General features: G+C 46.0%; 3 protein-coding genes across 6 annotated transcripts; 1 reads left to right on the forward strand and 2 right to left on the reverse strand.

Moving 5' to 3' along the window:
• Positions 1–31,511: 31,511 nt before the first annotated feature.
• Positions 31,512–34,710, reverse strand: RPL37A (ribosomal protein L37a). The gene is made up of 4 exons (XM_054278157.1): positions 34,638–34,710; positions 33,583–33,711; positions 32,296–32,378; positions 31,512–31,670 (listed from the first exon to the last, which is right to left on the reverse strand). The coding sequence occupies exons 1-4, from the start codon at positions 34,638–34,640 to the stop codon at positions 31,607–31,609; spliced, it is 279 nt and encodes a 92-aa protein (XP_054134132.1). The 5' UTR covers positions 34,641–34,710; the 3' UTR covers positions 31,512–31,606.
• A 3,782-nt stretch (positions 34,711–38,492) lies between these two features.
• SMARCAL1 (SWI/SNF related, matrix associated, actin dependent regulator of chromatin, subfamily a like 1) lies at positions 38,493–73,643 on the reverse strand. 3 transcript variants are annotated; one of them, XM_054277839.1, is made up of 17 exons: positions 73,585–73,643; positions 71,815–72,760; positions 71,072–71,122; positions 68,231–68,491; positions 67,042–67,092; positions 64,118–64,298; positions 63,019–63,169; positions 60,028–60,186; positions 58,217–58,282; positions 50,412–50,552; positions 45,140–45,358; positions 44,289–44,359; positions 42,058–42,160; positions 41,212–41,394; positions 40,623–40,723; positions 39,114–39,210; positions 38,493–38,747 (listed from the first exon to the last, which is right to left on the reverse strand). In XM_054277839.1, exons 2-17 carry the CDS (start codon positions 72,668–72,670, stop codon positions 38,550–38,552), a joined length of 2,889 nt encoding a protein of 962 aa, XP_054133814.1. In that variant the 5' UTR covers positions 72,671–72,760; positions 73,585–73,643; the 3' UTR covers positions 38,493–38,549. The 3 variants fall into 3 exon arrangements, with proteins under 3 accessions (XP_054133814.1, XP_054133815.1, XP_054133816.1); XM_054277840.1 differs by lacking the exon at positions 73,585–73,643 and adding an exon at positions 73,498–73,572; XM_054277841.1 differs by having other exon boundaries at positions 38,503–38,743.
• A 19,144-nt stretch (positions 73,644–92,787) lies between these two features.
• Positions 92,788–192,598, forward strand: MARCHF4 (membrane associated ring-CH-type finger 4). 2 transcript variants are annotated; one of them, XM_054277552.1, is made up of 4 exons: positions 92,788–93,315; positions 158,341–158,502; positions 167,323–167,515; positions 185,851–192,598. In XM_054277552.1, the coding sequence occupies exons 1-4, from the start codon at positions 92,857–92,859 to the stop codon at positions 186,210–186,212; spliced, it is 1,176 nt and encodes a 391-aa protein (XP_054133527.1). In that variant the 5' UTR covers positions 92,788–92,856; the 3' UTR covers positions 186,213–192,598. The 2 variants fall into 2 exon arrangements, with proteins under 2 accessions (XP_054133527.1, XP_054133528.1); XM_054277553.1 differs by having other exon boundaries at positions 92,792–93,315; positions 158,341–158,496.
• The last annotated feature ends 11,006 nt before the right edge of the window (positions 192,599–203,604 follow it).

A 203,604-nucleotide genomic window follows, 5' to 3' on the forward strand; every position in this document is an offset into this window, starting at 1 on the left:
GAAAAGGGAGGGATGGAGTTCCCACTCCACCAGAGGGCTGGGGACGTTCCTCACAGCAACACCCAGTGCTCCGAGAGGGGGAACTGGGTGATCTCCACACCCCCAACAGCGAGGGGAGCTGGGGGGTTAAGCAAGGGCCCACTCTCACCCTTCTGCCACAAAAGGGCCAGGCCTGGCACAAGCGGCCTCATTTCAGTCCAGGTGCCACCATGGACTCAGGAACAGCCCCAACACCCAGTTGCTCACCAAATGTTGGTCCTGGGAGCCACCATGCCTCCGTAGAAACAGGACCCTGCAGTTGGGAGACCTCTTGGACACCCAGTGCTCCATGCCCATAGGGATGCCCCATGTCTTCAGCCTGGCTGCCCACAGGGTATTTTGCCTCCTGATCAAATTACAGCTGACTCAGCACCTCCCTGTGGAACTGCCTCACGAGGGTAACCAAAAGTGGGGTACAACCAGAGGCACAAAAACAGAGGTCTCTGAGCTTTGGGCATTTTGGTATGAAATGTCCATTTTAAACCCTATCACACTCTTTTTCCTGCTGCCCAACTGCCACAGGCTACACAGAAGATTTTAACTACAAGGGGTGTTACACAGAGGTGACATTTTTTTCTGTAATAAAAAAAATAGTAACAACAAAGTCAAGGGAATGCAACTGAGCTAATGAAACTGGAAAACTCAGTTAATATCTTTGTGGGATATATGGTTAAAGTCAGGCACTGAGGCAGCCTGAGTTCCCTCAGCCATGGGGAAATTGACAGCTTTGGAGCATTTAAAATTTGGTGGTATAATTTCTTGTTGTTCTGGTTTTATTTTTTTTCAAATTAAGAAAAATACAGAATGCTGCTGTTGACAACTCGCACAACACAACTTTTGGCACAGGATTACTCGCGGCTCTGGAGTTATACAACAACATGTTTGTTTGTGAGATTGATGACTGCAGGGTTGGTTGATGGACTGCAGCGTTCAGCATGCTCTGTGAAATCTGTGATATGTCCTGGGACTGAGTATGCAGTCCCAACCCAGTCCCTGGGTCTTCCCAAACAATAACTCAGGTTTTACAAGAGTTTAATCAAGCATGGTCAGTTTCTCTGTCTGCCCATCATGCTGCAGATACCTTGCCATAGAGGAGCTATGCACTTGCTTTAGTTTTTAAAGCACACCATTGCTTGTTTGCACCTTGCTTAAGCTGGACACTGATGTTAACCAGCCCCATTTCCCTTTGGAAAGTATCCAGTTGGTTTTGGGATCCCTGTGGCAGCAGCACTTATTGCTCTGAGTGCAGGGGACTCTGAAATTCCAAGCTAACCAACATATTCCCCTGAAATTTCAAGCAAATAATGGAGAGATTTTTATTCTACTATATGTTACAAAATATCATTTTATATTACAGAACCCAAATTTTAGCCTGGGTGACTTGAGAAAGTCTCTTTCAGAAGACAAAAAGAAAAATAAATGCAGTGAAAATGCCCAGCAGAGGATTTGCAATTGTTACTCCCACAAATCTCAAAGTGGGAAAATGGGATGCACAGCCCTGCATACCAGTAGCCCTTCAAAAGCCTCCCTTTTAAACAGATTTCCCAGCAGATGTTCAATAGAAAATGGAGCAAATTATTTTCACTGCACACTTACAACTTCTCGGGGATAGCTGGAAGGAGGCTCTCGGTACCTCTTTTATGATCTGCTGTTGACTTCACTAATGACTCACATTTGGTTCCAATGAGATATTTTCATATGACTAATGAATCTATATTTGGAGGCGTAAGAGGGTTTGGCTAATTACTGTTGCAGTCAGTTAAATATTCCAAGTATTCAAAGTAGGTTTTCTTCCAGTGGTAAATGTTATGCCCTCGCAGTCTGTCTTCTGGTGTTTTAAAAGAGCCCAGAACTTTGACTCGCACCAAGCTGACATCTGGGTTTCTGCATGTGTAAGCACAAGAGATGGCCTGAACTTAATTATACAGCAAACCAATCCTGTGTTTTTTAGGTGGCCAATAGGTCATTGCCCAAGGGATGATTTAAACCCGATTTTTCAACACGCACTTGATGCTTGCAGTGGCCCATTTTGCTGGGGGCATTTACTGGGGTGCCATTAATAACTCCTGGCAGGGGCAAATTCCTTCTAAGCGCCGTTGTGTAGGCTGCTTGTGCACAAATCATTTTTCCACAGGGAGGGCTCGAAATCTGATGAGAGAAGGGAAGGTGGAGAGGAGGGGGAGGGAAGGGGCTCGGCTGGCTCAGCTGCCTGAATTGCAGAAGGACATTAAACATAATGATCCTGTAGGGAAAGAAAAGGTACTTAGCTCAGATGTGGGAACGAGCCAGGATTTCCTGTTCATATGCCTCTTTAGTAGGTGCTCGGGCTGTTCTCCTTTTATCACCGTCATTTTCTTTGTCTGCCACTAAAGCAATAACACTGGTGCAGATACAATGGATCAGATGTTCCTCCTGCTGCTGCAGCCCTGGGCTGGGAGACCTCTCTGTACTGCTCTCCAACTCTAGCAGAACAATAAAGAAGATTTTACAGCTGTTATGGGGATGGGGGAGGCGGGGAGGCAGAGGGAAACAGCTTGAGTGCCCGTGGCCAGCTATAATTTCTCCAGTGGGTCTTTGCTGACAGTTTTAGGATTAACAAGTGAGCTCTGTTCCCAAGCATTTACCCCTCTGGATAAGCTGGCCTGTTTGTTCTCAAGGGTTTATTTTACCCTACAAAATATGGCATTGCCAAACAGATGTAGGCTTGTTCCTAGAAAGGCAAGTTATAGCTGAAGCTGCATCTCACACAGGCTTTAGCCCTTGGAATTGTTTGGAAATGCTACAGTATTCCTCCAACCCTTTTCAGGGCAGTTTTTTCCCACAGACGTGCTGGTTGATTCTTTTATGGCTCTGTCCTTTGTCAGGGATGAATTAGGAAAAATAAACTCACAAACAAAAAGTGGAGGCCCAGCACGGAGATCCTCTTGCTACCAATGATTAAGAAGTATTTTACAGCTCTGAGTGCGTGGGGGGAGAAAACAAAGTGCCCTTCTGCCTTTTTCTTTCCCTCATTTTTTCTTCATGGGTAATGGGGCATGGGGGAGGGGGGAAAGAAAAAAAAAAAGTCAAGAAGATTAAAACAGTGTTTTAATTATTTTTAAAGTCCTCTGTTTCAGTAGACTGACACAAAGTGCTTTATGGTAGGTGCTGGAGAAAGTCTCCTGAGTGCCAGAGCTGGCATGGTGAGGGGCAGGTGATGACACAGGGGAGGCTGTGAGGAGAAAGGTTGGGATTGATGTATTTGCACCTCCACTTTCTGTTTGTGAGTTTATTTTTCCTAGTTCATCCTTGACAAAGGACAGAGCCATAAAAGAATGTTGCCTTCTCCCTGGAGATTCAGTGAAGCTCGGCCATGAGTAAAAGGTACTGGGAGGTAGGAATTGCCTTTGTCTCACAGTGAAGCACATCAGAGTGGAACAACATCCCCATGCCTTCATCCCCATTCCTTCCCAGGGGGTGCCAGGGGAACATGACCAAGGCCAGAGTCGGTAGCAAGGGCAGAAGGAGCTCTGCCCTGCCCTCTGCCCCTGCAGGGGGGACCTTTACTCCCCCTCAAAAGGAGCACTAATGCAGGCTGCTGGATCCAGCCATGGAATTGGCCCTCTGTCCCTCTCTCCACACTCACCAGGACTGTAGGTCCCCATGCTGCCTTGTTCTGCCTTCAGCCACCCCAGTTCACTAGCTTTGCTCATTGAATTAGGGTGGTGCCAGTGAGCTCAGCAGAGCCCTGCAGGGAGGAGGGAGGCACTGGCTAGACCCTCTTGTTCCATCCTGCCCACAGCTGCTGCCCAAGGCAATCACACAGTAAACAGCAAGCTTTCAAGGAAAAAAAGAATGACCCAGAAATGAGTTCCCAGCGTCACATCTTCTCCCCCAAAACTCATCAGCATGTTTCACACTTCCATCAGCACTTGTTCTCTGGGGCTGCTTGGCTCCCATGCAAGGGTTTCAGGTGCCCCACAAGCTCCTCCAGCTCTGATCCACACCCATAGCTCTGCTGCTCCACAGGTCACACTCAGAGGTAGGTCTGGGCCTGCCTGATGCCCCAGGCACCCTTCTCCATCCTTATATTGTTTTCTCCAGGTGCATCAGCACAGCCAGGGTTCAGATGTCAGCAGAAGGGTCAATTATAGGCCACTTTATTTACATTCGCCCTATCTGAAATGTTTTTAGAGCAGCCCTAAATGCATTATCTTTGAGCCTGATCCAGTAATTATGAATGCTTAGGAATGGTCCAGGCTAGTTTGTTTAGGTTTCTCCAGCACTGATTAGAGATTAGCAGAGCTGAAACCACCCATTAGCTGGAAGGCATAAAGCAATGGTGATTCTCATGCTAAGGGGCCAGGTGCTCAGTACTTCCCCATGTCCCAGGCACCACTGCTCTCCTGCAGGGCTGCAGGGCAGAGGGGCAGCGTGTCACAAGTTTGTCTGGTCTGCAGTTGCCATACAGAGCAGAGGCTTGGACACCCCATAGTCACTCCTCACTCATCCCTAAGCTTCCCTCAAAGATGCCTTCATTAGTTGCAGGTTTCTAAAACACACTGAAACCAAGCAGCTGACCAGGAGGAGGTAAGGAAAAAAGTTTCAATATTGACCCAGGCAGATCAGGCACAGTGACTTGGCTTATAGGGATGATAAAACAAAAGCAGAGAGGATTTATGTGGAAACTGTCCTTGATTTCTGCAGATACCAGGCTAATTGCTCTTGGAAGAGGACCTGGCAAGGAGATGTTGCTGAGGAAGGGCAAGGAAGAGCCAAGGTAGCAGTGCATCTTTGCAGAGATATTCCTACTTTAAACAAATCTGTTTGAAGTGGGCCTTGGGTGGCTAAAGGACCTAGTACTGTACACAGCTTCTTTATTACAGTTTCCCAGTGGCAGTTCTCAGGATATCAGCAGAAGGTGACTTGTTTACAAAGATCTAGATTCAGTGGCTTTACAGACATCACAAAATTCCAGCTGTAACTTAGAGGGAATGGGGACTAGTACTGTTCATATTTGGTGACTAACAGCCCTTACCTAAGGACCTGTTCTTTTGGCCTCAGAGACCTTTCCTCTCCAGACCACTCCACCATGATTTCCCTTCAGTAGTAGGAGGAATGCTTCCAAAGACTCACGTGCCTGGGTGTAAGAGCCACCACAATCCATACACCCACCGAGTCTTCCAATGATCCATGGTTTCCATGGGGATTTAGGTCCCAAGATAAAAGTTAGATTAAAAATCCCTTTGTTTCAGTGAGTCCAGATGCTAAAGGGTCCAGCTTCTCAGAGAGGGCTGGGACAGCCTTCCAGCCCCTGGAATAGCAAATGGACAATACTTCCCTGACAGATATAAGAACCCAAAGATCCTTTTGACATTTGCATTGACAAATTTCCCATCAGTGCCTAGTACCCCTTGAACAGGGCAGCGGGATGAAAGCATTTCAAAGCACACATAGATGCTTAAGAATTTTGTTAGCAGCATCAGCCAACATTTCCACTTGCTTTGTATTTGCTGTTGGAAAAGTAATAACAGCTTTGGAGAACCTACTCAGGAGAGAAAACAGCTCTTTTCTAGGCACCATGCTGGGATACTGCTTTGAGTAACAACATTGCATGCAGGAATGGAGTGGAAAGGGGCTGCAGCCCCAGGGAGAGCAGGGATTGCTTACATGAGTCCACAGAAAGTGCTTGGATGGAACAGGATGAAGGAAAGGAAAGTGTAGTGTGACTACATATTAAGAAAGGACTCCAGCTGCTGGTCTCTAGCTGCCTATGTCAAAGCCTCCTCGGGGAAGTAACTTTATTCGTCTCATGGGACAAATAAAACAAGTACTGGAAGAAACACAGGGAACAGTCGTGTTTTGGCTGGGGCAAGACAGGCCATTCAGATCTTGACTCAGAGCACAGAGCTCTCCTAGGGCAAGAGAAGTGTTTGAAGGTATGCTGACATTTATGTCTAGCACAAAGGAAACCCCAGCACTAAAAGTCCTCTGGCTGTTGAAGAACAGGAGCTACTCCAGGACTAGGGAACACACAGGACTGCAGTGCCTTTAACCCCCTACCAACTTCTTCAACAAGAATTTCTCCCATCCCATTTCCCTGGCCCTGGATCTACACCTCTCCTGACTCATTTCTGGATATGTGGCCAAGGCAGAAGAAGATGGAGCCAAGAACAGAAGGGACAGAGCATCTTGCAGGAACAGGCCCTCATCCTACAGCTCTCCAGGACCTAGATAAATTCCACCCCACCTTTGACCCTGCTCAGTAGCGGAAACACTTGTAGAGGACCTTGGGGCGACACCAACTCTGCCCTTCTGCCTCCAGACAGAACCCCTTGCCCTCTTCAGCAACAGCATAGGAGAAAGACTGAGGAACCAGCCCTGTAGAAAAGTGTCCAGGGGCCAGCAGAAAAGCACAGGGCCTCAACTTACAGTATTTAATCATGTGCTTTAAAGCACACTACCTGTCAAGACAGGTGTGGGAGGGGATGATCTGGGTGATCTCATCCCAGGGTAGCACAATGAGCCCTCCTGCACTGGTGCAGCCCTGCTGAGACAGCCAGGCAGCCTGAGACACTCCTACAGCAGTGAGTCTTTCCATTTCTTCAGTATGTTTATATGTACCAGCCTCAGAACACAAGCACTGACATGCAGCCCACAAGCAAGACCCCTTCTGCACCATTCTCTCCAAGCATCACTGCTGGTTTCTGGCTTGCTTCTCCGGACCCTCGCTGTGACAGAGGAGGAGCTGCGCTAACAAACTCTTCACTTTCTTGCTGATGTGGACACCCTGCCAAAGAAAAGGCATGACTAAAGTAAGAAGGTTGGGCCACCACTGCCCAAGGCTGTATATTCCTTCCATCCCAAGAAAAAGTCCCCTAGTAACCCCACAAACCTATACCTCCAGGAATCCCCCACCTAAAGCAAACAGATGCTGTGCAGAGCACACTGTTCAGCTAGAGACATACAGAGTTTCCTTTCAGAGCTGCAAAAGGTTGCCTCAGCATCTGTTCTGATCCAGTTTTGAGTATGTCCAGCCGCTCTGGGCTAAACCACTCTCCCTCTGAAATTATTTTCTTTTTATTGAGACAGAACTTCCCTCACAGCAGCTTGCCCCTGTTGTTTCTTGTCCATTTGTGGTGCCTCTCTGAGGAAGAGACCTGCTCCATCCTATCTGAACCCTCCCTTTGGAGAGTCATATACAGCAATTGGCTCTTGCCCTCTCTTCTCCACGTTGAACAAACACAGCCCACAGCCTCTCTTCATCACTTGCCATCACATGCTAGTAATTAACCAGACCTTTTATTAAAGATTCTTGTATCTCATTCAGCAGTAGAGCATGATTTTAGGTTTATAGCTCTGTGTCTAGTTCCAAGAATATTTTACTGGCCTGATGTACAAAGATGCTTAAACCTTAAAATGAAATAATCTCTGCTGCAGAGCAAAGCTTGCTAATTAACCCTTCACACAAAATCATTACAGCTAAAATCTCAACACATGAGCACCAGTGTAGCTCAATGGAAGGCCAGGGGGCTTTTAGGAAAATAGCAGGAGGGATCCAGATCACAGGTTTGCCCGGACATCTGAGCTGCATGAGCCAAGCTCTATCATGTTGCTTTGAAAGCAAGCAGACATTAAAGCTGAGGACGCTCCCACTCAAATAAACTAAATTTGGATTTTAAACACAGCCCCACTCTGCAAAGCAGCTCTATAAAAATGTCATTGTGGGACATCCTGTTTATTGTCTCTCACAGATTCCAGATGAAACCCACCCCACCAGAGAGAGCTGTTTTCTAATGAGCTTTCTGCAAGCACAGGTTCTCCTCCCTTACCCACAAGCTCTAAAACAGAGGGTCCAAATCTACCTCCCCCCAAGCCCTATGCAGTACCCTGGCTTTTGGGATATCCACCCAGCCAGAACCTGATCCATTTTCTGGATCCATGCTGTATCCATCCTTCTACAGCATCCAGCTCTCTCTCCTGTCACTCTGTCCCAGTGGCCACTGCTGGTGAGGCTGCAGGGAGGAACAGGGCACAGTCAGGAGCAAACACACCCTTGTCTAAGGCAATAAACCAGTCACTCACTCTTTTACCTACCAGAACAGCTGTGAGCTGGAGTAAAGCCTACTTACCTTCGTTACTGGGATTTTCCAGAAGAACCTAAAAGAACAAGGAGCCTGTGCAGTACAAGCATTCAAAGAGAAATTAGTATATTATTTCCTTCAGCATTTTTAACTCTCACAGCAAGTACAGCCCAGTGCTGACCTTTCACAGGAAGCAAATTCACAGCAACTGGTGTTGGTTTCCCGCAGTGTCTTTTGAGAGTTGAACCACATTTTAATTCCCTTTGATGATGCACACACACTAACTTGTGCTGAGAACAAAGAGAGAGCATCCCAAAATAAAGGACAGGAATATCTGCTTCTCTTCAAACTTGCTTTGTTTATTTTTTTAATTTGCTGATTAAATCTTAAATCTTACCCTCAGCCAGGTGTAAGGGTGAACAGTGCACATTCCCAGAAAGGAGAGGACTTGATTAGAAAGATTCTGTCCTGCAGCACATGGGACTGTGAAGCTGCCAGCCAGCTGGAGCAGTAACAGGTAACAACGTGAATATCTGAATGTACTGTAGCTGTAAAGGAGCAGCAAGAGCCATTTGAGTCATGTTTGTGCACACGTTGGACAGAACTGCTCCTTGCTTTTAGCAGACTGGGGAAACAACAGCTTCTCTGGGGAATCAGCTTTCAAGACCCCAGGGCCTGTGATCCAAAATGGACCCAAAAAAGAGGAAGATGTCTTCCGAAACTGCAGGAAATAAAGTCAGGAAACAAAAAAAGCATTAAAAAAATACTTCCTGTATCTAGTCAGACTGAAAAATAGCTAAAAGTTTTGACTAGAAGATCATGCCACTACCTATCAGGACACCAGTGTAGAAAGAAATAAAATATGGTGTTACTGGCCAGGAGAAATGGAAAGATGCACGCAGGTGAAGAGGGGAAAAGGGGGGTTGGATACTGTGATTTTGTCTGCTGAGAGCCCAGAACAATCCCAAGAGATCTTCCCTGAGCAGGGAGCATTGCAGGGAGGGGGGATTGCAGGGACGGGATCGCTGTCTTTGCTCGCTTGCCCTCTGCCGGATACCAGGAGCTCCTGGGTAGAGTCAGCTCTTCACGGTCCAGTGCTGCCTTTCTGCAGGGCTGCGTGCACTGGGAATGCAATGGGAGTGGGCAGGAAAAAGCCTGAAGAGAGAGCTAGAAACTGCAGTGGATACAGAAATTAATGGAGGGCAAGCTAAAAAAAATTAAAAATCACAGAAGGATAACTCTTGCCACTTGTGTTTCTTTTGAATTGCCCAATGTCTCAATGAAACAAGATTTTTCTAGCTCAGGTTCTCAAGATTTGTGCAGCTGTCTCCCTGAAGGACATTACCACTGCTTTCTAGTGCTGCATCAATATTCCTAGAAGGGGTTATCAGGAGGTTACTGCCATCCTTCTGTCCAAGCAGGACTACCCTGCCCCATGGAGAGGAGATGGGGGCACATGGTGTTATAAAAAGGTGTCCAGCTTTCAAACTCCTCCAGCCACTGAGCCAGTACAGAAACAGCCCCAGCCCAATGGCTTTTGTGGGCCAGCCTGACCCAGCAGAGCATAAACACAAAAGATCTCCAAGGAAATAGCTTTTGCATCTCTTGATTTCATGTAACAGGTCAGGGCAGGTAGCTGCATGGAAGCCAGCCAGAATTCCTGTATACCCACACCACCAGCAGCCTGCACATGAGCTCCCACAAGGTTTAAGTCATGGACTGTGGGAAAATGTCAGCCTCTCTACACAAACTATTTATGTCCAAAAAATCAATGCCAGTGATAAGCACCTGGAGAGGTTTGAGGGCAAGCTCTCACTGAGATATTGCCTGCATCTTCCCAGTCAGGTGGAGTGTTTCTTAAGACACCTTGAAGATCCCCCACTGCTGGGAATTCACTGGAAAACCCACTCTGATGTGGCAGAGACAGGACTTAACCATGTGGCTTCCTATACTCAACACTGCTGCTTGTAAAATTACCACATTGCCCTCTATACCCACTTTTCTCCCACAAAACCAAGTAGATGCTTCCACTCCAGCATGACAGTAACCTCTCACATGAAGGCAAGGGGTGTCACTTCATAAATGTTGACACTGTGCCAATAAACACAGTCATTACTCAAAGAAGGGCAAAAGCACAGTGAACAGTTTGAAGTGTTTGGTAAACCAGTTCACCACATTGGTCTGAACTGGGAAGAACTGTGAGAGATCAGCCTGCCAAATTCTCTGCTGGAGTCCTTCCAAATTACCCGAGCCAGCCAGGAGAGCCCTGGCTGGGAAGTTGATGGGACAAGGTGTTTGCAGGCAGCTGGACTTCACTGTGTCTAGACTGACTTGGGGGTGGGGGCTTTGTGCTCTGTGACTGACACACATGCACCTGGCAGCATGGCAGTGGCCTCCACTCTGCCCAGCAGCTGGGCTGGAGGAAGCTGTGTGTGTGATCCCAAGGAGAACCACTCTGGAGCTGGGCCTGGGTGCTGCAGTGCTCTGGCTGGGCACCAGGCAGTCGGCTGCAGCTCCATGGCTGGAGCACACAAACCTGTTCCATCCCTGCTGCAGTCCATGTCCTGTTCTGTGCCTAACCCATGGGATCACAGGGGACATGACTCTTCTACCTGAGCTTGTCCCCACAATGGGACTCTTCTGCTAGCCACATTACTCACACACCCACACATGTCCCACATAAGGTCTGGAGATCTGCAGCCAGGATCCAAGCTCACATGCTCTGGATCATCAGAGACACTGCTCCAAGACACCCAGAATCCCTTGGCAGGTGCCTTAAGCAGGTCAGAGCTTATGTCTGCTTTCAAACACACTCTGGAACTGGCAGCATGGATGTCACAGCAAGCTTGTGGCTGCCACAGCCAAGTGTGAGCCCAGGAAGACTCACAGAGCTGTACTTCTCACTGGGATAATAAAGCCACCACCCCTGGAATGACAGTGAACTGTCCCCAGAAGAGAACAGTTGTGCTGGTGTAACTGCACTGGGGACTCCAGTAAGCTCAGCTAAAGTCACTCACATGTCACATCACGTCCCACCCCGACCCACATAGCAATGTGGGTACGAGTCTGTACCAGTGCTCTGGCCAGAAAAATTAGACATAACAAATATATTTTTAAAGAAAGGGGAGGAACATTTTTCAGGCCTAGGGGGTAGAGGGTGTTGGCCTGAACTGCAGGAGAAAGTTCAAGGTCAAATTCTACTGCATGCAAACCAGCTCCTCCAGAAATGCTTTGCAGCACTTCCAAGTATCAACCCCTATTCTATCATCCATACAAGCACCTCTCTGCTTTAGGCACACTCTTATTTCTGAAAAATGTCAGGCTGTAAATCAGTTCTGCTCCTAGCTGGTGAAGTCCTCCAGGTAAGGGCAATGTCCAGATAATACCTGAAAGCCATGTGACAGAAAGCCAGGTGATGCTGCCTGGTGATGCTGCCAGGTGATGCAGATGCATCAGTCCATGCTTCTCATTCAGGATCTAAATGGAAGCTTTGGCCCTCATAGTTCTTGTTCTCACCTCTCTTCCAACACTGGGACAGGCAGGTGGACAAGCAGCTCATAACTGAAAGACCCTGGACCACTCTCAAGGGACACCTGTCCAAAACCCCTTTCCCAACACAGGTTGCCCAAAGCCTTGATATATGTAGTAAATGTCCCAGCCAACCAAAGGGCTACTTTGTGGATTGACCTTGAGTCAGATGAGCTAAAACCAGACTGAAGTCCTGTCTTGGGCCTCACTGCCAACAGATGAAGTTTTATGAGCTGGTTTTCTTGTTTTGTTTCAGGTTTTTTAAAGTATTTAACTGTTCTCATTGGAAGAGGCAAGTGGTTGACTGTAAGGGAAGGAAGTGATGAGGGCCACCCCACTCACAACGTTTGTTGATCTCGCTCATCTCTCCCAGCCTCCGCCACAGCAGAAACTGCACAGGTTAGATTTGCAAAACAAAATTATCTCTTCAAATATGCTGACAACTCAGCAATTTGATGAGCAGTATTTCCTGCAATTAAACCTCCTCTTGTAGGTATGATTCCTCCCCTGAAGATATGTCCTTGTGCACTGCAGATTAATCTCTGTCCCATGGGCATGGTATTCCTTCATTTTTATTACAGCAAATTATTTTTAGGAAAAATAATATATGTATAAGGAAATTAAGTGTGCTACAGATGCTAAAAAATAAACCTTGTATCGCTCAAAACAATCAGTATGGTCATTTTTCTACTCTACCCATTTTCAGTTTCTTGCCACCCTTGAAAATGATTGAAGTTGTATAATAGAGGTGTGGCAATTTTGCCTTGAGGTCTTTACCTCTTCTTTAATTCAGTTAAATCCTCCACAGAATATTTTTGCAGTACCCATGACTTCAAAGCACTCTTGTTAAGTGCATCCTTTGTAGTGTTCCTCACCACACAGGTGTCCCATGGACTTCACAAGGATTTTGGGGAGCACTTGGCAGCCCCTCTGCAGGGTTTAGCAGAGCCGCACAGCTGGAGGGGCAGCTCTGGCCATCTCACAGGAAAAAGCCATCAGCACAGCAGTGTGCCAAAAATTCATGCTTCAGTTCCAAGCAAGAAAATCCCGTAGCAGAAACAGTGCCATAAACATCTGTGCTCTTGCCTTGGCCAGGTGAAATGGGCTTCTAATTGGCCTCTCCCTGAAAAGGGTCCAGGGGCACAGTCCTGGGGATTGTGCAGTACAGATGGAGCAGTGGTTGTGTTCCTCAAAGTGCTCCCATCCAGGCAGTCCTCCTCCTATGTGTTCACCAGTTGGGCTTGCACTGGGCCACCTTCAGGCCTCCTAGATCAGCCAGGGTCACCCTATCTCCACTGAGGTCTGTCAGCCCAAGTCTCTCTTGGAGGAGATCTGATGGGCTGAGCCATTTGTCCTCCAGGCTGCCCACAGAGACCTACCTGGGGTTGGCTGTCTGGAGCACAGGGAACAGATCCTGCCCATGATGGCTCACCTTGTCCTGCAGACACAGATCTCCTTTTGCTGAGGCCTGGTGATTAGAGAACTGCTCCCAGTGCCAGCTTCTCCTTTGTTTCCTGGCTGTATGCTGGGACACGCTGGCTTCGTGTCCAGATTTTTCAAATATTTTGCATTGTGGTTTTCCATGCAGTGCTCAAGATATTTTGCAAAAGGCACCTTATAAATTGACTCAATAAATACACATAAAACACCATGTTTAATCCTTCCTTTCACATTCTTCTCTTCATTATTAAAATGTCCCAAACCTACCGACTCCTTCCCCACCCTGTGTTTAGGCCAGCCCAGTCCAACTTAAAATACTTTTGGCTTCCACCGGAAGACTGGAAAATGACTATTTTGTTTCAAGAAAGCTTGTTTTGGACTAAAATCAGGCCTTGTTAATGCTCAAAGCAAAGAATGGCTGTACGGACTCTCACATCAGGTGCACAAAATAATCACAGCATTGGTGGTGTTTTCATGCCAAGGGACATGCCAGTGCCATACAGCAATGCCTCCACTCAGCAGCCCTTCCTCATTGGGGCACTCTGAATGGGAAATCATACGTACAAAAGAAAAAATTCTGAAGGATGGAGAGGCTAAAGGACACACAGACATAGGGTGAGCAGTGTGGATACAGCCTTGAGGACAGTCAGGGCCTGCCACACTTTTGGAAGAGTCAAAAAGGTGCCTGTCTGCAGTGCATGAGTCCTAAAAAGTGGGTTCAGCCACTCCAAAAGCAGATGAGATGGACATTGGTTTAGAATTTACTTTAGAGGAAGATCCATCAAACCTGCTTTTGTTTCCTCATTTCTGTGATGTTTGCACTTTATCCAGCACCACGGATGTTCAGCCATCCAACTCTCTGCTTTCATCAGCCTCCAGGGCCCATTTTCTCCTTGCAACCCAGTTCTGCTCAGCACCGAGAGCCCATGGTTCAAGCACCAAGGACCAAGGTTCTCCATGCATTAAAAAATGAATGGGCCAAGGAAACAAGAAGGGGTGAAGGTCAGATTGTGATGGTGGCACTTTATCCTGTGCTCTGCACCTCAGAGGTTTTCTTCAGCAGCTGAGAGATGGAGAGCTAAGTATCAGAAGAGCATTTTGTATATCATGAGTAGTACCTGAGCATTCAGGATTTCCCCTGTCATCAGGGGACAGAATCTCATCTGAAAATATGTGACCTAACCTTGCTACCTGCAGCACAGTCACAGGACCCAGTGGGAGACTCACACCACCCGTAGGGGCAGGAGGGCACCCTCACCTGACAGGGCACAAGTCCCAGAGGATGATATCCATGCTCTTTAACAACACTGCAAATAAGGTTTCATCAGGTCACAGGTCTCTCGGAACAGCTGAGAGACCACACTAGCCCAGATTTTGTCCTGGAGCCCTAACCCTGTGGTTTAACTTTCTTAAGAGATTTCTCTAAGGATCACAATGTTCTGGACAAAAGACCTTTGGGACCTCTTGGGTAAATGTGGGCATTTTTTATATTCATTACCAGCCTCTGGCTGCATTAATACCTTAGCTATTTCATCACAGGCCTCTCATGCCTGTTAATATGTCTTTTGGACTCATTTCAGCCCACAAGCCTTCCAGTTCCACAGTTCTGCTGTACAGCCTTGCCCTTTTTCAGAAGAAGCTGAGCGCTGTGGTCTGGAGGTTAAGGCCCTGGAGACTTGTGCATGGGACAGCTGGCTTCCATGCCTGGCTTGCTGCAGCCTTTTACCCTTTCCATCCCTCTGAGCCCACTGGAGGAATTGTGGTGGAAGCAGGAGCGGGAATTACCTGTGCACATCCATCTGCATCCAATGTTCTCACTTCTTCGTGGATAACCCCAAAACATCATGGTAGCAGTGAGGCCAGGCAGAACGTGGCTCAGCCAGCCTTATCCAATACTTGTAGAGCTTTAGTGCAACACCTGAATAAAAAAGAGATCAGGCTGTTTTGTTTGATAAATGAAGGAACAGACCCATCTTTTGATACAACTCTATTTAAAGATGGCCACAGGCCCAAATGTTTGTCTTCAACATCTAAAAGGGAAAGTCCTTATCACAATATTCTTCTGGACTTTTCTTTGCAGAAATATCTTGGCCCAGGAGGTCCATTCAGGAAGAGCCTGTGTGTGGAGCAGGAGATAGTAAACCCAAACCATGCAATTAATGAAAACCAAGCCTTGAGGAGTGGGTATGATGATGACCTTCAGTGCCTTCTGTGGGAGGAGAATGCACAGAGCAGCCAAGAACCTGCTCCCTGTCCAGTACAGTCCCTGCTCCATGAGCTCCTGGTGGTTTTCCTGCCCATCTCTCAGGACAGATGGAGATGATGAATGGAGGTTTTGTTCCTCCTCAAGGCTTTTAACAGTGTTTTAATGAACAATTAGCAAAGCTATTCAGAAAGAAATATTGTTAAAATGTTGCTTTTTGCTACTAAAAAATGTCATTATCCTTGACTTCTTTTTAATATGTTTCTCAGGTTTAACATGAAGAAATAAAACCTACAAGGTTTACAGCAAAGGCCCATAAATTTGATTTAAAAGAAAATAACCTCAGAGTTGGGTTATTTGGTCAGTTTCCCATGAAAAATCTATGGGAAAAGTCCTCAGAGAGAGATGTACCCTGTTGAAATACTTAGTTTCACAAAAAAGGACTGGTTTTCATAATAGGAAAACAATTTATGTAAGAAAATAAGAAACATATCTGATGAGAGAGTTCATATGGGTTTGGCTCAATAGGAGCTACTGGATCTGGTATTCTTATATTCTTACCCTGTCACACTCTTTCTGAAACTGTCAGTAAAGGATCTTGAATCCTATAACCAGGTAACTAAACAAGATTGACATGTCTTTGCTCTTTCCATTACAGGCACGGATTCATTGTTGTTCTTGAAGGCCTTCATTTGCAGTATTCAGCAGTTTAACAATTGCCCCATGCCTTCTGCTCATTAATTACATCAATAAAAGGAATGTATTTGATTTAATGCAGATTATATCCATCTACGCCAAAAAACAACATGAGTGACACTTTCTAACATGAACAATGTATTCAGCAATAAGAGGAATGTCACAGTCCTTTCCAGGATGACAATAAACTGATAGATCTTGGAGTTTTTAAAGCAGAGATAAGGTAAATTAATTCAGATTGTTCCTCCCAGTGCCAAGTCTGAAGCTGATGCCTTGCCAAATCTACTATAGAAGTGCAAATTGGTGAGGAAAAGCAATGAGAGATATGAACTTGTCACTTGTTTTCCTGTTGCTCCATACAGTATTTCAAACCACCTACTCCAAAACAGCTGCCTCTGTGGCACACACATCCTACCCACAGAGAAATCCTTGAAGGAAGTCTTCCAGCGTGGTCCACCCAAGCACTCCTTTTTCCTCAGCTTCCACCAAGGAACAAGTACAGGTCCCTCCTAAGAGTGAGCTGCAGGTGATGGCTTCAAGGACCTTTCCTATGGGTAGTAGCACAAGGAGGGAGGAAGTGAAAAGGACATGGAGGTGCCTGGAGGCCCAATGAAACCTCTCACAAGGCCAGAGGGGCAGATAAACTGACTTACTGCTATCCAAAATGTACAGCACTCCTGCCCTCACTTTTCAGGAAAGGACCACAGGTAGCACTAGGCAGACAATGTCTGGTTCAAAAACACTATCTGACCATGCCTTTACCTATCAGCAAGCTCACAGGATACCCCTATCTGCTTGCCTTTCTTCCCATAAATGTTGTTGTTCAGGTCCAATCACAGCAAATAGTTTCACAGTGGTGGCTCTGGAAACTTAATCCGTTTTTGCCTAGAGAAGTCATCCAGTTGAGCCAGCAGAAGTTTCGGTGCAGCCAGGAACAAGAAAGATGAACCTGTCTTTTACTAGACACATTTGTTGGGCTGAGTTTTGAAGCTGAGGCTGAAGTACATGGGAAAGAAAACGACTGAGGACAAAAGATGGAGGGGGAGGAGAGATCCTTTATGAGATCTGCTCTTACAGTCCTGAAAAATTCTGGCTCTGGAACTGTTCAGAAGACTGGATCACCAGTGTCCTCTTCATCTTACCTGAGCCACTGCTCAGCCAGCTGCAGTGGACCACTTGAGATGACCAAGACAATCAGTCCAGTAAAAAGAAATGGTCATCTACATTTTGGTGAGGGACTCTGATTCAGCACCAGGCTCCTGAACAATGCAGCTTGCATTGTCCAGGTATTGCTCTCCCTCTGCCTAACCCATAAGCTCAGAAACCAGCCAGAAGAGACTAGAACAATCACTCAGTCTGAACTCTTACACAAAACAGACCACAGAGCCCGCCCCAGTAATTCCTGCATGAATACACTGCAGTCCTCTGGAGCCACTGGGAATACAGGGATGGAAACAATAGCTCGAAAGAACAAATCAAACTTATAAAACAAAACAAAAAAGGGGGGAGTGGGAGCAATAAAAGTCACGATGAGTCAAGGAGGTAATTATGTGTGATAGCAGGGTTCCTTTGGCTGGGTACCAGCAAGAGACACTGTCTGCATCCAGCCCCTGGGATGAGCATGACAGAGCAGTTTGTGCTGCAGAGAATTAAGTCTCCAGACAGGAGAAAGGCAGCCATCCGAGACTGGGCCAGGCCTAACTCAGACACGCACAAGTCATTAAGCTAATGTCTCTTAGCTAATTGCACACACAGAGACATATTCTGCAAGGAAAACAGCCTGAGAAACAGCCTCACGGAATGGGCATTAAACAAGCACATTAACCAGGGAACAGTAATCCCTCCTCGGTGCCAGCAGGGTGTGAGGCATTTCTCATCCACAGGACCACAGCCATTCAGTCATGCTCAGCCCACAGGAATCCCACAGAAGCAAGAAACTGCAAGAAGCTACAAGCCCCCCATCACTGCTTTGTGTACAAAGGCTCAGGGCAAAGAGGAAGAGATGTGGCTGACGATATTTGTGTGCTGTTAAACACACCTCCCTGGAAGGGACTGTGAGCCCCAGGTTTACATTTAGTAATGAAATCATGAAATGTGAGCAGCAGAAGGAGCCCAAGACTTCTGGGTATTTGCAGCTCTTCCTGTTTGCTCAGTGATTCAACACAGCATTACTGGGCTTCTTAGAAAAGGGCCATGAGTCATCTCATCTACACCATTGGCTCCTTCCCTCTCCAGAAAGCCCCCAAACCAAGAGGGGAACATGGGAGAACAACAGTTTTCTGAATGGAACCAGTTGACCTCCCAGATTCCCCCATCCTTTCTCATGCCAGTTATCTGTGAGCCTCAATATCCTCCAAGCACAAGTGGAGTATGCATAGCCTGATACCCTCAGATGTCAGTGCTTGAGAGTGAAGAACTGATGGTTTTTAAAGTCAAAACCAGAAGAGACATCAGAAGGACATTCTGCTTTCTGTCCTTTGAACACTGACAGCTCTCCCCAAGCCACTTCTGACAAATGCTTGCCTAATCTCCAACTTGGAACTTCCCAGACATGACATTACTATGACCTCACTTCATCACTGTGGGGCCATCCTTATTGCAGGGAAATTGTTCCTATCTCAGAATTTTAGAATTTTATTGCTGGAAAGGACCTCTGGAAGTCTCTACTCCAACCCTAACTCAAAGCAAGGCCAATCAGATCTACATGGCCAGAAGATGTCCAACCAACACTCAACCCGCTGCTGGAGTTTCAGTCATCATTTCTTGTCAGGTCTTCAGTGAATATAGAGAAACAATGAGGCCATTTCACCTTACAGCAAAATATCTTGTGTATTTAAAACCAAATGTTTTCAAAAAGGCTCTCCTTCTTCAGATCCTTTAGCCTTTCCTCATAGGTCATGTGTTTAGATTGATGATCTTTTATGCCTACTTCCCACAAATAATTGACAGACTCCAGCCACACAGATCCTGGAGCTGCCAACCTCATGAAGACTACTGTGACTGTAGCTGGGAAGAGTCAGATGCCTCCATGGCTTCCTCCATGGAGAGGAGAAACAGAAGAAAGGCTGGCAAAGCAGAAACAGCTCATCAGATGCTCTGAATACCAGCCTTCCCTTGGCTCCCTTCTCCTCACATCTCTGACAACCTCAAGCATGAAGATGTGTGAAAACTCCACGTGCTCAGTTCAGCTGCTGTACTTCTTGCTGTGCCAATATTCCGTGCTCCAGCTCTTTCCCAGGGCTAACATCATAAAAGAGTGGAAAACCTAACTCACGAGACCATAGTGTTACTGTTATCTAACTGGACCATGCTAAAAAGTCCTCCACCCAGAGGAGAGCCCTTTAGTGTCATGAACAGGCCAAACAGAGGCCAACTGCCGACCAGCAAAGTGGGAGGAGAGACACTCCTGGCAAGATGTGCTCCTCAGGATCCACAAAAACTAGGACCAGGTTTCCCTTGGCTGTAAGCCCACTCTTGGGTATCCCCTGCTCTGCAAATTCCTTTGTGGCATCACCCCCATCCTCTTCCCAGTCCTGTCCTGGGAAGTGTGCTTCACCATCCCTCCTTGCCTGTCCCTATCCCCCAGAACACTTGTTACTTTCCCGACCATGAGAAAAACCCTCACTGGATTTCTCTTCAACCTGCCCTGTGTAGTCCCCACATCCTCCCCCTCCCCAAACACTTTAGGGCCAAGCATTTTAGGGCCAAGAAATTCCTCTGAAACAGGAGGTGCTTGAGGACAACAGGACTTTGAAAAGAAAGGGCCTTACCATGTTAACTAGAGGTGCCTGCCAGCCAACAGCCCAGCCCCTAAACACACAAGGAATTTTGACCTCACATAGTGAAATTTCCTAGAACTTTAAACCTTTGTTGTTGTTGCTGTTGTTGTTGTGTCATTGTCATCCTCTCTCTGGCTCTCTCTTGCTTTTCAATTTTCCACTTGGCAACCGCGTTGAAATGATGCAAGGGAGCAGCCGCTGCTAAACTGCAAATTATTAATTAGCTGCCAAGGAGTCTGTGCATGACTGCACGCAGGGCAAGGGGGGCTCTGTCCTACATTACAAAACCAACCGACTGGCTTGGCACTGCTTTTCTGCCCAGAGATATAATTTAGTGGTGAGTCTCCATTTGTTCCAGAACTGATTCCTAAAAGAGGAGGCACTTGCACGGTCTGCTGAGGGGGAGAGGGGGAGGATAAAACCAAAACAACACCCCGCCCTTGGTGACCAAGGACTGATCCTTTAGCTGTTGAAACTCTTTCCAAAGAGCCTCAGTTGCTGTTAGAACAAATACTAATTGTTCTCAGCTAGGGGCTGGCTATTTATAGCCTGAACAGGCTATTCTACTGTGAAATATCAATCTGATAAAACTGGGAATGACTTCAGGTGCTCAGGGCTACTCAGGTCCCTAAGTTTTCCTAAGACGTATTGCCACCCCAGTAGGAACCGACACCCCTCTGCTGAGACAGCATGTCTGGCCACATGTGCCCTCCTGAACTGCTGCAACACAACTGAGAGTAGGTTTGCACAAGCCGTGGCTGAAGGCGCTGAGGTTTTCGGTGCTGTACATACACTTTGCCCTAGACACGTCTCTGCTCACAGAACCTCATAGTTTAAATACTGAAGACCAACAAACATCCCAGGGGGGATCTGCTCCAGTGGGTAATTGCCCTTATTGTTAAAAATTAACAACAAAACAATAATCGTAGACAGCTGGGCCTTTCGTGACTTTTATAGCAACATTCCCACAGCTCCACAAGAGACATTGTTTGGGATTCACAAATAAATTTTCACCCCAAATCAGGATAAATCTTTAGTCAACCATTTCAAATACCTTCCCAAGAGAGAATGGTCATATCCCAGTGGCTCACCATGGCATATCTTCCTGGCATGCACATCTCTGGCAGTGGGGCTGGGGGGCTTTAATGCTTGTAGAGACAATCTCCAAACAATTCTTGTACCCCCAGAGCTGCTGCATCCCTCATTTTCTTTGTGTTTTAACTCACAGAATTTCCTGGCCTTGACATTGACAGAGACTTCTGAGCCTTTGGTCACCTCCTCCCTCCAAAAGATCATCTGGTGGCAGATGGCCCAAGGCAAAGGGAGGCTCAAGGGGAAGTGTAAGCATACAAAAAGCTGCAGCCAGTTCATCTTCAAGGAGGCAGGCAGGGGTGACCAGGAGATGGACTAAAACTGAGTAGAGAAACAACCCCAGCTCCTGCAAGCCAAGCTGATACCTAGGGAAAACTGATGGAGGGAGGTTGGTCAGCTGTGATGATCTGCATCCTACAAAGCCAAAAAAGCACCCTTGGCACCGAGTGCCAAACCTGAAGTGGTCTTGAGACTGTTATTTGAAGGCAGATCTCAGCTGCACCCTGCTTGTCTCAGGCTTGGGTGTCTCCTTCTTCTATCACTCATAACAATTTGTATTTCTGTGTGTCAGGAAGTGCTAACCAAGACTGAGGGTGCGGGCTTGCAAAGCCTTCTGCAGCTCCCCAAGATGCTGTGGCTGATGTCTGACACTCCACAGCCTGACATGAAACCACAGCAGGGTGATGCAAACCATCACATAGACCCTGTCAGGGTCAGCAGGAACAGCCAGTGCTTAATTCTTGCCCTGAGAATCAGAGACTTGGTAGTCCAGACCAAGAAACATCCCAGGGGAATCTGCTCCACTGATTAATCAACATCGCACTTAAAAATTAATAACAAAATAATAATAGTAGGCAGCTGTGCTTCTCCTGCCTTTTATAGTAACGTTCCCACAGCACAATGAGGGACATTGTTTTGGGTTCACAAACAGCTTCTGGGATATTTACACATCTTTATCTCTTTTTCCATGGCTTACCTCTCACCTGCTGGACCAGCTTGCAATAAATCTAACTGTCTGGCAGAAAAGTACATGGGTTGGCATGGCAAGGTTTTGATAGCAGAGGTGGCTTCTGTGATAAGCTTCCAGAAGCTTCCCCTGTGTCCAGCAGAGCCAATGTCAGCTGGCTCCAAGATGGACACACGACTGGCCAAGGCTGAGCCCATCCACAGTGGTGGCAGCACCTCTGGGATAAGGGATTTAGGAAGGGAAAGGAAAGAAGTTACTGCACAACAGCAGCTGCTGCCAGAGGGAGGAATGAGAGGAACAGACACCAGCTCAGTGAAGAAGGAAGGGCAGGGGGTGCTCCAGGCGCTGGAGCTGAGATTCCCCTGCAGCACATGGGGAAGACCATGGTGAGGCAGTGGTGCCCCTGAGGCCATGGAGGAGGGAGAGAAAATCAGGAGTGGAGCTGTGCCTGGGAAAGAAGCAAGGGGTGGGAAGAAGGTATTTTAAGAGTTTGGTTTTCATTTTCTCATTACCCCACATTGATTTGATTGGCAATAAATTAAATTAATTTCCCCAAGTCAAGTCAAACAGCTTTGGTGGGCACCTGGCAGCCACCACACAGACACATGCAGCAAGCTTGATCCTAGCTTGGGTGAAGATTAGCATTCCTTCACATTCTGGGATATGGAAAGAGTTGCTCAAACCAGGCTCATAGCAACCTTTTAGACGTCGCACTCAGAGTTATGTGAAATATTTTTCCTGCTTTGGTAGCTGGCAAACTTTGTTTTATAAGACAAATGGAATTTATTAATGCAAAATATTTATCAAGTCTTTTTACTTTTTTCCCCAAGGGAGTAGAGAGGTTGACCAGGAGTCTTTCATCTTTGTTGGCTTCTGAATGTTAAAAATGCAGCTGATTTAGAGCAAAACCACAAGCCAGAGTCTGTCTCATTTCTATGCAACCCCTTTTTCTGCAAGTGATGGCTAGTTTTCCCTTTGACAAAGGTACCAGTTCCTGCTGTGATGGCAGGGAGTGCTCCTGAAATGTGTTCTCAAAGGCTTGGGTGATCTCCATGCTCCAGATGAGCAGAGGTAACAGGCAGCATGCAGGATCCTCTGTGCTCAGCTTGCCCCAGTGGGCAAAACAAGAGGATATTCCACGCTTTAAGGGCCTCACAACATGGGAGGGGTCCACGTAAGGTGAGAACACACCAAAGAAGGAAGGGAAGCAGTGGGAAAGGGCAGGAAAGTACATTGACCAAACAAAGTAGCCTGATTACCATGTACAATCACTCTCTACCCTCTGAGAGCAAAAAAGTAACACCACCAGCAGCTCTATCACCATTTCTTATGCTTCAGATTCTCCAAGTGATCAATGTGAAATGACTTATCAGTGATTAAAGTATTATTGTAAAGTGTATGATAAAGTATCACTGTCTTCACCTGCTAAGCACTGGTGCAGTAATAATAGTCCAAACCAAGTGATGGCCAGGCTGCTGATGGGCTCAGATAACAAGCCTGTTTTTAGGGCTGTGAATCTTCCATATCTGTTTGATTGTTTACCATCTTCTATCTTTTCCTTGCACTGTTTTGTTCTTTGTTTTGACAGGTACCAGCACAGTCTTCACCTGAGGTCCCCAAGGAGCACCACAGCATTTCTGAGCATTTCTGTCAGAGGTGGACCTACTTTGGAACCAGCATCTCCTGCTTGCTACAGGAACTCGCAATTTCATATTCCTCATGCAAAAAGAAAAATACATCTTCAGCTGACTAAGATTAAAAATTAATTGTTTAATGCCTAGATTATTTATTTGTCCTTTTCTTTCCTTGCATGACTTGGGTCTAGTTTTCATTTAAGGATTTTTTTCATGTTCCCTTTACAGATTTGCCTTTTAATCTCAAATCTAATCCATCATAGTAATAATAGGGACAGTTTCAAATGCAACCACTTGAATGGAAACAGGCATGACTGATAGAGCCCAAGATCCTATCTTCTAGCAATCAACTTGCCCTCACAGCTGGGATATTAGAGACAATCCTTCTTTGCATCAGAATGTCTTCCTTCAAAGGTGAGGCCCAGTAGTGGGTGGCAGCTTGGAAGAAGTATATTCAGTGAAAAAGGCAAGTGCCCTCTTGGCCCATCACTTAGCATCAAGTATATTTACTTGAAGGAATCAGGTTCTCTCTGCACACTTGCAGAGAGCTGAAGCTGTTCCAGAATTGCCTGAAGGGCAGAGCAAAGTTGTGACTTGCAGGACATTTGTCTCAGGGTGGGGAAGGACTGCAAAATAAAACTCTCCTCTTACAATAGGAGGTTTAATCAAAGAAGTGGAGAAGGGTCACAGAGCAAATTCCTGAAATTAAACTCATGAGTTATAAATAAAAATTCCTCAGTGTGAGCAGAGGTCCCTTCAATAATACCCACTGCTCATTCCAGGCTGCAGTGTGATGCACTCAGGCTCTGGCCCCACAACTCAATTCCGCTGCAGCACCTTCCCTGCATCCCACATGGAGCCTCCTCTCCATGAAGAGGAGGTAGGACTGAGTACAGGGAGTGGAATCCAACCCCCCAACCTGGACACAAAGGCTTGCTCCCAAGGTGTGTCCATCAGATGATTGAAGGCCAGGGGGAGCAAGTCAGGGGCAAAGCTCTCCAAATGCTCAGGCAGGATTGTCTGCAGTGAAGCCAAAGGGGGGTGTGTAACCTCATACTGATTGGTGAATGCCGACTGTCCCAGGGTAAGGCTTCCTTCAGGGAGACATTGAGGTTTCCAGAGGTGCTGCTCTGGCTTCTCACTGCTTTCTTTGCTTGGTAAATTCCGGATGCCAGAGCAGCGCTGCGCTTTGCCTGGGGCAGAGGGAGAGGAGCAGCCCGGTCTGAAGCTCTAATCTCGGGTCCTGCCCGGCTGCAGGCACCACCTCCAGGGCTGCTTCTGCACCCGGATAAGCGCTGGGGAGGGAACAAAAGGGGAGCATGACAGCCTCATTCACTTGCTAATAGGCTACTGGAAGAAAGACATCAAATCTACAATTACCATGCAAGGACACAGTCCAGCTTGCTAAGAACAGAGGAAAAGCAAGAATAGCAAAGGAGGAGAGGAAATGGATTAGGTTTTCCACAAGCACCCCGAAATCCATGCTTCCTACTCAACAGAAGCCCGGGAGGTTGAGCAGGGCTGTGACACCAAACTGTTGAACACGAATCAAGCACTTTTTTTTGGCTCTGGTTAGAAAAATCCTTTCTTGCAGAGCTGCCATAGTCCATGTGCTTAGAGCAACAGTGTACAAAAAGAAGGGTTGGGGTTTTTTGGGAAGGAAGGTGGAAAAAAAAAGAGCACAAACCCTGCACTGGGAAAGCCACACCGATGAGCTTGTTAACATTTGAAGAGACTGCTTGGCATGATTCCTTACACAGATTCCTGCCAAGAATTTGCAAGAGGAAAGTATATTTAGCAATCCAAGGCATGCCAAAGCCTTGACAAGAGAAAAAAAAAAACCTTTTTGAATATGTGGAATAGCAATTAGACATTTTCTAAGCAGCCATTTTCAAAATGCATCCAGGCATCTAATAAGGGCACCTGAGGCATATCCACAACTCTGCCACACTCCATGGCTCAAAAGACATCCGCTGAGATCAAATACTCGGAGCAAGGATGTGTTACCGGTGGCAACTGCCCACTTCCAGAGCACTGGGGCCAGCTTCAGGCAGGCACCTCAAGCTGTTGGAAATACACAATCTCATGCCACTGCAAATCATTTTGTAGCATCCTTTAAGGAGCCATTTCTCCAAGGAAAGCTGGGAGCCCTGCTGCATAGCTGGGTAGCAGAGAGATGTCACCCATAGGACTGGCTTCATCCACAGGAGCTGGGCCAGCTCTGTGATGCAATTGTCCCCCAAGTGGAGCTGCTGAAAATCCAGGTAGGATGAGCAGCAGCTGGAAGCTAGGATAATACATAAAATCAGATGGTGACTTGCAGCCCATTGAAGTGGTGATCACATCATTCTCTAAATCTGGCTGCTTCTCTTGTTGTCCAGTGTTCTGAGCTGCATACAAAGCCAGCAATAAATTTCATTACTAAATCTCCTTTCTTTCTAGGGAGAGACCTAGAGGATAGTCCCAAGACAGGGTTAGTCTGCACCAGGAAGGTGACTCACCTGCATCAGTCACTCTTGTTTCTGAAGTGCCATTGAAATCTCCTAGGGATGCAGCATGGAGGAAGGAGCTTAGGAACACCATGAGCAACCCTTGGTTGTGCTCAAGGAGGAAAGCAGCTGGCCGTACAACAAAACATTTGATGGCCATGAAAGTTGAAAATCACACTGGAATATGCTCCTTAAAACATGGTGCCCATTGCTTATAACTGCCAGGCTGTGTTACAGTCAGATTCCTAAGACACCAAGCCATGAGGGAGCACCTGCACAGAGGCTGAGTTCACACCACCCTTACGCCAGGACAAGCAGAAAGGGCTGACCAACCAACTTCTGTGGCTGAGGTTTCTCATGCTGTAAGCCCTAAACTCCCAGTCTTTAATATGGGGCACAACTCCAGTGGTGCCCCCAAGGCTTAGCATTGTGATCTCCTACAGACCAAACAGGGTGTTGGTCACCAAGAGGGGGCAGGAAGCACAAAGGGGGAAAAGCCAAAGCAATTATTTTGTTTTGGAAACAAAGAAATACTTAACAGAAATCAGAATGAGGAAAGCTGCCCTGAGTTTGTTCAGTTTTTTTATTTCCAAGTTCCTTTGGGCTCCTAAACACCTTTTGGTACCTGAAATGCCATGCTGATTACAGCTACCATCCCCTTAGGTTATATCCTTGATCCTGAAAGAAAAATCCCGTGGGACTGAGAGATTGCTCTGAGAAAGAGGTCCCCTTCTCACTTGCTCTTCAAAAGTAACCAAGATAAACTAACCTGCACAGCCACATCTACAGAACATTCAGTCAGATTCAAAGTCTCAGTTTCCATCAAACCCTTCTCCAATTCCCAGAGCTGTTGTAATCCAGATGGGTCTGGCATTGCCATAAGCTCACACCTTCCAGGACAGGTATCAGCTCTCTGCTTCTACAGCATCTAAGACAACTCTACCCAAGTTCCTGGCTAAGGTTTAACAGCGAATGTACTGAAAGCAGTAAGCAATATTGTTTAGAATTCCTGGTTTCACCCTAGATTCCCAGAGGGAACACCAAATTTGGAGGGTCACCGGCCTGAATCACATAGTTGTCAATATAAATTTCTCCTAGTATATACACAGCATTTGGATTGAGAACTTGTGATGGTGTTCACAGGGGTTCTTGGATGAGGGAAGAGACGAGGATCTGACTCCATGTTTTAGAAGGCTTGATTTATTATTTTATTATATATATTACATTAAAACTATACTAAAAGAATAGAAGGAAAGGGTTCATCAGAAGGCTAGCTAAGAATAGAATAGTCAAGAATGATAACAAAGGCTTGTGGCTCGGGCTCTGTGTCCAAGCCAGCTGACTGTGATTGTCCATTAATTAGAAACAACCACATGAGACTAATCACAGATGCACCTGTTGCATTCCACAGCAGCAGATAACCATTGTTTACATTTTGTTCCTGAGGCCTCTCAGCTTCTCAGGAGGAAAAATCCTCAGGAAAGTATTTGTTGTAAAAGATGTCTGCGACAAGCACTGACACAAATTCAGCTTTGCTAGAGGTGACAAATGACTACAAAATCCTCATGTCCAACCTGCCCATTCCTGTTTTAACCTCCCGATGCCTTTTGTCACAGACAATCGGAAAGAGTGCCATGGTGTGTTTTGGCCGCTGAGCTTTGCAGCTGTGGCCGGAGCCCAGGGGCGCGGAGCCGCTGACGGGCGGGATGCAGCGGAGCCGGGGATGCAGCAGAGCCGGGGATGCAGCGGAGCCGGGGGATGCAGCGGAGCCGGGGGAGGCAGCGGAGCCGGGGGATGCAGCGGAGCCGGGGGATGCAGCGGAGCCGGGGATGCGGCGGAGCCAGGGGAGGCAGCGGAGCCGCGGATGCAGTGGAGCCGGGGATGCGGCGGAGCCAGGGGAGGCAGCGGAGCCGGGGGATGCAGCGGAGCCGGGGGATGCAGCGGAGCCGGGGATGCGGCGGAGCCGGGGATGCAGCGGAGCCGGGGATGCGGCGGAGCCAGGGGAGGCAGCGGAGCCGCGGATGCAGTGGAGCCGGGGATGCAGCGGCCGCGCAGCAGAGCGGCAGTGGCGCCCGCTGGCCGCTCGCAGCATTGCCAGCGCATCCCTCCCTGCTCCTGCCCGCCTCACTTCGGGGAAATAGCACTGGCTGCCTCGAACATTCACCCACACAGAACGCCTCTGCCGAGGAACACGCCGGGGTACCACGGCACAAGAAGCCCAGGGGATCTGCGAGCACAGCCCATCCCACAGGATGCAGGTAGGACCACACAATCCAGGTCAAAAAGATCGTCTCACATCCTTATCTCCTCTTTGTATTTCTACCCTGCCCAGCTTCCACCCTCTGCAAATATAAATCCAAAGGGTAACTAATAACCTCCTTAGCAGGAATAGAAGTCGTCTCAGATAAGATACCTGTGCAGCCATCCTGGGGTATCAACACAGTGAAACATATCCTCTGCACCTGTTAATGAATAGCCATTCATACTTCAGAGCAATTGAGAAAGCTTCATCAGAAACCTGTACTTCAATTACGACCTCTGCATTAATGAAGAAAGCACAGAGGTGTGCAGAGTCATGTCTCACCACGTGGAAACGTGACCCAAGCACACTGAATCAAGAATAAAAAGCAAGATGCAGAACCACACTGTCCTGTCCATGAGAGGAAGCAGAGGAAGCAGATATCTCTGGTGGTCAGTAACAGGACCCAAAGGAACGTAACTAAGTTGTGTCAGGGGAGGTTTAAGCTGGATATTAGGAAAAGGTTCTTCACCCAAAGAGTGGTTGGGCACTGCAACTGGCTTCCCAGGGAAGGGGTTACACCACCAAGCCAGCTGGGGTATGAGGATATGCAGATTGATATGAATGACACCAGATACCTGAATGCATGAATTGACTTTAGTAAGGGAAGTTTGAAGCACCGAATTAAAAGGAAAAATGAAAAGTTTGGAAAACAAGTTCAGGTGACTGAAGTCAAACTTGTGAGCCACAGACTTTTTGCAACTTGGGAAAAAGTTCCTACTTAGGTCCAGCTTTGAATTAATCTTTTGAAGATGTCAGGCTCATCAATGAATCATTATTGCTGTGGCTTATCACTCCCCAAATCCATGTAAAGCTTAATTTGGAATAAAAATAAGCAACCCCTCTGCTACTTCCTTGCTATTTTTCCTCCAGCAGAAAAAATTGCTTATAAATTTTGTTAATCACCAAAGTTATTAACAAGACTTTTGTTTTCTGACCTGTATTGCTAGGGATGGGAGATGCAGCCACCAAAAAAAACCCCAGATAAAACCAAATTGAAACTCACAAGTCAGACCATAAAAGATATTCCAGCATCTTGACAGTTTAAATGGATTATTTGGAGGCACTTATTAACTCAAACAGCAGCTTTTTCACCAAGACTGAATGTCCAAAGGATTGGCTTAACATGAAAATTTATGGTTGCAACTCAGTGTGGATTAGGTGACTTAAACATCTGGACACGAGAGCCTGCTACCAGACCAGGAGCAAAGTGTTCAGGTGGGGTAACCCCAAGATCTGCACACACCAGAGCACTCCACAGCTATCTGTGGGAGGTGCTGAAGGATTAGCAGCACCAGCCATCTTGCAGCACATGGCCCAGTTCCTTGAGGAAATGGGAAAAGGCAGAGATGTTTTACGTGAAAGGCAGAGATGTTTTACGTGTTCTGTCTTCCCCCCCTTACATCTGCCCATCCCTCCACTCATGGAGCTCTACTCTATTCCTCGAGGCACAGATGTGAAGGACATACCAAGATGAGCCAAGCTTCTCCAAGTTATTTAAGCTTTCCTCAGATTCACCTCAGTGCATTCAAGCAACAAAACGTGCAATTAACTAGAAAGGAAAGTTGTTTTTAATGGCTTCCCCAGTAACCAGGGCCACTCAAACTACTGGATAGCACTGCTAGTGTCCCCATAGTTAGACCTATAAATACAGAGCAGTGCACTGGGTTTGCATGGCAAGGTTTGGCAGTGGGAGGGTTGCAAGGGCAGCCTCTGGGAGAAGCTGCCAGAAGCTTCCCCTGCCTGACAAAACCAATGTCAGCCCACTCCAATGTCTCCCACCACTCACCAAGGGGGAGCCCATTGGCAGTGATGGTGGGGTCTGGGGTAACAGATTAAAGGAGAAAAAAACCCAAACAGCAATTGCAGCCAGAGAGGGCAGTGAGAGTATGAGAGGAACAGGTCTGGAGGTGCCCAGGCCACTGCAGCAGAAACAGGAGATGCTCCAGGCACCTTTTTTAATGACACAATCAGCCTTTCCAAAAGCAGCTGGTGAGGTGCAGGACTTTAAACCAACTTTTGTTTAGCCACAAACTGGTTTTGAGCCAGGTGAGGGAGAGGGGCATTAAGAAGCAGATCCTTCGAGATGGGAAAATGCTTTTTATCATGCAAATGTCCTCCCTTACACCACTGGCTGAGATGTAAAACTCCTCCTCCCTTTCCTCCCTCCCCTGAAAGGTACTGGGACACTCACATGCACGGGTAGGCATGACAGCATTCATTCCTGCCTCAGCGAGGATGATGTGAGGCAGCTGTCATGGCTTGGTCATAAACCATCAAAGACCCCCGAGGCACCCCCAGACCCATTTAGGGCCTGGACTGCACCTGACCCACAATGTTACATCCAGTGGACACCCCACCCCCCTCAGGGGAGGAACCTGGGCACTGCCACCACACCTGAAGATACTAACCCAGTGAACTTTTGTGTTTCAGGGGCTCCCCCACCTCGCACAGACAAACTGACCATCACCTCGACTAAGGGACATTGAAGTCACCCACAATCAAGTCTTGTCACTGGATCCACGGGTGGTGGTATTTTTCATATTTTCCTTTTTTTCCCTTTCCTATTTACTTATATATGTATTTTTTACACTTTCATGGTGCTCTTTCTATAGCTAACCAAAACAGCTACATACCTCCTTTCCACTGCAACCAAATGATTTTAAAATGAATCTGCCATCCCAGTCCTACAGCCCGTGGAGGCTTCATGCTGAAACAGGGCTGTCCAAAGGAGGCTGTGACACTGCAGGAAGCCTGCAGTGCAGCAGGCCTGTGGCAGGACCTGTGTCCTGCAGAGAGAAGAGCCCAGGAGCCCACGTGGAGCAGGTTTGCTGGCAAGACTTGTGACACCATGAGGGACCCACGCTGGAGCAGAGGAACTGAGAGGAGCTCTCCCCCTGAGGAAGCTGGAGCAGCAGAGTCAGCATGTGACGGACTCAGCCCCCTTTCCTCATCCCCCTGTGCAGCTGCTGGAGAGGGCAAGAAGAGTAAAGCTGGGGCTCGGAAGAAGGGAGGGTGATTAGAATTAACATTTGGTCTTATTTCTCATTATCCTACCCTGATACAACTGGTAATAAATTAAACTGATTTCCCAGGTTGGTCTGTTTTGCGCATGACAGTAGCCGGTGAGGCACCTCTCCCTGCCCTTATCTCACCCCACAGACCTTTCATTCTGTTTTCTCTCCCTTGTCCAGTAGAGGAAGGCAGTGATGGGGCAGCTTTGGTGGACACCTGGCACTCACCATACATAACAGACAGGACTTTTTGCAGAAAAGACAAAAATTATTCCACTCCATCATCACCCTTTTATTGATAAAAGGATAGCTCTTGACAGTGGAGGAAAAAGGATGTTTCACAAGGAGAACAGGAAGTAGCTTCTACTGGTCTTTCAGTTCCTTCAGTCTTCTGATGGCAGATTTGACTGTCACTGCAGAGGTGGTACTGGGGGGAGAAGCAGAGTCATTTGCATGTGGCAGAACAACTGTGCTGGTGTTGTTTATTTTTGAGAAAGCACTTATCATTTCCAACGGTTATCATCTGACTGCGCTGTCAAACAGGGTCTAACTCCACTTTGATTTTAATTTTTCCTCACAACACAGCGTAGGCCTGGCTCCACAAAGCACACAGAACTTCAGAGGCTGCATCCCAACCCCAATCTCCCAGTCATGCACTGACCACGAGCACCAACGTGTGGGCTCAGGTCCCTCACAACTGCCACACATGTGGGGCAGGAGTGTCTTCTACAGGATTGGAGGGGAAGGAGCAAACAAGGGGAGCAAGCAACTGCACCCTCACAATAAAGGGTATTATAACTCAATTTTTTTGCTTTTACAACCAAAGGAAAACATGAAAATAACTTTTCTTGGAATAAATCTGGCTTTGCCTATTGCAAAGAATAGCAATCAAATTTTAACAAAATAGACAACTTCCCCCATTACTATCTCAAGACAGATCCACTTAATGATTAGTAGATCAAAATTAAAAAAAAAAAAAAAGAAATCAAAAGCTGTATTATGCCACAGCTATGTGAGAATAAATACTGATTAGAGCTCCTTCATTTCCTTACTTGTAAGTCCAGGCACCACCAGCAACTGTCTTCATGCAGGACCCGCAGTGCCAGATACCCACAGCCTTCCTCTTCATCTTGGTCTGGAACAGAAGAAAAAAAAGGAAAAAAATAAAGTCACTCTCCATCAGCTGAAAAAGCCGAACAAGAAACTTCAGGTAAGGCCTTCACAGCACTCCTACAAGCCAAGTTTAGACAAGAAAGGGATAGACAATCCTTCTGCTCAAATTCTGCAGACACTTCTGAAACACTTTTGCATTCAGATATGAACTGGGTCATTTCTGAAGGTATCATCAAAACTTCAGCTTATTCTGAAGGAGAAAAATAGTAAGGAGCTACCTTGGTTATAACAACTGATATTCTCTCTGGTTTGGTGCTCATGTAACCCAAATGTTGCCAGGACTCCCTGGGCAAGCCCAGCTTGCTCAACCCAGACCCAGATCTGAAGAGTGAGTGGTGGGTACAGAACTCCCTCCCCAGGCAGGTGTCCCTCACCCTGCAGAGGTAACAACAGGCTTGCCCACACCTATGCCTGATTTAGGCAGCTCTGCAAACTATGAACATTCTCACTTCATGTATGAAAAGCAGTAAGTTAAAAACAAACAAAAACCCAACAACAAATCAAAGCAAGTAAAAACCCCATGATGAAAATATTTTTACATTTCCAGACAGTTTAAAGATTCCTACTCTACAGACAGCAATAAAAACATCTGTGCAAAGCATAAAGTGATGGACCTTTCAAACTGTCAAAAACTAGAATTTACAGCAGATTTTAATTATGTACACACACAGTTAAGATTACTTCCTATCAGAAATTCTTCCCCATCCCCATGCTGGTTACACAGCACACAAAAGTAAGCACCTGCCATCAGAAATTAAAAGTGGAAAAAGCAAGCTCTGTTCCTCTGCTAGGTATGCTGTAGAAAGTTACTGAAGGGGGAAAAACGTCCAACTTAAGCCTTAATTATCAAGATAACTGTGATGCTTTAATTCTGTCAGGTTTCTTTTATTAATTATGTAAAACATATAATATATGGTAACATTGCTCACGCTTTTGCATCATGAAATGTAATAATGTTTGTTTTCATTTAACTACTACTAAACATTCATGTGAAATGTCTACTCTCTTTTTCAAGGACTCTGACAGCAGCCCAAAGCTCACTACAGACTAATCCCTGTCTTGGAACCAGGCCCCTTTCTCTTCATCTGATGCATCAAATCACCTTTCTAGCATCAACAACAATGTGATTTTTAAAGACTTTTTTGGGGAGGAAGGAGATCTCTCACCTTGCCGCAGAAGGAGCAGGTATACTTGGCATGCTGGCTGATTTCAATCTTCTTCACCATTTTCCTAAGGGATGCACCGTAACGGGTCCCATATTTACCCACGATCCCGACCTTCTTGGTGCGCTTGGCCTGTTGGGAGGCAAACCAGAATGAGCTCCAGCCCTACAGAGACAGCTTTCTCCTCACTGCTCCCCTCTCCCAGCATGGCAGCTGAGTGCTGAGCACCTACAGCCGGGCTGCAGCCCGGGAAAACTGAGTATGCACAGGATCAGGCTGGAAGGGACCACCTGGTCCAGCCTCCCTGCTCAAGCAGGACCGGCCCGGAGCACACGGCACAGGAGTGCACCCAGGCTGTTCCCGGGTATCTCACTGAGGGACACTCCACACCCTCACTGCGCAGCCTCTCAGTGCTCGGTCACTGCACAGCGAAGTTCCTCCCCGTGCTCAGGTGGGACTTGCTGTGCATCGGTGTCTGCCCGTCTGCCCTACGGCTTGGCACCACCAGAAGAACCTGGCTCCTGCCTCTTGACAGGAGAAGAGATAATATTCGTACGATGTTTTATCTAATTATATATATTTATATAATGAGGTCCTTCTCAATCGCCTCTCCTGAGGCTGAACAGGCCCAACTCCCCCAGCCTGTGCTCATGAGAGCCGTTCCAGTCCTCCAATCCTCCTCGCTGCCCTCCCCTGGAGCACTGGCGATGAAACGCCACCGGGCTGGTGCTGCCGCAGCCCCGCAGCTCCTGCCGGGCACCCGGGGCCGCCGAGACCGAGCAGAGCTCCGTCCGTCCCGGTGCCAGCCGGCGGTGACACGGAGCGCTGCAGCCCCGCTGTGCCCGCGCCCCGGCTGCCATTCCCCTCACCCAGACCGCCTCCCTCCGGCCGCCCGAACCGAGGGAGCCGCTGTCACAACGCAGCGCGAAGCCGGCTCGGGGACGCGGCGCATCCCCAGCCCCAGCCCCGAGCTGCCCCGGACGCGCCCCGCGGGCTCAGCGCGGCGGTCCCGGCGCGGATGGAGGCGGATGGCGGCGAACACACCCGGCCTCACTCACCATCTTTAGCCGGGGCCGACGCAGAGAGAGAGCGGCAGTGCGCAGGCGCGGGCGGGCCGGCGCGGGCGGAAGTGACGCGCCGCAGCACAGCCGGGCAGAGCACAGCCCGCAGGACGGACAGACGGATGGACAGCAGAGGGAGGGCGGTGTGCTGCTGCTCGGAGAGCGTGTGGGGGCTCCCTGACTGCAGCACTGCCCTGTGCTCCGACAGGGCCCTGCTCGAGCAGGGAGGCTGGAGCGGATGAGTAGCGCGGTCCCTTCAGCCTGACCCATCCTGTGGAACCCTTGTGAGACCCATGCAGCACCGCCGGAGCTCAGGTTCCTGGGTGGGCAGCGAGGGAAGTCGCAGCAGAAAAGGAAACTGGGCAGTTCCATTCACTCACCTCGTTTTTAAAGAGGATAAGCAGCAAGTCAATACAGGGACAGAAAACGTGCCCAGAAGTGCAGAAAAAGTAAATATAAAAATCAACGAGAATGAATTCTTATAATAAAACATATCAACCCTAAAACATGAAGTTTCAAGAGTTTTGGCATCAGGTCAGGTCTTAACCTGATTTCCTAATTTCCTCGGGGTTAGCCAGTGCTGAAACCACCAGCCCTGAAAGCCCTCGTGTGCCACTTCAGAGGTGATTCCCAGCCCCAAAACACACAGGGAAAAATACACCAGTGCCACCGAGCTGCAATGCTTCTAAAGGGATTAGCAGCTTATTAGCCTCCATTAAGAAACGTAATCCAGTTAGCCTGAGAGCTTCTCCATGCACAGAGGCAGCTCCGGTCCATCCCCGCCTGCCAGGAGGGCCGGAGCTTCCCAGTGCACTGAGAGAAACCACCCCCAGGTAATTGCTGCAGGTAATTTTCCTTCATACCCACCCTGGCTGCCTCAAGCAAGGACAGCACTTTTTACCTGCAGTCTGTTTAGCTAAGAGGGAATCAAGGAATCGAATGTACCCAGCCACTGTGTTACTTTCCCTGGCTGGGGTCTGTACTGATGCTCATGGACAAATGTCACATCCCTTCTTGGCTCTTGCTCTGAGGGTTTGAACACTGACGTTTTTAATGCCCTCTGTCATGCCAGACTCCTCATTCCCTGCTTATCCCTGCAAGCTCTTCTGGGAGCTGGTGGGCCAGAGCAATGTTTGAGATGAGGGCTCAGCAAGGCTTTAGGCAATGGTATTTATATCTCCCTCAGTTGAATCAAAATTTCATTTGATATATCCTACGAATAAATCTGCCCTTTTCAGATCCTCGTCACAATGATGACTCACAGGATACAGCTTTGATACCAACATATTAGAAAAAAGTAATTTCCTTTGGCTGCCTAGTGATGATATGGTTAAAAAAAATATAAATTATTAGCCAACACATCCAGAGAATCTACTGCTATTCTCTGGTCTGTATGTACAGAGTTCAGGTTTGCTGTGACAGAGCAGCACATGGCCATATCCATCATCCAGCAGTGTCACAGAGAGCTCTGGCAACAACCAAACCCAGCCACCCTGGGTGACAGCCATTCCCAGCACTGCCGAAGTAAACACACATTTATTTCCAAGGGACTGAGAAGATGAAGGACACAGGCCAGCACAGCCATGGCTTGATAGTCCACCCCCTTGAACTTTTCAGGTCACGAAGCTAGCCAGCCTGAACACTTAGTTGGAACTGCTCCAGTTTATCATTGATGTATTTAAACCTGTTGTTGCTGTTTTAGCATCCTCCTTGAAAACACACCTTTCTCCAGCTGGTGGGGGCACTGATGCAGGTGTTCAAGCAGGCAACCAGCCACAGCAAGATGCTCCAGATCCAGTGAGATGGGTCCTTCCCTTTCCTCTGCTGGTTTTAGATAATGCCAAAAAGATACAGCTCTACCATCTTCAGCAGGCAGGTGCAATAGCCCCAGGAGTGCTCCATGTTCCTGAGCCTGCTGTGGGTCCCATCCTGCTCACTCTGCAGCAAGCCCTGGAGATCCTGTCTGAGCCTGCTGCCAGCTGCCCAGCCACCTCCTCACCAGATAAATGATTGACTAATGGTGCCATTGGGGTAAGGCCTGCAGTCCCTTGAAGTAATCACTAACAGCACTTTCCTGCAAGCTTCTTCTCCCCTTTTTCATGTAGTAAGGATAAAAAGTGGATCTCAGGTGTATCTGAAAAACCTCTCTATCTGGGCAGCAAACCAGCTGAGATTTTATATGTCCTAACAAAGGGAAGGTTCACCTGGCATTTCTCTAAAAGGGATTTATCAACATACAAACAAGATGAATCAAGTTAATAAGAAGCAGAATTCTCCAAGGGTACCTTCAGTGTATCTTAGGAAAGTACTGTTTTGAAACAGCTGCAGCTTTACAAAGAAGAGAACTACTCCTATAGGAGACAACAATATGGGTACACAACTAATGCCTTTTGCATTTTTTTTCAGTCAGCAGACAGCAACATTTCTCACCCCTTACTCAGAACAACCCACTTTGCAAGTAGAAAGATCACTCATCCTACAGACAGATTAAATACTATGTGTTCAAGATGACAGACATTATAAAATGTCAAAAAGTGTGTCTTCATCACCTGGCCAGCTGTTGAAGTAAGAGCAGTGATGGTTAACTCAGCCTCAAACCCAGAGATAAAGCATTTCCTCCAGCCACAACACCCCTTGCCACTGCTCACACCCCAAAGCACCATCTGCAGGCACGAATGAAATGCAGCACAACTGTACATGCAGCCTGTGGGGCATTTCCGTGACCTCACCAGCTGAAAATGGAACAATCAAACCCTTTGATGCAGGAAAGAATACCTAATGTTACCAGGTTGATCTGACAGCACAAAAATTTTTCTCCTCTGCCTTGCAAGAGAGGTATTTTTGTCAGTGTCTGGTACCTGCACAAAGCCGAGCACATCACCTCCACAGCACGTTAGCTACTGGCCTCCAGGAGATAAATGTAAGCCTTCAGTTTGCCACCTTTTGTACAGATTACCGTGTAAAACACAGCCAACTGGGAGATGGAATGCTAAAATAGAGAAAGTACCAAAAGTTTGGTACACAACCTAGAACAATTTTTTTTAATTTAAACAGTTCAGTCCAGAACCAGTTTCTTACAAAACAAGAGCAAAAGTCTGCCTGTGTCCCCTTCTCATCATTCACCTTTAGAAATCAGTCAAGTCTTGAAGAAAATCCCCACCCACCCACCCCAGTCAGGGTTAACCCCTGGCAGTCAGCACAAGCTTCGCCCTCCACTGACAGAAGCAGCACATGCCATGGAGCAGATCCTAATATTCAGCATGAGGCCAGAGAGGAGTGTGCCGAGGGAGACATGTGCCTAAAACAGGTAATGCACACTTAGTGGCAAACAGCTACATTACTTAGCTCAAGGTGGTAACTTCCTCTTTTCCCTCCTCTTCCCCACCTCCACAAAACATCAAGATCTGTTTGGATCTTTTTTCCTCAAGGCCAAATGGAATACCCAAGAGCCAGTCTGTGAGTGATCCAAGTAATGGCTCAATTTGCCAGTGAACAAACTCCTAGAAATAAATACTTTTGGAAATGGAAAATATTGTTAAAAGCACTCTGCAGGTGCTGCTGAGTTGGTTTTCTCAAGAGTTCTGCCTTGGGGAAAGACAATGATTATCTGCTTTTTAAACAAAACAACTGTGGAAGCTGACATGCTGAAACAGAGCAGAATGATACTTGCCCATGTCCATTCAGTCATCAGCAAAACCAGGACTGCAAACCCTGCAGGCTGCCAGGTGTGTGCTGCACACCTGTCACACTGTCAGACTGCCTTCTCATCCTTTGAGATGAAACATGCCAGAGATACAGAACATTTCAAGTCTTTTATTTTCAAAAATTCAAAAAATAATATATGATTGCTTTTGGTTTTTCTTTTTTAATAAAAAAAATATTAAAAATATTATTTTTAGCTGTCACCATTTACACTTCCTCAATACGCCGCTTTTTTTTGGGACTCACTGAACATGCCTCTGCTTCTCTGTCTTGCAGGGCACTGCCAGAGTCAAACTCACAGCCAGCATCAGCTGCCTCCAAAAACAAAACATCATCAGCATCATCTCTGCTCTCAGAGAAGGTCTTCTGGAAAAGGTCAAAGATTGTCTTCTGCTTTGGATCTGTCTGAGGAAACAGAACAGAACAGGATCTGCATCCACACTGTCATGTAAAACACAGTGAGCAAAATCAGAGGACACTCCCCTTACACAGTGCACATGTGTGTACACATCATACCTCACATGATAAACACCCACATGTATCTCAGACACTACATACTCAAAGACATATATACGACATGGGTGCTAACAGGTCTCCTTGCAAGTAGCAGGTTGGAACTTCTGTGGAGAGTCCAAGGAGGAGCTGAACAATCTGGTCTGTGGCATTAAAGGCAGAACAGGTGTAAGGTCACCTGAGCCAATCTAGATGTACACAAGCCAAAGCCCATTCAGCCTCTCCCAGGGACCACCAATATTCTTTCAGGTCAATTACCTTAGGACAGTAATTAGATGACTCAGCTGTTTCAGAGAAATTGGTTTCTGAAAGGCCAGCTTCACCCAGCACTTTGATCTTCTCCTGAATCATTGGCCTAGGAGTGATAAACGGATATTAATGAAAGGAAAAAAAATCAAGGACACTGCTTCATTTACTATGTAGATTAAAAAAGGATACAACTGGGAATAAAGATGGCTTTTCTACTAAACTTTGTTGGTTCCTTAACCTGTCCTGCTCTTGGTTATAATCACTGTATGCTGTCGTAAGATATCAATCAATTAAATTAGTAACAATTAGAGGATTTTGGGCTATAGACCTCTGGAGAACACATACGTCCAATACAGAAACTAGTTGACTGAGGCAACACCTATGGTGCACTTCAAGGATAACTCCCAATGTACAGCAGGAGGAAGAATCCATCACTGGCCCAAGAGGGTGAGAGGTCCCAGCCACACCTGCACACTGGACACTGAAAGATGCCAAGGCCACAGCACAATTAGTGCATTTACCAAATAGCCTTGCCCTCTTGTTCTTTTTCTTGTCTTTAAAAAGATGCCACTGTCCTTTAGACAGCCATATTTCTTCCCCATTGAGCACTAATGACTGCACAGACAGCATTTCACAAATAAAGGCAGAATTACTGTCATTAACTTTCCATGAAATTTGGGTGATGCATCAGTTTCCAGATCCTTGCATTGTAGGGTTATAATTACTTGCCATCATGATAGTCTGGGAACTGCACAAGTTCACTTAGTTCATTCATTCCTTTACACAAGGTAATAAAGATGTAATTTTGGATTTAAATGAAGCAGCTGGTGGATAATTTCTTGTCATCATTTGCAGGTCAGCTCCCTTGCAGCACTAAAGATTCCCCAGATCCTGCCTACCCCCAGATGTCAGATTCCCCAGCCCTAAGGACTAATGTCCACTGCTAACTCTCACTGAAGCCAAAAAGCCTCAAACCACAACTATCCAGAGGTGGGTCAATAGCTTTTGCATCTATTTGAAGGGCTCACTGAAGGGCAAGAGGAAGGCAACAGTGCAGTCCTCCTCCACAGCTCCTTGTCCAAGCACACAGCAGCCAGACTGCTCCTCATAACTGATCTACAATACACTGAGAACCCTCTCCAGTGTCTGCTGACTTCATTTCAGTCACAGCATTTTACAGGACCCTCCCTAGCACAGGAATGTTCTGGACTGGTACCTAAGACAATTCCTCCTCCTTACACAGAGACTGTGAAGGTTTTAGATCCATCAGCTCTCCCAGAATTTCTCTTGAGAGCCCTTTCTTTGTCAGGTAACTACTTTTATTCCTCCTGCTTGTCAGCCACTCAGTCATGTCCATTGCAGGCAGGCCATGCCACCAGCTTGCAGCAGCCCTGGCACACATTGATCCTCCCCTCACAGGCCATGGAAATCAGCACTAGCATTACCCCTCACACCATATATGTAACAAACAGTGGAAACACATGTCAGGAGAACCAAAGTGTCTTTCTCACTTCTTACCATAAGTAGTCATCTGCTGTGCCTTTAGCCACCAGGTAGTGAACATTAACAGAGCTGGTCTGTCCAATTCGGTGTGCCCGATCTTCTGCTTGGATCAAAATCTTAACGTAAAAACATGACAAAAAGTGAAAACTGCAACATCTGAGAAACAGTGTAAGCACAGAGAACAGAGGATCTCACTACTTCTGCTTAGCAACTCTTTCTTATCTGGATCCCCTTAAGACCTGTATTCTCAAAGAGAGTAAGCCAAGAAGTAATCTGGTACACCAGGTTCCCAAAAGGCACTGAACAGTTTTCCAAAGTTGAGGGTCAGCACTGATGATGAACCCTTTCAGGAGCAAACCCTTAAGAGCTTTGTCAAATAAAGACAGAAGCATGTTTCCCTTTTGTGCTATCTTCCCCTGCCAGCAAGCTGTGTAAACCAGCCTCACAGGTTCCAGCCCAGACACCTGTGGTTGCAGAGCCAGCAGACATCAGAAAAAGAAAGAGACAAACGCTAGAGAAAGTTGCCTGCCCATTATATCTCTTAATCAGCAACATTTCTCCTCTCCAGGGAACATCCAACCCCTGTCCCCTCCAGGACACTCACCCCTGGGTTCCAGAAGAGCTCTGCAAACACCACCAGATCTGCAGCAGACAATGTCAGGCCCACGTTTGCAGCAGTGAGGGACAGGACAGCCACAGCCTGCTTCTCTGAGAGCTGGAACTTCTGGCACAGAGTCTGCCGCTCAGCTGAGGATGTGGAGCCGTCAATGCGAATGTGCTCGACGTGCTGTGAAAGGGCAGAAGATGCTGTTTAGAGACCTGCTGTCCCCTTTCTTGCATACTCCTTCCATGTTTTAGTGGATCCCATGTCCAGTGCTGCCACTGAGCAAAGTCACCAGTGCCACTGTGGGTTATAGTCTGGAATGTTATCTTAAATCATTCTTCACTGCCCCAGCGTGATCCAGCATGCTTTAGGAGCATCAAAGGAAATCTCACATGGAAAGTTAGACAAACAAGAGAAGTCAAGAGAAATGACTAGCAGGTCTATCAACTCTCCCTACAGTATCTTACTTCAAAAATGTAAGAGCACCACAGAGGTAAAGACAGGCAGAGATGGTGGGTTTGGGTAGCCTTGTTCTCCCTCTGAGGAAAGCCTGGAGAACAACGGCCACACAGGGTAACATAAGAATTCACAAGCTCCAGGGCAGACAGTGGAATTAAAGAACACTAAATACATAAAAGCCATTCAGCTAATACAAAATGCATGCTGTGAGGCATTCACCCTGACAGCTCAGCTCCCTCGGTGAAGGGCACACTCAGAAGCACAGCAAGTAGAAATCATCTCTGTCACTAACTGTCCTGAACTATCTGACCAGCCATAAATCCAGGAGGCTGTTCAACAACTTTGAAGCTGGAACAGTGATAAAGTTAAGACAAATCAGCCACTTACTTTCTTCTTCAGCTCTGCAGCTACTGCATCCAGCATTATCTTGTGATGAGCAAACACCAGGAATTTATTCTTCCCACTTTCCAGTAACTCCAGGATGTACTCTCTACATGAAAAACGAAAAACACCAAAACACTATAAAATTATGTGCTGAGAGAATACAGACTTTGCTCACAACAAATTTTGAAGCTACTGCCCATCTATACACAAACACTAGGAAACAGGCTAGCATAAAAAGCTGCAGTAAAGTGCAAGCAGCAAGTCAAGTCTTCTGTAGATTAAAATACAGAAAGGAAAACTCCCTCAGTTTTTCTTCACCACAGGCAGACATCTGCCTACATTATACTTGGGTGTCAAAGAGAATCAGTTTATTATATCCTACTTGGAAGATGACATCCCAGGCCAATCGACTGAAGATCATCTATACTTAATTACAATCTCACTCACCCATCTGTATTTCTAACTTCTGCACAATCACAGTACACTAAAGTAATCTGTATGCAGTTTCACTTCCTGGGTTTACTTGGGATTGTTTTTAAATCAGAAGAAAACACCTCTAAACACACTGATCAGAAAAAAATACCTTTTCTTGCAAGGGTTCCCACTGACAATTTACTCCAGCTTAAATATCTACATTTGTCAGCTATTTCTAGGAGTTATCCACATGCATTTAGGCCAACGAGAGGCAACACAGCTCCTTTTAAGTGACTTAAATGAAAACATCTAGTTTTTCCCATGGACTAGCAGCACAGCTACAGAACCCATTTCTGTGTAGTAACTTGTATTACAATCAGGTTAACTGAAGCCTGAGGAAAACCTATAAGCCCATACAGATGATGTAATTTTTTTCTTTGGAACAGCAAAGTTGTTGAGAAGATCAGGAATACCAAGACCTTTGCTAAAGTCAACACACCTAGGTCAGCTGCAACTGTCACAAAAGACCAAGAAGGATTTCCAGCACTGTATTAAGAGGGCAGACAACTTTGCAAGGTTCATAATATTCAGATCCCCATTACATGACAGTATTATTTTAACAAAGAAATCTGGGAGAGAAGTGGAACTACTGTATTTTAAAACAAATATCAAAGCAAACATTCAGAGTAGTAGGCAGATGCCAATCAACACATCAGTTATTTTATTTTGTATCTCATTCCCACATTCTATTTAACAAGTGGTAAGTCATTTCAGTGGAAGCAATGGAAGATAAGTCATTAAGGCTAAGACATGGCAAGTGCTGATGATCATAGCACAGTATCATTAGTTAGATGCAGCTTGTAGTAACTGATATTTTAAATGCTACTAAACCCTAGGAAAAAATTGACTACTTCCTACTAGAGAGTCAAATAAAAGCACTTTATGGTTTTATATTCAGTTCACATTTGTGACTATAATAAAAACATTAAAGTCTTGTAACTGTTCACTAACAAAAGGAAGAAACTCTTTTACAAAAATGAATGCTGGGACTATGAAGTGTAGTTCTGTGCCAAACAAGCAAGTTTTGCAGCAAGGTCTGTGACTGTGAAATCACACAGTGCACATCAGTTGGTCCTTACATTCAGAGAACTGTGGAAAGTAAATAATTTTCATATTATTACCATATTACTTATTAGAAAGTTATGCTATGACCTAAAGCAACTCCTTTGCAGTCCCAGCAAAAAGGCTAAGGATGAAAAGGCACAAAAAGAAACTACTTCTAGGGAAGAGAGAGTTATAAGCACATCTGTGGTACAAAAATTTTACTACTGAGATCCCTCGTGAGCCCTGTGGAAGAGCCAAGAACCTCAGTAGGAGCTGTGAGATTCCTAAAGCACACTACAACCAAAGCTAAGCCCATCTCATAAGCTTTTTGGGTCAGGATTCCTGATGCAGCAGAACTGCAGCATTTGTTGTCTCAAATTCTGTTGATGCTTTTAGTTTCATTATTTCCCTGCTCCTTAAATTGAAAAAGGGTCCAGACTAGGGAATTTGATCCAAGTCTCAAACACAAAGTCATTTTAAATGGTTCAAATGACAGTTTAGATTTGTAACTGGAATGAAATCAGAAGATTTATTCAGCCAAAGAACCCTAAGAGAAAAAAATGTGTAGTGCATTGTAATTACAATCATGTTTTTCTAGGCTGACTTGAGGCTGTGCTTCACATCCCTGCAGTGTTATCTCTCAGGCACTGTCTCCCTGTTCTCAGCAGAAAAGCACATTTTACTGGGCAAGAATGAGGCAGTGACACGGAGCTTACACGACTGAGCGGATTTTGGCTTCTGCTGTTCTGCTGAAGTAGACAAGAAGAGCTTCCTTCTCCTGTTGTTTCTGTAGAAGGAAGAGATAAACAAATCTGAGTCTCAAAAATGCCTTTTCTCCTTGCTTACAAATCTGCTATTTCTGCTGCTGCCAACAAACACTTTGCTAGGAAAAAAAATCAGCCTAAAAAAGCACAACAATAGAGGCCTGGGAGGGAAGTCTCCTACTCGCCATTAGGTACAGCAGATACTCACACAGCCCTGACACCTCCCTCCCCACTTCCCACTCAACTCCTACCAGCTGGATGACAAATTTATCACAAATGCAGTTGTAGTTGAGAAAGCGTGTCCCAACTAAAATGGCAAGGAAAAACCCCCAAGTTCTTACAGAACTGTATTAGCAGCCTAGGAGCCTACAACACGAATTTTCCACCCATACATGGAAAACAAACAAGAAAAGCAAAAATAGATCCTTTGCATTTTTGACCACTGCTGTGTTCACAACACAAATAAGTCTGTTTTTGTAGGCTGAATGAGATTACAAGGCTAGACAGGAGAGTGAGTAGAGAGGCAGGAGATATAAAAGACAATTAAAAATTACTAGCAAGAGAGAAAAAAAGAGAGGAAATAGTATTTCACACAAAGGGACAAAGTTGACCACTTAGATCAAAAACGAATCAAGCTGAGCCAGTTTTGATTGTGCTGTACACTCATTTAAAACTGTGCCTTCACATAAAGGTGTGGCTCTGGCCTTTGGAACTCAGGGTACTGCTTTTTCACAAGAAAGTTTTTTAAAATAAAAGTACCTGAAATAGCAATGGCTCATTGTGAAAATAAGTTTCTGACTTACACTTTCATATCCTTTGGCCATCTTTTTTGCTTCAGCTGCCAAGGCAGCTTTGGTCTTTGCACTAATGCCTTCAGGAGCCACCACAACCATTTTGCGTTGCTTTGCTGGAAGCTGGGAGAGCACATCCGACTTCAGACGTCGGATCATGATCGACTCTTCCAGCAAAATTTTCAGTTCAGTTAAGTTGGATGATCCAGAGTAGTCCCAACCCCATGGCATCTGGGAAAGATCAAAGCAGTTATCAGTCAAACCTGTAAGAGACTGCTCTGCATACAATCCAAAAGCAGAATAAATTTCCAGAGAATCTGGACAAGGCAAGAACTTGATGGTCAGAAGGAGATTTGACAAAAACTGCAATAAGGTAGAAGCGTACAAACTAATCTATTCAACATGAAAAGGTTCCTTACAAGCTTCCCTTCTTCCTATCTACAGGAGCCCAGGGAGGTGCAGGGAAGCAGACTATGCAGAAAGGTGGCAGGAATCCCTTCTCCAGCCCTGTGTCCTGATATTCACTCTCACACAGCAAGGTGTTGCTGCTCTCTACTTGCAGCTTTGAGCAGGCCAAAAGAATTCACTGCAGTTCTGTGCAGGCACATTTATCTCAGCTTTAAGCAGAGAGACACACAAAAATATTCTCTACCAGCACGAGGACAAACATCCTTAACCCAGATGCCTTCACAGAGTTGTTACACTTGTCTGACATGCTAGGTCAAAACTGCCTGTTCTCCACTGTGACCTGACTCCTGCTCTGTTTCCTGGCAAACTCTATTTCTGCCATTACTGTGTTTGGCTCAGACTCAAGCAAACCAGAAATAAACTGTGGCCCAAAAGACATTACTCCAAACATTGTCTCTTCAAAGCATCATCACTTCAAAGCTCCTCTGAACAAGCCATTCATTTACTCCTCCTTGAACCACTCCCCTCTGAAGCTGGCCTATCCTCCAAGATCCTGTGTGCTGGCAATATACACCTGTTCACTTAACCTCAGCTCATCACTTCTGCTAACTGCAACCCCACAGCCTATCTTTTGTTCTCTGAGAAAGAAAAACAGTGGCATCAAAATTGGCACATTCCCCAAAAGAAGCATCTTTCAAACAAGTGTCTTTCAGAGAAGAGACCAATACAGTTTTAATTCTGAAGCAAGGAAAAAAAGAGAAACCTTTCTGCTACAATTTCACAAATAGGTATAGGGAATTCAGCTACAGGAATACCAAAGACCAAGGCGGGGAGAGAGGTGATATCTTTCTCATAGCTCTAGTCCTAAATAATATTGGCAATGTCCAAAAATACAACCTCTGGTCTTGGAATAACAATCCAAAGTAAGCCCTACATATACTCTCCTGAAATGCATATAATGGAGATGGGAGGAGCATCAGCACCTCGATCAGCTACATTCATCGATAAAATATACTTAACCTTAAATATCTATATTGATTTTGTCTTCTCCAAGAGAAAACTGCTACAACACATAAATAAATTGAAGAGAAAGATTCGCTGCATCCTCCATCCTCCCCTAGAATGCATGAGACAAAAAATAAACCATACTAGCCATAAGGTTAGTCATGCCACTGACTACTGACTGTATTAAGGGGTGGTGCTTGGATGAACAGGGATGAGAACATGCTGTGGGACAGGAAGAGGAGGAATGAAAGAGTTTATAGGCAAGTAAGACCTCTCTGGTATCCAAAAGTGAATGTTCTTACTTCAGGTTGAGATAAAACAATCTGCAATCCTATTGCCATATTGTACTGATGTGAACCATTAACTGACTTCAGATTCTGGTGCTTGTGGCCATCATTAAACTCATCTGACTTAATCTATTCCTACATAATTATGGCACCATCTGATTAGCTACAGTTGGTTCATTAAAGCAAGAAACAATTCAAATCCTTAATACATAGTCAGTTTGAGTCCTACAGAATTAAAACTTTGGCTCTGACAGTGGTGTAGGGTTAGAGTTAATAAGCCCACCTGGATCTCAGTCAGCCCCTCAAAAAACCAACATGGGTATCACTGCTCTGCTTCCCTGAACCAAGAGTGCAACACAGATGCATCCCTCAGGTGCACAGAAAGCTAGCCAAGTCTGCCTGGGTTTGTTAGCTTTAGGCATTCTGCATGAAAGCTGAAATTACTGAGCCACAGTCTTATGTTCCCTTTCTGCATTTCTCAAGCTCCATGGCCCAGCAGAGCAGATGGACAGAACCAAGAAGGACCCCCTGGTGCTGTGCCCAGCCTCCAAAGCCCACTGCCCACACTGCTCAGTGCACTGGAAGGTGAGTAGGAAGGACCAACATGATTAGGCTGCTCAGCTAGGCCTGCTGTGGGGCCTGGGTAGCCCAGGGGATATCCAGGCCCCACAGCAGGCCTTTCCCCTTAAAAGCCCATGTTTTCCCACCTTCCACCTCCATAACAAGCATTCACATATGCTTTGTGTCCACATAGCCAAACTGATTTCAGAAGAGCAGCATCCTCATAAGGCAAAGCACAAGGCACACACAGAGCCAAGACACCATCTACTGTCACAGGCAGAGTCCCCACAGCATGGTTAAGTTATATGTTGCTTATGGTGGTGGAACAATTTGCAAACAAGGAAACATTCTAGCTCTGTGCTGCACCTAGCTAGTTATAAAGAGATAATTACTTTTGGAATTATTAACATTTACTTTAGTATACCCTATTGTGGAAAAGAAAAGAGAGAAAAAAGAGGGACATTTATTTTGCCAAAATACACATCTGGCTTTGATCCATAATACTCCAGAACACATGCTTCCCACTGTGATTTTCTTACCAAAGTGTTACAGCATCTTACATGAGTCAGTAAACTTATTACAGTGTTAGCAGAAGCTGCCAAACTCTTACAAATTCAGAGCATGTGCTCAGATAGAAATTACTTAATATTTGCCAACATCAGCCAATTTGAAAAATGAATTCACAGCATGTATTTTGGGAAACAGTCTTGGGACATCTTGTAAACAACGGGTGACATTTTACTTGCTGCATTTTTAAAAGTACAGATGCTGGGAGGTTGAACTAATACTTATAAACTTCTATAACTTTTGTAATCAGATCTGCCAGATATTTGCAATTTTCTGTCATAAAATCTTGAAACAGAAACTAGTCAGACTTTGGTTTTAAATTGAATGGATCAGGTTTGCCAATTTTTCTTTCATCTTATAGTGCAATCGGATTTATTATTAATACCAAAACATTTTTACATAACACCCTTCATCCTTACACATCTTCAAAAGCCTTGCAAAGCCTTTCTGTGCAATTATATCTCCACTCATAATGCTGCCAATTTTAGGCCAGAAAGCAGAATTTATTTGAGTATTGACAGCAGAAGTACCACAACAGTTCTTCAGAGAAGATGCAACTCCTAACACAGTCTCAGGTTAGAGCTACAGCAACAAATGTCAGGGATATTCCACAGTCATGAAGGAATCAACTACAATCACCTTTTAAATTTTTTCATTGCCAAATGGATCTGTGGCAACTGATATTCAGCAGTCCCATCTTTTTCTCTAATGCTATCTACAGCTCTTCATTTCCAGCAGCCCCACTTCTCCAAACAACCAAATTCCTCCCAGGTTCATGCTATCATTTACTGACATTAACTGCAACAAAATGTCCCAGGTGAGCATGGAGAAGACCAACAGTGTTCAACTGTCTAGGAGAGGCAGGTCAAACATAGAAAATTGTACTAGAAGTCCTGATGAGGTTTTCAAGGGAAGCTGATATAGACTGTGACCTCCATGCTGAGTTTCACTGAAGGTAGAGAAGTCATTTACACTGGACACACAATTATAACCTGGAACCTGTAAAACAATTTTATTCTCTTTTATCCAAGGTCCATCTGCCTCGTAATTGAAATGACAGCTACTTGTGCAGAACTTTACCCTTAACAGGGCTTATCAAACTCCAAACCTGCTTAGACTCACATGCTGCAAATGAACTTTCCTTTTTACTGCAGAAAACCAAAACGATTAAACTGTATCTCTTAATTTCCCTCCAGGAACCATTCTGAAAGGAATGCTTAGGAAGGAATCTTTCAGTTTGAAAGATAATGAAGCTTACCAGATGTGATCTCTCCCTCCATATGATTCCTACCATGGATGGAGACCAGGACTGATGCTCTGTGATTCTGCATGCTAATGACCTTTCTCTCATCAATGGCACCAGCACATGACTACCAAAGCCAATTAAGTGCTCCTCTCACTTGCACACTTGCACATACACAGAACAGCACTACACTGGCTATGAAAGCAAGTGGGCATTCAGATCTAGGAAAAAGAGGATTCAAAAACTTTATATGAGACTGCAGTAAGAATCTTCTTGGTGGAAACTTGGTATATGTTAGCTACCCCAAACAGAAAAGAAAAACACAAAAGCCCTACAAATAGCTGTAACTATTTTTATGGCATACACTGATGGTGTTCAGCTCTTCAGTAAATATTTTTGAACACTGAAATGGTCCTTTGGTGTTTCCAAGTACTTTGCTGAACATTCTGAATTAGAGATGGCAAATCCAAGTACAGGTGAGCTGCGCATACACTGGCAGCAAGGCAGACATTTGCTATCATGGCTGCAAATGCTGGGTTCGTGCAAAGCCAAATTCTTGCAGTGGTTGGACTCAGTAACTCTGTGGAAACAACTGCTGAGCAGCTGGCAGAAGAGTTATTTTCAAAATATGCTGAGGATTGCATTCATTTTCTAAATTAGAAGAGGGTGGAATACAAAGATATAGTCTGCAAGTCTTCCATTTTTTACTTACCTGGAGGTATAAAATCCAAAATCCCAAGCAATGAAGTCCTTTATCAAACAGTGACTAAGACTAGGAACTAGGTTTTTTTATTTGCTCTTTTAAATTTTTTTAAAAATCAATTAGCCTAAATCTGCAGCTGCTTAAAGGCCCCTTAGACACTCTGCCCCTTTTAAAAACTTGGGGGGGCAAGATCTGATAGGAATAGGCTCTTTTTACCAGTTATGGCCATATTTGTTTCGGGTTTTTTTTTCCCCATTTTTATTTCTGTGGCTTTCATGGCAAGAAACACTACTGCCTTCACATCTCAGTAGTCTTCATCTTCACAGGCCCACCACTGCAGTACCTACACTTCCTCAGCTTACAAACTTTCAAAGTGTTACTTTGCAGAGAAACTTTCTCAAGAAAAGATGTAATATCATGCAGAAAGAAGAAGGAAGAAAAAGCCTCCACATTTTGCTAAAAACCAGTGCTGTGTGCAGAGCGCCACGCGGCCCTTTGCCAGGGCAGTACCTTCCTGGCGTCGCAGTAGCGCAGGCCGAAGGAGTGGAAGAGCGGGAAGAAGCTGGGCTGCACGGCGGCGATCTGCGTGTACAGCTCCGCGGGCCGCGACATGGCCGGCGTTCCCGAGAGCAGGATCACCCTCCTGGCAGCCTGGGAAAAACAAGCAGGGCATCGTTACCATGCAGCTTACAACACAGCGGAACTTAGGAAGTCACCACAGTCCTGAAAGAAAATCCCAGACCCCCCATTCAAGTGCTTCACCTTCACAGGTACTTTCAGCTATCGCTGCCTGAAAACCTTCAAGCCCACTACTTCAAACTTCCAGGGACACACAGTTTCTTAATACCCATCCCCATGCTCTAAGAGAAGGGTACATCCATTTTTACTACAGCACTTTCTGAATCAGCATTTACCCACTAGACACATCTTATGGCTGGCTCAGCTTTTCATTTGGCATCAGCTAGCCCAGGAAAATGACACACCCTCGCAGGTACATCCCCACCTCCAAAATAAATTCTCTCATAATAAACCTGCCACAGCAAGCTTGAAGCAGACTGTCTTTCTCACAAAAGCAGAAGAGATACAAAGAAGAAGGTTTTTTTCCTTACTTCTTTGTTCACTTTTTAAAAAATTATACTAGCAAGGAGAAAAAAATTAAGCTCTCTGATGCAGGGCCAGAAGAAGATCTGACAGCCAATGGTGAGTACAGGCACATCTGGCTGGATGCTAGACTATGAGAGAATAAATACAAATCATGGAAGAAGATTGTAAAATGTGTTGTAGAGGAGACAGGAAGAGGACAGAAAGCCTGCATCTAAAGTAGGTGCTCCCAAGAAGAAGGGGCAAAAATTACACTTTAAAGTTTCCAAGATACACTTATACCTTCATACCACCACTATTACCTAATCCTATTATTAGATAAAAGCTATGAATTTCTACTGCTGTAAATTCACATATTGTAGTTAGATTACACGTGCCTTGCAATTTCCTACATGGTTTAATGCAGGTTCATTTAAATAACAAAGAGATTGTTGAGTGACATCTGTACCAACAGCTCATTCAGATTTAAATGAAAAAGAAAATTAAATTCTTTTATCATTTCACTGAGATCAACAAGTCATCCAGATCTATTCAGCTGTTTCATCCACTTACCAACCAAATCTGGTGGAAAAAGAGTTCCGGAAATTAATTCAAGACTCTATCAGCTATTTATATACAGGTTGTGATCAAGGTGGGACTTGCCTTCTCCAATAATCCCTACTAAAACAGATCAGAGGGAAATGTGATCACCACCAGGATCAGACAATTCCCATGAACATTTAAAAAAGCAGAATAGTTACTGAACTAAGTAAGAGGAGAGGTCAAACCTTTGAGCATGTCAGAAGGTGAGAGTTTGCACGAGACAGAGGTGCTGATGCTACTCAAAAGAGGAAGGAGTCACAGAGACCAGAAATACCATATCCCATGAGGAAACTGATCAAGCAGAAATTAGGTCCTTTTTAAAAATTAAGGTAACACTAGAGAGCAACTGAACAGAACCTAGACAATATCTGACACCTAGCAGAAATCTTTGAGGAAGAAACTGACACTACCCTGAGAAATCTGCTAAAAAGCAAGACAAGTAAGTCCCACAAGTGCAAGAAAGCTCCAAATTAAACTTGTTCCTCATGGACCAACAGAAGGTAACTGCCAGAGAAAGTGAAACATGAAGGCAAAGGAAAAAGGAAACATGGGATGACAGACATCTCATGTAAGAAAACCCTGGACCAAGCTAAAGCAAGTACACACTCAAAGCAGACCATGGACATAATAAATGCAACATAAACCCAACTGTGTTGAAAGGGTTTATGCCATTCTCAAGGCTCTTGCTTCTCAGAGGGTGTTCCCTGGGAGCTGTACAAGAAGAGGTTGGAACACTAATTCCTCAGTAGTTAAAACAATTATTCAGGCTCCTTCCCCAGTCCCTAAATAGGTGTCAAAAGAGAGGATGATGAAGTTACAGGTTATTTGAATTCTAAACTTGTCCAGCTGCTGTTTTGCTGTGTGTAACTTATTTCTGAACAGACAGGGTATTCAACACTGCAAGCTCTTACCAAGAGCTGTGACATGTCTTCTAATTAACCATTTAAAGCAAACTGAAAAGTAAAAAAAAAAAATCAATAAAATAACAACAACAAAACCAACCAACCAAACATACCCCAAAAGACACTAACTCTACAAGAGCTGTGAAGAACTTCAGAAATTAATTCCGGAATATTTCATGGAACATAGGTGGTCTAACTCATTATCCCAAAGGTCCCTTTCAGTTTTAAAACCTGTGACAGATGGAGCTCAAGAAAGAACAGAAGGAAAAGAAAAACCCTAGGACGACAAATTTCCAAGTGTTGAAGGCTGACTTAAATTCTGGATGAAAGAAATGGCTTTGATTCCCATTTCTTTTTCTAGTGGCAACTCATTTTGAATAGATGCCAATAAAGATTTGCTCCTGCAGAGAAGTCTCTACTGATCACTGCTTAATTCTTGTTTCCTGCTGAACCTTCTGTGCTGCCAAGAGTGAGCACGTAGCCTCTTTCTTCAAAGGTCTGTAACAATAATATGGAACAATGCCACAGAAAATAAGATTGCAGGGGCCAGAAAGGACTTTCTAGCAAAATCAGATCTTGTAATCAATTGATACATATTTCCACACAGATGAACTAACATTAGCTGCTCAGCTGCATTTAGGCATGAAGTTCACAGAGCTCGTGGAGACCTGGTCTGAAGTTCTCATTTACTAAGTAGCCTAAGACAAATGTGGCTTTGTAGCATTACAAAATACACCAGCAAGAATTAATTCCACAGCTGTGAAAACACTTACAAAAGTCACTTCTGAAAGTCAAAGAATAATTTATGAAATTATGGCACTTACTCTAGAGGTCAAGACCCAGCAACCAACGATTGAAAGGGGAGTAGGCAGGCAGAGGGGTTATGTGACAGACAAATAATTGAACACACAAAGAGCCTCATTAACATACAATGACTGTCTCTGTGTTAAATGGATTTCCCAGCAGGAGCTCTGCCATATGCTATCAGACTGACATACTTTTTTAAATAAGTGTGGCTGGTTCTGGCTGTACATTTCCTCGTGTCCCCAGTTTTTGCTTACTGTGTCATTTTAAACTGCTTAGCTTAAGAATAGCTTATCCTGCAAAATGAAAAATCTGAGAAGGACCATAATAAAATAATCACCTAATGAAATAGAAGATGAGGTAAAGGAGAAGAGTAGCAGCTGCTTTCAGGAGTTTGTTTCTCTACTTGGGCAAGAGATCGGGCTCTGCATTTTTTAAGATGAAATTATTCCAAAAAAATAGAAATACTTTTCTCTATTGTTAACTGACATCTAGACAGACAATGTGTATCAAACAGCAGTGATAAGCTATGACTGAAACAAATTAAACTGCCTTCCTATTCCAAGAAGGAAAAAAAATTGGAAGGTAAGAGCAGATCTGAAGATGAAGCCCTGAGGGCCCACAGCTTCTTCAGTTTCAAGATGAAGCTCCTTCTCTCAGCAGGTTACAATAAGGAAAGGTTTATTTATCTAATCCATACAGATTTGTAGCACCTAAAGACAGCTGCTGTTTATTTCCTGACAGAAACAGAAATTTTTGTATTCCCTTCTCACCTTCTATCTTCAGCATGAACCTGTTTCTCTCCACTGTCTTCAAGTTGCTCTGTAGCAGCAAGCATAAAAGGTTTAGATTCCAGCTACACAGTGTATTTGGACTCCCATAACAAAACCCAAGACCTTTAACCCTGCAAACATCAGGATGTGTAGCAGACTATTAACTGGAACAGCAGCTCAATGGAACAGTCAAATTAGTAATATTATCCATGTGTTGGGGAGCAGTGCTCATAGAGACCACAAAGAGTATAAGAACTTTTAATGCCACCGGAATTTTTGATTAGACAGCACCTTTTATTTATCAGTGCAGTTCTTCACTACTTATTGTAATGTTTCCAAAAAACTCATCCATTTTCCATTCCCTAGTTTCCATGCCTTGCAGTATTCCATGCAATTGCAGAAGAATAAAGACCATGCAGCACCTTGGCTGGTCAAGATAAGTAGAATCCTTTCCACTCTGGTCCCCAAGAGATCCTACTACAGATCAGTGAAAAACTTTTGTTTTGTTTCTTCTCCTTCCACATCCCTGAGGCTTTGCTGGTTTAAGGACATTGGTAGTATGTATACTGCCTCTCCTGTGTTTATGTCTCTGAGCCAGTCTAATCTTAGAAGCAAAAACCAAAATGCTTACAAAAAGTGTAACACTATTGACACTTTCTGCCTCTGAGGGAAGCAGATCCAGGGCAGAGGTGAAGGGAAAAACCAGTATTGTCACTATGCCTAGGAGAACTTAGTCCCAAACACGAGACTACAGAAAACAGCAAGATGACAGGCAGGTCCTATTACCAATTGACACAGCTTTGAGTTAGGGGGAAGGACATGCCAGGCCTAACAAGGCCTTTTGGTGACTCAACTACAGCCCAACAGTATGAAGCTATTCTCACTTTGATGTGCATGGAAACAAGACACAAAGATCACTTTGAACACAGCAACCTCTGGCCTCTGAGTATGTGAGAGCTGCTGCAGCTGGGGACAAATCTCAGGCAGCTGCTGGCACAGACCTGCTGGTGTGAAAGCTGGCTGACTTTGAAAGCAGCATTTCTGCCACATGACCAAACATCAAAGGACTGTTTTCTACTACAGCTTTCAATCCATCCTTCTCCATAATTCTGCAGGGATGCACACAGACTGTGTGCAAACTCTACCACCTCCTTTCACTTAGGCAGACAGAGCAAGTCTGCACACGCACTGGAACATGAAGGGAATAAGATATATGGCCTAAACATCATCCTGCTGCTATTTCACTCTATCTCACTGTTCCTCTCAAAGTTCTGTCCGCTAACCGTAAATTTGGCATAACATGTCTATATATTTACTCTAAACTAATGACAAGCTGGGGTAAGCCATGAGGCAGCCAGCACAGCCACTGCATACATCCAGCCATTACAAAATTTCTTCCTTTGTCTCAAGTAAAACTTTTCTGAATCTCTGTCAGGGTAGCAGCCAAGTATGTCAGAAAAGATACTGAGTGCTGCACACACCAAATCTGCAGCTTTTGTTAATATTAAAAAGATGTCTAAAAATCCCCAACAGGCAAACTTAGGTGACATGTTTAATACATGGCTTTGGTTGACAACTCCATACCACACTTGCTCTGCAATATATACAACAGAGCAGGAAAAGATCAATTATGACTGACTGGCTAAAAACACCATTTTGAAAACCTGTCAACATCAGACATAAAAACTAAAATAAGGCTTTAAATGCTGTAACAATGAGATAAAGATCTGAGAGGTGGAAATTCAGTTTGGCTATCTAACAAGACAAATTAGAAACTAATATCCAAGGTATGTCATCTTCATTATCAATGTACCAATTTAATCCCATTATTGTGCAGTTCTGTATAAACACTTGCAACAACTTATGTATTTCATTTATTATTCAGATGGAGAAGTTGAAAGTGCAAATTCTATCAAGATAGAAATTTTTTTCAGTTCCATCCATACTTAATTACTTTTTTTTAATCTCCAAAACATTTTAACTTAGATCTGTCCAGTGTCATTATGGACTCACAAATCTTTGCAGCATGTAAGGGCCAAGGATCACATTTCTTAAGTAGGTTTCTTTTTTTTGGTCCCTAGAAGTCCGTTCAAGTTTTATGCTTTAAGATATTGAGGTCCTCATAGGAAATACCAGCAACTATGGCAATTTCAGGTAGTTTAAAGTGGTATTATGCTAACAGTTAGAAATGGCAATGCTCAGAAGGTAAACAAACAAGGCATGCACTAGCTCCAGGGCGTCTGGTTACAGCACTGGCACAGCTGCACACTGTAACCTTAAGGTAGGGACTGAGGTACTAGAAGCAGTTTACCTCTCAAGGACTTGCTTATACAGTTACAACTTTTTTGTGCTCTCTTCTAAGAGCCCTACTGCTGCTCAAACCTTTTTAACATAAAGAAGGCAAGAATAAGAATATTATCTTCAGCAGCATGTTTAGCCACACTTCTTATTCAGTAATTTCAAGGTATCATGTAAAAGAATGAAAATACTCCCATTTCTATGCCACTGGCTACTTACTATAGGTATCACATAGTATAGTTGTTAGATTCAGTATTTAAGTGATGAAAGCTCCTGATATTTTGGCAGTTCTTTCAAATACAAAAAGTTCTTTCAAACACAAAAATACTGGTGTGATGTGCTGTGCCAGGAGTGACCACAGCATCACTCACTAGGAGCTGAAGACACAGCTGCCAAAGGAAATAGTTTTAGAGCAAAATGCCTATGTTGGAAAGCAAGAAAAATGGCTATTACAGCAAGTACTTCAGAAATTTTAGTCAGCGAGCAGGCAAACAGAATTTACCTGAACATCTAATACGAAACATCTGGTACTGCATGCTCATTGCAGGTGAGATAATGCACCCTGTTTCATATGAATATAAAACTCTTAATGCTTTCAGAAGACTGAAATTCAGTTTCAGAAGCATCAGCTCTCAATTCTTTAAGACCAGTGATGTGACAGCATAAAACTGTAAATTCTCAGGAAGTGCATACAGGCAATTAACCTCTGCCTAACAGCTACCATCTTTCACTCTCATATCTTGCAGCCTGAAAATAATTTTGACAAGCTGATCCTTACAAAGCTTCAAGTAGCAAAGGATGAGGCTGGGTTTTGAGCATTCTGCTCAAAATGAGGGCGAATTTGTTATTTTCCACAATTTTCAGTCATACACCCTAATTACTGTATTTCAAACTGCTCACAGAATTGGACCTCCCACTTAAGCTTCCAAGCATTAAAAGCCTGAAGTGATTTGAAAACTAAGAGAAGAGTCAGGCCTTTAAGGAGAACAACCAAGTTATTCAAGGACAACCATCTTCAGCAAGCCATTAAGAATCTTGCATATTAAAGGTGGTTGCTATAAAGCCATCACAGATCAGATCTTCCCTTTATACATACTGTTGCTTAATTGCTGAAGAGGAACTGCATCTACCTTCTTCCAATGTACAGACCCTGCAGTGTCTAGAAACTACCCCTAACTTTAATCTATATCTGTTAGAGGCCACCAGGGTGAGTTTGAGTCTTTGATCCCAGGACAACAGGCAAATATTAGAATTTACATTTCTCCTGGTATCTTATAATTGACTACTGCCTCCCTTCTGTGGGCCACTTGTCCCACAAACCTCACATTCTGCCACTTCCCAGTAGCTCTGTACACGTAACCAGCAGGAATGCTCCTAAGCCCCAGACACACACGTGCACTGGAAGCCTGCAGTAACAGTTTAGAACCCTAAAACCAGGGAAGGGCCCTAGGCAATGCCAGTCTGACATGCAGCAGCAATCTGTGTGCCAAGAAGCAACTGATAATGATTATTTTCATTTAACAAGCTATTTTGACACCACTATATTCTGTGTCCCCTCCCTGAATACATCCAGTAAGTTCTGACATTCCCTTCTCCCTGTCATCCCAGAACTCATCAGTGGCAGTACCACAATTGTATCGAGCTTTTGAAGTTGTTTTGTTAGGTTTTACCATCTAATATTTGTATAGAAACAAGTGGTAAAGTCCAATTTCAGTCTTGGATCTACACTACTACCCAGATTTCCCCTTACACACCAGAAGAATTCAGCTGCTGTTTCCTAAACCTGGTAAGTGGAGCTACACTGCCCTGGGAGCCTGACGTTAGCACTCAGAGCTTTGGCAGCCAGCAAACACACCTTGAGTAGAGGCATGGCAGCTTGGCAGCGTGCAGTTTTTGTGTTCTTCAGGAAATGAGATTCATCCTGAAACAAAACAAGCATGAAAGCAAAGTCAGCTCAGATCCATAGTCCAAATGCAGTCACAGAACAAATTCCCAGTGTTTTCAGCTATCTAGCATTACAGGCCTTTCATTCAGGATATTTCAGGCATTGGAATAGTCACATCAAATTCTGAACAAAAAGACAGGATGCAGAGTAGCAGGCTTCCTGCACTCCAACCTGCAGCTGCAATCAAATGGAACAAAATCAAACCTTGCAGGCATGAATCATAAATGAACACCAAAAAAAAGTGAGCAGAGGGGGCTGGAGAGGGGAGGAGAAAGAGGAATATTATTGCCATAACTGATACTCATTTGCCCCTATGTATCTTTTAAATGCAGCAAACACAGGAGGCCTATACACTTCCAGTTCCCTTAATAAGGGGTTAATGCAAATGATAAGGAAAAAAGAAATCTAATTAAGATCCAACTGTTCTTCTGATAGGGCTCACCAGGTGGGTAATAGCCTCCTACTTCAGACATCACCCTCAAATGGGCTTCACTTCTGCTCTAGTAAGGCAGAATTTAAGGCACAAAAAGCAGTTGGCACCCTCCAAGGGTATATTCTCATCTTTCCATGTGTGTAGAAACAAGCATGCAAAGACAATGTAACTGCTTAGCCTCTCAGACACAGCCTTCTCCCTCCCAAATAACAAATAAGCTACATTAATTTTTCCAGCCATCAAAAGAAGAGTGGAAGAAAAAGCAGGAAAGCTCAGCACTCAGTAGGACTACTCTCATCGGTAAAAACCCACCAAGGGTCCAAATTTGAACATACAAACACACAGAAAGAACATCTGCCAGTTCAGGGCTGGTTAAAAGTTCCAAGGCAGTAGCCTCAAGCCTACAAAAATAATAATCTGCATTTCCACCTTGACAAAATGTTTAGTCAGTGTGTGTAGGAGACAAAATATAAAAATGAAAAAGATCAGTTCCCCCATGAGTAGCTTGGTCTCCAAAGAACTCCATCTATTACCACATTCCCATCTGAAGCTGAGAAACAGAAAGATTAGTATGTTCCAATTGTCATGATCTTTGGGCAGGTGTGTGTGTGCTGAAAACCAGACTGAGAACATCAAATAGCCATAGTAAGCTACATGTACACTTTTGCTCTCTGTTGATCCAAGCTGGATTTGAAACACTAGATGTTTTGAATTTTTAGTAACTGAAATCCAGAAAAATGCCATTTACTGTGGCTCTGTAAAAAGATAAATACTGGAATTTGAAGTAATTTACAAAAGAAACGATACAAATGATCAAAGAAGGCTTAATGCAGATTGTCAGTGGAACACAAACTAAGGGAGATGTTTTTGATGCTTTACCCACATACTTGATGTTGAAAGGTTATCTGCTTTACTGGATAAACACTAACAGCACCCTGAAGTCCAAGACTTAAGAAGATACAATGCCATGACTACTGTATTGACACACCACGTTAAACACTTTTCTCTCCAGCAGAGGACATGGCCAAGCACAATGAAATCAGAGAGGCACCATAACCAGTAAGTGAAAACACAGCCTTAGGAATCACAAAGGAATTAAACTCTACTAGTTATTTCAACAGGTTTCAGAGAAACCTCATGTTTGTACTCATGAAGACAGCTGTGATCACAGCCACAATTACAAGATACTTTCAGTCCTAAATAAGGCCAACTTCACACTTTTTTGCTGTACAAAGGCTACCCCATTTGCAGCATACAATTAACTTGAAGATTTTCATGTACCACGTACAACAATAACTACTTGGAATGTGCTCTTAAGTTGCTTGTCCATCCTGCTGAGGAGATCAAAACTGATGATGTTGATCAAGCTTCCTGTTAGGTTGTCTTTCCCACTCACTACAACATTGGTGCTTCCTGGACTCAAGGATGGAAGCCATCTGTGAAATGCCTGGAGGAAGAGGAAAGAAATTAATTGCATTCTGGTGCATATCTTCTTTGTCAAGATCCCAAAGCACTACACAGAACATCCTCATGAATATTTAGAACATGGACCCATCCCATCCACCATTAGACATTGTTTTGGAGCACAGTAAGGGTAAGCAGCCTTCCCATGGCAACCTCCCTGGTAATGGGAACATCAAGAACAGAACCCAGGCTACAAGGCAACATCTACTTTATATAGCAAGGAAAGCTCAAACCCTATTCCCTCTTAGTGGAAAAAAAACCAAAGGCAACAAACAAAAGAAAAACAAACCAACCTCAGTAATACCCCAAAAAACCAAATAAAAATTTGATCTTTAGTGGAAATGTGCATAACCTCTTGAGAAAGGTACCTGCTATGCTCAGAGCCAGAGAATACTGTGACCATTGCTTACAGGGAAATTTAGTTTTCCCACTCAACAGGAACCTATAGCTGTGAAACACAGACTTCTAAGCAGTAAACATCTATGACTATAGCAATGTTTACTCCATGGTGAGGGTGAAGTACAACTCATCCAGATGAACAAAACCCTTCCACTACCTCCTCTTCTTAAAAAGTCCACCAAAAAACCCCCAAAACCAAAAAAACAAAACCAAAATGAAAAGATCAAGTTGACAACACACCAGCTGCTCTATGACAGCAGCTGAAATTCATGTGGTAATTGTCATTCAATCAACCTCTTGAAATGCTCCACACACCAGAGCAAGATATCCTCCCCCAAACCCATCTGTTAGCCAGACCACCCACCATTTCCCTTGTAATTCTGTCCCCAGTGACACCAAGCTCTCTGCAACATTTGAGTTCTGCTGATGTTGCTCTGCAGAAAACTGTCTGGGCCCATCAGGATCTGGTCCCTACAGACATGTAACCAAATGGTGATGAGAAATGGCATCTCTGTCTCTAGGAGCTTTGCCTGTTGAAATCCCCAGACCACAATCATTCCTCTCCACTGTTCAGCAATCTCATGCAGCAGCAGTTAAAAGTGAGCTTCTCACATTTCTCAGTATGTGAGAAAGTAACAATGAACTATCCTTCTCCACTCACTGAAAGCACCACCAAATGAGCAAATGTGCAGGCAAGGTTAGTTACCACCCAGAAAAGGATGTGTTTGACACCACATCAGAATTTAAGACAAAGATGGCAGCAAAAGGAAAGTACCTGGAAACTCCTACTGTACAGCCCTCTCCTTTTATAAAGGGCATGGGACTAATTTACACCATAAAATTGATCCTGAATTTTTTACTGGAGGCTGACCTTAGTCCACAAGGAGTGCTATGAAACCACCCTGTTAATTATTTAAGTTTCAATGCTGAAATCTAAATGCACAGGGGTGCAACACTTCAGACCCAAGAGTACCTTGTCCCTTCCCATGGCACCTTGACTATAAGGTCACTCAGTGGCCTGAGCAGAAAGTCAAAATACAACACTGATATCGCTAACATGAAGAAAATTTCTGCTGATTTGGTTCCAGAGACACCACAAAAACTTGTAACCATTAGTACAGCACATCTGTACAAGAATGAACTGAGTAGATTACAGACTATAATAAATTTCACCTTCTGAATTTCTGTGACACATTTTTCTTACATCCACATCCATCACATACTCAAAAATCAACCAGATCGCTAAAGCAAGTGTCCTAACAAAACATCTCCCACAGGAGCCTCCTGGGCAGCTGGGAGTAGGGGAAGGAAGAAATCAAGCACTCAAATTCAAAAAAAAAAAAACCAAAACAACCAGACAAAAATGCCTCATATTTCTTAAATCTCCTGAAGAAGAACATAGAAGTTTATTTGCAGTTGCCCAATACTTCAGGAAACCTAGGCCCAAATTGTTCCTGGTAGATAACCCACAGATGGATTCAGGTTAGGTGCTGTCCCACAGGTCTACAGACCCTGAGATTTCAAGTATGATGAGCACCACTCCCTTTCTCAGTAAACAACTTTATCTTCTTTTCCCCCTGCATTTTGTTGCACTACTGGATAATGAAACTCACACCAAGATGCTCTAACAACCTGGTTATAGCACAAAACCAGCAAATCCAAATCAATACTTTTCTCATCAATGCCATATTCCAGGAAAAGCTAAATTCCCACCTACTCCTTCTCTGGAAAGAATTCACTGACCTGAAAGCTCTGGTTCACCTTTTTCTCCCACACTGAACATTTCACTAGCCTATGGCAACCCAGCAGCCTCAGGGTACACACTATGGCAGTGATTTATTTCAAGACACATTTCTCAGCCATACAAGCTCTCTTGGGCTTTGACCAACATTAATAAAGGACTCAGAGGAGTCAGCAGCACACACTGGACAGGCCAAAAGACTTATTATGAGAGACAATGATGATGATAATGGGGCTTTTTGAACAGAATGGAGAATCCCAGCATCTGGGACTCTGCTCCAGCCAAGAAACTGGCAAATACTGCTATGATGGGCTCAAATACCAGACAATTTCTTGAATGTAACTATTATCTTTGAAACTGATGAGTAAAATGCCCACTTGGAGCCAACTGACTTGCAGGAAAAAAGTTAACACAGAGTCAGAGGACACACTTTCTCTAGCTGTCCCTCTTCCCAACAGATCAGCTGGACTATGAAAAGAAAATCAGCCAATAAAAAAAAATTAGGCATATACTATACAGTCAATGCCAAGCATTTTCCCCACCATCAAATTTCTAAATCAGTACATTTTTTTGTTTCTTTGCCTTAATAGTAGTTTAACTTTTGCAAAGCACAGCACAGTGTAACCATCCCACAGGCTCTTCACTGACCCCTGCCCATGGCCAAGCCCACAGTACCTCTGCCCATGTAAACCTCACAGAAGAAGGAGTGACCACCAGCAAGGGCCACTCCTGCTGGTAATAGGCAGCAATGCAGATGGCCTGGATGGTCTTGCCCAGGCCCATGTCATCCGCCAGCAGCAAACGTCCCTTTCTGGAAATGGCAAAACTGGGGAAAACAGAGGGAAAGAAGAGTCAAGCGATGGGTTATATCTGGCAACCATGATGAGCACAAGTCATGATGAAGCCTCTGATGTGGATTACCTGTAAGTGATCTGGGCTCTTCAGTAAACCTGGATTTTCTCCCTCAGTCTTCATACAAGTGAGCAACTCCCACAAATCTCTCAAAGCTCGCAAACTCCTTAACAGAGTGGTTCAGTTGTGGTTCTCATATGAAATCTTTGATTTCATATGAGAAGTAGTCTCAAGACCTTACAATTATTTAAAGCACATTTTTTCCATTACATTACTCACATTGTGTTCCAGAGTTCATTCTGGCTAAGAAATTATTACTAACAACAATAGCAATTTAAGACCATTAAGTACAGACTGTCCTGGATTGCATATTGAAATCAACAACTATTGAATATATATATGATGGGGACAGGGACATTTAAACTTTTATCTATACATATAATTAGTAATTTAAAATGTTTTAGGGCTTGGGTCCCATTTCTTGGTCCCTTCCCATGCATATTTAATATTCAAAAAACAACAACAACAGAAGAGATGCACTTAGTAAAAAAACCAATTACCTTACAAAATAAAAAATCATATGACAAATATGTACATACTGAATCACAAGAGGGAGATCAGAGATATATCATTTGATCAATTTTTTAGGCTAGCAAAATACTACTTTCCACCTGACTCATGACGAATTCTATCTAGAAATAAAACAGATGTGTCACCCAAAAAATAATAAAAAACTTTTTAAAAGTCCTAAACAAACCATCCTATACCAAATAATCAAAAGCCCAAAGTGGCAGAGTATAATAGGCCCAGACTCTAGAGAAATGCAGAGCCCTCCATGGACAAGAAGGCAACCTTGGCACCAATAAAAATGACACAATTCTAGACAAGGACTAGTGCTTAACAGCATGCAAAAAGGACATACTTCACACCTTCCCGCTGAAAGGGCATGAGGCTCGTCACAATTTTGGAGTCCACTCCTGAAAGGTCAGCATCAGGAATGTCTGTCAGTGATGGAGATCTCTGGAGCTGAGCAGCAAAGGTCTTAATTACTGCTTCAGGCAGTGGCTCCACTTCTACGGACACGAGGCTCAGTAACTCTTGCACTGCAAAGAACAGAGCAGTTCATTATCTGAAGGACAACACACACAAAACTTCCATTATGGATCTCAGGACACAACCCTCAACCTCGTCAAAAATATCATCTCCTATCCTGAAACAGGTCACAGAAATCATAGCATCATGCACAGGTGTTAGCCTGGCCTCTTCCCTAAAGTCTATTTCAGAACCACATGATGAATCACATCTCCTCCCCTCTTACTTAGACTTGATTATAAAAAACTGCCACTCTGATGCCATCATTCAGAGACGATTGCTACTAATACAGCTGGAGCTGGATTATTCATGATGAGGGCAGTTCAGGGCACACTTTACTCAGAATTGAAGTACATATTTGAAAAAAAAAGAGCTCCTGAAGCCTAGAAAGCAGGGGCATCTTTACCATAACCTTAGGATTCTGTACCTCTGAGGTGCCCACCATGCCAAAACCATCAGAAGTGACTGAAGACAGTTACCTAAAGAATATAATTCATCTTGAATTTTGAAAACTCTCTTCTCCTCCTGTTCCCTGAATTCACACAGTTGGGTTCTGCCTCCACTTTACCACACTGGGTAAGATAGCAGGAAGCACCTCAAGACTCAGAGAAACAGCTTTTGTACCACCACCAGCAGCACTCCAACAGGCATCCTTCAGGACCCATAGCACCTCCGTGCACAGCTGGTGGCCACTGCTCTTCTCCTGGACAGAAGCAGCTCACAGGCCAGAACCAGCTCACAGGCAGCCACTTCAGTTCCTCAGTACTAGTGCTCCTTCACCCATGAAGCCTCACAACTTTACCTTCCCAGTTTGACTAAAGGGATCCCTGGCATCCATTATGCCAAGACCTCAGAGCCTGGATCTTTTCAACCCACACATCATAACCAGAGCATCTAGCCAATTCTCCTCCTGGACAACCTTACTTTAGACCCCTCCAACAGCCTCTCTATCCCATCCCCCCAAAAATAAGTGTTTCTTTTTAATCCAACAGTTAATTTATAAGCAAATTAACCCCAGTTTTAAACATGCAGTGAGCTGTAACCAGGAGAACTTATTAAATAATTTTTGTCCAGTGACTATGAAATCAAAGACACCTCTACACTAGGAACACAAATGCAGGGGCACAAATTTTTATTGCAGGAAGCAGCTTCCTTTTTTTTCTTTAATACTTGGTTTGTATATGAAGTCCAGAAGGCAAAAAAAAACCTGCTTGGAAAAACAACTAAAATAAGAACTCACCATACCAGCAGTAAATGCACCAGAATTCAATTAGGTATTTTTGTTTCAATAGTCTCCAAGAGGAAAACAGCAGGATGGACCCCTGCCATATAAAGGGGGAAAGCAATTCCAAGAAATATACATATGAAAAGATTTCCATTTGTAGTTGGGCAATGACCAAACTTTTTAAACTCTCAGGTTTAATTTATACTTCTTCAATAGCAGGAACTCTCTCCATCCAAAGAACAGCACAAGCTTGTTATTACACTCACAGACCGAGCTGTGTGTTAGCATAATTGCTACAATTTGCTCACTGATAATTCTGTTGCTATTGTTCTGTACATGAGCTGGGAGAGTGATTAAGATATATCTGCCACCAGCATGATTCATCCAACAGACAGTTTTTAGTGAAGTGACCTTTATATAAAGATGACTGAGCAACTAGGCAAAGAGACATTAACCTCTACAAACAGTTCCCAGCTAACAGATCTCTCTGCTGGAAATGGCATCCAGCCTAAATTCTCTTTTTTTAATTTTGATGTAGGCAAATGAACAGGCAACAAAGCAAATGCTGCTCCTCTAAAAGGCACGTGCTGGAATCCTCAAATGCCCTCACAAATTACACTCTGCAAGATTCATGGAATTATTTTCCTTTCCTCAAATCTGTGGGATTCTGAATACCTCATGTAATGTGTACAACTCCCAGCCAGCATGACTGATCCCATGACAGACTAGGAGGGGATGTGCCTGCTCACGCTGCCTGGGACATGCTACAGGATCAGGCCCTTTGCATGCACAAAAGGCCTTCTGAGCAAATTGTGAGTGATCATCAGCACTCACCAAAATCACGAATGTCAACATCCTAATCTTGCAGTTCCATAAAAGTCTCCTCCAAGACACACTCACTTGTTCTCAAGACCTGGCCTTCCTACACAGCCCCACCACAGGGCTTTCAGCCCTACAACCATTACTAATGTTATTAAGGCATGCATCATAGAAGCAGGCACTTACTCAATTATTAAACACACTCTGGTATCCCATGGAAGGAGGAGCCCATGCTGGAGAACAAGCACTCTGAGCAACAGCATTTCACCTCTGAAACACTCACACTTCCTAAGGATGTGCAGAGAGCACCTGGCTTATTCTCCTTCTGAAACTTACCCCCACCAAATTCCACAGCCTCAAACCCTCACATGAGCACTGAAGCAAACGCAGCATGCTGACTGGGATGATAAATAATAGTTACAATCTATAGGACTTGTGTAATGCTATTCATCTCAAAGCACTCTATAACCTCAATTAAACATAAAAACCTGAGAAGCAGATGTGCTAGAAGCATGCTGCAGAGACTGGATGATTCTGCAAAGTTGCATCTATTAGGAAAAAAAAAAAAAAACATACCAAAACACAGTTCTACATTTCAGCTTGGCAAGTCACAGTTTCAGCAGGATTATACAGATACATAAAGGCAAAAGGCAATAGACAGAAACTGATGCACAAAAGTTCTCCTTGACTGGAGAAACACAGCTACTCACTTAGTTTGGGGTAATCTTCCAGCAGGAAATTCCACTTTCTGGTATTCATATCTGCAATAGTTACAACAAACACTGTCATAAGCCTCTTTTAAAAAAAGACTGAATTCTCCGTCCATTTTAGAAGAACTATTACCTTGATCAAAATCAATTCTCCTCTGTTTGTTGTCATGTTAAGCAGTTAGTTTGGAGAAGGTTTAAAAGTATGACCACATATCTAGAAATGGTGGTATCACCAGAGCAAGCCAAGATCAGCTCTCCTAACACACCCATCTGCTCAAGGATTTTGGGAACCACTTTTTCTTCACTGCAAGAAGGGATGAAGGATGTGTGCAAAGTTTCTGCTTGTGAACCAACAAATTCTGACTTCAGTCAGTAAAAAAATCACTTTCAGTTGTGCCTCCATACCCTAGAGTCAAAGTGCTCAGGAGGGTGCAGGAGGAAATTCATCAATATCCAAATTTAATGCCAGACCTATCTGGCAGGCTTATCCCTGGGCAGCATCTGTGTGCAACATCCAGGGAAAGAAGATTGAATTCAGAGTCAGGTGAAGGCACAATGAGGAGGTGGGGCCCTACCCAAAGAATTAGAGTTCCAGAATTTCTTTTCCATGTCAGTGTCACTGACTTTCTGTGACACTGTGCATGTCACCTCATTGTGTCTCATTTCTCGAATTACAAATGGAAAAAAAATTATATTTCCCATAGAAATCTAAATGCCAATATAGAGAGTGCTCTACAGTTACACTTGCCTTGAAAACATCGGTAAAACTCCTGGCAAACTAAATCTGCTCAGGCAGTTGCAGCCACTGTACACCACAGTAAAGCAGAAGTAAGAGAACATCCAGCTGCATTTGATAATAAAGACAAGAACTTTGCATGGTCTCCATACTGCTGGCAGATTATCAGCACAACCCACCTCATTTACAGTATTTACAGTAAATGTCAATGTAATCATGCTGAGATGCGAACTATCACCTCAGCTAACAGGCTGAGGACATGTTCTGCCATGGGATAAAGTGCTGGACATGGACACAACACTGAACTAGAACTACAAGATCTTTTAAAATCTTCACCACAGCATATTCTCTTGTGCTCTTTCAGAGGGATGTACTCTCACAACCTCTTATCTACAAAGCAAGAGCAGCCCCAACACGGCCATTATTACAAAGCAGACACAGCAGGAGACTCACCATAATTTCTGGAATCCATCTTTTTGAACACTGCAATCACTTCTGCAGAATACCCAACATCGACCTCAAATCGCAGGCGGGAGATGAGCACACACTTCCCCTTGACCAGGGCTGAGGGCTTCTTCCAGCTCTTACACATCTTCAAGAGGGATTTCACATCAACCCTGCTGCCAACAAAATGAGAGCCTGATGCCAAGCCAACCACACTTTCTCCTTCCAGTGGTGCCAGAATTACTGATGAAAGTTGATTTGCTGCTTCCACTAGGGAGAACAGAGATATAGAAAAGAATTAATAACAAAGAACCCACACAAGTTTAAAAGGGATGATGATTCCCTGCTTTCATTCACAGGGACAAAGAATAGAGAAAGCAATGACCTGGAGGAGGAGGCTGGTGGGATTTTCCACAAAGAATGAAGCAGGGGCAAAGGGAACATGTGATAGTAAATGAACAAGGGCCTGTCCAGCACTGTGACTGCACTAAGCTCCCTCTCTGTCAGCAATTCTAAAATGTGGCTCCCTAGGCCAGGGCAAGCAATCTGCAGAAGCACATTTAGCAGTAAATTGCACCCAGCCTTACAGTGCTTTAACTCAGAAAATCACAGGGACGGGGGCATGGTGATCAATAGCATATGTCTGAAAAGATGGGAAGGTGCTTCTGTAAACAACAAAGGAGAAAAACTTAAAAATCTGCCTCCTGCTTCACATCAATGTCTGATAGACAATCCACCTAGGAGGAATGCTGTAGGAAGGAATCCAGTCCAAATTCCTAAATCTCTTTTGTTACAATTTAAGTTCCCTTTAACCTTTATTACCCTTTATTCTGCGTCCTACAGTTAGACTTGCACCTCCACCCAGCCACCTGCACTCCTGTCCTGCCCATCACCAGCAATCACTTCTGACACAATGCCAGGGCATGGAGACTGGAGGGACACAGCATTTTACTGATATTAGCCTGAGAACACAGCTGTCCACAGAAATAAAAATGCCACTTACCCCTGTGTTTCTCTGCCAATCCATACCCTTGTGTTGCCTTTATTATTATAACAGAACTCTGATGGTTAAGAAATACTATTTCTTGTACTTTTTACAGCACCAAAGTAGTGAAGTCTGTGCCCAAGCCTCCACCTCACAGATACTACAGTAACACAAAGATTCATGAACATCTCCAGAGTCCATTACACTCAAAAGCAGGGGACCATTAAGCACACTCTCTCTTCAAGTACTTGTAAAAGGCAACTTTCCCTCTCTGGGAGATGTTTAGCATAAACCCAGGTGAATCCAGTCTTTTGAGCACTGAGCTGCACATGATGCTCCTCTCTGCTTCTTTTTAACTAGTCCAGAAAACTGATACACAACAAAAAAGTACAAACTTTAAGTTCAGTGGTCAAGATGTGAAAATGGAGAAAAAAAAAAATCAGACAATTTCTTCCTAATCAATTAATAAATAAACCATTTGGGTATCATCCAACCTTATTTTAAAATAAGTGATTTCCTGAATAAATCCAAGCATTTGAGATTTCTATTCCAAATAAAAAGTTTAAGAGTACCCACTGAAAATAATTTTTAAATTAGAGGGATTGGAAAACACCAATACCTTCTCCTCCCAATGCACCAAGCAGAAGACTGTAGATCCTACTGGTTTAGCATTGTGTAGTTAGAGGTCACCTCTACAACTAAAACTGAAAGAAATTAGGGAGGAAAAAAGCCTATTTTACTCCTTTATTTCAACATTTGTTTCTAGGGTTGACTGCAAGGTTAGTTTATAGTACAAAGAAAAAAAAAAGGTGATACAGAATCACATTATTCAGAAAAACTAAATTACAAGTGGGAACCTTAAAAATAATTGGTTTACGCTTTCACTTTTACATTTCAAGGCCCTTTTAAGTTAGCTCCCTTTTCTCAGACTATTTTCCTCAATTTCACAGGCCAATCTTGGTCACATACTGTCTTCACTTGTAAACAGGAACCTTCCATAGAGCACTCAGGTATTTCATAGCTTTAAAGAAAAATGCTTGATTTCTAAAAAACATTATCTTCGTTTGCAGGCTCCCTGGTGCAGAGACTCTGCTCTCATCTGTACTTGATACACTTCAAGCAAGCCAACAGCATTTAAATTATAAATGTGTGGCAACCCACATGGGAAGCTAAAATACCAGCACTCAACTGTGGTTTTTTAAAGTGCTCAACACAGGCCTAATTCTGTTCGCACTGAAATCAATAGTGATTTATCGCTCACTTCAGTACAGTGTGCTTCTGAAGAGCCTACCTGAAGTGTTTGCCTCTATAATCTCTCCATCTTTCCAGAATAAGATGACAGGAGAGGAAAAAAAAGATGAACCCACCTTTGTTATACCAAAAAAAGGGCAAATTCATTTTCAGTCTCACTCAAAGCTCTGGAGAACTACACTTTACCCTTTTCTGACACACAAAATGAACAATAAATGTGTTTATAGAAGAGCTATTTAAACAGAAAATACATGAATGGACCCAGAAATTAAGCATTAGCCACTAGAACACAGTTTTCAAAACAAATTCAAAACAAGTACCAGCACAGCAGATAATTTTCCTATGATCTTGTTGGTTGCTGAAAAAATGCAATGGTAGAGAAAGGGCAACCTGTGCTTGGTATTTAGATTACATGAAAAATTAAATTATTTCTAATCAACTACAAAATATCAGAAAAATGTTATGAGCTTGTTGCCTAAAAGATGGGCATTATCTTTAAGTAGCACTACTTTTATTACTCAAGACACTAACAAAGCTAAACAATAACTATGGAAAGCAGGGGAAGGAGGAGGTGTCAAGATTCCACTTGTTTTTATCATTCAACATTTACTTACAGACACTGCTGTAATCTTCCATGCTGAAATTCCATTTTTTCATAGCAGGATCTAAAGTAGGGCAAGAGTAATAGGGCAGAATATGAATCATTTGGGGCAGAAAAAAAGTGGTGCCATAAAATGTTCATGTGAGGTAAGAGTATTCAATCTACTCATGCAAAATTTTTGCCACACATCTGAAAAACACTTATGCCCATGTTTACAGCTACATGACACCAGAAAAAAACACAGGAAATATGAATACTAAACAGGAATGCAACAGCCATTCACAGGGATCAGCAACACATGAGGGAAAACAGAAATAGAATAAAACAAATAAAGATAATGGTAAAATATTAGAAGAAAAACAAAAGGGAGAGATTCCACTGCTCGCTGTCACCCAGGAAACAGAATCAGCTCATAACTCTGAATTACGGCTGAAATGACCCATTTTCACATCCCAGTTTATGAATAAGTTTGCTTCCTTCTCTTCCAACAAACTGACCAGCTGCTGCCACTTAACTTCTCAGAGCACTGCTCATAAAGCAAGGCTTTAGACTTCTTTTCTAAATCCAAGCTCAAGCTATTTATGTCCAGAATTCCTATCCAATTTAATCTGTATTTACTTCTTTAATCCTCCATTAATACCACAAATTCCACCCCAGCAATAGGTATATTGGTAAGAGCAAGTAGCAACTAAAATAGCAGAAGACGCCAAAACTTCAACCCAATTTAAAACAGAGATAAGAGCAAACAATTCTTACCATAGGCTTTGCTTGGAACCTTCTTAAACACAGCAATAAGTTCAGCATTGTACCCTATTTCAACCTGGAATCGGTCTTCCCCATATTTCACACATTTTCCTTTTGTAACGTTAATTGCTTTCTTGTGAGAGGCAGCTTCAAAGGCAGAGCCCACACCAGCAGAGGTGGCCAGCTTCTGCATCCCACCACTGGCCTGAGAGACAAAACCTCCCCCTGTTCTTTCTGTCACTGTGTTCATGCTTTCCAGCATTTCTGCATCACTTGGTGGTGAAACATATTTAGTGGCAGATTTGTCCTGAGTTTGTAAATCTTTACTACCCTCAGGGTGCCCATTATCAGTGAATCTTGGATGAGGCAGTCCTGTGGGGTTTTTGAACGCTGGGTTGCATTTGGGCTGCTGGAATGTTCCATGATTAACTGAAGTGTGCTGTCCATCTTCCTGACTACCAGCATCCAAGAAATGTTTATGGGAATAACTCAGAGAATTCGGGATCATCACAGGGAACTGCTTTAGGCCACTTGCTTGCTCCGAGTCCTCTGAACAACTCTTCAGCTGCTCTCTGTGTGAGCCAGCCATCTGTTGCTTGGCTGTGTAATGGTTATAGCCTTTCTGGAGACAGCTCCTCTGCTCCACAGGCGTGTTTGGATTGCGTGGGGGCTGGCTGATGAACCCGACATGATTGTTTTCCTCCTTGGAGCCGCCCGGCTTGCCCAGCCCGTGCCCAGTGTGCAGAGCTGCAGCGATGCCCCCGTGCCCAGCGCCCTGGGCTGCCAGCCTCTCTGCCCTCCTGGCCAAAGCCAGCCGTCGGTTCTCCTCTATCCTCCTCTTCTGCTCCTCTGTAAGGCCTGATGACATCTTCAACAACTCCAACAACAAGTCTCTACCAAAACTACATTAGGAATTAATCACAGAGGCAACTGCTTCTTTAGAGGAAGAGAGGCCAGTCTACAGGAAAAAAAAAAAAAAACAACCAAAAAAAAAAAACAACAACAATCCACAGATTACTATTGTATTGATAACTTAGTATTATTAGTAATTGAGTATTACTGTAACTGATGCTACGGGAATCTAATAGTTCAGCAAAGCTGTCACATCAATGCTGAGCCATTATCAGCACGTAGATGGTGACAGACACTGATGAGGCCTTGCATGCCAGTCCTGCATAGATAAAACATGGAAAAAGGAGAAAACTCCTATTAGAGTACTCTTCTCTGCAATTCCCAGCAGAACTAGTAAAATAGCAAAGCACAGGGAAACCCTGCACTGCAGAGCCAGCCCTGCGAAGGACATGGAGGCAAAGGATTACATCCCTTTGGTGTTAGTGTGTCCTATTTCGGGTACCCTTTTAGCAAAGATGGGACGATGCCCATCTTCCCTGTTCACCTTCGGTTCCTGGGTATCTCACACAGCGTGGCACATACATGTTGAACCCCACAGGTCAGAGCCAGCTCCTCCTGAGAAAGCTCCATTCGCAGGTCACGGACCTTCACACAGCAGCGAGGAGCTGCCTCCCGCCACTTCTCCCAGCAGCCCGCTCCGCTCCATGCACTCGCCGCCCGCGTCCTGCGGGATGCCCGCCCCTCCGCTCCTCAGCTTCCTGCGGGCGGTGGGGCTCACCCTCTGCCCCCTCCTCTCCCAGGAGCCGGGCAGGCTCCCGTCCCAGACACCACGGAGGTCCCGACCCGTCCCTCGGGTACCCCCGCCACCCCCGCGGTCCCGGAGGTCAGGCTTTCTTCCCGCCCGCCGCGGAGGCTCCGCCGCCCGCTCACCGCCGGCGGGCGCGGCCCGGAGCGCCGTCGAGAGACTACAGCTCCCAGCAGGCCCTGCGCTACCGCCCAGTGGCACCGAGCGGCCGGGAGTGCACAGCACGCCGGGAGATAAGAGCGGCGAGCGGGGCGCGCGGGGCACGCGGGGCGCTGGGAAATGAAGTCTTCCGGTCGCGGCGCCATCTCGGGGGCGCTGGGGTTGCGGCGTTCCGTGGAGGAAGCCGGGACAGTGGGGCCGCCCCCGCTCAGGTCCCGTACGGCGTGCGGGGACTGTGCTGCCGGCCCCAGGCTGAAGTGCTTCCCCAGCCAGCACCCAGCGCTGTATGCGCGGGGCAGATCGCCTCGCCCGCTGCCCCTGCTGTATGGGTCTGGCTGTCCAATGTGTGCTGTTCCTGAGCGGTGTCTGAGCGGGGAGTCAGCAGTGAGCTGATGTGTGAGAAAGGGTCACGGCTCTTGTCAGCAGTGAGGAAGAAGTCTGTCCCCGGAGTTAGGAGCAGCAGCTGGCATTGCAAGGCTGCTTTGTCATTTTTGAATATCGGTGTTAGGTTGGAAAACATCTCTGAGATCATCGAGTCCAACCCATGATCGACCACCACCATGTCAACCACATCATGGCACTGAAGCCCACGTTCAGTCTTTCCCTAAACACCTCCAGGTGACTCCACCACCTCCCTGGGCAGCCCATTCCAATGTCTAATCGCCTGTTCTGTGAAGAGATTCTTCATAATGTCCCACCTTATCCTCCCCTGGCGCAGATTGAGGCTCTGTCCCTGGCTGCCTGGCAGAAGAGCCCTACCTCCGCTAGCTGCCATCTCCTTTCAGGTGCTTTCAGAGAGTGATAAGGTCTCCCCTGAGCCTCCTTTTCTCCAGGCTAAACACCCCCAGCTCCCCCACCTGCTCCCCAACTGCTCCCTCACAGCTCTGTTGCCCTTGTCTGGACTCACTCCAGCACCTCAATGTCCTTCCTGAGCTGAAGGGCTCAGAAATGGTCACAGCACTCAGGATGTGGCCTCACCAGTGCTGAGCACAGGGGGACAATCACTGCCCTGGTCCTGCTGGCCACATTATTCCTGATACAGGCCAGGTGCCATTGGCCTGCTTGGCCACTTGGGCAGTGCTGGTTCATGTTCACCTGCTGTCAGCCAGCGCCCCCGGGTCCTTTTCCACCGGGCAGCTTTTCAGCCACTCTGCCCCCATCCTGTGGTGCTGTCTGGGGTGGTTGTGGATGAAGTGCAGGGCCTGGCACTCAGTCATGTTAAATGTCATACCCTAATCTCAGCCCGTTCATCCAACCTGCCCAACTTTCTCTGCAGAGTGACAGTCCAACCCAACTTGATGTCATCCATAAATTTGCTAATGGTAAACTCAATCCTCTCATCCACATTGCCAATAAACAGGACTGGGCCCAACACTGATCCCTGGGGACACTACTAGTGACCAGACAGATGAGGGGATGTGCCTGGAGGCTGGAAGAGGACAGATGTCAGGGCTTTCCAGAAGCAGAACACAAAAGAGGACACAGGAAACTATGGGGCCATTAGTATAACTCCAGGCCCTTGGAAAGTAGTACAGTCTTCCAAGAAACTATCACAAAGCAAATGAAATAGGTGATTGGGAAAGCCAGCACAGATTTATTAGAGGGAAATCATGGCAGATTAACCTGACCACCTTCTACAGCCAAATGACATTTTCTGTCTATATATGAAGAGTAGTGGAAGTAGTTAACCTGGACTTCAGCACAATATTTGACCATGTTTCCCATGGCCTCCTCCTGGATGAGTTGACCAGATAGGCTGAAGGAGGGGGGGATCTGTGACATGGGGAGGGAATTGGCTCTCAGGCCACAGCAGAAGGCAGCAATCAATGGGTTTTATGCAGGCTGGCACTGGCAGCCTGTCACAAGTGCAGTCTCTCAGAGACCAGCACTGGGTCCTACACTGTTCGAGAAATTACACTGGAAGAGGCTTCATCTTGAAATGAGAAAGAATTTTTTTGCATTGAGAACAATCAATCATTGAAACAAGCTCCCCAGAGACATAGTGGGGTCCCCATCATGGAAGGGTTTCAAGATCCAATTGGACAGGGTGATAGATAACCTCATCTTGGCTCCCTTTCCCACAAAGGGTTAGATCAGATGGTCTTTCAATGTGCTTTCCAACTTGGGCTGGTTTATGATTTTGTGAGCATCTTCAAAATAAGGTGATTATTCATATTTACATCAGTTAAAATAAAAATTCAAATAAAAGGTCCTCCCAGGGTTTTAATTATACATAGGGCTTGATCATACACATGGAGATGCCTTTCCTGAGCAGTCACATTCCCCATGTGGGTGACCAGAGCAGGGGAGAAAGCAGAGAAAAGGCCCTGGGGAACACCATAACCCCCTCCCACCTCAGAATTTTACTACCCTGCCCAGTGGCAGGCCCAGAGCTGCCGTCCTTGTCCCCAGACACCATTTTCTCTCACCTGACAGGCCCTTTGGCTCAGGACACTGCAGCCAGCTGGCTGTTTCACAGTTTATTCATTCTTCTCTCTGCTAGTTAATTAGAAAAGGTTATCATTAAATTGCTTCCTGATTAAGCAGCAGTGACTGCCATTAGTCAGGAGCTTGTCAGCCCGAGAAAAACAAGGCAGGCAGGAAGAGTGAGGTGCAACTCAACACACATCACAGCCCTGAGAGTGCTGTTCCTCACCTGGGAATCCCACGCAGACATGAGCACACCACATGCACACAGGCACTTCCAAACACACCACTGTTCAAGAAAACCACAGGCTAAGGAGATGTCTGGGTCCAGGGTTTTGCCTCTCTCAAGCAAAAAAAATCAAACTTTTTCACATGTTTCAGGTCCTCTTGCTGCAGAGCATGTTTGCTAGGAAGGGATGCATAGCCCCATGGTCTCTGTCCAGATCTTCTGCCTTTGCCCTTTCTTCCCTTGCAGCAGACTCCAGGTGGCTGCACAGCAGAGAGGGAAAGGAGCGGATGAGAGACCTTTTTTCTCTCTTTCTTGTCACACTTTTCACTGCCCAGAGCTAAACCAGATCCCAGTGTCACATAGGGATGAGAGGGAGAGGGAAGGTGCAGAGCATAACCCTGCAACTGTTTCCAGCCACCTTCTCCCTGCCAGCAGCCGTCCAGTTCCAGGTCTCTGGTGATGGCTCCTTATGCTTTGAGAGATCCTGTGGGGAAAAAAACCAACAACTTGGGAAGGGTGAGAAGACAGTCCCATCCAAGGACTGTCCCAGCTCATGCAAATACTGAGAGCAGAGCACTGTTTGCAGAGAGCCCTTGAGTGGCACGGTCAGGCAGACACAGACAGACGTTGCAGCATTTGCTCCATATGGCACAAGTTCAGCGAGACACCAGGAACAGCCCGGCCATGCAGAGAACAGACCTACAAAATGAGAGGCCACTTGCAAACAGTTTGCTGGTGCACTCCAGGTGTCCTTTCAGCCAGAACATGATTCCAGCAGTGGCTTGGACTCACCCTCCACATACTGGGTCAGGGGCAGAGATGCAGAGTGAAAATCCTGGGAGGGATGGTGCACCCCGGCTGTGCTGCAGAGGAAATGGTTCACATCCTTCCAAAGAAATGCTCCCATCAGTGAAAAAAATTAAGGAAATGGGGTTCTCAGTGTTGTTCTTAGCAGGAGCTTTGTGTCATTTGGATCATGCTCTAAACCTCCTCTCATGGGCTGAGCTGGCTGACTGCTGGCTTCAAATAAGCCAGAACTGCCTGTATTGTACATCTGATATGAGCAGCAGCTAATATCTAATATGAATCTCCCAAAACTTCCGAGCCATTCTGGAATCTCATGGATTATCCTTTGAGGGGTCTTAGGCTGCTCTTTAGAGGTCCCTATTACTGTCATATTGAAAATATTTGCCCCATTTCACCACTTTGCCAGCACACCTTGGTGGTTCTCCACATGAACAGAGCTCGCTTCCTTCCTCCTGGATGTGTGGCCAGCCTGCACTCTCTGCTGGGGCTGAATTGCATGCAGGGCTGCTGTGTGTAGCAAAGCTAACCAACAGAGAACTGGAAATCAGCCCAGGCTAGGGATCCTGAGATGCCCCAGCTTCTGGGAGGGTTTTGGTAGCCCACACTGAGCTCAGAGACACCATAACCAATGCCCAATTGCACCAACCTTTGACTAGCTATGGAGAATTTGTTTCACCTTCTAAAATAAATTAATCCCATCTTATCAGTTTGTACCCATCTAAGACCAGTCAAGTGGTGTGACTGGGGACATACAGGACTGTCAGAGCTTGTTCCAGATAGAGAAACCTTTATTTTGGGCTGCTAGGCCACAGCAGGCCACATACTCTTTACAAGACCTCTGCTCTGTAGGCTGTGGGGCTGTACTTCCTCTGCTCTGGTTTGGGATCCTTAAGGAAATCAAAGCTGCCTAATGGGGACCTCAAGCCCTGGGCTTGGAGGGCCAGGGTGTGCTTGGGTTTGGGGAGATGCTGACCCTGCATCCCCTATAATTCCCTGGATTTGTTGTCTTAGACAGTTCTAAATCCCCTTGACTTCCCCTCTGCCATTGAGGCACATCAAGGACCATGGCCTCTTGGCCCATTTGAGAGCTCAGGCCCTTTCCCTGAGCATCTTTGTAGGACCAAAGACAAAATTTGGAGTTTGCTGAATCCTGCTGTCCTTGAAACTCTGATGAAAGGGCACCTGCAGAGGCTTTTGTGTGTTTTTCTAGCATGAGAAGGTTGCTCCCCTCCTCTGACTGCCAGCTCAGTGAAGACCACTTCTTTTTCCCTCTTTGTGGCCGCCCGGTGCAAGAAAAATTAGTCCCCCTCCATTCTTTTGAAGCAGCCTCTTTTATCTACACAGCTTTTTCTTCCCTGGCATGCTGAAGCCTTCCTGCTCTTGTTTATAGGACAACCCCTCCAACAGATTGCAGGGTCTCTTTTCTGCCTTCTGTCCTTCTTGGCTGGGTTCCCCTCCATAGCTGCAGTCCAGAGCAATGGTCTGCACAGCACATGGCCTCTGCTTCGCTGCCAGGCCGCTGCCTCACAGAGCTGCTGCAAAGTTGAGCCTACTCCTGATCTTTTGTGTGAGGCAGCCCACGTGTGGGGGTAGCACCTCACTGGCACCCAGAACAAAAATTAAAAGACAAAAACCCCATATCCTACATTGAAATTCAAACAGTTTCCAGAGCTTCTGTGTCACCAGCGTTTAACACAATATGAGCTGTGATCCAGCTGGGTGAGGGCACTGGCAGTGTGGACTCTCCAGTATCTTATGCTTAAGACTGGAGCAGAGCACACCAGTGGCAGGGATTCTTGGTTCAGATGCTCAACAGAACTTTATCTTTGTGAAACACAGTTCAACTGGCAGAAGGGTCCAAAGTTAGAAGGAAAGGCTTGCGTGCACACAGAGACAATTTAACTGCATAAGCTTATTTCTTTAGGAAATGAGGTTAAACAAACTGAAGTTGCATTCCTAGTTCTATTCTGGAGTTTAGATTATTGGCCTGGTTTTCAAGCTCAGAACAAACAGCTAATCCTATGGCCTTGTGTTTATATGAAGCCAGGAATTGAGATCCTGTTTGTTAAAGCTAGCTACAGTTCTCTGCCCTTTCTTCTCCTGGTGCATAAGAGACCCAGAGATATGGAGATGTCCTTTAAGCAGTAGAATCAGGGGTCACTGGTGTGATATTACACCAATATAATATTCATGGTTTTTTGCACTTTCACAGGAGCAGCACCTTTCCTTGAAGGATCTCAAAGCATAATCCCGACCAAAAGGAGTCAGCAGAGCACCTCTGGAGTTCTGTGGGATGCAAGGTCTGATGCCAAGGGGTCTTCCAAGGGAGGGACCTAGACCTGTGGCATCCTCAAGACTTTCCTAAAAGCCCTGAGCTCACAGTGGGTTCGGATACAATTGTTTGCCATCCTCTGCTGTGGCTTAGATGGGAGCAAGGTAAGACTATTGCTTGAATTAGGAATGTGGACTCAGCAGAGGACTTGCTTCTACCCTAGTCTTCACTCAACCAATGATGCAGGAAGGTTGCTCTCATCTTAGAAACTGTGAGTGCAGTTCTTGGAAAGTGAGCCAGAATCTGGCCTTGACAAACAGCCTGCTTCAGCACATGCTCAACTTGAAGTGTGTGCTTAAGCTTGTTAAGCCTGCTTCTTCAACAGAGAAGATTTTCCTTTGTGTTGGGAGTCTCATCTGCTAAAGAAGGTGGAGGTCACAAGGTGATTTGTTTATTATATTTTGTGTAGCAGCCTGATCTAGAAAACACTTGCTGTCAGCTGCAGTATTTTGCTACCAGCTTGTCTCAGTGATTTCCACTGGGCTCCATGGGATAGCAATTATTCCACAACAGGGAGTGCTCTTGAAGTGTCAGGGCAGTGTGCTTGCAAAGTACTGCTGCAATCTACCCATGCATCTCTTATTATAAACAGCAAGGGTCATAGGCAATGGGAGTGCATGTGCTTTGTTTAGGGAGGGCATTTCCCCTTTCCGATCATAGCAAAAATCCTAATAGCCAGATCCTGAGAAACAGCCATAAAGGTTCTGTTTGAAAGATTGTGACTACAGAAAGCAGATGCTCATCAAGTTAAATAAGGAATTTAATTAGCCAGCATTTTATCTTGCTTTCAGCAACATGATGACAAATCGCATCTTAATAAAATAACATTAGGGAGCAGCAAAATTCCAGTGCTTCAGGAAATGAGAAGCAGTATAAGTTATAGGCCTCTTCCCACCAAAGAAGTCATTCCCATTCAGAAATCTGGCAGGCTGTTAAGATGGATAGTGTTTTAGCAAAATGGTCCTCTGGCATCTAGAAAGATTTACACCACTTTTGGCTTTAAAAGGCTTAATACAGGGTGGTGAGAGAAGGAGTGGCATGAATAGCTTGATGGACTGGTAGTGCAATTAATACTTCTTTGTTCCTGTGGTGGCACAGGTATGCAGGGTTCCTCACAAGTGAGTAGAGCTGAGTTGTACTTTTCTCAGTGGGGCTATAAATAAATATAAATGTTAGACATTGTATGATAAGTAACAAATTTAGTGTTTGTCATGTCAAAATTCAACTACAAGCTCTCATTTGATGTTTTGTGTTACATACCAGTTCTTACCTAACACTGAGAAAGGTTTATTAAAGATCCACTGAAAGTTTGCTCATGACCTGGTTTGAGAATCACAAAAGTTTGTCTAAGCTCAGCTTCTGGGACCCAAGAAACTACTGCTGTTTGGAATATTTATGTCCAGTCAAAAGGATTATAAAGCAAAAGAATGACAACAATTACAGATGAGGAGAATTAGCTTAATTATACAAGAATAAAGGAACTACTTCTCCTATTCAGTATGGCTGTCCACTGAATCCTTCCTTTTGTCTGTACCAGGGATCAGACCCAAGTTTTAGGTGACTGATCATGTGGTTATCACATAGCTGTCTACTATAAAATGCACATTTTGATCCTAGCTTATGTATTGAGGCAATACATTTCCCTTGCTGATCATCTGTTTTAACGACAGTTATTTCTGATGGTCTATTTGACATTTTCCATCTTTCATATTCAGAAGTTGCTCCATATAGCAGCTATTCATATTGCACCACAGAAAGGAGGAAAGTGCAAGAGTTGTCTGATTGGATCTCTTTGTCATGCGAGGGTGCACACATACAGAGACAGTACAAACACTGAGTTTATTGAATAAAAGACAGTCAGTGCAGAAGTGTGGGCTGGGAGTGGGTCTCCTCTTTTAACAGGCAAGAAATTCCTTTTAAGATTATCTTGCAGGAGCTTGATTTAAGACTGAGCATGGAAGAGTGAGGTTTTCTCTTCTCTCTTTTGGTGGAAAAAAATTGAAATGTATTGACCTGGAAAATCCAAGCTCAGAAGCAGCAGCTGGGTTTTCAGCAAGTCCCTTGATTCTTTCCCTGTTGCCCATCTGGATTCACTATAACACGGAGAAATCAAGCATTGCCTCTGAGGTCAAGTGAAGTTTGGAAATGGCCACCATTTCCATGTAATTTTGTGAGGATGGGGCGCTGCTCCGTGCTCTGAGAGCGCTGCTGGATGTCAAGGTCTCTAAGCAGTGGTGGGTATGACTTCTCATTTGCAGAGCTGTTTGCAGAATTGGACCCTGAGCCCTCCTGGAGGGAATTGTGAAGCAATGCACAAATCAAATCAAGATGCTGACTGAGATTGCATCATGGCACAATATCATGCTGACAGAATTTGAGGCTAAAAGCAGTGACATTCATGTCCTGCAATGTCTAATGCTTTGTAAGGTTGTAAAATGACAACCGAGTCCTGGAGGACAAAGACTAACCCCTTGTGCCCTACAAATACTTTCCAGTCACAAACAAGTTAAAGACCAAGTCTTCAAAATCTTCTGATCAGCACCTAAACTTGGTCTCTTAACAGCAGAACAGGTAGTTCCTTCTGAATTTGCAGATGCTGTCAGGTTTTATCCATGGGCCTGACACCTTGCAGTATTAATGTTCCCTGTGGATGCCACCACCTTTTTTTAATAGATTTTCCACACTTTAATTACTTAATTGGCACACAGTCGTATAAGAATTGAAGTGAATTCCTATAGGGCAGTCATACTTTAGACAGGCACCATCTATTTGCAAGCTGAATCAAAAACAACTGGGAAAAGCATTTTCAGTTGTCCCTGCTTCATTCCTGATTTCAGCAACAAAGCTGATATATTGCCAGGTACTGATTCCACTTCCTGGGATTTGTCCAGGTTGAAAACTTATTAGCGTTTATTTGAGGGAAGAGGGAGAGAGAGGAAGAACACAGCTTGTATAAATCAGATTAAAGTATTGACAACTCCTAAGCAATGCTCATTCCAGGAACAAGTTCACTATGTGATAACACCACTGCTATAAAAGAATTGCATTTTGAATGCATGTCACTCTGCAAATACCTGGTGGGTCATGAGTTCTTGAGGCTTAGCTCCTAGAAAAGAAAACAGGATTGCTTAAAAAGTTAAATACTCTAGATGGAGATTGTGTCAATGATTTAATATGTGAGAAACTTAACAGCCATTGGACCCTGCCCTAGTTGATGATTCATAGCCATCTTGGATCAGAGTAGAGTAGAAATTATTGCAGGTGATACAGACTACATGAAAAAATCCAGGTCTTGGCCCAAGCCTAGTGAGCAAAGAATTCCATTCTGTGCCATGATTAACCTTGGCTTGCACATTTCAGTGGGGAGGCACGGTTAAATGCAAACCTAAAAGGACAGACTCCTGTCTCTTCTCTCCATGTGGCTGCTGGATGTCACAACCATGAAATATAATAGTCAGTGTGTGTTAAGAGTCCTCCTCTCTGCCTGGTCCACAAATAATGTACATCTGTCTTTGATTTCGGCTAAAGAGCTCAGCTTGGGCTGCAGACCCTGGTGCTTTTCTCTTGGGAAAACCATCTCTTCTCTCAATGCCCTCAGCAGCAAGGCAGCTTTGCCACTGGTGTCGAGTCTGGGCTTGGCTTCCTGACTGTCAACCTGGCATCTTGTATCAGCACTAAAATGCCCTGTGTTATTTTTATTTGACACCCATATGGATAGCACTGGATAGCAGGGAAGTAGGAAGCAGAATTAATAGAGGGAGCAGTGGATAGCAGGGTGGTAGGAACAAAAAGGGACAGCTGCAGTTGCAAGTAGAGAGCTCTTCAGTGGCTCTACCAGTGTCCCATCCCCTTTCCCTATCCCTTTTTCACACACACACAGAGGCAGTTGAGGAGTGGCAGATGGGGAAAGAAAATAGATAAATAAAAGTGTCAGCAGGATGGATTGATTTGCACTTGGTCTCCTCTCATCTCTCTGAATATGTCTGCTGGTATGTAAAGATCACACAAGCAAGGGACTTAGCACTGACCTGGAAAATTTATATCACTGAACATAAAAATGAATCAAGAAGAAAAATGTAGGAAGGAGGTGGTCAGGGAAGAGAACAAAAGGAGATTAATTTTTTTTCCCTTGTACATCAGGATTTCATTGGGACAGTGATTTTATGGGATCACATGGTGCCAGTGCTACTGCAGGTGCAGCTCTGTTTCAGAGAAGAGACCATGTGGGCAGTATCCTATGCTGAGATCCCTTGAGGTTTTGATCCTTTTCTGCCTAAATGAGGGTTCCCCAAATGGCAGAGCCAGTCAGGGGTAGGCTCAGCAGCAGAGTCCCAACACATGATGGCTTTAGATGGAAAGGACTCCATCTCTGTCTGCACATTCTCCTGATACCCAGGAGGCTCTACCAGTACCTCCACACACCCAAACAACTTCAGAGAGAGCAAGAGAATACATCTCAGTCTACCCTGGGCCAATTCTATTGTGATTTACCAGTTTTTTATTAAGTCTTGATGCTTAGCATGAAAGTCATACCCAGGATCACAAACAGCTTCAACAGTGGAATGAGGTTCAAATTTGGCCTGTGTTTTATGCACGAAAACCTTCATTTTTAGAAAATGCTGGAAACATTTTTCCTAAGGCACCATTCTCCAGGGCATCCTTGCCTCCTTTTCATTGCTAGTTTCTACACAAATGCAGGATCTTTGGTGCTTAGTCACTCTACTGTTCCTGCTGTTTATTGCCTCCAATGGGCATAATTCTCTGCTTAGGAGACCTTTGCGAGTTGCTGCGGAGGAGCCATGGGCTGTTGTCATCCCGTTTCCAGGGGGCAATAAACAGCAGCAGTCAAACTTCCATGCAAGAAAGATTGTGCAATTATTCAGTCATAAAAAGAGGGAAGAAAAATAGAGATATATTGCATGTGTTCTTACTTGCACATCACACAAGGATGTGCAAATTGCTCTCAAAGAGAGCCATGCTATGAGGTAAAATAGTTTCCTACGCGGCACTTCGCTGCCGATTCAAAGGGGGCATTCTCTTGCCTGTGCCTCAGTTTCCCAATATAAATCAAAGGGGTTGTAGCTCTTCCCATCTAGCTTAAGTGCTTTCAGGGCCAAGAATTAATTTATGTCCTTACAAACTCACAGAGTTGTGAGTTTGGCGATTATGCAGGGAGAGATGTGTTTCCTGGGGTTGACAGCTTGTTTTCTCCCTCTGAACAAGAGCACATTGTCTGGGAGGAAGATCCAGAGAGACCACACTAGTCTTAAGATGGAAAGGACTGGTATTAGAGTCAGCCCATCACCACAGTCATCTGCACTATGACCTGAGGGTTAAAAAACATCACCAGAGAGAGCCCAGGCCTGTTAGGAAGGAAGAGCCCCTTTAGCAGCATGGAGTTGTTGCCTACTTGCAGACACTGGCTCAGAAACCATTACTTTTGAGGGTTTCCTTTTAGGGTCTGCAAGACTGAATATTTCTCTCTGCTGGGACCAAGTCATTAGGAGCTGCATGACCCCAAAAACTAGAGATTTCCAGCTCATCAGCACTGAGGGCTCATCCCACAGGGAAACCCAGGCACTCACCACCTTTATGGAGATGTTCAGTTTATGACAGCATTCATCCCTAAAATGCTCCCCCACAATAAAATGTAATTACAAAACTCTTTAACTACATAAGCTTCTAAATCAGTTAATTATCTTGGTAAGAAAATGTGTATGGTTTTGAAATCTCACTTTAATTAACATAAAGTGCATTAGGAAGCAGTAGATCTGGGCCATCACTTGGATGTAACAGTCTCTCACTTCATGTGCTCCTAAGGCCCTGGGAGAGTGTCAATGTGATGTTTAAGCTCCCTTTCAAATACTGTGTCTGGGCCACATGCAAGGCCAAGACCTCCTTTTCAGAACAAAGTTTCCATTCTGAGGTACTATTGGGGGATGCTCCTTAGAAATGCAATGGTCAAAAATCAATTCCTCTTTCCATGGATGTAAATCCACTAATTTTTCCCACTCTTCTATTTCCCTCTGCTTTCATCGTCTGCACTATGCCACCTCCAATAACCCTGCCTTTAAATCCACACTCCTCTTTTCCTGTTGGAGCCTTCAGTTCATTCATTGACAGACACTGCACTTGTCCTTTGTGCAAAGTTGTGGGGAGAGGTCACCAAGGAGAGTGACACCTGCCAGTGGAACCTTTGTGCACTTTTTAATGACAGTTGTGATCTTTTCTGTGTTTCTGATGTGTGTTGGAGCATAGTCAGGGCAAGAGAGGAGATAATGCAGTATTTTAACAGGCTGTGGGTGAGCCCTGTGTTTTGTGCCTGACACTTCCAGGCAGTTGTGGAAGCCTACTGCCTTCTTCTGTGAAAATGATGTGGAGCTGGTGCATATGGTGGGTATGCACAAGGAGACACTAGGATGTCCTCCTGCAATGTACTTCAGTGTGCCTTTCTCTCATCTCCAGTGACCCTGCTCTTCTCAAGACCCATTTTATGCAATAAAGATCATTTAGGAGACACCTAAAAAGGTCTTCTCATGTCTGGGTCTTGGCCTCTGCCAACATGGAAACCCACCTACTGCTGATGAAGCTAAGGAGATTATCTGGCTTGTAAGCAACTTCACTACCTGCACTGTATTTATGCAGCATGTGTATATCTGCCTGCTGATCCAGAAACAAGGTGCTGTAGATGGGGAAGCTATCTGGGCAGCCTAAGATGTTAAATCCTAAGATTGGTAAGAATTTGGAGAAACAGTCTCAAATATCCAAATATTCATTATACTGAAGGAGAATTGTAGCTCAAGAAGGATCTTAGCTCAGCACAAGATTCACAGGATTAATCTCCTGGACATACTGGTGTGGTGACTCCGTGCACTACCCCTTTATGCCAGATACAGATCCTCCTGAGGACAGACTATCAATCTTCCCATACAAAACTGTTGCTTTTTTCTCGAGGATGGCAGTGTTGTGCCAGATGATGGTCCTAGGGGGAACATCCTCAGTGTTTCTGTGTCTGCTGATGAACCCTGGTAACTAAGCAAATGCTGGATGACATGCTGGATCCTTTCTGTTCCCCTGGATTTGGAGAGCATGGGATATCTCTCAGGATCAGCCCCTAATGAGCTTGTTTAACAACATTCATTTTACTCTAAATCCATCAGACAAGTGTAAGCCAGTTCTAGGTCTGTTGTGTGTCACTAAAATAACATACATCTGAGAAAGCAATTAGACACTTGAAACAAATTTGACTTGACTTAGGAGAGGAGTGGAAACATCCAAGGGACTTTTGATTATATACTTTCCTTTTTTTTAATGTCTAATTTTCAGGTCCTTTTAGGCTTGGAATTTCATGACAATTACTACATTCCTGGAGAGTTAAATCCACTCAGCATTTGGCTGAATGCCTTCTGAAGAGATCCTGAAACTCACCATCTATTGCAGCTGCTCTGTTCCAGTCAGAGTTCTGACTAGTCATCCAAGGGGACAAGGAATTCCTTTTGTAGGAGGTAGTGTAGGACTTGTTACCAGGAAAGCTCCATGTTTGAAATTGTCTAGTCCTGAAGAGAAGTGCTGTGGCACTGCAAGTTTGAATTTTAAATCCAGAGCCTAAAGAAAGAAAAAGTGGGGGCTGTCCTCATCAGCAGTAGTATCTTCTCACCCACATTCTCCTGCACATTGACTGGCCTCAAGCCTGCTTGTAGAGAAAGCTCTAAAACAAAGACATGGATTTCTTCCTGAACCCAGGCAAAAAGATGTGCAGTTGTACTTCGCTTTTCTTGGGGTCCTTTTGCTGGACATGCCTGATTTTTCAAAGAAGAACCAATTTTTTTCTCTCCCCTTTGTAGAGAGCAAGCTGCCATGGAAATAGAAAATTTTGTTCTGTATCAATTCAGAGACAGACCATGATTTTTGCAGGAAGAGAGCAAGTGGAAGTTCAGTCCCTGCCGGGGGAGAAAGCAATAGCACAGGAACTCCCTGTGTGCAGTGGGCAATGACTTTTGCTCCAGTCCAAGACAGCAGATACACCAAGGCACAAAACTCCAGAAATTATTTGTGTTCTCCTCTGAGATTATTCCAGTCAATATATAGATTATTTCTGAATGTTTAGAAGATGCATAACCCCCATCTTCTCAACCCAGCTTTCCAGCAGCAACATCCTTTGCATCAGCACATTTGCAACTGCCCAGAAAGAAAGAAAGAAAGAAAAAAAAAAAAAAAAAAAAAAAAAAAAAAAAAAAAAGTGTCAGAGCTTCCCCCTGGCCCCTGGCTGCATCTGCCCACAGGCTTCCTCAACTGAGTTATGGTAATTACATCACTTGAGATTTATTTAATATCTCTGTCCGGGAAAAAGAACTAGGAAGTCTGGCTGTGACAAGCAATCAGAGGGTACTCAGCTGATGAGCAGCTCCCCATCATTGAGAGAGCAGCAGGAACCTTCAATGTATTGGATTTAAGTAATGGTTTGCCAGAGGGATGGGGCCCATGCCACGGCAATCAAAGCTACTCTGCACCATTAAGGAGCTGTAAGTGGAGCAGGAGGCGCAGTGCAGCTATTGACCGAGTAGGTGGGCATGAAAATGGGTTTAGGTAACTGTTTCCTGAGAGATGGAAAACACAAAGGAATGTTTCTCTGGCAGCTTTCTGGCTCCCTGATCCTCTCTGTCCACATCAGCATTTATATTGTCTGTCTCTCACATGCTTGTGCACAATGACCAGTGTGCTGGGTTCAATCTGTTCAGCTGCAGTCCACATAATGTTTTCCTGCTTGCATTTGCCCTCTTCCTATCTCTGCCATTTTTTAAAAAATCCCTGAACTAACAACATAAAAAAATGAAAATAAAAATTTGTTTATGTGATTTTATATCAAGCTGCCACACAGGCAGACCAAGTATTCATGCAGCTCTAGCCACTTTTTTTCTTGCTTCCTCCACCCCCTCTCCGCTGAGCCATGGCTTGTACAGAGAGGTGAAGAGGAGGCACATGAATAGCAATACTTTTTTTGTCCTTGTTGAGGGAGTAGCTAAGGGCAAATGGGCCCACACGGTGCCTTAGATAACCAGTGTCTGCTGTGAGACCAACCTGCAGCCTGACACCTGAATCCTTCTATAACAAACAGTCCTGCCAAGATGCCTGGACATATCCCAGTCTAATTTCCTAGTCAGTAGCTTGGATGTAAGCAACCAAGAGGAACCAGTTATCCACTCTCAGCTGATTGAGTCATGTGTTTTTCCTTCCTCTTTGGGTACCCGAGGAGGGCAGAGGTAGTGTCTGCCAGAGGTGATGCCTCCCATGGTTGTCCTCCCAATGTTTACCTCTTGCCTGTTAGTGGGCTCAAGAGACAATGAATCAAAACTCCCAGAAACAGGTCCTTCTGCAAAAGAAGGTGCTGCCCATCATTTGCTGCACATTGCTTCCTGTGAAGCAAAATTAGGAAGGCTGAACTGGCCTCCTAACACATCCTGACTCTCACTGGGATCTCACCAAAGTGTCTTTGGCCAGCTCTTTCCAGTGCAAACATTTTAAGTGAGACACCTTGATCCATACCAAAGGGCCTGAATGCAGCACCCAAGTGTGACAACATTGGCAGCTGTCCCATTTACCAAAACAGAAATAATACCCACTCACCTCAGGGAAGCATATGGAGCACTTCCGATTTATTATTTGTTTTATTTATTTTGTCACATTTATCAGCCATTCAACTCTCTGGGCACACAGCCCATACATTAAAACCCAGAGTATAACACAAAGATCTCCTCTAGCCTGAGAATATCCTTTCTGTAAAACCAGGCCTGGGCAGGAGGGAAGGATGAAAGATGCTTTACACAAGAGAAGGATGACAACAATATATTTTTCTCCAGTTCTATTATTGATGGAACCATTCTGAAAATGTTGGTGACATCAAGACAAGATGGGAGCAATAAAAAGCATGGGGGGTGGTGGTGGAAAGCCATCCTGGAGCATGGACACAGAGACTCAGCCTCTAGCCAGCCTGTCTCACATACAGGAAGTCTCTAAAATGCTCTTTCCATTATTATTTCTCTAATGACCCCATTAGACACGTATGAAATTCTGAGAAGCTGTAATATGTTGTAGACAGCTACACTGGCAAATCTGCCCAGCTTTTCTGAGGAACGGCAGGCTGCATTGATGAATGTTTTAAAGCATCCCAATGTGTAATTTATTTCCTGGAAATTAATTGCATGTGCTGGTTTCATTTTCCTGTAGCAAATAATCAGTCTGCTCCTTTTTAATTAGGTAACAACATAGATTCCTCTACTAATCATGACACGATGTTTTATGCACATCATGTCTTTTTCTATGGGTAACAATTTCAAATCATTGTCTAGGGCCCAGCACAACTTTAAAGAGACATGAGATTATTTATCAGTGGTATTGCCTGGGTCACTGCCAATGAAGACCTTGTACACAAGACCAGTTAAAGTACCCAGACTGGGCATTGGCGCAGGCAATGGCCTCCTCAAGGAGAAGTTTAAGGAAGAAACCAAATTAAATGAAATTTCAATGGCATTGTCATGATGTCAGACCCAGGCGCCAAGAGGTGTGTCTCATCTTGCAGGTATTCACTGGTCCCTGAGCTGAGCTATTGCACTGACATTAGCCAGATTGCATAGACTGGATCAATAATACTTTTGGTCCACATGAAACTCAGCACCTTTGTCAGCTGTTCCAGCTGGAATGCAAATACCAAATTCCAGTTGAGACCTAAGTTCCCCCTCGCATTCAGAGGCTGCAGGGTCTGCATGGACACACAGACATCGCAGGATGGGGTGGGGAAAGCCACTTCTGATGATTGCAGAGAAGAGCAATGGCCAACAGCAGCTGCTACTTAAAATTTTCAAACAGGCTGAGAGAGTAAAAACTATTGGCCTTGACATCCATTCATTACTTGCAGCAAAACTCTAATTAAGCAATAGTGTTCAGTCATATTTACCCTCCACTGGGCTACAAGGAACCCATATTTCTACTGAAATACATGCTACTGAAACAAAACAAATCTATCAGCAAAAAACGCTGCTGGAGTAAAATGTAATAATGATATCATAGCTATTAGACCGTGAAAACCCCTGCAACAAATTAGTCTGCTAGGGAAAAGTTTGTTGGTGGGGTTTCGGCTTCCTGCTGGGAACACGTAAAACCCTCACCACTACCCGAGACACCGCCGCACCTGCGGCCTCTGCCTCCTGGCCCTGGAAGTTCCCGTGTGTCACAGGACCCGCAGCGGCCGGTGGGAGCTGGAAACCCGCCTGGAACACGCCGGGGCGCCGAGGCTTTGCCGCCTTCCGGGTGCCCTCGGCGGCGAGGCCGCGTCCCGCAGGGCCGGGCTCGGCGGGGCCGGAGCGGGGCTCCGCGGGGCTGGAACGGGGCTCGGCGAGGGCGGTGCGGAGCTCGGCGGGGCTCGGCAAGGCCGGTGCGCGGCTCGGCGGGGCCGGTGCGGAGCTCGGCGGGGCCGGTGCGGGGCTCGGCGGGACAGGTGCGGGGCCGGTGCGGAGCTCGGCGGGGCTCGGCGGGCGGGCCGGGGGCGCAGCGCCGGCGGAGCCTCCGCGCCCCGCCCCGCGCCGCCCCGCCCGGCGGAGCTGTCCGCGCCCCGTGGTGCTGAAGCCGCAGCGCCCGCCCAGCCCCTTCCCCGCCCCTCCTCCCTTCCTCCCCGGCGTGGGCTCTCGCAGGCAGCCGGCAGCTCGGGGCATCAAAGGTTGGGAAGGGCTCCATTCCTCGCTTTGATTCTCCCCCTCTCACACCGCCTTTTTGCTTTTTCTTTCTCTCTCTTCTTCTTTTTTTTTTTTTTTTTTTTTTTCCTCAAGCTGGGGGAGGAAGAAGAGCGCGGCCACGTCCCACCCCTCCCTTCCTGCAAATCCCCGCTCGCACTGCAAACAATCTGCCTTCCCCATTGCATCCAAGGGAGATAGCAACAGCAACATCATCACGGCAAGCCGGATGGGAGAGCGGAGAGGAGGCTGCTGCTGAGGGAGGAAGGCACACACGCACACACCAGCTCGATGTTGCCAAAGCGGTAGGAACCGCACGAAAAATAAGCCATGCTGCCCCATGTGTCTGGCGCATTGTGCTCCATCCGAGCCTTTTAGGAGAAAGAAGAGAATTATCTGCTTCGCTTTTTTTTTCCCTGCCAGCGAGAGTGCGACAGACTTGCGATGGTTGAATGTCAATGCCTGTGAGAGAGAGCAACAGTCAGAGCAGGAGGAGGACAGAAGGGGAGGAAAATGAAGGTGGGGACGGTGGAGGAGAGAAAGAAGGAGCCTCGTCCAATGCATCAAAAGGAGGTCCCTGCAATTGCTGATAGAGCCCTGACCGCCTCGCCATCCACAATGGTCTGTACAAGCTGCCAATGCGTTTGATGACGTTCCTGTTTTGTGAAAGGAGGAAAGGAAACGTGACCATGTAAGATCCACGTTTCCCCGGTCAATTACATGCGAAGAATAGATCCGATTTCGACGTGGGTTTTTGGTCCAGGATGGTAACAGCTTAGGGAATAATACAGCCGCCTTCCCTCATCAGTTTCGCCCTGATATTTTTTTTGTGTGTGGTCCAGACAGCTGCTGGAATAGAGAAGGTCAGAATATATAAATATATATAAAATATATATGATATATATATTATATATATAAAAATATATTTGTCTCAGTACATCTGGGATTAAGCTCATTGAATGCTAATTATTTCTTTCCGGACTTTTAATATTTACAATGAAATCTTTTAAAGGCAACGGTAAAATCTGAAGCCACCTGGGAGCACAGTGTTGAAAACGTAGGGTGTTTTCCCACAAACAATGTGAAGGTCTTTTTTGTCAAAGAGGCAATTTTGATAATAACAACAGCTACCAATTTTGCATTTTGATAGCCAGACCAGCTGCTATTTTGTCTGGATGCACACCGGGAATCGTGTGATCGGGTTTTATTTTTTAATTGAAAAAAAATTATTATAAAATAGAAGAAAAAGGAAAATTACTTGAGATGCCAAATACTGTCGAGAGAACCATATTCTCTCTCCTCCCCACACCCACCGGAGACGTGGACCCTTCTTTTTTACAGGCTTAGGAGTTGCGAGAGCTGATCGGGGGCTTTCTCCCGAGACCGCCGCCTGCGCCCCTGGACCCTCGGGCGTGGGAGATTTATTTCCTCCTCCCGCTGATTTCTAAGCAAACTTGTGGAGGGGGGAAAGGATCCCTCGGCAGCACAGAGTCGTTTTTTTTCCTGGTGTGGATTTTTTTTTTTTCAATCGCCGTCCCCGCCGGGTCGCAGCGGGCTGCCGGGGACTCGGCCCCCTCGCCCTCCGGCTCTGCTTTTGTGCGTTCCCCGGCGGCCAGCGCAGCCCCCCCGGCACTGCGGCCGCCGCGGAGCCCCCCCGGCCGCGGGGCGCCCGGCTCCTGCCCTTTTCTTTCCCCCGTGCCCGCCTGCCAAGGAAAGGCACATGTTAATACCACCCGGCGCGGGCATTTTCTGCTACTGCTGCTGCGGGCTCCTCCGTCCGAGACAGATGTTGCGAAACCAAGGCCTCCTCAAGTGCCGCTGCCGCATGCTCTTCAATGACCTGAAGGTCTTCCTGCTGCGGAGACCCCCCGCGCCGCCGCCGCCCTCCCCGCCGCCGCCGCTCCCCATGCCCGGCGGCGCAGAGGCGGCGGCGGGGGCCGCACCGCCCGGGGGGCGCGGGCCCGGCTGGCGGGCGGCGGGCGGCGGCGGCGGCGCGGGCAGCCCGGCCGCCGAGGAGTGGGGCAGCCCCGCCGGGGAGCCGCCCGCCTCCCTGCCCAGCAGCACCTCCTCGGATGACTTCGGCAAGGGCAAGGCCGAGGACCGCTACTCGCTGGGCAGCAGCGTCGACAGCGGCATCCGCACCCCGCTCTGCAGGATCTGCTTCCAGGGGCCCGAGCAGGTGAGAGACCGCGGGCGGTGGGGGCCGCGGCGGGCCCGGTGGCAGCGATGCTCCGGCCTGAGGGACCCGGGGCCTGCTGCTCCTTGAGGGGCTGTCCCTGTTGACAGCCTGGAGCCGAAACCCAGAGGGGCTCTGCCTTCTGCCCAGGCCCCGGGCTCCAGATTTTGCATCTCGGTAGTGTTTCCCAGGGAGGTGTGGGGTGGAGGCGTGCTCCGTCCTTTTCTGCTTCCCGGCAGCCTTGCCCCGGGCACTCATGCCCAGCCTGAGAGCCGTACAGCCGTGGCATGGCAGGAGGGACACGCTGGCACCTTCATGGAGCAGAGCACACCTCAGCAAGGGAGGCTGTTCCCTGCTTTGTGGGTACCTAGTCGCAATGATTCCAAAAGTGATGCAGGGGAGGAGTTTAATGTGCTCTTTGCTTTTAAAAATACAACTTGAGTCTGTACAAAACACGTGGCACAAGATAACCCCACTTCAGTGTTTCCCAGGGGATGGCTAATAGGGACTGTGCAGGTGCTCCACTGCTCCCGTGCTCCCAGTTGCACTATCTGCAGGAGAAACACAGCTAGCTGTGATTGTACCTGCTGAAAATGCAGCCTTGAGGCGCTCCATGGTACAGACTGAGGTTAGGCCAGTGAAGTTTCTCTCCACCACACAGGAGAATGAAACAAATGCAACCATGCTAGAATATAAGATGCCACCCTGGAGCGTTATGCTCCGTATTTAATGACAATTAAAAGCATCTCATGTATTTTAGGGCTGGCAACTTCCTTACAGAGATGCACCCAGCAACATTTGTACCTAACATGACACAGCTTGCAGATGCAAGGAAGGCTATAGACCTCCTCTTGTGGGATCAAGCCCATATGTGCAGATAACCATTATTACTCAGGATAATTTCATTACCTGTCATAATCCTTGTATGAAAAAGTGTTGCCAAGTTCAACTTGACTATTTCCATTTTGGGCACAGATTCTGGCATGTAAGGTGATACGTTGAAATCTTATGCAAAATGGGTTTTACCCCAGGTGTTCTTTCCCCTTCATGGACCTGCGTGCCCTGCTAAGGAGAAAACCAGTGCTCATTTGAAAGTGGCCATGCTCTGGCACATGCCCTGCCTTTCCCCAAGTTGCCTACATCTGTAATGCAGTGATTGTGCCTTCCCTTATGTTGGTTTGAGGATGGTGGTGATGGGTGCTGGAAAGTGGGGAATGGGCTTCCATTCTTCCTTGCCCCCAACCAATCCCAATATGCACAGCCCTGCTGGATGTGTGATACCAAGGGTTCCATAGGTCCCAGCTCAGTGCTCAATGGACTGTAGCCTTCTCTAATGGTTTATGCAGCTGGCAGCTGTGAGACACAGCTTTCACCGCAGGATTTCAGATGGGAGTGGAGGAAATAATTCTTTTTTGGAGATACTGTGCACCTTCTTCTCTTGCTTGTCTTGTCCTCATCTCTTCTAAAAGTTGGAAGCCATGCAATTCACTTCCTGGGAATTTACATTATTCCACATTTCTAGTACTCTTCCCTGGCTTGCCATTCTGCCTGTGTACACAAGACGTAGGCACCTCCGAGATTGGCATACGTGTCAGAGCAAATAGAGCCTAAGCAGAATGAAAAGGTAGCTTGCTTGCTTGGAGAACATTAATGCTTGAAAATAATTGGATGCTAATTTTCACTCTGAAAACCAGTGTAGGTTGCATTGTAAAAGTGAGACTATTTGCTGACCATCTGCCAGCCTACCTGAGTGAGGAGCTGAGCAGATGTGACTGGCATCTCATAACACTTTCACCAGGATTTCTCTTTTTTGATTCTCACAGTTTCTGACCAATACAATAATATATTTGCAGCTGTATTCTGCCACTCCTCCTTGAGCAGTACCTTATTCCACAAATAATTTTTTTGTTCACTGGCATTGCTTGAGGAGTATTTGAAACCTTTGCCCCTGCAGCAGCTGGGAAGCACCAGTCATTATGGACACCCAGACTGTGGGGTTTCAAAGCACAGCCAGATCCTGACACAGCTTCCTGGAAGTACAGTTCAGAATAACTGAGCACTGAATTGGTGCAGCTGATGTCAAGACCTGCAGTTTGGTTTATTTGGTGCTTATGTCAATAAAACTCCAACAGGGCTAAATCCCACATTCCTTGTTCCTTTTTGTTATGGTGTTTATTACTGGTTTAGCCTTTATTTCCCATTTTTTTTTACAGCTCAACAGCTGACCAAAGACTCTTCATATTTTGGACCCTCACAACTGTAAAAGTTATAGATGCACATTATTCTGTACCACCCCTGCCAAGATCATGATGAAAATTTATCTGCTTGGAAACAAAATATAATTGCTATTTCTTTACTCTGCTGATTAATAACAATGACAGATCTAAACAGTATTTTATTTACCTGTCAAAACCATCTGAATTTGCTGCAGCTGTGGGCAAATTTGCTGGGCTGCATCACAGTAACAAGAACAAAATCCTTCATTATAAACTGACTGTTAGGCGCTCTAAGCTTATTTACTCAGATAAAATGACAGTGAGTCTCCAAAAGATGTTTTAATCCTGTTTTGATATAAAGAAGTCCCAACCAAAACAACAGCCAAAAAGGTTTCTCAGTAATCTGGCTTTGCAAGTAGGTTTTATTTAGTATCTAATGCAAAATAAAATCAGTAGGGATTTTTGCTTGAAATTTATGATTGCCCAGCATGCATGATACTTCAGGCTACTGAATTGCTTATATTTTAAGCTCCTCATGTTGGTTCTTATGGGCAAGCTGATTCTTCCATTTAAAAATATGCTGAGGACCATAGGAAGGAGGAAAACTCATTATTGTGAAACTGTTCTGATCCTTGCGTGTTAGTCAGGAGAAACCAGGGATGTGGGCAAGAAAAGAGTGGATCTGATGACCAGGGGATCACAGCATCTGGGCTCGTGTTTTGAGGACATGAAGGGCAAACTCTGCTCAGGTCTGACAGTTGAAAAAGGCAGCTGCTTTCATTGAAAATGAGAGCTAAACATGGTTGAAGCTGAGGGACTGAACTCAGCTCTTGGCAATGGCATTTCCTTTCAGGGACTTGCTTGGCATTTTCAAAGGTTTCAATGACTGAACATCCTGCACCATTGTGTCAGCAAATTCTGAGACCCTGGATGGAGCAGCAAAGCTCTGGGGAGAAAGTGAGGAAGAAAAATGCTGGAGTATTCTGTTTTGGTTAATGCTTAGTGTTTGTAGAATTTTGTCTGCTTTCCTGGATCTCTGACAATGTTCTGCAAGAGAAAGAAACTAAGATGAGCTCCTCTCTGACAAATGTTTTACAGTATTTGGTATGGTTCCAAGCTGAAAGCAAGTCATGTGGATTATCAGAAAAAGACATGGGTGAAAAGTCCCTTTGCATCAGGGGATAAACTGTTAGCCCACGTCACAAGGAGTTAGCTGTGCTGTGGAGTTTAGGGTCTCAGAAGTGGTGCTTTCAGCTGCGCTGGAAATAAATAGAAAACCATTCTAAATGAAACTGGGATAATTTGGAAAGCCATGTGTTTTGAGATTTTTTGTTATATTGTCAGTTAGAGCGTGTGCACGTCTTTTCTTACCTATCATTTTCAGTCTGCATTTCTCTTTCTCTTTTTGGGGAAAGATGCTGGAAAGATGGAGATTTGAAAAGTCAATAGTGGTAGATTTAGTTGGCTATGGAGGATCAGAGAGAATTGTAGACTCTTTCCTGCAGGCTGGTAGCTTGGGCTTAGCTCAGTATTCAATAGAAATGCTTGGATGAAGACTGTTCTTCCCATCAAATTTCCTGCTAGACTTTTGGGACACCAGTTCCTTAATATGAGAACATGAAAACCTTCAAGAAAATTGGAAGGGAAGGTAACTTAAAATGGATATTGAGACATGCATTTCCATGTGAGATGTAACTGGGCTGTGGAGCTCCCTGCTGCAGGAACAAAGAAAGAGCTAAAGTTTAATGAAGTATTATAAAGCCATGTGATTATTATGAATATCTAGAGTTGTCACAATTCATGATAACACTTCTTAAAGTAAAATTCATTCTTCACATCTGAAGCCAGTCTAGAGATCAGGGTAGGACTGACTTAGGAGCAGGGCCCTGGGGCTGGTGTCTTGCCCCACAGCTCACCAGCCTCCTGTGCCTGACCAGTGAGATCCACCCCTTCCAGGTGCATGTCTGGATTTCATGCTCATGTAAGTTGATGTCTTCAGTGTGTAGGCACCTGCCATGTTCAGGACTTCTCTAGAATTAAAGTGACCTCAAATTATCCATCCTGGACTCACACACGTTCTTGGGGCCCTGTGTAGGTTCAGGGAATGGTCAGTACCACTGAACAGCTGCTCACTGGCCTGTGTTACTTGAAATAGCTGGTGAGAATGTCAGCTTCTTCCTGGTACAGACATGAGCAAAAAGCATCATCAGCTCCCTGCATGGTAGGGTCTGCAGAGAAGGCATGAGCTAAGGTCAGGAGATACTGCTGGTATACAGACTGGGCTCTCAGCAGCACAGAGGAGTGGAGGAGGTGTCTGGGATACCTGATTTCTGATTTGCAATGTTTCAAGATTGAGGAAAATGAAGTACTAGAGTGAGACAAAGAGGAAAAGAGTCTGTGTCAGAATTGAGGGCACAAGTATGATAATGAATGAGTGGAAGAAGAAACAACTGTGCAACCAGTATCACAAGCGTGTCTAAAGCCCAGAAAACTTGCAAATATAGATGTTGGTGCTTCACAGGGTCTGTCCAAACTGGCTAGACCATCAGGACACTGTTTTCAAACATGCTGAATCACATGACAGTGCAGGCTTCCATCCATGACCTTTTCATAGGTGTGTTCCCACAGGATTCATTTCTTTGCTGTTAGAAAGGGAATAATTCATTAGAAAACAGCCAGTCCTGCTAAAACTGAAGAATATGAGATGCTGGAATGAAGCCATTTAGATTTCAATCTATATTTTGTAATTTATGGGAGAAAGAAAGAAAGAAAGAGAGGATGCTTTCTGTGACATTCAGTCCGTCTCTCTGCCTTTCCATCTTTGAATCTTAACACCTCTATAGCTACCTCTCCTCTTTCACCTGTCCCAGGATGAAATCCGTACTGTGCAGGCAGAACATTTTTGGTTTTGGCAAAAGCTTTGCTTGAGCCATCAACTGAATGGAGCCCAGGATGTCATCTATTTTAGATTTAGTTGCTGTTGCCACAGAGTTGATTGGCAAAGCTCCCATTAACTTCAACAGCAAAAGTGTAGGCATCCAGTAGCAAGGACCTGACCCCTGTATTTCAATAATGTTGTGTGCACAGCGGGGTTTCTATAAATAATAGTGAAAGCCACTAATCCCATTGACTTTTAATTGCTCTGGAAGACAAGGTTTTCACCTTTTGTGCCTGCTGAAACTCTGATGCCTGACCCATTTATTTCAGTGCCACTAGCTAACCTGAGCAGCAGTTTTTCTTTTCCTTCACTTTTCCCTGTATAAAAAGCTTCATGAAGGAACTTGTCTATGTGTCACTGTTTCTTAAATATACATTTCAGACCATGATTAACAGTGGCTGATGTCAGTTAGTGACAGAACAAGCAATGCAAAAGCTTGTAGCTCCATTGTTTGCATCTGTAGAGTCACTGTTATTTCCACAAAGGCAACACTTGCCTCTGGAAGGGCTCTGTTCATACAAAACTGAATTGCATTTAGGTTGTCTTTTTAGCAAAAATTCATTCCCAGCAAGGGCCTCCTCTGTGGCAGCCTTTTGCTCACATCGGTGTTTTTGCATTCAAGGCTGGCACAGTCCAGAAGTCAGAAATGGTCGTGCCAAAAATCTGTGATACTGTGTGTCCTATGTGCCTGCTGCATGTCTCCATTCCTGCTACGCCTGTAGTAAGATAATAAAATGTAATTGTTAGTGGTCCATGTCTGTGACCATCCCATCCCTTTATTATCTGGCTGCCACAGGAATAAAGCCGTGTGATGGTGTGAGCTGTTACAGGTTGTGCTCATCAGCCCTCCTCTAAACCTACTGGCTAATGACAGCCACATCTGGCTGAGAGTGCAGATCTGAAAGGCATCAAATTCCTGTATGCTTCATGAAAACTAGCTGGGTGAAGAAGAGGAAAGCTAGAAATGTCCTGCTGAGAGAGAGATTACAGCATTATCTGTGCTAGACACTGTAGAGTCTGTGGAGGAGAGAGCTTCAGATGGAACAGCAGCTGTAATAGGAATGTGTATCCCATTAGACAAAAAAAGAATAACCCCATCATGATATGGTTTCCATGGGAAACCAGACTTACAGAATAGCTTGTTAACTTTTTATCTTTCTCCTTTTCCTTTGTTAATCAGAATTGCTTACCTAAAATGAATTGCTTGATGCTGAAGACTTTCTTATCTTCCCCCATCTTTTCACAACCTACCTTTTATCCTTTTCTGATCTATCACTGGTTACAGTAGAACAGATTACACTGTTGGTTGGAGAGTGATGACTGATGACTTTCTTCTGGTGAAGAAAGTAACAGCAGGACCTGGAAACCTCTGTAGATAATAAATGGACTGTCCCCATGCCCCTCTGTGAAAAGTGATGAGATAAGGCAAAATCATGGTGGGCAAACTGGTTCTAGTGACAAGGCCCCTATACTGAAATTGTCACACATCTTCTGTCATGTCATTTCTTGTTCTTTACCCTCTCACCTCCTCTTCCTTCTTTTCTTCTTGGCCAAAGCCAGTAGCCACATCAGAGCTTGGTTTCACCCATCCTATCTGTCTCTATCTGCACAGGTTCTCCTATGGCCTATGAACCATCAAATCCAAGCCTCCTCTCTGTGCAGCTTGGAACGCAGGTGACATTGCTCCCAACAGTCACACAAGCTCAACTTGCTTCCCTGGCTGGGGAGTGAGAGATGGTACAGAATGGGAAAATAATACCAAATTAAAAAAGGGCTTACAAATTAGAATTTCCTACATCTAGTACCTTGTGTTTATTGTAGGAAGCAGGCTGTGCTTGGGGAAGACTTTGTAAACCCCATGGAGGATGGGGTAGTTGTATCTTGAAGGGATCCCTGAGAAAGTTTTGTCTCCTCTGTAGAGTTACTTTGCAGGGAATGTCCATTTTGGTTGGAGAACTGGACTGTCAGACATACTTATTTCCATGGAGTTACAGACATAAGCAAAACAACTTTGCAGAACATGACAGAGAAAACAAACTTGATATTCAGCCAGTTTGGAGGTCAAGCACTGCTACGGCCCTTGTGGTTTCTTTGCCATGCTGCTCTTAGCAAAAGATTACCAAGGTCTGCTTGATTGACAGTGTGTTCATGTTTAATGTGAGGCCATGAGGTCACCTTTCCCATGCAGAAAGTATGTGCCATTAGCCCAGAGGTCAGTCAGTGCTAGAGGCACCTCTAAGGGTTCCGGTGCTCTGAGCATTTGGAGGTGTTTGTCCCCACTGTTTGCAGACAGTCCTGTGGCCACAGCCTCTGTCAAGTAATTTCTTAGGATTGCCATTGTAACCTCTGGTACTCTGTGGGTTTAGCTTATGTTTATGAATGTGTGCACTGGTCATGCCCAAGCCTGGGGCAGTGCCCTCTACCTGTCCAAAATCCTGACAGAGGCTAATCTAACCAGTTCTTAAGGATGGGCATAGTTGGAGAACCCACCTTTCCTGTTGACACTCATTTCTTCTTGCCCTTTCCATTTTTTCCCAATAAGTAAGTAACTGAAGGTATTTTCCAGTATTTGCAAGTAAATACAGTGAAAATTCATCCTTTCAGGATTTTACAAGTTTAAGTGACAACTGAAGCCGTAACACTGCTTCTTCTCTAAGCCAAACAATCCCAATTGTGCCTTTCCTTTTATGATGTATCTTCTAGAACACTAATCATCCTTGGTGTTACACTTACCAAATGGTCCATATTTTGCTATAAAAGCACTGGAAACAATTATCCAGCCGAATCTTTGTCAGTGCCTAGCAGGCAGAAAGGTTTTGAGTCCTGCTTAACAGGTAGCAGAAATCATCCATTCCAGGCTAATGTTCGCCCTCTTTATTTATTCATTTATTTAGGGAACAGCAGATGATTATTGATTGTTACTCAGCTCATGATCTCCATGTCCTTCAGAGCTGCTTCTTGGCCAGTCCTCCACCCTGGCTCTGTGCAGCTGGCATTACTGCACTGGTGGAGGAGCTGCATTTGGCCTTACTGAATTGCATCCATTTTCCCCCAGAAGCAGCCCCTTACAGGAGGGCCTGCAGATGCAGTAAGCATTAACTCTGTTGAATCTTCAGATCCTTAATGACTTTAGCTCAGTCTTGCCTCCTGAGGGGATCTGGAATGAAAAGGCTGGAGGAGCAGTTGTGCTTTTCTTTAAGGATCTTGTGACTGCCATAGGTGAGACTTATGGCTGAGGCTGGCCCTGCCCACTTATGGCCATGTGGAGGGAGGGTGAATGGATCCTCATTCCTTGAGTTCAGGTATCTGCTCTCTGCCCCAATTAAAGCCACTCTCAGCAAGGCTGAATATGATTTTCCTGACAGTTTCAGGCTTCTAGCCAGTCATGCTTGAAATGTTGCCCACACCACCCCTCCTGCTTCTTCAATCACTTTATGGATGGGGTGGCTCACATTTCCTCCTAGCACCTTCTTGTGGTAGCACTGTCACTGGGGGCATTAACCCTATGCCGAGTTTGAGCTTATGTTCTCTCATATCCCAGCTGTGTACTCATGTTATGTTCATTTGCTTTCTCTAAGATTGCACAGACATTTGTTCAGATCCTCATTTCTTGCTTTCATTACTGTGATCCCTCCCTCTCCAGTTTCCCAGCACAGGCATTGTTCTGCTTCAGTGGAGTCAAAACCAAGAAGCTCACTTCTTTGACTGGTATCTTGATGAAATAAATGGTTTTCCAAGAACGTCCATGTGCATCTCCACACCCTTCAGTGTTCCCTGTCCTTACCCAGATAGATCCTGTGTAGTTTTTTACTCCAATTCTCAGCGTTTGGGAAAGCTAAAAAAAGCCCATGTGGAAGGATCTGTTGAAGACATAACACACAGCATCAGCGTTGCAGGAATCCTGCTGGCACTTCACTCACATCACATCAGCACCTACCCTGGCAATTTCCTGCAGGTGCTGAACTGAAGCTCAGTGGATGCTTTGCTCTTCCTGCAAGTGCAGGGCCATGGGCTAAGCCTGCCCCTCCAAACACCCCAGTGCTTTTAGTTTTATCAGTCTTCTTCTCTGTCTGATGTCTTGCATGACCTTGCACTGTCTGATGAATTAAGCACTTCCCTTTTCTTTTTCTCCTTGTTAAGCACACTAGGACCTGTCAGGGCTTAAGGTGCTGGAGAAGTACAAGAATATTATTATCCCATTCCAAGTGATATTAAAAGAACATTAAGACGGATCAGATGGGCATTCAAGAAAAGTAGGCAATAATAAAATACTGTATCAGAGAGAAATAGCAGTTAAGTAATTAAAGAGAGGGTTTCCACAAGAGGCAGAAGGAGAGTTATGGGTGCTTCTGGCCTCCTGACCATTCTTTATTTTAATACTATGATAACCTTTACAGGATGTCAATATGTCAAGCATTGCACCAAGAAGTGAAGCAAAGGCTTTTCTTGCCCTACAGAGTTCACATTTTAGGACATAAAACCCCAGTATTTCCTTAACATTGAAAAGACAGGCATTCTTACAAGATTTAAGGCCAGAGGGAGTTACTGGGTTAGTCTAGTCTGAACCTCTCTGTAATAGCAGTGAAATAAGTTCCCTCAATGAAATTCCTGCTTGAAGCTTAAAGCAGTGCAAGGACTGGAGAAGAAATATCCCTTCTTGATTTTCAGGTCTCCAACAATGGGAAATTGTTGCAGTGCCCAAGGAGAAAATCTAGGGAAACAGAGAACTGAAACTGTCTTTGCATATCAACTTTTGTCTTTTCTGTCACAGAAAGAATTGTGTACTGTGTGCATCCTTAGAAACCAGCTTCAAAAACCCTTGGGCTAGCTGGCAGAGAAGATTTCCCTCATGGAAGAAGTTCTGTGTTTGAAGACAGTTTTATTCCACATCAGATTAAAAGCAAGAAACTTTCAGCCTGGAAAAACACTCATGGGATTCAGCTAGTTAGGAAAAAAACAGTTCATAGCCTCCTCTGACATATGAGAGCAGAAGTGCTGTCACCTACATTTAACCCACATCTGGAGAATTTTCTTCATAGATGGGATAGCTACATCATTTCTAAGAAAAACATTTTTAGAGCCCCCATAGCCTGAAGTGAGGACTCTATGAAAGAGTCCAGTTTGCTACACTGTCATGACCTGGCCCAGCTGATCATGTTGGGTCATTGTTATTAGCTTTCCCACTCCTTATGATTTATTTCTTGCCCTTTTTGCAGTCATGTGAAATCTGTGGGAGAGTTCTTGGCCTTCTCATCCTGCAGCTATTAATGAGATTTCCTCTCTCATCTTTTTCTTGGTGATGCCAGACAGGAGCTTCATCTCTTTGAAGGTGTGCTCAGGCATTCAGTGTAAATGTCAGATGATGGTGACAATTTTGAGTTATAACTCATGTCAAATAAACTCACACAGCCTCAGAATATTTTAGGGTTTTAGGGAACCTCAAGAGATCATCTTGTTCAACTTCTGCTCAAGCAGATCTGACCAAATCAGATCTCCAGATATCCAGAGCTGGATAATTCCAGGGACTGTTATTCCAGTCATGTCTCTGGACACCAAATTTAACATTTACCTCCCTTGTAGTAAAAATGTGTGTATGTGGGGTGTATTTTTGATTTATAATCATAATTTCTTGTGTTTCAAATAGTATCTGTTTCCTCTTGTAACCATATACCTTTGAGAAGAGTCTGGTTTTCTTGCTGTACCATGAGGTGGCTGAAGGCAGCAGTAAGATCTCCCCATAGCTTTTACAGTGATTTTAGAAGGAGCTGTGCAAAAGAAAGGATTAAATGTCTGCTCTAACTGCCCTGTGTGGATTTGGACAAGGGCTGAGATTTGTGTAATGGTAGTCAGATAAATACCAAGAGAAAATACCTGCCCATCTATAGCTTGAAGAATGAGAAAAAACATTGCTAATAATGGCAAAAGCTCAGTTATGTGTCTTTGTCATAGCCAGGACACTTCTTGATCCAATAATCCCTAAACCTCAAGGAGGTGATTCTATTTCAAATCTGAGTCTTACAGAAATACTGCTTGTAGAAAACCTTGATTGAACAAGAATGGTTTTTGTTTAAATTGAACAGAAGGATGAGCAAAAAGAGATCTGTAACTAAGGTTTTCAACTTTACAGAAGCAGATTTTGAAAAATTATGAATCTCTAAAAATATGCAATATAGCAGAAATTTATTATACGTTGTCTTATTACTACCAAAACAGCCATTAGACTCTTTATAACAAACAAAAGCATTCTGTTACCATTGCTGCTTTCTGGAATCTTACAATAATTCTCTCTTCAACAGGCCATTTTTGCTTTCTGCCTTCAATTTATTTGCCTGGAAAGCTGTTTAAAACCTGTCCCAAGATATGTTTTAATAGAAATGAAAAATATTCTCTCCTCTCTCTCTTACTTGCTTCCCTAAGCATCAGTACTTATCCGTGTCAGTTCTGTTTATAAGTTCACAAGATACACTCAGTGACATTTAAACTTCTCTGTCAAATCCAGCCACCTTTGATAAATAAAGGGCTGCAGCACTCTTAAGCTCTTATGAGTTGTCTGAAAATGTGTGGCTGAGTGGGGCATACTCCCCACACTGGGTTTGTGATGCCATGGAGGGGAACTGTCATAAGAGGCCCACTCGTATTAGACCTCAAAAATGCCACCTTACTACCAGGTACAATTCAGGGAGAACATCCACACTGTTTGGCTCCATTGGTCTGAGACCTTCTGGTTCTGCTGTTGTCTTTGCTTTTAATTCTGTTTACAAAAAGGCAAGAAAAAGATCCATCTGCCCGCAGATGTGGAACTAGCAAGTTTGAAGTTAATACTGGAATATTTCAGAAAACTGTACATTTGGGAAACATAGGGACCTGTGTAGTAAAAGTTTTAGAGACTTCTCCACTGAGCCCAGTCCAGGATCTGTTATTTTAGTCAGCCTCTTTCTAGGGCACTTCACAACAGAGTGGTCACACACAGCCAAATGGTGAGACTTGCCCTTCAGGCAGCACACAAAGGGAGGATGTTGATCCAGCCCTACCTAGGACTGCTTGAACACCTGAAGAAACAGCTTTGGTAGGTGGCTGATGGCAGCAGCTCTGTCTCAAGCCTGCAGAACTCTATGTGTCACTCCATCACTGCAGAAACCTCAGCTGGAGCAGAGAGCCAGGTGATCAGGGGAAGGATTGTAGTTAAGTGATCATGACTGGCAGGGAGAATATCAGAAATAATTCTGTGCAACTTAATAAGAGGAGGAACTTTGATCAGAGGCATCCAAAGTGCATCTGTCAGTAGGAAAGCAAACTAAGCTGCAGGGACTCTTCAGAAGTTCTTATTGCTACAGTAAGCCGAAGGAGATGCAGAAGCTGCTACAGGCTTATAGATTTCCACGGAGCAGTCCAGTAAGCTCACATCAGAGATTATTTGCAAATACAAGGCATACAAATGTGTGTGTTTGTGTAACTGAGCTGCTCTGCCTGTGTTTAGGAGGATCAGAAATGTACGGGGTAAAAGTTGTGACCTCTGAAGGTGGCAGGGTTTCTACCATAGCATGGCTCTGCTTTCTGTTTGTGTTGGATCGAGTTATTTTTCTCTGTAATGGATGTGAGAAGGCCTCTGAGATTGGGTTTCTGTGATGAAACAGAAGATGGAGGGGGATGTTCTTGGGACAGATGAAAGCTGGAAAACACATGCTCTGCTTCTCTGATCAGCACAAGGTTCTGTTGCACGTGATGGAACCTCATTCATTCATTCATTCCTGCAATCCCACTGCCACCAAAAAAGCCTAATGGCATTCATCAGCTCCTTGCTTCTTTGCATCCCAGTTCTGCATTGCCCCATTTTGTATGTTTCCTTCCATAGGATTTATAACTTCATCCCTCTCCAGGTGGCATCTCTCCAATAGGGCAGAGTAACTCTGTCTTTTCTTACCAGATCATCTTTTGCCCCTAAGCACTGTGAGTGGAGCAGCAATACCAGCCCTCTTAGGCTACAGGGGAGATTTTCACCTTCTCTAACTACATTGTGAATGTTCCCAGCTTTTCAGCATGCTCTGCATTTTGGCTTGATTAGCCTATTTGTTCTGTTGTATTGCAGAGATGAGGAGCAGTGCTTAGGCACAAGAGAGTATGTTCTCTCTGTATCCTGTAAAATAAGAGAAAATTTGCTCAGCTGGAAATGAAACAACTTTGAGTTCAAAACTCATTTTGACTGACAACTGTTTTGCATTTTTGTACAACCATCAGTGCAGGCCAAGGTCTTTACCCCATATGTAAATGCTCCTAAGGCCGTTAGCCATTTGTATGCCAGAGATACTGATGAGTCAAAAAGAGGCTGTACAAATCTAAGGAGACAGGAAAAACCATCAGGATTTCCCTCCATATGGCATTCCCTATACATGTTTGGAACAAATATGTAACAAAATTCAGCCCAAGTCCCATTTCTCAGACTGCCCTGTCCACCTGGCCAGTACTGTTTGATACCATCTGACGCAGCTTTGCCTGTCATGGGTGGGTTGCAGCATGAATAACAGCCCTTCCTGTGATTTAGATCCTTTCAAGGAAGAGAGAAGGAGTTTTGCCAGATCTCCATCTACCTATAAATGCATATGGCATAACTGCTGGGACACAGCTGAACTCACGTGACTGTCTTTAATCTTGTTTCCTTTTAAATCACTGTGTCTACATTGTCTTGAGCTGTTTTTCTTCCCTCCTGAAATGTGCACAGCAGCATTGGCATCAATATCTCCAGTGCACTGCTCTGCTTCTGGACTGCACAGCCTTCGGGGCTCCCATGAGATGCTCAGAGGGCCATGAGGGTCAGGGTCCTGGGTTCCCATCGGCACATCCGTGGCCTCTCTGTCTTCAGAGGTTCTGTGTGATTCCCAGGCAGCAGCCAGCCACAAGCACTGATGCAAGATGTGCTGATCCCAGCGCTCACGGCTGAGCAGGGACCGGCTGTACGTGTGTTTCTGGCAGGGTGGGACAAGGCAGATGCCACGTGGCTGAGCCAAATTGGATTGAGGAGATTAAATGGTCATTTGTGGGTCACATTTTCCTGCAGAGGGCAGCTTGATGCCATGATGCACATCTGGGCTGTGGAGCAGATGTAGCAGTTCCAGCTGCTCTGAGACACTTTCCTGGAGGACTGTGCTGAGCACACTATGGGGCTGGGAGCACAGCACACCAGCCAGGAGCTCTCCCAGCTGAGGAGAGCTGCTCTCTGCTGTTACTGGTACATCTGTAGTGAGAGATCTGCACTTTGCTGTTTCTCCAGTAGTGCGTGCATGGCACGGCCAGTGCAGTGCGGTGATTTGCAGTGTATCACACCTGTACTGAATCACAATAGCTCACAGATCAGGCCTCTGTGTCTTGTGGTTTTTTTACAATCCACTTACCAGTGTTCTGTATCCGTCCACTGAAAAAATCTTTCCATCTGACTGGTCAGCTGTAAGTTCACCAGGTCATGAAAGCAGGCTGACCTGGAAAGATCCGAGATATGAAGATGGTTCAGAACTTGATTTAGGCTTGAACAATTTCTGACACTGGGGTGTCAGGGCTGTGACTGTGAAACAGTAGTGGGCCCTTGCTGGATAATGCAAGTGGTAAAGAAAACTTCCTGGCCACGTCAGAACATAAGTAAGCAAATGGCACAGTGTGATTTGAAGGAAAACCACATTGGAGAGGGCACCTCTGCTTTCTGCAGAGCCAGGTTTTGTCTTTCTGCAAAAGAAAAAGAAGTAGAATAAAAGGTGTGGGGAACTGAGCAGGTAACACAGTCCTCTCAGATGAGCGTTACCTCAGAATTAGCAAACCCCAGAATTTAGAGTCAGGGTGGCAGCTGGGTCACTGGATAACAGGTCTCAGCCCAGGTAGAGGGTCGGTCTCTGGCTCTGAGAGGATGCATTTAGAATATTTCCCCCATTGGGATGGCTTGGCTAGAGGAGGTTCCTCTTCCAGTTCAAGTGAATGAAAGTGGATGAGCAACAACCATGGATCTCAGCTTCTCGTCTGAGCTTTGTAAACAAACTGTGATTCTGGGCACATCACCAAGGTGGGACACAGCTCTGAATTGCAGACACCTCAATGTGAGTGTCACAATGTAGGTGTCTGCATGTGGACTGGGTGTTTAGGCAGTGAAAAATCAAGAGCTTCAGTCATGCCCACGCAATGATTTCTTAGTGGAAAACATCTTGAGGTAGGTAATCGTGCCCCTAGCGAATGCAGGCAGCAGAGCTGGAGAGCCAGACACCTACATTTGCTCCGCTGACTCACTCCCAGGGCTCTGCTGTCAACATTGGCTAGACCTCCATTGATTATACAGGAACCAGGGCATCCAGTGCACACAGAGCTGCTGCATCTACTTAGAGTACGCAGGACCCTTTCATGCCTCCATAAAGCAGACTGGAAACCTTCACTTCTAGGAATGCTTTAAGGAATCCTTGCTCATCTACAAAGCACTTCAACCTAGGTGCTCTGCAAATGCTGAGTGTTCATGTTAGTATAAGTAAACAGGAATTCAGAAATGCATGCACAACACTGAAGAGAAGTAAACAGATGGGAGAAGTTGCCAAGTAAGGCCACGCTGAAGTGATGAGCAAAAATAAGTGTTAGAGACAGTCTGACATTTTTATAGCAAGACAGACGCAGCCAGGATTTGAAGCATATAGCAATGAAATGGGGTCAAGAAGGCGAGCTGCCTTTTCTTGGCCAAGCTCTTCTCCTGTTGGGCAGTTCCTTCTGTGCTCAAGCAGCAAGTGCTCCTCACTGTTGGCCTGGCTAATCAGGATAATCGTGGTGCAAAATGGCTCCAGTGGACAAGGCAGGAAAAGTGATATTGTTTGTGGTGAGTTGTTGTGTGGGAGAAAAGACATTTTAAACACAGCCTTGAAGTCAGTGAGTGACACCAGCACTGGGCTGACTTGAACTGACAACTGTTAATTACTGAGAAAAAAATGACTCACTAAAAAACAGCAATTGTCTTACATCTAATAGATGACTTACAGTCAAATAGAATGCTACAGTCTTGGCATGGGGGACATGCATAATGTGACAGACAGCCTGCAGCCTCACATATCTTTTACAGAAATGGAGTTCAAAAGTTGCACAAGATGTGCTGTATTTTAATTAACCAAAGCCCAGAAAAGCTGCTGTGCAAACCCAGGCAGAAAGTGCATGAGGACACCCTTCTCTTGGCAAAACACTGAAAATCCAGTCTGATCTTGCTAACAGCAAAAATCCTCTGGCTTCTGAAAAGTTGTTATTTTCCATTTTACAGCGTCCAGCTGGAATAGCTGCTGGAAGCTCCTATGGGGAGGGGAGAGCATCAGCAGAAGGGGTCTTCACAGAGAAATAGTGAAAGGGAGCAATTCCTGGGGAATGATGCATTGAACGTGTGACAGGCACTTCTGAAAATTCATGTGTCTGTCAGAATTGATGAAACTATTTCCTGTTGGTGTGATAAGAATGTATTAAATATTTGTCTGGGTTCACACAAGTATGGATTATAAGAAAAGCTCTTGTATATTAAAGGATTACATACTTCATTACAGTATATGCTACCTAAGTAGTACTGGGAACAGTTCACACATATGTCTGTGCTACAGGGGAACAGTAAGCAAAAGGCAACTTGTTTATGGTGGTCCTAGGTGTAATTTGTATGAACCAACATGGTTTTCCTATTTTTGGAATCCAGAATGATCTTTTCACCTTCATAAAGTGGCCTAAGTCAGTCTGGAATCTGATGGTGCTGAGGCTGTCATCATTTGGATGTAAGTGGCTCCAGCACTCTTCTTGGGTATGGGAGCACTGGGGATGTGTCTCTGGTCCTCAGATCACTTTTTATCCTTCAGCAGGTCATTTCCAATCTCTGTTTTGGGAGGGAGAGTTCAGCAGACCTTGGCTCTGAATTTCAAGATGCCGGGCCTATTCAACAGACAGAGATGTCTGATGGGAAGCAAGGCACACAGCATCTCTGCAAACAGCATCATCAGTTCAATGCCATCTTTATTTTTTGAAGAAAAAGTTGGTTTGGTTGACCCTTGAGTTACTGTTCATTATCTTCTCATGTGCATGTTGATAATTCCTTGTTATTGGGTCATTTCTCTTTGTAAAGCACCTAAAGTACAGTACAACACCAGCGTGGGACATGCAATTCCCTGAGACGATGGTGGCCTCCTGTTCACTTCTCCTTCTCTTTTTCTCACTCTGCTGCAATCACTTGAAAGTTGCCTTGAGCTTTTGCTTAGCTGGCTCACCCTTGACTCTAAATAGTAACAGCCTTAATCCAGGGGACTTCTCTAATCCTGGGGTCAGAGTGGGAAGCATGAGTGATTGCTCTGAGCAGCAAACCCATTTATGCAAAGTGTTTCACTCTCTGAGCAGCATCGTTCAGGAAGGATGAGATTAGGAGGATATCACTGGCAAAGTGACTAAGAGATTTATCTTGTTCATAGGCTTGGCTTCTACTTAAGGAATTTACATTATTGGAATTTTTAAAAAATCTGAGCTGGCTGAATCTATCAGTCTTCCAGCTGTGTCACAGATATTGAAGGCTTGTTGTTTCCTTCCTGGTTCCTACCTTGCAGCACCTACACATTGCTCCCACTGCTTTCTCTTGTTGCTCTTCTACACCTATTTCCATGTGCCAGGAGTACCACAGCCTCCCCCAAGTCCCTCAGAGATTATCATAAGGCAACTCAGTGTCAAGACACTTTCCCAGATATTCAGTCTGTTTTTTCTTTTGCTTAATTAATTTCTTCATTATTTGTATAGTTAATAATGTTGGGAATGATTAAGAGAGTTGCATCTCCCTCTGACACTGATATGTCTGAATATTTGTATTAAAGAAAAGCCAATGTCCTTGAAGCTTCTAAGTCAGTGATTCCCCTCTAGAGCAGGGGCTGGGACAGAACATAGTATGAATATAGATATTTCTCTGCATCTGTCCTGAGAGAAAATTCTCAGGAGCTCAGCCCTCAGGGAACCCCTACCCCAGCTGAGATTGGCAATGCCAGCTCAAGTGCCCCAGCTCACAACAGTGAGCAAAGGCCTGGAGTGCCTTTGCCCCCCTACAATTGTGTATTCAGGCAGACTACTTGGGAAATTATACCAGCAAACCTCACACTCCTCTGCTAATGAAGACTGGCACCTTGCTGGGGGATGGCTGAGGAGGGGGATGGTTGGCACAAAGGAGATGCACTGGGTAAAGGCTGCATGCAAAAAGACATGCAGGTGCTGGAAGGCAGAGCATCCAGGGTGAGCACAGTCAGGCTAAAGTCAGTTCAGGAACTCTGGCCTCCCAACATGGTGTCTCCCTGCACAGCATTCAGGCAGGAGCAGCAGGGACATTCCCAAGGGAAGGAAGGAGGTGTCTGAAGTTGAAAGAGAAGTCAGTGTCACTGAAAGAAGCAAAGTCTTATCTACAGACCTTTCCTGAGGGTAAGGGGTAGGGTTACGGTTAGGTCCAGTGTCTTGGTGATGTGTGCTCGTGAGCAAGCTGAGCCAGTCCAAGACCTTGCAGCTATAATGAGCAGCAGCCTGAGCTCTGCATTTCAACCCTTTCCATGTTCTAGCACCAGGGACCGTGCAGCCAGGGACTTGGTCCCATTTTTTTTTTTTTAATTCTGATTAGCTTTTTTTTTAAAATCAATTCCCCTATCTGACCACCTGGTCACCAACACAGCAGTGGTAATGGGGCAGGGCAGCACACACAGGAAGGGCAGTAGGAAGGGGGAGATGGCAGCACAGATTTAGGCATAAACTGTGCCCAGAATTGCATCCCAATACCAAGAACTTAGCAACTTCTAGTAACAATGAAGTATAAGGCATTTGAAGATACTCTGCAGCAATTTAAAGGGGATTATTTTATATTCAGCCCAGAGATAAAGCAGACTTCAAGCTCAGCTCTTCCAGAAAACAAGCTCCTTGCCTGGCCTGACATCTGAATATCTCTCCCAGGAGGGAGTCCCTTTTACCTCTGTAAAAGGAAAAAGAAAGCCAGTGACACTTTTAGGCATGGAGCCATGCCATTTTTGTTCTTACACACTTTGCAGTTTTTTCCCCAGTGACACTGAAGTTGTTCCCAGCTCAGGGAGGAATTGTCTTCTGGCCATCCTGGGAAGAAGGGCTGTACCAGGTGGTTGCAAGCTGCAATTTCAGAGATATCTTTCTTAGTACCCAAATACTTCCCCAGCACAAATGAGAGATTGACAATCTGGGTTAGTCAGGGGGGGATGCTAAAATGCTAAAGGGACAGAAGCACATTATGTGTGAGGAGAGGTGGAGGGATTTGGACTTTTTCAGTCTAGCAACAGGAAGATGAAAGGGGAGATCAGCTGCCTTCTTCTACTTGAAGTCAGAGCATAAAGACCACAGAGCCAGAGGAGCACAGCAAGGGTCTAGAGGCAATGGCACATATTGCAGCAAGGGAAGTACTCATTGGATATACAGAAGTAAACTTTTGCAGTGAGAGCAGAGCAGCACTGAGACAGGAACCCAGACATATGGTAGGATCTCAGTCCTCTGACATCTTGACAATTCAGCAAAATGGAGTCTTGAGCAACCTTGAAGCTAGCCCAGGTTTGAGCAGAAGGCTGGACAAAAGAAATCCAGAGACCTCCCAACTTAAATTCTGTGACCTTAAAAAAAACAGGGACTGGGGAGACTGAGAAGTGGCTGCAGTGTCACTGTTCATAGGTTTTAGCCTTCTCATTCTGGACAATGCTGTTACAGGGAGAAGATTGTTAAGCACGCAGAGATGTGAGCCCACCCACTTGCCTGCCTTCAGACATGACTGTGCCTGCTGCAGCCATCTCAGTGTGTCCCAGCTTCTGTCTGACTGACCTGTGCACAAATGAGCTGGCCCAGCACGAGAGCCTGTCCTAATGAGCACAGCAAAGCTATGGCCTTTTGCACTGGTGGCAGCAGTCAGTCCATGACTGATGTCCAGGAGGTGCCTGTGCTCCCCACTCATCTTGTGGGGGCTGGTACTGCCATCCTTCACTTTGAGATCAAATTAATGTCTAACTAGTGAAAATTTGGGCTGGAAAAGACTGGGTAGATGTGCTCTATATGCCCACCATCTTCCTTACCTGTACCTCTGGCATGTCTCCTGCTCTATTCCCTAGATAACCCCCAACCTCTCATATCATCAGCATGGTTTACTGTGGGTTACACCAGGTCCCTCCAGTGTAACATCAGACCCCTGCTTCCCAGATATCAACCTCTTTGCTTTCAGTATTATTCTCCACCTATCTTGCTGAGGCACCCCAGTAACATATTCCCAGTGACTGTCACCTCAGATTCCTAGTTAGCAGCACCTCTCTTATATCCCCACTTCCCAGAGCCCTCCCAAGCTCAGTACTGCAAAGTACATACTTGTACACTCCTCACACAAGGCTCTTTCTCCTATGGCACATCCCCACTTTCCTCTTCCAGTAGCTCTGCCAACCTAGCCCCCCAAAATGGTCCTTCCAGGTGCTCTCCCTTTATCTTCACCTTCTGGGCAGGAGTGTGGGAGGAGCAGGCAGGCAAAACCTCTCCCTTAGAGTGGGCGTGCTTAATTTGGTGTTTGTTTTCAGTGCTGTCTGCTGATCACTGTTTAATGGATTGCATTTATGACGTTCAAAGAAAGAAAAAAAAAGAGAAATATCTCTGCCTCACTACAGCACCTTATTTCAAGGGAAAATGCCTTTCCTGTTTGCCTCTGGATGCTTGTTTCTGTCTGTGGGATTCAGCTATCAAAAGGCATAAGTGTGGTCATCTGACACATGCATTGAAATGCTGCTCATTTTCTCCCTCAAGGAAGTAGATGAAAGGTTTCAATCTGGTGCTCTTCTGCCAAGGGAGAAAGTGATGATAAAATGCAACCTGCCCCAGTGGAGAAGCCAGGCAAAGAGGGAGCCCTGGACAGGTAGATGTGCTCAGCTGGCCAGGTCTGGCTGCCCTGTGTCCCTGAGCATACCCAGCACCAGCAGGAAGGGACTTTATTCCCTGCCTGCTTTTGCTGGGGACTGACCCAGAGTGCCCCTGCACTGGGGATGGCCAGGAAATCTTGACCAATTTCTAGCCAGCCCACAAGTCCAGGCTGTTTGAGACCTGTTTGGTTTTTTGTCCATTAAGTCCTTTATTTAACCAAAATCAGGCCTCCAGAAATGTCAAATAAGTGATTTATATTCCTTTAAGTAGTTACTAATTTCCTCTTTAAAAAATTTCTCTCCTGTTCTCCTACAAGGAATTAGAATTAGGTGCCACAACTGGAGAGGGTAGGCTTTCCCAGCCTCTGCATGGGGCTTGGTACCACACTGCCGGTTTGCAGAGGAGCCATTTTCCTGATTGTGGCACTGGCTCTGACTCTTATTTAAGCTGCTGTGAAAGGAGAGGCATTAGGGAACAGTTACCAGGTCTCCAGAGAGCCAGACCCCGGCAGAAGTGTGAAACGTCACTGTGCCCGTGGGTGAGAAGGAAGAAAGTGTGTTAATGCTTTCGAGAAGCACCATCAGGCCACAGACTTTATTTCTCAGCCATCCATCTCACAGTCCTCTTAGCAAACCGCAAATAGTAACACCTCCCTCCATCCCTCCCTCCCGGGAGCTGGGAGGCAAAATTAACTATTGCAAAGCCCTCTGGGCGCATGAAGCCGAGTCCAAAGGGTCTATGAAAAAGCCTTTCCACAATGCAGATTCTCACTTGTGACGTACTTTAGGTTTTTCACGGGATTAAAAATAAAGCAAGACGAGCCTCCTCCCAGCGCTCGGAGCTGGGGATGTGTGCATGGAGGATTTGGGCTCACTGCAGACGCTGCTTTCCTCAGCACGAGTGACTTGAAGGAGTGAGCCCAGCGTCGCATTGTGCTTTTAGCACAAAAGGATGGATTTTGAGGCTCAGTGCAAAGAAGTAGCGCTGCCTTTCCCTGCCATCCTGTTCCCACCTTCATTATGGCAGAGTGCGCTGCCAGGAGCAATTAAGCAGAACGAGTTTTGTTCTCCCAAAGAGCAAGAGCTCTCTCATGGAGCAGTGGCTTCTCACTGTTGTAACGTGGCTTAGCTCAGGAATGTGGTTTAGCTCAGGAATGTGCCGGGGCTTTTGAAGGGGTGTTGCCAGGCTGGGTAGGACCAGCTGGTTTTGTTAGAAAGGGGCTGAATGAGAAGCCAGGGAGGGGCATACAGGCTGGTTAAAGGAAGAAAGGATGGTGCCAGTAGGAAACCTCTCACCTGGCATTTGGAAGCCTGCGGCATAAATGTCTGCTCTGCCAGTGTGTCCTCCAGCACGCCTCTGCCCACACACCAGCTCCTGCCTGGGCACGGGGGACACTGTGCTGTCCCTTTTCCCCAGGGAGACCATCAGGGTGAAGGCATTGACAATTACACACCTTCAGACAGTATGAAAGAGGGAGACACAGGCACGCTTGCCCAAGATAGCCACTGTTAACCTTGCCTCATTTTATATATTTTTACAGCTGCTGCAGATGTCTCAGTGTCTCCCTGGAGGGGTGTTAGGTACTTACAGCCCTTTCAGCTCAGACAGAGCTGCCTACCAGAGCTCATGGCTTTGGCCCTGGCTCCATGAGGCTCCCTCCTTGCAGGGAGGCTGGCTGAAGTCAGAATTGTCTCTACTCTGGAAGGGGCTTCACTCGAGTACAGCTGGGCTTCAGCAGCTCAGTCAGTGCTGGCAGCTGCTCACCCTGATCTGATTGTAAAGTCGGGATGGAAATAAAACAGAGGATAAATAAGCAAGGATGTACTGGGAAGCCCTACAAGAGGAAATAAGGACATTATTATTGATTATTAAAGATAATAACAGTAGTAGTTATCGACTTGATCTTGCAGCATAACCCAGCCATGTTGTGCTATTGCAGGAGAAGGGAGAGGTGCAGAACCCCTGCTCACCAGTCACACAGCTCATTTGTTCTCACCCAACAGAGCCAGAGAGAGCACGTTTGTAAAATGTAGCCTGAATATCATAAGCTAAAGTGACCTGTAGGATTTTCACACCACAGTCAGCTGGGGAGCTGTTGGCAGCAGTAATCCAGAAGTATTTTTCCATGGCATCAGCCCAAAGGGTGGTGGAATTGCTGGGAAATGTGCTGAATTTGGGGAGCTTTGGAGCTGCTTGGAAGTATATTGCAGGAGATGGAGAGGAATTGGTGTCTGGATTTATGGTAGTGCTGGCTCCCATTCCCAGACTCTGTAGCAAAATGGTCTCCCCACTTAAACTATCCCTGGACTCACTGTAGCTCCCCGGGCTCAGGGCTGGCACAGCCACCTGTGGAAATGCTGCACAATGGGATGTATCCGTCCCAGCCCAGCTCAGCTCAGCTTTAGTGCCAAGGCAGGGGATCCTCTGCATGGAGCTAAACATGAAACATATTTGCTGTCCTCCAGTTACCTCTCCACCTGGCCCCTTTGCAAGTTAGCTTTTAAATGGGGAAAGAGCTATCAGGACACTGCTGCTGCTGCATCCCAAGTGAGACAATGCAGAGCTCAGGTGATCCTAACCCACAGTGCTGTGGGATGGATGACTCAGGTAAGAGGCTTTTGTTATGGAGGGCATGTGCCACTCTGTCCAAGAACATTTGCTTTGTCCTCTCTCACCCGCTAAATCTGATTTAGGGTGGCCTCGTCTCTGAGGCCTCCAATTCCTTTAGTCTGTTTCCAATCACCTTCCTGGCCACCCTGTTAGTGTGCAGATGTATGTGTGTGTAGTGGGGTGTTAAGCCCTTTAGAGCATGAAATGTGATGGCTGTCCCTGCATGCAGTGAACTGGGGCTGCAGAGGGAGATGGAATTAATTGCACCAGCAGTAGCAGTTGATTGGCAGTCAGCATCGTGGCAGCAGGGAAGTGAGTCTGCAGAGGGGGAGCCTTATCAAATAGCTGGAATCAGCTTAATCAGAAGGAGTTTTCTTCAGCTGGTAGCTGGACAGAAAAGACATCTGTTGGCATTAGTGCCTGAAGGCATCCACCGCGTTGGAGGAGCACGGTGGAGGACCATGGCAGCCACTTGCATGTCGGCCCAGGCTCCCCGGGGGTGTGGAGTAGGACTCACAGGACAGCAGTTGGGATGTGCTGCCTGAGAAACCTGGTGTGATGGGATCATAAGAAAGCAGCCACAGACAAATCCCTGAGATGTGGGCTCTAAGTGAGGGCTTGGGACTGAAATGAAATAGCAGACTGAAAAGTGAATTTTGGAGCTAGCAATTTCCAGGGGTAGCTGTCCCTGGCAACTCAGTCAGAGGATAAGGGACATTTAGCTGCTCATCCTGCGTGGGAATCAGCCTGGCATTTCTGCTCCCCAAGCACGGAGCTACCACAAACCTGCTGTGCCATGGCAGGGTAAAGCACAGTGCCAGTCAGTTGGTTTTACTGTGTTGTAGGCAATACTGACAGCTAATCTCTAATCTGTAGCTTTTCTTCATAGCCCCAAACCCACTTTGTACAATTCAGAGTCTCCATTAGGGCCAGATCCTCAGTGACTCCAGCTTGGTGTCTTTCCCTCCTTGGTGCCATGGAGAGGTTTTATTGCAAGCATCAGAGATGTGAGCACCCAGGCTGATCAGTGCAAGGCTGAAAGTCACCATAATGACAAATTACCCCATGGCTCTGCCTTTTGTTGCAGGGCTATTGCTACCATGTCCGTGACACAGAGATGAATCATTCTGCCCAGCGGTAGCGCACAGCCTCCCCCGGAATGGCTGCTGGTTACTCATGCACAGCAGGAATACGTGCTGCCTTACTCTTCCAGAAGGGTCATCTCCAGCTGCCTCTTCAAAATGCCAGAAGGGGGTGATTTGGCCCATGCTGTGGCTGAATGGGGCTGGTACCCTAGATGGGCAAAAAGAGGAGCAGCATATTGTCCCTGGCCCACTATGGGGAGCACAGGTGTGCAGAGTGTTTTCTTAGCATCATGAAGGAACAGAATTTCCACCTTGCCATAGAGTCATTTGAGCTGATCGCAGTAGGAAGCAGGGCTGGGTAGCAGGGCCCTGTGCTCAGCTTGTAGCTTCCCTGCCTGACATGGGAAAATGAACTAGGGCTTGTCTGCACCAGAGAATTTCCCCCCTGCACTAATCTGGTCTGGCAGAGGAGGCAGAGCGAGGTGCCAAAATGTTTTTTTTTCCCTTTTTCTTTTCATCCTCTTTTTAAATAGCAGTTCAGCTGATGGGCAAAACACAGTCTAGAGTAGCATTACAGGCAGCAGAAAATTAGTTCAGCTTTTACCCTCATTAGCTGATTGCCAGTAATTAAAATTTTGTCATTAACTACAGATGTTTATGGCCTGGAAGAGAAGTTTGGGTGTCTCTGTGTTAGCTCTCAGAAATGTACTGATTATCTACATTTAATTGGCTACCTGTGCCTCAGTTTCCTTATCTCCTACAGGGAAAAAAGGTCACCCCTATCCTCTGCTTTACATCCCAGCCTATAAGGGCTGTCAAAGGAAGATGTGCTGCCTTCAGATATAGTTCTTTTTACGAAGTTCAGCTCCAGGAAATGCAGTTATTCACTCTTTCTACCTTGCCATCCCTTCCCTTTAATAAGCCTCACTATCCAATAGATCATAATCTTCTTGGCATTGACCTTTCATTGTCTCCGGGAGCTTTATGCCATCTATTATTTTCAAATAAGCATGGATGCCCACAAGTTCATTCATGCCTGTTCTTTGACAGCACCTGGTTACACTAAGGTATCTTATAGAACCAGAGCTGGAAACCAGGAGGAACAGCCCTGAAGCCCAGCTCCTGGTCTGAAAAAGCAGGCAGAGCCCAGCACCTGGATCTCAAACCCTTTGACAACTGGGGATGAATAGCACTCACTCATGGGATTCCTCTTTGACAAGTTCCTCTGTGTCCCTGCATTTCAGAACAAATCCTTTCTTAGCATTTGGTTTCTCATTAAAATAAATGCATTTCTGTAGCAACCTCCTCAGAAGGAGTAGCCCCATAGTAGCAAATTCATGTGTGCAGCCTGGCATTTCAGAGGAACAATGTAATGAGAAATAAAGCCAGCTGGAGTTTAATCAGGAGAACCAAAAGAAGCCTCTCTCCTCTTCCCACTGCTTGTGCCTGGGGCATTGAGCAGGGCCCAGCACTGACCTGATTGTGGCTCTCCTTCCCTCCTGTTCCCACTGCAGCTGGGAAACATTAAAGGCAGCAGCACTCTGTGCAAAAATGTCTTTCCAGGAGACTGCTTTAAGTGTCACTGAGTGAACAGGGAGAGGTAGGAAAAACTGGAAAGTCATGCACAATACCCTGCCAGTTTCCCTTTGAGAGTCATTGCTGTTTATGTCCCCAGCATCCCCCTCCTGTTCCTCCTGCTGTGCTGGGAGCCTCAGCGCTCTCTGCTTCTCAGCCCTTCCTCCTCCTCTGCCTACATAGCCATCTACACCTTCTGATGCTCTTTCTGTGAGCAGGAGGAAGCAGAGTGGGGATTGATGAGGGAGTTCAAAGGCCCTGGGGATCAAGCAGTGACGCTTTCTCGCTGCCGCAGTGACTCTGAGTCTCTGTCTGCTGGTTCCACACACAGGGTTGGACACCAGGGCCTCTCCAGACACTGCTGCGGTCTCTGCAGCTTGAGACAAAGGCTCTGGCTGTGTCTGGAGTCAGTGGCAGTCTTTAACAGAAGGGAACATAGCTGTTCAGCAGAGCTCAAGGCAGCTGGGTGATTTCTGGCTCACACACCAGGCCCAGTGCTCAGCTGCTCTCTGCATGGGCAGGGAGTTTGCCTGTGCCAGCAAAATGCACATTGATGCAGCCTCACACACCGACCCCTCCCACGCAGCAGCATTGGCTGCAAATGCATTCCCATCACTGGATTTATATCCCAGCAGTGCCCTGGCCGTGCTAGTGCTGTTAATAGGTGTCAGCATCAGCACCAGCAGATTTGATAGCTCCCAGGCAGAGCTCATCTGAAGGATAGGGACATTGCAGTATCAAGGCTGGCATTGCTCCAGCACAGGATGGGAATGTTGGTGAGGGAGTCCAGCTGTCACACTGAGGGGAGGCAGCAGAAGTGGGCTTTATGCAGCAATGTCCAGCGCTTCTGTTTTCTTGCTCTCGCTCCTGTTTATTTTCCTCTCCTCCTCTATGGGTGTCACCTGCAGAGTCTTTGGCGCTGCTTTTCTGATTGGCGTGCCCCAGCTTTGCACAGATCAAATGCAAGTGTGGCTGACAACTGCTGGAGCAGCACTGGGAAAGCATGACAGCACAGAGCACACCATCCCAGGAGCAGCCAAGACAAGTGACTTATTGGGCATCTGGATAAATCCAATGGGGAGTCCAAGGATTGGCCTCAAGCAGGGACAGTATGTGGCCAGAAGCTGTGTCACAGTCATTAGGAAGGAGCAGGACCCCCAAGGCTGCCCAAGCTGTGCAGAGCATGTTTGCACACAGCAGGAGCTGTGTGTCTCAGAGCACTCTGTGCTCTTGGTACACACTCAGGCTTGGGGCATGGGACAGTCACATCTCATCTAGTGCCAGAACAGTGACCCTCTTGGCATGACTGCTAAGTCCCAGTGCTCTATTAGCTATTGCTCAGCTCTCCAGCTCTGCTCTGAGAGTGCTTTGGACAAGGCAGGAATCCCCAGCCCTGGGTTTCCCTCTGCTCTTGGCAGACAGGCTTTCCTCATGTAGTAGAACCCCCAAACACCTACTGGTTCCCTGTGGAGGGAAAATTCCTAGGCCAGTTTTGGTGAAGTCTCTGCCTTCTCTGCTTCTCAGCACATCACCCAGTCACACCAAGTGACATAGCAGCTTTACAGGCAGAGAGGGAGCTCCAGAGAAGCCTGGAAAATGTGGTGGCCTTCCTGGTTGCTAGGTGTCTTCAGGATGAGAGGATCCTCCATCAGCAGCCTTGGCAAACACTGTCTCCCATGCTGGCAGCTGGTCCTGTCCTAGCTCTGTGGTTTCCAGGAGTAAAGATCTGGAATCTTCAGGGAGGTCTTGAAGAAAAGGTGGATCAGCGCTGATGAAGACTGCTTTCCTCTGTGCCTTGCACTCAACGTCTCTGGTGCCTAACCATGTGAACTAAAGCAATTTCCAGGATACCAAGGCACTTCTGACCCTGTCTTTGCATCCTCTCCATTTTGTGTGGGTACTCCAGAATCAAATAAGGAATTCAGCTCAATGTATTGATTTTCCTACACTGACAGTTTGTAATAAGGTTTCTCTCTTCTATGCATTCCCTTATTTTCAAGACACATAAGCAATTTTATCTTAGAATCCTCTTATCCTTGCCAAGTTTGGCTGAAAGCGGCCATCAACTAAAAAATTATTTACTGGGGGCTTCACACAGGCCTGCGTACTAACCAACTATGCAGTCTTGCAAGCGTCATTCCCATTACAAACCATGCTGAAAAGGGGAAAAACAAAACCTGGTGTGACTGGTCGTGATGGGGGAAGATGCAACACTATAGAGATGGCAGTGATGCAGAAGTGAGGTAGCTCTGACTGCAGGAGAGAGGAAAGAAGTGCACTCAGCAGTGCTGCTAAAGCATTTGGATATATTTGACGTGTGCTGGGATGATCCAAAAAACTGCAGTTCTGGACAAAGGTTGATACTTCAGGCGTGGCTGAGCATTGTTTTGAATGCTTCCATGCTACCTGTTTGTGTATTTCACAGAGTTTGAGCTGGAGAACTGGACAGACTGTTGGGGGTCCCTGGGAAGCCTGGGGCAGGCACAAACTGGTGTGTGCATTTCTGCCAGCATTAGGGCACAAGCACGTTGTGCCCCAGGGAGGGGCTTCAGGGCAGGACTGCCAAAGTGTCTCAGAGGGTTTGGACGAGAAGATCTCTGACAAGGGCTCAGTGTGCCACTGAGAATGGAAAAAAGCCCATGGGACAGGTCATCACCATGACTGCAGTAGCTAGGAGAGAAAGTCCTTGATTTTCTTGACAGTGCCTATGTGGCCCTTTGGTCACCAGGTGGGATGCCAGTAAGACCTTTTAGCATGTGGAACTTTTTCTGTTATTCAGAGTGCAGCAGCTCGACCAGCTGTGGTCATGGGTACCTTGGAACACCTGGAAATGGAAATGGAAGTGGGAGAGGAGGACTGTGTGCAAGTGATCCAGAGCCTGATCAACATTCTCCCATGGAGAATGTGTGTAACTGCTCAGTGCACAACTTGTGGCTGGAAGGTGACAGCTGTTGCAGACATTTTTTCATAGAAATCCTTTCTTTGGGATTTGTTCATCTTCTGGGAAGCTGAGGCCCCAGAAGAAGAATGTAAACAATTGTTATTGGCTGGTGTGGAATGTAACAGGTGCAGTGGTGATTGGGCTTCTGTAGGTGTTTGGATTTGCTGACTACTCACAGAAGAGTTTGTCCTTGCTTTCTGCTGGACACAGAACTTTGTTATTCTTTTCTTTTCTATGCTATTCTTAGCTTAGCAGCCTCTTCAACTCCTCTCCTTATTCTTTTTAGTATAGTTATAATGTATTATATATCATATATCAATAAATCCAGCCTTCTGATCATCAACTAAGATTCTCGTCCACTTCTCTCACCCATGAAGACCTCATCAGGTCGTTGTAATAGACAGCTGTTAAACAGACATGCAGAAGCCTTTTGGGAACAAAGGTAAATTCATGGATTTCATTAAGCAGTTCTTTTAAAAACCAGCACTCCTGATTTCTCTGTGGTGTGAAATTCTGTCAGGCTTCCCTCATTTCAGACCCAGTGACACTTAAAATTTCAAACATAACTAGATTTTGTTTAAGATTTCAGGAGTTGAGGGAGCACGTGCATCTCTCTGTAAGTTCTTTAATAGCTAATTGCTTTCACTTCTTCAAAAAAATGCACTTAGTTTCTAGACTGTATCTGTTCACCTTCATCTTGCATCTACTGGATCTCATTCTGCCTGTCTACAGGATTAAAAAGCCCTCCACTGTTAAAAACCTTCTCCCAGTGGTAGTACTTAACAGATTACAGTCGCGTCACGTCTTCACCTTCTCTTCATTAAGCTAAGAAGATTAAGCTTCTCTCTCTACTCACTAGAGGGACAGGTTTTCCCAAACACAGACTCACAGTTCTGCTTTTCACCTCTGAAATTGTAGGAGGTTTGTGCAGAGTCAGGGTATGCTCCAGATGGTTCAGATGACCAGACAAACCTCAAGACATAAGGATAAGGTGTAGGCTGTGTTGGAGAGGCTGAACTCACTCTGAGGTGCTGATTTGCCAGACTCTGGTCCATGGAGATGAAGCACAGTACTCTATAGTCTTGGAGACCTCTCCTCTCCACCATATCTTCTTCCAGGATGTCTTTACAGGAATTGGAGGTGAAAGAACATTTCTCAACTATCTCAACTTGGAGCAGCTCCTCTCTGCATCTGGCAGTTTTTGGGTTAATCTTGCACTTAGAAGTTTTCCAATTTGCAGAAATTTCCCATTTACTTCTTGTGTGCACTTCGTTAAGGATAGGCCCATCTGTCCTGTCTGCTCATCTAGTATGAAGAGGATTGACACAAACGAATGGTGCCATCCACAGCCTGATCATATTTGGCATCCTTGAATTTGGCAGAGGCTGTGGAGCTAGCTTAAAAAAGAAGAAAAAACTAAGATGCTGTCAACTCTGCTTTCCTAAATGGTTTATTAGAAAGTACGCTGTAAGAATCTGCTCAGCATTTTTGTGATTTGATCAAGAATACCCAGGAGGGATGAGTGAAGCAATCTGGAAGGAATAAGAATTGATCCAAAGCCTGAAACTTATTGGAAGGTTTTAAGTTTGAGCAGCTTCATGTAACTGTTCCCATTGCTGTTTTCATGATCTCTTACCTTGCTAACACTGGGACCTGAGTTCCATGTAACAGAACTGCTCTAAAGCCAGGACATGTGCCTGACCAGACTTGCCAAGTCTTGAAGAGGATTTCTGCCTCTGGATTTCTGGCCAAGCCACACTCCTCAATCACAGGTTTCTCCCTCAGTGTAAATGCACAGTTTCTCATCTTGGCAGTCTGAGGATATTCCGTCATTGCTGTCACCCAGGAGCAGTGGGTGGGGTAGGCCTCTGAGTTGGGGACTGAAGGATGTTCAATCCTGTGTCTTTGCATGGTGTTTTGTCTTGTTGTCTGTGAACCATGAATTCCTTAGTAGCTGATTTGGCTTAATGTGCTCAGATTGTTTTGTGTTAGTCCCCAAAGCCTTTCCTGTCCTCTTTTCTCTGCTTTGTGGAATAAAGAAAGGGATGTCCAGCTTTGCCAAGGACTGAAGAGTCCTCAGGACTCAGAAATCCTCAGTGGGACACAGAATGATTTAGTGTGCAACAAGACTAAGCAGAAAACAGCTCCAAGCTTTAGGGGGAGTAGAAAGAAGAGCAATCCTTGGAAATTACCCCGATGTCACCACAGTGACTACTTTCAGAGAAAGCTCCAGAGCTGCAGTCCCCACACTGCTAGCAGAGCCCAAGCCATGGCTGCTGCATAGTGGTTGTTGCTTCTCAGGGGCAGGAAAAGCCTGATGGCAGGACAGAGTGGCTTGGTGGGCCAATGCACTGCTGAAATCTGCCAATGTCATGAGGTTCAGAGGCATCATCTGTGGAGAAGAAAAGGGCAGAGGAGGATTTTTGGCATGGTCACAAGCATGGAGACTCATTGGACAAGAGGAAGACACCAGCTGTGTATTTGGCTTAAGAAGGCAAAGTCTGAAGGAAGGATGCTGGGCTATTCTAGCTCTGCTAGATGGGGTATGGGAGACCATAGCATGAAGGAGCAATGTCCACTGGCAGTCAGCATGGTTCTCAAAGGAGAAAAATTCAGAAACAGCCTCAAGGGGAATGACACAAAGAGAAAAACTACTTTTAGAAGCCTGGGTCTTTTACTTGGGATTGATGCTTGCCTTGGGATACAATTTGGTCTATCCAAGTTAAAAGTCTCCCCCATAAAAATAGTCAGTTCAGAAAAGTCTTGTGTAAATCAGCCACTCAGAATCTGTAACTCTGATATTCTTCACATACCCAAAACCTATTTGACAAAAATAATAAATCAGGTGGCTAAGGTAAGAAGAAGGTGGCGTGAAACTTAAGCTGGAAGAAGAGGACTTGAGATTCCAAGAGTAGGTATACAATTCTGTATGTACAGTTTTTATCCCAGCTGGATTTGTTTGTTTTAGTCATTTGAGACTTATTCACTAGCAAACTAAAAATAACTTTGAACTTATGACTATTTCATCATCTCTGGTTTCTTCTCCCTGCTCAAAAATTTGAACTATTAATCAGACAGTTAATCTTCTAATCTACATCTAGTTGATTAAATGGGTCTTAATCAGTGTAAAGCCTCCTGTGAACTCAGAGTATCGAATTTGGGCAAGGTCTAGATCTCCACACACACTCTTCATCCCACCTAAGTAGCCAGGTCAGCTGTCAGGAGGCAGAGACAGGAGATTTGCTCTGGTCCAGCTCCTGCTCTCACAAGCTGCAAGCGCAGACATCCTGACCTTCTCTTGGCTTTGGCTCATCTCTCATGGCCTTGTGGCGAGATGAGAGAGAAAACGACAATCATTCAGGTCAGTATTTGAACTTCCACTCTCTGTCCAACTGGTGGCTGTCCAACGTGGCTGTGTGAGGACAAATCCAGCAGGCAGCTGGGACTGGCTCTGGCTGTAGCTCGTTACCTGCAGCCAGTGCAGGCTCCTCAGAGGCACTGACAGTCCCACTGTACCTGAGCATCTGTGCCAGGCACCACAACCTCTCCAGCACCGATATACCTAATGCTCTCTGCTAGGAAAGGCTCTTCCCAGCAAGTGCAGCTGGGAATCAGGCTCTCCTCCTGAGCCTGACCAAGGGACAGCAAGCTTTCCAGCTGGTGCTCAAAGGACTCAGAGCAACTGTATTTTTCCACTGAGAAATCGCAAGGTCCACTTTAAATGAATAGCTTCAGCTTTCCTGAAATCTCATGAAAACATGGACAGGAAAAGGTAAGACTGTCATTGGGGTGAGAGGTCTCTATGAAAAACTGTCCCCTGTTGCCCCACACTATTTCTGAAACCTCTCCACCCAGAAATGTCTTCAGCCCCACAAATCAGGATCTGAAAAAGGTAGCAGGAGGGCAGCTGAGCAAGGAGGGGTCTGGCAATTCTTGCTGGTCCATCCCACAGTAACTGCTTTGCATTTCTCCTTCACTCAGAAGAGGCTGTTGGCCTTCATCAGTCCCAAAGCAAATTTTGTACATAATTATTCCTTCAGCCTTCACATGTGGTAGGACTCTTCAAATGCCCCTCCCTCACTATTATTGTGTGGCATCCTTTCTCCTGGTTGTAGGAGACTGTGCTTAAGACTCCCAGCTCCTGCTGGGGCTCTCCAGCCTGCTCCTGCCCTGCTGGCACTGCCTTCCTGGGGAGCAGCACACCTCATGCACAAGCTGCTTTGTTCCACATCAAAAACCAGTTCCCAACCTGTTTTGCATGGCCCCAGAGCAGGTAGAAAATATCCTTCCAGTCTGAGTGAGCCCAGGAAAGGACCTTTAGAGAGCCAAAAACGTGGTGGGTTCGAACACACCCTCCCTGAGTGACCTGCCCCAAGACCATGCTGTGAAGAAAAATAAATTACCCAGCCAGTAATGCTGCCTGCACAGGCAGCATTAAATGACTCACTGGGCTTTTCTGCCAATTTGTTTGGGGTTTTAAAATGTTTTTTACTATTACTTAGCTTCCAAAAGTGTTTTTCATATCCTCTCATCTGCTTTTAATGGACTGCATTTAGTTTTCTTTTTTCTTTTTTTTTTTAACCCAATATTAAGGCATTTTCTGTTTTTAAATAGGCGGCTGATTAGCTGTGTCAAAGTTTTTGGTGTGTCTGGAGTTTCTTTTCTATGTGTGTTAGGGAGATCAGGACATGAAGCAAAAATAGATGTCTTACATTTATTCACTGTGCTGGCCATGAAAACCATTCCTGTTGGAAATGAAGTCTTGTTATCTCAAACATGCCTCTTACGTCTGTGGTGGCAGCTGCCAGAGAAAATGCATTACTCTTCCAGCTTGTGCAGTGAGGTGGTGGCACTGTATGTGGGAAGGGAGGAGTGTTTTTTTATAGAAGGACCCTTTACTCCAGTGCAGATGCCTTTCCATCCCAAAATTTCTGCTCCTGGGATGAGGGACACCAGGAGAGAAGAAAATGGGGTTTGTTCCTCAGGAAAACACGGGGAAGTGCAATTGAGAATGAATGGTGTGAGCATGTTGCATTTTTAGGCAGACTCTGCTGTCACTCAGCTCCAGCGAAGGCTAACGTGCTTTTCTGGTGGAGCAGAGGGCCTCCAAGAGGAGCAGCACAGCCTGCACTGCCCACCTACACAACAGCACATCAAGGTCTCAATCCCATCCTTTCCCAAAGTCTTCGCCCGCTCTGGAGATGGAGGCGTGTGTGGATGAGACGATGCCACTCAGAGCTGCTCTCCAAATTACGTCATGGGAGAAAAACAAGGAATACAGGCAGGGTGGAGGGAAGGGGGAGGCAGGCAGACAGGAAGGGTGAGTCCAGAGGCAGGCAGGGCAGAGGAGAATGGTAGGATCCTAGAAGGAGAGGCAAAAAGACAGTTTGATGCTGTCATCAAGCCAGGAGGATCAGGGGAAGAGCATGGACATCCCAAGAACTGTGTGTGGCTGTGCTGGAACGTGTGGGTGTTCTTTGCTATCTGACAGAGATTGCACAGCATCTTCAACATCCCTATCTAATATATTGATTGTGATTAATGCCATTACATGGCGTATCTGATTAATTAACAATGGCTTCCCGCTGGCGGCTGCTCCTCGCCCAGCAAGTGCATCAGCTCTGTACCCTGCAGATGCCAGCACTGGTGTTGCTGATCCCCACAGTGATCCCCACAGTGGGCTCCCCGCTGCCCACCACCAGAGCATGGGGTACAAACAGGAGGGCTGGAGGGGAAGCACAAAAGCCACCACTACCCCACTGGTGGCCAACCAAGCTTTGTCACAGGGATGTCCCCACGGGCTGTGCTCAGCTGGGGTGCAGGATGAGGAGCCGTGCAGGGCATCCTCGCTGCCATTGCCACACAAGTGTTTCGTCTTGGTTAAGGAAACAGCAGCCAATGTTTATTGAGAGAAAATCAATGCCGGAAAATATCACAGTATTTTGAGCAGGTGTGCAAGAGTGTGGGTGGGTGTGGGTGTGCATGAGGGTGAGTGGGTGTGCATGAGGGTGAGTAGGTGTGCAAGAGTGTGAGTAGGAGTGCAAGAGTGTGAGTGGGGTGTGCATGAGTGTGACTGAGTGTGCACGGGTGTGCAAGAGTGTGAGTGTGAGCGGGTGTGCATGAGTGTGAGTGAGTGTGCGCGGGTGTGCAAGAGTGTGAGTAGGTGCGCAAGAGTGTCCAAGACGGTGCGCGGGTGTGCACGAGTGTGCAAGAATGTGAGCGGGTGTTCATGGGTGTGAGCAAGTGTGCATGAGTGTGTGTGTGAGTGTGCAAGAGTGTGCACAGGTGTGCATGAGTGTGAGCAGGTGTGCAAGAGTGTGCATGGGGGTGAGCGGGTGTGCATGAGTGTGAGCGAGTGTGCATGGGTGTGAGCAAGAGTGTGCATGAGTGTGAGCGGGTGTGCATGGGTGTGAGCGGGTGTGCAAGCGTGTGAGTGTATGTGCATGGGTGTGCTAGCCCAGGGGAGGCTGTTCACCTGCTCAGCTGCAGCCCGAGGCTCGGACAGTCAGACCTGCCCGTGTGCGGGCCCTGGCAGCCCCAGCTGCCATCGCTCCTTGTGACATTTCTCTCACGGATGGTTTTCGATAGCTGATAACCTGTTTCCATGACAACCAGCCACTGTTGTGACATGGGTCTTGGAGCAAGCTCAGGCTGGTGTGTTCAAAGTTCCTGCGTGTCTCAGGCAGTCAGAGGCTGCCTTTGTGCCCTCCCTTCATCGCTGGCAGGCCTCCGAGCCTGGGAGGAGGAGGGTAAAGTTTCCCTGTAATGAGGGCAGTGGGTGCCTGGCTGCATTTTTATGCATTAGTGAACCAGAGAGAGATTAAAGGGTAGAGGCTCCACTAAAGGATTAGCAGATTTGGTTATTCAACTATCTCTTTAAATTATTATCCCTAATTATAAGTATGATGAAAGTCCACTTGGTGAGGGATTAGAAAAGAGCCAGATGCAGCTCTTGGGGCTCTTGTGCTAGAGCCTGGCTCTGAGGAAGATCTCCGTGTTGTGCTTTTGTATGCTCCACTATGCTCTTTCTTGTCTGGTGGGAGAACAGCTCCCTTAAAGGGGAGTTGGGGCCCTGGTGCTCCCTTTATTCCCCTCTGATCCCAGTGAGATGTCCCATGTGTAGGAGAAGCCAAAGGCAAGCGGGACCCCCATCTCCTTTTTGGCTCTTCACCGTCTCCATTTGCTTTCATTTCTGACTGCACGTGGTTTCTTTGCCTTCCCACATCACAACATGAGCAGTCTTACCATTGTTTCCAAAACCCTTTGGGGTCGGCACATATGCACCAGACAGAAAAAGTATTTTAGTATTTTAAATCCACACAGTCTTTGCTGCACACAGGTCTTTTGCTTCTGTGTCATTATTTTCACTTAAAAGGGCTCCAAAGTGGTGTGCAAAAGCAAGGCTTGGGGGTCCTGCTGCTGGAACTCATGGTGGGAGGGGAAGAAAGTCACTGCCACCAAATGTGCAACAGCTTACATGGGGCTAAATATTCAAAGTGCTCTGGAAAAGGCTGAGCTGAAAGACAGGGACTTCTTCCTAGGAAAAAAGCTGAAATTTGGGCAGGAAACAGAAACTAACCCAGCTGTGCCTGTGAAGTTCACACAGAGAGGTTCTAGGCTATTTTGGGTGTTATTTTGTGGGTGCTGAACCCCAGTTTTCCTGGCAAGCTAGCTTTCTTTCCTGGCAGCCTGCAGAGTCTGGATTGAGAGTCTGCTGTGATGTAGAGCTGAGCATTTGGGACCAGAAAAGGGTCTAAGATCAAGGGGTTGAACTAATTAAGCTCAAACATCCTCTTAGGGAGTAGGAGAAACAGCTGGCATCCATGAGCCTGGGTCATGCCAGGGTCTTGGAAGTCCTAATCCCATGGGAAGAGCAGACTTTGCCAGCAGCTGCGAGAGGGACCTTACAGCCCCATGTGAACCATGTCTCAGGACAGCTCTTGGGGAGCCCCAAATCCAGCCACAGCAGTCTGGGTTCTCTTGTAGCTGTGGTGTTGTGCTACAGATTTGATTGAATAATTTCTTTTTTTGGGGTGGGGGAGAGTAAATTGCTGGCAAGAATTCAAAACATGGCAATTAATAGGCTTAAAGTGTCATGTTTTACAAGACTGTGTGCACAACTTACAATAATGGGAATTGTAATTATAAGTTCTCCCAGCTGACAGGGAAGGCACAGCTTTGAGAGTTGGAGTGCCTTATCCAGCCCACCCCACAGCATCTCGTTGGGATGAGGCAGAAATGAGCTACAGAGCTTGGGAATAGCATTATTTTAAGGAACAGTTGCCACATAGGCTCCTAGAGGAAACCTGGGAGGTCCAGGTGGGTATCCACAACCAAAATGGACATCACTGTCACTGTAAGGGTCACAGGGATTCACAGGTTATGTGCTGGTAACCATCCTGGAAACCTGGGCTGGGATCCCTGCATTGAAACAGAAATACACTCCCTTTTGGACTAATTTTCTGATGGCTGGAAAGGAACAGGATATCTCCAAACTCCCTAACCCTTAAGCTGAAGGGTTTTTCGACATGTTTCAGTAAGAGCATTCAAAATCACCCTCTTGCTGCTTTAAATGGTTCACAGCTTGCAGGGCCTTAAATGAGTTGTGTATTGTGAAGAGTAAATTACATCACAGTGTGTGCAATTGGCTCCAGCCGAAACACGAGCCCTCCTTTTCCTGAGTCAGCAAGTTCTCCCAACTAACTTTGAAGGCTATTAATGTTTAAATGTCATCTGCACAGAGGACCTGGGACCCTCTCTTTTGAATGCTGAGGTCAATCACTGCCTACAGAATGCCCACAGAGCAATAAGGATTTTAGTTATTCACACTCCCTCCTTTTCCAGGGAGATTATTGCTTTGTTCACAGGAATATGGTTGGGATTCTTAACAGGGCAATGCAAAGTATGCCAGGAAGGTGCAGTGTGTGATGACTGGAGATCTGTAGTGGGTCCTGAGTTCTGGGTTTAGCTCTTAGTTCACATTTAGTCCCCTGAACCATCTGCCCTTCCCATGCACCAGTTTCCCCAGCAGTAAATTGGAGACAGTGGTCTTCCTACCTATGAATCCTGAAAAACAGCTCATAGGAGAGGGGTTATACTCTCAATGTGTTGCTAATAAATACTGCAATATGAATCATTCGGTAGCCTTACATATAATTATATACTCTCCTTAATTATTGAACAGCTGCTTTAATAAAACATGCAGCAAATAATTCAAAATCTATTCAAATAAAAAGATGTGCAAAAATTCTTCCTATAAATATGTGCAAAAAATAATTTGCGTATTATTTAAAAATCAGAGCAGTCCTTTGCTCTATCTATAGAGAATAATTGAATAGAAAAATATTGAAGCCAGTAAACAGCAAATTAATAATTCACATAGTATTTACAGTCACAGTACACTATATTTTCCACCAAGTGCATGTTCTCTTTTTGCCAGTCGACCAAAGAGATGCTGCAATCTAAGACACTGTGTCTGGGCACTTCTGTGAACTGTTTGGTGACAGGGGGATGCTGCTGTGAGTGAATTGTCAAGTCCAGCTGACACTGGAGTCTATGAAAACTTGCCAAGATGGAAACCCAACCCCTGCCTAGAGATATGCAATATTTCAGCTCCAGATTGATTCAGTGACCTCATTTGCATGATCTGCATCCTGGTCCTGTTATCACACACTGAATCCAGTTTGTGATAACAAATAAATTGATTTTGTGTTATTTTTCTTGCTCCTAGCTCTACAGTGGTCAGTTTGGGAGGCGATTGTCCTATGTTAACATTAATTCTTCTCTGGAAAATCTATTGAATGGCCTGTATCAAAATCTGTGTGTTGCTCAGGAAAAGTAAGATGCTATTCAAGGTTCTCTTTTTAAGAGGAAATGGAGGTAGAACATCAGTTTTACCAGAGATCTCCTGTGGTATTTTGGTGACTCATTCAGACCTAACCTGAACTGTCACTACAGTGTGCAAATTTGAGAGGAAAAGGAAAAATTTTAATAGCCTGCTTTCCTGAGCCCCCTGCCTGTTTCTGTAGGGAGCAGTGGGGTGAGCACCTTCAGAACTCCCATATTCGGTGCTCAAGCTGCACAGTGTTGAGTATGCACTGCTGCAGGGTGGGCTTTGAAAGCAGCTGCTCATTGCAGAAACATGAGGTGATGTTTCTGGAGCAGCTTCATGGACCACCAGGTTGAGCCCCCAAAGGCAGCCCCATCCAGCAGTGCAATCCCCCTTCATCCTTGTCCCCAGCCATGACAGAGAGAAGGTGTCCTCACATACACACAGTGGTGCAGGAGGGGACATCCCAAGGGCAGTGATGGATCAACCTTCAGAGGCAGCTGGGGCCAGGCTGGGGATACCACAGAGTCAGAATAGACTGGATGGGAAGGAACCTTTAAAGGCCACCTAGTCCAAACCCCTGCAGTGAACAAGGGGAACATCAAGTTGTTCAGCCTCGTCTAACCTGACCTTGAATATTTCCAGGGATAGAGCATCTACCACCTCTGTGGGCAGCTTGTTCCAGTGTTTTACCACCCTCACCATAAAATCTTCTTCCTTATATCCAGTATAAATTGTCCCTTCTTTAGTTTAAAACCATTACCCTTTCTCCTGTCACAATAGGCCCTGCTAAAAAGTCTCAATTTTTGTTAAAGGCCTCCTTCAAGTACTGGAAGGCTGCAGTCTGGTCTTTCTGAAGCCTTCTCTTCTTCAGGCTGAGCAACCCCAGCTTCATAGGAGTGGTGTTCCAGCCCTCTGATCATCCTCAGGGAACTCCTCTGGAATTGTTACAGTACATCCGTGTCCTTCCTGTGCTAGGGACCACGGAACTGGATGCAGTACTCCAGGTGGAATCTCATCTTCTTGCTCCTATCTCCATCTCCACAAGGGACTGAAGTCTGAGAGTGAGACTAATCTAATGAGAGCAACCCTTCAGGGGAAGTTTTAGACCTGAATTCAGCAGCTTTTGGGTCACTTCAGTTCAGATCAGCTCCAATCTTGCACTTTTTCTAATGGCACTGCCCAGGGCACATCTCTGTAGAGTTCGGTGCATTTAAAAGTGCTAACTAAATCTTGGGGGAGAGGGCCTTTTCAGAGGCTCTTTGAAGAAGTTTTTCTAAGATCTAGATTTATATTGTGTCCCTTCCCTTTCTTCAGATGTGAAGCTTCAGTGCTGCCTAACTTCTCTGGGAGTTTATCCTCAGTGTGGTCAGGTATTGCTTCCCTTCTGAAAAAACAGAGCATTCACAGCATCCAAATGCTCAGGAGATTGGAATCAGAAAAAAATAGTGCATTTTCCTTTCTAACTCACAGTTCTAAATCCGGGTCAGTGAATGCCCATGTAGGGTCGTCCTGTCAGGAGAAGAGCTGAAGTTTGTTTCTGAGCCATTGTCCCCAGTGATGTGATTTTGCTGGAGCAAGATGTTGAGACGTCCTCACAGCTATGTGTTAGTAGTGCTGGATTGGACTCAGGGAATTTTGGTTAAAGGAAAAGAAGAGGTAGGTGGTTCTTCAGCATGGGCCATGCTCAAGGAAAGGCCAGGAGCAAGGGAACTAGTCTTCAACCAGGAGTTAGTTTGGAGTGATAAAGCCAAAAGGATGGAGGTGTTGGTGCTGAGCAGGGAAGAAGGAGCCACATTGACACGACTCACACATAGCCGTAAGGGTTGCATCTGGATCCTCTGAAGAGGGTGGGGATTTCATCACTGGAGATCTGCATCAGGGGTTATTGCTTCAGTCAGGATCCTCCCGTTCCCTCACTCTTTCCTCCCAGGAGCCCCTGACTGACAGCTCCCCAGCAGGATCCCTGCAGCATTGCCAGTCACTCATTACTGCCAGAGATGTAACGCGCTCACTGCAGCCGGAGCTGCAGAGGAGCAGGGGGTGTCTGAGGGACACCAGGTACATTTTACTCCATCCATCATTTCCCTTCCTTGCTGGGGCTTGTGTGACTCCATATCTGACAAAAACAGGGATATTACCTCCAGTTCTGTGACCAGATTTTAATGAGGCAGTTCTTTTATTTCTGCTTTACATTTATTGAATGCCTGGATGCAGAGACGAGACACTGCACAAGGATTAAACCATTATCAAACCTGCCAGCAGTGGCAAACTGGAACTACCTCTGTTTCCTGTCCAAAATCTCCTGACTGACAGCCATCTTGCCCTAACCCACAGTCATGAATTTCATCAGGGGGTGGTTAGGTGTTTTGGGTTGAAAGCTGCTCATGAGAACCAACATCCTACCCTTGAGGGTTAAGACTATAAGACCACAGAGCTTAACAGGCTGATTTCACAAATATTGTCTTGCCATCCCATCAGCTGAAGGGTCTGGGTATGGGTTATGATTGGAGACTCCACCAGAGGATCTTTTATGGTGAGGGCTGGTGGGGCTGACTGTAGAGCTGTGTTCAAGCACCCACTGATGCCAGCAGGAACTGGCCTCAGACTCCCTCAGAAGCAGGGAACATGGGTTATCCTGATGTTGCAGCATGGATGTGTCATGTCCATACTGGCCAAAACAGCTATTTTGATTCATCTCTGTTCATTCAGTTGTCTTTGACATTCACATTAGGGGAAATGGAGGCAAGTGAGAGGGTAGGATCCACGTGGCAGCACCTGCTATTTTCACTCCCCCATGCTGTCCCACGTTTTTAGTTCCCATCATCACTTAACCACCTGCTCAGGTGAGGTCCTCGGCCATGGCCTTGCCTTGGTTGCAGGGCAGTGCCTGGAGGGAGGAACTGCAGGCTTTGTTTCTCCTGGTACCCCTGCAGTTGTGCACTCATGGGTACAGTCCTGGTATTGTCCCATTCTTTAGTCACATACTGTCTGAAGTTAAGGCCTGACTGTTCTTGGAAGCCTTAGCTGTTCTACCATCCAGGTGGAACTGTCCCTTTTTTCAAGGGGATGCTCTACTCCTCTATAGTTTTATTTACATCTTTATATTTATGTAATTATCTCTACTCCTTTATAATTTTTTTAGAGAGAGACTCCATTGCTACCATGAGTAAGGACCCTTTTCTAGGTCTTTGGCATGTATTTATATATTTAGCACCTGCTTCATGCTAATGCTGCTGCTTTCTTTGCTCATGAGGACCCTAAATGAGGAGTTGAAGTGACAAATAGGTTTTTCTCTTTTGTTCTCTAAAAATATGATGTTGATTGTTCACAGTAAAGATATATTTCAATCAACCAAAACAGAAGAGACTCTCTCTCCTCTACGTAGATATAATGCAATTTCAACTACAGTTTAAAAATAAGGAGTTATCCCTATAAAAGCTAATTCTATTAGTGTAAACAAGACATCAACTGATCAAAAACATGTTTGCATTTATAAAAAAGTTAAATTCTAGTCAGCGTGATTGTGCAGCAAGAAGACTAAAAATACCACATCTCAGGTTTTCTGAGACATAATTTCTGCCTTGGAGATCAGAAATTTCCAGGTGTTCAAGGGAAGGTGAGCACATTGCACCCCAAATACCTTCAGAAACATCTAGAAACCAAGCACTGTCTGCATGGATCAATAACAGATATGGCCCAGCAAGGAAGTGTCAAGACTAACTCATTTGCTGTGGATGGTTAATGGTCCCCTCTTACCTGTCTTGGCTTGTCCCTAAACCAGGAGCTCAGATGGGGAGTCTGCAGGGGAGCACTGCACATTAGATGTGATAAATCCCACACTCTGTCTCTCAGTCAAACTGCTTCTCTTGCTGTCACTGCTTCTCTCAATGTTCCTCTTCATTTCAGGTTTTAAAAAAGGCTGATGTTGCTGCTATCTATAGGTTATGCAAATGAGACATTTTTCCCCAAAAAATACACCACCTTCCTTCGGTGTGTTTCTAGAAAGCAAGAAGCTAAATAACTAGTTCACCTTGGCTCAGCAATGCAATGGTAGTGGAGACTTCAGGGTAGAAAGCTACAAAATCCAGCATCAAGAACAAGAAACAGTCAATTACTCATCACTTCTTCCAGTACAAGAGCCAAAGGGTGCCCAGTTACCAGATCAAAATCAGCACAAGGAAGCACAATCCATCAGCCGGGCAGCTCACTTCCTTGGGATGTTGCAGGAGAAAATAAAAAGAATAAAACACCTGAAAGAGGGATTAGGAGTCATTAAACACAGTGGTCCAGAAGCAGCTTCTTTCAATGAGCTCTGGTCTGACCCTGCTGTTATGAAGGCTGTGGCTGGAAAGCATTAACCCCAACCACTGCTGCAGCCCCAAGAGGAACACTAATTAAAACACTTGTCCAGAGCAGGACAAACAGTGCCCTGGAGTGATGGGAGGTGATTCAACAGATATTGGAGGCCTTAGAGGCAATATCATCTTCTGTCAGCAAAGGGGCCCAGCTGGATCCTAGGAAATGGGAAGCTGATCTGCTCCCCAGCCTCAGGAAAACCATTTCCTTGGTATGGCTCCTGACTCAGCTCTGTCTCAGTAATATGCTTGTCACCTCTGCAGGGCAGGCACAATCTTTTACCATCTATCTGTTCCATTCTTAGGAGAAATCAGCCCATCTCTGAGGCAGTGTCTCTCATTGTGCTTGCCATTGAGACGCAAATGGGCAATAATTATGTCTATTCTGGAAAAAAAAATAATCCATTGCGCTGTGTATTTTACTCTGCATATTTGAAGCTGTTCCATTTACAGACACCCTCCATGTGTCACTCCACTTACAGACTCTGATGCAGATGGCCCAATTATTTATTAATCTGGTTTTAAAATATCCTCAGCATGTTTCAGCAGGAGACACTTTCTTCAAGGTCCCAATTTCAGCACAGTAAAAAAGAGGTTTCCTGTTGAATTTGCTGGAGAGCAAGATTGAGTCTTCTTTTGTCCTTTCTGACCTTCCCTTTCATGTACTACTAACATCTCTTAGACCTGGGAGAAGCAGTTACTCTTGTGGTGCATTTATATTTCTTAAATGTCTGAAATTGAAGGGATTATAGCTTAAATCTTTGCCTGCATCCCTAGAGTGCATTCATATTCTCACAAGCCATAGACATGTGGATCAGAAAAAGCATAAAAATTTATGTGAATTAAGTGTTAAAGAGCTGAGTTGGTTTTTTTGTTTTGTTTTTGTCCTTTCTGCCACATGTCCCAGAAGATTCAGAACATCTGGAATGTTGGCTGCAGGCCTGAATGAACTAGTTTTAGTGGCAGCCCATTGGATTTTTGCCCTCCCTCTTTACAATTGTGTTAAGCTGACCAAGTTATTAGTCCAGTCCAGACATCAGAGCTGAATGAGGCATCACCATGACTCAGGGTTTTCCCTTGATGGGATATAGAAGATATCTCACTGCAGAATAAGCCTTCAAACTGGCCACCAACCACATTCACAGGCTGCACTGAAACCCAAAGGCCAAATTCATCAAGCCATGGGGAATTTGAAACATGAGCTGTGCCCTTCCTCTGCAAAAACAGCAGAAGAAAGGTGCTAGGAAATGCATTCACCACCTCATTGCTTTTCTAGCACCATTATTTGAATGCTGTTGCTCATGTGCTCAGGGTGCTGATACACCAGAAGGGTCCAGAAAGCTCTTGATCATCTCTGCCTGCACCCTCCCACTGGCTTCACAGGATGAGGTCTGAGAATGGCCATAGACTTCAAAAGGTGACAAGCAGAAAATAGCACACTCCAGACTTCCCTCGTGTGCACCCTGTGAACCTGAGGTCATGGCATGACACTGCCATTGCCACAGCCAGCCTGAGCACACCTGGGAGAAGGACTGCCTCGTACTGAATGGCACTAAGGGTATTTTAGAGGTCTGAACCTCTGCCTCCAGTTCAGTGCTCTGCCCCACATGCAGGAACAGCTGGAGGCACAGAGGAACAGAGCAGCAGGCTTCCCCAGCACAGCTCCTTATTTGACTGCATATCCTGATCTGCCTCTCAAACCCATCATTCAAATAATTTCATTGCAAGATTAAGCTCCCTTTTGTTGCACCAAGTGAGTAAATTTAGAAACAGTTAATCAGTATATTTGTCTTACACCCATTAAATTATTATGCAGCAAACAAGGTTTCCCGGGAATAAAACTATTATTGTGGAAAATGAAAGATGTTTGTTTAATTCCCTTCTGCAGTGAATTGTTTGGACAATGCAACATTTGAACTGATAAGCAGGAAGCACTGGAATTCTGCCCTTAAAGAGAAGTGGAAGTCTCCCCAGCTCTCCCGCATCCCAGCTCCGTGGTTTAGAGCATCACTGTCTGCTTTGGGCCTTGGAGGGAAACACAGGCAAGAGGGACACTGAGGGCTCTGCTTTGCTGAAGAAATCTTCAGCTCATCTGGGCTTTTACTGCTGTGCTCCTTCATGTTTTTCTTTTATATTTTTGGCTTTTTGTAGCTAGGGGTTCCCATCATTTAAAGACCCTTTGGCTTTAGGAGTATCTTGTGAGGCTTCCATCTCACACAGGCTGGTCTCACAAGGCTCCAGTTATGCCTTCTGGTACAAATAATATTCCTGCACTTGCTGCTGTAAAGTCCTGCACACATCAAAAGCAGAAGGGTGATGGTTCCTTGTGTCTGATATCTCTACCCCCAGAAAAGAGAAGATAACTGAGCTCCTTGAGGAACTCTAGGATCAGTGATTTTGAGTGACCAGAGTGCGTCTGGGCTGAAAAAGACAAATGTGATCCTGAACACCATGGAAAACAGGGTCTCCCTACTGTTCTCTGCAGTACTGATACCTGTGTCTGGCTGCAGGCAAGGCTGGGCCAGGGTAGCACAGGGAGCACACCATGCTTGGATGGCAGTTTCAGTCCAGCAACAGTGCAGAAACAGGCTGCACACAAACCCAAGGTGGCTTCCTGAGCAGGAGCTTGGGAGCCCAGGGAAAAATAAACTGCTGACCTAATTTATCCCTGTAAATACACAGGAGACATGTAACTCTGGGTAGAGAGTTCAAGCTGTTCAAGCTTCCCCAAATTACTCTACAACAGGAATATTTAATATAGATAGAGCCTGAATGAATTTAGGGTGACACAAGTTTCCAACTGACCAAGTAGGGAGCTATTGGAGGAACATTCCAGAAGCAGCTGGGTCATTAAACTGAACTGATATTACAATGAATCAGAGCACGTTTGAGAGCAAATTTATGACATGCAATAACAGGAGGCTGGAGCTGGTAGTTGAAGTGATCTCTTCAATCTTACATCTTTCTGCTGAAAGCAGGCTCCAGTTTCTGAGCACAAAAGCATTCAGTCAGTTAGCAAGGGCAGACGTGGGGCTGGTGACCATCACCACCCTCTCCCCACAGCCCAGAGCTGCTTGCCATGGTCTGCCCTCCCTGCGGAGATGCTGTGCAAGGCAACAGAATCTCAGCACCAAAACCTCCTTCCTCTGAAGTCAAACCCAACAGGGCTCTCTTTCTGGAAGAGCCTCCTGAATACATTTAAGCTTTTATTTCTCTGACTGCAAGGATGAAGGTGTGTTATTCTTAATATTCACAGAAACAGTAGAAGCATCGTGGTTCACAACACATGGAGGCTGGAGCAGAGTCAGTGTGAGGCGAAGACCCTTCCCAGCCCAGAGAAGCATCATCTCAGCTAAGGTGGACCCTTGCCACATAGGGGAGTTTTGTTCACTTTCTCCCATTGCTTCTCTTTGAACTTTGCCAAATAATCACTGTCCCTCCTTGACCTTGCAGCTTCCATCAGGCCACACACACAGCAGGCCTACCTGTGCTTCTCCAGCCTTTTTTTGCTGTTTCTAGCATGGGTATTCCCCTGTGCAAAACCCCCTCTGGGTGTTGCAAATCTAAATCAGGATAAGCAATTCTGAAACCAGCCATGATCACTGAAAGCAGCCAGCTCCAAACTCACATACATGAGGGAACAGATAAACCTCAAATTAGTAGACAGCTTATCACTCATTTATCATTACTCAAAGCTTCCAGTTTGCTAATACACCTGGGTGATCTTTTTACAATTACTGTAGTATTGCAGAGGAGCATCCTTCAAAATAATTCCAGGTAGAGAGAGCTTGCCTGGCACACAGCTCTGAGTATCTCCCAAGTGAAATAAGTACTGTTTCCACCTAAATAGGATCTAATGAGCCATTCAGTAGAGTAGGGGGGGAGGGAAGTCTTTGCCCTGAGGAAAAGCATCCCAAAGAACTCAACAGCATCTCCACTCTGCTGCTGGCAGTGCTTGTCTCTCAGAAAATACAAGCTACAATAGTTTTCCTAAAGTATAAGTGAAAACACAGAATTGCAAGAAGGAAATGAGCGTTTTTAGGATATTGGTTTCATAATTGTTCCCAAGAGTCTCAGTCTTCAATTTCACAGTTCCTTATCCTGTCACAGTTGCAAAAATGATTGGTAAAGACATATTGTGGTGGATGGATTATTGCTCCTGCATTTGTAGGGAGCCCGAGACAACAGGTCAGAGGTGAGTGATGCCTGGTCACAGGTTCACAGCAACACCAGCAGCAGTAACAGCACTCCCAACAACCACTTCACAACTCACAGAATTACAACAAAATTACGGAAATAAGTAATTGACTACCTGAAAGGCTGCTGGGTTTCAATGGCATGTTTCTGTGAGCCTGGGGATAGGGCAGGGAGGTGAAGGTGCAGTCCCATAGTCTACAGCAAGGTTTGCAGAGAGCTTTCATCAGCTGACCTGATAAAAAGTGAAAAATTGGCCTGACCCACAGGGAAAATAAAAAACAAAACAAAACTATGTAAGCAGACCCATTATTCCAGTCCTTGAACATGAAAGAAACAGTGCTTTGTGGACAAAAAACTTATTTTTATCCCCAAGACCATATCAAACTCTTGAGGTTCAAGAAAGGAAAACTAAAAAATTAGAACTGGATCAGATCTCTGGTGAAAAACATTCCTTCCCTGTTGGCTGATGGTCTGTATTCAGGTTCATGGTAGAGGAAACAAGTCTGGAGCATAGAACACAGCAAGGGTGAGGTATGTTAGACATAACCTGCAATCTTTACATTTACAGCAGTCTCATTTTCTAGTCCTGCATGGTGCAGAGCTTGAAGTCTTCTCTAGGGATTGGAGAACTGGGAGGGGCTTCTGTACCACAGATGCTTAAAGATGAAGTGTGTTTAGCATCAGGTTAAAAAGCTCACGTCAGCTCTCTATTCACATTCAGTCATTAATCTGCTCTTGAGAAATTCTGTACCTGGGAAACATCCAGAGTAAATAAAGGTGGATGCAGGAGGAATCCCAGTCAGCTCAGCTCAGAGCTCACACTTCCATTTCTACCTGGCTGCACTGAGGACAGATCAGTCCCCTAGGGGCTGCCTGGTCTGGGGCAAGGGCAGATTCCTTGATGAGAGGGAGGTTTAAGTGTTTTCTGGTCACCACAGGCTGACAGAGGGGTTTTTTTTCTTTTTTTTTTCTTTTTTTTTTTTTTGCTTCTACATGAAAATAGCTGTTTTAGTAATAAAACTAGATTGCATTTCATTATGAAACACTTCCAGTCCATGCCTAGGAATGAGTTCACAGAGCACATGCAAGCACTGCATGACCATAGAGACAAGGAGAGGAGACAGGAAAGGGGAGGCTGAGAAAAATCAGTGGTACCTGCTCCCCATGAGGCAGCAAGAAGAGTGAGCTAAGTCCTCCTAGAAAGGAGGTGCAGCCTAACATTGTCACTGTCCCAGAGAAACGAATCCTGCATGGCTCAGAGTAAAGCCAAACAAACTCACTAAAGCCAAGCAAAAGCCATAACATTGCTGACTGAAAGGGAGCTCAGCCTCCTTCCATCCTGCTTCCAGGGACAGCCTCCATTCTATAGATCTCTATCTTCCCTGGCCCCACTAAGATTTTAGGCTGGTTTTCAGCAGAGCTTGTCATGGACACAGCCTCCCAAATAGCAGCAGCAGCCCCAGAGAGCCAGCAAAATCTTCCCAAGCTTCTTGTGTGACCCATAGCAAACCCATCCCCAGACAGCTCCCTGCTTTAATAAAGACCTCTCTGAGAGGCAGTTCAGCTATGGAGAGTCCCCTCCTGGGCACCCTGGGACTGCTCTTGGCCACTAGCCCAAGGTGTGCACAGGATATTCAGGTGTGTTTGCTAATGCCCTCAGGACTGTGGAAATAAGCCCAATGGACTTTCTCCTGGGCTTATTTCTTCCTGGTGAGGTGGAAGGCTGCAGCAGCTGCAGGTGGGCTGTGAAGATGCTGTGTGTCCTTGCAGGAGAATTCTGAGCTGGGGAAGCCCTGGGGTCTCCTTGGACTGTATTTTTGGAAGTAAGGCACCCGGAAATATTTTCTCCTTTAGACAGTATGCTTTTAGGATTATATTAATACTTAAAGACTGTAGTAGGACTGTTTCTCTAGGGCACTTTAGGATCCTCCCTCTGCTGCCTGGTGGGAACTGGGAAGCTTTTCTATGTGTGACAATCTCCATAACTGACTACCAATGTGTAAAAAGCCTGACTACACCCACAACAATGATGAATTATGGCATTTCCCTTGTAGGCCCTCACTCCCTGTGTCTGTCCCAAGGTATTGTCCCATCATCTTTCACAGCTGTAATGTATGATATTCCTCCTGAGACAACACTGCAGGTGGACATGACACAGGATAAGCAGCTGTCTGTTGCCATCTCCTCCTGACAGTCTGGAATGAAAAAGAAGAAATTCATGCCTGTAGAGAGGTGACGTTAAGTGCAGACAGGGAGGAAAGGGAAGGTGATGGCAGAGCCAGGCAGGTTTGAGTGACTGCCTGTGCAGTAGTTAATGCTGGGAATGCAGTGGCAGGGAATACAGTTAATGCAGGGAATACAGTGGCTTTGCTTCTGGAAAACAATGTGCACAAGGATCTGTGCAAAGCTGGGGACAGTGCAAAGCCTGGGCCAGTCCTGCTCTGAAGGGTTTGTGCCCTGGGACGATGAGCAGATAATCAACCCTGAGACCCCTCTGCTCAACATCCTCAGGCCCGAAGCACAGAAGGAAAGCATCACCCAGGCTAAGGCAGGGCTGGATCTGCTGGCAGACTCGAGGTAGCGTGGCCTTAACACGTTCACCTAGCAGGGTTTGTCCCTGCCCCGTAGGGAAAAGCAAATAACCCATCTCGGAAGGCTCCCGCACGGCTCTCTGTGCCCAGTCCGGCCAGGCTCTGCGCTGCTCCAGCCCCCCGTTCCCTGCTCCAGCCCCCGTTCCCTGCTCCAGCCCCCCGTTCCCTGCTCCAGCCCCCGTTCCCCGCTCCAGCCCCCCGTTCCCTGCTCCAGCCCCCGTTCCCCGCTCCAGCCCCCCGTTCCCCGCTCCAGCCCCCCGTACCCTGCTCCAGCCCCTGTTCTCTGCTCCAGCCCCTGTTCCCTGCTCCAGCCCCCGTTCCCTGCTCCAGCCCCCAGTACCCTGCTCCAGCCCCTGATCCCTGCTCCAGCCCCTGTTCTCTGCTCCAGCCCCTGTTCCCTGCTCCAGCCCCCGTTTCCTGCTCCAGCCCCCAGTACCCTGCTCCAGCCCCTGATCCCTGCTCCAGCCCCTGTTCTCTGCTCCAGCCCCCCGTTCCCTGCTCCAGCCCCCGTTCCCCGCTCCAGCCCCCCGTTCCCCGCTCCAGCCCCCCGTACCCTGCTCCAGCCCCTGTTCTCTGCTCCAGCCCCTGTTCCCTGCTCCAGCCCCCGTTCCCTGCTCCAGCCCCCAGTACCCTGCTCCAGCCCCTGATCCCTGCTCCAGCCCCTGTTCTCTGCTCCAGCCCCTGTTCCCTGCTCCAGCCCCCGTTTCCTGCTCCAGCCCCCGTTCCCCGCTCCAGCCCCCCGTACCCTGCTCCAGCCCCCCGTTCCCTGCTCCAGTCCCCGTTCCCTGCTCCAGCCCCTGTTCCCTGCTCGCAGCGCAGCTCCCGCGGTTCCGCTTCCTCTGTGCTTTCCCACCTCGCTCCCTTCCATCCCATTACACCCAGGTGGTCGCTTCCCCTCCGCCTCCCCTCTTCCTGTGCTCCAGCCCCAGCCTTGTCATGGCCAAGTTACCTGCAGGCTGTGCAAATAAAACCATTCCTGTAGAGGCAAACATGCCCATATTTTTGGCTCACCTTGGGGAAAATCTCATTCAGCTTATGTCCCTGTTTCCTTGAAACCTATTCAGGTAAGGACGGAGGCAAGCTCCCCTCTGTAACCATTGGCAAGTCTAATAGCTGCAGGCTAGGATTATTACTTTTTTCCTATTAAGCAATGAATTTTAACCAGAAAACGAACTGGTCAGGAGGGACTTGGACACCCTGCTTTCAGTTTGTAATACAGCCAGCCCTAAAACACGTGGCAGTGCAGCAGAGCACGTTTCAAGACCTGCCCCCTGTGTGCTTGTGTTCCTCAGCACTGTTACCAGGCAGACTTTCATCTCCGTTATCTCCAAAGAAATAAAGAGAAGGAATTAAATTAAAAATTCAAAACCCGTTGCTCTCCTCCCAGCAGCAGGAGGGCAAAATAGCTGGAGGAGATGCTGAGCAGCGAAGGCTAGGATGCGGGTCCCACCCTGAGGTCTTGTTCAGCTTCCATGGCGGCTACCAGAGCCCAGGAATGTGACTGAGCACAAGGAAGGGGTCTGGAGGACGCGGGGTGTTTTCACCCTCCAGGCCTTGGGGCTGTCAGAACTCTTCCAGCTTCCTGGGATGATTGCCGTAGCCTTGCCTGGAGGCACCACTGCTTTCGTTTCATACTCACTGCCCCTCAAAAGGAAAACATAGAAATGTATTTACTACCTGTGGAAATGTATCTCAACCAGAGATGAAGGCAGACATGACTTGGGCAAGAGCTTTGGATGCGGGTGTTGTATCTCTGCCAGGGCACCTCAACCCTGCTCTGCCATCCCTGCAGTGAGGGACCATTGAGCACTCGCCCCTCACAGGTATGCATGGTAGCTGGAAGTACTCGTTTTGGAAACAAAAAATCATCTGCAACTGCCCATTCATTTCACCCAGGACGCAGAAGGCAGGCTGAGAATTTGTATGTAAACATATTGAAGAGGAGAAGCTCCCCTACCGGGAGTCTGTGAAATAGTAAGGTAATTTCTCTTTCCTTAAAATTTTGCTGTTACAAAACATTGGCAGGGCCTCTGAAAAACAGCTTCCACTCGAACACCTCTGCAGGTGAACAGGGCTGCTGCAGGGATGGGACCTGCCTCCAGAGCAGAGCTGGCTGCCCCAGTGCTTTAGGCTGGACATGCTCTGACTGCCAGAGCATCAAAGACACACTAGCGAAGATCAATGTCCATGCAGACAGGTGGCCAGCCATGCTTAATAATTTTCCCTTCAACAACCTTGTTTTTTCAAGATCTTTGTACACTGTGGACGAAATGAAGAGCGAGGATCACAACATGGAGCCTTCCCCAAACCCAGCAGCAAGACATCAGCAGAGCTGTGGGAGGGAGAGCTGGGGCCAGGGCCCACTCTGCCCATGCCATCCCCACACAGCTCCCATCACACTGCAGCCCATGAGGAGCTTCTGTGGCTGCTGCAGGTGTTTCCCATTCCTGGAGCATCGCCCTGGAGGGTGATAACTGGGTAATGAGTTTCTTTAGTCTTGCTTGAATGCTCTCGGCTCTGCAGACACAGCTTCTCAGTGTTTGACATCAAAGAGCAGATGAGTAGCTGATTACACAATACCCTGCCCTGAGCAGTTAGTGGGACTTCCTCCAGGAAATACACGTGTGGATAGTGATCATTTCTGTGCTTATCTCTCTACCAGCCCCAGTTCTGCAAAGGCAAGGAAAAAAACCACTAGGAGCTTTTAAAAACCTCTTAAAATCACAACAAAGCCCAGGACTATTGTACTAAAGGAACTCAACTCTTGGGATTTGTAGCCCTGTCCCCTTTGTACTCATGACATCCAGGGCAAAGCAATGACAGCAGCTTCCCTCTTTCCTCTTCTCTCTCCAGTGCTCTTCTTCCATCCCAACTGCTTGCATGAACAACAGTGAAGGAGTGAAGAGTCTTGCCAGAGTGCAGCAGGTCACTGTCAGGGAAGTGGGCTGGGCATTTTCCTGTTGTTCCTGGCTTGGTGCACCAGAAAGTGGAGTAGAGCGGCTGGGTGGATGTACAGGACAACCCCATCCTTAAAGCTGAGTGCAGGTTAGATGGATGATAACATCTCCAGCACTGGAACTCAGGAACAGGTATTTGAGCCTTCCTGTGTGGAGACACAACTTGCTGAGAGAACTGTAAGTTTTTACAGAGGAGATGTGTTGTTTCAGAGAAAGGCAGCCTAACCTGTAGCTAAAGAAGGCCACAGCCCAGTCTGACATAGTTCACTGACTAACTAATCCAGGTGTGGTAGGAGGAATCTTGCTTGGCACAAACAGGTTCTGTATCTGATGCAGCAAATCCCGTGGGGAAAGGGCAGGAGAACCAATTTGACAAAGCACAATAAAGACCAATAACAGAGAGATAATAATTCATATTTCAATAAGGCGTCTTTCATGCTGAGGGATACAAATGATTTGGCCACTGTTTGAAGTTCAGCCATCTCTGGAGTGGAGCATAGCTGTACATGGCATCTGACATTGCCTCAGTGTTGATGTTTTTGTTAGTATGCAAACTGCCAATCAGTATATCTTCAAAAGGTTATCGCAGAGTCAGGTGATAAGTAGCCCTATGTAATGCTTAATATCTGTGCACTGATAGTGCTGAAACCTCAAAGCCCTGGCACTGTTTATATATGCACATTTGTGTGTGTGTATTTCACTTTTACACACACCAGTAAACCTGGTCTTCAACTTGTGCAAAAGACTGATAAAAAAAAGAAAATGGCCTCTATAGCCCACTTGACTAATGTTACAGCTATTCTTACATTTATTTCTATTTTCTCTCCTTTCTGTTTCATACTCTGCCTGTGAAAGGAAAACTGGATTCCCCAGCTGAAGTAGGAAAATGCAAGAAGGCTTTCCAGGAGATGTATGCAGGCAAAGACTGAAACACATGGATTTATGCAGCTTTGTATACAGGAGGCTTTTTGCCAGGGCAGCACTGAAAAAATCATAATTAGTGTTGTGCAGCTTCCCCTGGAGACAGTGCAGCCAGTGCCACTGGTACCTCTGGCTCTATCCTATTGGGCCGCTCTTGACTGGAAAGTTGTCACACTATGCAAAAGGATTTGGGGATTAAGCTGCCTTTTCCCATGGTGTATTTTTGCTGCACTTCAGCTAAGTGGGCCTGTGGGTTTGTGAGCTCTGGAGCAGGCTCCTGTGATGGCAGGGAGGAGGGTTCTGAGAGTCAGCAAGAGCATGCTCCCCTGCCTCCTAATCCCAGCCTTTCCCCAGGGGACTTCACCTACTTTCCCAGGATGCCTTGGAAATAGAAAGCAAATGAAAGGGCAGTGTGACCACTCTTGCCATGGCCAAATGGTGTGAGGCCCCCTGCTTTTATCCTCTCGCTTACCCCATTCCTTGCTCAGGCTGCTCCATGCTGTCACTTTTCCATCCAACTCGCAGCCCCCTGAGCTGCCAGCCCTGCAGACACCCCCAGCACAGCCCTGTGAGTACTTCCCTGGATCCCACTGGAGAGGTGCTGCTGGCAGCTCTGCCTGGTGGGATCCTGAGTGGTATCCATCATCATGGCACAAGTGCATCCTGCAGGCAGCTGCTCTGCTGCCTATGGCAGACACCTGCAGAAGAAACCCTTTATATTTATGGCTGGTTTTCAGCTCACTGCCAGTAAAGGCAGTTCAGCTTCACTCTGGAGCTGCATCATTTAGAAAGGAGGTGCTTCTGCCTCCAGTGCACGTTTGTGCCAGCGAGCATTTTGAATTTCTGCCAAACACTTAAGTGACCTTATGGCAGTACTGGAAGGCAAGGCTCTGGAGCTCCACCACCCTGCTGACCCTGTGGGTCTCTGTTCTCCCCTCAGCTGCTTCCTTCATATATTTTCGTTCAGCATCTCTGCTTGCAGGGTTGCCTGAGACAATAAAAAGAAATGCCTTCACCACAAAGACGATAAGGAACTTGATCTCACATAAATTGGGATGTTCTGAGAACCATTTTAATTTCTGCTAATCAGCAGATGAAAAATGAATTACTTCAGATGTCATGTCCTATTGCACGAGTCTTGAAACGTTTGGAAAAGCCATAACAGAGTTACCCAGTAATTGAAGGGCTCTACATGAGTGAACTTTGTAATTGCATATTCTTCTCCTTGAGTCTAGGAGGCAGAAAGGAAAAACGGATCAGGCCACGTCTTAATGAACCATCTCAGTCCCACAGTGCTAGTGAAGCCAAAAGTAAACAAACCACGCTCATTATTTTATATCACAGCTCCCCTGCTGCTGCTGCAGCCACGTGTGTGTGGTCTCCCACCTCACTTCTGCTTTCAGCCCCCTGCCAGGCTGTCCTCAGCCTTCACCCCAGGTGCCCCCAAGGCCAGCAGCCCACGCTTGAGCTCTCCCTCATGCCACAGGAGACACAAACAGCTTTGGAGACAGACATGGCTTTGGAGAGTTTCCATCTCTGGTCTGCCAGTCTTGACCATCCCAAATGGAACAGGAAAGGCTCCTGCATAACCATTCCCATCCAGAGCTGTTGGGACAGTCCCTCCTGTCGTGTCCTCACTCCACTCCCAGCTGGAAAACACTGAATTGAGTAGTGGAGATTTGCTCTGTGCTTCTGTTTGCGCCTTATTGTTTTCCACTTGTTGAATGTGCATGTGGCCCCCTCGGTTCCTCACTGTGCTGCCCTCAGTCCCGACTGGGGATCCCTTGAGGGTATTATGGCAAATGACAGCCCTCAAATCCTGGCTGCCATCATCTGCTCCCCTCCTGTACTGATGAGCTGGTACAGGGTGAAACAGCTCCTAAGCTGTTGCTGCACTTTTGGACAGAGCATCTCACTGCTGTATGACTGCCAGTAGCACCTGGCCATTTTCTCATTCCTGAAGAACCCAGGAAGATTAGGCAAATATTACAGAGTAAAGATTTTTCTCAGGTTTAATGTTGAATGGTTTTTCAGCTTTCTCTGAGGAAAAAAAAACCAAAAAAACCCAAAAAGCCTATTGGTCTGTTTGTTTCACTGTCTTTAAAAGTGGAGAGTCAAAGCAGCATCCATTTCTGTAGATCTTCCATGGCTGTTCCTCAGCAGCTGATGGCATAATGTTTCCTGAAATGGCCATTAGCTGAATATCTTTATGAACAGCTTCCCAGGGAAGTAGCTGCAAAGTTCAATTTGCTGAATTATGAGCACATCTCAGATAAGAATTGCATTGTACAGTACTTGCATTCTGAAAGCATTAACTTTATACTTTGAACTTAGAGATAGTAAGGAATAATTGCTATATTTTTTATCTATGAAAAAATAAGTATATTTAGAAAGATTTTATTTGGATGATGCTTTCTCTAGTGAAAAAGCCATTTGTACCCAAAAAAAGAAAAGAAAACTTCTATAATTGGTTGTAGATTTATTACAAGAAGCCATAACTTAAAGGTACTTGATTTGTGCTGAAGAGTTGTTTGACTTCATGGTGTCGCATCAGATTTATCCCAGCATCTCATCCTAGGGAGCAAAATTGAGTTCCCTCTTGTATCTCACACAGAATAAATCTAAGTATTGTCTGAAATACTTTAAATTTAATTAAGAAGAGCCAGAGTGAAACAATAGTGGATTTCTTTTTCAGAAGTAACTAGAGTATTCTACTTCATGAAAGGGTTGGGATCTAGAGTAAATCTCCAGAAGCTTAAAGCCCTCAGTACCTTGGGTGAAAGCCCAGGAGCTACAGTTCATGACATTTCTTCTCTGGGATGCTGAAATGGCTCCACTCTGTATTCAGGAGGAGTCTGGAGCTGAACTCAGTGCAACACCAAGTGCTCAGGGATGTTCAGGTACCTTGATTTCACATGTGCAGCACTGTGACTTCCATGCACTGAAGGCTCTTCACTTAATCGGTGCTATTATCACACCCGATGAGGCACAGCAGGAGATATTTGAGACACTTGCCTTTTGATTCCTTGCAACCAAGCAACATTTAGTAAGAATTACTTAAATCAGCTAATCAAAAACATGTTCAATGACATTAGGATGAAGTGGGCTGTAGAACACATAAGTCAAGTAATTTTTCTTGTGAAAATCGTTCTGTAGAGAGAAAAGCAAATAAATACCATATTCTGTAACCTCTCTGCTCCTTGGGCTATTAATAATTAATTCCTGATTCCTTATTCTGTATTTCAGGTAAGGTTCAACTTTGTTCTGGTGGAACAATTGTTCAGGATCAGTTTCAGCTACTTTGTAATGGATTTGCTGGTGGCAGCAACAACATGGCAGGAGTGCTTGCAGGTCCCTGTGTTTGCTGAGGAGCTGATTTGCACTGAGGACTGACTTGCTCTGATTTGCTCTCATTTGCTTATTTGCTCTGAGGAAAACTGATGGGTAAGGATTCCTGTTCAGAGGAATCTCCTCTGAGAAGGGCCTGTCTTGGCAAGACCAGCACACAGAGATGGAGTTCAGCATCTTTCCTCTCAGTTAAGGGGACCCTTAGGGACTCTCCTTCTCTCTCACTTCCCCTGCAGTGGTGGACTCAGGTGAGAACCAATCCCCAGCATCCCTTTCCATGCTGTCTCCCTTCCCTGGCCAAGTGGGAATTGAATGGCTCTCTGCCCTTCACCTTTCACTGGCCTGAAACCAGGTGTTAAAGTACTCCATAGCTCATTGCACATAAAATGCCCTGTGATTCTCTGTTTCTCACAAAAATGCATTTTTTCTGCTGCTTTGAAGGAAATTGGTGTTAAGCCATGAGACACCCAGCCCTTCCTAAACCATCTCCCTTTGGTCTTTACCAGTGGTGGCAAAGAAGTGCCCAGAGCTGTTGGATAGTACCAGGCTGTGGGGAAACACATGACCAAGTTGCTCTCAGATAAATACTGAAACAGCCCTAGCCTAGATTAAGTCCTTTTTTTCTTTTTTATGGTGAAAAGGGATTGGGTCATGTCCAAATATTTTATATTAAACTCTGCAACTTGCCTGTTTTCTCTTCTGTTACCAAGGCAAACGTGCCCCAGCTCCCTGACAGATCACATTAGGCTCAGTGGAGCTGTGTTCAATCACCTTACTCTGGAAATCAGTGCAGGAGCGAGGGCAGAGCCACCACTCCAGACTGCTCCCAGGATGAGTTACCACAGCAAAGGCTCCTGCCTGAGTGAGCCAGAGCCGCCTCTCCAATGCGCTGGGCTTTCTGCACCCAGGACTTCTCAAGCCTCTTTCTTCTTTTTTTCTTTTCTTCATGAGATTTTATTCCTTGTCTTCATTTCTCTCTCCCACCTTCCTGCCCTGCAGAACTCTTTAAGGTTTTAGCAATTAAGGTAGGAAAAGAAGGCATCCTAGGCATCCTCTTTCCTGCTCCTTGGCAGAGCTGAGAGATGATCTGAGTGCAGAGGAACCCACTCCTGCTCCTGCCTGGCTGAGTCTGTGGCACCATTGCTGGCCCTGTGGGAAGGTGGAGAGAAGAGGTTGCCCTCAGGCCTCTCTGACGTGGCACACATCCCTGTTAATAGCCAGTGGGGATCCCCTGGGGGCACAGGGACAGTGCCACGAGGGGTCTTGCTTTGGAACATCTTGCTCAGAGGTGGCAGAATAGGAGCAGAGCAATTTGGTAAAGAGGGCAGCCAGTGCAGCTGAGGGCCCTCTTGGGACTTTCCTGTTCTCTGCTGAACAGCCTTGAGAAGGGACCTCAGATGCCTCTGTCAGATGCCTGTCCTCCACATCCCTGCACTGTTGCTGGGCATGGGTACAGGGATCTGACCCACTGTCTGCCTCCAGCGCAGCTGAGACTCTTGAGTCATCTGCTTCAACCAAAAAAACATGTTTTGACTTAAAACATGGGCAAGCTTTGTTCCTACCCTGATGAGCAGCCAGATGAGGTGATGGTCCCTCAGCTCTGCAGTGACAGAAGAGTCCCCAGGGAGAATGGTAACACTCAGAAAATGGAAAGTCTTCCTTCCCACTTCTCCATCCCACTCCCAAATTCTGAGCTGACACCTCTGTCATTGTCTGTCTCAGCAGTGGTGACAAGCACAAAACACTGCAGACTGGAAAGAGCAGAGAAAACTCTAAATTTCCCTGGTCTGTGGTGAAGCCAGAGGCTGTGGGCATCAGCTGCTCAGCTGGGGAGTCATGCCTCTTGTGACAATGGTGGGATGAGTTTTCCAGCAGAGGGAAGATGCAGAGCAGGTCCCACCCTGCCCTCCTCGCAGCTGTGGCTGCAGCCTTTTGTTTTTTCATCAGCGAGGTGCAGAAAAAGCCTGAGCAGCGTGGCAGCCCCAGCACTCCTCACAGGTGCCACAGCAGCAGCCTCCGTGGGTGGAAAGGCAATTTGTGTTGTTTTTGAAGCATTGGGAGCTCTGCAGACGTGATGGCTTTTCAGAAAAGGCTCACTGGAACAAATGTGGGGTTTTGGCTCAGGACCTTGTGAGACACATCCCTTTCCCAACCAGCGCCCACAATCCCAGGCATCACCAAAATACTCCTGGTGGTCCCAGAGGGGTGTGTGATGGTTTTGCTGGGTGCACTAAAGCTGAGATCCCTGTCTGCTCACACCCAGCCTGTAGGCAGAGATGTCTGAGGCACACAGAACAGCCAATACCCATTGAAAATTGCAGAAAACCATGAAAAAGCAGAGCTGTACCCCACAACACCCATCTCAGAGCCCCCAGCCTGACATGCCCAGCTGTTGGTGCTCCTTCCTACTGCCAAGAGATGGAGGAATCCTGGAGAGGGGCCCACACCTCTGCCACAGCTGAGCCTGCAGAGACATGATCCTGACCCAGGGAGCTGCCAGGCCGAGAGCACACACCAGAGGCTTCACCAGGCAGTCACAGACTTAATAAAAATCGCAGCTAAGCAACAGAAAATTGTCCAGAGCTGAACTTTTCTCCTTTATGGGACTGCATTTTATCTTGCTGTTGGGATGGGGGTACTCACAGCACCCCAGGGCACACAGATCTTGCCTGCCATGGGCAGTGCTGTCTGTGCATGGCACAGGGATATCAGGTCTTGCAGGGGAGCTGTGGGACAAGCCAATTCTGATCACAGAGATGGCAGTCTGGATGATTTCTTTTTCTAATCACTTGCATAGATTCTCCTACAGGGTCTCCAGATTTTAGGGACGTGCCAAGCTGGGGTATTTCCCCAGCTGGGTCAAGAAAAGGCTCTCAGCAGATTTCTGCCAAGATGGAGATTGGGATCAGCACCCAGCTCTGCTGAGGTGCCTGGGGAAATGCCATCTCACCAGAGCCCCATGCATAACCATGTCTGTGCTGTCCTGATACCACAGGAGACCTAGCTCCACTCCTCCCTGGCTCCACACTGTGTCAATTTGCCCCAGTGCTGGAGAATTTCATGCAATATAACACATTTGTATACACACACATGCACATGGATACCTATTCCATGTCCCTTGTTGCCTGTTGCTGGCTGGCACAGAGCTTGCATGCATGGGGAAGCATTTGAGATGCTGGTAACAATGTGTTTGGTTCAAAAGGATGGAAGGGCAACTCTTGTAAGTGTGTGAAGACAGAGTGGTCATTAGTACATGTTCATTGAAGTTTACCAGCTGTGTAACAATGGGCTTCTCTTTGCCATTTTACTTAATTTGTCTGTAATTATGTTCCTAATATAGAAATCATTTGGCATTTATTTGCTGTAATAAAACTTCCCATTGCATTTAAACTCAATGTGAAGTTTTAAGTATATTTAGGAGACACAGCTGAAGACCTGAAATTAAATGACCCTGGCTTCCTTTTGCAAACAAGACAAACTCAGATAAATGCTAGCAGTCAGATACACACATGCAGATCTGTGAGCAGCAGCAGCAGCTGCATGTACACCCACAAAGAGAGATGGCAGCCCTTGTGATGGGGACAACTCCTCCAGCATCTCCTCATTGATCTGCTCTGGCCCAGGGCACTGCTCCTCTGACTGATGCTCGTGCTACTTTGCATACCTGAGCAGGAAAAATGCACAGGTGAAGGAAAAACTGCAGGTCTTGAAATCACCATCAGCTATCTTGGTTTTGTGCACAGCTTGCACTGGCTTTCAACATGTTTGCTTTAATGGTTGTGGTAGTAGGATGTTGGGCCAACCCAGGACACCAGCCACATCCTGGCCCAGTGACACCATCATCCCCAGCCCTGCCCTGTTTAAAGGAGACTGGGTGGGCAAATTTGCTGTACTTAATTTGCAGTTAAAAGAACAGGCCTAGGAAACACATCCCCTGTGTGCCTGCTGGTGGGTGAGCAGCTGCAGCTGCGGATGGGCTCCCAGCACTGATAAATGACAGATAAAAGCCAGGCAGAGCTCTGCCACCACCACTCAACAGGGGTGACGCTGCTCCTGACGTGGTTATTTTCTCCCTGGATATACTGAGCACCACAAGCACGCACTGGCAATAATTTTTTTTCCCCGTCCTTTCTCAGCACTCCTGCCAGTAGGCTTTAAATAGCAGGGGCCAGATAATCATTAACCACTTTGACGTATTGCAGCGGGGACAGACTGGGAGTTCAGACAGAAAGGACAGAGCTGGAGCAGAGCTGCACTACTGGTGCATCTCCAGCAGTATTGTCCTCCTCAGGGTAAAGCCAGTTCAGCCTGGCCTTGCCCCTGCTGCTCCTTGAGACAAGCTCCCATCATACTGAGAGATAGGGAAGAGTATTATTTATATATAATTGATCAGTAAATTACTCTTTCCAGAAGTAGGGAAGAGCATTTCATGCATATGTTTGAAATGGTTGTGGCTGAGCCAGAGCACCTTTCACTTTTTGTTAACTCTGGTTTTTCCTAATTTAGAGTTGGATAACAGAAAAAAAAAAAAAAAAGCAGGTGACCTGACTCCAAAGCACACTTCAATGTTTCAGAAGAACAAGATGACAGTGAGCAAATTGAGGAGGAAGCTTGCAGTTGGGAAGCATTTCTCCACTAGTTACTGACAAAGGAAAAATGCTGCTTAGACTCATCCCAGCGATGGGATGTAACTCTACAATGGGAAGTTGCAAAAATAAATGTTGTGAAATAGGGAAATAGACCCTTCAAAGGGTTTTTGGAGAGCAGTCCCCACAGGGATTTGGTCGGAGTGCTGCTGTTTGAGCACTGGAGAATATATTGTGCAGACGCATCTTCTACAAACTTGCAAAAATGAGTGTTAGGGATTTAATTCCCATCTCTAATTGTTATGATTTTTGTCTCACTTTGGGATTGCTTTTGTGTTCCTGTAGCTTTTAGCAGCAAAGGACTCTGTACAGCAAAACCTTCCTGTGTATCACAGCCAATGGTCTATTCCTGAGCTCTTTGTACAGACAGCAATGAGACTCTTTCTCCTTTGCTGTACAAAGGATTTATTCCTTTAATATGCCCCTGGTGTTTGTTTTTCTGCTGGTACAGGAGTGGATGTGCATGTGTGTGCATGTGGCAGTGTTTTACAAATGCCTGCTGTGGATAGAATTGGGCTTCACAGTATGCAAAAATATCTGTGTGCCACATACAAGGATGCAATATTTCAGACGGCTGGAGAAAATGTGATAAGTTGAGTTTTTGCTAGATTTGCTAAAATCAAGTTACTGGGGGATTCATCTCCACAGCTGAATCCTGAGGTTGTAGGAGCTGGCAGGACTGTGTGTTTGAGCATCACAGTTAGGGAGGGAGACTGGGTCCCCATGGTGCTGTCGGACATCTGTGAACATCTCTTGGCTCTGAAGAGAGAAGCTCAGATTTCAGAGACTCATTTATTACAGAGCCCCAGAAGCCAACGCGAGTCCAGGCTGTAGCTGCAGCTTTTCCCCTCTGCCTTTGCCTGGAGGTTGTTGCTCTTAGTTCCTGCTCCATCCTGCTCCATTCCTGATCCCTCATCATCGATGCCTCCAGCTGCTCGTTAGACAAAGCCCAGGTCCTGCACTTACCATTTTGAGCCCTGCAAGAGACCCTGCTGTGCAGTGAGGTGGAAAGGCAGGGATGCTGCAGATCTGGGAGGTTTCTGCGTGACCTCCTTACTGCTGGGGCCTCACTTGTGTGCTGAACGACAAAGCTGTTGACAAAATAAGGCACCAGGGACTGAGATGAGAAGGGCAGACCAGAGGCACAGGGCAGTGGTCCTTGTACCAGGCTGGCTCTTGGTGTGGAAGAGGTTTGGCAAGTGGGGAAGCAGAGGAGTTGTGCCAAGTTCTGGTCCCTCCCCTTTTGCATCCTGTCTGGCAGTGCCTGCTCTTCTGGGCTCCTGATCACTCTGGTGATATCCCACCCCAATTTCAGCCAAGGGCACAAACATGCACAGCCAAACCTAAGCCCCCTCGAATTGGACCTCATATGGGGAGTTTGAGTGCCAGATGTCAGTGCTCATTCCCATGTGCACCTTTCTCCCATCTAATCCTTCCCTGCTTCCCTTCTTCTGGTTTGCCATGTCGCCCCTTGCCAGGTGGAAAAGGTTCATGGAGCCTACAGCCCTCCTTGCTCCCCCTCTCCCTTTGTATCCCCTCCAGTATATAATGAAAACCAGTAACAAGTATAGCCAAGGCTGGGTTTGTAACACAAACAGTTATTTACAGTTTTGCTACAATTTCATGCAAGATGACATTTTTAGGTGACCTAGCTGAAACAAATGAAACAATTTAAATGTTCGCATTAGGTTTTGTAAAAAGAAGTATCACTCTTGCCCAGTGTGGTCCTCATTCCTCAGGTCCTGAGACCTGATGTAGTGACCTAGAAGCTGAGACAGTTTCCCACCAGGGTTAGCAAGAGCAGGATCTGGTTCATAACCCGAGGCAGTTGGAATGATGTCTTTTACCATATCCAGCAGTGTCCAGTGCCAGGATCTGTTATCCTGATGCTCCATCAGACTAGTGATGAGGCTGATCTGGGCTGTAAGAGCAAATATCTTCTCCCTAATGCTGAAAGTATGATCCAACCTTCCCTGTCCCATAGATATTCTGCCTTTAAAAGCTTTTTAATCTTGGAGCACAGTTAAAGAGACTACTGGAATCTATACTGTGGCTTTTAAACACTAAACAGTGAGGAGTAAAATGTAATGGCTCTCTCCTAACCTAAATAAGCAATGGCAAACAACTGTAAAGGGCTCCTGAGCTTGTGTGCACAAAGGAATTTAGTCTCATGGTGAACAGCATGATAGCAGATAGATCAGAATAATAGGGAGTGTTTGTGGATGTTTGTGGACCCTGTTAAAAGCTGCACCAGAAACAAGGGAGTGAGCCAGGAGGTTCAGTGTTTCAGCCACCACTCATAACTGTCTGGGTTGCAGGCCAGAGCACAATTTGTTCTCCTTCTTGCTTGCTTCTAGGGTGCAAATAACCAGCCCTGTAGTTCACCAGTATGACTGTCTGGGATGGTAGACAGTGTGGGAGAGAAATTTGAGGACATTTTGCATGCCTGGGCTTGAGGAAGCTACCTGCGTCTGAGCAGGCCATCAGTCTGCAGCAGAGGCTGTCTCACAACTTACCACTACCACCAACCTCACTTTCTAAAATAGACAGCAGAGAGACAAAACCTGAGCAATGAACGGATGGTGTCTGGTTGCCAACAGAGCTGGTTGGGGTCAGTGTGGGTCCTCTGGAGTGGTAAGAGTTGTGCTCATCCAGCTTTTCCTTCAGTGGTGACAAGGCATGTAAGACTCCAGTGTTTGAGACTGTTACATCCCTGACAGTCTCATTCACATCGGACAAGCATTATTAGAGGGAAAAAGGGATGGAAGCAGAATGATTGCCTGAGCCAAACCAGGTAAAAAAGGAAGAAAGTTCAAATGGTGGAGAAGGGAGCTTCTGCCATGCCTGCCACGTGTGCCATGCTGTGGAGGGAGGGGAGCCTCGCTGACGCTGTCTGTCTGTCTGTTTCAGGGGGAGTTGCTGAGCCCGTGTCGATGCGATGGATCTGTGAAGTGCACGCACCAGCCATGTCTGATCAAATGGATTAGCGAGAGAGGCTGCTGGAGCTGTGAGCTGTGTTACTACAAGTATCACGTCATTGCCATAAGCACAAAGAACCCTCTGCAGGTAAAGGTACTAGAGACATTTCAAAGTCTATTTATTCTTGTTTCAATTTTTGTTTCTGGGAGCAAGTGGATTTTACCTGTGTGGGCTTTCCTTCCCTGTGCACAGGGATTCAAATGTCTGAGACACTCAGAAAGGATTGCCAGGGACTGGTCCAAAGAGGCCCCCAGACTCCCTTGGGAGTCTGCTCTTTCTCTCCTTGGCAATTCCTATATTCACTTGCCTCCTGTTGAAAATTCCGCAGTAGTGCTATAACACCTCACATTCAAATGTGTTCATCCACTGGAGACCCCAGGTGTGCCTGCCTCCAGGGCCAGGCAAGGACTGTGCCATTGTGGGATTTACTGCAACAGAGCACACAGTCTGTGACTGAGCAGTCGAGACTCCACGTGTTTATAGTTGTGCCATTAATCCTGATCTCCTCCTGCTGAGACTCTGCTGTGTTGGTGTGAGGGATGGTGGAGGCAGATGGAGGGTTCTTGGCACTCTCCTCTCTGATCTCACCCCCTTTTTCACTTTACTGCTCTCACACAATCATGGCAAGGCACAGGAGGTGTTGACTCTAAAACTCTGGTCTCTTCAAGCCTGATTCTTGATGGACTTTTGCAGATGTGCACACAACAGGTAAAGCACATCTTTGATGTGTCTGTGAAAGTCATCCAAGGACCCACGTTCTTTCTTATCTGAAAAGCATTGTAGTGAATAAGTCACAGTACAGACTGGTGATTTTAAATCAGGATTCAGAATGGGGAAACCTGTGTGACTATTAAAAATGGGATAAATTATCCTTAATAGCTATTGATTTATTGTGGGGGCAATGCCTGAAGATGCATTAATTACTGCATGCCTTTGCTAAGCATCATTAGTGCTCTGGCCATAAGGAAGCACATTACATCCAGGCACTTCTGCTTAATCAGCATCATCTGGACTGGAGGGGCATTACAGTGGTTTAGAGACCAGGGTCATGTCTATAGGGATTTTGGTCTGTCCAGTGCCTGGCCCTCTGTGGGTCACTCTCTACCAGGAGGCAAGGACAGTGCTGGTGATGGTGCCCAGTTGTACAGGGGAGTGGGGGAAGGCAAACTCCTGCTCTCTCCTTCAAACTGTGGTCTCTGTGTGGTTTTTTCTAGGCCTGAGGTCACTTACCACATTGGGGAAAAAGGGACAACCCATTAGGACTCCAGACTTAAATGAAGTACTGAAATTAGGGGGACATCATGGGGAAACTTTACTGAGGGAAGGGAAAAACCTGCCTGCTCTCTGAGAGTCCCTACAGCTTCTGATTCAATTTTCCATGAGCCATGGGCTGGACACATCAGTAGTTTCATCCCAAGCCTCAGACCCGGAATGTTTTAATTTCTTGGCTCTAGTAAGTCAGAGCAGATTGAAACACAGGAGGGGAGATGTGGACAAAGCAGCTTTTGTTTATTTCTGGAAAGCTGCTCCATGATTGCCCTAATGCTTCCTGTGTCTCAGATTGGGGTTGCAATGCTGAGCAGCACTGGAGGTTTGTGAGTACAAATTTGTGAGCCTTTGTGTCCCCAGGACTGCCTTTATTAAATGACTTCAAAACACTCTGCATTTTCAGGTGGCTCAGGGCAATGGGTCAGTTACTTTCTTCCTGTTCCTCACTCAGCTAAAATTTGTTAGAGCTGCTCATGGACAAGCTTCCACCTCACACACACAACTTTCCGAGCCTGTGCAGAGCTTCTCTCTCTCTGGGCTCCCCTGGCAGAAAGTGGCCTGATCTGGTGGCCTTTGCCATGAACACTGGGTGGCAGAAACAGCTGAGTTAGAGAGCTCAGCTCCAGGAGCAAGGGTCCCACAGGACTGTGCAGATCCGGGGCTTGGAGCCTTCACATTGCTGGCTTAGACTTCACAGCACTTCTCACAGAAGCACTGGGAAATTTGGAGGATAGGAAGAAGCAACTGGAGTGAAAAACCACTTGGCCCGGAATAAATGCAATGTGTAGAGCTACAGCTGTGAGCCTGGGTGCCCTGTCTGGTGCCAGCACAAAGGCACTGCTGGGAAGCAGATGCTACCCTGGCATTAATATGCAAAATCCTGTGGGAAGTGGCTGATACACCAGGCCAGGACTTCCTACCCGTGCTGAGGGCTTGGGCCCCCTGTAACCCATTACTGTGAATGCCTCATTTCTCAGTGGCTCTCACCATCTGGTAAGATACTGGGAAAAGGGGGCAGAGAAGACACAGGAGTTACTATGCCCCAACACTGTATCCCATAACAAGTCACAGCATGTGCAGGTGGGAGGAACATAATTTCTGCTTGGTCTGCACCCCACATGTGGATAACACAGGCTAGCTGGACATACAAGTATATCTCAAAGTCCCTGACCTTTCCTCTCAGGGTCTGCTGGAACTTGTGCCCAGCTTTATTCTTACAAGAAATCTCTGAATTTCTCAAGCACAGTTTTTGGAGAGCAAATGCTGTAGGAAGTCAAGGTCATCTGTTTTTTCCAGACCAACCACAATACAGGCAAGGACCACACAAGCCTCATGTCCTTGTCCAATATACCCTAATTGGGTGATGCTCTGAGCCTGGCTCGATTCTAGTCAACATCATGGCCTACCTCTCTCCTGTGCCCTGTATCTGATAGACTGCTGGGAAGCCAGATCCAGGCAGCTGGAAGACCCTGGATCCCTGAAGCATGTCCAATTGGTCTGAGCAGAGCAGCACATCCAACACCCACATGTTCCCTGGGACCTGCATGTTTCTCTGCCCGTTTTGACATCTGCTGCACATTTTTTGGAGTGCTTAGAAGCACAGCATGGGCCAGATGTGTCTGGAGACTCATGGTGTGGGCAGAGAAATTACAGCCGGGTTCATGCATAATTAACACAGGCTCCTTCCAGCCTCCAGGCTATTAGGAAGCTTCATACCAGAGAGGGACCTTTAGTCCTCTGTTTTGGCAGAATGAATCTGTGTAAATTAACCCACCCCACTCCCTGCTCCCTGGATTGCAGGCATTTAAGAGCAAAGGTCTTCAAGCAGCAATAGTGCCAACCTGCTGAGGCTGGGGGATTAAAGTTGTTGGACAACGTAGCAGGTGTCCTGCCAAGCAGCAGTCAGGCAGTGAATGAGCAAAAATATTCCATCAGCTGTGAACAACTAGGAAACCCAGAGCTTTTGTCCATCCATCCATCCATCCATCCATCCATCCATCCATCCATCCATCAATCCATTCTGCTCTCCAGTTTGCCAGTAACCAAGACACAGGAGTCATGGGCTTGGAGGCTTTAAATGCTTCCCTCCATTGTAATATTTGTGTAAAGCCCGTGGTTTTTAAAAGACCCTGAAGGCCCAGGGGTTTAGAAGCACGTGATCATACTGCCTGCACCCTGGTGCTGATACATAGTGGAGTAGGTATCTGCCTTGATGGGCCTCTGAAGTGAATTTAATCTGTATACCTCCTTTGTAGTCAGTCCTGAACCACATCCACTCTGATGCTCTGATTTTAGCAAAGAGAAAATCTGTTTGAACCAACCTTCCCAACAACTGTCTGCAGTCTTGATGAGTTCAGCTCTGATTTACAGTTGTTATCTCTGACTCTTCCTGCATCGCAGGCTGTTTCTGCTCCAAAGATCCCCAGTTATCCAGTGCAGGGTTGAGATCTGGTCTCTGTTCTCCCCTAGCTCCATTTTATCCATGGTGATGATCTGTTAGGAGCTGATGAGTGCTCTTACATGGCCTCTTCATCAGAACACTCACAACTGCAAGAACAGCTGATCTCACTGGGTGTTTGAGCTTCAGCCTGAGATGCTGAGCTAAAAAGCTTGAGGCAAGTTTACTGATGTCTCCTGGTTGTCCCAGCCTGCTGAATCAGCTGTGTTGAGCATGAGCTTTGCTTCTCCCAGCTGAGCTTCAGCTGCAGCCTGCAAGCAATGGGTGCAGGCACTGCAAGAGAGACTTCAGGACCTGTATGTTACAACAGGAGTTTTCCAGGATGCCAGTGCTGTAGCCTGAGTCTTACCAGATGCTGTGGCACATGGAGGAGGGGGGTTTTCATCATTGCACATTTCCATTACATGGCCCTACTGGGCCTTCCCTCCTCCTTGCTGCATTTCTAGTATCTGAATAAGCCACAGCATCTGGAAGTGTACAGCAGGGAAGCTGTGCCACAGCAGCGGCTTAATTTTGCTTGGCGAATTTATTAAAAAAAAAAAATCCTCCAGAAGATAATTGATGGCCAGGGTCTTGGGACAGCAGCAAGGGGAGAACCACACCTAAGCTGCAAATGATCCTCTCCAACCTTCTAGGAAAAACCTCTCTTGCTTGTGACCCTGGGTCTGAGAATTAAATTGCTGACTAGCACAGCTCAGGATGTTAATGATGTGTATTAAGGGGACGTGTCAGATACAGCAATAAAAATAAACTGAACTGCCTGAGGCAGGCATGGAGGAGCTCTCGGGAGTGCAGGAAGGCTCTTCCAGCAAATGAGACTTCTTTGCAAGCTGCTGCAGTAAGACATAGACATCTTCTGCAGGCAGTATCTGCCTTGGAAATGCTTGTGCTGCTGCTTGGGAACCTTTGTAGACTGCAAGTGCCAAAGACAGGGAAATACAGATCATGCATTAAATACTGTAGTAATGACATTATTCATCTGTGTTACATGAGCAGGTTTTCACTTACAAATCTCTAAGCAGAATCACTGAAGCAAACAGGGAAACAGGTTTGTGTCAAGTACAACTTGCAGATAATGAAACAATGCAGAACAAGTGACACTCAAAGGCAGCAGTACCAGCTTGGACCCTGACTAAAGTCATCACAAATGTCAGACTGAGCTCCTGAGAAGCCCTTTCTGAGGCATCTGGGTTGCAGAGCTTTGTGATTTGGGCAAAATGGGGAAACTTGGGGAAACTGGTCTGAGAGAGAGTGGTCTGCACCTGCAGACATGGGTGGTGTGCCAAAGCACGTGGCCCAGGGGGGTGGTAGCAGGGGACAGACTGACAGCTCCAGACAGCTTCTGCAGAATGGTTTGGAGGGTTGGAGCACTTTTCCAGTGCGGGTGGCAGACCATCACAGAGAACTGCTTGGACATGTTCTGAAGCCACTGTGAGTCTGGAGCTCACAAAGCTGATCCTGTTATTCTGTAGGAGCCTTTAAAGCTTTTTGGTACCACCAAGTCCTTAGTTCTGCCCTGTTCAGCACTGGCAGAGCTTTCTGCCTGCCTAAAGGTCATGTCCCTGACTGACAACCTGGGTGAGCTGAGTTGTTAAAGGTGCACTTACTTTAGTGCAGCTCAGTGGCTACCAGGAGCTCGAGTCATTATCAGCTGGGGGAACAAGGGCTCAGCTTTAGGTCTCTCCCCACAAGTGGGATTGCTTGACCTACTGTGATCTTGCTAGATCTTGAACATTTGAGTGGAGATTTGGAGGGAGTGGGCTGTTTCTGCTGCTAGGCATTCAGACAAAGAGCTTTGGGGGTTTCAGATGTGCCAGTAGAGGGACTCCAGAGTTGCTGAGCAGCTCTAGTGGTGACCCAAGGATGATAGGGTCTCCTGCCAAGTCCCTGGTCTGCTGGCCATAATGAGGGTGGAGAGGGCTTGGGAAAAGGGGTGATTTTCTAAGGGCTGTTATGAAATCTGAAAGACATGGTGCTGTGATTGAGGTGAGCTCCTAAGGCTACCAGTGCAGGGACACATCAAGCCCAGCTCCTGCAGCTGAAATTCATCAGCACATTCCACCTCTGAACAGATCTTGGACCTTTCTGTCTGAGCACTCATGGGTGTAAGAGGCTCTGTCTTCTGTCTCATGCTAGCATCTTCTATCTCATACACTAAGGTGTGTAGTAAAATGGAATTAAAAGATGAAAAATAATGACTCTAGTTATTAGTGGCTCAAGCTAGATCTGGGACACTAAATTGCAGTTCTCAGGTTTGCCAGAAAAAAAATTACAACATTTATTACTTCCTTTTTTTTTTTTTTTTACTGGAAAATACTAAATTCTTCTGCATGCTGGCTGTTTTCCCCAATGTTCAGCTTTGACCCATTTACCTCCTTGCCAGAGGGTAATCACACCCCAGTGCCACCTTCTGAACAGAGTCAGGACTGCTGCTGTGTGTGTCACTGTCACTTAGTGCCAGATGCAGGGGGAGAGCCTCCTACCCCCTGGCACAGCTGACAGGCTCCAGGCTCTTCATTATCATCGCAGTGAATTTCCCAGCAGTCACTGCCAGCTGAGCAGTGTCAGGCACTGTCCCTGCCAGTGTTTCAGCCTCCCTGTTCCCAGCCAAGGGGAGCAGGGTCTGAGGTTTTGCACTCAGGTGTAACTCTTCTGTTCTCTAAGCCCCATGCCCTTTGACAGTGTATTCAGTGCTACACCTAAGCCTCCCTTTCTCTGCAAAGCCATGGTGTTGGTTGTACGTGGCTTCTAGTTGTAGAAAGCAGTTCCTTTGCTGCTAATTGCTACCTTGGAAGGACCTGTTGCTAGCAGAGGCCTTGCAGTATGCCAGGCAGATGGTGAGGAGCCAGTCCATTACCTCCTCAAGAGAGAGAAATGATGCAGAATGATTTGGCTGGCACAGGCGCACGCGGGTCAGTGTGTGGGGCTGCAGTGAAGCCTTCGCACGCAGCCCCAGGCTGAGCTCTCAGCACTGTCATTCCCTCAGAGTCAGCCACTGCCAGTGGAATGGGAGATGAGGTCTGGGGAAAGCTGCAGGGGTGAAACATGCACACAGCCAAGCTCCTTCCCCACCACATGAATTTAGTCCTGGAGCTCTATACTAATGGCATTGCTTGCTGATTTGTCCTTTATTGGCTTATGGTGCTGTTGAGAACAAAGCTGGAGAGCTGGTGGGAGGATGGCAGAGCTGCTTATCCCACCCTCACATGGCAGATTTGTGATGGGTGCTGGGTGGCCTTTGCTCTGCTTGATGTCAGGAGAGGAGTTGCACCATTGCACCTCTGTTATGGACTCCAGCATCCCTGCGGCATTGGGACTTCCAGGCTGTTCACTGTGGGGCCTTCTCAGTGGCACAGAGGGGCCAGGTGGATTTGGTGGAGGCATGGAGCAGGTCAGGCTGTGGCAGAGTGGGAATGGGCTGTTGAAAAGATTACTGAGTGTCCCCAGTGCTAAGTGTTTGCCTTTGGCTGGGTCAGCTGCTGGGGCAGATGGCGGGAAGGGGACAGCAGTAGCTGAGCCCAGGGAAGAGATTGGGTTTAGCTGAGCCCAGTCCTGCTTCAGGGGGGAACAAGCTCTATCCCTGCTCAGCAGCTCAGTGGCCATTTCTGTGGCCAACTACCAAATAAGCTGGTACTGCCCACCTCACTGGTGCTGCACATCCATGGTGGACAATTTGAGGGCTGTCTGCCCATGCAGGATGTAAGCCAAGGAGCATGGCTGGCAGAGGCAGAGGAATCTCCTGCAGCTGCCACCCACAGATCTCAGCCTCTGGCTGAAGCTCTCGTTTGTCCCTCTCCAAATGCAGCCCTTTTCAGGGAAGTGCATTTGGTTCAGGGGTTTGATCATTGGCCTGGTAGCAGTGCCATATGTGCCTGTACCAGCACAAGTCACCCTGTGCTTCTCACCCTTCAGTCAGGGTTCAAAAGTCCTTGCAAAAAACATTGCTAACTCCTGGCTGGCCTGAGCATTAAAGAGGTATCCAGTACCTGAACTCCCTTCTTGCACTGCAGAAGGATGGGACCAGGCTTGCTGGGTGATCCTGCTGTCCTAGGATACGTTTGACCAACATGCAGGGCTCTGAGATCTCACAAGACTGTCACTTCATGGGGACATTGAATTTGGGCTCAATATAGGCTAAAGATTTTCAGCTCCTCTGAATCCTCTGTACCTGCAGGAGGCTGAAGTCCATCTTTGTTTATCCTCCTGCCAGTCCCACTGTGATTTCAAGGGCATGTATCTCACAGCTAGAGGTGGCCTATATACTTCAGTGCCAGGAGAGACTGTCTCTCCTCAGCCTGTTTACACATTTGATGTTTGATTTGCAGAACATGCTATGGACCATGTCCCCAAGTCTTGTTAAAGACTCCAATTTCTGCTCTTGGTTTCATAGGACAGTTTTCTCAGCAGTGTAAGTCTGAGTGGGGAGGTTTTGTGCTGGATGACAGAGACGAGTCTGGGTTTAGGATATTTATAACGTTGCTTATACAAAGCTCTTTGACAAAGTGAATGGATTTGGAGGAGTTACTTCTATTTTTTTCTTTTTCTGAGGAAGAAGCATTGACGTTTACCTTGGAACACAGCCTGAATATGTCTTCATCTGAAGGCAGGGTGTCCTGACCACAACAACTTCTGTTGTTTGTAGCACGTTCTGTGGGATGTGCATTGCCACTGTGAGATTCTACCTAGGGCTGTGATCATGTCAGATCTCACAAAGTGGCACAGAGCCAGCTCATATGAGGCCTTCAAAAAAAAGCTTGGTTCTTTGAGATATTAATCTTTTGGTACTGGAATGCCCTGGATGAGAATGTTGCCTGGCTTCTGTTTGAGGGAGCAACTGAGCTTTATGGTTTGTGATGGCCATCGCAGATCTACTGTCATGGGCATGTTATTTTTGGTGTCTTGCCTTCATCCATCCTGCCTCACTCAGGTTGCTGTGCTTTCCTGGTGAGATACCGGACTCCTTTCCATTTCCTCTTCAGCAGTGCTGCCAAGAAACCCAAGGCCATGCACTGTTGAACAACTGCCACGCTCCATCCCAGATATGGATGGGGTAAAAGCACCTATGCGCAGAGGTGCTCTTTGAGATCTCCAAAGCCACCACAATGGTGCAAAACAGCGATGTGCTCCAAGTAACTAACTCTTCTCTTTTGTCCTCCCTCCCCCTCTCTTGTGCCCTCCCTGTACAGTGGCAGGCCATCTCTCTGACGGTCATTGAGAAGGTTCAGATAGCAGCGGCCATCCTGGGTTCCCTCTTCCTCATCGCCAGTATCTCGTGGCTCATCTGGTCGACCTTCAGTCCTTCAGCCAAGTGGCAGCGCCAGGACCTGCTCTTCCAGATCTGCTATGGAATGTACGGCTTCATGGACATTGTCTGTATAGGTGGGTGACCATACCTCACACCGTGCCACCCGCTCACTCACCCCTGGAGAGGAGTGGGGCATGGCCTGGAGAGCCAGCCTGTACAGTTTGGCTTGGATTGAGTCCCACAGCTTTTCCTCCTCTTTGCTTTTATGGCCCATTTTTCACTGTTCTCTCAGCTCGTCTGGGCAGCCCCAGAGTGTTTCCTTGGCTGGGGTGGCAGAGAGACCGGCAAAAACACCAGAGAGAAGCAGATGTCTCTTCAGAGCAAGAAGTGGGTGGGGAGGTCTAGGGGGGGCTGGGGAGTATCAGGCTTTAGAGAATAAAGCTAATCCTGGGATAGCTGATTTAGGGATTGCCCCACACCAGGCGTGGAAGGGTCTCTCCACAGGCAGCTCCTTGGCTCTCCAGCCCAGTCTGCTCTTCATGATCAGTGGGACAGGTGGTATAGCCCCAGTCTCTCTGCCAGGCAGGAGTGGCTTCCCCTTCTTTGGCCCACCTTGGAGCTGCAAGTCCGAACCAGGTCACGGGCCAGCCTGGGGTCCTTGTCAGGTTTCTGGTACAGAGCAGCTCTTTGAGGATGCAGCTGCCTTGCTCACACTGCACAAGCCTGGAGAGCACAGCAGCTGCTGTCAGCCTGACCTCAGGAGAGTCTCCCTGGGACCAGTACAGGTCTGCGGATGGAGGGACATAGTTGCCAATACCTGCAGCAGCTCCTGAAACACTCTGGTGAGCAGCAGCCACCTCCAAATGTGCCCCTGAGCAGTGTCCTCCCAAGCACAGGCCACAAGATAACTTGTCAGTTCAAGTGACCCTGACAGGAAGCAAAAAGGGAACCAGAGACCTCTTCATGTCTGGGTTCTGGCATCACTGTTAAGAAGTTAGAAGAAGCCCTCTCAAACTCAGTGGGAAAAAGCAGTCTTCTTGACTTGGTGGATATGTGTATGTGTGGATAGAACCATTCCAGAGGGAAGAACAGCCCCCATTCCAGCCCTCAGGAGAAGCAGGACAGAGCAGCAACTTGTGGAATTTGGGTGCAGAAGTAAAACAGACCCAGTGGCAGGGACAGAATTCTGGACTGCACACCCTGGTGTCCAGGTTCAAATGGCTCTTGGCCTCGGCAGCCTTCCAGCACAGGACTTGGGGCTGCCAAGAACAATTCCTCCCACTGTTGCCACCACTGTGCTAGCAATGAGATGTGAGCTTGGCCTGTAGAGATCACCCTGCTTCTTCATGAGATGCTGGTGGACCTACCACGTTTCCCCAGGAACAAAGTGTGTTAAAGAGAGATGGGCAGCACCCATATGTTGGCACAATAGGCACAATAGGCTATGTTCTCTTGCTGGAATAATTGAAAGTGGAAAAAAAATTTCCCAGTGCATGTGTGGTGTGCACATGGGTTGCCTTGTTGGCAGGGGACAGAAGTGGAGAGCTCTGAGCTGGGCACACATCAGTAACATGATTAACTGGCTTTGATAAAGCTTTAAGAGCTGAGGGGAACTGATTAGCTCATCTGTTAATAGGAGGCAAATCTTCCCACACAGCGGAGAACAAACCATGCCAACCTTGAACTGAAGGGGAACTGGGCAGACAGATCAGATTTTAGGTTCTTTTGTTTGTTTGTTTTTGTTATTTTTTCCGAATGATTTGGCCTCTATTTCTCTTTTCCACCTTCTCTGAGGGAAAAATAAGTTTATTTGCATCTCCACTGATGTCACCATAAAGCATAATGCCCTAAGCTGGGAGCTTACATCCCATTCCCAGGAACGTTTCAGAGTCGTGACTTGGGGCATCCCCTTGTCTCATGTTCTTCCCTGCACAGCTGGCAGTCCCGGGGTGCCAGGCATGCTGGCTTTCCCACAAACTCAAAAGGCAGTGGGAAGCATTACAGATGCAGTGAGTTAACATGTCTGTACGTGGGTTCTCTTGCCCAGAGCTGCTCCACTTGGGCTGTGTGCAGCACGTCTGCCCGTGCTGCCAGGCAGCCCACCCATGCTCATCAGGGACAGGGGATGTTCTGGAGCACGTGAGCTCTGTCTCCGTTCCTGTAGAAAAGCTCACGTGTGATGCTGCCAGCCCTCTGCCCCTGCCACCCTGCAGTGTAAAACTGGATTGTATAGTGCATTTTTTGCTCTTTGAAATCCCAGCTGTTGGTGCTGCTGCTGCTGTTGCTGCCAGCTCAGCGGTGGAGAGAACATAAGTTCTGAGCAGTACTAGCTGAGAGTGTGTTCACTCTCCTCCCCTCCTCCTCCTCTTCTGCCCAGTTCAAACTCAGTGACAAATGAGATGTTCAGCAGTTGATGTGGTCATCTCTCTTTTCTGAGTGACTTCTCCTCAGCCCTGCAGATTTCAGGGCATGCACTAGCGCTGGCCAAAAGGCTGCTCTGTCCCGCTGAGGGGCAAGGCCAGGTCAGGCCAGGGGAAAGGACTGATCACAGGGAATTCTTTCCTATGAACACAAGCTGAGAGTGTTGGGGTTGTTCTGCCTGGAGAAGAGGAGGGTCTGAGGATACAGCTTTCCAGTACATCAAGGGGTCCACAAGAGAGCTGGAGAGGGACTTAGGGCAAGGGCATGTAGTGATGGAACACGGGTCATGGCTTCAATTTGAAAGAGAGTAAGGTTAGATATTAGCAAGAAATATTTTACTGTGAGGGTGGTGATGCACTGGAGCAGGTTGCCCAGAGAAGTTGTGGGTGCTCAATCGCTGGAAATGTTCAAGGCCACATTGGACAGGGGCTCTGAGCAATCTGGAGTAGGAGGTGTCCCTGGCCAAGGCAGCTTGGAACAAGGTGGTCTTTAAGGTCCCTTCCAACCCATTCCATGAACACTGCAACTGAGGTGAATTCCTCATTCACTATAAATTTGTGATGGATGCAATCTCCCTAGAAGGCTTGCAGTGAGTTTCTCACTGTGGAACAGCTTTTCTCCCTCTCTTTATCCTTCTTCCAAACCTTACTGCCTCATGCAGGGCCTTTTGACAAATAGTCAAAGGCAGCTCTGGAGATTGAAAGTTCTGCTCCTGACTGCCAGCATGGCCCTAAGCCTCTTGTTATTTGTCCCTAGGTTTTAGTTCAACTTCTGCAAGTTTAGGATAAAACCTCTCATGGATAATTACAGTGGCAATGGATCTTGAAATACTGGAGTCTTGTCTGTGCAATTCAGTGTCTCCTCCTCTGCAGTAGAGCCCTTTTCCTCTTTTGTTACCTAGCCTGTGGGTGGGTAGGAAAGATTTAGGAACTAAGAAATGCTCAGTCATGGGGAAAGGGCAGACATTAGGTGCACTCAGTTCTACCACACTTGGTTTTTCCAGCTAATGTAAGATGCTGTCTGTACATTTTTTTGTAACAGGCTGGGCAGCCTTAGCTAGCAGAATGTGATACCATAGGTCCTACAGTAATTCCAGTTGTTTCTTCCTCCAGCTTGACCCCAAAGTTTTTCTTTCACTAGCAGAGGAGCAGAGGTTTGAAAGACAAGGTACTTACTGACGAGCAGGTGTGCTGAAATAGAGCTCCTCTGTAGCTCCTGCCAGTTTCCACTTCTGTTATGCTTGGGTGTCTCACATCCATTGGGTAGCCAGTGATTCTTGTCCTGAAGGCAGGTTTATGCACCCTGTCACTGGAGATGCTCAGCAGGACACTTCCTCTGGCACTGTGGAGTCTCAAAGCTGGAGAGTCACCAACTCTGCAGAGGTGAGAATAAAATCAGACAGGCAGTCAGCAACTGCCCAGCTGTTTTGTGTGATCTCATCTCTACCTGGTCACTAAGGGATTTAGGTAGCAATTTGCCAAGATAGAGATATCTGTGGCAATTTGCATGGACAATCCCATGGCAGCACTGATCTTTCCAGTGTGGAGTCAAACGTGAGGGCATGAGTGCTTCCTTGCACATACAGCTCCCTCAGCACATTATTTGGTTGTTGTTATCCTCATTTGTTCTGAAATGGTCAGATGATCTCCAAGCTGAACTCTCAAAATATGTCTGTTTACTCAGAGACCATTGATCCATGGAACAAAATCCAGGGGTCTGGATTTGACCCTCAGTCACTAACCTTCAGTAATATACTAGTTTTCTTTGGAATTTTCTAGATCTAGCATGCCCCACAAAAACAGTTGGGAGGGACAGGAACCATTATCTGCCTCTTCACCCATGATGAAAACAAAAACCACAACCAAAGTAAAACCAGTCTGCTCCTTGTGATCAGTGGGACAGGTGGTATGGCCCCAAGCACCAGAATCTGTGTCTTTCTGGGCAAGATGTGCAAGATGGGCTTTCAACACTCTTCTGCCCCTTGCTCTCAGACATCTAACAGGAGGGCAAGAAGCACTGGAAAAGATTGCTTGGGATTTGTTGGAACCTCCAGTGCTGGATTATATTTAAGAACCTGTTAGAAAACATATGTCAAGAACAGGTTGCAGAGAGATGATCCCAGTTTGTGAAGGAGGAACAAATTAAATGCTTCTTGATATCCAGCCAGCCTTGATGTCTTTGATTCTGATCTCTCTTTCATCTGTGCTATCTCTGGTCATGTCTGTAGGACAGATAGGAGAGTTGGATTAAACTAGAAACTGGTGATGGTGCCAGCATAGGTACAGCTCTGCTATGAAGTCATCTACAACACAGACATCTGAGATCAGGAACCAGGAAGGGAATGAGAAGTGAGATGGGGACTCTTCATTTGATTAACTATTCTCTCCATGGTCCATGAGAGGTAAATCCAAGAGATAAATCTCTCACATAGCGAGATTAGCGAAAATGCGGATATCGAAATGCACAGATAGATGGCATGAGCCTTCACAGGCCTCAGCTACTGAGCAGAGAGAGTAGCAGCTTAGAGCTGGCCTCGAAATCCTGAGAGATACCTGCCTGTTAATTAAATGACAGTCCTTGGAGAGGAAAGGAGGGGTTTGCCTCTCTCTGTCAAGGTGCAATTAGGGGAAGTCGACATTTGTAGAATAAGGTGTCATTTGGGGTCAGGAGGACAGGAAAGCATCTCCTGTTAAACAGGAAGGAACTCTGCCAGCTAATGAGAGCATGTCACAGAGTGGGCTCAGGCATCCCCAGATGGGCTCTGAGGGAGAAGCATGTCCCAGGAGGGCCATTAGCAGGCTGTGTGCACAGGGCTGTGGTGATAGGGTTTGTGTGTGCTGGCCTGCTTGGGATCACAGGGCTATCCCTGAGGCTGGCGTGCTGGGGGGTTATCCCCAGCAATGCAAAATTAATCTGATCTGCCTCTCCTTGGATCACTGACTGATGGGCACTTCTGCTTTGTCTGTGCCCAAGTCCCTGCTCCCTGGCTCACCCTGCCTTGGTGCTGACAGCAGTGCATTTCTCCAAGCACTAAATCCTCGTGCTTTTTGAAGTTTTTCCCACTCTTTCCCTGGCTGGCCCCTGGTGGTATTTGCCTTCAAAACAGCACTGCACCTCAGCAGCACAAGATGGGCAGAGCAGGACCATTCATCCAACCAACGAGTCTTGTTGGCACACCATGGCAATCCATTACAGATCAAGAAATGTCTGCCTGCTGTTTTTAATCCCAGCTGCCAGAAGGAATAATCAAAAGCATCCAGTATGTCTGACAGCATCTCAGCACAACCATAGGTAATAACATAAGAAATCAATAGCCAATTAAAACCGATCCACAGCATTTGATCTTTCCTAGTGCAGTGGGAACAGTAATTAATGGAGCTTCCTTGAAACAGTGACAATTCAAGCTTCCTGCCAAGATTAATGGGGTTTTGTTCTAAATGAGCTTTGCTTTCCAGAGGAAATTCTGGGCTGAGGTAGCCTCAGGGTGTTATCTAGCCAGGTCACTTGGGCCCTCAGCATTCAAAGGATTTAGAAGTCAAAGTCACAACGAAATAAAAAGAAATTGAGAAATGAAGTGTCTTCAGGGTCTTGGTCTTCATCTGTATCAGTCCCATTCTCAAAAGGAAAGCAGATGTTTTCATTCAGGTCCACACAGTCCCCCAAGGTACAAAGCTGGAAGAATTCCTATCGCAGTAGGGAATAATCAGTTTTGAGGAAGCGCCAAACCCACATGTTGGCTGGATGACACCCTAAAGGCAGAGCACAAGGCAGAGAAGTTCAGCAAATGTCTTTGGAGGAGAGACCTGACAGCAGCCCACACAGCAAATGTGTGTGGCTTTGGCATACCTGGAAGAGATCTGTGAGAATATACAGAAGTCTTCTGTGTCTTTCAGCTTGATGCACTGCTTGCCATGCTCTTCATGCACTTCTTACCCAATTTGCATGTAAACTGGAGCTATCAGGAGCTAATAGGAGTGGCCAGATCCAGGTCCTACCTTCAGAGCAGGCAGTTGGGATAAAGCTGGGCAGCAAAGTCACCTTTTCTTCACCATGAACTCTGGTTGGACACATTCAGCCACAATGTGCGTGCTTTAAGAACCACTGAGCACATCATTGATCTATCAGTTGTACAGAGGCTGTGTAGACAGGAACAGCCCCCACAGGGCATGTTATGGGGCTCTCAATCCAGCTGGGCAGGGTCCCTCCTGGGGAGCAATCATTGGTGGCCCTGTAGCTGGGCCAGCATCAGGAGAAGCGACGCTGCAAAGCTGATCTGGCCACTGACTCCTTGGCTGTTATCCAGGAACAGCGGATGCTCGGCAAAATCGAGACAAGCCACCCTTCTGCCCTGAAAGAAGGGACCTATTTTTATCCACTGTTGCATTGATTGTTCCATAAGAGAGCACAGGGGCAGCTGGCACGTGTGCATAGTGTGCTCCCAGCAGTGGGCAGGGCTGCAGGGGCTCCGTGTGCCCACAGGACTCCAGCACAGCTCCAGCCACTCTCCACAGAGCCAGAACATCACTGCTGAGAAAAGAATCACACGTTTGGACCTGGCTCTGAACCCTCTCCCTCCTTGCAGGGAAGGAACTTGGCTTCCAGCACAACCTGAGCAGCACCTGGGCTTTCACATGCGTTCCTTCAGCTCCACACTCCTTCCCCACATCCATCTCCAGCAGGGTCCCACTGTTGCAGCAGGGCTCCAGAGATGTATTTATCGTGAATAACCATATGGTGCTCTCTGCTCCAGTGGATCAATGTGTTCGGCGTTTAATGAGGGCAACATAATTAACTTTTTTTGAGGGAAAAAAGAAATTCTTTCGCCTTGTGAACTGCATCTTGTGCTTTCAAGTGTGATACCTTACAATCAGAATGGTGCCTTACTGTCACTAAACTCCTTGACAAAATCACGTGCCTGGTGTCCCCAGTTAAGTTTCCATACGTGGGCAGAGGCAGGAGCGCTCACCTGCCTGTCACAACCTCTACACTGTGGCAGGAAATTCCCTTGTAGGCAGCTGGTAGGATCTCCCATGCCAGCTGCACAAATTGTGCTGTCTAGTAAGGGATGAAAAAAGTCCTCAGTTCTGTGCCAGGCTGTGTTTTTCCAAATGCCTTCTGTCCCATCACTCCTCCTACTACAGCCTGCATCCCCACAGACACATCACTCCTGGAGGTGGAAGCTGTGGCCCATGGCAGGCTGTTGTGGCTGTACCAAGAGAATTCAACTCCATGGTCAAAGATGAGACCATGGTGGGGTCACCCCCCATGTACAGTAGATGAGGTGGGGGGCTCAGTGGGGAGCCAGAAGCAGAGGTAAGAAGAGATTAATATGAAGACACAATAATCAAGCTCTGGGATCACCTTGTAGAGACTGATTGATGGCTACCTACTAGCACAGCCATCTTTTAATCCAGATGCAACAGGCTGTAATGAAGAACATTGCAAACAAGCCTATGGGCTAAGTTGCTAAAGTTAATTCTTCCTGAAAGTTATGCCCTGAAGGAGTGCTTTTCTTCCTGCACCAAAACCCATGAATGACAGCCACAGCCTGAGCCCCTGTGTCCCATGGCAGAGCTGGTTCCACAATATCCATACTATGCCAGGTGGGACAATTCACTCTCCTCAGCCACAGCCACACAAAGAGCCTTTCTGTGTTCTCCAAGGCTCTCTAAACCTTTGCTGCAGGTTTAGCCATGCTCAGCTCCATTCACTGCTGTCATACCTGTGAGCTCAGCACTGGCAGATCCCATAGGTGCAGGTAAACTCTTTCCTGCCCCTCAGCCTCTGTCAGCATTCACTCATCTGGAGATAGCAGCCTTCAGCTCTGGTGGAAGACCCTTGTATGTGCAGAGAAGGAAGGAATGTGTTTTGCCTTCCTAGAGATTCTAGCTAGTAACAGATCAGAAATAACAGACCCTTGTCCTTTTGGCTTCTACCACCTTTGTTAATATTGAACAGTGCCTCTGTGGGAGAGGAGAAGACCTTTGCAGGGGAGAAGGTGAGGTGAGATCTGTGGGGACATCATCAGGGAGCAGAGAGAGGCTGCAGCACCCAAGGTGAAAGGCTTTGGGAGGTCTCACAGAAATCCTGTTGGGTTTTTTTGTCATGGCTGCGAAGGACAAAGCAGCACAGGACAGGCTGCGCCATGGCATGTCCCAGGAACATGTTTATCCCAACAAAAGGCTGGCCAAATTCTTCTGCCTCCCATGCTTGGGATGCCTTCCTGCATGTTGGAGGGGAGAGATGCCCACATCTCACTCCAGTGAGGCAGCAGAGGCAATCACCATGCACATGCCAATGTGTCACATCACAGGCATCTCAGGTCCCTTAGTTTAGCCCATGTCCCTGTGTTACCCTGGGGGATGGCAAGGGTGATCTGTACTCACCTTTGTGTCTCTCCTGATTGGTTTGTATTTCTCTTAGTGATAAAGCACTTAGGTGACTGGAATAGTCTGGAGGAATTGGGCTCAGACAGGACCTGCATCCCTTAGAAAATGAAAAAATTGTGAAACTATTCTCATTTTTCCTTACAGAATTTCATTTGCTAATAAAAGCAGAGAGGGAGGCATTAGTTCTACATTCAATAAGCAAATGTCATGTTTTGATCATTCTTGAACAAAGCATTTTGATTTAACATTTAGAGATGACTGCTCATGCTGAGTGTTTCAAATTCAGTGTCAGAATTTAGAATACAACATTTTTAAAAAATTCAATTCCAAATGAAACATTTTAACCTGTCTGCAAATACACGTGTGTTCTTCCATTCTGGGGAACAATGTGAGTTTTTCAGGTCCCCAAGCAAATCTGAAGGCAAATTCCCAAGCTCTGCACAGCACAGTGGTGTTGTCCTTTTAAAGGAGTGTCCCTGGGATGTCTGGGGATCAACATGACTGCCCAGGCAGTGCTTTGGGCAGAGTGACATTAGCTATGGCATAGGAAGGTTCAAGACCCAGACCTGGAATGGTTTCCATCCTGCAAACAGAATGAAGTGGAAGTCAGGTGCTTTCTCTCTTTTCACCATAAGTATTCAACTCCATGAGCTTCTGTAGGGAATGTCTGGAAATCTGAAGGTAGAAAAGACCCATAAAATCACCTAGAGACCAGTGCTCTATTCAACCTAGCTTGAAATGATTATTTACTCCCTTCTTTTGAAGACCTTGCAGTATCTGTCATGCACACAATGAATCTCTTTCACCTCTTGAACAAAGCCTTTTCAAGATGTGGGGTGTTGCTGTTATACCCATTTTAAATTCAGAGGAAAAAAAAGATTCTAAAAAAAGAGGAAAAAAAAGAGGATCTACCCAGTCCTAGCTACAAAGCAAGGAGGGGAAACTTTAAGAGAGCAAGAGGGTTTATGAGTACTGCCTCCAAGCCCTGTCCCTCCTGTTCTGGCACAGTTATGGATAGACACACAAGTGGGGAATGGTGCTGGAGAGGCATGATTCAGAAGCAAGGGGGTGTTCTCTTGGTGGAGCTCCCATCTCTATTTATTTAGTTGCTTTTTCCAAGAACAGTCTCATTTATTGCTGCCTGCATAACTGCAGATTTCCCTTTAATCCTCTGCTTTATAATGCCCTGTGAGTTAAATACCATAGGAGTACAAGGGCCCTTCAGGGCACAACATCCATTTTGCTCTAGCTGTCCACAGCCAGCTGAGTTTATGGGAGTACTTCAGTTTATGCTTTTATCTACTGCCTGAGCAAGAATTTCTTTGGGTTTCATTTTACCTATTTTCAGTTATTTCTTGTTTTGCTTTAGGGTGGTTTTTATCACTGTTTTGAGTCAAGGGGTAAAAGACTACTGGTCTGGGCAGTGCAGGAGGAGGAAGTTGTGGTTGGTAGCTTGTATGTTTACAGCTGGATGTACTGTGGCATCTCCAGGGCCATGGTGTTGCTGTGTGCAGCTCCAGGGGTCAGCCCAGCTCCTCTGTCACATCTCTGCAGGACAGCTGGTGTTATTTTCCCATTGCACACAAACCGTGTGGGAGTGCTGCACAAAATGAAATTTCATTTCCATTGGGCAGCTCTTCTCACTCCTTAATTTAGGCAGTGTTTCCTCATGTTGGGTCTCACCAGCTCAGCCCTAGAGGGCCCTGCCCATGTGTTGTGGGGAACATGGCTGAGCAGGGCTGCCCTGGGATGGAGGCAGCACCTTGCAGAGAAGATGCATTACTTTGCAGCCATAAAAACTCCTCAAATGCTCCTGCAAAACCCTGTCCCCAGCTCCCATGAGTTCCACAAGCCCCATGACAGGCAGTCCTACCTGTCAGCTCAATTCATCCTGCTGGATGAAGCCTCCTCCCGCAGCTACAAATGCCATGTCTGTGGGGTGGACAGCTCCCACTTCCAGGAGGAACCTGTGGCATCCTGTGCTCACAGGGATCACTGCTGCATGCTTGTGTCACATGAACTCAGGACATGCTGCAGTGTCACAGCCTGGAGAGTGTTTCTTGCCATGTAGCTCAGCCTTATCCTGCAAAATCACAGTCCCTTCCTGGGGGAGGGACGCTGCCAGCTGCCACACCAGGCACTCCCAGCAGTAATGGAAGAGCTGCCTCCTGTCCCCAGCCCCCCACACTGTGCCCCAGGAGCACCCAGCTAGTGGAGCAGCAGCTGTGGGGACTCCCTGAGGTGCCAGCACGCTGGATCCATGTCCCACCTGGCAGGGCTGACTCTGGGCTGGGTGTTACTGGCTGCAGAGAGCTTGGGGCACAGCATGATGAGCTGCCCAGGTGGATCTGCTGCTCCCCTGGCTCTGCCCGATGGGGTGGAGGAAGCAGGGAAGGAGAAGGGCTCTCTCTGAACTTGGGGGGTGGTCCTGGCCCACCAGGGGCTGAGGAAGCTCTGAGGCACAGCTGCCTTTGAACAAGGAGAAATGAGATGTAATAAACACAAGGTTTTCTGGTTAGTCAGCATTTGAAGGTTATGGGTTTGGGTCACTACAGCTTGTTTTTGCTGTAGTGACCCAAAATGGAAGAGTCCAAACCTCCATAGCAGCTCATCTGTGCACACTGGTGGGAGCCCTTCCCTGGCTGTGGAGGTACCAATCTCTGAGGAGCTCAATTTCAGTTTTGCTGGAGTCATGGCCCTGTGGCCAGGGGATCCAAGCATGGCATGCCAGTGCTGGGAAAGTTGTTGACAGTGAAACCTCACTACAGTGAAGGCACTTTGCAGAAGAAGGAGTGTTTTGTCTTCCCCACGTCCATGGGATCCATGATGGCCATGTCATCCAGTGATAACAGCACTCAAGGGAGTCCAGCCATGCAGACATCCCAGTCCTGCTGAGCCACAACAGTTTAGACTCATACATAATCAGTTCTTTAAACATTAAAAAAATGTGCATTGAGAATGATTGATAAGAAAGTCCCTGATTATAATCAGCTAATTATTTTTCCATATGTTAAGCATTCGCTTGAGCTCCAATCATTATGAATACATTTTCAATTTATACTTTATCTCATTCAATGCTGGCAATTGCTAAGTTTGCACACCCTCCTAGTTCAGTTCCAGCATAATTCAGAGCAGACCTTTGCTAAAAGTCTTGTGGACTAGAGAAATCCTGATCACTGGTCCAGTGTCTTGCAGCTTCCAGAAATTTCTAAAAGACAGCACCACATGTTCCAGGCTAACCAGTAGGAGCTAATCCTGTATGCAGGGAAGACTGTTCAGCTCTAGGGACAAAAATTAAATTTTGGAGAGTGGAGATGATAGTTATGAAGGAATCTATACTTCCTATTCGATTTCCCCAGAAAGCAAAGACTCTCTGAAAATTTGAATGTATTAGTAGTTTGTATGGGAAGCAGCTGTTTAATGAAAGCATTCCAGAGCTGAAGAAAAGTAAGATGTGAGGATAATGGACTCCAGAAAAGCAGCAGCAGCAGCCCCAGGGGAGCAGAGCAGCAAGTGTCTCTTGGGAAGAGAATCTGAAGGATAAAAGAGCTGTGAACAGCTCACAGCTGCCAAAAGGGATGATACTAAAGGCACAGCAGCAAACTGTGCCTGTGCAGGGGGAAGCTCAGAAGCGTGGGAAGAGAGCACAGAGGCTGCACCAGGAACTCTTTGAGGACCCAAAATCAGAAGCTGCAATCGCACAAAAGGCAGAGAGAATAACCTTCAACTAATGAAAAGTCTCTAGAAATCACACAGGCATGGGGAGCTGTCAGAGTTGAGCCCCAAGATGACCATCCAGAGATTCAAAAGGCAAAAATAACTGGGTCCATAAGCATCAGTGAATAAGAGCAAGGCAAGTCTAAGAGCTCAAATAGTATTTGATAACAAAGAGCCAAATAGTTAAATGTTGCCTTTGTTTCAGTCCTCAAAACTTAAATAATTTTAATGAGGAGAAAGGAGCCCAGGGCAGAATCAGAAAAGTAGAGCCTCAAAAATATTCAAATGAGTTAGCTCTGTCCTTGTCAGCATGTCCTAATGAACTTCAGAGGCAGCTGCAGGAACAGGGGCTGACCCATGAGCATTTTCATCATCAGGAGCTTGAGGAGGATGCAGAAGGTGCCAGGCAGCTGGGGAAATGCAAGCAGAGTACCTAACTTTAAACATAATCTCTATCAGATAATGAAGGTAGGCACTGAGGAAATGAAGGGCAAATCAGCTTAACTGATTTATAGAAAGATACTGAATCTTTTTTAGCCAACCAATTGGTGAGCACAGGAGTATAACCAGATGTAATTTGGAAGGGTAATTGCAAAGTGGCTAAGGAGGAAGCTGTTAGTTTAATATGCTGTGGCTTGGGCAATGCTCTTGGTGCTTTGCCTTTGGACTCTCCTCCCAGAGAAACATGTTCTAGATTAAATTACTATAATGCAGGTGTACAGCCAATGGAGAAACTGCTTTCTCAGTAGTTATCAGTGGTGTGCTGTAAACTGGAAACACATTTCAAGTAGAGAGTCTTTTGGACTCTGCTCTCTTCAATATTTTTATTAATGACTTAGATAATTAAATAGGATCTGCTGTTATAAAATACACAGATGACACCAAGCTTGGAAAGGCTGCAAGCACTTTGGAGGATCAGATCAGCATTTGAAATTTGAAATTATCTTGGCAAATTGGAGGAATCAACAAGATGTAATTGAATAAAGAAGTGCAAAGCATTACCCTTAGGAATGAGAAATCAGAATCCCAAACACAAGCTGGACCAGTCACACTGCTGAAGACAGTGACAGACCAGTTTATTTCAGCAGGGAATCAAAAGGCAGGTGGGGTGTTACAGTGCTGATTCTGCACCTCTCTGCCCTGGGACTGCACCCTCCTGGGGAGTTCACCTGCAGAAAAAGGGAGATGAAATTAAAAGATTCTGGAGATGATGATGCAGGATTGAGGAGAAGAAGGACATTACCTCATTCCCAGCCTGGTCAGCTCTGGGGTTCACAACTCTCCTCCAAATCAGCCCAAGTACAGAGTCACATTGATGCCATGGCATTGTTTTCAAATACAAAACTGCTTCTCCCTGTTCCTTGGTTCACCCTCTTTCCCATTTCCTGAAGAGCACAGGTTCACCCTCTTCCCCATTTCCTCTGCAGCCTTGAGTATCAGCCACAGGAGCACCTAAGAACGCCAGGCTGTTCAGAGAATTTGTCATATTCAGCTGGAACCGACCTGGGCACAATGGTGAGGGATGCCAGATACCATGTACCCCTTTCCAAGCCTGTATTTCTTTTCCTGATTGATCATCAGCCACTTTCCTGTTCTTAGGTCAAGATAAAAGGTGACTAAGGATGGAGCAAATAAGATAAGATTAAGGCAAAAAGATTAGTGAGGGCTGAGCTGGTGGAGCTTTGGAAACATAAGTGCCAAAATTTGAGATTGTCACAAAAGATTAAAGAATTCACAGAAAGGGAGGGAAGGGTTTGTGTATGCAATGATGTCAATGGAGAGAAAGCATTGCAAATAAAGTGTTATCTCCCAGAAAGCTTGGTTTACCTTGGCCTGAGTCACAGCTGCTGTGGAGGCAAACATTAAGCTTTGATCACAGCTGCCATAATCTTCCCCTGACACCCAATAATGAAAGCAACAGAAACAGGCTGAAGCATGGCAGCTGTCTGGCTGAGATGAAATTGCATTTGAAAAGGAAAACAAAAAGGCAAAGTCCTGCTGAAGGTGGAAACAAGAGGTGACAGGACAGGGCCTTTTTGAGAAGGCAACTGGCTGGAATGGACTGTGATTTTTTTCTTGTGTAGATAATATCAGTGTCAGTGCAGGGGTGATGAGCCACCCACTGTCAGCAGAAGCCCTGTTTTGGTGGTTTTCCTTACTGGCAAACAGGTGAAACAGTTCCTGCCTTAAAAATTTACCTGTTTCTTTCATGGCAAGTGTTGGAATAAGAGGAAGGGTAATTAGAAGCTGAAAATTCTGGGGAAAACATCACTTAGTGGCAGAGGCTGACCATGTTCAGGAGTTCACTGAATGTCATTTCTGGGAAACTCCTGCTCCAAAGTTACTTTAAATTGGAGGCTCACAACCCCCTGGGTTAATCTCAATCTCACAGGATGGTGGTACAGCATCTGTGATGGTACTGCTCCCCATCCAGAGACACAAACACAATTCCCTTGTTACTCTGCCACTGTTCTCCCAGCAGCCCTTCTGGCCCTTGGGCTGAGGACCTTTCTCTTGATGAGTTTTCTTACAAGCCCACTGATGCAATGCACCTCTGTGTCATCTATTCCCAAGAGAGTCCAGCTTTCAACAACTTTCAGATCAAGGAATTTCATCTAATGCTGGTCCAGCAAGGTCTCTACATGAGAAAATGGGAATGAGAGCAGCACATCATGAGTGCCCACATTCTATATGAGTTTCACTTCACCAGCACTACAAACTTGGGATTTCATGGAGCAGGCAACAATCTGGAATAGCAAGTGTACAACTCACAGAATTTTTCCTTCTGAAGACGATGGTTTTCACAGAGGATCCACTGAGATTTTGTGAAGCAGAAGAGGGTGAGATAAAATGGGGAGGAGTAGAAAAGGACTGGGACACTCCCAGAATCCATCTGAAACTCTGATATAGGCATTTCTGTTGAGGACTGCACAAAGAGAGAAGATCACACCAGCCTGCAATCTTACACACTCACACAGAGGATTTGGCTTATGGAATAACTGCTTCTAAATGGACACCTCCAGTTGAATACAGTCCTTCCTAAAGGACTTCCCACTAAATTCTGGCCTTTAAACTGAACATTTCACCTCAGTCAACAAGAATGATTTTTCAGGGGAGGGGTGTTCTTGTTAAGGGATGCACAGAGCTGAATGTAAGAATTCCACTCCTAATTTATCTGAGGCAGACAAGATTTGTTTCAATGAGAGCATTAAGCATCCTGCAGCTTGATATTAACTGATGGACTCTTGCTTACTCTTGGCACTTCCTCTTGTGAATGAATCACTGTTACTTCCGCTTCCATGCCCACCCCTCCACTTGGTTCCTTCTTAATTTTACAGCTTCCTGAGCTTGACACTGGGAAATCGATAAGTAATTTAGAGCCCAGTAAATACAGATGAAAAGAGGTTATTTTGTACTTTTATAAATATTTGGAAACCAAAACTATCTAAGAAAACAGCTGCTCAATTGACTCAGCAACCCATCCATCAGCATCACACAGTTAATTGCATAAGATCATAAACATTTATAATTAGAAGGCAAACAAACAAGAATTTTATAAACAGCCCTCTTGAATCAGGCTGCGCATTAAATATTTGTGATAAGGTAATTAAGAATAGATTTACAATCGTGGCTCGGTGTTTAATACTTTGTAGAATGGATTTGATTCTATAGAGAATGTTCTACAGCCAAAGAGAAAACATTTGATTTTGGCTCTTTTATCCCAGGCTTAAAGTGGTCTCTGAGAAACACTGATCAGAGTGGAATTTCATTCATTACTGATCAGACAGCTCATTTAAATGTATGTCTAATGTCCCTTGTCATGGGCTGATCCACTTCAGGCATGCTTCAAAGCTCTGTCTCCTTGGCTGGATCTGCAGGCTTTCCCTAAGTCCTGCTTTTTATGGTTGATGCTTTGATCAGACCACGTCAGAATCCTCAGCCATGTTTCAAAGCAGGAAGGGAAACCCACATTTGCTATTATGACATCACTGAGTTTGGTTATAAAAAGCCAGCAGCACTGCAGGGTTACAGCTGTGCAATCTCAGTGGCCTGTGGGAACGAGAGGGTAGAGCTCTCTCATACTGTGGTGCCCTGCACCATTCCCTGTCCCAAAATAGTCAGATCTGCATACAAGCTATCCAGTGGAGTTAATTCTACAGCCAGTGAGCAAGCTCAGCACCCCATTCCAATAAATGCAAGTTCATTCCCTGAAGCTAATCTGGGATCAAATCAGCAGGGCTCCTAGTTATGCTTAGAACTAGGGAGGCTGGAAACTCAGTCTGTACTGAAGCAAGGATTTAAACTCTTTAACATCAAATGCTGATCCTAAGAAACCAAGTGCCTGCATCCTCTCAGTGGGTAATGGGGAGATTAGCCCTAAGGGTAAGATGACCTTCAGATATTTTGGGGTCTGATGTGGCACAGGTTGTCTCCAGTAATTATCTGTCATCAGAAGCTGGAAGTGTCTGGAAAAGGTAGGTGGTGGGTAAAGCTGTAGCATCTGATTAATCAGTGATAGCTGTAAACCACTTTATTCTGGGGTGCCCATCATCTCTCTACATATTGTTGGTCAATTCAGCCCCTTTGTTTAGGCATGGGTTTGATTCTTGTGAATCTTGTTCTTGTATTTTTATGCTTGCAACAGGAAGGCAAGAGAGCTACTCTTATTCGAAGGGTTTTTGATAATCTTGGTCCTGACCCAGAATGGTGAAGCCTTCATCATTAAGGACAATGAAGCCATCCATGTGCTAACTCACCCAGTCCTGCCTGCCGGTCTGGCTTCAGTTACATGGGACACAAAGGCACTTTCTTAAGAGACAGATGACTGCAAAGCAGGGACACTCAGGCTCCCCTCATTCCATATAAATCCCATTGTCTAGCAAAGCTTGTGAGGTATATTACAGTGTGCCAGCTAAGCCAGTCTACAGGAGACGTTGCAGCTTCCTCCAGCCTCAGTGGAGAAGACCTGTGTGGCAGCCACTGTTAGACCTAGTGCTTCCACAAGGTCTAGCCAGGGTCTGCAACCTCAATAATAATAGCAGAGCTTAATACTCAAGTAGTGTTATCATCCAAGCAGCTAAAATAATTTAATTCCTTAGTTCTCATGCAAGGGTGGGGAGGATGATGGAGACAGCTGGGAACTGAGCTAACTACTGGGCTGCTGAGGGGCCTGAGCTGCTCCTTCTCTTAGGAATACAGAGACCATTAGCAGTGCCATGTCCTACAGCCCAGAGCCATCCCCAGACATCAGCCCTGTGCCTGCAGGTGGGCAGCAGGACACAGGCACTGCCTGCATGCTCTGCACACACTGGGAGCTCCTCTGCCCTTTCTGTCAAGCATGCTGAGCTCCCCCTCAAAGGAGGGAGTGACACTCAATGAGGTACCTGCTCTGCAGATGAACAAAACTTTGCCTTGGATAACGAACCACTTATGGGTACAGACAGAACCGTTTTTTGTGCTCAGGTGTGTCTGCTCTGCTGCTGTGTGTGTGGGGAGAGACGCGGGCTGTGCACACATATGGCGCTGGTGCAGCAGCCGTCAGTGACACGTCAGCTGCAGCTACACCCCCTCCAAACACACGCCTGAGCCAGTGAATCATGCCTATGCAGCATGCAAAATTAGCCCAGTGAGAGATAAACCTTGGGCATTTGTTGGTAAACAGATACTCTTTTGCTGTAAGAGCATAACTCACTGTGCTCCATTTACGATCCGTTTCTCGATGGCTGAGATAAAACCGTAATCCCTTTAATTCAGGGGAAAAACGGATCCAGCAGACAGTGCTCTGCCTGTCGGTAATTAAAATACAGGATTTATCATTCAGAAAGCACTGGCTAGAGAGCTAACCTTAGCCAGCTAACTGGGGGAAATGCTGGGGAAGGTTTATGGTTGTTTCTAAAGTTTTGTTTGTGTTTTATGTCTATTTCTTTCCCCCTTCCCTCCAGGTCTAATAATACACGAAGGGCCCTCAGTTTATCGGATTTTTAAACGGTGGCAGGCGGTCAATCAGCAGTGGAAAGTGCTGAACTATGACAAAACAAAGGACATGGAGGAGCAAAAAACAGGGACCAGGACAAATCAGCGCCCCTCCTCCCAAACCACCCACTCGTCCTCCACTGGTGGTACAGCCACTAACTCCGCTCCAGCCGACAGCGGGGCACGGGCTGCCGGCCATGCCACAGGCACCCTCTCTGACCACCACTGTGCTTATACCATCCTGCATATACTCAGCCACCTGAGGCCTCACGAACAGAGGAGTCAGTCTAGTAGTAACAGAGAGCTCGTCATGAGGGTCACGACGGTCTGAGCAGAGGAATTCAGGAGGCCTTAACACGGAAGCGGAGGAGACAAAGAACTCATAAAGCAGAGGAGCATGGTGTGCCTTTTTCTTTCTCTTTCCTTTTCTTTTTTCTTTTTTTCTTCTCTTCTTTTCTTTTTTCAGTAACTGCACAAGATATAAGAGGCGGCACCTGGCCAGCTAAGGAAAAAAGCAGGTGGAGGGAGAGCTGCACACTCATGCTAAAGAGGTTAACGTTTTCCAGCCTGTTTAAAAAAAAAAAAAAAAAGAAAAAAAAAAGAAAAAAATAACAACACAAATCACAAAAAAACCAACAAAACAAGTGCAATACAGACTACAAACTGAGTAGGCAGAGTTCTGGGGAAGCAGAGGAACAGACGGTTGAGCATGTCTTACAAATCCTATTACCTGGAATAGGTAACGCTCTGTGCACAGCCCCCGTACACACACGCACGCGCACACAAACACACACGTAGTGTGAGATTTATAAAAACGTGGAAGGGAACGAAATATTTGGAGTGGTTTTATTTTCCAGACTCCAATTAACCAGGGCTATGAGTTGTTTTGTTTCATGAGTCACTGGAGCCTTGTTTGATTTACTGTGGGGTACCTGAAGTGAAATGGCTGGGGATTTTTCAGTATTGATTTACAGAAGACAGATTGAATCATCTCACTGAGAAAATCTTAACAAAATCCAGGCATACCCAAATTTCACCAAGAAGCCTGTTTTTTTCATAATGTTCCTGACAAGGGGTTTGTGAGGGTAGAACTGGGAGGGGGGAGGGTGCTCCATAACCTTTATTTGACGTATAGGCATTTTTGGCAAATTTTGTACAAACGTTCCGCAGGTGTTTCAAGCACAAGTACTGGTGTGATTCATGCCTTCATAACCCCAAATCCAGCATCCAGACCTTACCGCCCACACACATCATTTTCCATGAAGACATTCCAGGTTAATTTCCTTCCATTTTACTCGAATCACAAGAAGCTGACCCATCTTTGGTGGGTTTCTGCTCCCTTGCTGATTCAGACACTCATGCATTGGAGATGTACCTTTTTTTTTTTGGTGTCTGTATCTCTGCTGCTCAATTTGCAACAGTCTCACTCAGTCTTGTAGGCTGATCCTTTCACATTCAGTCTGTTAGTTTATTACAGAGTCTGTTCCATTCAATCATCCAAAAGAGAGTTAGTCTGAAGAGGGAGCACAGTTGCTGATTGACTGTGTAGCACTTCTAATAAGTCTCCTTCTCTGGGATATATCCTCGAAGGTATCGGTTGCTCTTCAGGAACATTCTCTTTCAATGCACAATGGCTGAATCATTTGTGGATATTAAAGGGACACTGTCAAGTACTTTTTAAATAGTTTTTAGGGTTTGGGCTTTTTTTACTCTCCATTGTTTGTAATATTCTCTTACAAGCTTGAAAATAAAATTTCTTTCCCTACCGACTTTGTCCTTTTCCATTTGGGCATGTATGGTTCTCTCCACTCACCCCATTCCTTTCACTATCCCTGTCCTTCTCCTCCCCACCTTTCTTCTGTGACAGGAGGAAATCCATATTTCTGATTTCCTGCTGACTGTCTTCATTCTATGGAGGGTATGTCCCAGCTCTATGGGGTTGAGTTATTTTGCAGCTGCTACAGAGGAAGCATAAGAGCAAGAACCCTAGAAATACAGAGATTAGCTGGGATTTTCAGGAGCAAAAGCTCAGCTATCACAAAACAATGACCCCATAGTGTTCAAGCCTGAACCCAGCTCCTCCAAAATCAAGATAAAGTCTTCAGCCAAACTGCACCCATTTAGCAGCAGTGCCAAGCAACGTTGCATGATGGCTGAAAGCAGCTGCCCTCCATCATCGTACCAGCACCTCTCACACTTCTGTGGAGACAGGGCAAACAGGGGCTGCCAGCTCCTCTGGCAGCCAGGCTGTCACAGGTCAGGTGTTTCTGGACTGGAGAAGGTGTCAAACTTCAGCCTCTGTGTTTGAGCATGGCAGCCATCCTGCAGCGTTGGGGATGGAGGTGAGCAGCTTAAGGCAAGGTCGTGTTTTTCACCTCGATTACTTGACAGTGTCCCTTTAAATATCAGAATGCAACAGAACAGATACTTACTTCTCTGGCAGAGAATGGGGGAGGTGGAACACCGTCCGAGAAAGCCAGCTTACTGAGGACCAGTGTGAAACAGCATGGTTTCTGAGGCCACTGTACCTTTGTCTGACCAGATTTACTATCTACCAAAGAGTGCTTTTGGCAGAGGGGAGAAGAGAGACGGTGGTGGGCAGAGGGAGAGGGAAGGTGCAGCTCCAGTCATCTCTGAAAGTAGCTATCCCCCAGAAGGAAGGTGTTGCAATGAATGATCTCTGCAAGAACTGCTTCAGTAGAGAGAAACCTGGCCAAAGCAAGCAAACACAGCAGCCTCTCACTCCTTTGCCTGTTCTGGAAGCTGTCCACATTCTGAGGGATGAATAATAATAGTGTTTTTGGGAAGGGGGAAGTATACACAGATGAAGGGACAGCTGTCACCCATGATGTCGTTTCCCTCCCTGCCCTCCACTCATTTAACATGGAGAAGTCAAATTCCTTTAATTTGGCTAACAGATAAAATGTTACGAGGTCAGAAGCACAACTTGCTGTGAAAGAGTGGTGTACTCTGAGCACACAGGACTCTGCATACTCTCACTCCAGCTCTGCCACTGACTCTGTAGCCTTGGGCTGTTTGGCTCAGTCCCCCCTCCACGCCAAGGGGGAATAACAATACGTACCTACCTCACAGGGGTGTTGTGAGAATCCACGTTGGTAAAGCCTGTTGAAGCGCTGAGTCTACCGCCGGTAGTGCCGAGGTGTGTGGTGGGGGTGAGCAGCGCTGCCCTTTTGCTGGTTACAGTGGGATCACAGCGGGAGCCCATCGGCCTTCTCCTCCCTGGAGGCCTCCTCGCGCGGACGCGGAGGCTGTCGCCCGAGTGCCCTCTCCTCCATTGCATGACATTTTAAGCGGCTGTGAGGTGCAGGATAGTGACAGACATGAAGTCCTACTTGACCAGGGATTTGCTACAACGTTTTCTATATCTGTGGGGTTTGTTGGTTTGTTTTTTTCCATATATTGTGCTTAGAAATAAACTTTCCACTTAGGGCTGGCGGTTTGGGGTCTATTCTGTTGCATGGCAATGTATACAAGTCTTATTGTCTGTCTTACTGTGCAAATGATCCCGCAGCCCAGTTTCAGAGATGGGCATGGTCTGAGCCTTTTCACAGCGGCACAAGACTCAAAAGCCTGTCTAGACTGTTTAATATTTAAACAACACTATGAACTTGTCAATTGTATGTGTTCTGTGCAATACGAAGCATGTCATTAGCTGGCTTGATGGGCAGAGGGGCTAAAGGAAGGTCAAAACTTGCTCAAAGAGCTTCATACACGTGCCAGCATGGGAGCCAAAGGGCTGCCACCAGCAAAGCAAACTCGGGGGAAGCCATTGGAAACTATTTCAGAACAGTTTACTCCAGAACAAGGTACTTCTGAGTTTACGAACTTCTAGGCTGCCAGCCTGAGAGAACAAGTGCAAATTTAGTGTGGGGGTTGGGGTTTTGAATTCCCTTTTTCTTTCCTCCTCCAAGTTTTGATGGCAGAAATACTGAGGATCTCTTCCTTCCATGGCACAGTTCTCTCATCTCCCACAATCTCCTTGTGCCGTCCCCTTTGTGCTACTATGCAGGACTTTCAAAGGTGCAAATGGAGACAGTATGCTCCTGAGACATGAAAAACAAGTTGTGCATTGGGTGGTTCTAGCAGATAGATGAGATGGGGCAGAGCTATGCTGCAGAGGCATCTCTTCTTCCCCATGTCTTTCTTCTAGTCTTGTCTGCTGGGTCCCTGAAGAGACGTTCCCTGTACTTTGTTACAAAGCTGTCAGATCACCTTCCACTGACAAACAAAGCTTGCAGAGTTTGGCAGCTGTTTCTCCCAATGGAGAAAATTCTGGGTCCTATCACTGTGGAGACCCCTCAGTTCTTGGGCTTTGTGGCCCTCCAGCATTGTTTGGGGGTGGTCAGTGTGGAGGGCTGTGTTCAGCCATCATCAGAAATCGTGCGTGTATGGTCCTGCTCAATCTTGTGATTTCTGCCAGTCCCCTGATTTTCTGTCAGCTTTGACAGGTCTTTCTGGTAATGCTTTTCTGGTTATGCTCTTCAGAGGTGTTTTGCTCTGTGTCAGTTGCCAATGCTGTTCTTGCCTACTGAAACATCAGTGCTGGCCTCCAGCTTCCACAGCTCTTCCATTCTTGCCATGCTGTCTCTTGGTAAATGCTCACTGCCAAGTTCAAACCCTCCTCCTCTGTGCCTGCAAGGGGTCAAGCACGTGCACTAACCCAAGGGTCACCAGAGAACACAGGGAATGTTAAGAGTCTGTATCAGTAAGTCAAACTCTATAACCATCAGTCTTTGACATATATTTACTTTGCCAGTCTCAGTGCCTGCTGTTAATTGGCTGCTACATATAAACGACAAATGCTGGCAAAACCCATATACCCAGCTAACACTTGATTGCCAATTTAAAATGTAAAAAACTGTGGGCTGTTTTTCAGAAAAATCTGGTCTGTTCCCTGTTATGGTTTCCCAAGCAAAGTGTTGAAGGATAGTGCCCATCCTTCCCATGATGGGATGGGCAACACAAGGAAAGAGAAAGCAGCTTAGATTTGAGTCAAGAGAAGTGTTGGCTGTCCTGTTTTCACTCAGGGAGACAGGAGAATACAATTCATACCTACCAGATCACTGGCTCTTCTCAAAGCCCTTGATATGGCAGCAGTAACTCTAGAGCCAGTGGCTGCAGCTGGAGGACCATTCTGAAGAATCTCCAGTTCTGAAGACCATCCTCTGTCCACTTGTAGTGGTCAGTCATTCAAGCATCCTCTCTTTGTTTTCCTTAAGAGAAAAAGATTATTTGACTAAGCAAAGCACTAATGCTCTTCAGTGTAGGATGAGGCTGCACCATTAGCACTCCCAACCTTGGTACCTCCACCAGGATTCCTGCCCATCTTCTTGTGAGGATGCATGGTCAGAAGAGCTGCTCCTTTCCCCTTTCTCTTTTATGTTGGTCAAGCCCTTGGAGGAGAGCAGTCAGCAGTGCAATTGCCATAGGGACTGCTGGCTGAGTACCCTGATCTCCCCTCCAGCATCATCTCCCCTGTGACTGCTCCTTCTCATTCCTGAGGCAACAGATGCCTCATCCCCTCTGCCACCCTTAGACTCTGGCCCTGAAGATCTCATGAGCAGACACAGAACTACATCCTTCACATTTCCAGACAGGCAAATTCACTCCATTGATAAACAATGACATTCAAATCTGAGAGGACAAGCAAGTGTAGGAGCCTATTGCATTGACCTTCACCATTTCTTACATGCTGAAGGAAATAGGGTGAAAACACCAATTGGTTTCCTCCATTTTGCAGTAATGGACCAGTGGCTCTAGGAATATTTCCCTCAATGATGCAAGTCTGACATGCAGCAGTTACTGCAGGCTGTCTTTGATCTCACATCTATCATGTCAGATAAAAGGAGAGCAGAATCTGACAGTTCTGTGCTGTTTACACAAGCATCAAAAACTATCTTAGTTCATTATTCAAATTACCTCCAGGTCAGTGGGTGAATTTCTCATTTGATGAAAGATTTTTTTTCTCTTTCAGAACTGGAATTGCAAGATAATAGGTATGTTAACATATACATATACATTTATTAATGTTATCCTGAAAACATAAAGAAGCGATAAAAACCTGAATAAACCTACAATACTTGATTTTTGAATAGCTTTTGTCAGAAGCCAGAGAGTTGCTATGGAAAATGCAACATAGGGTTTGACTTCAGGCAAAGAGAAGACAGAAGAGGGAAATAAATTTATTGCACTCTTGGCCTGTCTTTAGTTCATGCTCATTACTGTATAGCATTTCATTGAAACAGAAACATGTGGAAAACAGACACTCAGCTCCAGCAGCAAGAAACAGACTAAAGACCCCTCAAAACTACCTGAGCCTCAAACAAGCACAATGATGCAAAAGCACAAACAGCTTCCATCACAACTGCTTGAAAAGAGATGGATTTCTAAATGGGACAAGAACTCAGACAGAGTTTCCCAAGCCACATTTCCCATATTTCTTACTTAAAAAAGGAAAAAAAAAAAGAGAATTAAAAAGGAGTGTTCTGATACCGAAGTCTTAAAGAAGTAGGTAACAGTAGAGAAGATGTACTAAGAGAAGATGCTCCTTTCTATGTTATATCATGCATCAAGACGTGCTTTGCCAAACAGAATTAGAATATCACATTCAGTTCCCTGATCATTCAAAGACAGTCTCAGTGACTGAGTCTGCTCAAGGAGACTTCCTAGAGTATAGCCTTCACCAGATTACCAGAGCTCCCACTATATGGATGAGCTGGCATCAGGCTGTTTGCCTCCAGCTGCACTCTTGGGTGGCAGCATCACCACCTGTTAGCAAGTCACTGTTGGGCAGCTTCCAACAACTGATACAGGTTATGATATTAATAATCACAAAAATTGCACATGCCCATCGTGCCCCTGCAAAGGACCTGTCTCATCCTTTCACAGCTCAAGCTGATGAGAGCTACTCTACTCTTTGGTCATCATCACAGGAGAGCTTTCCTTTAAAATCCGGCCTGCCACACTTCTCTGGGAGTTCTTCTACCACACTTTACAGAGATCCTTTTTCCTATAATGATGAACGGACTTCTAACCAACCCACCCGATCTTGCTTTCTAGCTAGAGAGACAAAAATTAATGTTCTCTGACCAGCTGATCTCAGTACTTGTGTTCTTATGAAATGATACCCCCTCTCCTTTCACTCACTACTCCTTCGCTTTCCCTTGGAAAGGGGTGATCCATTGCTACCAAATGGTAGCAATCTCTGAGATGGGAATCTGGACTGCCCTTCTACTCCTTGCTAACAGGCACACAAACCTTCCTCCCACTCCTCTAGACTGATGTGGCCAGCAGAACCCTTTTTCATGGAGTTTCACTTCTTGATCCAGAAGAGCAACCGCTTTCAAGCATCTCCTTCACTGCTATCAAGCTGTGGGATAATGGCATGGGGAATCTGTTGTTTCTTAGCCTCAGGGTAACTACAGTGGATGATGTACCTGAGCCAGAAACACAGTGAGGACAAAGAACTTGCGTTTTGGATGGTGGTAAAACCTGGCTGAGGCTTGTTCTGATGACAGGAGAGCAAGAATCTTTGTCAGCTTTGTACGGTAGCAAATCAAAATGGCCTTGTTCCCTCATGTTTTTGGCTCATTTACATCAGCTCTGCATTATAAACAAACCCTTTTGTAGGCAATGCAGGCCAGGCCTGGGGAGGAAATCTTCCTCATTCCAGAAGCACAACCAGCCCGTAGCTATGCATCAATCCCTTCAGGACTTTTGCCCCTGAGAGGCTGAGTGCAAGAATGGAGGTAGCTGGCAGGGATGGCAAGAACACTTCCCTGGATCTTCGTCCCCAGGGGGCAAATTTTGCATCTCTACATGTGAGTCCCCTTTGAAGTCACTCCTAAGGCCTCCTTCACTACTACAGGGTCTGCCCAGGAGAGGAAGCAGTGTCTGCATGGATCCCCCAGGTCTGTGCTGTGATCCTCATTCAGGCCTGCCAGAAATCCCATTGTTCTCTGAGGGTAGGGATGAGTCAATGGTGTGTCCATGCAGAAATACTCTCTTTGAGACAGCTTCAGAGATGTCTGTGGGGTTGGGAGGGAGGGGGGGGTTTGTCCAGGGCAGGAAGCACGGGGAAGGGAAGGCTGCAATGTAAGGAAAGATCAGCCACAAGGGAGGGGCTGACTAAGAGGAATGACCATGTCGACTGTGTTACTGTCCCGTCATTCTCCTGAACCCAGAATGGAAACTTCCAAGTGCTCTTCATGAGCTTATGTTTATTAGAAAACTATTCCTGGGTGTTCAAGATTGTTTTCTAATGAAAATATACATAATAAAAAAAGAAAATCAATGACTCTTGGTAATCTTCTCCTTTCCTCTCTTCGCTTGTAACACATTGTGGAATTCACCTCCTTTCTCGTTTGTTTGTTACAATAAAATCTCTTTCTTTCTGGTCACAATTCACACAGGGCCTCACACAGTAAACTTTTATCTTCTCTTTACACATCAGAGGCAAAGACTTCACATAAGGAGATTTGAACAAAGGGCCAGGGCTCAGCATGCCTAGCACAACATGTTAGCACTTCGGCTTATCAATTGTTTATGGCATTCAACAGGAAAAATTGTTTACCAAACATCACTCTAAGGTTCCTGTGTAGTGTCTTCCCTCTGTTCAAGAGAGAAGCTTGAGGCAGCCACGGTAAGCACATGCAGCTATTTTCAGTGTACCTACCCTGATGTGCTGTGTCCTTCCCAGGGACTGTACAGAACTGCCCTCCTGTCCAACCAGTGCTGGAGTCAACCTCTGCTCCAGGCTGTATCTTCCACAGATTGCTGTGGAAACACCGAAACACAGGCAATGTTCAGAGCAAGCGTGCACAGGGGAAGGGAGCACAGTGGAAGCAATCACCAATGACACGGCTGGAAGGGATGGAAAAGAGCTGGGCTAGATCCACAGCTCCTCTCCTGAGTGCACATGGCAGCCAAGCTGTAGCCCAGGACACCTCCTGAGGCTGCCCCTTGTTCCTGAGGTGGCAGCTGAATGCCCAGAGCATCCCTTGTCAAGGTGATGTGCCCAGAAGCCCCGTGCCATCAGCCACACAGCCTTCCCATCTCAGGAGGAAGGCAGGGGCAGAGCTTCTCCAGAAGATGGTCACAAGGAGCTCTGCAAACTCTACTTATGCCAAAAGATCACTGAACTCTGTCATGCTTGCACAGGTGAGGATACTGCTCTGTGGAGTTAGGCAGTCTGTTCCTCATCCATCCCCTGGAAGCAGACAAGTCCTTTTCTTCTCTCACTTTTTTTTTTTTTAATATAGGTCTATTCCAGTAAGTCTATTGAAATGCAGAGAGAGACAGAGAGGGAGAAAAGAACAAATAGAGAAAAAGGAAGTAGGCAGGACAAGAAGGTGCCTGTAAAGAAACAGCTGTGCTAATCAGAAATAAGGGATAGAAAAGGAGGACTGTGACAGTGGGAGCAGGGATAGGACTGATAGAGAGAAGGAAGATAAATGAAGAGGGTGGTGGCAGTTATTGATTACTGCAGTGATAACACTGATGGTTTGGAATAAAGAGGATCAGACAGGTCCTAGAGGGTCCTTAGGGAAATGAGGAAGAAGCCATGAAACATGGACAAAATGGGCTTCAAGGAGCCCTCTGCAACCAGCCTATGAGTCCAGTACCAAAACTGGTTCCTTCACAGACTGCAGCCTGACAAACAAACTTCTTGCTAGATCATATCCCCTGATTCACAAAAACCTGCATCACCCAGGCCAGACAAACACAAACACTGCACACATCACCTCACCTCAAACCCAATTATTCTTAATAGAATTTATTATTCCTAATCCAAGGTGGTCTCCAAGGGCTGGTTTTATTCGGTGCACACAGCTCCATTGCTAAAAGCCATCATGTGCTCTGCACCTGCTCAGACCAAAAGGAATTTCCTGCATCAGCCAACCACAGCTCTGCTGAGCTGTGGCAGCTGTAGCACACTGTGGTCTTTGCCACCTCAGTGATTTCAAGAGAACAGGGATACTGAAACACTGGCTTGCTCTACAGAGATGTAAGGCAGCCTGTAAAACTGGGAGGTTTGAGTGATACTGCAGCCTGGGTTCCCTCACACACAGAAAGGAGTGTTGCCAAAACATTGGGATCTGAGCTCAAGCTGCAAAATTCACGGCAGAATTGCAAAAATCACAGGCTCAAGAGTAAAAAGCTTTAGAGGCAAGGTGGTGGCAGGAAGACGTTTTAGCTCCCAGAAACATGGAAGTATTTTGGTTTAGAAGTGGGAGGAAATTTCAAAACCTAAACTACAATGAATGTAGGTATAATCTGATTTGGAATATATATACCTGAATTTTAAAGAGAAAATAATCTGGTTGGAGAATTTCAAGCAGCAAGTCAGTGCCTCCCATCCAGGAGTTACTGGCCACTTCCAGAGGCAATACAACAACTGTCCACTCCATGGCCAGAGGATGCCCATCTCTAAAGGAGATGGCAAACAACTGTCTGCAGTTACAGTGGTAAAATTCCCAGTGTAATAGAAGTCTATCAAATAGACAACAAGGTTATTAATTTTGAATGAGATCACCTAAGGGGCTGACATAAATCTGACTGAAATCTGCAGGATTTTTCCTCAGGCTTGAGTGGGCGCATAAGACCAGGGGGTATTTTGACTTTTCTGGTTTTGCAATCCTAAATGAAGAGTACAGGAGAGCAGTAAGTGGATCAGCTATGTAAGGTCAGCTGAGCCTGTGTTGCTGCAGGATTTGCAAAAATTACTATTTAGCCATAGTTAAACCATAGTTAGGTACCTGCATCTGCAGGGGAAAAGAGCCTGTTCACAGGCTCATGTTCATGGTAATCAGCTGAAATATTCGAGTTCTTACCAAGGTCAGTTACATTTGTAAACAAGGCCTCCCATCCTCAAAAAGAGCCAAAAATAGCCCCATGCATCCAGGCAAGACAGACACAGAGTTGCACACCTTACAGAGAATAATTAAAGTATTTCACTCAGTCTCATTTCAGGTTTAGCTGGGAGCAACAAGCACTGATTACTCAATGCAAACAGTGCCCTGGTTTTTTAATGCATTAAATAATGACATCCATAAACTCCCTTCTTTTATATATATTTTTTTAATGCCCAAGCCTTCTCTCTAATTTGTGGCTACTGTGAACTTTATTGCACCACTAAAGTTCTATCAAACTTCAGAGTGGTTTCAGGTCAGAGCATAATGGATCACACCCAAAGCTGTAACTGGTGTACAGGAAGGCAAAATCGCTTCACTGAGTGCCACTTTCACACACAAGCGATGTCTTTTCCATTCAGATAAGGTTTCTTGGTGGTGAAGGATGCCAGATCTGGAGCTGTCTCTGCTCACAGCACATGGAGTGACCCTCGAAGCTCTCTGTGTCTTCAGTCTCGAGTAAAGCACCTCTGCCAGCTGAGCAATGCTTAAGGCCACTTATTTCCACTTGCCTTTGTACATATTTAATGTAGTCATCTACAGCTACAGCTCACCCAAATTTATACATCTAAAGGCCACTTGTCAAATTCTAAGCTTCCTTAGTAATCATCAGAGAAAAATAGGTGCCTCCCAGGAATTATTCATCTCAATTGTGTTCAGCACCAAACTGCCCACACAGTTGTCTAGCATGATTTGAGATGCTTGACTGGCCTCCATTGTCTCAATTTTAAACTGACACCTATCTGTAAAGTTGGGAAAAAAGCACCCACCCCTCGTTTGCATGTCCCACATACCCAGCAGTTGCATCAGCCACTTTTCCCCTGACTTTATTAACCAGAGGAAGCAAGTGTGGCTGCCCAGGCTGAACACAAGATACACCCCCCAAAGCAGTTATTTCTTCACTTACTGAAAAAGGGAGAAGGAACCTACAGAAACTATGAGGTTTTCCTATTGTCTACAGTCAGTGTGAGACTTCATCTACCAAACCTCTCAGCCCTGCAGTTCATTCTGCTTAGGGTCTACAGATCATTACATCTGTTGCTTGAAACCTGCCTCTTATTCTCAACTTTAGTTCTGAATTTGCAAAAAGCATAAATAAAACACTCTTCAACTTTTCCTAAAAGTTAAAAAAAAAAAAAAAGAAAAGGCTTTCTGGGCCTAGCACCTCAAATTACTGTTGCCTCTTGAAAATTCAGGCCTGAATTTCTAAACACTCAGAGGATACCCAGGATTTTTTAAACAGCAAATTCTTCAAGGCTGTGGATGAAGCCTGGCAAAAAGTTGTTGTCTAAAGAGCAAGGCAGCTACTCCTGTGCTTGTCACCATTTGTGACTCTCATCATTACGGCACATCTTGTAACAGAAGCATCTTTCAGAGCTTTAGGGAATAGTTTGTTTTCTTGTTTAAGGCCTGCAAAAAATCCTGAGAAAACAGAAAAGGTAGAAAGCGGCTGAGTACCAGACAAAATGGAGCAAGTAAAGCCACCATAGCCACAAAGCTGGCCTGATGGAAAGCACAGGCTCATGCTAAAGGACAGCCTCAGGATTAGAAATCATGCCTGAAAATGTTTAACTAAGGCATTTGTCTGACAGCCAAAGCAAACAAGTGGAGGCACAGGGAGGTGTTTTGAGGCTTTAAAATGCTATTTGCGAGGTTGAAGGAGATCAGAGGCTCAACGAGGTAAAGCTGCTGGTGCCCATTAAATTTTGCAAAGTAACAAATCTGTGAAAGGGAATCACTCATGATCTCACACAACAAGGAACTGATGTTTCCAGGGAGAGCTCTGCACCCAGGAGACAGACATTCCTTGGACTGCCTTTCTCAGCTACCCAAGCAGCAATGCCCCTCTCCATCACCTGACCTGCAGCCTGTCTCAGCCTCCCCTTCTGGAAGCCACAATGCTGCTCTCCTGCAGGGCAGGAGCAGATGTCACTGGCTCCCCATCCCCACCAGCAAGTGAACCTTGGGAAGCACTGGTGGGATCAGCCCTGACCTGCCTGTGCGCATCAAAGGGTGCCAGCAACCCTGCTCCTTGCCATGGACTTGATTGGAACACATCCCATGACACTAAAACTACAGGAGACATTGGAAACATCCACAGCACTCTGTGCTGTACACTCTCAGCACTCTGTTTCTGAACACGTGTTACAAAAACCCATTACTTTACCTCTCCAGAAAAAAAAATCCATGCTTCCTTTGGCATCTGTCTCCACACTTCTTCCACACTTTTCTCTGCCCTGTGGTGGTAATTGCTGCTGTTACTGAGATGCACAAGATTATGCAACTGTCTAGCATTCTGATTTAATCAGCATGGGGAAAAAACCTGCTCCAAATTCCATTAATAAATACCAGCCAGCTCCCTCCTTCCCTCCCTCCCCAAATTCCCATGGAAGGAGGATCACAGGCAGATCCCTGCAAGCACAAACTATCATCCTGACTGGATCAATAACATCCATGGTGCCAGGAATCTGCAACAAATTCTGGGTAATTAATCTGCCAGAGAAAGACAACCTTAATTAAGAACAGCCAAGCTGTTCTTTTCCCAAGCCTTGTGCTTAATAAAGTCACAGTATTGGTTTGGCTGAGGATTTTGGTCTAAATTTTAATGGGTTTTTTGTTCCTAACAAATGTTTTGAAAGCAGCAGTGCAGGCAGCAGGAAAGTCTTCACACAACAGTCAGAGCTGCAAACTCTTTATTTGCCTTCTTGATGCCACATTAAAGGTGGATGATCTCATTATTGAAGATGCCTCAGGGCTGGAGAGAAGCACTGGCTTCAGCTGGGATGGACACTGCCCTGGAGAGGCTGCTTCCATCCCTAAGGGGCTACAGTAGAGATAAAGCTGTGACCTCCCTCCACTTCTTAGGAAGAGCATCCAGGACAAAAGTTTCCTCAGCAGGCCAAAGTCTCTGCCTTTCCCCAACCCTCCAGGCAATCTGGGAAACACCATTTCACCATTTCAGCCCTGTCAGGCTGCAGGCAGCCATTTGGGTATGGGCAGTGGTGCAGGTCACTCCAAAGCTCCTGAAGCAGCTGCTGCCACAAGACAGCCAGAAATCCTGCCAGGCATCACATGATGATTTGGGAGGAGCACTGGTTATATTTCTGATACACAGAATTTAAGTTCTTTGTTCTACTTCAAACTCTTCATTTCATTTATGGTAAGGGTATCTATAGCAACACTTACCCAGTGTGCTCAGGACCTTTTTCTGGTGCCAACGTCAATGGGTACAGACTCAGCCAAGTCCAAACTCTTATTCCCCAGGGCAAAAAAGGCCAAAGGGTGGCCACATCCAAACTGTCCATTCCTCCTGACCCGTGTCAACTCCTGAATTTTGCTGGGTAGCCTCATGCTGACAGCTGGGGCCAAAAGCAGGTCAAAATCTGTGTTAACAACTTACCAAGATGAGCCTGGGAGTGTTTCCTGGGCATCCCTTCATGACAAGGACATGTCTCAAACATTCAGAAAGACCCAAGAAACTCCCAAACTGGCATTACATCCCAGCAAGGACTTGGTCAGCTGCAAACAAAACCCTCCTGAAGCAATTTGCACAGTCAGTTTTGAGGGCCTCAAAAGGTGTGCTCCAGAGATTTCCAAAAAGGTCTCTAATTCCACCAGCCCTGCTCATCTTTGCAGGTCAAACTCTACTCACCTCTCAGAAGCCAAGGGAGGCCTCCATATTTATTGGCAAAAATCAGCATTTTCCCTCATGTTATCCTGGACAGAAGGCAATTATGGTAAGGACTGATGATTTAACTCCTACTGTGGGGACAGCATCATGACAGCTAGATTAAAGACGTCCTTTATAAACCATCACAGAGCAGGAGAACATGATAATGAATGAGTTAATTACACCAGCATCTGAGGCTGATACTACCCCATCTGCCACTTTGATTAATTAAAACTCTGATGGACAACAATGAGGCCCTTCTCAGGTCTGAGAGAAATTAATTGCCAAAGTCCTCAATAAATCTAACAGCATCACTGAGCGAACTGGCACAAGAGCCCACTGTGAGCAGCCCCAGAGCAGAGGCAGCAGAGCAAATCATGGAGTTTGAACCATCCCCAACACGATGCATTAATCTTTTGGTGTTGCTGGGAGCTGGGGCTCAGGAGTTTCAACTTCTTGTTTAATCACCTTTTCTTACCTCTCAGCATCAGAAGGGGCAGTCTCACTAAAGGACATGAACTGCTGAGGAAATTAAGGGCTTTGGCCCCTTTTGTCCAGGTTCTGTAATGAATGGGTTACATTTTTGCTCTTGAGTGTCTGTTGTCGTTGGACTAACTGTAATCAGTCCTGACAAACAGGGATTTTGGAAATGCAATGGGAAGCCAAACTCTGCCAATGCTTCCTGTGCTCAGCAATCAAAGAATGGCAGCAATCAGCAGCAGTTGCTCAGAAAGTGGTGGGAAACTGGGCAGGTCAAGAAAAGACTGTAAGAAACCAGACACAAACCATGTGTCCTGATTTGCCATCACAGCAAAGACTGAGCATGCCAGTACCATGAAATATCCTGAGATGGAAGAGACCCACAAGGATCCTTGAGTCCAATGGGGTGAAGCTGATCAAGGCACTTTCTACTGTGAGGAATCCCAGACTCCAGAACCCCTTGCCAAAGAAGGGAGAAGAGGAAAGCCCTAGTGCACAGCCATTTAAACCCAAAAATGTTGTCACTGTACTGCAGAGAAATTGCCCACAGTCAGGGAGGAATTAGTGTTTTTCACTTTTTGCCTTCTGTCTGCACAGAAATTTTACAAACTAAGCACAACTACAAGGCAGTGGATTTTTGAGGGAACACCACAAAAGTTCACTTTCTTGTGCCACAAACAGAACTAGAGGGTACCAGATCATCTCCAAAGCCAGTGCAGCTCACAGATGTGGTTTGGAGACCTTGCAAAAGGTACTGCTTTTTCAGAGAGATGGGGAGGAAAAGCCTTTCCTTCCATTTATATCCTACTTATGCACTGTTAAGCAGTTATTGCATTTCACCTCGAACAGTCACAATTGAGGAAATAAAGCTTCATACTACAGATCCAATGATTAATAGCAATTACCAGCAGTGATTAGTTAATATGGCCATAGTGCAACAATCCCACTGGCTGCCTATCAATTGGAGGCATCAGTGCACTGGATGATGCCAGCTGCTCTCATTAAACACTGCCTTGCTCCTGAGGACAGCAGGACAGTCCTCTGCAGCACCAGCTCAGCTCAGAATGATGCAGCTGCAGCTTCCCAAAGCTTCTCAGGCTGGAATGGGACAAGAAACAGCAAGTTTGGACATGCTGAAGTAAACACAGAGACCACTGCTTTATGATCACAGAAAGGTTTAAGTAGGAAGGAACCTTACAGATCATCTCATTTCATCATCTCTGCCTTCCGAGCCCCATCCAGCCTGGCTTTGAACATTTTCAGGGATGGGGCATCCACAACATCCACACCTGTTCCAGTGACTCACCACCCCCACATTATAGGGAGGGTGATTATCCCCTGGGTGCATGGCTCTTGTTCATTGCTGGGTCCTTAGTCAGTGATTGAAAAGGAACCATGCATCAAGGGATAAGACACGAACCAGTTAGCAGAGGATAACAAAACAGGTTTGCTCACAGGGCTTGTTTCAAATTACAGTACCTGGTTCTTACAGTTTTTCAAAAAGCAAAGCAACTTCTAACATACAAGTAAAGTAACGTTGGGCTCCTTTTCCGGGTACAGAAAAGGAGGAAAACAGTCAAGGAAAGAAATAGATCTGAAATGCGGAAGGCACTTTCCAACAGATGCTGTGGCCATTTGCAAATAGTAATAACTCTTTATCTCCATCTGAGCAAAGGAGGGTGAGGGACAGATGCCACATACAAACCTGTACTTCTCAGGAGAAGAATGGAAGAGAAATTAGAACAGACCAGATGTTTAAGGATTACAATTTTTGAAGACTAACCAAAACACACAAGGAGCTGTTGTTGCTCAGGTGAGCCCCAGCTGCCTCAAGGTATGTCTGTACCATGCAGAACAGAAGCATGCAGAACTGCCCTAGGCATCTCAGAAGAGCCAGCTAGGTCAGAGCTGTGCAAGTATCTCCTCAGAACACTGTGCTCCCCTGAGCCCAAAGGGCAAGAGGAGGTTAATCCTCCACCAGTGCATTTTAAGCCATCTTCAGGAAGCAGATAATGTGGCATGTCTCTGCAGATCAGCTGATGTGACAGATACGTACAGACATGTGCATCCACTGTGGGCTGAATCCATTACTCAACCTAAGATTTGGGTCAGATTTTCTGACTCCACCTGCAGCTCAACTAAACACCATTGCAAAAACCAGAGAGCAAGGATGTGTTAGGGATTTGGGGTTTGCACATCTTTTTGCTTTCTAACCCCTCCAGGTATTGCATATTTAACTCACCGAATTCTCCAAGAGCCCTTCCCTTGTTGTCCAGCTCCAAAAGACTGCACATTCAGGAAAAGTATGAGAAACCATGCTCCAAGGACAGGGAGTTTTTTTCTTTGTCCCAGTTTAAGGTTTAAGCCCATTTCACATATTGACTTTTAATGTTAAACTTTTAGCTCCCTCCAAAAAGCCATGTTAGAAGAAACACTTTTCATAACACCATTAAAACCTTACTGCCCACTGCAAAGAGAGCCATCATTCCAGGCTCCCTGCAGTATTTGGCCATTACAAGGAAAGATGGGGATGTGGGTATAACGTTAGCTTCAAATTTCTTTCTTACCACTGTCAGTTTGAGATAAGCCCCAATGTTATTTTTACCCACTGTATAGACCAGGTACTACAGAAGAACTTGGTG

This window comes from Melozone crissalis, unplaced genomic scaffold (assembly GCF_028551555.1).
Source record: "Melozone crissalis strain CALT ecotype California unplaced genomic scaffold, PUWL_Pcris_2 ptg000023l_1, whole genome shotgun sequence".
Lineage (NCBI taxonomy): Eukaryota > Metazoa > Chordata > Aves > Passeriformes > Passerellidae > Melozone > Melozone crissalis.

What these genes read in the sequence shown, in the direction of transcription:
- MARCHF4 (XM_054277552.1), top strand. Translation starts at nt 92,857, where the DNA reads ATGTTAATACCACCCGGCGCGGGCATTTTCTGCTACTGCTGCTGCGGG. An exon ending in GCTTCCAGGGGCCCGAGCAG is followed by an intron (nt 93,316 to 158,340) that starts GTGAGAGACCGC and finishes TGTCTGTTTCAG; the next exon opens with GGGGAGTTGCTGAGCCCGTG. An exon ending in CATGGACATTGTCTGTATAG is followed by an intron (nt 167,516 to 185,850) that starts GTGGGTGACCAT and finishes CCTTCCCTCCAG; the next exon opens with GTCTAATAATACACGAAGGG.
- RPL37A (XM_054278157.1), bottom strand. An exon ending in CCTGCTCCTTCTGCGGCAAG is followed by an intron (nt 32,379 to 33,582) that starts GTGAGAGATCTC and finishes CTTCTGTTCCAG; the next exon opens with ACCAAGATGAAGAGGAAGGC. An exon ending in GGTGGTGCCTGGACTTACAA is followed by an intron (nt 31,671 to 32,295) that starts GTAAGGAAATGA and finishes TTCTCCCCCCAG; the next exon opens with TACCACCTCTGCAGTGACAG.
- SMARCAL1 (XM_054277839.1), bottom strand. Translation starts at nt 72,670, where the DNA reads ATGTCATCAGGCCTTACAGAGGAGCAGAAGAGGAGGATAGAGGAGAAC. An exon ending in GGAAGATTACAGCAGTGTCT is followed by an intron (nt 68,492 to 71,071) that starts GTAAGTAAATGT and finishes TGTTCTCCCTAG; the next exon opens with TGGAAGCAGCAAATCAACTT. An exon ending in TTTCAGCGGGAAGGTGTGAA is followed by an intron (nt 63,170 to 64,117) that starts GTATGTCCTTTT and finishes TGTTTTCCCCAG; the next exon opens with TTTTGCCATTTCCAGAAAGG.